The sequence below is a fragment of the Miniopterus schreibersii genome, assembly GCF_964146895.1.
Source record: "Miniopterus schreibersii genome assembly, chromosome: 9".
In the NCBI taxonomy this organism is placed as follows: domain Eukaryota; kingdom Metazoa; phylum Chordata; class Mammalia; order Chiroptera; family Miniopteridae; genus Miniopterus; species Miniopterus schreibersii.
Window position 1 is genome coordinate 83,708,066 of NC_138118.1, and position 263,482 is coordinate 83,971,547.

The window sequence follows — 263,482 nt, forward strand, 5'->3', positions numbered from 1 at the left end:
GACTTGCAAAGCTCCTGGCTCGTGCTTGGGTTTCCAGCTGGGCAGAGGCCGCCTCCTGGGTCCCAAGCCGCCCACCCTTCGGGGTCCCGGCCTCTGGAGCAGCCAGCATCTCTGTGAGCTGCAGGTCCCCACGATCCCAGGTCCCCTGAAGCACAGCTGATCCGGGGAGCGGCCCTGGCCTTTCAGTCCCCATCAAACGCAGACGAGATTTAGAATTTACTAAATAATTAAAAGAATAAAACTGGAAACAAACTGCCCTGTTGATGATCCCAGGAGCCATCAGACACCAAATGCACAGTTTCCTGGAGTGATTGTCTCGTTGCACTAAGTGGCCCGGTCTCTCCGGGAACGTGGACGTGGCAGCTGGACCTCCAGCAGCCGCTTTGCTCCACGAGGAGACAGCAGGAGAGCGGGACCCCAGGCAGCTCTGGACGCCCCGCCCTCCGGCTGGTTTTATGGAAAAGGGGAACCCAGGAGCTCTCGGCTTGTTTAAATTCTCTGGCCTCCGCCATCTGTCCTGAAGTTCGGGACCCCGGCAGCCTCTTTGGGACTCGTTTCTTTGTCTGTAGGTCAGGGTGTTAATGGGGCTGGTGGGATGGGTGTGGTAAAGTGCTGAGCACAGAAATAACCAGCCACTTGTACCAGAAACGGATGAACCGAGAAGGCGGTGCTGAGCTAGACGGGAGCAGTGCTGGAACTGAGACAGAACATGCGCCGGACGGACCAGAAATAACCTCGGTTCTCACGGGACACGAACCATGTGCCCGGGGACGGGCTCCGCGCCCTCACCGTGGGGGCGTCCTGCGCGCGCGAGGCTGCTGGGGGGCCTCGGCGGGCCTCCCACCCCCTGCCCGCCGCTCAGCCGTGTCCTGGGCCCGCCGGGGACGTGGCAGGGAGCCAGGCGCCGGACAAGGCCCAAAGCCGGATGTTTCTTGTGCCTCTAAATGGGCTGTGTACACAGACCCCCGTCACCATTCAGATGCCCAGAGCCGAGGCGACAGGTGCCAAAGCTCTGTCTGCGGCCCGGACATCCCTCCCTCATCTGTCATCACTGCCCCTCGATGTGATCACATCCGAGACAGAGGCACCAAGAGCCCCCCGTGACACATCCGCCAGCGTGGCCGCGGGCCTGTAGGACGTACCCCAGCACCACCCGGCCCAGCGAGCATTTCAGGTCGCGTGTCTTGGCCTAGAATTGAAGCACACTTTGGATGGGGCTGCTTCCTTCCAGGGCATTGTCAGTCTATGGGGAACTAGCCCACAGCAAGGTGTCCCTTTTTTTTAATCTTCACCAGAGGATATGTTTTCATTGACTTTTTTTTAACAAGATAGAGGAAGGGAAAGAGAGAGAGAGAGAAACATCCATCAGCTGCCTCCTGTAAGCACCCCAACCAGGGATCAAACCGGCAACCTGCTTATGTGCCCTGACCAGGAATCGAACCCGCAACCCTTTGGTGCCGGGGATGAAGCTCCAACCAGCCGAGCCGCCTGGCCGGGCAGGTGCCTTTATGGGACACTGACGGCATACGGTCGCTTTGCTCCCACAGTCAAGTTCAGTTGCACAAACCACCCTGGACGTGGGATTCCCGTCCGGGCAGGACTGGGCGGGCGGGAGGGAGGGAGATCCCACCACGCGGCTCAGAGCCGCGTCCTGCCGTCTAAACTTATGATTTATTTCTGGAATTTTCTACTTAATATATTCAAACCAGGGGTGACTGTGGGCAACCGAAACCCCGGAAAGGAAAACCGCAGATGGGGGGTGGGGCTGCTGCACAAAACTGTGCGCAAAACTGATCGACGCCTTTAGAAGTCAGGCCAGCGGCGGCCTTTGGGAGGAAGGAGAGGGCGGAGGTGGGAGGAGTCTCGAGGGGACTGGGTGGTGGGGATGCAGGAGGCACGGGGGGTCCACAGGCTGTGAGGGCGCCTCGGGCGGTGCAGTCGCGATGCTCTGCTGGTCTGTGCGCTGCTGAGAATCCAGTTCTTTTTTTTAAATAATATATCTTTATTGATTTCAGAGAGAGGAAGGGAGGAGGGGGAGAGAGAGATGGAAACATCAATGATGAGAGAGTCATCGATCGGCTGCAGCCCACAACCCGGGCACGTGCCCCGACCGGGAATCGAACCCCGATCGCCTGGATCCTAGGTCGATGCTCAGCCGCTGAGCCAGGCCCGGCCGGGCGAGAATCCGGTTCTTCAACTGGAGCCTCGACTCTCACGGCGAGGAGATGACAACGACTTGCTCGGGGCCACGGTGGAAACTCAGTCCTTCTGCGGCTACGATCTGGACGCAGTGTGAAGTCCATGCTGCCCAGTCCTCCCAACATTCAAAAATTCCTTCTGGAAAATCGGTGTCTCCCCCACCGAGAGCTGAAATAGTCCTAGTGTATAAATAGTCTGATTTTCATCTGAGCTACAACCACATGAAACAGGAGATTAGGAGTCCTTCTGGGCAGTCATTTTCAGCCTCAGCATTTTCCTTAAACACGAGCCCATCTGGGCCTCCTCACTGTAAACAACTCCTTCGTAAAAGGTCTTTAAAAGCCCTTTGTCCTCGGGAAAGGGCTGGATCTCTGTGGCCAACATTTGGAGGGAAGATGTCGAGCTCAAATTCCCCGGCGAGTCTACGTATCTGGTTTTGTTGTTACAGCCTCGCGATTCTCTGTACCAGCTCTTGGGTCCCCTTAGCATTAAAAGGAAGCGCATGTGTGGCCCACATTACATTTCTCAGACGTCATAAAATGTATAAAAAGTAAATTGTAAAAATAACAATCAGAGAGTAATGGGAGCCGAGAGGTGTCCCGAGATCAAGGGGCTGCCTCTGGCTGTGTTTGGTCCGTCGGTCATCACCTCCAGGCCCGCATTTCTCCGTTATTCTTCCCAGAGACACCGCGGGAGAGGCCGCCGGGCGCCCCGATGGGCCGCAGCTACACGGAGCCTGGCATGTCCAGCTTCAGCCCGTCACTCGGAAGGGAAACGGCAACTTCCAGACTCAGGTGGCCGATATCAGTACCTCCTGCATCACCTTCCCCTTCAGCACCCCCGTCAGAAACACTCCTGGGGGCCCTGGCCGGCTTGGCTTGGTGGTTAGAGCGTCGGCCCTTGGACTGAAGGGTCCCGGGTTCGACTCCAGCCAAGGGCATGCACCCTCAGTTGCAGTCTCAATCCCCTGCCACGGTTGGCACGTGGCAACCAGTCGATGTCTCTTTCACATCGATGTTTTTCTCTCTCTCTCTCTCAAAAGCAATGGAAAAAATATCCTCGGGTGAGTGTTAAATAAAAATAAATACAAAATAAATTAATAAATAAAAAGAGAACAGCTCAGCGGGAGGGGGGTCTCCACCAGCCGCTCGCACACCTCGCTCCGTCCTGGCTCCTCCAGGTGCAGGTCCCGCCTCTCCTGCCGGCTGCGCTCCCCCCCACGGCCCCCAGGACTGAATTTCCAGCCCACCCCGTGGGGATTGCCCCCTAAGTGTGCCCCTCAGCCTGACGGTCACCCCTCAGCTGAGACAGCTTCTCAAAAACGAGCGCTTTCCACACGAAGCTTTACAGCGGAGGACGCGGGCAGAGGGAAAGGCCGGCGGGCAGAGGGAGGCGGCGGGGAGGAGACCAGACGGGTTTCACCCGACAGCATGGGCCTGGCTCATCCTTGCCCCTTGTGAGGCCTACGGCGGGTCACAGTCAGCCGCAGCCAGAAGCGAGAGTCCTCGGTCCCCGGACGACTGGACGACAGGCTCGTCACGAAGGCAGTAAAGCCCGGTTCCCGCTCCTCTCGACCGCACGTCGGTGCTGCCTGCTGTGAACGGGGGGACGGGGGCCGAAGCCTCCTCGCTCTTGTAATAAGATTTCCTGACTCTGATCCATGACCAGAGCCTCCCATTTCCTCGTAATGGGACACTGAGGGATGGACCTGGTTACGGAGAGCCCAGAGCCCGCCCGGCTTCCCATCAAGAGCCCCTGACGCAGGTCCTGCTCTCCACTGACCACCCCCAATGGGGACATTACGTCTCCCGCCGGGCAGCGCGGCACATGGTAATCCGCTTAGCCCCTCGCCATCCGGCCGGCAGCCTCCAGCTGGCTCCGGGCAGCAAGCGCCTGACTGGACGTTAAATTGTGCGCGGAAAGCTCGGCCCCGGTGAGCCCTGCGCTGGCTCCACGGGAAAGCAGCGGGGCGTTCTGGTTAAAAACAGCAACACGCAAACGGAGCCGGGCGGCAGCCGTGGTGCCAGCCTCCTGCCGCCCCAGGTCCCTGCCGGGCCTCTGCTCCCCACGGGCACCCTCAGAGGGGCTGACGTCGGAGGGCCGCCGGCTCCGTGGGGCATTTACCTCAACCCGTCTCCCTGGATCTTTCCAACATGCTCCCCAGCCACGAGGCGGGTGGGACGGCCTGGTCGCAGAGAGGAAACTGAGGCAGGGGCCCACTGGGAAGCGTGCCGGCGGGCGCCAGGTTTGGTCTGGCACCAAAGCCCACTGTTTCTGCCCGTGAGTGACTCAGTCTGTGCTTCGACTCTGTTTCGTTCTCGATGACACCGTCCCTCGGAGCCACCGCGTAATTGGGTCACGAGGGCCCAGCTCAGTGCAGGGAAAACGCAGGCTTCCCTCCTCCAGCTAACCCAAGTGACTGTTCGGGAGGAGCAGGCTCTCCCGCCCGCCTCTGGGAACCCGCCCTGAGTGCGCACAGCACAGCCCGGGCGAGGGGCGCTCGGCGGCGGGCCTCCCGTCTTCCTGGGCACAGTGTGTTCCTCGGACTGAGGGCAGGTCCACGGCCCAGGTGGGGTGAGCCGATGTCCTGCAGAAACGGGCACGTGGCAGAGGGAGAGCCTGCCCTTCTGCTCCGCAGCTCAAAGGGGGACCCCTCGACAGGAGGGCGCCCCTCCCAATGATTTTCTGAACAAAAACGGTTCTGTGTTGGCTCACCTGTTATGAGCTGAGCTGTCGGGGTTCTTCAGAGAAATGGAACCGGTGAGGGAGAGAGGGGGTGGGGAGAGATTATTTGGGGAACTGGCTCATACAGTTGTGGCGTGTGGAACAGGCAAACCCCAAAGCTGCTGGGCAGGCTGGAGACCAGGGCAGCCAGCGTTCCACTGGGTGAGGCCTACCCCTCGTGGGGGGCGATCTGCTTTATTTACTCAAAGTCGACTGACATACTCTCATCTAAGTAACACCTTCACAGCCACAAAGAGAATCGTGTTCAAGGAAATGTTTGGCACCACGGCCCGTGAAATTAACCATGACACTCCTTAATCACATAAAAATGTGTCCCCACAATGGCATCGGTGGGTCAGGCCCCAAAGGAGTCCAGGATTTGGGCTCCTTCAAGGTCAACCCTGTTCTTAAAGTTCCTCATTCGGGTCCTTCTTTAGGGCAGTTTTTGTGGCCGCTTTTCAGAGCTGAGCAGGAGGGTGAGCCAGACCCCGGGGCCTCACAGGGCTTGTCCGTTGCTGACGGGGGTCATCCCAGGGCCCGTGAGTATCGCTGGGGCTGTGACCCCCCAGGCTGCCCAGGGGATGGTCCTCCCCTTTCTTCCCAGCTTGGATCTCAGAGCCAGAGGGTCTGGACTTGTCAGACCCCAGGGTCACAGGGACTCCTGCAGAGCTCTGAGCTGACCAGGGCCCTCCACAGGGGGCCCTGACCACTGAGCTGATGCCAGGCTCTCCCTCTGATGGGTTCTCCCGGATTCCTGTGCCTGTCGCTCTGGAGCCCGGCCTGCCGTGGGCCCTCCTGCTGCAGATCCTAAAGTCACCGCTGGGCACCTGGGCCCTGAAGCCCATCGTGTCCCAGGCTAATGTGTCCCTTCGTTTGTCACCAGATCGAAGGAAGGGCAGGAAGGAAGGGTTGGTTTTCTTATCTGCGGGCAGAGACCTGCTGTGCCCAGGTTTCGTGTCCCAGGAAGGGTCCTGTGACCTCATCTCCACAGGCTCCCAGTGGCCCCTGTTCCTGGCCGGCAGGATCCACCTGGGTTGGGGCCTCGAGGGCTCTTAAAACAGACGGTTTGGCTGGGTTTCCACATTGGGATCCCCAGCTACAGAGTTGGAGGCGCTGTGGCAGCCACTGAGGGAATGTGGAGGGGCCCGGTGACTGTCCCCACCCTCCCGGGAAGGCACAGGCCACCATTCCCACCGGGGTGCAGGGAGGATGGGCTGGGAGCGCTCCGTCCGGGTGCGGCCAGGCTGGGGGGCGGTGTGGGGAGAGGCAGCCTGGGACGGCGGGGGCGAGCCGAGCCTGCGCTGGCCTCCGGTGCTCCGTGTGTGTGGCCGGGGCGGTCGGCCATCGTCCTGCTTCCCGTAAATGCTGCCCAGGCTGAAAGAAGAATTTCACGTGATCAGAGCAGCATTTAATTACCATGATTTATGAGCTCTAGGGGCACAGATCAGTCCCCTGGACATGACATCCCTCGGTCCCCTGTGAGTCGGGGCTCTGGCCGCCCCCTGCCTCAGCTGTCACGATTCTTTCATTATCATCATCCTGATTATTACAGTGGCCTGGCCACCGGGGAGCGGGGCCATCACCGCAAAGTTCACAGCAAGTTCAAGGCTGGGCCAGGAGCCCACGAACCGATGGGAATGTGCGAGCTGCCTGGGGGACCTCGTGGTGGCAGTCCCAGCAGACGCCACAACCGTGGTTTCCTCCTCCAGGTCTCACGCTGCCCCCAGGAGATGGGGAAGGAGAGGAGACAAAGGCGAAAGGTCTTCCTTAGGGACACCGGTAAACTCGTGCCCTTGGCCGTGGCAGATGCCCTCCCACCCTTGTCACGCCTCTGTCAGGGACACATCTGTCTTTTGTCAGAGCCCCCCTCGGGCACACATGTATACATACATGTGCATGTGCACACATGCGTGCGCACACATTCGGGCATGTGTGCGTAACACACATCACATGGGCACGTGCATGTATGTGTTGTGTGCATACATGTGTGTAGACATACATTGGTATGCATGCATGCACACATGTGTGCAAATGCATGTGTGGGTACATGCAAGCACACCTGTGTGCGTAAGTAGGAACCCCCCCTTGTCAGAAGAACCCTCACTGACCCACCACGAGAGTCTGAGAAAGTTCGCTCTGCGGGTGTCTGAAGCTGGGTGGGCAGAGGGAAGTCTGAGTGCGAACGGGACACGGGGATGGACGCCCCCTCAGCCAGAAAGCGAGGGGTCTGGAGGAGGCACAGCAGAGGATTTATTCACCTTCTCTGGTGTTGACTCAAATTGTAGCTTTGTACAAACACGTGGGTGAAGAGCAGGAGTAACCACAGGACACGAAGGAGTGGATGCTGGAGGCCGAGGGGTTCCCAGCCCCCCCCCAGGAATCTCGGGCTGTTAGAGAACAGGCCAGGCCGCCTTCCAGGGCCCAGGAAGGATGCACCTCGAGGAGGCCGCAGGGCCGTGGTCTCGGAGCCGAGCAGTTCATGGCTCTTGGCCCCTGAGCCTGATCCCAGGGTCCCTGGCTCCTCGAGCCGGAGGGACCCCAAGGTTACGCAGACTGGAGACTCTGACAACAGAAAACAGATGCCTCGGGTCGTGGAGACTGAGCCTGCCCCGGAACGGGATCCCCGGGATTTATCGCCCCTCGTGGTCGGCGAGCGTTCCACACGGTTTCACAAGACACACTAGCGAGCTTTCAGCACAGGGCTCCCCATGGGCAGGGACGTGCCTGCGGACTCAGCTCAGCGGCGTCTTCAGGGAGAGAATCCTCTCCGTGAACCCGCTCAGGAATCCCGACCCCGGGCTAAACCTCGGAGCCCGAGGGGCGGCGTTAACGTGCCTCCCCCCCCCCCCCCCCGAGCATCAGGCCAGCTCCCCCATCCCCGGGTGGGAAGGACCGAGCCTGTTCAGGGCACTTTCTAAGACGTGTGGGCTGTTCTTCGGCGAGATGGCACCCCATCGGACCCCTTTAGCGAGAGGAGAGGGAGAGGCGGACTGTGTTCAGGCTGTTAGCTGGGGAGGAGGGAGACACCTGTTGAGGGCTCTTTAAAGATGAGGTGAGAGATGAGACCAAGTGGACTGTGGCGGGTTGAATTAAGAGATAAAATCATGCCATGTTAAAGCCATCACAAATGAGAGAGAAAATCATATTCTGAGACTCAAGGACAAAGTTTTGCTTTTCTACTCACAAGCTTTCTGTGCCAAAACAGGCCGGAAGCATCCAAGAAGAACAGCTGAGGGAGAACCCTCCACCCACCGACCCGCACCTGCCTATTTTTTATTTATTTTTTTCATTTTTAATCCTTACCTGAGAATATTTTTTTTTCATTGCTTTTCAGAGAAAGTGGAAGAGAGAGAGAGAGAGAGAGAGAAACATCGATGTGAGAAAAACACATAGACTGGTCGCCTCCCGCACAGGCCCTGACCGGGGCTGGGGATGAGCCTGCAGCCAAGGTGCGTGCCCGTGGCCAGAATCAAACCTGGGACCCTTCAGTCCGCAGGCCGACGCTCTCACCACGGAGCCAAACTGGCCAGGGCCCCACCTGCCTTTTAAAAAATAACAACCAGCATTGTGGACTCTCTGAGTCATAAACTATTCTGATATTTCTTAGTAATGCAAAAACCACATGTTTCAAACGAGTGAAATACGATTGGAGAATTTACGGGTTGCTCTTGGAAAAACTCAGATTTTCTACTTGTGTCTAATACAAACCAGTCTATCTTCTTAAACAAGATCCAAAGGAGTCCTACGTAGCCTCCAAAACTATGTATAAAAGATGCAGGTACATAACTGTATCATTTGTCTTAACAACACTCGCGTTACACTCGCAGAGCCAGCCGGTCTCCAGCGCTCGCATCTGGCCCGCAGGCCGCTGCCCGCGGTGAGCCGCACGCGGGTCTGCGTCCCGGCTGAGCTCCTGGGCGTCGCGGTCCTGGGGGGCTCACGCCTTCAGAAATCAGCCTCTGGGGCGTTCGGTGTGAGAGAAGACGAATGACAAATGGGTTATTTGTTAACACAGATGAAAAGAAAACCGGTGGGGCCCTGGCCGGTGTGGCCCAGTGGTTAGAGCGTCGGCCTGGGGACTGAAGGGGCCTGGGTTTGATTCCGGCCAAGGGCACATACCTCAGTTGCAGGCTCGATCCCCAGCCCCGGTCTGGGTGCGTGCAGGAGGCAACCAATCGATGTGTTTCTCTCTCTCTCTCCCCCCCTTCCACTCTCTCTGAGAAGCAATGAAAAATATATATATCCTCCAGTGAGGATTAAAAAAAATAAGAACAGGACTTGAACTGGACTCTGCACTGCCCGAGGCCGTGGGGGTCTGGAGCCCAGGACCGGTCAGAGGACGCCCTGGCTCAGCGTTGAAACAGCCAGGAAGCTTAGGAGCGGGTGAGCCCGCGGCACCCACAGCCCCGCCCCGGGGAAGGACAGGAGGTTCCTGCCATCCGCTGTGAGCCGGACACCCGCCTGGTTCCTCGTTTAATTCGTACAACCCATTTTACAGAGTTACAGCAAGCAAGCTGCCTGGGCTGATTAACGTGCTTTACTTAACCTAAAATACCGAATTATAAAGCCAATACGTGATTGACAATCGTGTAATTGACGAATCTGCAGCTAATTCCAAATAGAACTCTATGTGATTAAATATGGAATAAATGTTGTCAGGTGGTCAGTTACAAAGGTATAGACTGTAATTATGTAGCACTTACAGGCAATAAGTAATTATGTAACTAACACTTTCGCAGGGGCAGTGTCCAGGGACCTCGCGGGCCGCCTGGTCTACCTTCTCTCTCCCACACAGTCACCCCCACGCCTCACTAAATGCCCCCCACGTGTCACTGACTTCTACGTCGTGGACATAAACGTCACCTGTGGCTTCTAACTCTCTCTGCTTTGCGGCCGGTACCTTCCGAGTCCTACAGGGGATGGAAACGTCATCTCTGAACGTGATGGGAACCGGCTCCCCTTGGGCCTGCCAGCTGGTCCAGTCAGGCTGGGCCTCGGGGGCGGGGGCAGCGGCTTTCCGGGGGGATTGATGGTTCTGCCCCGACTAATAGCCCTGCAAGACCGGCCCTGACGCTGGAGCTGAGGGAGGCGCCTGGGTCCGACAGCCAGGCACCAGGGACGGAGGGGCCCTAGGTTAAAGCGCCCGCCCAGGACCCTGCGGCAGGAGACAGGGCCTCAGATGGGCGAGGGGCGGCTGCTGACTCCGCCCTGACCGGCTGGCACAGACCGTCTCCGTGGAGCTGTCCCTGTCCAGGGTGCGCCCATCACCGGGCCCCTGCTCGTAGGGACCAGGAGGTGGTCCCCACATGGGCACACACTGACCTCTCTTCAGTGACCTCTCCAGGCGGGGGCAGGACCTCCGGGGCCCTGGGCTCCCTTGGCCTGTGTAGCCGGCCCCTCGGAGGTGCCCTTTCCCATTTGTTTAAACAGCCAGACAGGAGTCTCGCAGGCTGAGGCCACTGCCGGCTGGGTGGCCTCACTGTTTATGCAGAAGTGTTGAGACTCACCTGTCAAACCCGGGCCATTAGCCTTTATTGCTTCTCATTAGGACACGTTGTCACTCAGCACAGACGTGGCCCTGGGGGTGGGATGGGGCCCGGGGTGGGGGTGGGGCCGCTGCTCCCTGCGGCTCCCCCGTTCCTCAGTTACCTGGTGGGGGCACCCGGTTTCCATCCTCGCACCCCTTGGGTTTCCCACACGGTGATTCTGTGTTTTCTTCGGGGAGCACAGACCCCTCACGCCGAGAGTGACGTGGCTGTTTGGGGATGAACAGAATTCTGGGGGGAGGAGATGGAACAGTAACTGCAGGTTTATGATCCTCCTGCGGCGGGCGGTCCTGCCGGCTGCTCGGTCACTTTTCACGCGGGGACAATGACAGGTTGGGGGACCTTGTGAGGACGGTGCAGGGGGTCTGCGCACCCCTCCCGGCCCCCAACCTGCGTGTGGTTCAGCCTCAGGCCAGGACAGCGGCTGTGCTCAGCGTGTGCAGTTCCGCGACTCTGATCCCGCGGGAGACGCGTGGCCGCCCGGCCGCCCAGACCCCGAGCCGTCCCTTCGCCCCAGATGCCTCCTCCTCACAGACAAGGCCTGCCTGTTGCGGAAAACTCAGAAAACATGGTCAAGGCAGTTTAAAAAACTAACCCCTGGGCCATCCCGCCGTGTCCCTGCTGACAGGTCGGGCTGTGACTGTGCAGACAGATGTCTGTGGGGCCTTCGATTTGCATGTTGCTGACAGAGAGTCGGGGTCAGGCTAAGAATAGAGTGAACCCCGAAAGAGAAACCAGAAAACCGGGGCGGAGGCAGGTGTGTCGCTGCAGGCGGGCGAGCGAGCGGGCAGGTGGCCTCCCGCTTGTCCTGCTGCTCTGACAGGTTTTAAAAATGCACCCAGTCGGTTTTGGGGGAGAGAGAAGAAACTTTGGGGGTATTACCGGCTCCATAGCTTGGAGGCTAAATTCTGGAGCGAGAGCTTCCAACAGCATCTCCCGCTCCCTGCCCGGGGCCCGGGAGTAAACACTCCACGCTCCGTGGGCCCCGGGGCCTCACCTCGTGTCCGGACCCCGGACGCGGAGGGGATGGTGCCTGTGGCTGCACCTCCCACGCCCCTCGCGCCGTCGGCGGGAAAGTAAACTGCCGCGGCCACGGTGGGAACCCCGTGGAGGTTCCTCAGAGAGTTAAAAAATAGAGCTGCCTTGTGACCCGGCGATTCCCATTCTGGGTATTTACCCAAAGAAAACTCTGACTCAAAAAAATATACGCACCCAGGTCTGCATCCCAATCACGGCGCTCTTCACGCTGCCGAGATGCGGGAACGGCCTCGGCGTCCATCGGCGGACGAGGGTGTAAGGACACGGGGCAGACACCTGTGTCTGCGAGGGGCTGTGGCTCAGCCGCAGGAGGAATGAAATCTGGCCATTTCGGACCCGAGGGCGGACCCGAGGACGCTGGGTCAGTGAGATAAGTCAGAGGAAGGCAGGTGCTGCAGGATCTCTCCTACGGCGGGATCTTAAAAACCCACAAAAACAAAAAACCAAGCTCATAGATAAAAGAGCAGATTGGTGGCTGCAAAGGAAGGTGGGGGGGGGTGCAGGGGGCCCCAAGGCACAGCTCCTGGACCTGAGATGAGGGCGTCTGGGGCGCAGTGTGCGAGGTGAGTGGCTGACGCCCTGGGAGACAGGAAAGTCGCCCACAGAGGGAATCCTGAGAGTTCTCACCACGAGGAAAAAGGACGTACATGTTGCCTTTCCTTCCGGCTGCACCGTCAGGGCCGGCGGGTGCTCCCTGGGCTGGCCGTGGTCACCGTTTCACCACGTACGTCGGGTCACTGTGGGTCACTCCGCCGCACCCCCGCCCTGCACCTTAGACAGTGACGTGGGCCGGTGGCATCTCAATAAAACTGGAAAAAAATACACAAACCACCAACTCCCCAAAACTGTATATACATTTTTTAAAAGTTTAGTTTTTTCCCTGGCTGGCCACGTCGTGAATGTTGGACGGAATCAGTGTCAGTGTCGTCGGCGGCTGGGTCACCGCCTCGCGCCTCCCTCCAGGGTGTTTCCCGGGGTCTGCTCCGACCGTTGGGAGGACGCACAGAGGAGGGCGTCCCAGTGACCTGCCGCGATGTGGACACACCCAGGTGACTGCCTCCCAGGCCGCCCACTGTCCGACCACGAGAGCCGCCTCCCGGGGATGCCGTCCTCTGCCGCCCTGCCCGCCGCATGCCATCGCCCGGGACCGAGAGGGACACGAGGCTGGGAGCCCGCAGCCGCCTGGCACCCCATCCTGCCCCCGAGCCCCTGACGGGCACACAGCCTGGGTTTCGCTCAGGGTCCCGGGGTGGCCCTCGCTGGGGCCGGGGACCGGGCAACCCTGGTTCCTCCCGGAAGCGGGTGCTGGACTCTCCTCACACCCACAGCCCGCAGGCGAGGCTGGGCCTGTGGGAACCTCCGCCGTCCTCGGATCCCACTGGCGTCCTGTAATTTCCAGTCTATTTCGAGGCCGGCGCTCATGCTGCCGTTTCACTCCGGGCGTGGCCGTGACGGGCGGGGGGCTGGGGCTGGGGCGCATTTCTGGTTTATCTTATTAATTTTTTACTCCCGGGGATATTTTTCCCATTGCTTTTTTCAGAGCGGGTGGAAGGGGGGGAGAGTTGGTTGCCTCCCACACGGGCCCCGACGGGGCCAGGGACCCAGCCTGCAACCGAGGTACATGTGCCCTTGGTAGGAATTGAACCCGGGACCCTCCAGTCCATGGGCTGATGCTCTAACTACTGAGAAAAACCACTAGGGTCCTCTGGCTTATTTTTAAATGATTTACAACGTAAATACCCACCCTGCCCCTTCCCGATGGTTTTCATTCTTTTTTCCACCAAAAGAAAACAAACCCAAAAAAATGTGAACAGTCTCTGGGCGAGTGAGAGGAAAGGAGGAACCGTTTCAACGGTCCATGTGAACCGAACGGCAGAGGTCATTTTCGGCAAGATCTGGGGTGGGTGTCATCTCATGCAATGCCTGGCCCCTCCCCCAAACCAGGAAATTTTAATATCTTAACATACTCATGTCTTTTTTAAAAAAATATATTTTTATTGATTTCAGAGAGAGGAAGGGAGGCGGAGAGAGAGAAACATCAATGATGAGAGCCACTGATCGGCTGCCTCCTGCTCGCCCCCTGCTGGGGATCGAGGGGCCCGCAACCTGGGCCTGGGCCCTGACCGGGAATCGAACCCCGATCTCCTGGTTCCTGGGTCGATGCTCAACCGCTGAGCCCGCCCGGCGAGGCAACAGGCTCACTTCTTAATAATCCATTCAACCCAACGATTTGGTCCCAAATGTATAGCTATTATTCAGAGCAGTTGTGGATGATTCATGTTGTGAGAGGAAGGAATTTAAATATAGTTCATGTGAAGTAACGGCCTGTGTGATGGGCCACCCATGGGTCTCGCAGGACAGAGGACTGATGGACAGAGGACTGACTGCCGCTCCCTCGAGGAGCCCAGGCTCTGAGTGAAGCCCCAGGTCCCACCCTGCCGGTGAGCGGGCCCCTCGCAGGGGAGTCCGGGAGCTGGAGTCAGGGGGAGACGGGTGTGGGGAGAGCAGAGGCCCCTGGGCCCCAGGGTGCACTGTGAACTAGGAGACAGTCTTTGGTTATAGACAGGGATATATCCTAAAACGTCACTCCAGCCTTCTCAACAGAAACGAGAGCCGTCCTGGAATGAGAGCCATCTGTCTCCTGCGGTTTGGGCCGACGAAAGCCGGGCAGAGACATCAGGCCCCCACATCCGTCCCCGGCGAGGGCTCCCCAGCAGCTCAGAGACTTTCCCATAACCCCGGGCTCGGTGGGGTCGCCTGGGAAATGACGGGTTTGTAGCTGTCTCAGTTTTCTGTGTTTGGGGTTGATTTTGGCTGGATCATAATCCAGAGACATACCAGCTCGTCTCCCACAGTGTGGTGTCCAGAGACGGGCGGGCGCAGGTCCCTCTCATCATGAAACCGCAGTGGAATGCAAGGGACTTTAGACAGAAATAGGACAGCCAGTGGGAGACCCCGGGTCAGGATGTCCCCCCTGCCCTGGGCCCAGCACATCTGGCCCAGGCAGGGGCGTCCACCTGCTGCAGCTCCAAGAGCACCGGACAGGACAGCGCCTCGGGGTGAGGTGTGGAGGGTGGGGTCTTCTTAGACGCCCGGGGGGGGGGGCATTCCCAGAGCCCCGTGTCCTTGCCCTGCCCTGCAGAGCGGAGCTGAGTGGTAACCCGCACGGATCTGCCCTCAGCACCCAGACGGCGTATGTTCAAAACCAGGATGCTCAGAAAACAAGAAGGCTCGTGCCAGCTTGTGTGGCTCCTGGCTGGAGTGGAGGCCTTCGCAGCAAAAGATTTCGAGTTTGATTCCCTTTAAGGGCACATACCTGGGTTGCAGGTTTGATCCCCGGCTCAGCTGGGGCCCGGGCAGGAGGCAACCAACCCATGTGTCTCTCTCACATCAACCTTTCTCTCCCCCCCCACCCCCTCTTCTCCCTCCCCCCCAACACCCTCTCTAAAAATCAATGAAAAAATGTCCTCGGGTGAGAATTTTTTTAAAAAGTTAATGCCCAGCTGGTGTGGCTCAGTGGCTGAGCATCGACCCCGCGCACCAGAAGGTCGCCGGTTCAATGCCCAGTCAGGGCCCATGCCCTGGTTGCATCCCCAGATCGTGCAGGAGGCAGCTGATCGACGTCTCTCTCTCGCTCTCTCTCCCTCCCTCTTGCTAAAATCAATAAAGACACTTTTTAAAAAGTGTCTTTAAAAAAGTTTAAAAAAAGAGTTAAAAAAAAGGTTAGAAAAAAAGAAGCTTCAACATTTGAGAGAAAAATCTAAAGGGCCTGCGTCGGGTGAGGTCCCCGCACTGGAAAGAGTTAACGTAACATTCCTGCCCTGGTAACAGTTGGCACCCATACAGCACTTGGACTGAAGGATTTTTAAGAGGGTGGGGGGAGAGCGAGGAACTTCAGCTGGAAGCTAAGCTGAATTCTTCAAGCACAGGCACTGCTGGGACGGGGCCCTGCCCATCGGCCCAGGAACGCTTCTGTGGTCAGCCCTGTGTCTCGGTGGCCGTGTCTCCGTGGACGCGTGGCCGGGAAGCTCCCACCGTCTGGTCCTTGTTTGGTTCTGGGTTCGACTGAGGAAGCCCATCCCCAGAGCAGCCTCTGCAGGCAGGTTGTCCTCAGAGGAGGCCTTTCCTTTGCAGGACGGGGGTCTCCACCTAAAAGGGATCCTGGAGCCGGCGAAGCCCAGGAGAAAGTTTTGTTTGAGTCAACAGACTGTCAGCCGCTGCAGTTCCTTAGGGACGCATGTGCCTACAAGGTGGCCGCAGGGAGAGGGCCTCGAGAGCCTAGGTTCCTTTGTCTTTGCCCTGAGCTCCTGGAAATCTCTGGAGGGTTGGCCTCCACCTTTGTACGTGCTGATGGGCGTCTGTCCGGCATCTGATTCCTGACGTGTTTGCTCTTGGTCAGGCCTTGAGGGAGGCGGGAGGTGGGGCAGACAGGGACAGTCACCACTGGGCTTCTGCACGTGGGGCTCCGGGAAAGTCACTGGCGCAAGGAAACCAGAGCCTCGCTGGTTATTTACAGCTTTATTACTTAGGAATAGAAATGGACCGTGGCTGGGATAGGCCAGGCCCCGGCGCGCTCCCGTGTGACAGTGAGTCCTCGGGTGGCTGGAGACGCGCGCTGAGGACTTTCATGGAGCCCTGTGGAAACCGGCGGAGTCACGGGTGTGATGTTAATCATGAGGGTAAAAGTATAATTCACAGGATAATCAGAGTCAACCTGGGGTCCTGGGATGGCTCAGGGTGCAATCCTGGAGGTCCTGGTAATTCTTGGGGTGAAACCCTGGGGATCCTGGAGTTTCTCAGAATATAACCCTGCGGGACCCCAAAGTTTAGGTTTCTAGGGATGTAACCATGTGGGCCTGGGTTTTTGGGGTGCATCCAGGGAAGCTGGAGTTTCTCAGGGTTCCACCCTTGGGGGCTGGGTTTCTTGGGCGCAATGCTGGGTGCTAGGGTTTCTTGGAGTGTAACCTGGGGGGATAGGGGTTTCGGGGTACCGCCCTGGAGGTTGGGTTTCTTGAGGTGCCACCCTGGGGTGGTGTTTCTCGGGTGCTGTTTGGCAGCCTGTCTGAGAGGCTGAGTGAGGGGAGTGACACATGAGGCAGTGTGGGGGCCTGAGCACCGGAGACAACTTCCTGGGGGGCTGACTGAGGGACACACAGGGGACTCTTCTGCCCTCCACAGGGAGCAGGGTTGAGTGCGGCTCCTTCAGAACCTCCTGTCTGTACCCCACACGCCGGCTGTCACCCAGGGTTCCAAATGCTCTCAAACTGCACAACTGTCTGCAGTTCTGAGGCTCACCAGCCCCCCATTTCCCGGTCGGGCAGCCAGTTCGCAGGGGAGCAGTTAGCTGCTCCCAGCAACGGGCAGGCTGGACTCACTTCCCCCCTGGGACTGCTGGGATCTCCCATCAAATCCTAACTGGTCACAATCCACAGGCTTCCCCCCCGGGGAAGCGGAAAGGGGGGCCCCGGGTGACAAAGCTCAGCTTTCCGAGCTGCGCCCGTCCTGAGGCGGGAGGACAGAAGCACCAGCCCTTCTCCCCAGCGCACCCCGGCCCCGCCTGGAATCCGAGCTCGGCTCAGGGCTCCCCGCTCAGCGCCCCTCCCCCGCGGCCGTGGCCAGCGGCGGGTCTGGAATCTGCACGTCCGGCCGGGAGGCTCTTCTGGCATCTGGAGGAGGGGCCGGGAGAGGCTCACTCAGGCTGCACCAAGTCAGGCGGGACCTTCGGGGAGGCGGAGGGCTGTGCAGAGGGGTCTTTGCTGCTCTGCTGTCTTCGCTCCCCTGAGTGTGGGCCACATTCCGGCCCCGGGGACCCAGGAGAGTGGCCAGGGGACCCATCTCCCCCAGTGCTGGGGTTGGCTATAAACCAGCAGGGAGCACGTGGTGATTGACTGGCTTAGTGCTCACAACAGCCCCATAGCATTGGTTCTACTCCCATCTCCAGTTTTTTTTACAGAAAGAAACAGGCAGGGAGGTTAATGAACTTGCCAAAGCCACACAGCGAATAACTGGCCATGCTAGGATTTCTTTAAATAATTTTTTTTTATATCTTTATTGATTTCAGAGAGAGGAAAGGAGAGGGAGAGAGACAGAGACAGAAACATCAATGATGAGAGAGTCATTGATCGAGCCCACAACCCGGGCATGTGCCCTGACCGGGAATCGAACCCCGATCGCCTGGATCCTAGGTCGATGCTCAACTGCTGAGCCACGCCCGGCCAGGCCATGCTAGGATTTCAATCCAGGCATCCTACTGGCTCCAGGTTGTACCCAGAAAGCTAACAGTTACGAGGAGACATGGGGGGCCCACGACCATGAAAATACACCATGGTCAGTTAGGGGGTGCAGGGGCCCCAAGCTCTGCAGAGGGAGAGCAGGTGTCCTTACTGGTCCAGCAGAGGGACTCTCTCAAATTTCAGAACCAGAACCAGAACCAACACGGAGCACGTGGCCTGAGGTCGGAGGGGTCACCACGGGCCATCTGTGAGCAAGTCCCAGAGCTGCCTCCCCAGGTACTGACCACATGGCGTCCTGGAGCTGGAGGTCAGCCAGGGGAGGTGGGGGGCAGGCCTCCAACGAGCAGCAGATGCATTCCTGAGAGGTTGCGTGTGCGTTTTTAAAAACCAACCACATGTTTCATTTTCAAAGGAAGGTACGTTTAGAAGGAATCTTATGGTGCCTAACCCTTTGTAAACTAGTACGATTTTATGTGTAATTCCTCCACTGGGCTGTGGCAGCAGGGGCCCGGCTGAGGTAGGGAGTCGGCAGATGCTGAGCTGAGAGCATGGCCCCAGGCCCTTCCCCAGGGTCTCCCGAAAGTCTCCTGCTGGCTGTCAATGGATGAAATCCATGCAGAGCAAAGTGAAGCGTTTGCTCTGATGCATTCAGTGTTTTTGGCGCGGCTGTTTATGAGGAACGCCTACTAGATACAGAATTGAGGGGGTTAAAGTTCATTGCCGCGGGGCTCACAGTGAGGTCAGGGGAGGCCCAGCCAGTGCTGTGGGGACCTGGGGACAGTGCGGGGTGGGTGGCTGTGGCTCACCCCTTCTCCCTCCAGGACCCGTTCATTCATCAGCAGAAAATGGTGTCATTGCCCAGGACACAGCAACCGTGGTCTGAGTCTTAGAGAGGCACACCGTGCAGAGACACGGAGTGTGGGAGGCAGGAAGGGTGGCCCTGGCTGGTGTGGCTCAGTGGTTGGAATATCTATCGGCCTGCCTACCGAAGGTCAAGGGCATGTACCTGGGCATGGAAGGCAGCCAATCAATGTGTCTCTCTCACATCCATGGTTCTCTCTCTCTCCCTCTTCCTCTCTCTTCCTCTCCCTCCCGCCTTCCACTCTCTCTGCGAATCAATAGAAAAAATATCCTCGGGTAAGGATTACTAAAAAAAGACAGGAAGGGTGTTGTGGGGATGAAAATCCTTTTCAAAGTCCTCCCCGAACGCGCTGAGCTCTGAGCTGGTGGAGGTCTCGACCAGGAGCAGATACAGGCTGATAGGAATGGGTGGGGGATTGGAGTTGGGGGTCCACTCGGATCAGAATGTCTGAAGAGAGTCCCGGGGAAGCAGAGCCCCTGCCAGGCGAGGGGTCCCAGCCACATCACCTGTTTGCAAGGTGCGTCAGGTTCTCAGTGGAAAGCTGCTGAGTAACATCTGAGTAATTCCTCTGAGATTCATAATTATTTAAGTGCAAAAAGCAATGCAAACCCACAAGGCCTCAGGCCAGTGGGCTGTCTACTTTGGTGTTTATTTCTCTGTGACCATCAAGAAGTGGAAAGAGACTGGACCAGTCCTCCCAGCCCCAGCACCTGTGGGACCAGAGCTGTTTATGAGAGCAGGGACCTGTGAGGGTCCTGGCCCACTGGCCCCTGCCTGCAGGGTGCCCATTTGGCCCTGTGCCTGGGATGGGCTCAGAGTCAGTCCTGGTGCAGAACATGGGCCTTCAGGGGTGACGGCCTCATTTTAAGTTCATTACTTCTATAAAGACCCCGTCTCTAAATCCTATCATATTCTGAGGTCCTGGTGGTTAGGACTCCAGCATAAGGATTTGGGGGAACACAGCCCAGTCCCTAACAGCCTCTGACTAATGTCACAGGGAGTATGTGGCTGAAGACACAGGGAGGCGCCCTGAGGTGCCTGTGGTCCACACGGAAGAGGTGCTGGATGGGGCTCCTTGCAGGTGAGCCCTCCTGCCGCCACCTCAGTGGCTGCTGGCACCCTGAGCCCAAAGCTCTCCTCTGTGGGCTCCTGTCCACATTGATCTGAGTGGCTCTGGTGGGGGCCTGGATCTGTGCAGGCAGCGAGTGGCGATCCAGTTCCCGCTGGGTCCTCAGTGTGGTCCTCGGTGGCTGGCTGTCCAATCTGACCCCACTCTGAAGTGTCCAGCCTGGGTTGCAGGCAGGTTTGCAAACCGCTTTCCAAGCCTGCCAGGCCCCAAACAGGGGGGCCTAGTGAGGGCAAGAGCCCACCTTCCCCACAGGCAGGTCCCTCCTGGCCCAGCACGTGGTTCTGCCTGGGACCCTGCAGGTGGGGCTGTGAGCACAGGACACATCTGAGGGTGTATGGGGGAGGGGTTCCCTGTAGCCACTGCTCTGGGCCCCTGGCCTGGCCGTCTGCATTCTTCTGTTCTTTGGTGGGGAAGTACCACTGTCCTGTGGGCCATCGGGACACTGCGGGCTGGTGAGAGCTGTGTGCTTGGCCAGGAGACCCCAGCTCAGCCTGGCCCCTGGTTTGTGGCTGCAGTGGGAGCTGACGGCTCTCAGCTGTCCCAGCTCTGTTGGGGCCGTGGCCAGGCCCTGTCTCCAGAAGGCCGACCATGAGCTCCCCTCCCCAGCTGTGTTGGGGTGAAGGGGTGACCCGGATGCTCTGGGGCCCGGCCCTGGCACAGCATGGAAACCACATCTTATCCACAGACCGCTCGTTCCACGGTACTTTTGGGTTAGGGGCTCGGTAAGAAAAAAGCAGCTGAAGCCTCATGAATCGGATGATTACCGACTCCACTAATCTAGTCTGTTTCGCTAATTAGATGCATACACAGGATACAGGAAACAGATGGTAATATGTTTATGATTCGATTGCTGTTATTATTATAAAATACTGCGTGTAAGTTCATTTGGTCTGATTTTGTAAAATGTAGTGATTGTATTTTTCCCTTTATGTCCTCGGGATAAAAGTCAGATGCTGTTAACAGGGCGGGGCAAAAGTAGGTTTACAGTTGTTCGTACGGAAAATCATTCAGCAATTAATCAATAATAATACGAGAATAAACTCTGTGTTTCACATGCGCACAGTGGCCCACCTACTCCTGCCCACCCTGTATTCTAAATTTTCATGAAATGTTCATATTATCTCGTGTATGTTTAGCAATCGGCTCATTCCCTTCTTTCCTCACAGTGGATGCCCCGAACAGCCCTGTAATTAATTATTTTTTTTAGAGACAGACAGCAGCCTCCTGTGGGGACGCCCTCAGCTGCAAAGGGTGGCCTAGTCTGAGGTCACCCCCCTTCTGGGGGTTCACATCCAGTACTGACCCGTGTGGCCTCGGGACAGCAGGGCCACTCAGTGTGACCCTGTCACCTCCAGCAGGAGCTCACCTCCCAGGACCTGGTCGGCGACCCCGAGCTCACCCGAGTCCAGGCTGTGGGCTCCCAGGGCCCGCTCTGCACAGGTTGGTGAGTGTGCCTTTGGGGAGGAGACCGAGGTGTCACAGGCCCATGAAGGGCTCTGGGATACAGGAAGGTGAGGATGTGTGTGTTCCAGGAGACGAGGGCAGGGAGTTGGGGCTGGCCCCTCCCTGGCAGCTGTCAAGGGACCACGCGGGCCTGTGCTCACACCCCCACCGGGTCATGGAGCCAGGAAACTGCATCTCGGATCATGTTCCTGCTGCATCTTCTTTTTAAAATGTTTTTATTGATTTTAGAGAGAGAGGAAGGGAGAGGGAGAGAGAGAGAAACATCAATGAGAGAGAAGCACTGATCGGCTGCCTCCTGTACGCCCCCTACTGGGGATGGAGCCTGGAATCTGGGCCTGGGCCCTGACCGGGATTCGAACCAGTGACCTCTTAGTGCACCTCCTAGATGCTCAACCACCGAGCCACACCAGCCATGCCCTACTGCCTCTTTAAGCGGCTCTTTGGAAAATAATGTTCAGTGCAAGAAATAAAAAGCGAGAAAATATCCAAGTCACTGCCCCCATACTTCTTTGATGTAGGGATAAAAAATTGTCAGACTCCGGCCATCGCCGAGACCATCTTTATGGCAATGACAAGCTTCCAGAAAATTCTCTCAGAACTGCTGGCTGAGAGGAGCAGAGAGGAGCTGGGGGTAGAGACATGAGTGCTTTCTGCCGGGTCCCGCCACCCCCGGCCTGCAGCCTGGGAAGGGCACAGGGCTCTTGGCGTACAGCTGGTTTCCCTCAGCTAAACTGGCTTGAGACTTTTGTTTTCAGATTTGAGGTATTTTTGGATGGGTAAGAATGGAAAAAATGTGCTTTCCCTGTTTCAGATAATTGCAGCATGCCCTGTTTTTGTTTAAATTCTTGGAAACAAGAATTGTAGCCTGTGAAGTGGGGAGGCCTGGACCCAGGCAGGCTCCCGCTCGGCAGGGGCAGGGGCAGGAACAGCGTGGGTGTCTGCACTTTGGGGAACCGGGGAGGCAGCCACATGGGTTAGCCCGAGGACACGGGGTCCAGTGTGCCTTCTCCCTTCTGGGGACATGCAGGGAGCGTGAGGACAGGCGCTGTGTGAGCGGGCGTCCAGGACACCGCGGTCCCAGAAACAAGGTGTGGTGGGCCCAGCCGGCCTGGGAGGGGACAGCAGGGGGGCAGCACTTTGAGGGTAGAGATTTTATGTTTTGTTTTTTAGTTGATTTCTGAGAGAGGAAGGGAGAGGGGGAGAGAGAGAAACATCAGTGATGAGAGTCATGGATCATCTGCCTCCTGCACACCCCCTACTGGGGATCAAGCCTGCAGCCGCTGTGACCCCACTTCCCTTGAGGATCCTTCGCTGGGACTTCCTGTCTCCTCCTCGGAGGGTCTCTGGGGGGGGGTCTCCCAGAGGGAGAGGGTTTGCCTCAGGGAAGGACTGACCTGCCCAGAGGGCGAACCTCATGCTTTTGGCTTCTGCAGAAGTAATGCCACCCCCAGAGCATGGCAAGGTGCCTCCAGTCTCCTAAAGGGGCCGTGCAGGGTCGGAGTGAAATCTGAGTGGGGCTGGGCCTCACTTTTCGGGGTAACCCGGGTCCCCTGCATGTAAAGACATCCCCTCAGGGATGGCTTTCTGGCTCCCTTTCTTAAGCTGTTCCTGACAAGCCCGGTTTGGTTTCCCTGCTCCCTCTGCAGGCAGCACCCGCAGGGCTGGTCCGGAGGGTTTGGGTGGCGCCCCCCGAAGCGGGGCCTGCCATGGTAAAACACTCCAAGCCCCCAGCCTCCTCCAGGTGGGGCTCTAAGAGCATCTGGTCTGGGTGGCAGACACAACCTCTGTCCCGTCTGCAGGAGGCGGGGCGGGGTGCTTTCCTGCAGACGCCTTCCTGGTGTCCTTGGGTTTCCAGTGCCCGCAGGTAGGAAGAAGGGCGTGGGTTATACCAGAGAGGCGTTCACAGCATGCTGCTCGCCCCCCAGGCTTCAGCGGTGGGGAAACTGAGGCTGAGATGAGTGGGGGCCCCTGGATCTTGTGGATGCCGGCATCTACCTGCCTCTCCTCCTCTGAGCGGCCCTGCCCGGGAGCTTCTTGCCTGTCTGCCCCTGACCCGCCTGAGTCCTGCTCATCTGAAGAAGCCATGTGACCTCTGAAGTCTTCCCTGGCTCCCTCCCTCCCGGACCTTGGACGGGTTCCCCCAGTCCTGCCGTGTCCATTTTGTGGGCGAGAGGCCTAGAGACTGTGAGCTGCAGGCAGGTGGGAGGGCTCCCTCCTGAGAGCACAGTCCTTGTGGGACAGAAGGAAGGGTGAGGGGCTGGGGGAAGGAAGGAAGGAAGGAAGGAAGGAAGGAAGGAAGGAAGGAAGGAAGGAAGGAAGGAAGGAAGGAAGGAAGGAAGGAAGGAAGGAAGGAAGGAGGAGGAAGGAGGGAGGGAGGGAGGGAGGGAAGGAGGGAGGGAGGGAGGGAGTGGAGGAAAGAAGGAGGGAAGGAGGGAAGGAGGGAAGGAAGGAAGGAAGGAAGGAAGGAAGGAAGGAAGGAAGGAAGGAAGGAAGGAAGGAAGGAAGGAAGGAAGGAGGGAAGGAAGGAGGGAAGGAAGGAGGGAGGGAGTTGTGTAGGAAGCAGGACTCAGCCCGCCCACCCGGACGCAGCCCCATGAGCACCTGGAGCTGGGCTCTCCTGGGGTCTGACCGTCCGTCCGTCCGTCTGGCCACCGCGGGGGGGCCCTGGGCACCCGGGGCCGCAGCCCGCCCCGAGCCGGCGCATTGTTCGGGCGGCGAGGCCAGGTGACCCGCCAGCTCCGCGCGGGCGGCGCGATTGCCCTTCGCCGCCTCGAGGGGGCCCTGCGGCGGCCGCGAGCCAGGAGGACGCCCGCCCGCCCGCCCGCCCGCCCGCGCGCTCCTCGCTCCGCGCTCCCCGCTCCCGCCCGGCGCCAGCTGCTGCGCCATCGCCCCCGGGACCGCGCCGCCGCCGCCCAGGTACCGAGGGGCCCGCGCGCCGCCCTCTTTGTTTCGGGTCCGGCGCCTGCGTCGGCGCCCTGGACGCGGGGAGGGCGCTCCGGGCTCGCGGGGAGGGGAGTCCGCGCGCGCGGGGACCGGGCTCGGCCAGGGTCCGGGAACGAGGGTGCGGGGACAGGATCCGGGGACGCGGGGAGCGGGAGCGGGGCTCGCGGGGACTTGGCTCGGCGGGGATCGGGGGCGGGACCCGGGGCGCGGGCCGCCGCGGCCACGCTCGGAGGCCGGGGGACGGGGTCCTGGTCTGGGGCGCAGGCCGGAGCGGCACCGTCGCCGCGCTCCCGAGTGGACTTCACTCTCCAGGACGTCCCGCGGCTGCACGGCGGAGGGCGCCGCCGGGACCTGCCCCGGGGAGGCCGGGCACCCTCTCCCGCCCGGTGCCAGCCGCCCCCGGGTGCGTGCGTCCCCGCTGCCCTGCGGGGGCGGGCGCGGGCGCGGGCGGGGGCGCGGGGCCACCTGTGGCATGTGCCCGCCCGCGCGCTGACAGGCGGGAGGAGGGCGCGGGTCTCCGTGCGGGGTCCCTGCGCCACCCCAGCTGCCGCCCGAGCCGGCGGTTTGCTGGAAGTGACTTGAAAGTCTGCGCGAAGGACCGAGACACCCCCCCCATTCCCAAGACCGGGCAGGCGGGCGAGCCCCCCTCCGACGCGGTGGAAACATAAAAGCGCCGCGGGGTGCAGGCCGCGGGAACACCCCCGAGGGCGGCGCTGCCCACGGAGAAGCCCCGGACCCCAGGGTGCCGCGGCCCTCCGCTCGCTTTGATCTCCTGGCAGCGTGTCCCCCGTTTTTTTTTCACTCCTGGGGCTATGAATGCAGATCTCCGAGGACTCTTAAAATACCCTGAACATGTGGGTGTGAAAGTCGTAATGCGTTCGTGTTGCGCGGCGCCTCGGAACCAACTTTTGCGAGCTTTCGGTGTATTTCCTGGAGGCCTGGCCGGGGAGCGCGGGAGGTGCGGTGGCCTCTGCCTTTGGCGCTAGATCTGCTGGTCCTTGGGGTTGTGTCTTCCCTCTCTGAGCCCTCGGAGGTTGTATTTGCAAATCAATCAACAAGTATGAAGCAGGCATTTCTGTGAGGGGCTGGAGCGCAGCTGGAGGGTGGAGGGGCCTCCCGGGCTGGGCTGGGTCCGGCCAGGCCGGGCTGGGCCGGGAGGATCCGGGCCTCTTTGGACTGAGCTGATTGGGAACTGGCAGGTGGCCAGAGCCCTGACCTCGGAGACAAAGTAATAGTAACCTTGCTGTGCCATAGGACAAGTCAGTGGCCTCAGACACAAGGTGACAGCCTGGTGCTGTGGAGTGTGTGTTTGTGTTGAGGGCTCAGCTGGCCTTCATTTCACCAAATAACAACCCTGGGGGTGGCAGCTGGGGTTAAGACCCATTTTACAGATGTACCAACTGAGGCAGAGAACTGGAGGTAGCACATGGAGTGGGGAGGTACACCCAGGGTCCGGGCCAGGACGGTGGGTGCCGGGGCCTGCACCTGTTGAGCGTGCACTCTAGGGTGAGTGGATCCTATCCTCACAGCGGGTCCCTCAGTGGGGGGCCCTGGGTTTCAGGGCTGCCCAGGAATTCTTTGTTTACAAACCTCCAGCAGAGAGGAAAAGCAGGACCTCAGGGAAACCTGCTCCTGGATGCAAATAGACTGACTTTTACTAAGTAGCTTTGGCACCTCAGGGCTTTAAATGGAGCTACTTGCAAATGTGACCTAGGGAGCTAAAGGTCACTGGGTCAAAGTCTGTCCCTGGGCTGCGGGCCTTGTTGGTGGTGATGGGGGCACAAATGGCCCGGGAAGGAGGCGAAAAGGCAAGAAAGGGGAGGGGAGAGACGGGAAGATTTCAGACCCAGCACTGGTGAGGGCCCATTTCAGAGGCAAGGGAGACGGTGAAGGAGAGACTGGACCAGGCCTCTGGCTGTGTCCACCCTGGACGACCCTCCAGCATCAGCCTAGCACACACCAGAGGGCTTTTGGGGGAGCCTTTGGTTCCCTCTCTCCCGCCCCCAGGAGCTCCTGTGTGGGGGAGGTGCAAGGCTCTCCTTGGGGGAACCTGCAGAAAGTTCCTGGGCAGTGAGGCTCTTGGGGGAGAGGCCCCGTTTTGTGCCTGGGTCTGAGGGGTCTGCTCCGGGCAGCAGGAGCTGGGTGGGGAGAGGTCCGGGAGGTGGGCGACCCTGGACTTAGGGTGGGGGTGGGGCAGGGGGTCATCAGGACCTGGAGCCAGCCCAGTCACCCGGAGTCCTTTGCAGTCCTCTCTGTTGATCCAGAATAAGGGGTTTTGGTTAGTTGGTTAGTTACGTAGGTGTTTGGTTAGCTGTTAGCAGGGGCGTTGAACCTGCCTGGAGTGTTGTCTGGTTCTGTGCGCAGTCCCAGCTGCTCAAGTACCATCACTTCTTTTAGCCTCACAGGAAGGGGGGGGGAGGGAGGCACCGTGTGCGATGAGGCCCGATCGTCCCAGGGATGCCCGTGTGGGACTGGCAGTTAAGCCTCGACTGCCCCACTGCCAGGATCTGTGTCTCCACGCTGCGTCACCGCTTTCAAACAGCAAGACCTCGAAAACCACAGCCACCCAGCGACGTGGGCCAGCCTCAGCGCAGACGGTGCTGTGCATCTCCTGGGGCGCGGAGTCCTCGAGCAGGCAGCCACGCCAGGGTGCGCTCAGGGTGGGACCCGACAGGGGTGTTCTCGCTGTCTGCGTTTCCTGTTCAAGCTCAACACCAGAGTCTGCAGCACTGTACTCTGTGTACAGGGACTGTGTTCCCCCGGCGCCTCCAGTGCCCTGCTGCAGGGACACCTCGCTGTTTTCCTCCCTGTGCGCTCCGGCACGCCGCCCCGCCCAGTGTCCCCTACCTGGTGTCCCAGACCCCCACTGGGGGCTGCCCTTGCTCGACAGGAGGGAGGAAGCCAGTGGAGGCAGGTGGCCTCCGTCTGGGCCGCTGTTAGGAGCCGTCAGTGTCACTGAGGGGTTGATGGTCATCATGGTGACTCCTAGACATTTAAAAACAGTTACGTTAATTATTTTAAAAGAGAAGGCAGTGATCTGGAATTAATACATTTTATCCCAAATGGGCTAAATAATGAAAAATGTATGTTTACAGTGTCCTGTCTGTGATCATGAAAATTCCTAGGGTTAGGGTTAGGGTGGAGCAGTCCCAGCTATGCCAAGGACTGCTGTGCTGTTCAGAGCAACCACCTCCAGGACATATACCTTTGCTAATATGTCCCGGGGTAAGCAGCAGGATCTCTCCTGCTCTCAGCCCAGTAACCTTGCAAGAATAGCGCCTTCTTTTGACTGTGGGGCGACTCACTCCGACCCTGGCCGCTCCCTCATCATGATCTGATCGCTCCTCAACCTTTTGAGACATTACTTTGTCTCCTTTTTCTGAATTGGGCACCGAGACTCACTGAACTTAAAAATCTTGCCCCTGTCACAAGGCTGGTGGGTCCAGGTCCGGTTGGAACCCGGTGTGTCTTGGGACAGAGCCTGGGCCTGGCCATTGTCCACAGAAGGTGACTGCCCCCTAAATCCCTAGGGGCCAGAGCCTGCGACTGGGTGTGGGGGTGTGAGGTCCCCAGTTGGAACCCAGGTCCCTCTGCAGTGCTGGAATTTCTTCTAAGACCAGGGATCTCCAAGGTCCCCCCACCCAGCACCCCCCTTTCTGGGCACACGTGCCAAGTCTCAGGGAGCCTCGGTGGCCACAGCTGGCCCTGGGTTCCTGCTGCAGCTGCTTCCTAGAGGTGGGGCCTGTGCCTCCCTTGCGTCCGTCTCCCCTTCCTTCCTCCCTGGGCTCTAATTCTGGCTGTGATTCGGGCACGTGGTCCCTGCTGCCTTCCTCTTCCTCTCCTCGGAGAAATAATAGCACCCGGTGCACCCTCTGCAGCCGGTTTTGTTTCTAAGGTTCATTAACCCTCTATGCACCCCCAGCCCAGCCTCCCAGTGGCAGCGTCTCGGCCAGGCTGCGCCTGTGCACCAGGGCACCCTCCAGGTGGGCGCAAGGTTGCACCCCCTCATTGTGTCTCAGGGTCCCAGCAATGGGACGTGGCCTGATTGGTTTGGAAGACACAGGAGAGGAGTGGGTCCAGCCGGGGGGGGGGGGGGGGGGGGGAAGGAGCACGTGCCCCTGGGAGGTGGCCTGGGTGCCGGCTCCTCCGTGGCCTGCACTTGCGTTTCTTGTCACCGAGGGACCCTGGGGAGCTGGAGGGCTGGGAGTCCGCTCTCCCATTGCCCCAACACAGTGGCAGGGTGTTGTCTCACTGCGGCCGCGAGATGGGGAGCAGGCCCACATCTGGCTGCGTGTCGCCCTGGGGCCAGGCTGGGCCATTAGCCGGGGCGCCTGCGTTCTGCACACATTCCTCCCAGAGCCGGGGAACAAAAGGGCCCCATTGACTGGGTCCTGGCGCTCCTCTTCCCTTGTAATCCATCACCGGTCCCCAAGTCTCCTGAGCGCTCACCCCCTCGCCACGGTGATTCTGGACACAGATCAAAGGTACAGCTCAGGCAGCCGCCCAGAGGCCAGAGCCGGGCTCTGGCAGCCGCAAACCTGGGGTACAGCCACCCTTTTCCACAGCGACTGTCCCCATGGTTCCTACCTGCAGCCTGGGGACATGGCCTGCTCTCAGGGGCTCACACCAGTACTCCCCGTGGGGGTGGTTTTGTGTGATTGGGGCTGTTCGTCCAGCTTGTGGCTTGGGGCCCGTGCTTCCTGGGGTCAGTGCTGAATCTCCACAGCCCGGGGCTCTTCCTGGAACATCTCGTCCCCATTCGATCTGACCCCCAAAGGCAGGCCTGTGAGACAGCTGGGGGGGCGGGGGAGGGAAGGTCCTGGGGACAGCGAGTCCGGGATGACCCAGGACAGGTGTGTTCCCACAGCATCTCCTCTGGGAACGCCTGAGGCTGGGGGTGCAGGAGGGGGTCTCCCCTGTGCTTGTCTGCTCTGGACTTGGCCGGATGGGCCTTGTCACCTCTATGGCGCAGGGCAGAAGATTCTCAGACCACGGATGTGTCTTTGCCTCTAAGCTGTTCTTTGACTCTTCTACAACGTAGCTGGTCATTTATTCTTGCTCGCTGTGATCTCGGAGAAGACGGAGAAATGCTAAGGATGCAGGAGGAGCGTCCCTGAGGCAACGTTCCCGAGCCGTGTGTGCTGGGCACGCCCTGTGCTCTCAGAGTTTACCAAGCTGAGATCACATGTGTGTGTGACTTTGTGTCCTGCCTTTTAGCATCGACGTGGCAAGGACAGCATTCCCTTACCCCCACCCCCACCCCCTCCACGGCTGCGCTCGTGCCCTGCTGACCACAGCACAGGGCCGCAGTCCGTGGGCACCACCACCACGTGGCCTGCGGTCACCATGGCCTGCGTGCAGCCCTGCAAGGACATCGTGGGGCAAGACCCGGCTAGTCATGCCCTTGGAGAGACTTCTAAAGCTATTCAAGGTCAAAGGACACAAAGTCTTTTTGATTGTGGTAAAATACATATAACATAAACTTTACTATTTTAATCATTTTTTAAGCGCACACAGCGCTGGGGCACTAAGCACATTCACATTGCTGCATGGCCATCACCACGTCCATCCACAGAGCCCGTCGCCCTGAAAGCTGAACCTCTGTCCCCTTCGAACACCCTCTCCCCACCCCAGCCCCTGGCACCACTCTGCTTTCTGTCTCGATGAATTTGGCTGTTTTAGGGACCTAATATAAGTGGACTCTTACAGTATCCGTCCTTCTGCGACCAGCTTATTTCACTCAGTGTAACATCCCCAAGGTCCATCCGAGTAGCGGCAGGTGTGGGAATCTCCTTCTTCAGGGCTGCGTGCTATTCCACCGCATGTGTAGACCAAATCTGCTTGTCACTCTCATGGTGATGGACACTCGGGCAGTGCCCACATTTTGGCTTCTGTAGGAGCCCCTGCTCTGCACTCTTTTGGGTTCATATCCAGAAGTGAACCCAAACTTTCTGAAGTCCCTTGGTATACATGGTCCAATTGCGTTGAGAAACAGCAGGGCCACCAGTCCCGTCCGTGTTGCCCATGTACCTGAGCGCCAGGCGGTGCGGGGCCTGCAGGCAGCACCCGGCCTGCAGGAAGGGAAGAGGGCCGTCTTCCCGGCTGTTTTGACAGGTTGTGTAAACTCCGTGATTAATGCAATGAGAAAGCAGGAAGAATGTCTTTCTTTTTTTTTTTTTTTTTAAAAAAAAAAAAAGCCTTCGGGGTTTCTTGGTTTTATTTTCAATTAAAAGGGTCTGATTCTGTTTCTGGAGACTGGTTTTAATTTGGGTAAATGGTTTGGTCTGGGAGCCCCTGCCAGAGCCTGTGATCTGGAAGAGCAATTACTCCCGCTCGTCAGCTGCTCCTGCGGGGACAGACCGGCCTGCTCTGGTTTGGCCCCCATGGCAAGGTGACATGGCCTGGGAGGCCTGTGCCTGAGAGGGAGGCAGAGCCTGTGGGCAGGGCGGCCCAGAGGGCGAGGCGAGGCCGACCTGGTGGCCACTGGTTAATTTTTACCCGGTGAGAATGTGTTCCCAGTCCCAGCGGGGAAGGCCAGCCAGTGGCCCTCCCCGCCCCCACCCGCCCAGAACCACTGGACCAGGATTCCCAGCCTCCTGGGCATTTGCAGAAGTGCCCAGGTGTTGAGGATGTGGGTGGGGTGCAGACGGGCCATCCTCACGTTTGTCCCCCAGCAGAGAGGCTGCCTGGGCCACCAAAGGGGTGTTGGCAAGATGAGCTGAGGGCGGAAATCCGGGGGCTCTTCGGTCCCAGAGTGCAGCTCAGAAGATGGAGGGTGCGCTGGGCCAGGTTGGGGAAGAATTGGTGGCTACGAGGGGTTTGGGGTAGAAACCCTGAGGCAGGGAACAAGGACCCCCAGCCTGGGTGGGCATGGAGGCCATGGGCCTGGCTGCAGGAGAAGCCAGTGGGCACCCCATTCCTGCAGGAGGGTGGAGCCGAACCCCCCAGGCTTTGGGTACCCACCTTAGAGCTGGGTCCTGCTGGCTTATGGAGGAGGTGTGGGGCAGCTGAGAGCAGTGGGGGGACCAGCCCTTGGGGCCCGACCCCCTTCCCTGGGGTGAGTCCGGGGCTGCTGCCCTAAGGAAGGGTAAGGGTCCTGTGTCGGGGGCTGCATGGGGTAACGTCAGTAGCTCCATTTCCTAAAAGCGGGGGCAGCATGCACACCCCCATTTCCACAGGAGCCCTGGCAGCCCCCTGGTCCCCCTCAGAGACCTCTGTCCTTGCCGCCTGTGAGGCCGCAATTTTAACCAGGTTACGGTGATGAAGAATTTGCACCAGATGAGTGGCAACAACAGAGTGATTTATTTTGCTTCTTACCCCCTCTGTACCCCCCTTTAAATCAGAATAATCCCTAAACCCACTTTTACAGCGATCTGTTTGCTGCTGGAGACGCACTCGCAGCTGAGTGGCGCCTGTGTGTGTGAGGTTCCTGTGGCCACATAACACACTCACCACTTTCCTGCATGTCCCCAGGACAGAGCCCCTGGGCGCGAGGGGGGGCCGGAGCCACCTGGGGTCTGGGTGGGACCTGAGCCCCGGCCCCGTGCTGCCCTTCCTGCTGCCCAGGGAGCCTGTCCGGGGTCGTCCGGCACACGCTGGGGTCGGGCCGTGAGCGCCGTGTTCCTCTCATTCAGACCCGAGCTCCTCCAAGGACGAGGCCAAGGCTCCTTGTGTTTTTATGTGATAAGAGCTTTGGGAAACGGTGCGAGTGACATCACTCGGGGCCTCCCCGGTCTTCCCAATGGGGGGAGGCATCCCCGCCCTTGGAAACCTTCTGGAAGCTGATTTTTCACTGGAAGAGAGCGGGGTGCTTGCCTTTTTCTCGGGGTGTCGTGGACTTGTTTGGGGCCACTGTGCTGCATCTCGGGAGCCAGGCTCTCAGGTGACTCTGGTCACTTTCAGGGACGTCCTCGACGTGCCTCTTACAGACGCGCAGATGTGGCCTTGTTCCTTCTCAGGAAAGAGCCACATCCAGGTTGTCACGTTATTGAAAGTTGGTGGCAAGAGCGTCTGGGAATGCAGGAGAGGGAGCCCCTGACGAGCGTCATGGACGCAAAACAGTGACTTTACTCTTCGGTGGCCACGAGGTGTCCTTTGGACTGAGTGTGTTGTGGGGTGTCCTTGAATCTATACTGTGAAATCCAGGGTCATTTCCTTTGTCTTGTGCTCAGAGTGGAGTCCGGCTGGACGTAGACCAGGAGCGGAGGGTAACCTCCCCTCTCACAGGAAAACGAGGGTTTTGTCCCTGTAAAGTGCTGGCGTCCAGCAGCCTTGCTGCCTCCGTCACCTCTCTGCTCTCTGGCGCCCAGATCATGTTCACAGTTCTTTCTTGGGGACTGGACACATTTCAAAACCGGCCAAATTCTGGGGAGATGTTTCAGTCGGCTGCGTGATACGCTTGGTGCTACAGCTCACCGTTCAGAGAACTGTGGCTTCATCTCAGGCCACAGGCGAGCTGGGCACAGTCCCTCCCGACTGCTGATCCGGGCACAGTCCCTCCCCACTGCTGATCCAGGCACAGTCCCTCCCGACTGCTGATCCGTGTCTCTGCCCACAGAGACGGCAGCACCTCCTGGCTTGGTAGTGAACCAGTGGGGTCTGGCCGTGGCCTTGGGGGACAGATGGCCCGTGGGGCGGGACCTGTCACCTGCCTCGGCTTCCCGAGCATCCTGCTCCAGCCCAGAGCCCAGCTCGGTGGGGCATCAGTCCATATACCTCAGGCTTGTAGCTGAGGACAAAAGGTGTCACCCGAGGGTGGCGGAGGCGGGTGGGTGGGACGCATCAATTATTGATGCCCCCGTGGCCCCGTCGAGAGCGACTCCTTTGTCTCTTCTTTCCTCTTTGTTCACTCGCTCACTGCGTCTGTGTAGCCGACTGTGCGATGGCCGCCTGTGTCCAGGGCTGTCAGCCCTCAGAGTCTCCGAGGAGAGGGGCCTCCCCGGGTCCCGTACGAGCGTCAGTCCCCCAGCTGCCCAGTGGGGAGACTGGCACTGCGACCGTGCAGGGCGATCGTGACGCCATCGGAGCTGCAGCTGCCCAGCTCTGAGCTGAGCTCCACCCACACCTGAGGCGGGGGGTCCTTGCTTGTCCTGGGCTTGTTTCCTTCTTTAATATCTTTCATTGTGATAATTTCCTTATTTAAAAAAAGTTTTTATTGATTTGAGAGAGAGAGGAAAGGGGAGGGGGAGAGGGAGAAGCATCCATGTGAGGGAGAAACGTCCATCTGTTGCCTCCTGCATGCATCCGGACCAGGGAGTGAATCTGCAACGGGCAGGTGTGCAGACCGGGAACCAAGCGAACCAGCCACCCTTTGGCGCGTGGGACGGTGCTCAACCCACCGAGCCACGGCGGCCAGGGCCCGTTGTGATCGTCCTCAAGCAGTCCCCAAAGTAGAAGGAACAGGACCCTGAAGCCACCAGCCAGGCCGGGCGTTTATCAGGATTTGCCATCCCGTGCCTGTCCTGTCCCCTCCCCCTCCCCGAGGAACGGAAGCCCCCGCGGGCGCCCGCACGCTTAGGTGCCGCACTCTCACACACTCGGCTTGCACAGCCGGTGCCCAGCCTGGGCCCTGGCCAGACCGTTGCCACCCACTAGCTGCATTGTATTCAGATTTCCATGATTGCCTCAGAAAGTCCTTCCCAGGCGGGCGTGCCAGAACCCGGATGCCAACAAGGCCCCCACCCCCGCGGCCGGCGCTGGGTGTGGGGCAGAGGCCTGGCCCGGGTCCAGGCAGCAGAGATAGCCAGGGTGGATGTGATGTCAGGGTGGGCCAGGGGGCATGCCTTTGACCTTGGCAGGGGCTGGAGGCCGGAGAGCAGGAAGGCTGTTCCTCCCGCTGGCGGGAGGCTGTGCATCCTCTAGGCCCCTTGCCGCTGGTCTCCATTCTCTCTCCCTCCCTCTCTCTCTCTCTCTCTAAAGCCTCGCCAGAGGATATATATATAGTTTTTCCATTGCTTTTCAGAGAGAGTGGAAAGGAGAGAGAGCGAGAGAAAGAGAAACATCGATGTAAAAGAGACACATCCATTGCTTGCCTCCTGCACACCCCCGACGGGGGCTGGGGATTGAGCCTGCAGCCCAAGTACATGCCCTTGACGGGAAAACAAACCCAAAACCCGTCAGTCCGAGGGCTGACACTCTAACCAATGAGCCACACGTCTCCTTCAATGAGCACGGTCTCCTTTCTCTTGCATGGCCCTGGGACCTGCACCAGAAGGTCCTTGGAGCTCATCAGTGGCCTTCGTCCTGATCTGCCTTAATCAGCTCCCTGATTAAAACTGGAGCATGAGTCCCCGTGTCTGCATGTTCACTGGGATGTCCTCACTACGGGCCTTGAAGCCGAGGGAGTCATCTGTGTGAATGGAAGTTGTCCACTTACTCTGCCTTCCCTGGGGCTCCCATGGGGTGTCTGGGCTCTGGGAGGGGTCCGGCTGGTTTTTACGTGCCTTGGCCCATGAACGGGCTCCCTGAGGTCGTCCAAAGCCCCCTTCTGCCATGATTCTTGGACATAGGCTCTGACCCTAGAGGGAGGCTCAGTTTTCCTGCCCAGTGTGCACAGAGGATGCCACAGAGGGGCCCTTCTGCCCTTTCCCTGTGCACAGAATGTCTGGGACGCCTGCTGGGTGGGGTTGGGTGAGTAGCACAGAAACAGGACATGGGAGCCAGTCTAAATTCACAAGCAGGGGAAGGCTGGTGGGCATGAACCCCACTTCCTAGAATGAAACCCTGGCGCCCTCTCCCTGCCCTTGTCCCCCAGGGCTGCCGAGGGAGGAGCCCGGCTCTAGAAGGGGGGCACCCAGAGTCTGGGGACGCCTCAGGGGGTGTGTGAGGCCCTCTGCAGACTGGCCGATGGGGAGCTTCCCCTCTGGAGAACTGTGAGCAGAGGAAGGGTTCTGGCGGGATCACCTGGAGCAGCCGCACCGCTTTGATCCCGGGCCCTGGGCCTGCCGTGGCTTGCCACCCCGTCACGCCAGGAGCCCACATGGGCTCTGGGACTGGCAGCTTGCTCACTCTCGCCTGCAGGAAGTATGCGCCTCGAGGGGGGTGACTGGAGAGGGTCTGGCTGGGCCTAGCCCCACCTCCGGGGGCTCAGCTGTGGGTGGGAGTGGTCCAGAGGCTCTGGACCAGGCAGGCAGGCAGTCAGGGGGATGTCCAGCCGCCCGTTCACTGCCCTCCTTCACCCAGCCTCCTGACATGGGGCACCCTTCCAGTTGTAGGCTCTCTCTGGAAAATTCCATGTACCTGCCTGTGAGCAGTGGGTGTGATCCCTGGTCCCTGAGTGCACATGTCAGTGTTTTCGGTTGCCCAGCATCCTGCCTCCTCCCACTGGAGGTCATAGCGAGGATTAAACAGAAAAGATTCCTGATATTTCCAAATGTCCCTGAGGTGTCCTCTGTGGCTGGCAGAGAAATCAGCCAGTACTTACAAAAATGGGCTATGATGAAAAAATTCCAGAGTATTCTACAAGTTGTCACTGTGTTTCTTTAAAAAACAACCCCAACTTCAGTTATTTGCAGATGTACCTCCAGTGAGGTTTATTCCATAAAAGAGGGAATTGGGGTTCGGGAGAATCCGAACACACGCTTCACATACCCCCCTGCTTACCTCCCCCTCTGTGTGTGCATGGGTATGCATGTGTGTGCGCGTGTGTGCATATGTGCACTTGCATATCTCGATGCACTGGCTCACATGTCTGTGCAAGCACACATGTGCTGTGTGTATAAACATGTGCATGTGTACACATGTAATGCATGTCTGCAGGGCACATGCATGTGTACATGTGTGTGTGTGTACACATGTTGCCAATTCCCGAGACCCAGGCAGCGAGCGGGGATTCTGTTGCCTCCGCTATTTTTTGTGTCCCCAGGCAAATCGCCTCTGACGTCCCCGGTGCTGAACTCCAGACAGCTTCCTGGCTCTCGAGATTAACGGGGATGCATCTCTAAGTAGTCCTTTTATTTGTCAAATCCCTGTATTCTGTTTGAATCTATCTTGCAGCCAAAACAGCCTCGGGGGAAAAGAAGGGAAAAGGCGGTGAATTGGGTTTGTCAGAAAAATATGACGGGATGGGGTGTGTGCAAATAAACACGAATGCGGCTCCTCTCCGCAGCCGAGTGTCCCCGGGCTGCGGGGCGGCTCCCAGGCCCCAGGGCCGCCCCTCACAGAGAAACATTGTTGCACTGCGGAGTCTCTGCAGAGCTGCAGCGCATTTGTGTCCCCCACGTGCCGAAGCCGACCTGGTCTCTGTTACTCCTCGTCTCTGTTACTCCTTAATGGTTACATAACGTTTCCATTTAGGGTTTGCTGGGGGGATTCTTCCATGTTGGGATGGTCCCTGTGCCAGGTGCGTGCCTCCCCCACCCAGCTCCGTGCCCTCCCTGGTTGGTGGCCTGCGCTTCCCTCCGTTGTTACTGAAGCCGGCACGGTCGCCCTCGTGCCCTGCGCCCCGTCTTAGGACACCTCCTTCCGCGGAGGGCGGAGTGAGCAGGGCCAGGAGCGGGACCGTATCACCTTGCAGAGTGTGCCCCAGTACCAGCCGACCCTCACGGGGTGTCCCTGCCGCAGTTCTGGACAACGACAGGGCCAAAGGCTCCTTGCTGCCCCTGCAGCTCTGCCCGGGCCCAGCCTTCCCTCCCTCACCTCCTGGGCCCCCTCGGCAAGGCCACCTCCCATCCATCGCTCACCCTGCCCCCTCCTCGGGGTGGGCTCAGGGGGCAACCACCTTGCCCCAGGACCTGCCAACCCCTGGTGCCAGCCACCAGCCACCATCGTCCCTTGCGGGGGGCACATCATGGGAGCAAGATGCTAACTGGGCTGGGCTTTCTGCCCCAACTCTGTGCCCCTCCTCCCCGCAGCCTCTCTGCCATGAGGCACCCTTTTCACTTCTCTGCCTGTCACAGACCCGGTCTCCACAGTGGCCCATCCCACCCCAGAGCCCCCAGTGTCCCCCACCTGGGTGTGACCCGCAGTGGTTTGTTCCCATCCTTGGCCGCAGTGTCCTTTGGGCGTCTGCCTTCCCCTTCGGGCTCTGGGGTGCCTGGCGGGCGGAGGGATGGGTGCTGTGAATCACAGCCAATCAGCTAATCAGAAGCCAAAGGGCAGCAGGTACAAGGCCCCGAGCTCCCCAGCTCCGCGGCCCTGCCCGGGTGTGACCGCAGGGCGTGGCCTCCGCGGCCTGGCGCCCGTCTGTGTTGACTTAAGTCCTGATTGCTGAAGTGCCCTGCGTGCGTCGGGGTGGACACGTGTGCGAGGAAGCCGAGGTCCGCCCCGAGTGGGGTGCCGCGCGTGGGGGCCCCGCACAGGTGTGTTGCTCTGTCTGCCCCGCAGGGACGGTGACGGGGCTGGGACCGCAGGCGCCACGGGAGCGGGAAGCCCCGGCGCTGGGGCTGGGATAGCTCACGGACCGTAAGGGAGGGCGAGAGGATGGCGGTTCACTTTGGAACTCATAAACTTCAGCTTTTTTTACCCAAGCCCAGAATGTCTTCTTTACTCCCAATGCTTTTATTTAATCTTCCTGCGTCTCTGCGCTGGAGATAATTGTGGGGGGGAGGGGGGGCGTGTAAAACAATTTGCAGGACTTTCCGCCCCGCCTCCCCGCCTAGGCCCGCCTGGAGACTCTGTACTCGCCCAAACCAAGCAATAAAAACGCTTCCCGGCCTCGACTTTTATTTTCACTTTAATTAAGGTGTGATTGACACAATACTGTGAGTGTCGGGTGTGCCACACGAGTCGGTATTTGAGCTCAGTGTGAAGCGATCCCGTCAGGGTAACGTCCGCCGTCGTCTCCATCGCCACGGTCACCTGTCCACTCCAGTCGGAGCTGTTTCAGGTTATTTTGCTAGGTTGGGTCGTGACATTTTATTTTGTTTCCCGTGCTTGGTGGCGTTAAGTGCTTTGGCGTTGGTGGCACTTTTTTGAAAAATTGCTTCTGGATCACTAAGAACCAAGTCTGAACCTCGCCTGGCTCTCCAGACTTGTAGATTTAATTCCGTTCTAGGTTTGTAAGTTGAACGACAGAGCTCCAGAACAGAAACTTTGACATTTAAGAATTTCATTATATATCTTGTCAGTAAAAAATGAGAAAGTGGCTGGTTTTAAAATCTGGTAACTTCACAATGAAAAGAAATTTATGAGTATGGTGATTCTGATAAAGTATTCATTTCCTAATGAAAAACACTTTAGCTTTTTAAAAATATAAATTATAAAGGTGTTATTAACGTGAGGATTTTTAAATTATCAGCAAGTGCCTTACGCCCACCCGAGGATAAAAACTGGGACTCACGGTGGCGGCCATGAACAGAACAACTCCTGCTCTTTAAAAAACTTAAGGACTAAGGAGTTAGAAGCTGTTAACTGATGAATCCGTGCTGTTCTGTCACATGTCTAGGGAGGGGCTCCTGCTTCAGTCCGAGGAGCCCTCTTCGCAGAATGTCAGTGGTGTTTCATGACTTGTCATCACTGGTAGCAGGTCACCTGCAGACCCTCAGCAGGTGGCAGAGGGTCCGGGTGCCCCTGGTGCCCCCTCCTAGGGGATGATGCTGTAGGCACGTGCTCTGTCCCCGAGTGTGGGTGCCCAGTGCGCCTTCACCTGCTGCAGACCAGAGGGCCCACAGGGCAGGTGTGGGGGTCTTGGACCTGGAACCTGCAGCCCAAGGTCCATGGGGGTCATTGTGCCCCCTTCCCCCAGGACCAGCTCTGCCATGGCTGTGGAGCCCCTGCCTGTCTCCCAGAAGCAGGATAACATCCCCGTATCCAGGATTCCTGGGCGAGGGGCATGGGGAGTGCCCCGCCCCACCCTCCGTAGGCATCTCAAGGCCTGTCCCCAGGCCTGGACGAACATGCGGATTTTCCTCTGAGTTAAGTAAAAGCCGCTGTGAAATAATTCGATCTGAAATCAGCAGGGAAGAGTTGAAAAGGCCAGGACAGTCCCGCAGCGCGCTCCTCAGCGCCCGGCAGGAAGTGGGCGCTCCCTGTCCCCGCAGCCCCAGTGCTGAGAGCAGCAGAATCTGCCCGAGATGGTGGATCCCGCAGTTCCACGAGGAACCAGCTGATTCCTGTTTCGTGCGAGTGTCTGCGGTCAGTGACGGGGCAGAGGTGCCCGGTGGGTGAGGAGGGCAGAGCCCCAGACGTCTTCCACCCTCGTGCCCTGGCACTGCACAGAGGGCCTCGCTGCCCCCACCAGCTCACTCAGGACAATCAGGACAGGACAGGCTGGGGCCTGCTTGTCCACCCCGCTCAGCCAGGATCAGCGGTCGGCGAGTGGACAGGGGGACTGGGGGCTCAGGGCTCTGGGTAGTTAGCTGTGTGGCCTCCGGCTGGCCTCCGAGTGTGAGACACAGAGGCTGGCGGAGGGCCCTCCGGGTGCAGTCCCCTCCTTGGGCCACCTTCGCAGGGAGAAATCTCGGTTTCCATGGACTAGTCTCATGTTTACGTATCGTGTCCGTCTCCACCCTGGCCCACAGGTGCTGTTTCCCGGAGAGGGGGAGACTGAGTGTCTGGGCCCCTGTTCCGATGACCGTGAGCTCTATGTGCGAGGGGCAGAAATAGGCTGTGAGCTCTGACCTGCAAGGGGCAGGGGCAGGGGCAGGTGTGGGGAGGACGGGCGGGGTTTGCTTTCTCCTTTCTGAGGTTGAGGCCTTGGTCCACTCAAGCAGGAGCCCACCCTCCACCCTGCCCTCACCCTCAGGTGCCGCCTGCTGGAAGGCAGCCCTGTGTCCACCAGGCCTGCTCCCTCCAGACGGCGAGGACACCGAGGAGACCAAGGAGGAGAGTGGGTCGCACCCCTAGTCAGGACTGGAGGGGACGTCACTGTCTGGGGGCTGGGGGTGCCCTTTAATGTAACCCTTTCTTTTGCTCTGCGAGTTCTTGGATGAGACATCTGTTTGGAGCAGGGGAGGGAAGAGCACACACTGGAAGCTGACTTTGTGGATAAAGCGTTTTCTCTGCACTTTTTGAAGGCGGGGGTGGGGTGGGGGGGGGATGAAAAGGGGAAGGCGGGAAGTGGGGACCAGTGCTTACTCAGAGCATATGCAAAACCGAGATACTCAGGGTGGCCATCCCCACTTGTTCCTTAAAAGAAGCTGTGTGATGTGGGCGGACTGTGGTCTCCGCTGGAGTTGCCTGGAATTCTGCGGCCAAGGACCAGGACATTTTGGCTGAATTGGCTGGACTGGGTGACCTCCCTGGAGGCCAGGGGACTCATGAGTCCATCACAGGATCACTGAGCACCTGTGTGACTTTGGGAGACCCAAGGGACGTGAGGGAAGCGAAGTCACCGTGGAGCACATCCCTCAGACCTGCGTCCTCAGGAAGGGGCCTCCCTGCACCTCTGACAGCCCCGGGGGGCAGGTCCGGACCCATATCTCCTTTAATGCTTAGCACCGCCCTGCGAGGTGGCCCCTTGTCCCCAAGGATGTCCCAGGTCAGGTGATGTGCCTATGCTCCCCGTGGGCCCTGCCAGCCAGCTCCCTGGCTCTCCCATCTTCCAGGCCCCCTGGGACCTTGGTTTCCCCTTGAGTTCAGTGCTCCCATTGGGAATTACTGAAATGGGGAGTGCTCCCAGGTGTGGCTAGGAGCCGGAGCCTGCTGAGTGGGAGGCCCTGAGAGCAAGGATCTGGCCCAAAGTCTGTGCCTGAACATGGCCCAGGTGGCTGAGTGTGACGGGCCTGTGGCAGATGCAACGTGTGGTGGCATGGGTGGTGCACAGGGGAGGCATCTGCCCCCAGTGTTCGGTGACTTCATTGCAGACACCGGGCTGAGCTTCCGGCGAATTGAGCAGGTGCTGGGGTGTCCGGGCTCAGGGCTCAGGACCCTCACAGGGGTGTGGGGATACCTGGGCACCGTGGGGTTCAGGTTGTGTTCCCCATGCAGGAACTCCAGCAGTAGAGTTGTGCTGTAACCTCGGATGTGTCCCAGGTGCCTCCGAGGCCACGGTCAGTTGGGCCCTGAAGGAGGCCCAGCCAGCCTCCTGTGTCGTAGACGGAGACATTCTCTTTCCCCTTCCAGAATAAGCAGGGGAGGTGATGTGAGACTGTGCAGAGCTCCAGAGCGGCAGTGACGGATGGGAGAGTGTGGCTGTCTTCTGAGTTCCCAGGACTCGTGGGAGCTAAAACCTTTCCCGTCTCCCCACCCCACCCCCAGGTACCTCTGAACCTTCCCCTGTACACCCCTGTCCCTCCGGGTGGGAGGCGCCCTGAGGCCACACAGGCACCTGTCCCCATCAGACCTGTGCTCACGAATTTCTATCAGTGGATTCGTGGGCTGTGGTTCCTACTTTACCCACTGGTTATAATCCAGTGTTGTCACTGTCACCGGCCCTCGTATGTGCTGGCGGCCCCAGTGTGCCCAGGTTCCCAGCCCCAGGCGAGTGACTTGGCCTGAGGCCCGAGGCCAGAGCTTGTCCTCAGTCTGGGCCCCGAGACCCCTGAAGTCCATCTCATGCAGGAAGCGCCTCGATTTGCTCCTGGGGACCCAGGAGCTGGGGGTAGGCGTCAGGTTAGCGAGAAGCGTGGAGCGTTTGGCCTTGGGAGTTGCGGGCAGCTCCTTGCAGGGGGAGTCCTACGAGGCCAGGGCTATTTGGAGGGGTCATCTCCATACCTGCCTTGGCTCCTCCGGGACCCCAGACCGAGCTGCCCCTGAGCCCTCAGGGGTGATCTGGGACGGGCTGTTAGTAACGGGCATGGGCAGTGTGGACATAGAGCAAAGTAGACGTCTTCCTTCCTGCCCCAGCATTTATTGCCCCCGCTCTGTTTCATGTGTGGAAAACCCCAGACAAAGGTTAGGACTTGAAGACTGGAGGCAGGAGGCAGATGACCACACTCTAGGGCTGGGCCCCAGGTACGAGGTCGGAGGGGGCCAAGGGGTGGAGGCGGGTCTGCTGAGCTCAGAAAGGCACTGGTTTTCAGGCAGGAAGGAGGGCGGAGAATCTGAGCCCAGGCCAGCAGTCTTGGGGCGCAGAGCAGGAGCCTGGGTGTAAGCAGGGCTGGGGGGAATGGTGCCCAGGGTAGCGGGGAAGGGGCTGGCAAAGTGGGGAGTCCTGGTAGGGTTCCCAGTTTTGCATTTGGGGAGGTTCACTTTGCAGACTGCGGGGTCTGGCCTGGCCCAGAGACCTTGTCCTGACTGCCATTCTCACCTGCCCATGTGAGGATCCCACCTGTCGTCACAGTCTGTGAGGTGTATCTCGGGCACGTGATTTATTATTAATAGTGTGGTGGGTTTTCTGAATGTTGTGCCTTTTAAATAAGTGGTAGAAGATCGGGGAGTCCTCCACTCTGGGAGGCTGGATTTGGGTGCCAGGGCTCCGCACAGCTGTTACCATGTTGGGGGTCACTCACCGTTGGCTGGAATCAGGGTCCTTTGCTGGATCCACTGACTCCGGGAAGGGTGTTTGCTCCCTGTGTCCCCAGACAGCAGAACAGAGTGCTCCTGCCTTAGCTTGTCCCTCTGCTCTGCACTGGTCTTGCGTTAGATGTTGAGGGATCAGACATGAATGCAACTCAGCTGTGCTCTCAGGGCTCCTGCCGTCCCGGGGATGGGGCTGTCTGCAGAACAGGCCTGAGATTGCAAAACTGACGTCTGAGTAGCTATGAAAAAAGTGAGCAATGATGAAGGATCTAGAAAATGAATGAATGAATGAATGGGGAGATGAATTAAGGTCTCATTTGAGGGGTGCAGGAAACCAAGAGGAACGGGTGCCCGCTGGGTGAGGGGTCAGACCAACAGGGGGTGCTCCTAGTCGGTCTGTGGCTGGAGGTCGAGGAGCAGCTCGGCTGTTCCACCCAGAAACAGGAAGGCGGGTGCTCTGAGCCAGAGCCTGAGAGGTTAATGTAGCCCGAGCCCAGGACTGGAATTCGCACATGTGTTAACCATAAAGGCCTGGGCCTGGCCCACCCAGACTGCGCTCCAGAGCTCAGGCATTGGAGTTGCAAGCAGAGCAGACGATCTGAAGTTGGGGTGTGAGACCCACACAGGCCTGAGCTGTGGGCACCTCACAGGTTGTTAGAACTGCACACGGCTGGGCACTGAGGCAGGTCAGGTCCCGGGGCCACAGCACCCCACAGAAGGGACGGGGTGGCCTCAGCCGGTGCATACACGCTCTAGGCAGCCCTTCCTTCCTCCCGTCCGTCCCAGACGCCAGAGCCTCTCCTGGCGGGAAGCGAAGCTCACTGCTTGTGGCGGCGCCCACCCCGGTGCCCAGGACCACAGCCCATGAGGACAGTCTGAGACAGTTCAGCCCTTCGGGTCTGACAGGCCGTGGACAGGAGCTGTGCTCTGGGTGGATCACGCCCGCCCTCCCCTGGGGCTGTCCTTCAGGCAAGGTGACCCTTCCACTTTCCAGGTGCCTGTGTTCCTTGTCATGGTCATGTGACGCCCCGTCCCCACCATGCTGGTCACCTTCACCTCCCAAACCCCAGGCTTTAAATTTCCTTCTAAAATTGCAGACCCAGAGAGGAAAACAGGACTGAAAGTGGGATGTGATTTTCGGGGAGCTGGGTGGCACTGAAGATGGGGAGGGTGGAGAGGGGGCTGGGGGTCCGAATCCCCCAAGTGGAAGGTCCCCTAATCCCTTGCTTTGAGCTTGCTGGAGCCCCCACCTGGTCCTCACCCCTGGGGAGCAAGACTGAGCTGAAGAGGTAGATTGGAAAGTCTTCCTGCCCGAGGGTATCCTCCTTTCCCTGCAAACCCACAACTGGCTGGCGGTGTGGCTCGCTGGCAACACTGGCCCTTGCCCATGCAGGGTGACTGGACGTGCTGGAGATTTAAAATCCCCCAGCCTCCGAGCCTGCGGGTTTTGACTGTAAGCCCGGGGCCTGCGTTCTCGGAGAGTCTGAAATCCCGCCGGGCTGCGCCGTCGCCGAGGCGCGGGGAACCCGGGCGGCGCAGGGGAGGCTCGCCCCGCGCCCCCGGGGGCGTTTCTGCACCGCGCTCCCTGGGTCTGGCTGCGAAGCCTCTGCGTCCTCGCGGCGCGGGGCCGGGCGGGGGAGGGAGGCTAATTCGTGTCAGATGGAGGCTCGCCAGGGGACCCTGCGCTCGCGCGCTCGCCCGGCTTTTGTTCCCCGCCTCTGACTCCCGCCTGCGGAGGGAAAGTGGCGGCGGCGGCCGCGTCCTTTCGGGCCCCGGCGTCCAGCTCTCCCTGGGACACCCGGACGCGGCGGCCCGGGCGGCACCGCCTCGAGGCTCCGCGCGCGCCGAGGTCCCCGCGGGTCCCCGCCGGCGCCGGGAGCGGCCATGCGGCTGCGCGCCCTGACCCGGGGGCCGCCCGGAGGATGCGCGCGCGGGGCGCGGGCGCGCCGGCACCGGCGCCAAGTGAGTGGGTGCGGGGCGCCCCGGGGAGGTGCGGCGCGGGGTTCTCCGAGCTCTTTCGGGCTGGGGCGCGCGTCGGGCGCGCATGCCCTTCCCTGCGCGTCCCCGGGCGTCCAGGGGCGTGCGGGTGGCCTTGTCTGTGCCCCGTGTGCGCGCGGAGAGGGCGAGAGGGGGAAGGGGGCCTTCCCTGGGGGGCCCCGTGTAGCGGGAGACAGTTAAGGCTTAAGTTTCTAATCCAGCGGCCTCTCGAACAGGCTTCCTAGGACTCTGTTCCCAGAAGGGAAGCAGGACACTGGCCACTGGACGCGCTGTGCAGCCGGTTCCTTGCAAAGGGCGCCCAGCTCTGCCCAGCCTATTACAGGGGCGCAAGTTCCCGGGGCCACTACACTCCCTGGCCCAGGGGACCGACCCCCCAGGGTTCACTGAACCCCAGCAGATGCCGAGGGGCTCCCCACGAGGCTGGCACCCTTTCTCTGAGTCTACAGGCCTTTACGGCACCCATTTCTCCGAAAATTCTGTAGGTGCTGCGGAGTTAGGAGTCTTCCCAGCGCCAGCCACTTCCCCTCGCTCTGAGTCCCGCTCTGTTCTGAGGGTCAGTGGAACAGCCAAATGCCGTTGCTGCGAAGCTGGGGACAGTGTTTGGTGTGGGGAGGGTGCCCCTCCGCTCTGGGTCCTGGGGCTGCCCGTGGGTGGACGCGGCTCCAGGCGGGATCACCCCAGAGGCCCGGGGTCCGCTCTGCCCTGTGGGAAGTTTCGGGCCATTTAACTCCCCGGTTGATTTTGCTCAGTGTCTGCCTCCCTGGAATGCTGCCGAGGTTTCCCAGGTGCCAAAACGCAGGCCTGGATCCCCCTTCCTGAGGGGAGCTTGGCTTGTGCTGACATAGCCTTTGTGTGGGTAACTGTTTTGTCACTTCATTGTTCGCTTGGGGAGCCCAGCATGGTCTGTGCCCCTGTCCGCAGAGCAGAGCAAAAGGCTGGGGCTCTGCACCCAGGTCCAGCGCTTCCTTGCTCAGATTTGCAGAGATTTTTTTTCTTTCTAAAAAAACCTCACCATCAAGACTGGCGCTAATTACCACGCACCCCTCGGGGAGTCCTTGTGGAACCAGCAGCCTTGCTCTCCCCTTCCCGACTGTCTGCTCCAAGCAATTAAATGCCATTTAGATTCCTGAGCTGAGCCAGCTAAATGCTTCAGCATGGCGGCCTCCCCTCCCTCGCCCGCCGGCCCCACCTCTTTGGCAGAAATGAAAGCAGATCTCAGGTGAGAACAAAGGCGGCCTAATCCGGTCTCCGCTCCTCTCTGGTTGGAGGTGTTTTGTGGGGATGCCAGGAGCAGCTGTGACTGCACCGTCCTCAGTCAGTGGGTCCTCAGGCATCCAGCCACGGCAGTGGGTCAGGCTCCCAACAGCAGCGCCCCTGTTTCCGTCCTGGCCCCCCAGCTGGGGCCCGTCGGCAGGAAAACCTCAGGAACACAGAAAACGTCTTTCTCCCTGCGTGGAATAAAAGTATTTGTAAAGGAATGAAAGGTCACAGTGTCCCGGCTTGGCCCACGGACTATGGCCAATTCATTTGGTCAACAAATATTAATTGAGGCTCACGGTTCACTGTCTGCAGGCGCCGTGCGGGGCCTTGGGGGACAGAGGGACAAGGGCCCCGTGTCCTGAGTCTGGGAAATGGTGGTGCAGATGGGGGAGAAGGCACAGAAACAAATGCCCGAAATCTGAGGGGAAACTCGTGTGCCAACCAGGGGACCGATTACGACAGCGGGCTGTGTGTTTGCCTGAATGTTGCCTCCTGTCTGAGCGTGAGACGGGTGGGGACGGGTCGGAGCCGGTACCCCTCACCCCTTGGCTGTGTCGTCTCGGTCTCCCACGCTGCCATTCTGTCTGTGGAACAGCGAGGGCCATCGTGGCGGCACAGGAGGGCCCTGCTGATGTCGGGAGCTTCACACACGGTCATCCCTCTGTGGCAGGCACTGGATACAAGAGCCCATCCTCAGAACCTGTACCATCTCCTGAAGAAACCAGAAACACACGTATGAAGACGCACGTAAAGGCGGTGCCTTACGCGTGTGTAGAGTAGATCTTTGTAGTGTCGTGTGTTACCTCATGGTGGCTCTCAGTCCAGGCTATGTATTAGAATCACAGGGAGGAGCTTTGAAAAAATTCATTTCCAGCCCCACATCCGGAGAATCTGCTCTATTTAGTCCAGGATGTGGCTTAGGCGGAGCTGTTTTAAAATCTCTGCCCAACCGATTCCCATAGGCTGCCAGCGTTCACAGTTGGCACCTGGGTTAGCATTTGGTCGCTTACCGTGGCTCTGTTGATAGGCAGGAAGAGGAGGGTATCCTTTGTGACTTGCCCGGGGCCACAGACCTTGTACTGCAGGTGCCTGAAGCTGTGTGAAGGTTTCTACTTGGTGCAGGACGGTCTCCCTCACTTGACAGACTTGGCAAGGTCAAAAAACACACCAGGAGATACGTGGTTAAGTGACAGCACTGCTGAGGAGCTTGGAGTACTCAGAAGGGACCTGAGGGATGGTGGGATTAGAAGTGGTCACGATGGTGATTATATGTCACAGCAGGAACAGCAGGGATGGCCAGTGAGAGTGGGAAGGTTGGAGTGGCTGAAGCTTTTGTTTATCTTAAGAACTTTTGACTTCACTTCCGCGTTTGAATGATGTTTTGGCTGGGTACAGAATTCTAGATTGGCAGTTTCTCTCAGTACTTTATGCTGATCCGCTGTCTTCTCACTGCCTTTTTTTAAAAAAATTGAGAAACCTGCTCTTCTGCTAATGGTTGGTTCATGTACATAAACCCCTCTCTGGACACTTTTACCATTTTCTCTCTGTTACTGGGTTCGAGCAATTTGATGATCATGTGTCTTGGTGTAGTTTCCGTAACATTTCTTGTACTTACATGGGATTTGTTGAGTTTCTTGGCTCAGTGGGTTTATAGTTTGGAAGAGTTTGGGCCATTATTTCTTCAAATGCTCCCCCTCCCCCCTTTTCAGAGACTCCAGTTACACGTGTGTTAGGCCGCTTAAAGCTGTCCCACAGCTCTGTCCCGTTGCTGTTTGTTTGGCTATCTGCCCATTGATTTAGGTGATCTCTTCTTTCTGTGCTTTATTTTGGGAAGTTTGTACTGTGATGTCTTAGAGTTTGCTAATTTGTCTTCCATCGTGTCTGATCTACCAATAATCCCAGGAATCCAGTGTATGTTCACCTCCGATTTTTACATTTTTTCTATAGATGTTTGATTTGGATCTTTTCATACCTTCAGGGTCCCTATTTACCTTTTGAACTTACAGAATACAGTTATAATCCCCCCTTAATATCTTCTCTGCTAATTCTGTCAGCTTGGGGTCACTCTCCATTGATTCATTCTCATCACGGGCTGTGTTTACCTGTTGCTGATCATTTTTTATTGGCTGCCTGGTGATTTTTTTGGTTGGATACCAGATATTGTGAATTTTACCTCATCGGGGGCTAGATATTTTTTCCTTCTTGCAGATATTCCAGCTTTGTTCTGGAATGCAGCTAAGTTGCTTGGAGACAGTTCGATCGTTTTGGACACTGCTTTTTAGAGATGGTTGGCTGAACAGGAGCAGTGCTCCGTCTAGAGTTAATTACCCCTGCAGCTAGGACAAGACCCTTCTGTGTTTTCTCAGCAATCCTGTGTGAACCCTCAGGCCTGGCTGTGGGGACAGGCACCCTTCCCAGCTCTGTGCTCTGTGTGGGTGCTGAGCACCGCTTCCTCCAACCCTTGGTGCTGCTTCTTGCCCCAGCCTTGGGTGGCTCCCTCAGACACGCATGTGCACACTCATGCACACATGCACACACATGCGCTTGTCAGCACTCTGCTGGATGCTTCAGAGGGGCCTCTCTGCATCCCGGAGACTTTCTCGTTGCGGGAATCTGGGGCGATCGCAGAGCTCACCTCATTTAGTTTCTGCCTCCAAGGAACTGGATAGATCCAGTTGCCTGCCCATCAGCATCTTATAAATAGCACCACTGTCCACGTGCTCCGATATCTCTCATTCAGCATCATCATGCTGATGTTTGCCCACGATGCTCCACGTGTTGGTGGTTTGCTCCTGTGTATGCTGGAACCGCGTTCCATTGCAGGCAGGTCCGTGGCTGGTCCAGCCAGGCTCCTTTGGATGGACGTTTGGGTTATGCTCCGTCAGGACCATTCTTGCACAAGTCTTTCGTGGACATTTGCATTTATTTTATTTTTAGTGTCTGGAGGAGTAGAATTGTGGCATCACATGGTTGGTGTGGACTTAAAGGTATTTATGAGAAATTGTCTAACAGTTTTCCAAAGTAGTTGTACTGTTTGTTTCACATCCTTGATAACCATTCTCAGTGAGTTTTGGCTTCTCTGGGGGTGAGCGATGGCCTCGGAGAATCCACGTGGGTGTGAATTACTGACGACACGCTGTCGCGGGTCAGGGAACAGGCACAGGGATTGGTGTCTAAGGCCAGTGGACTTTGCATAAGACCATCCCACTGCTGCGACCTCGAGTCCACAGACGTGAGCGCGGTGGGTGTGGCAGTGCATGTGGCGGACTCGATGTGTCCCCTACAGAGGAGCCTCCCATCTTATGATTATCACTCTGGTCTCGTGGCTGCCTCTCCTTCACTGAGGTCAGCTCTGAGAGGCCGGGGGGCAGCCCAGGGAAGCCCGTGACGGAGCCTCTTCTGCACGTAGCTGTGCTGTCGGTTCATCGTTTCCTCCGGAAGAAAGAGCACTGAGGCTCTGGGGAGGCGCGCGGATCACTCTGTCATGGGCATAGGGGTTGTGAGCCTCACGTCTGGAGCTCAAACAGGATTCCCGTAAGTGATATGGATTCCTGTGGCCCTCCTGACGCACTTCCAGCCAGGCGAGTGTGTGCATTCGCCAGGAAGCTGGCATCGAGAATGCCCACAGGGCACCCGAGGCCCCCCGGGGAGCCCAGTGTTGGCGGGGTGACCCCTTGTCTCCCTCTGTTTGCCTGGTGAAGTGGGGAGCCCGGCGTTGGTGGGGTGGCTTCTTGTCCCCCTGATTTTGCCTGGCGAAGCTCCTGTCCTAGCTCCTCCCAGTTCTGCTGGATTTATAATCCCCTGAAAGGGAGATGGAAAAGCAAACACGCTGGGCATTGAGGGGCTGACCGTCTCTCCCTTCGCTCTTTCAGCCGGAAGAATCAACGGGCCTGCACAGTTTTAAGAGCAAGGTCTTCAGAACGGCCAGAGTCTGTGGGGTCTGCAAGCAGGTTATCGACGGCCCGGGGGTCTCATGCCGAGGTGAGTCCCTGTTTATAGTTCTCTTGCCGACTGAGCGAAAGCAGAGCAGGCAACAAACGCAACGCAGAAGGCAAACCTCTCGGGAGTTTCCAGAAGCTAAACCCTGGAATTCCCCTCCGCGGCCTGTCTGCCCCTCACCCTTACGGGGCAGGGACCGGCCATATTTACACAGATACGAGTGCAAAAGGAATTTCCCAGAAGGAGCGAAGCTGCCGCGGGGGAGGCGGGACAGCGGGTGGTGTCGTCTCGTGGTCTCGGGAACTCGGGGCTCCTTCTTACCAGCTGGTCTTTCCCCAGCGTTTACAAACGAAATGTTTCTGTTCATCGCTTCAGGGCGTAGGGCCCTTCGGGCCTTTTGTCAGCCTTTCTCCTGTCACCAAACAAAGCCACCGGCGTCACTAGACACCAGGTGATCCGAGGGACTTGCTATTTTTTTTTAAATATGCTTTTATTGATTTTTAGAGAGAGAGGAAGGGAGAGGGAGAGAGAGATGGAAACATCAGTGATGAGAGAGTCGTTGATCGGCTGCCGCCTGCCTGGGCCCTGACCTGGGAATTGAACTGCGACCTCCTGGTTCGTAGGTCGACGCTCAACCACTGAGCCACGCCGGCCGGGCATGGACTTGCTATTTTTCACACTTGCACGTTAATATATGAGAGACAGTGACGTCTCTTTTTCCCCTGTGGACCCTAGAATTGGGGCGGGGGCTGGGGTCTGCGTCACAGAGCAGAGGCCTGGGAGCAGGGTCCTGGCGACGCGTGGGGCTGTTCTGCGGCATCCTGTTCTTGACGGGTCTGGGATTTCCCAGCCAGAATGTTCGTAGGGTCTTGCTGGTGGACTTCTGTTGTGTTGGGACGACCTCTCGACTCCCCTTTCTCCCCGTGGACCCTGGGCAGACGTCCCAGTGGCTGCTTTGAGGTTGGGTGGCGACTGGGGAAGACGCAGCATTGTCAGACGTCTGTGGGGTGACAGTGTGACCCGGGGCCTCTCGGGCTCTCTCAGAGGCCCATCAGTTCTCGCCATGTCACCCCCAGCGGCTGCCTCCTGGGGGCTGTGCGCCGTCTCCTCCCCACTTGAACCCCCAGGTGTCTCTATTGGAATTGATGCTTTCACCTGCTTCTCAGAGCACGTGGGCCCCTCTTACCCTCTCCCTGGAGGCAGCCTGTGTGAGGGAGCCTGGGGCTCCCCTTCACCTAGAATTGTCACCCTGTCCCCAGAGAGGTCACCCCGGTGGTGGCCTCTGGCAGCGATTTCTCTCCGTGGAAAAGCAGCCCCGAGCTGCGGGGAAGCAGGTGCCACTGCTCGGCCACAGAGAATGAACCCAGGGCTCGAAAGACAGTGCGTCCGTGTCGTCCAGGCTGCGGGCTCAGAGCAGAGCATTGCTTCACGAGGGGACATGGGAGCGGTGAGGAGTGAACATGAGGGGACACGGGAGCGGTGAGGAGTGAACATGAGGGGACACGGGAGCGGTGCGGAGTGAGCGAGGAGAGTCTCGGACCTGCTAGTGTGCACACGTGTGCAAAGTGAGCTTGAGGCAAGAGCCTCTGCTGGACATGCTGTCCTCCCAGGGCTGGTGACCAGTGCACTCGGGGCCACTCGTCCCCTGGGGGAGCTGAACTAACCTCTCTGAAGTGCTGGCACCTTGCGGGTGACCCAGTGCACCAGCGGAGAATCAGGATGAGCCCAACTCCCGACCTCGTCCTGCTTCCAGTGTCCCTCCAGCCAACCAGCCATCACAGCCAAGCGTGGGGACATCACGCAGGGTGGGCGTCTCAGTGCCCCGTGGTCGCCCGCCTTCCTCTGAGCGAGGTGGGAACGCGTCCCCCACGGGAGAAATGAGACGTGGCGATGAGATAGCTTGAGGGGGGTCCCCTGTGGAATAGCAGTGAGTGAATGATTGCCTCCAGGGGAAACAGCTGGGCCACAGGGTTACCTGCTGGGGCTGGGACGTGTTTCACGATGAGATGAGAGGGGTCTGGAGAGGCGGGTGGTGGGCAGAGAGGACCCCAGATCCCGCTACACCGGCCGCCGCTCCCGGCTTTGGTGCACCCCCCAGGAGCACACCCTAGTCCTAGGGCCGCAGTGGGCAACACGGCACATGGTGGGGTCCTGAGATGTCCCTGCCTTCTGGAGTCGGACCCCAGAGAGTTGTCTCAGAACATGGGGAGACACTGACCTGTGCTCCCAGCGGGAGGCCAGGAGACCTCACACTTCTGTCCTGTCAAAACCACAGTCTGTGGCCCGCACCCTTGCTGGATTACCCTTGGTGACACCTGGGGACACCCGCAGCAAGGTTAGCAGTGGGCATCGCCTGCGCCTTGAGCCCTTGGAGCCAGTTCCTGGGCACACAGGGGAGCGGCAAGCTTGGGAGTCGGGGGGAGAAGCGGAGGTGCCACCCGGGGCTCATCTCTCACTCGGTAACTATGTGCAGAGTGTTGAATAAAGGCTGTGGGATGGGGGCCGGGGTTCCCAGGGCTCCCGGGGACACAAAGAATAGAAGTTCCAGGACAACATGTAAAAATGCTGGCCGTGCCAGCGCCAGATGCCCCGGGCGTCGGCGCTGCTGTGGGCGCCGGGATCCTTACCCACGACCGCAGAGCCCCGGTCGGAGCGGGGAGCCTCCATGTGCGGGGCAGTTGCTCAGCTGGGGGGTGAAAGGGGTGGGGGAGGCGCAGGCCCCGGGGGGTGCCCTTTGCAGCGGAGCCTGGACTGGCTCGGCAAATGCCACCCGCGCTCTCGACGCTGCCCAGCTCTTCGCTTCTGCCAGGCGGTGGGGAGAAGTGGCCCCTCCGCTCTCCTGGCGTCCTCCTGGCTGTGATGGAGACTGAGCATCTAAAGGTCCGGGAAAGACGCCAGTGGTTTTTATCTGGTAAACTAGCCTTTCACACCCTCACTCGTTTAAAATACCAGATTTTTTCCCCTTGGATTTCTAAGAATTTGTTATATTATAAATGTTAAACTTCTGCCTGGCCCGCGTGGCTCCGTGGTGGATCCAGGAGGTCAGGTTCGATTCCCGCTCAGGGCACAGGCCCGGGTTTCAGGCTGGATCCCCAGCAGGAGGCAGCCCGTCGTGACTCTCATCGCTGACGTTTCTCTCTCCCTCCCCCTCTCCTGTCCTCTCTCTGAAATCAATAAAAATATATTAAACTTCTGATGTGTTATCTTAGGCGGGGCCTGTGCCCATGTCCATGGATTTGGCCTCCGGGGGTCTCGTTTCTCGCCGCCCGCCGCCCCCGCCGCGAGCGGTGGGCAGCTGCTCGTCTGTGCTGGTGGGGGTCCGTCCCGGGACAGCTGTAAGGCTGGGTGGTTCCGACCCGCCCGGCCTTTCGCTGAATTTCCGTTCTGTGTCTTATCTGCGAACGCCTTCCCTCCTTCGTGTCGTCAGGATGCCCCATGCTGTTTTATTCCAACGTTCGGTTCTGCTTTTCCGGTTCCGATCCGGTTTCGTGGCGGATTCCCTGGGAATTCGGGTGGTTTCGGTTGCTTCTCGCGAGGGCGCTGGTCCTCCCGCCTGCCTTCCCGTGTGGCCCGTCCTCTCTCCCTTCAGTTCGCCTCAGCACCGTGCCAGGCAGGGAAGCAGAACCGCCAGGGTGCACAGAAGGAAAGAGGCGCGTTCTCCGGAGTCTGCACTCACGGGTGACGGAGGCTGAGCCGGCCCACACCCGGCGCCCGCAGGAGGAGCCCAGGGGGCCTCTGTGTAGCCCCAGCCCCGGTGCAGGCGCAGGAGGAGCCCAGGGGGCCGCTGTGTAGCCCCAGCCCCGGTGCAGGCGCAGGAGGAGCCCGATGGCCCAGCTCGAGCACAGCCAGGCCCAGAGTTCTCTCTTCCTCCGCCTTTTGTTGTTAATTCTTACGCGAGGATATTTGTGTCCATTGATTTCTAGACTGAATGGGGGGGGGCAGCGAGAGAGACAGACACTGATGTGAGATGCGTCCATGGGTTGCCTCACGCACGTGCCCCAGCTGGGGGCGGGGATGGAACCCGCAACCCAGGTACATGCCTTTGCCTGGAAATTGAACCCGTGACCCTTTTCGGCCTGTGGGCCGACGCTCTAACCACTGACCCCGCCGGCCAGGACGCCCTCTGCCTGTGATGCTGTTCGGGCCCAGAGTGGCTCGGATGAGGCCGCCTTCCTGGGGGGGGCGGACGGTCTCCCGCCGCCCACAGATGTGGATGTTAATCTGTGGGAGGTGACGGAGGCGTTAATTAACTCGATTGTGGTGGGTATCTGACAGCGTCTACATGTATCAAATCATCACGTTGTGCGCGTTAAACACACACGGTTTTGTTTGTCAATTACACCTCCGCGAGGCCGGGAGGAAACGCCGAGCACGTGGAGCCGGGGTTGGCTTTGGGAAGGGGGGGTTGGAGGCTGACGGTCAGGGTCAGCGTGTTCGTCTCGTCCTCTGGGCCTGCGTGGTGCGGGGATGCAGGTTTTGGGGGGAAGTTCTGGTGCTGTGACGGCCTCCCTCCTTCTCGGGGACTGCGCTGTGCTGCGGGGCGGTCAGGGAAGGAGGCCCCTCGGTTTGCAGCCCCGCTGGGCACCGGCTTCTGACAGCAGACCCGGAGAGGTGAGGGTCGGCTGCTTCGCGTCTGTGTCTCTTTATTGTATTTTAAATATTTTTATTGATTTTAGAGAGAGGAAGGACAGAGAGGGAGAGAGAGATACATTGACATGAGAGGGAAACACTGACTGGCCATGTCCTGCGCGGCCCCGACTGGGAATTGAGCCCACAACCCGGGCATGTGCCCTGACCGGGAATCAAACCTTCGACCTTTCGGTGCAGGGACAATGCCCAGCCCACTGGGCCACCCGGCCAGGGGCTCGTCTGTGTCTTTAATCCGGCGTGAAGCCCCCTCACTCCAGCGACAAGCCCGTCTCAATTACAGGCTCTCTCATCACCTTTGTGGGGTGCGCCCCTTAGGAGTTACAGAATCAGTTAATTTCCCGAACCTCAGAGGCTCAGAGAGACAAGTCAGAAGGTAGATCCTGTGGAGATGACCTGGCCGTGCTCCATCCGAGGTCGGGAGCCGCCGGCCCCTGGCCCAGTCACACCAGCGGCGTGAGGCCAGCGTTCCTGTGCTCAGCTCGCAGGGAGGAGAGGGGAGGTGGCGGATGAAAAGCTTGGGCCTGGACACGCCGAGCAGATTGGGGGCGCGTGTCTTGACCCCTGAGGCCTTGTCTTTCCAGGACCCCACGTGCTTCCTGTCATTTCAAAGCAGGTCCCGTGAATGGTTCCCTTGTGGCATTGAAGTGACCCTGGGGGAGGAAACGGGCCCAGAGAGGTCACTGGCCCTGCCCAGGGCAGCCCAGCGGGAGGGGGCTGGGACGCTCCTGCTCACGTGTCCCCACACCCAGGGCCCTGTCCCACATCCCGTGGCTGCACCCAGGGGCTCATCTGGGGCTTGAGGGGTGCCGTGGAGTCCGTGTGGATCCTGCGATGGGCTGTGATGCATTTGCCTGCTTCCTCAGTGCGTCTCTGCCGGAGATGTTGGGGGTGGGGCAGAGCCTCTGTCACGGGGGGGGGGGGGGGGGGTCAGCACAGCTGCAGCCCCGGAGGGCGGGGCTGTGAAATCACATTGGTTCTGGCTGGAAATCCGCACGGTCGGGGCCTCAGAGCTAACACCTGCCGCTCCGGGCTCGCACAGTGGCCCCGGGGAAGGGTCCCCCGTAGGAATTCAGACGTGGATTTAGTCTGACAGCCAGTTCTCAGTTGTCCGGAAGGGGCAGGAGCGTGGGACTCCCAACGTGTGGCTTTCTCACTAAGTTAAGGCGCCAGGCCCGATTCTCCGGGGCATTTCCAAGCCTCTCCCCCTCCTTCTGGGGGAGCTGTGACTTCCAGGCAAACATAGTGCTTTTTGCTGCTCAGACTCCCCCGCGCTGTGCGTCAGGGCTCTGGGTTGGCCGCACGCACCCCTGGACCGCCTGTGACTGTGCCCAGAATCCCCAGCGGCCCGTCTGAACGTGGCTGTGGCACAGGGGCGGTGGGTCCTGGTGCACGTGAGACCCAGTGCTGCCTCACGGGCGGAAACCTCCCCCGATTCGGCTTTTCCGGGGACTGAGAGGGTTTGGAGACGCAGAAGGTGTTGGTGCCGAGACGCTGAGCGCACATGTCCTCTCTCCTCTCTTCCAGCCTGCAAGTACTCCTGCCACAGGCAATGTGAAGCCAAGGTAAGCGGGGCGCCTCCCCTGGGCTCTTCACGCCATCGGCTGCCGCAAATGATACACCTGGGAGGGGCCGGCCTGGACCTCGGCCACAGGAGGAGACTTCAGAAAGGGTCCTGGGTGCTTTCCGACGGGGTGTATCTGTTTCACCTCGAGAATTAACCGTAGAGCCATGGAATCCATGTGTTGAGTTATAGAAAATAGCTCTGAAGAATCTGGTTTCAGATGAGAGTTTTGTCCATAACACACAATCCCTTTTCTAGTTATGCCGACACCCTGCCTCTCAGGGCAGAAAGGGGTGGGATAGGGTCTCAGGCCCACTCCAGGCCTTGAGGAGTTGCTGGCTTCTTTTTAGGGTATTTGTTAATAGATTGATTGGGGTTTTCAGGCTGTCACAGAAGTGAGGGGCCCTGAATTGGGGGAGTTGTCCTGCTTTTGCGTGTTCCCTGGAGGGTTAAGGTGCTGCTGGCCCTTGGGAAGCTCTGGGGCCTGGTGAGCGTGGGTGGGTCAGGACTCTGATTAGTGGGGAAATGGCGTGTGGGAAGTTGCCGGCCCTCCTGGACGGAGCCCTGGTTTTCTACCCAGTCTTTGTGTCTGCACCTCGCACATTTTCCGGACACACTGTTACCCGCAGCAGGGCCCCGCTTTTGTGGGGCCATCAGATGTCTTTCAGGCTGCCCGGGCCGGAGGTCCAGGGAGGTGGGGTCTGGAGGGTCTTGGGACCTGGCTGAGTGGGAGGAACACATGTGGGAGGTGGCTTCATGTGCTGTGAGCTGGCTTCACAGGGTGCATCCTGCATGTGAGGACCTGGGACCTGGTTTCCTCTGCTTTCCCCACCACACATGCAGTTCCCATTCACATGTTCACACATGCACAAACACAATGTATACACATGCATGCCTGCACACGCACACAATTCAGACTCACACACACATGCAGGCATGCACACATGCACAAACATATAATATATACACATGCAGGCACTTGCACACACAGATGGATACATGCAGACACACAATTCCCACATGCACACACATGTACACATGTCACTTGAACACGTGCAGGTGTCACTTGCACACATTCACATGGTTGCATGCACATGTCACTTGCACACACAAGCACACATGCATACATGTCACTTGCACACACATGCACCTGTGTCACTTGCACACATGCATACACATGTACATGTGTCTGTTGCACACACACAAAGTTGGAAGAACTACAAGCCAGTCCAGCACTATATTTTTCTTTCAGGAAAGAGGTTAAATGACTTCTTTTTAAACTTTTTGCTGTGGAGAATTGGGGACACATGGAAAGTAGAGAGAATAGTACAAACCTCTGCTGTACTGTTACCCACCCCCCAGCCGCATCCCCTCCTGTCCTCTCCGGACCCATCCGGCCTCCTCTGAAATGCCACGTGATTTGTGTTTGGAGCTGTTTCCAGCACAGGCGTCTGTGGGGGCTTTGGACATTTCTGCTGTCACCTCCAATCTCGCTCTGGGGAAGGCTGGCCCTCTCCGCAGGGGCCAGGAGGTTCCTGCTCACACTCGTGGGCAGGACGGATGTCTGCCCAGCCTGGTTAGGTCTCTGTGCCCACACGAATGCCCCTGCAGCTGTGTGGGGCAGAGGTTCTGCATGTAGTGGGGCATGGGTGGGGTAAAATGCCACCTCGGGGACTGGTTTTGGATTTCACAGAGGGTTTTCCTAACCCTGTGAGGATTTAGATGAGCCCTGGACTCCTGAGGGTCTCCTTCACAAGGAGCCTTGCCCGGCACAGCTTGTGACCCGTCACCACAGGGTGGGGGAGCCGCCCAGAGGGGCTGTCTGTCCTGTGTCATTCCTGCATGTGTGCGTGAGTGTACCTCCTAGTGTGTGTGTGCACGTGTGTGTGCATGTCGGTGTGCATGTGTGTGGGTGTGCATACGTGTGAGTGTGCACACCCGTGACAGTATTGCTGGCCCGCCCACCCTGACCTGCAGCTGCAGACCGGAGCCCCTGCCGTTGTCTCCTTTTCTTAAAGGCGGCCCAGCCAGCTACCTAGGGGATTGAATTCTTTGGTTCAAAGAATGTTCCAGAAGTCTTAACTATCACTGATTGTGGCATTTCTCGCCGCAGAAGTTGGCAGTTGGCTGAGATAGATAAGCTTTTACTCTTATTATATCTCGGGGGGAACGTGTCGTATTCATTTTTTTCGATAACGCAGCTTTGAGCGGCGAGAGAGAAGGCCACCAGCAGTAACAAAGCCCCTTCTTATTCCCAGACCCTAACGCCATCTCAGGGGGAACAGAGGGCCATAGATTCCCAGCCGCGCCTGGAGACAGGCAGGGGTGCAGCCGGGTGCTCGGGGAGCTGAGACGTGGCTCTTCCCGACAGTGGGGCCATGGTTACCCCCTGTGCAGACTCCCTGGATGCAGGCACCTCAGATTTCTGGGGAGACAGCGAAGCTTTAGTTGAGAGCACAGGGAGAGGTCTTGGCCCCACATGTGACGTGGTCTGGCCCCTGCTGGCTTGGGCCCGCGTGGGCCTTGGGTCTCCTCTGATGGTCCACAGGCCGGGTGGGAACATCGAAGGAAAATGGGCCCGGGGTGAGCCAGCTCCCCAGCACATGCTAGCATCAGTGACACACTCCTGTCATCACCCTGTTGGCCCAGGGCCGGGACGCCCCCGGAGCATGAGTTTGAGGACAGTCATGCCACCTGGGTCAGAGGGCCAGCACTGAGGTCTGGACGGTGCCTGCATGCCCGGCCACTGCAGTGTGTGTCCGGAGTGTTTCGCTGGAGTCTGTGTGGGCGGCTTCCTGGCTCCTCCTGAAACGCTCCCTGGGTCACAGCCAGCACGTTTGGGGTCAAGTTCCTGGTGTCATTCGAGGGTGGCTGCTTCTGAGGCCACACTGCACATCACATAGCCACTTCTCCCTCCAGCTGCATCTTCAGCAGTAGGTGAGCCCTGTTACCTGAGCGTCTGAGCTCCACCCCAGGTTTAATGTGTGAGGCGAGGCTTCGCTTGGACCTGTGCTCTGCTCTCTCTCCAGGGAAGCTGTTTCCTTTGAGCAGGAATTCAGGGACCACTGCCCCCCGGGCTCCTTCATGCACCGAAACTGCTCAGGGGGTGCGCTCCTGCTCCCCCCTCTCTGGGAGCCCCCACACAGCTCGTCTGTGTGCGTTTCTGCCCATTCACTCCTAATTCCTGTGGAAACTTCCAGAGCCCCAAGCGCCCACTGTTCTTAGCAGAGCCCATGCGGACTGTGGCCGGGAGCCTCCTGGCCCCGCCGAGACGTCTTCATGATGATAAACAGCCTGCGAGCGTCACTCCTGCTGCCTCTCGAAGTCCCCGTGGCCCTTGTCCACGTGACCCGCGTCATCGTGTGTGTGGCATCAGGTGTCAGTTTTTACACGGCTTCGTCCGCAGTAGGACTTAATAAGAAAAGACGACCACAAAAGCTGAGTTTGTCGTTAGGTGGTCAAGTCATCCCCCTAAACCACAGTTTCACTTTCTGAGGTTTCATTTCCCCTTGGTCAGCCGTGGTCCAAACATAATGAATAGAAAATTCCAGAAGTAAACAATCCATAAGTTTTAAATTGCGTGCTGCTCTGAGGAGCGTGATGAACTCTCTCGCTGTCCCACTGCATCCACCCGGGCTGTGACTCGTCTGTTTGTCCGGTGTCTCCAACACTGTAACACTCCCTCCCACTTGTGACTCAGTAGCCGTCTCCGGTGTCAGACCGACTGTCCCTGCATCACAGGGCTTGTGTCCGGTCACCCTGGTTTACTCGGCGATGCCCAGAGCACAAGCGCAGTGGAGCCGGCGCCGGGACTCCCTCCTCAAGTCAGAGGTTATGTCTGTTCAGGGGAAAAGTACCATATCCAGGGGTCGGTCCTCTCTGCAGTTTTAGGCATCCACCGGGATCCGGGAACGGGTCCGCCGTGGGAAAGGGGGCGACCATGGTAATAAAAAGAAGCCCCTTCTGTGGCGCCCGTGGAGCCTGAGCCGTGCTCTCTCCCCCAGGACTTGCATCTCAGAAGGAAACGGGGCCGGGTCAGGCTGTGAGAGGCCATCTCGCTCCTGGTGAAAGAGCCGCACCCCAAAAACCCAGGTCAGCCCGGGGGTGTCTCCTGGGCAGTGAGGTGCAGGGCTGGGCACACATACACTCAGCGCATAGAGACACAGCCTACACGCACGCTCATAGCTCAGACTTGCAAGCTCACACAAGCTCGGCCCCATGGACACACACACACACACACACACACACACGCACGCCCTCCCATCCCTGGGCACAGTCACTCCAGGGTGCAAGGCCCCCCTGTCCTGCCCCGTCCTGGCCGCCTGTCCACCTGCTCGTTTGGGGACAGGTTGCTGATACCAGTGGCAGCAGGTGCCACGTCGGCAGGTGCAGCTGGGTGCAGCCTGTTTGTTTATGTTCCTCCTTGGAAACGGTGACAGGGCCCCACATGGAGCCACGATAAAACCATAAAGTGGTTCCCACCAGGCCTCTCGGGCCTCGGGGCCTTTCCTGGTCCCTGCTGGGCCCTGCCTCTGCCTCCCTGCCTCTTCCCCTTCATCGCCCCTCCTCACCCCTCTCCCGGGGCTCCTTCTGCAGAGGGGGAGCCGCTCCTATCAGGGGAGGTGCGTGGAGTTTGGACCCAGCAGAGTCCCCTCTCCTTCCTGGATCTGCCTGCGCGGTGGGTCCCTGTGGGACGCGGTGGTGGCTCTGTGGAGGTGACTGCGTGGTGGTGGCTGCGTGGTGGTGGCTCTGTGGAGGTGACTGCGTGGTGGTGGCTGCGTGGTGGTCTTCAGCTCTGTCAGGAGCGGGACGGGCGCCTACAGACCCCAAGTGCTGAAGGAGCATTGCTCATTCCTGCCTGGGAGGAAGGCTGAGCAGCCTGGACCTGACCCAGGGCACAGTGTTTCCTCTTGACCACTGAAGGCAGCAGATGACCAGGGGCGCTCTGAGCCTGTGAGCAGAGCCGGCTGGAGGAGGGAGAGCAGGTGAGCGTGCTCCGCCGTTCCTGACCTGGCCTCACCCTAGACTCCACGCTCAGGGAATCACCTGGCGTCTCCTCGCTGAAGAGGTGCCACTCCCAGGGGCAGCTGCATGGCCGGGGCAGAGATCTTGGGCCCACGTGGGTGCCAGCTGAGGCTAGGGTGTCCGCAGAAGCTGTGCATCTGCCCCTCAGATCAGCAGAGGGACACTGAACACCAGGACCTGCAGCTGGAGTCCCGGTGCCTGGCCGCCCATGTTCCTAATGGGCAGGGTGGCCCAGTGACAACGTGCGTGTGTCCTGACCAACCATGGTTCCATCGCACTGTGGCAGCTGCCTTCCTCTTTCGAAGGGCAGAGACGGAACATGAAAACCTGACTATTCTCACGTGGTCCCTGTCCTGGGACTGGGTCGAGCCACGTGGAGGGAACACAGGCGGGTGTGTGCATTTGCTGGAGATCTTTACCAGTTAATCAGGTGTTTGCAGCTCTGGATGTAAGCATGGGTTTTCTTGTGGCTGGCAGGTGGCTTGTCCCCCAGACTGTCCCCTTCTCTCTGGGTGGCTCTTGTGTGTTTTCATGGGAAATCAGTTCTAAGCGGAGGTCTCTCCTCAGACATCAGTGCCTGTGTTTCATCACAGCGGGTATGGGGATAGACAGGACGACTGTCATCAAGTTTCTGGACAAGGATTTGCAGTCGCTGAGCTGGGGACCCGTGACCCACCCCAGGCCCTGCTCACTCTCTGATGAACCACAAGGTCCCTGCAGTTGGTGGTAGTGACTGTCCTTCCCTGAGCACACATCTGTTTTGTTTATCACTGTGAGGAACAGGGTGCCTGGCCAGGAGCGTGCTCAGCGTACACGTGTGGGCAGGTGAGGGGGTGGCCCAGGTTGGCATGAGGTGGTCAGCTCTGCTGGGATGTTGGCATGAATGGGACTGGTGATGACCAGGTGCCATGTGATTCTTGGCCCCACGGAGCACTCTTGTTCTTTGGGGTGCATCCTGGGGCCAGGCTGGGTGGGTGGTGTCATTACACCCTGCCTGGTCCCAGGGGGACATGTGGGGGGGGGGGTGCCGGACACGTCTAGCTTCTGGCTGCACTCCTAGTGGCTGTGGTTTGTGTGACTCAAGTCCTGATATTTCATAAGGTTTCCATTTGTTCTCTCAACAAACGTGTTTCCAGACAATGAACTGAAAACATAACTGGTAGACTTTACTTTTAGGACAGTTTCAGGGTTACAGAAAAACCGAGCAGATAGCCCGGGGAGTCTCAGTGCCACGGCCCCCACAGTCAACCTCACGTAATCGTGAGTGGGAGCGCTCGTTACGTTGTAAGCCAGTATCGACACATTGTTACTAACCAGAGCCCATGGTCTGCTTTAGGGTTAGTCTTTGTGTTGTGTATTGCTTTTTAATTTTTACAGTTTTTAAGTTGGTTGATTTCACAGAGAGAGAGGAAGGGGGAGAGAGAGAGGGAGAGAGAAACATCGTTTGCTGTTCCACGTACTTATGCATCCATTGGTTGCTGCTTGTATGAGCCCTGACTAGATGTCGAATTTGCAATCTTGGCCTATGGGGATGACGCTCTAACCAGCTGAGCTACCTGGCCAGGGCTTTGGTGTTGTGCAGGCTGTTGATACATTGTTATTAACAGAGCCCGTGGTTTACTTCAGCTTAGTCTTGGTGTTGTGCATCCTGTGTGTTTGGACAACTGTGTAATGACACCTACCCACCATTGTAGCATCGTGCGGTTCTTTCACTGCCCTGAAACACCCCCGTGCTCACCTGTCGCCCCCTCTAATCCCTGGTCCTCAGATCTTTTCTGTCTCCATAGTTCTGTCTTTTCCAAAACGTCATGTAGTTGGGATCATATGGTGCTCCGTTAACCACGGTGTCCCTGTCCACTGCCCTGTGTTTCCAAAGCCGTTTGTGGGTTTTTTTCAGTTTGTTTTGTTTTCTGTTTTTCATTCATTTGCCCACTTATTCTCTCACCAAATTTTACCATCCATGTGGATCTGAGGACACAGATGAGGAGGAGGTGCCCTGCTCTCCGGGACATCTCAGTGGGGGGAGCAGCTGAAGCCAGCAGTTCTGGAGAGGGGGAGGGGCTGTGGTGTGCATGTGTGTGTGCATGTGTGTACATGTGTGTGCCTGTGTGTGTGTGTGTGTGCACGTGCACGTGTGCATGCGGGTGTGTTGGTGGAGAGGACGGGGTGCCAGCAGAGAGTGCCCCTGCCCCAGACGAGATCATGAGTCAGAATCCTGGAGCAGTAATAATAGGTCTCAGACAAATGAATGACCATGTGTCATGCTCCTTGAGGAACTTAGAAAAATAAGCGAGAGTTATAAATAGTCACTGCGGCCACAACCAAGGTCATGCTGCCACCCGCTGCAGCCCACAGGACGGTTAGTCGGCCCCCGGGGGTTTCCGTCCTGGGCACGCTGCGGAAAGCTCCGAGGATGGACCTGCAGGCGTCGTGGGAGGAGACCAGAGGGCCATGGTGGAGCCCGAGGGACCGCTTCCCACTGTCCCCCGCACAGAGCTCGGCCTGGAATAAAGGGACCACACTCACGTGGCCACATTTAGTCTCCGCCTCAGGCCCACGTGTGGAAGTAGCTCTGAAAGAGATGGTCCGCTGTGCGGAGAACGGAGGCCCGGGTGTGGCTGTGCGGCGGGCGGGGACCCCGGCAGGGCCCTTGCCTCCTCCGCGGGTGCAGTGGGAGGGGCCTGCCCTGGCTCCCACGGCCAAACTGGGTCCCCTGGTTCTTGGAAACTGAAGATGCCCTGAGTATGAGGGGCGGGCACTTCCCTCGAAGGCGGGGCCCCACGGTTTCATTACATTGTCTGAAGAGACGGGGACTTCACATGCTGATCCTTTGCAACCGTGACGGTGGCCAGGCCCAGTCTCGGCTTTGGGAGCCTCGCTCCCCCATGACGCCGAGTTTCCCTTGACCCCCTGCTGACCGCGTTTCTCTCCCCGCAGGTGGTGCTGCCCAGCTGCGCCCAAGTCCGCCTGGAGCAGGTAAGTCCCGGCTTCTCCTTGGGCCGGCGCTCTCTGTGCTGTGCCCGCCTCGGGGAGCACCCAGCGCCCTCCAGGGTCTGTCCCCGTTTGTAGGGGCCGCCTGTGGGTCAGTCCCCTTCAGGAACCCAGTCACTTGCGCCCAAGCTTCCTTCTCTGTGAAGAGGCCACACGCCCATTTTCTGAGCGATAAAAAGGCAACTGTGGGGAACACACCTGTGTTACCACGCGGTGGCTTTGGAACAGGAAGCCGGACAAATGCCACCTTCCTATCAGGCTATAGGTGAACTCGGCGACCCCACTTTCTGTTTGGCTTGTTGGCTTTTTAAATAGAAATGTCATTTGAATGTCATGGGTCCCTCCAGGTGTTTTCTTTGCCACCCCACCTGGAGATGACAGTTCAGCCTCGGGTTAGCGGCTTATTAGTGGCTGGGAGGACACCTGCTGGCTCAGCGCACTTTGGGGACAGCAGGACACCGATGGTCATCTTTTCCAGTTGTGGTGGGAAGTGACTCACTGTGGGTGTGTGTGCCCTTCCCTGCCCCACCTGCGTGGGGAGGAAACGGGTGTGCCCGGCACCCCTTCCAGGGCGTCTGCCAGGTGTGTCCCCACTTCCCAGAGTGACGAGGCGCCTGCCCTTGGCCCTGGTTTTGCTGTGCACAGAATCTAGGGTCTGGTGGGCATTTGCTGCCATCCTGCATCCCGTCTCTGTTGGCTGAGCCGTGGTGGCTGGGTTCTCCCTGCAGACGCCGTGGGTGCCTCCTGGGGCCTGGCTGCGTGGCATCTGTCCTGAGCCAGGGCTGTGCTGCCTCCCTTCTGGCTGCTGGAGGAATGAACAGTAGGATGAATGTGGGCAGCCAGCGGCGTCCCCTCCCCTCCTGGGGCTGCACCCCCTGTGCCCCAGGGAGCGTTGGTCCCAGGCCCCCCCACCCCCTCTCAGGGCAGAAAGCACAGGCCTGTTTCTCTCTGGGCCCTGCATCTGCCGAGAACCTGTCAGCACCCTGGGCCTAGCATGCTGGACACATGACACCCACGCTCCAGGTGTGACCTGGGCCTCACCGGTTTGGGTGGTTCTCGGCCAGGCCACCTGCGATCCCATTTCTGTCTTCCTTTGTTATCATCAGGGAACACCTGCTCTGTCAGACACTTGTTAGACATTTGCCCAGAAGGTCACCTTCGCTCATGCAGCTGAGACAAGAGGAGCCCGGGCTGAGACAGCCAGGTGACTCCCCGTCACCAGGCTCTGTGGCCGCAATAGGAGACGGCTTTGGTGGTGGTGCCTCTTGGGTTTCATTTGCCAAGTTGTAAAGTCAAGGGTCGCCTGTGAGGACAGACCCTCTGGTTGGGTCCACAGAGCCGGAGAGGAAATTCGTGGGTATTTAGTGCCCCGTGTCCGGACCCCAGGCTGGTGTTCCTGGGCCTTGGTGCCTCGTTTATCCTGAGAACATCTTCATGAGGTGGCCAGCAGGGACACCTTCCCCAAGGTGGTGTTGCTCCTAGAGTGAGAAATGACCAGGGGATTCGTATTTCAGGTGTCCCTCGGCCCCCGCCCTGGCCCCAGCGCGGCCTGACCTGCACACACTGTCCATCTGTCTGTCCTGCTCCCTCCCTTCCACTCTGCCCTTGTGCTATCCGTGGTCGTGGGGACTCGTTTGCCTTCCAAGTTTGGGAGCAGGTGGCCTGCGTCTTTGCCCACCTGAGGCTGTGGGGAGGGCGCTCAGGGGGATGCAGGCACTTCCAAGTCCCGCCCTCTGACCCGAAGCTGCTCTGCTCGGTCCTGCAAGGGGACGCGTCCTCCACGTGGCGCTCACCTGCCCTGCAGATGTCACCGGAGAGCCGTGGGCCCTTCCAGCAGTTCCAGGGTGGCTCATCTCCCGCTCTAACCCAGAGCTGCGGGTCTGCCTGGATTCCTGGGGCGGCACTGTCTGCAGGCCAGGGCACCCTCATGCCCCTGGTGTGATGGGCGCCCCCAAGGGAAGGGCAGCTTTGTGTGGTGGCTGAGCTCCGAACCCCTGGCTGTGCCCGTGGTGCCGTTTCCTATGACTTTTCTGCAGCGGAACCGTTGTTTGCTTGTTGTGGTGACAAAACAGGGGTTGTGAGGTTTGATGAACCCACAGACTGAAGTGCCCCCGGAGGAGACAGCGGCGGAAGGTGTGCCAGTGGGAAGCTGTGCGGGGTTGTGCGGCTGGGGACGGTGCTGAACCACAGGCCGTGCCCGTGGGGAGCCCCGCGGTTGTGTCGAGGGACTCAGACCTGAGCCCCAGTGTAGCCACATCTGGGCTTGTGGCTTCCTGTGGCTGTGGCGTGGATGCCGCGGTTAGAAAGTCGGGCCGGCTGGTGGCCAATCTCGTTTGTCACTCGTACAGCTCCTGTGGACCGTGGTCTGGGTGGCAGAGCGGCTACATCAGTGCTTCTAGGTGACTGATCTTTGGAGATAAGGAAGGTGGTCAGGCTCCTATGACTGAGTCACATGTGTTCCAGCCATCTGTACACTTACATGTATGTGCATCACCCGTGTGTGCTCACACGCCATCTGGGGTGGGAGAACCGTCTGAGAAATTTTCAGAGGGGCTCCGTCCGTGAAGGAGGCCATGCCCCGGACTTCTGGGGGCCCCGGGCGGGAGTGGGCAGCTCTCGCCACCCAGCCTAAGGTGCGGGTGCCAGGCCTCACCCGGCGGCCGGCACTCACGATGGCTTTCCTGGGCCACTGTGGTTTCTCCCGCTGGAGGAGAGGTTGTCTAAGAATCGTTCCTGAAATGTGAGTCAGTGTTTCCTACACTCATGTGGCTTCACTCCTGTTGTTTAATGAGAGTGAGGACAACGGTGGTTTCTGTGAAAGGTGACACCAGGGCTCAGGTTACAGGGCCCACGGCCGGGGTGTCCCGACCGAGCTCTATGAGCTACACCTTTGTATTTGTGTACATGCATGGTGTGTGTACGTGTGTGTGTACACATATGCATGGTGTGTGCCTGTAGGCACAGTGTATGTACATGTATGCACCATGTGTGCATTTGTACACACGTGTGGTGTATACCTGTATGCACAGTGTGTGCACATATGCATGGTGTGTGTCCATGTATGCACGGTGTGTGCACATATGCATGGTGTGTGTACATGTATGCACGGGTGTGTGTGTGTGTGTGCAGGTACGCATGTGCCCCATGGCCAGGATCCCATGGAAGACCCTGCTTGAGGGGGACACGTGCTAAGGCTCGGTGGGGACGGGGCAGTGTAGAGAGCACACTGAGATACAGGAAGCAGGGACACACCAAAGGTCACACAGCTGGAAAGGTGGACGGGTGTGAGGCCAGAGCGGTGGTGCCAGCCCCACTGGAGAGCCTGCCTGCAAGCCCGTGGAGTCCCTGGAGGTCTGTTTGCTTGGGGACAGCCTCAGGCCCTGTTCCCCAGCTGCCGTGACCCAGTGGGCACTCATGCTGGCTGGTTGTGTGTCTTCTCAGCAAGTGTTTCCTGACACACGTGTCCTGGCTTCATATAGGGGGGAAAGGGGGGGCATTTAAGAAAAGCCGAGGGTTAGTAAAGATGTGGATGGGGCCCGCTGTTCCCAAGGTTCCCTCACACCACAGTCAGAGCCCCTCAGGCCCCAAGGGCGCTCGAGCAGGCTGCACCCCCGCTGGGGAGACGGGCTTCGTTGCTTAGCTCCATTTCTCAACTTCTCGTTTGCTGTATTTTCGCTGGCTCCGAAGGATGGAGATCCCAGTGGAGTCACGGGTCCTGTGGGGGAGGAAACGTTAAGCCACATCCTGAACAAGCTCCGGCCTCTGAGTCCCACCCTCTGATTCCTCTTCTCGGTGTCCCTGCACCGTGACTTCCTCTCAAACGGGGCCGAGCGAGTGTGAGGAAGGACAGGGGCTTGGCCACTTCCTCAGACTCACAGTTGGCCTCTCAGGTGAGAAAACGATGCTCACTGAGGAGGAACTGGGACGTGGGCGCAGGTCCGAGCCCCCCTCCTCACTGACCCAGCAGGTGCCCCAGCACACGGGTGGGGCTCCAAAGACCACACGGCTGTGACAGACCTGTGAACACGTGAGGACACGGGACGGTATTCTTGGGAAGTAGAAGAGCCTCTGGGAGTGAACCGGCAGGTGGATAGGGCAGGTCAGTGAGGGGCGGGGCAGTGAGGACTCCCTGGCCCCCGAGGAGAGGCCTGCAGAGCCCTCGGCGCCCACAGACGGGCCCTGGACTGGTGTGAGGTTAGGAACCCCTCCCATTCCTCTAGGAATGAGCTGGACTCAGGCTGGACCCTGGTCAGAGCCCAGGCCGGTTCCCGGAGATGGCTGCTGGTTCCCGGGCTCCAGGAAGCGCCCCTGACCTTGGCCCCCAGCTGAGCCCAGGTTTCCCAGGAAATGGGGCACCTGCCCCCCCTTTCTAACTGCCAGCCAGGCCTCGGGCACAGCCTGCTTGACTCCCCTCCCCCTCCCACACCTAAAACAACATCCGGCCTGGCCTTTGTCAGCATCGGTAGTAAAAGGCTAGTAAAAGGCGCCAGGATTCCTGGGAAAGGCGGCCGTTCAGAAGGCGCTGGCAGTGTTTGGTGTCCCTCCTCGGGAACTCTGGGTAGACTTCCCTGGCGTCTGATCTACCGAGAAGGGGAAAACCCTCCCCAGGTGGAAAGGAAAACCTCACCCTCACCGGGTCAAGCCGCCCACACCAGCCACCTCTCTGCAGCCTGCAGGTGGAGGGACACAAGGGGACACACTAGCCTGGTGTCGGCTGGTGCCAGGGGAGCTCAGAGCCTGGCTAATGGTTAACCTCAGGCTGCAGGTGCTCGCCCGGCTAAATGGCTGCTCTGTTCCCGTCCTTGAGTCAGAGCTCTGTCTCCGGCACATCCACAGAGTAGAGTTCCCGCCGCCCCAGCCACGATCCTTGAGTGGCCTTGGGGCTGCTCTGGTCCCTGGCAGCCCTGGTCCCAGGGCCCCCATGCCCAGCCCTCTGTGGTGACCCAGGGTCAGCTTGTCTCCCAGGGAGGGGCCTTAGGAAGTGTTTTCCAGTGAGGGACTGTCCCAGGTTGCAGGTGGCAGTCTGCAGTGGTGCAGAGTGTGTGGCCCTGGGAGGCCACGGTCGCCTGTGCTCGGTAGTGGAGACAGCAGTGAGTACTGATGGGGTGTCGAGGGCTTATTATTGATGCCCTGATCCGAGTGAAGTCAGGACAGGCCTCAGATCCACATGGCCTTCAAATTATGAGTGCCTTTTACCCACAACAGGAGCACTGGTTAAAAATGCTCACAGCAGCATGTCCCCCCACCAAAATATAAGTCTGCTGGTGAGGGTGGCGTGGGCAGGGGAGCCCAGGTTCTGGAATCGGATCCCTTCCAGGCTCCTCCTTGGTCTCAAACCATCCGTGTTCTGATCTCTGAACGTGGATGTGGTCCAGTGTGAGGCCTGCGGTGTCCTAGCCTTGCTGGGGAAAGTCTGTGTTTCGAGAAGCGGGGGCCGAGGCTGTCGTTACATCTTGTTTACCCTCCTGGGCTTTTATAACAGGATCACCTATGACACTTTCCCTAGAGCATGAGGAAACGGTTCCGTAAAAAAAAAGAGATGAAGCTTTGGCCTTGGCGGGAACCGTGTCCCATTCGGGACTCAGCTGGACAGAAAGACAAGGATGGTTGTGTGGTTCCGGGCCTCGCGCGTTTCTGCCGGAGGCGTCTCCGCCCCACTGCCCGGTGCCCGGGTTGGGAGCAGGCTGGCCTGGCCCTCCCTGGGTCCGGGGCCGAGCCTCAGAGGGTAGACATGGCCTGAATCTGGGCAGCAGCAGCAGCTTTGTGACTTTGGGCCGAGACGCCCTTTTCTGATCTAGACAACAGACTTTAAAAAGTACTTGAAAACAACAGCAAAACTTCCAGAGTCCCCTTTGGGAGGTGCCGGGAACCGGGTCGCTCTGGGAACTGGTGAGCAAGGAGAGGTAATCGAGCATTTAACCTTCTCTTGTACCCCGTGTCCCTCGGGGTTAAACATTGATGGGGGAGGTTTGCTGTAACGGGCTCCCGCCGACTAATGCTGAGAAAGTGACAGAGTGAGGACATGCCAAGTTTCGGATCCCTCTCGGCCGTGACCCTCTTTCCCCTCCGTGGTCACAAAAGGAAGCTGGCAGGGTCACGGGGGCCTCACGGGAGGGACCGGCTGCCCCTCGGCCGAGCCCGTGCCAGAGTCGGTGGAGGGCCCAAGCCCAGCCCCATCCACGGCTTACGGGAAACGCGGGCCCAGAGTGGCCCGAAACTATTCCGAGGCTCAGCAGATTCCAGAAGCGGGGGCGGGCGGGGGGGGGGGCTTCGGCTCGGCCAAAAGCGCCGTCGTTTTCAAATAAATGGCAAGAGCAGGAGGAGGAACCTGTCCTGTTAATGAACTGAAGAGACGTATTAAGTAAACACTATGACTTTATTTGGGTCCTGATTCAGATAATCGGACTGTAAGAAAACCAAACCAAAACAAAGCGTAGACGGGCCGAGGTCCGCCGTGGTCTCCCGCGGCTCGGGCTCCAGGCTCGCCGAGTGCGGCTGCCAGACTGTTGACATCTGGGATGAAGTGATTCAGGAAAACCTGCTGAGCTCATCAGCACGGGAAGCAGACGTGATACATTGTTTTCTAAAACGGCAACATTTGCTTTAAAACAATCCTGAAAGCGTTGTTTCGAGCCGGCCAAGTACATTCCTACTGTCTTCCTTGGGAAACTCCTCCACTGTCCTCGCGGGCGGATTAACTTTAACATGATGGATTGCTCATGGGGAGGAATCCGGCCAAGGAGCCCACGTCTAGTGAGCGCAGATTTTATTCATTGTAACCAAGAACTTTGAAAAATTAGGAGCTAAAAATGGACTCGGATGTGTAGGAGTTGAAAAGTTAGGACCTAAACATGGACATCGATGTGTATTAGGTAGCGAGCTCCCCGTCCTGGGGGCTATTCGAGTAGAGGCTGACGTCATCGCTGCAGTGGTGCTTCTGAAGGTGCCTGGGAGATTGGGGGGCTGAGGGAAACCGACAGCCTGGGCTGCTTCAATGGGGCTGCCGTCTGACGCGCTGGTAACGGGTTTCTAGTTCAAACCCAGCAGAGCACAAATAGTTTGGGTCAGTGGTTTTCAAAGTGTGGTCCTGGGCCAGCAGCCTTGGCCGTAAACTTCGGGAGTTGGAAACACGAATTCCCTGTCCCCACCCCAGACCTGCAGAATCAGAAATTCGGGAAGGGGGTCGGACCTCCCTTTTTATAAGCCTCCTGGGTGACTGATGCCAGCTGAAGTGTGGGCGCCCTGTTCTCGAAGGAGGTGTCCTGCAGGGTGGGGCCTCTGTGCCATCCTGGCGGTTGGTGGAGCCAGGCATGGGGACACTGCAGCCTCGTGGGTTTGGGGCGCTTCCCTTAGATCAACTTCCTCTCGGAACAGCCTCTCATTTCCTGATGCCCCCCCCCCCCCCGCGGAGGACTGACCACATGGTCCTCTCGTCCCCGCCCCACAGTGCGGCCCCTGCCCCAGAGGAGTGTGGCCCCTGCCCCACAGTGCGGCCCCCGCTCCAGGGTGAGTTTCTCATCCGGAATCTGTCCAGAAGACAGTCCTTGCTATCAGTGCCGGGCGCGGGCCGGTCGAGGGAATGGCGGGTGGAAACGCGTCTGTGGGGGACACGGCGTCCTTAGGAGGAGGTGGCACTGCCATCTCGGTTCCCGGGAGCCTAGCAGCCAGGCATCCTCGGCGTGAAGCGATGGAGCCGCGTGCTCCCTGGGAGGACCCACGAGGCTGGGGGGCCTTCTTTCGGTGATGCCAGCTCACAGCTTTACGTGGGGACGTGAGAACCGGGAAATGTGGGTATTTCTCAGGTGAAGCGAAGATGGACCGGATGACCAGCTGACCTGTGCCAATCACGCGCCAGCCGATTCTCTTGAGGGTGGATTTGTGTCCTCAGGTTTGCCGACTTGCCACAGCGTATCGGCGACGCCAGTCAGCACGCGCGCCCTTCGCGGCCCCTCGCGGGCATCGCCGGGCCCCGGCTGAGGCGGACAGGCAAGCTCTGCATCCCCAGGTCAGCTCTCGGACTAACCGGGGGCCCAGGTCCTTGGTGAGGTGTGTTTAGTGTGTTACTTTTGTGGTTTGGTCGGTGATGTCACTGTTGAAAATGCCCGACTGCAGTGTGGAGCCCAGTGTGCTGCTCGTAAGCGCAAGACACTGTCCTGTCACAGGACTGATCAGAACAGGGTGACTGTAGTTGATTAGGACTTGATTAGGTGTCGATGGATTAGGGATTGATTAGGGGTTGATGGATTAAGGATTGCTTAGGTGTTGATTGGTTAAGGATTGACTTGGTGTTGATTAGGCGTTGATTAGGGATTGATTAGGGATTGATTGACTGATTGATTGATTAATTAGGTGTTGATTAGGGATCTTCAGACCGCCCTATTGTTACCACCTAAAAACGGTCCTTCTCCCTGACCTGTCTGTCACCGAGGACAGACCCAGCCCACTTTCTGACTGTCTCCCTGAGGCTGGCAGTTCTTGCCCAAACTCAAGGGTCAGGGCGCAGGCGAGGCCCAGCTGGGAGGGTCCTGGCCGCGGCTGACCGGTCCTGGCTCCTGGGCAGGAGAGGAGTTGGGGCGTTGACAGGTCACGTGGTTGGGTAGGACCTCGGGTCCTGAGTCTCAGACCTGCCGCTCACCAGCTGTGTGATGTTGGGCACGTGGCCTCACCTTGCCAGGCCTGGGCCTCAGCTCCATTTTGGCAAAGTGGGGGTGGCGAGGGGCCCCGGCTCTGGCTGCTGCGAGACCCATGAGAGAGTGCGGGGGACACTCAGCGTTGCTCTGGCCATAGCGGCAGCGGGTGCATGTCACTCTTACGGTGACAACAGTGATGAGGGTGCTGGCTGCCTGCCTGTCACAGCCCCCTATTTGCTTTCACAGGCCGTCAAGCCTGACACGTAAACGATCAGAGTTGGGAGCTGGTTATTGAACCGGAGTATCTGTTAACTCGCAGGATCCTAAAACACGCCTCTCACATGTGTGTGAAAGCAGACAGCAGCCACCGTCTGCCCGTGAGGCACCCCCGCCCTGAGTTCAGTCCAGGGTCTGGGGTTCCCCTGCCCTATTTTTGCATAACCGACACCCACACAAACCCTCTAGAATTCCCCGCCTGGGCTTCCTCAGGCTGCTAAGAAAGCTTAAGGAGGTTTACGAGATAATCTGGCCACATCCATCGTCTGGGTTCGCCCCGAACCCTGCCGTTGTCTCGAACCCTGATCTAGTCCAGAGCCCGACGTGCGCTCCCGGGGCTCGGGTGCGGGGTCGGCGCTCGCAGCAACAATGCAGCTCTTTCTTTCCGGGCTCCCGCCTCGCGGGCCTGCACAGCGTCTCGGGCTCTGGCAGCAGCCGCCGCATCTGGCATAAGCAGGTTCGGGAGGGACGCGGCTCCTGTCGACTCCCGGTGAAGGAGGAAGCCGGGGAGGCTGGTGGAGCGTGTCCGCGGCTCCCTGGAGGCTCCCAGGGTCCAGTGGGCCGAGCAGCCAGCCCTGTTTTCCAGAACAAATGCTCTGACCAGCGAGGGGGGCCTGTCGGGCAGTTTCCCTGAGACCTTGTTTATTTGGTGAGAACCAAGGGCAGGACGGAGCTGAACCCCAGGCAGCATCGGTAAGGACTGGAGCTGTCACCCTTCCGTCGGCTTGTGTCCCTCTGTCTTTGTGACCTTGCATTGGGCTGAATTCACGGCCACACTTGCTGTTCTCGCTCTCTCCCTCCCTATCTCTCTTCTGTCTCTGTCTCCCTCTGTCTCTGTCTCTCTGTGTGTCTCTGTCTCTCTCTCCCTCTCTGTCTCTCTCTGTCTCTGTCTCTCTCTGTCTCTGTCTCTCTGTGTGTCTCTGTCTCTGTCTCTCTATGTGTCTCTGTCTCTCTCTGTTTCTGTCTCTCTGTGTGTCTCTGTCTCTCTGTTTCTCTCTGTCTCTCCCTCTCTGTCTCTCTGTCTCTGTCTCTCTGTGTGTCTCTGTGTGTCTCTGTCTCTCTGTGTGTCTCTGTCTCTCTCTGTCTCTGTCTCTCTGTGTGTCTCTGTCTCTCTCTCCCTCTCTGTCTCTCTCTGTCTCTGCCTCCCTCTGTCTCTGTCTCTCTGTGTGTCTCTGTCTCTGTGTGTCTCTGTCTCTGTTTCTCTCTCTCTGTCTCTCTCTCTCCCTCTCTGTCTCTCTGTCTCTGTCTCTCTGTCTCTCCCTCTGTCTTTGTGTCTCTCTCTCATTGCAAGTTTCCCAAATGTGAGAAATAGGCTTTTACAGCCACAGTGGGTCTGTGCTGGGGAAACAGCCGTCAAAGTTGATTGTCCAGTATGTCCGCTCCCTCAGGGAGGCCTCTGCAGACTCTGGCCTGGTCTGTAGATGGCACAACACCCCGGTTTATCCTGAGACGCCCCGTCCCCCGTCTCGTTCAGAGTCAGCCCTCGATCCCCTCAGTGGGACTGGAACTAGCCTGACGCAGGAGCTGCGCAGAGAGGTCAGATGTCCTGTGTCAGAAAGGACAGCCGACTTCTCACCTGGGGGCCCTTCTGCTCTGCACCCGGGAGCCTCCCCGCTGCGCCCCAGCTGCACAGCCAGCCCGTCCTCCCTGCAGGGAGAGAGCGGGGCCGGTGGGTGAGCACCTGTCTGCAGCAGGCACCCCGAGGCCTCTGGGGCAGGTGCGGGAAGACGTGTGGGGGTGGGGGCTGTGGTTTCTTTTTGTGGCTTTCACGTTTGGGTACATATTCTGTGCTGTCATTGGTCCAGCACGGCCCAGGGAGGGATGGGGGTGTAGGCAGAGATGAGGCACAGCCTCGCTCCCTGTCCCCACTCCTTGGGACATTGGTCCCATGGCCACCCACACCCTCAGATTCCGCTCTGACGTTGCCCAGACTATGCCTTCTTGGGGAAGGGGCTCAGACACCCTCATATGGGGGGCCCAGGAATCTCCCCGCCCTCGGGACCTCCCTCCAGCCTGAGCTCTGAGGTTCGGGGTCAGAAACGACGGACTCTTCTTCCTGAGAGGCGGGTGCGGGGGATCCTGGTGATGGGAATCCTGAAGCAGGCGACACGGGTCGGTGTTCCTCCCGAGGCAGCCCCTGAGGGTGCTGGCACCCGAGGAGCGTTCAGGTCCAGGGGAGATGGTGCCCCTGCTGGCCCCGGCAGAGCCGTGCTGCTTAGAGTTAGTTTGTGAGGTGGACGTGCAGGGCCGGTCTGCTAAGAGTGTGTGCGGGACAGAGTCGGGAGAGGCCCCTGCCGTGTGGCGGGCGGTGGGTGTCCTGGGTGAGGGAGGTGTGGGTGCGTGAGTCCATCTTCTTTCTGTGTGTCTCCACTTTCTAAATTTCCTACAATAAAATAATGTGCTGGTCTGCACTCGGCCAGACTGGGCGGGAACCTTCGGTCCAGACGGGGCTGGTGGGGTGAAGGCTGCCGGCCCCGAGCAGGGGCCCTTGGCGAGCCTTGGGGCGGGTGCCTCCCATCCTCACAACTGTGGGGCTGCCACAGTCGGCCACTGCCCAGAGGTGAGCAGTGATGCTCAGAGGGATTTAAATGTCCTGTTTGGGCTCTCAGGCGGACATGACCATGACCTTGCGCCCCCCCGGCCTGGTGGGAGCTGAGGGGGGACAGGGCTGGTTCTGGCGGCCCCTCCCGGCTGCTGTCCTTTCTCTCTTAGCTTGACCTCTGAGTGTCCGGGGACCGGTTTGCACAGCCTCACACAGGTGGGGGCACCTGTGCAGCCACCGTTGTCCCCACAATCTGACAAGTGTCCAGCCGGCATCCCCCTTTCGTTTTGGGCTCCAGGGGCCTGGGAGCTGGAGAGCGCGTGGTTTGGGAGAGAGCAGAGGTTGGACGCCGGTCCCTGGTCCAGTCCTGCCCACTGTCCTTGGGTTTGTGTTTGTTTCCTGGTATTGGGTCAATTTAAAAGGACAGGAGGGAGGCGGGCAGGTGAGCACCAGTTACCTGCCAGGCTTGGGGTACAGGCTGAGCACCTGCTTTCCTGGGAACCCAGCAGGTCCCTGTCCCAGGGGGATGGAGGACTCGGGGAGACCAGGAGCCCCCGTGGGTGCCCCCATCTCTGCACCTCGGGGAGGGCGGGCTTGGCAGGCGGGAGGACACAGCCGCTCAGCCCTGCCCTGCGCAGCCTTCCCGGTGTCCCAGCGCCTGCCTCCACCCTGGCGACTGTCCCTGCCCGCCCGCCTGCGGGCATGCGTGCTGTGTGTGGGCCGGCGCTCTGCTCCGAGACCTCCCCATGCGGGGCGGGGGCTCCCACCTGCTGCCCAGCTCCTCGGCCACGTCAGGCCAGTGCAGGGAGGGGGCGCTGGACCCGAGGCAGGGGCGGTGCAAGGTGGCAGGAGGCAGCTGCTTCGGAAGGACAAGCCCTCCACCCCGCGGCCCCCTCCTCCCTGGCACAGTGAGTTCCGCCCCCGGGATCGGAGGCCGCGGGCGCCACGTGCGCTTGGCCCTGGGTCCGTGGCGGCCGCCCCGCCTCGCGTGCTCCTGTCCTCGCTCTGCTGAAGGGGCCGTAAAAGTTCCACCGAGCACAGCCGGGCGCTGTCCCCTCCACCTGCGTCCTGGGGGCGGCTGCCGCCCTGCCAGCCTCTCTGGGGCGCAGACTCGAGAGCTCTGGGGACACGTCCCTCTGTCCCGGTTTGTTTGCTGTCTCAGCCTCCCTCCCACATGGCTCAGAATCGCCAGGTTTGGGTGACAGATCGTCGCAGATACCATCTCAGTCTGAGCAAACCTGGCTTCCGGGTGAGCCTGGGGCAGGGTGACGTCGACGCGGGTTCCTGACCTCAGTGGGAGTTTTCCTGGCGCTCACAGGCCCGTCGGTCGTAGTTGCGTTGAGAGCAGTTCAGGCGGGCGGGCCTGCCGGGCAGCTTGTTACTGGCATTGTCGTTTGGGGAGGGAGAGACGTACTGGCCCGACGGCCTTGGGAAAGTGACCCTCCCTGCCTGTCTTCTTGCTCCGGCCGTGGGACGAGCCCCCTCGGCGGCTCACGCGTCCAGTAGGGGCTGTGGGGAAGTTCAAGTCCAGAGCCCATCCCCGCCTGGCACCCACATACAATGATTCAATTCACAGTTGGTGTTTGTTTAGCGCTCGGGACTGGCCAGATGACGCTCCGAGCCCCGTGCACGGGCCTCCTTATTTAATCCCTGGACGGCCCCTCTTCCCAGGTGGAGAAACTGAGTCACGGGGAGGTCATGTGAACCCCCAGAGTCAGACAGCTCGGAAAGGGGTGGCGGTGGCTTCGATCCCCGGCGCTGGGATTCCAGAGCTCGTGCTCGCGGTGCCCACGCCACCGACGGGTGGGGGAGCGCCAGCGAACGAGTGGAGGAGCGAGCGAAGGCCTTGGGGTTGTCAGCTGACCGTGGCCGGCTGTCACCTTGGGGAAGCGTTTCGCATTCGTTCCCGCTGCACTGGCCTGGGGGCGGTCAGAGTGCGCGGAGGCGTCTCGGCAGATCTGCCCCGAGTGCGCAGCCCGGCCCAGTGCCGCGGGCGGCCGGCTTCCTGGTCCGTCCGGCTCCGGTTACGCAACATCCCCTTTGTTTCTTCCCATGGAGCCGTTCACACCGCGGCCGGCGAGCCGGTCTGCACGCCGAGAGGGGCACGCGGCCTGGCGGCTCCGGAATGCTGGGGTCCTCGCCCCGGGCCCGGGCCCTGCCCCGGCGCCCTGCGTGGCATCTGCCAAAGGTCTTTTCTTGCTGCTTACCCAAAAGCTGGAGAGGGCGAGGGACGGCGGGTGGCAGGGGCCAGCCTTCCGTCTCCCCAGCCCAGGGACCCGGCACTGCCCTTCCCCAGGTGAGCGGGAGCGAGGGGGCCTGGCAGGGATTGGGGGGTGGCCACAGCTCCTTGGCAGAGGCCGGCTGTGCGCCTGGGGCTGCCCGGCTCCAGGTGCCCGTCTTTGGGAGGTGGGGACCCTAGGCGACAGTATTGCCGGAGCGTGTGGTGCCGTAGCCAGGACCCCGGGAGGCTCGGCTCAGCCGCTGAGCCCCACGCAGTCAGCGAGCGGGCTCCAGATGTCACGGGTGGGAGCCAGGCCGGGGCGGGGGAGCCAGGCCGGGGCGGGGGAGCCAGGCCGGGGTGGGGGAGCCAGGCCGGGGTGGGGGAGCCAGGCCGGGGCGGTGTCCCCGGAGCTGTTGGCACCGATGCTGAGCACGTGGCTGCTTCGTGGACAGTTCTTCCTAAGTAAGCTCCTGTCCCCCCATCGCACGGATCCCACGTCCTACAGCCTCGGTTTTCATTCTACTCCTGTGAGGCGACAAGTCTGTGTAAGCCATTCGGGCAGGTTTTTGTCATCCCCACGGCAGAGCTGACGAGGTATTTATTGCTGAAATGTACACACAGTGTCCCTGTGCCTTTTTTTTTTTAAATCCTCACCTGAGTATATTTTTTCCATTGCTTTTCAGAGAGAGTGGAAGGGAGAGAGGGGGAGAGAGACACATCGATCGGTTGCCTCCCTCGCCCACCCCAACTGGGGCTGGGGATTGACCCTGCAACCGAGGTACGTGCCCTTGACTGGGATTTGAACCCGCGACCCTGGGGCGTGCGGGCCGAGGCTCTAACCACTGAGCGACACCAGCCAGGGTGCCACCCGGGTGCTCTTTTGTCACCCTAAAAGTAAAGCTGACGAGGTTATCTTTTACTGAAATGTGTGAACAGCATCCCTGCGCCTCTTCAAACGGCCGGACCACCCGCCCACAGTGGGCGTCAGGGTGGTTCCTGCCTTCGCCCTGCAGACCGCGTTCTGTGCGACCCTGCCCGTGGGAGCCGGGCAGGCGGCGCCCTCCCGGGGAAGGCAGGGCGTGGACAGGAGCCCACACGGCCGGCCATGTCTGCGTCTGAAGGGGACCGTGGGGGGGGACGTGCAAACAGGGCGGAGCCAGGGTCCCTGCGCTGGGGAGGTGCTGCCCGAGCTGAGAGGCTGAGGATCTGTAGGAGTCAACCAGGTGAGGCCTGCCCGGGGGCGCATCCAGGCCCTGTGTGAGCTGTGCAAAGACCCTGCGGTCGGGCCGGGGGAGCTAAAGGAGGGCTGTGGGCAGGGGCTGGCTCGCCCGGGCCTCGGGGGCCGGGCCCCTGCGCTCACCCCGTCACGGTGGGCGTGGGCACACCGCCAGAGCATCGACTCCCGCACAGGCGCCGTTTGCTGCCTGTGACTGTGCTCTCCAGACTCCCTCTGCTGCAGGATGCACACGCGTGCCAGGCCCGTTGTGCTTGTGTGTGCGTGCGTGTACGTGCCTGTGTACGTGCATGTGAGTGTGTGCGTGTGTGTGCACGTGTGCACGTTGTGTGGCGACTGCAGGGCAGGACATCCCCAAGGTCCCCAGGTGAACGGCAGCCCTCCCTGCCCGCCCTGTGTGGTCCCCAACCCCAGGTGATGTGGGGACTGTGACCCGGCTCTGGACAGACGAGGGCCCCGGAGTGCGGAGTGACTAGGTCTGGGTTGGGACCAGACGGTCTGAGGAGGAACCCGGTCTGAGGGTGAAAAGCTGAGCCAGGTTCCCCGAGCCATCCCGCCCCGCCCTGCTCTGTGGGTGGCGCCCTAGGAAGCGGGCGCTGGGCTCCGACTCTGTCCATGAAAGTGGTTTGTGTGGGACGCAGACCTCAAGGGGTCAGTGTCCTCTGTTGAAATGTGGCCACGTGGGCTTATAATCACAGCTGCAAAACAGCACTTAAGAAATCAAATGCAATAGAACATTCCGGAAGCAAACGGGCCCGTGGCCTGCAGCCCGTCAGGTGCCATCCAGGTGTGGGCGTGTGCCCGTGAGCGCCTGTGCGGCCACATGCTCCTCTTGTGCCCACTTGCCCGTCCCCAGTGCACAGCCACGCAGGCTCCTACGCACACCTTTACCGGACGCGATCAGGTGTGTGGCTGGGCTCTTGGCTGCTATTTTTGCTGTTATTAAATCACACAGTACAACCCCGGCCGGTGTGGCTCAGTGCTTAGAGCGTCAGCCCTGGTACCGAAGGGTCGGGTTCAATTCCCTATCAAGGGCCCGTACCTGGGGTTACGGTTTCGGCCCCTGCCCCAAGTCAGCATGTGTGGGAGGCAACCAGTTGATGTGTCTCTCTCACATTGATGTTTCTCTCTCTGAAAATTCAATGGAAAAATATCCTCGGGGGAGGGTTAGCAAAGAAAATCACAGAGAGCTCCTGTCCGTGTAGATTTGGGCACTTTCCTGGCGACCCCCTCAGGACACATTCCCGGCGTGGCTCAGGCACGCGTCAGACCTTCTCAGTGCCCTGCATTCGTACCGACCAGCTGCCCCCTGAACTGTCGAGTCCTTCACACTTCACCAATACTGACAAAAGAACCTGTGTACGTTGTAATCTTTGCTCGCTGTTCGGAGTTGGTCTAGTCTGAACTGTTCAGGTTTGGGGGCAGGGCCTCGGGACACGTGGCCGGGTCGCTGTGGAGCCCCGGGCAACGGCACAGGCCTGGGCATGGAGCCTGTGGCTGCAGGGAGGGTGGTCTCTGTCGTCAGAGGGCGAGTGCTGGGCCCTGGGCTGTCCGGCTGGCAGAGAGCATGTCCTGTGTGGTCAGGGCTCCGGCCACCGATGGAATCACCTCACTCGGCTCCCGGACACCGAGCAGAGAGGACTTGAGGCAGCGTCTCGGGCAGGGAGGCCAGCTGGCCGACTCGGACGACCAGGGCCGGCGGGGAGGGTGCCGGTCAGGTCCTGCCTCGGTTCGGGGCTGGGACCAGACCCCTGTGGTTTGGAGCTGGCTTAGCAGCTGTGTTGTCGAGATTTCAGGGAAATCTCGTGTCTTCTGGTCCCTGAAATAGCCCTGATGTTCATTCTCCGTCCCTCTGTGGGAGCCAAGGTGCCCCAGGCTCCCGAGGGGGACACCAGGGGACGTTGGGGTCAGGTCCTGCCTGGGCCAGGGGCTCTGTCCACTGTGGCAGGCTCCGAGCATCCTGTTCACACGACCCAGTGTCACCCATCGGCTAGTCCACAGAGCAGGGCCCGGAGACGCAGCACCCACGGGTGGGAGGGATGCTCTTCGGGAGGCAGGAGAGAAAGGCGCTGAGAATCGTGAAGGGCATTCGGGGCAACTGGGGGGGCCTCTTCCCGGCTCTGCCGTCCTTGGCAGCACCACCCACCTCTCTGCCGTGGTTTCCCCGTGGGGGTAACTCCCGAAAGTGTCGTGTAGCCTTAGCGTTAACACGCGTGTGCACACGCACGCGTGGAGCCGGGCTGCATAACCGGAAGTTGTCCTCCTGTCCAGCAGGCTCTAAAGAAGAAGTACTTTAGGATTCTGTCCACGGTTTTTCAGGGAAATGCTAACGTAACAGTGTAATAACTGCTGAGCTCGACTGAAGCTCCATCCTCTGTGCAGAGTCGAGTGTTTACTGTGCGGGGGGCCGGGCCCCGCCGGGGCTTTGCCCCCTGTCCCCACATGGAGCCGGTCCCACAGCCGGTTCATGGCATTGCGACACTTGTCCTAGGGCCAAGATGCCCCGAGAGCCGGGCCAGCCTCCCGGGTGATAGGATGAGCCAGCGGTTCCCGGGTGGGACTGTCCGTTGATGAGTAAACGGAGGGGCCGCCAGCCCCCCTCCTTCCGCCTCTGGGGTTTGCGACGTGGACGGACAGGACGGGAGGCCTGGGAGTGACCTCGTTTTGTCATTTGTAGGCTCCGGGGCGTGACTCGCTGTCCGCATCTCTCTGCTGCGACCGACCGTCCAGGTGAGTGTCCGTCTCGGTCCTCGGCAAGCGTCTCTGGTCGTGGGTCAGGCATCATGGGCGAGGCCTGGGCACGGTGCTCGTCTGCTCTGTGGTCACTTTTGTTTCTTTTCTGATTTTTGTTGTTAATTCTCACCTGAGGATATTTTTTCATTGATTTTTTTTTAAAAAAAATATGTCTTATTGATTTCAGAGAGAGGAAGGGAGAGGGAGAGAGAGATAGAAGCATCAATGATGAGAGTCATTGATCGGCTGCCTCCTGCACGCCCCCGACTGGGGATCGAGCCCGCAACCCGGGCCTGTGCCCTGACCGGGAATCGAACCCCGATCGCCTGGGTCCTGGGTCGACGCTCAACCGCTGAGCCACGCCAGCCGGGCTTTTTTCATTGATTTTTAGAGACAGTGGAAGGGAGGGGGAGAGACAGAGAGAAATATTGATGTGAGAGACACATCTATGGGTTGCCTCTCACAGGCGCCCCGACCGGGGATTGAACCTTGACAGGGAATCGACCCCGAGACCCCTCAGGACTTGGGCCAGCGCTCTGACCCCTGAGAAACACCAGCTGGGGCCCATTTTGTATGTTTTTTAGTTTTTCCAAAACCAAGAGAGAAACACAGATAACCAGCGTAGTAAACTCACCAACAGTAGCCGCAGTCCCCCAGCGCTGCCGGCAGTGGTCCTGACGGATCAGAACCGCCGTCCCCCGATGTCCTGCACCCCCTGTGGCTGCGCTGTGGGCTGTCACCATCTGGGGGTGACCTCGCTACCTCCCTCTGGGTGCTTCTTCTCATTCTGGACACCCCTGCAGACCATGGTCCCCAAGCACAGTCCCCACGGTGGGGGTCCCGTCCTGGCCGCCCCGCAGAGCCAGCCCTCACCTGCTGCCTGGAGGTGCCCGGCGTGCCCGTCCCTCCTCCACTCCCTGCCCCCTCACACCTGTGCCCTCGTCTCAGGTGACAGCCAGCCGCCAGCGTTCCTGCCTCCCGGGGCCAGCGTCCCCTCCACATGCGGCTGCTGAGAGTCCTTCCCAGGCCTCCCTCGGCTGTGGGGGGGCAGCGGGCCTCCTCCCTGCCTGGGGGCCCCCCATCCCCAGGGTGCCACCTGCAGACCCCCCCAGCCTTGGCCTCTGCCCCGATGCCCCTGCCTAATTCGCTCGTTCTCAGCTGCCTTGAGACAGCGAGGACCCCGGTCCCGCAGGGCTAGGCTCCCTGGCCCACCAGGCCCCGTGCCCAGGGGTTCGCTGTGCGCAGCTTGTGGTCCCGGCCAAGCCTGGGAAGGACACTCAGGTGGCGCGTCTGGGACCAGACCCCGCTCCGGATGCAGACGCAGAGGGTCCCCAGGCGCCCGCCCTGGGATCCGTGGGAGCCCCGAGCCACGTCCCCCCCACGTGGCTGCTCCCGCCCCCTGCCTGGTGCCAACCAGCCCTCTCTGCCAGGCCAGCGCTGAGCCCCACCATGGAGGACGGGCGGGAGCTGGACCTCACCTACGTCACCGAGCGCATCATCGCCGTGTCCTTCCCCGCGGGCTGCTCCGAGGAGTCCTACCTGCACAGCCTGCAGGAGGTGACTCGCATGCTGAGGTCCAAACACGGGGACAACTACCTGGTGAGCCGAGGGGCACGGGGCAGTGAGGAAGCACCGAGCGAGGGGCGGCCAGGGCGCGCGGTGTGCCGAGACCGGACGCGCCAGCGTCGGGAGCTTGTGCGCCGGGGTGAGCGGGCCGTCTGCCCGCAGGTCATGGCTGCCAGACCCCGGCTGCCAGGAGGAGGCGCACGGAAGCGGGGACGGTGGCGCAGTGCCGCTTGTCCTGGCTGCACCCCTGGGTGCTGGAGAGGGTCCTGGTCTCCACAGGGGGACGGCCGCTGCCCCTGTGCCCCGAGGGTGGACGCTGGGATGGGGAGGGGTGTTCCCAGCTCGGGGATGGGCTGCCCTGGTCGCAAAAGCTTCTTTCCCTCTTGAAACTCACGAGGCAGGTCCGCCCGGATCACGTGGCTTGTTTCAGCCGTGTCCTCGGCGAGCCCTCCTGTGCGGTGCTGCTCCAAGTCCCCGGGGTGACGCTGCTGAGTGCAGCCCCACCGCACCCCTCCCCCCGTGGGGCCTCCTTATCGGCAGCCAAGCTGTTCATCACCCTAAACAAGGCGTCGCTATGGTCCCCATTAGCCTCCTCAGATGACGAAGCCGCTGAGCCCAGCCGGGAGGTGACCCCCTGACTCCAGCAGCTACAGCTGCAGTGAAGAAGGGCTCCCCCGGCTCCCGGTCCCCCAGGACCCACAGCTGTCCCCCAGTTGTGGGCAGGGAGAGCTGTGTGGACGCCCCTGGGACCATCACACCCCCACCCTTGGTGTCTCGGGGTGTCTTCCTTTCTTGTAGGGCCCGTGGGCAGCTCTCCCAGGGCGGCCTGGGGCCTGGACTGCAGGGTCGGGTCTGGGTGGGGCTTCGCCACTGGGTCCAGGGATACTCCGCTCCCCTTCCCCCCAGCAGAGTGGCTGAGCTGCGGGTCCCTCCCTTTTTTGGGACAAGGGCCTTTTTGAAAAATCTAAGGAAAGACACATGTGCCACGTAAAATCCTGAGAACCTGGGAGCCTGTCGCTTTCCCCTCGACATCTGAGTGGTGTCCGATGACAGCTCCACGTGGGGACAGAGCAGCTCCAGGACCCACAGACCACGCCCGAGGCTGTCTGGTGGGACGTGACCTGTCCAGGGCCCAGGAGGCAGCCTGTTCCGGGTGGAGGCACCCACTGTGGGTCGGAGCAGGCCCCCACCCCAGCAGGCAGGCCCTTTGCTCAGCTCCTCTGGTCTCTGTCCACACCCTGCCCTCTCTGCTCCCCCAGCATTGTCATTTTCTGTCCGGGAGGCGAGGTCAGGGTCCACAGCCCTGCTTCCCTGTGACGCAGCGAGACTCCCGACTGATCCTGAATGAAGGGACTTTTGGCGGGTCCTGGCCTGGCCTCGAGCCCGTGGAGGGACGCCCTCCTGCACCCCCTACCCCCCAAGGAAGCCCGCGCTTCCTGGGGGCCAGGGCAGGCCCACGGGGTTGTGTGTGCCAGCCTTTTATGTCTCTTATTTTGGTTTTATTTCGTGACAACGACCTGTCTGCACACTCCGTCCTTCGTAATCCGCTTGATGCAAACTGAGTGAAAGGCTGTGGCTCCTCCCCCTCACCCAGGACAGCGACGCATCTGACAGCTTCTCATCTCCCCCTGCAGGTGTTAAACCTTTCGGAGAAGAGATACGACCTCGCAAAGCTGAACCCAAAGGTACACCCTCCGTCCCCCGCATTCCGAGTTTATAAAGCGTCCCAGGGGTGCTTCCCGCTGTTACCAGGCCGTCTGAACTCTTTCCTGCCGTGACTCGGTGGCAGGTGGCAGGATATGTCCGTGGGTTACTTTTTAAAATTAAATTTATTTTATTTGAAACAATTACAGATACACAGGAAATTGCAAAGTAATGCAGAGCAATCCCCTCTGATCCTCTCTCTGCCCTCAGAGCATCTTGCATAATGAACAGTGAACTATCAGCCCCAGGAAACCCATGTTAGCACAGCCCACAGATATAGGCAGCTTCCAGCGGAGTTTGCACGCAGCCATGTGTGTGCTCACGTGTGTTTTCACATGTGTGCCTGTGTCCCTGAAGGCGCCCCGGCCTCTCCCTGAGACATCTGTGTGTTGGTTCTGGGGGAGATGCTCGCCGCAGTTTCCCAGACGTGACTTCCGCTGGATGGAGGAACTGGGGCGGCCGTGGGGCCCAGAACCCGGGTCTCCGGCCTTGCTGGCTGCCCCTCCCCAGGGCTCACACCCTGGCGGCTCCTGGGAGCCCCTTCAGAATCTGCCACCAACGCAGGGGAGCAGATAAGACCCGGGAACAGGAGTCTCCTGGGGCAGAGTAGTCTGTTTTTTCTTTCCCGGCCCAGGCAGCCGGTTCTTTACCCTCGGGCGGAACGTGTCACGGGAGCAGCCTCCCTGGGGCAGCTCCGAGGGCCCTGACGGAGACTGAGGAAGCCCTGTCTTTGCAGATCCTGGACGTGGGCTGGCCCGAGCTGCACGCCCCCCCCCTGGACAAGGTGTGCACCATCTGCAAGGCCCAGGAGTCCTGGCTCAACAGCGACCCGCAGCACGTGGTTGTCATCCACTGCAGGGTGAGCCTTTCCCTGGGCCAGCAGTTGCCCAGGGCCCTGGGGTGGGTGCTCCAAACCTGCCCTTCACAAAATGCCCCGCCGGGCCTCCCATCCGTAAGACCGAGGCCCCTGACTGTGGAGCAGGACGTTCTGAAACTAGCGGAGGGTTCGGTGAGCAAGTGCCCTTTCGTTTTCATGCATCTCTGTGTCCCAAGAGAGCCCCTTTTTCAAACAGAGAAGGGCCCCCCGAGTGTGGCCATTGACTAAGCATGGGCAGGATGCCGCTGTCCTGGCCTCAAGCCCTCTCAGCCCCGGGGGACACCAGCTCCTCTCTTGTCTCCTGCAGGGCGGAAAAGGGCGCATCGGAGTGGTGATCTCGTCCTACATGCACTTCACGAACGTCTCGGCCAGGTAGCGGGCATCGTGCTGACCGGGGCGGGGTGGGAGCTGGGCTGACCTGTGCCCTCTGAGACCCAGGCCGAGGAACCCAGCTCCGGGGAGGCTGTGCTCTTGGACAGACGGCGTCCGCGCGCGTGTGTGTGTGTGCACGCGTGTGACGCTCACCGATGGCCTCTGCGGGGCCTCGGGGACACCGCGAGCACACTGCCACCCTCACAGACTGCAGGGGACAGCGCCACCTGCAGTTAAAAGTGCAAGAGGCGCCGTCTCAGGGCAAACCCAGTGCCTCGGGGAGAAGTGGCCACAGGCTGGGCTGTGCACGCCCCGGGCAGGGCACCGAGAGGCACTTCGCTTCCTGTTCTCTTGTCCCTCAGTCCCCTGAGTCACAGGAAGTGATGGTCGGGGCTCCCGCTTCACAGATGAAACTGAAACTGGGCGGAGGTAGGCGGCTGGCTCGTGCTCTCGTGGTCCAGGGGTGGGAGCCTGGTCGGGCCCAGTGCCCGGGACATGGAAGAGCCCCTGGGACGAGCTGGCATCGTGGACTGTGGGTGCCACTGTGCACAGACACAAGGAAAGCGGAGGACAGCGAGCCCGGGCCACGGGCCAGGCCCCCTGCTCTGAGCCAGCGCGCGGGGCCCCCGGAGACCCCCCCAGAGCCCACGCCGCTCGCCCAGAGCCCAGATGAGAAGCACCGTCCCCGAGGCCCGGCCCTCGCGGTGTCCGCTCGTCTCAATGGCCGCTTTGTGCTGCTCCATCTGAGGAAACACAAGCCCGTTCATGTGGCCGACAGACCCTTTCCTCACCAGCTCGGAGCACGAAACCCGACTTCCCGAGTGTTTTCTCTGGAAACGAACTGGGGAGCTGGCGCCTGCCAGGGAGGAAACCCAACCCCCCGGCGAGAGCCAGGCCCCTCGCGCTCGAGGATAATGAATCCTGTGTGCGCCGGGGTCCCGGCCACGGCGAGCCCCTCAGCCAGGCCAGAGGCATTTGGACAGGGACCAGGTTCCCGGCGGATTCTGGACAGAGCCCCCGTGTTCCTGAGCTGGTGCCGCCACAGCGTGGCCCTGTCTGGACCCTCGCCCGTGCTCGGGGCCGGCCGGGGGGTGGCGGGTGGGGAGCTCTCTCCCCCTCGTCACCAGCACTCGTGCTGCAAGTCAAGGCCCACATCTCGGCCGCAGGGTCACGCGGTTCCCATGAACCCCCGGGGCGCCTCGTCTGCCCGCGACGCGGGTGCTGGCTGTGCTCGTGGGGGGTTGTGACGGTCGCTGTGCCGTTGGACGTGGGCACCTAGGATGGCACCAGAACTCGGGTCCCCGTGGGAGCAGCGTGACTGGGTGCCTCTCCGTGGACAAGGACCTCTCCGTGCATTAGGGGTCTGCTCTTCTTTTTTTCTTTTAATTCTCACCTGATATATATATATTTTTTAGACTGAGTGGAAAGGAGGGGGCCGGACAAGAGAGAGGGAGAGAGAGAAACACGGATGTGAGAGAGACGCATCGATTGGCTGCCTCCTGAATGCACCCGACTGGGCTGGGGATCGAACCTGCAACCCAGGTGTGTGCCCTTGACCGGGAGTCAAACCCGCGACACTTCACGGGCCGACGCTCTGACCCCCGAGTCACACCGGCCGGGGCTGTGACCTGCATTCTCGAGTCAACGCTCCCTCCTCGCCGTCCCCGACGTCACGTGGTGGCTGTGCCGCTCTGTCCATCCCACGAGCAGAGGCTGGCGTTTCAGCATTTTCGGGGCTGCCCATCCAGGTGGCGCCCAGGTTTCCTCTAGAACGTCAGATGCTCCCCGGATCCCTGCGCGGAGGTCTCCTCGCCCACAACGGGCTGTGACAGCCTGTGATTGTTTTACGACTGTGCCCTCGGACGTCCCTCCCCGTGGCCCCGGGACCAGTGTTCCTCGGGCCTCGGTCACGAACTCCAGGATCACAGCAGAAAGGTCAAGTCCCGCGTAGGAAGCACATTCCTGCGCCGGCGCCGGGAAGATAAGCGTGGGAAAGATCGCGTCCCGCCAATGGTGCTGATGCTGATAAAGCGCCACCCCAAGCGTGAGCGCCCGCAGCGGCTTTACTGAAACGAGCGAATTCCAGACAAAGGAATGTGGCGGATGTGGAACTAAGTGTTTCTGCTTGAAAACGTGCCCCCAGCACCTTCAAGCCCTCGCTTCCCGTCGGCGCCCCGCAGCCCAGCCCCCCACGCAGACCCAGCGGGCTGGGCCGATTTCCTTTGTCCGGCCGTCCCGTGCTTTATTTCCGGCCTGGATGGTGCCCTCAGCCCATTTCTGCCATGTTTCTGGAGCAGCGACCACACATCTCTGCGGAGAGGCCCACACTTGGACTGATTGTCAGGGACGCTTTGGGCTAAGGTGACCCTCAGTGACGACGTATGACACTCACATCCCGTGGGCTGTGCTGAAGTTGGATCCGGAAAACCCACCTGTGCCCTGTGAGGGATTTTCCGAGGACCCTGCTGAGCACAAACGATGGAGCCAGAGTTTAATGTCAGACAGGCTGTTGGAAAGTAGGTGACAGTCATGTCACAAACAATTGTGTCAGCTCTGCACCCGCTGGCCGTAGTGCTCTGACCCCTCTGAGTCTGGCCATAGACGCAACTCCCCTTGGCGGCACTCAGGCCGTCCCCCGTGAGTCCCAAATGCTCTTTTTGGGACTTGTTTGGGTGCCCACTGACTGCGGCTTCTGGGCATGTCCCTTCCCCTGTGATGCTGACACTTGAGTCTGCCCGCTGGTCTTGCCCAGAGCCTCTGAGACCCACCCCCTCTGTTGGCAGTGGGACGTTTGGGGGGCCAGGCCGGTGACTCCCAGGAGCCGCATATATGGACAGCTGAGGGCCACAGCCTCGGGTGGGTGGAGGCTGCTGTTTCCTACAGGATTTGGACCTGCTGCCTGGCATCCGCTGTGGCCTCAGCTGTATCTGTGGGGAACCAGGGTCCAGGGAGAGACGCTAAAGCGGGTTGCACACGTGTAGCAAAAGATGGGGCCCAGCACCGCCACGGGACTTGCCGCTCTCGGCGTCCACGGAGTAGTAACGCTCTGTCTCTCTCTGCTCCCCCAGCGCCGACCAGGCCCTCGACAGGTTTGCGATGAAGAAGTATTATGACGATAAAGTGTCGGCATTGATGCAGCCGTCCCAGAAGCGGTACGTATGCCCTCGGGTCAGAGGGGAAGGCCAGTGAGGTTTTCCAGACAGATGGCCCCTGAACTGCAAGAACAGGAGAGGAGGGCTCCTTGGTGCAGCAACGAGCCCCTGCCCCGTATGGGAGGCAGGGCTGCCCCTCCTGGGCACCTGGGCACCTGGGGACCAATGGCACAGTGTAGCCAGTGGATGGGGGGAGGCGTGTGGAGCCCCCTGGCGGCCGGGCTGGGCTGCAGCTGCCGGCCGGCCTCCCTGGTTCCCACCAGGCCTCGGCCACCTTGGGGAGCTTCCTCCGTCTGTTCTGAAAGAGCAGAGGGGCCGCTTGCCGCCCGGACGGTGGACACACTAGGAGAGGAACCTCCGTGGAAGCCCGTGTTCTTTGCAGCATTTTCCTATAGAGGGTGGACTAAAAGTAGGGTTTTTAAACTCTGTTTTTAGTGTTTACCAGAAATATCTGGCTGTTCCGTTTGCTTTGTACACACATTCAGCAGCTTGTGTGAACCGCAGGCTTAAATTAGAGATTTTTAAAAATATAAGTGAGGCTGAGCCTGCTGGTAGTTCAGTCCAAGGGCAGCCCGGCCTTGGCCGGGGGCGTGGCCTGAGGCACAGTCACGGGGTTCAGTAAGCGCCGCCCCATCCTGCTTCTGCTCCTCCCACTTAGGCCCTTGGAGACAAGGCCTCGGACACCCAGATATTGTGGGGGTTTCCTTTTGCTTGGAGTCAGGCTCCCCCGGAGGAGGGAGAGCACGAGAGAACCCGATGGGCTGCGCCCCGTCTCCGGCCCTGCCGCCACCTCGTGCCCCAGGACCCGGCGAGGAAACGTCCCACTTAGAGCCTTCCCCCTGAGGGCCACGGCCGCGTGCAGGGCATCACCGCGGACGCACGAGGCTGCCTGCGTCTGGGCCCATCCCCTCCTCGGCCCCACGCGGGCGTGGGCAGCGAGGGTCCGACCCAGAGCGTTCAGCTGCGTGTTCTCTGCAGGTACGTCCAGTTCCTCAGCGGGCTGCTGTCGGGGACGGTGAAGATGAACGCCTCGCCCCTGTTCCTGCATTTTGTCATCCTGCATGGCACCCCCAACTTTGACACAGGCGGGGGTGAGTGTCCCACAGGGCGGGGGTGAGATTCCCTGCCCCTGCCCTGGGTGGGTGTCCTGTCCATCCTGAGAGGCCCAGGCCCTCCTGGTCACTGACTGGACAAAGCCACCTGTGTGTGGTGAGACCACTTATCGGGAAGGACACACAGCCAGGGAGGGGACCCCAGTGTCCCTCACGCTGCTGCCTGACTCCGGCATTGCGTCCCCAACCTAGAAGGCAGCGTGTGGGCTCCTGTCTCACGCACCTTTCTCTCTCTCTCTCACCCTCCACACGGTTCCATGTGGTTCCACGGGGTTCCGCGTGGTTCCACCGTTTTCCCACGTGGTTCCACGTGGTTCTGTGTGGCTCCACAGGGTCCACGTGGTTCCACGTGGTTCCGCATGGTTCCCCACACTCACAGACCATTCGACCTCTCTCTCTCAGTGTGCCGGCCCTTCCTGAAGCTCTACCAGGCCATGCAGCCCGTCTACACATCAGGGATCTAGTAAGTGTGTCTGCTTCGTGGACTCGAGCTGGGAAGTGGTGCAGCCTGGGCGGCTCTCCCGTGGGAGCGGCGAGGGGTCAAGCAGAGGATGCCCGTGGCCGGTGCTCCTCGGTGGCTCGTGCCTGCGTCCCAGCCCAGCTTTGCTGCCGTCACACCTGACTGGCCGTCACACTGTCACAGGGGAGCATGGACGCTGGGGCCCAGAGGGCGGGGCGCCACGTGCTGTCGGGAAGGGAGCAGGACAGTCCTTTGTGGTCGGGCTTTCTCTGCCCTTTGCATTTGAGGGAAGGGTAGATACACGTTCTTAGAACTTGTACGAGCTCCTGAGCTTTTTCGGGGCTGGGCTAGTAAGCATTTTATGAACATTAATGGGAAATGAGTAGAGGGAAGAAGTGTGCTCACCGCTCAGAACTAGCCGCTGTCACGTTTCCAGACTCACAGTGGACGCACACAGGGTGGCAGTTGCCCCTCCGCTAGTCGCAGAGGCTGGGGCACGCTCGCCCCGTATCCCTGCCCCTTGGCCCCCCAGCAGCCCCGGGTGGCCCTCAGCCCCTGCCTGGCCGGCAGCTTTCCACTCCTTCTGACTCCTTTCCACGAAGATTTTCAGGAGCTGGATCCAGGCCCCTCAGGATATTTTGTGCAACTTCCGAGTTTTCAGTTGTCTAGTTGCTTTTCTCAAATGCGCTCTTCCCGTGAAGTCCCGATGACCTAACGACCCGTCTCCTGTGTGTCCCACAGCAACGTCGGCCCCGAAAACCAGAGCCGGATCTACATCGCCATAGAGCCGGCCCAGCTCCTGAAAGGGGACATCATGGTGAGTGTTCCCCTCGTCCCTGCACCAGCCACCCCTCCACAGGGGAATGTCACCTTAAAACAGTGACATCGACCCCTTGCCCCCGAAACCTGTACAATGGGGGGGGGAGTAGCCTTCATTTTAAGGTCGTTGATTCATCTGAGTGAAGCTACTTTCACAAAAGGGGCAGAGCGCGCCACGGCCACTCGATGTGTGTCAGCCACTGCTCCCAGTGGGCCACGTCACTGCCACTTAGTCCATGTCAGCCACTGCGCTCGCCCTGGGCCACATCCACAGCTGCTCTGCTCCCAGGGGTCACACTCCCTGTCCCTGAGGTGAAGCCTCTAGTGACCAGAGACCTTTCCGGGAAGGTGTGGATGTAAAACGTGTACTGTCATTAGCAGCCGAGTGTGAAGCGCAGCGGTGTCGCTGCAGGCTGGCTGGTGACCAGACGCTGATTTCTCGAGAGAGTTCTGGTTCCTGGGCGCTGGTACCCGGGTGAGGTTAGCTGCACCGTCTTTGCCTTTTATGTCTCTTGACTGTCGAAAACTTCATATATTTACGGTAATTCTAGGAGACGTGTGCATAGCTTAACTTTCGCGGAGCCTTTGCGTGGCCCAGGACACGCTGTGGCAGGAAGGTGACACCCACACCCTGGGCACACCCACACCCTGGGCACATCCACACTCTGGGCACACTCACACAGTTGGCTTTTCGTTTTATAACAATTGGTTCATTCAAAGTTTTTGAGGATTTTAAATAATTTCCCTAAAAATTTGGGTTTTAAAAACCTTTCCTAGCAGTTAGTGAACTCCCATCTCATCCCACCTGAATCCTCACGAAATCAAGTCAGTGGGGTTTAGGAAGACACAGATCTCTGGGCACACTGGGCACACCCACACCCTGGGCACACCCACACCCTGGGCACACTCACACTTTGGGGACACTGACACCTTGGGCACACCCACAGCCTGGGCACACCCACACCTTGGGCACACCTACACCCTGGGCACACGTATGCCCTGGGCATACCCATATGCTGAGCACACCCTGAGCACACACCCCGCAGGCACACCCACACCCTGGGCACAGTTGTTCAGGGAGCAGCCCTCCAGCTGCTCCCAGGGCCTTGGGTCTGTGTCCAGCCTCCCTGTCTCTGGGGGGGGGGGTCTGCAGGTCCCGAGGGTGCACAGGGAGAACGAGAGGCGGTGAGAGCAGCGAGGGGGTCCTGACCTTCTCAAGGCCTCACACTGAGCCCTTCCCATCCTCCCAACCGCTCTCCACAACAGCTCTGATGCCCCGTTTCACAGGTGGGACTCCTGAGGGGTGGTCCCATCTTCATAAACCCAGGTTCTCAGCCACCCACGGAGCGGGGACGGGAGGCGAGGCTGCTCGTGGCTGGTTTTCTTAGGAGCAGCCTGTGGGCCTTGTCCCCTTGGTCGTGGGGGGGAGGGATGGGCTCGTCCACCTGCCGCGTGCAGCCCGGGCCAGTCTCCCAGGGAGCCCTGGGATTGCTGGGCACCGGGCCCTGTGTTAACTGGGTACCTGCTGTGTTCCGGGCACCGACCAGACTGCATGTGGCGAGTCCAGCTCTAATCTGCCACCAGCCCCGTGCTGGCTCTGTGACTCCAGCTTTAAAAGGAGGCGAGGCCTGGAGAGGCTGGTGCAGCTGCTGTTTAGGACAGGGGTGCCAAGTGCCCCCTCGCCTGGTCACCTGCAGGGAGAGGGCTTCCAGTCGGCCCCTCCGGACTGGGTGCCACAGTTAGCGGCACGTAGTTGTGGCAAAGACGTGGAGTGGACAATCACCCTGGTGTGTGCGGCTGGTGACTGCAGGGTCTTCGCAAGGTGGGGGGGGTGTTCAGTCCACAGGTCGGGGCGCTTTGTCTGCCCCTCCACAGTCCCCTCCCTCCCTCTCTCCCGCCTTCCTCTCCTGTCACTTTATTTAACCAGTGGCCCTTGTGTGAATCTGTCAAGCGTCCGTAGTCTCTGTGAGGAGCTGGTAGGAAAGGGGGCCTTTATGGGAGGGGATCCCGGAGCTCTGAGCAGCCTCGTGGGTGGGTGGGTGGGTGGGTGAAGCCGGCAGGTCCAAGGGCTCGGGAGGAAGTGGCCTCTGAGTGGGGCAGGGCTCTGGGGCTGAGCAGCAGCTGTGCCCAGGCCCTGAGCCGCCACAGGGTTGGTGCCTATGAGGACAGGCTGGTGGGGATCTGTGTCCCAGAGGGGAGCCAGGCCCGAGGGCTCAGGCCTCTGCAGATTCTCCTGGGGACTGTGGCGTCACTGAGACTCTTTTCAGTGTCCTCCAAAGGCACCGAGAGACCCTGAGGGGAATCGAGACTGGCAGGAGAAAGGACTAGGCCTCCCGGGGGCAGGAAGGAAGCCCCACAGGTAGGCACAAGTGTCAGCAAGTCGGACCACAGTGGCCAGGGTGTCACGCAGTCCTGACTGGCTCCCGGTCCCGCGTCTAGGCTCCAGTCCCGGCTTACGGCTTAAAGGCCTGGGTGGCCTCAGACAGGCCCTTCTCCGTGTGAAGCCCCTCCGAGGACCCTGCGCGGGGTTTGGGGGGATGAGAAGAGGGCAGTAGCCTCGGGTGCAGGCCACGGCGATGGGAGCATGGGCAGGAACCCATGGGCGGCTCTGCTCTGCCCTCCTGGGCGCTCGTCCCTCCGTCTCTGCTCCCAGGGCCCAAGCTGCCTGTATTCACCTCTGCCGCCCGCGCTCGGGCCCTAGGCACACGCAGTCCGGTGTCCCCAGGCCCCCAGCCCCCATCGGCTGGTTTCTAGCCCCCCCACAGCTCACGTGTCCCCACGGGGTGGGTTAGGGTGACATCATGACCCGGTTTCTACTTCTGGGGGTGACCGCTCACTCTGTGCACAGAAATGATGACCCAAGAGGTTAGTTGTCCGTCTCTAAGGAGCCTAAACGTACTTCTAACCTTGTGTTAGTTCCCAGGGCTGACGTAACACAAACTCCTTCAACGTAAGAAACACTCAGACCCGTGAAGAACTTATGTGAGTTTATTTGAGCCAAACTGTCAACAGTTGCTGGGAAGCAGAATCTCTAGGGATAGGGCTGGTGCTCCCGAGAGGGGCAGTTTCTGTAGATCACGGTCATAAGTGGGTTACAGGAAATCCACTGGCGACAGGTTAGGGAGGCGGGAGGAAGCCGAGCGGGAAACCTCTGGGATTGGATAAAAGGGAAAATGATGGAGACACGTCTTTTTTCAGGTGGGGGCAGGACAGTTAACAGTCCGCAATTAACGTGATAAAACAATGAGAGGACTTACGGTCTCCGCCCTGGTGCATCGGTTGTGTCCTGAGGGGTCTGGGAAAAGGGGAGTTACCCTGACATTACAAGTTTATCTTAGATGCAGAAAAGACAATAGGTTCGGTGCAGGTAAAGACTGACCTTTGTCAGGGACGATACCTGCCTAGGACAGGACTAGTCGCCATAACCTGCTTTTAGGTAAAAAAGTGTTTTCATTTCAGACCATTCTGTGTGGTTTCTTCAGGTCTCCGAGTTTGCGAGGCCGCCCGGCAGGCCGCCCCTGAGCTCCTCAGGTGAGCCCGTGGCCCCCTTTTGTCCACAGACAGGGCCTCCCGGGCATGGAGGCGGGGTGCCCGGGGCCAGGTGTCACAGGCTGGTTCCTCCCGCGGCCGCTCTCCTGGGCAGGTAGACAGCCCCCTGCTGCAGGTCCTCGCCCGGTCCTCCCTCGGTGTGTCGGTGTCTCTTTCTGTGAGGACACCGGTCACATCGGATCAGGGTCCCCTGGTGACTTCATCACCACAGTCACCTCTTGAAAGACACTGACTCTAAGCAGAGTCACATCCTCAGACACGGGGGTCACACTCCAGCATCTGAATTTGGGGACACAGTCAGCCTGTTAACCCTGGGCTCATCCGATAGACCCGTTCTGAAAGGTGCACAGTGAGGTCGGGCGCCCTCGGGCACCCGCATTGTGGCCGTGAGTCCCCACCAGGGTTTGCTGGGCGTGTGCTCACCAGGCAGCTGGGCCCCACTCCCGGGAGCTCAGATTCCAGTAGTTCGAGAAGTGGGGGGTCTCCGGGGCGGGGGAACCTGGTATATTCCCCAGGCCAATGAGCTGCAGGTTCCTAGGGGGCCAGGGGGGCCCGGGTGTTGCCCGGCAGTAACCCCTGGGATCCAGCAAGGCTGTGGTTCCCACTGAAAATGACCTGGGGGATCAACACCGGGAAGAAAAAATGCCAGGAATGCTCTTTGATGTTGGTGGATCTTCCCTGGAGAGTGGGGGCGTGTCCCCTCGGAGGGGCCGGCCGGTTTGCCGAGTCTCTGAGAGAGAGCATGTGCCCAGTCCCCCCTCCGGCCTCTCCTGGTCCCTGCCCCGCAGCTCGCGGCCGCCTGGCCCGCCTCCAGGAACCGGTGGGCGTTCTGCCGTGGAGAGGGCGGCCCGTGCGGATGAGGTTCGGGCCCTTCTCTGTGTAAAGGTTCAAATATGCAGCCTGTCATTTCTCATCGAGAACTTGGCAGCGGCCGTGCCTTGGACAGGATCCCAGGCTGCAGGGAAGGCTTCTCCGGCTGCGCCCGCCAGCTGCAGGGCTCCGTGGCCCTCCGCCTGGCGCTGGCCCAGGCGCCTCGCTCGGGAGGCAGGGGGGTGGCTCCCGGGGCCGTCCGCCATCCTCGGTCTCCCTCCCGCCCGGCCTCTTGTCCTCTGCGACGTCCCCTCCGTGATTCTGGTAAGTGTCCGCCTTGTGCGCAGATGTTTGCCTCTCCTGACGTCGGACTGCGGGTGGAGGTCACCGAGGTGCAACCCAGTCCACCGCAGCGGGGTTGGGGGAGTTACTGGGGAGAGTGGCGCTGTGCTTGTCGGTCCTTCAACCCGGGGCCCGTGGCGGAGCTGTGACTAGTGAGGCAAAGGGGATATCTGCCCACCGTGCCTACCGGATAAACTCGGGGCCGCCCCCTGCACACGGGACCCGCCGTCTCCCGCGAGCCACACTGAGGGTCAGCCTGGGGTCCACCCTTGGGAGGGGCAGGGCCTCCGGTGCTCCGTAAACACGCCGGGTGTTATGTAACCTGGTGAGGAATGCGCGGGGCAGGCCCGTCGGAGCCTGGCGGGCATCCAGAGCCCGCTCCCCGGTAAACACGTCCCATCCTGCGTGCCCGGTCTTGCTGCCTCTGCCGTGAGAGCCCGGTGGCCACTGCAGCTTGTGTGCAAGGTTGCGGGGCTCTGGGACCCCCGCCGCCTCCTCCGGGAGCCTCCGCAAACAAACAGCCCCATTGTGCATTGTCTCCTCGAGGGCCTTGAGAGGGATCCGGGAAGAGGGAGTCCTGTCTTTCGCTCCGCGCTTTGCTCCAAGGCAGGTTGTTAAGGGGCCTCCGCTGCTCCGCCGCCCCGGCCAGAGCTGCTCTGCGCCTTGCTGTGCGTGTGGCCTTTTCCCTTCCTGTCCCCAGCGTCTTCCGAACCCGCCGGGTCTCCATCCCTCCTGGGCTCTCAGCACAGCGGACTCAGGTGTTTTCACGGGCAGCCAGCGCCGTGAATTACGGGCGAGACCCTCTGAGTCATCTCCCCCGAGGGTGAGATCGTGGCTGCTCTGGGCCTGCGTGAGGACCAGCCAGCTTCGTGCGGTGGGAGCTCTTTCTTGGAAGACACATTCCTGAAGCCTGTCTAGACAGCCACGGGGCCACCAGCTCAGTGAAATGGCTGCCTCTTCCGGCAGGGGGTGCACCGAGGGTCCCCCACTTTTGCCATCTGTGTGGCCTACTTGGAAGCTGAGAGGATTCGGGGGGTGCATCTGGGGCAGCTGGCCTTAGGGGGAGCAGAAGCGGGCTGACCTTGACCCGGGGCAGGTGCTCCAGGCTGGTCCTCACACGTTGACCCCTGGGCCCGGGGCAGGTGCTCCAGGCTGGTCCTCACACGTTGACCCCTGGGCCCGAGTGCTTCACTGTCATTGGTGCGGCCTGGGGATGAAGCAGGGCCGTTAGCAAGCCGGCCTCTCCAAACACCGGATCAGTACCCTGCGAGGCAGAATTCGGGCGCAAAGGGAAGTGCCAGCCGGAGGTGCCTGTTCACTGCGGGGAAACCGAGGCACACGGGCAGGTTTCCTGTGGCTGTCGGGGTGTGTACCACCGACCGGGAGACCCGCATCTCCCCACAGCCACCGAGACCTAGAGGCTTCTCACCCCTCAAATGTGCGTGAATCTCACAGACCGAGTGTCGGGGGGGTTACTCCCTGTGTTAACATACAGTCGGGTCTGGTCCCCGTAACTAAGCTGAGGTGGGAGGAAGCCACGCAGGCTGAGCGCCTGTCTCTCCCCAGACCTGAGGGTCTCCGAGGCTGCTGTGGCCACAGCCTGTGGCGGGCGTTTGTCACCGAGGCAGCCTCCCTGCTTCCTGGCTCATTTCCTGCACCAGTAGTGAGACCCGGTAGAGAGTTGTTTCAAATGCAGATGTTCCCCAACCTGATAAAGGGGCCGACACTAGAGGGGTGGAGGGAGCTCATGGAAGGGGATCTGGAGTCATTACTTTATATCTTAAAGGGGGACCTGGCCCCCCTTGCCCAAAACGTGGCTGTTCTGTGGTGTCAGGAGCAGGGCTCAGGTCTTGTCCCGAGGCCGGCAGGCACGTGGCCAGCGTGAGCAGGGCTGCCCTGCGCAGGGCCCGAGGGCTCCTGCTGGCCAGTGAGTCTGTCTCCTGGGAGCCGCAGGCAGACCAAGGGCCGGGGAGGAGCCTGGGGCTTCGGGCCTGTAGGAGACAGGCTGTCACTGTGAGCCGGTCAGCAGGGTGGCGCCATGGCCAGTGGGGGCAGAAGCTGAGCTGAAACGCAGGAGGCGGCGGGCGGGGAGCTTCAGGTCCCAGGCAGCGTGGTTGCCTGGACCCCATGGAACCGACCCCTAGGAGCCGGCGTGGAGGGCGGTGGCCGGGTGACTGGCTAGGTCACTTGTCTGTCCGTTCTGAGCCCTGACTGTCCAAACCCTGGTCCTGTGAAACTCTGGACATCTTCAAACACTAGAGCCACGCTCGGCCTGGGCAGGGCGATCCCCACCTCTTGCCACCAGGCCCCTCCCGTTCCTACCAGGGAGGGAGCACCCACCGTGGACCCTGGGGACTGCAAAGGAGCCTGAGTTCAGGTCACATCCCTGGTGGTTCTGAGGCCGGTCTCAGGTGACCACTCCAGGAAGTGGGACCTCCCGGCCGGCCTCTCTGTCTCTGCCCCCCTCCCGTCTCCTGTCTTCCTCTCTCCCTGTGTCTCTGTCTCTCTCTGTCTCCCCCCCCAAATTACTGCACACCCATAATTGTTCAGCGTGTTACAGACAGTAATGACCACCTGCTTCTTTTGTGGAAACAGAAAGGCTTTAAGCTGAAACATGGAGAGTTTAGATGACAGAAAAACTGCCTCACAATCAGTTGTTAAAATTTAGGAGAGAGAGGCTACGGATCTATCTCACTTGCCAGGTGTCCTCCACGGAGACCAGTTCTGTGGGTCACTGTGGCCGTCGGAGGACTGTGGCACTGCGCACTGTGGTTCCGCTGGGGGGACACCGGGCCCACGGTGACCTGTCCCGCCCGCCCGGCCCGGCCCTGCTCCTGGCACACAATCCCTGCCCTCCCTTCTCGGGGACCCGTCCCGTGCACACCCCTCGGCGGCGTCCTCAGAGGTGCTGTCTCCGCAGCCACCACGGTTTTTTTCTTGCCACCAGGTGAAGTGTTACCACAAGAAGTACCGTTCGGCCACCCGGGATGTCATTTTCCGCCTGCAGTTCCACACAGGGTCCGTGCAGGGCTGCGGCCTCGTGTTCGGCAAGGAGGACCTGGACAGCGCCTGCAAGGGTGAGGGCCCGCCCCCACGGACGGGGCCCCCCAGACGGCGGTGTGTTCCCCTGGTCTCCGTGCCCCCTCCCGCTGAAATCATGACAGAATCATGACCAGTCTCAGGAAGGGCTGACAGTTGATCCAGCAGAGAGAACATTCTAGAGAAACTGAACCCCGACCCTGCTCTGCGGTGGGTGCCCAGGGGCGGGGCTCGGGCTCTGCTGTCCTGGTCGGCCCGGGACACAGCCGTCCGAGCTGGCCTGGCGCCCCTGCCCCTCGCTTGCTGAAATACGTCTCTGTTTCAGATGACCGCTTCCCTGCCCACGGGAAGGTCGAGCTAGTGTTCTCGGCCACCCCCGAGAGGATCCCAGGTGAGCGAGGGCAGGCGCTGGCCGGGTGGGCGGGTGGCTGCTGTGTCGGGGTCTCTGCGCTGGCTCCCACCTCTGCCCGGGCTTGGAAATTTCCATAGCATAGGGTTTTGTGTGTGTGCGTGTGTGTGTGTTAATCTTCACTCAAGGATATTCTTTCCATTGATTTTCAGAGAGAGTGGAAGGGAGAGAGTGGACAATCTAACCACTGAGCCACGCCGGCCGAGGCCATTATATAGTTTTTAACCGCAGGATATTAGACAGCGAGAGGATGGGGCCCAGCCTTGTCCTTCCCAGGGAGATTATGCCGAATATTTACTCTCCTTAAAGAACAACCAGATATTTCTGGAGGAGAGTAGAAGTCCTGTAGTCGGCAAATATTAGGTTTAAAGTAGATTCCCTTTCTTCTAAAAATGCATTGAAAGAGGCACCAGCCCCTTTATCACCAGGCTCACGATTCATTTCAATCCCCAAGATCCCCGTGTGCGAAATAATCCTCCCACCTCCTGTGCTCACCACCGACGAGGCGTGAGCTCAGTGCCAGGCTCCTGGGCTCCGAGTCCGCTGGGCGCCCTCAGAGCCACCGAAGGACGAGCGCTGGCCTGAGCCCTGAGCCAGGCGACACCTGCCTCTGTCCGTCGGCCCCGAGGCTGGTCCTGACCTGTGAGGGGCTCCGGGCGACCCTGTTGTGAGACGTCGCCCTCAGAGCCAGGGCCCCAAGTGCAGTGGGTGGAGGGAGGGTCGGTGTCCGCCTTTCCTTTCTGCCGAGCGGTTTTAACAACTGTTCAGTTTTTTGTTCTTGTGAATCTTCATTGAAGGATATTTTTTCCATTGATTTTTAAAGAGAGTGGAAGGGAGAAGGGGAAGCGAGAGAGAAACGTCGAGGTGAGAGAGACAGGTCGATTGGTTGCCTCCTGCACATGCCCCGACCGGGGCTGGGGATCGAACCTGCAACCCAGGTGTGTGCCCTTTACCAGGAATTGAACCCCTGACCCTTCAGTCTGAGGGCTGATGCTCTAACCACTGAGCACACGGGCCAGGGCCGTGACTGTTCAGTTTTCTGAGACAGTGCCTGCTTGCCTGGCGATGCCAGGTCTGGGGGCAGGGCTGACCCAGGTGCCCGCCCCATCGTCGGGCACGAGCAGGAGCTGCCGGCTGGGCTGGGCTGACCCGTGTCCCTGTCCCCCGCACAGGCTGTGAGCATCTGCGTAACGACCACGGGGTGAGCGTGGACTTCAACACAGCAGACCCACTGATCCGCTGGGACTCGTACGAGAACCTGAGTGCCGACGGGGAAGGTGCGTCTGGTTGTCTTGCGTCCGTTACGCGTTTGGGTCAGAACTGTCCCCCGGGTGCCGGGAGCTTGGGAATCCCGCCGTCCTTGTGGAGGGCCAGCACCCACTCCCTTGTGAGTTTGTGGGCGCTGGTGAGGTCAGGCTTGGGGACCGGGTCAGGCTCCTGGCAGAGCTGTCGTGGGCGGTGGCCGGTCGGTAACGTTACCGTCTAGGAGCTTCCCTGCCCGACCTCATAGTTGCAGGTCTCCAGGGACAGGCTCCCACCTCTCCGGCCCCTTCCCATCGCGTACAGGGAGCCAGGGCTCTGATCAGGGCCCCCCGGGCTGCAGACGTTTGGCTTTATTTCTGTCCGCTCGACACCCTGCTCCTGGCCGAGCTCATGGCTGCGTCAGCGTCTGTGTTTGTGAGTCCCTCGCACCCAAACCTGCTCTCTGGTAGCTTCACACACATGAGAAGCCGCCAGAAGCCTGTATCTTGGGGAAAATGGCCCCGCCCGCCTCTGCAGGTCATGAGGTTGTGGGGGCCGGGAGAGGACGTCTGTGGCCTAAACTGGGGTCCCCGAGCCTGCGTTCCAGGTGGTACGTGGCTCCCTGTTCCTCTGGGCTTCTGGCAGACCTGTGTCAGGACAGAGCACTCATCCCGGGCACCTCGGGCACCTGGGTACCGTGTCCCAGCTTTTCCCTTTGACCCCCAAGCGAGCACCTGCCTGCCTCTTAGGTGGCAGATTCATTGCTCGCACCCCGTTCCATCAGCGGGTCCCCCCGTTCTGCATTCTCACTGTTACAACAAAACCACCTTCATGGCCCTGCCTCCCACGCCCTGTGGTCCCCCAGCTTTGCTAATCTCTGGGCAGCCACCCTCCGGAAGGCTCACCCAGTGTCCCTCAGTGGGAGACTCCTCCGCCCTGAACTCCCTCCGACTCCCCACACGCCCCGGCGCCTCTCGGGCATGAGGCTCACCTGCTTGGTGAAGGCATTCCTGATGTCAGTGGCTGTCGCTGGGGCCCGCCGTCCGGTTCAGGTTCCTACACGGGCACAGGGCACCCTGCTCCGGGGAAGTCAGGCCCGGCAGGCAGGAAGCAGGCAGGGTCCTGGCTTCGTTGCCCAGGGCAGACGCTGTCGTTAGGTCCGGAACGTGACTTGTGGCTGCCCCTGTCCACCTCCACCTCCCCTCAGTCCCTACCAGCAAATAAAACCCAAGCGCCTGCACCCGAGGCTCACGTCTCTCCTGAGAGTCCTGCCGTCCGGGGCGGAGCCCTGCAGCTGCCTCAGTCAGGCCCCCGCCCTCCCCTCTCCCCCAGCAGGGACGCTGGCTGGGGACACTGGCTGGGGACACTGGCTGGGGACGCTGGCTGAGCTTCCTGTCGTCCTGAGGGTCCCCACGGGAGGCAGGCTGTGGGCTTCTCACCACAGGTGAACTTCCACCTGCCCGGCCTCAGGCGTCCTGACCATGTCACCAGCACAGCATAGAGCACAGACTTTCTTTTTATATATATATTTTTATTGATTTTAGAGACAGAGGAAGGAAGAGGGAGAGATAGAAACGTCAGTGATGAGAGTCATTGATCGGCTGCCTCCTGCCCGCCCCCTACTGGGGATGGAGCCTGCAGTCCCCGGCATGTGCCCCGACTGGGACTCGAACCTGTGAGCTCTTGGTGCTTGGGATGACCCTCAACCACTGAGCAACACCCGCTGGGCAAACAGCACCAACTTTAAATATTTGATAGAACCAGGAGCCTGAGAGAGAAGGCCCGGGGTGCACATGCTTGTGTGCCCTCCCCTCCCCCCCACACAGGTTCAAGGTCACCTGCCCCCCCCCTCGTCCCAGCAATGGTCTGGGGCCTCTCCCATCACCCGGAACCACCTTTATTCCTCACTCCTTCCTCTGAAGGTGGGCAGAGCAGAGCAGACCCGGGGCCCCTCCGGAGGAAAAGTCACCCCGAGTTAAGGGGAAAGGAAGGTGGAAGGAAATTGTGCAAAAAATGCCAGGGGCAGTTCACCCCGATGACAGCCTCAGCCACGGGGATCTCGCAGGGCCCAGGAGCCGGAGCAAGCGGCAGAGTCCCGGCTGACGCTCTGAGAACACAGTGGGCGCAGAAGCCCCAGCCTGTGGACCCAGCAGGTTGGCTGGCGCTGGCTCCCAGCGCCGAGCGAGCGGGACGCCCGGCCTGCCCAGCCTCCCGGCCGCCTGGCCCCGCCTCCTGGGCCTCCAGGGTTCAAATTTCGCCAAACCTGATTGCACTAAACCCCACCCTCGTGTTTACATTGCCTGGCCTTTTTGGTGGAATCAAAGTCCCCTGCTCAGCCAACAAGATCCTCCACCTTCGGCTACTGGGGAGGGAGGCCGGCCCGTCGAGGGGAGGCACGCCCAGCCCGGGATGCTGCTCCGGGCCGCAGCTCTCCTCCCGGAAAAGGGGGTCCCGCAGCCCTAGCCTGAAGGAGCTGCTGGGCGGTGTGGGAGGAAGGTAAGCAGGAGCGCGCCTGTGTGTGTGTGTGGCTTCCGCAGGGCCACAAAGACCTGTGACACTGTGACAGCCCACCTGTCTGAGGCTGCACAGCAGGCGGATGGGGGTGGGGGCCTGGAGGGAGGCTGGGCGGTGAGCCACCCGCACAACCTCAGTGTCCACGGCCGGGAGGGACGTGCGGGCCTCGGGGCGGCTGTTGGTTCTCGGGTCAGAGGAATGCTGCTGCGGCTTCCCCAGGGCTGGAATGTTTGAGCTGGGCGTGTCCGAAAGGGACCCGGCTGCACCCGGAGGCTGCCAGGACGGTGCCCTAGGCACGTCGGGCGAGCTGGGGTGCAGGAGAGGAGCCGTGCTAGCCGCGGTCACGTTCGTGCGGGCTGTCTGGGCGCTCGCCCCATCCAGGACATGCCAGCCGCAGCCCACTCTGAGTCTCTGCCGCATTCCCAAGCCGCACCCGGGCCGCCGGGAGCTGGGTCCCACGGCGGGCGCGTCCCTTCCCCGGGGAGGCATTGCTTCTGCTTGGAATGCCTCACTCCTCCGCTTGCTGTTGTTTTTTTCCCCCCTAATCTGTTTCTGCAAGAATGTAGAGCCTGCTCGTTTCTAGAAAACATTTGCAGAGCTCAGCTTGGCTCCAAAGACAGCAGTTCTCAGGGGCCCCCTTGGCAGGCACGGTGTCCTGGTGGCACTGCCCCAGGGGCCTCCCGCCTGGCAGCTGGGGGGGGGCGGGCGCCCGGGGGCAGAGAAGCTGTGTGCTGCGGGAGGCACGGCTGGAGCTCCGCCGGGAGAGCGGTGGAGTTTGTCCGGAGGTGCAGGCCACACTCCGCGCCCTTGGGGACTCGGCGGGCCATCACCATCTTTGGCTTTTCCTATTGAAAAAAAAAGAGAGGCGAAGGGCAGTTTCCGCTAACCCTGTACCGTGCCGGTCACCCCGGGATATTCTCAAAAGCCCGCGTGCGGCCAGCTGTGAGCCCTGGGTTTTCTCTGCAACGGGAGGTAATTCGACACAAATGCCGGGGAGTCTTTAATTAGCTCCGGGCGGACTCGACTGCAATAAAGTAAAAGCAGACCTGGTAGCGGCCCTGGAGCTGCAGCTGCAGACGGACGTGCAAGTGGCGAGGACAGACAGAGACTGCACGTGGCCTTGGGCCTCAGCGGTTTTGAGTCATGCCGATGACTTAAAAAAATCCATTCCTCCGAGTATTCCCCAAGAATAAGGTCCGCTGTGTACTCAGTTAGTTGGACACGAGGGGACACTCCTGTTCTGCAGCCCCTGTGTCCCTGGATGGACACAGTGATCCCAGGCAGCCCTCAGGGAACAGTCCCTGGCCAGGCAGCTTCTCTACAGATAAAGAACGTCAGGCACAGAGAGGTCCGGTAACTCAGCCAAGGTCACACAGCTGTGATGGTCAAGCCAGGATTCAAGCCCAGATGGATTACGCCAGAAAGTCCAGCAGGGGGGTGAAGACACGCAGCTAAATCGCTAATGGAAAAGGCCAGCAAAGTTATGCCACAGGGAGATGCAAGGGACCGAGCCAGGCATCCTGAGGAGGCAGGACCAGAGCTACGGGGCTGCCATGGAGTGTGGGAAGGTCCTGGAAGAAGGGGGGGGTGGAGGCAGCCCAGGCCGGGGGGCTCGTTCTGCTGTGAGTCTCATTTCTGTCTTGATACCAGGATCATTTTTAAATCCAGGTGGATTTACATGCCGTAAAATTCACTCCATTTAGTGCACAGTCCTCGGCGTTTGGCTCTCTGTCCTGAACCCACCAGATCTAAGGTAGACCCCTTCCTTCTGCACATTTTATTCCCTGTGGGTTCCTGACCCCGCTCCCCCAGTGTCAGGTGGAGTTGGAGGCTGTGGAGCTGTGTCCACGCGGCACTGGACGCAGAGGCAGATACGGAGTCGTTTTTCTGTCCCGGACTCTTCTGCTGGGAGGGCTGAGGCTGTGGGAACCCTCCATGGCCATGGGGACTTGTGGAGACCGTTACCGCCCGTTGCCTCCACATGTGGGGACATCTCGACGCACTGAATGGTTTAGCTTGGTGGCCAAGTGAGTGAGTCACCTGGAGGGCCTGCTGGAGAGTGTCCACGTGGGGCAGCAGTGACCGGCAGTGGTCGGTGGGTCATGTCCAGAGGGGTGGCCTGTCCCATGGTGGGGCCTTCCCTCAGGGAGCTCCTATCCCCGGGCTGTGGGCACTAGAGGTGTAAGCTGAGCAGTGCGCAGGGAACGGGCCAGGGTGAGCTAGTAACGAGGCAGAAATGCACAGCCCAGGGAAGGGACGTAAAACTGCCACCATCCTCCCAGCAGCCACAAAGCACAGGACCCTGTCTGGGGCAAGGAGCCACCGAGCAAGGGAGGAAAACCAGGCGCTGAGTCGTCTCTAAGAAACGGCCTGTGTGTTTGTGTGTGTGCCTGTGAATTGCAGAGAAAACATTCAGGCAAATTCCTTTCCGAAATTAATGTCTAATTTCACGTAAAAGTGGTGGGTCGGGTTTGGAATTCCTGCCTTTTAAAGGAATGGAGAGCAGGGCCTGCATGTGGGGCGAGGCAGGTTCGAATTCCTGATGGTGTTTTCAGCTGCCTCCGTCCGGGACGCCAGCACCGCCGCTCCCTGCCCGGCTCTCATCTGTGACCCGGCTTCCCAATCCCTGCATCTCAGCGTCGCCAGGGAACTCGGTGGGACCCCCCCCCCCCCCCGGGCGGCCCGGTGCCCTGGCTCCTGGGTGGTGCTGGGGCGGGGCCGCGGTCTCTAGAATGTTGGCCCGGTGGCAGGAGAGGGCATTTCAGACTTTCTCCCTCGGACATGGAAACGCAGCAGAACCTCGGTTCTTGAACTTAATTCTTCCTGGAAGGCCGTGCGAGAAGCGATTTGTGCAAAAACGGAATCATTTCTTGCCCCCTTAGAAATAATATAAATTGAATTAATTCGTTCCAGACCCTGAAAGATTCTGTTTTAACCTTTCCTACTTACAGTGCACGTCTAATGTTGTTTAGTCTATAAGCAAACACTCCTTTTCCTAAATTTGTTGAGTCGTGTCCCCCCCCCCCCCCCAGCCTTAAAGGAATCACTTTCAGCACTTGTCCCAGGGGTGTCTTTCACCTCACTGCCTCGGAAATGCTAAGGGCTCTTCCCTTATCACACCTACCTCCTCAACTGCCTGTGGTCATTGTTTCCTTCACACCCTTAGCGACATTAGCACTCTTGATGGCCTCTTTATGTTTTAAAACTGTGCTAATCATCCATTTCCCCAGCAACAACAAAAAATATTCGCAGCACAATTCCCCGATGTGTTCACCAGGGGAGGGTTAGCTGGAAGCTGACTCACTCGCGAATTCTCTCCTTTGTCTGTGGCCTGAGAGACACTTTTTGTCCCGTTGATGTGTCAGCTGGAAAGGGTTGTCTGGTAGAGAATCTGGACATTTTTTCCACAAACAACTTGGTCGAGAACCGAGGTTTGACTGACTCACCTGAGAGCAGCCTTACCTGGCCACACCCCCCTCATCTTCTCCCTCTTTCTGCCTCTGATCCCCCGATGCCCTGGAAGTGCACAGGCCTCCCCTCCCTCTGCTCCCGTCCCTGCCCCCTGCCAGCTGCCCCACCTGGGAGGACTCGCTGAGAGCCCCCGGTCCACCTCTGTCCACCTCTGTCCACCTCTGTCGGCACCGGCAGCCCTGGCTGGTGCTGAGTAACCCTGATGCCGGCTCCTGGAGGCGAGGTTTTGGTTTTCTCCATGGGAGGTTTGCAGGGAGTGCCCGCCAGCTCCTTCAAAACAAAAAGTTGCTCTTTAAGCAAACCTGTCAACCAGCAGAACATAAGATCCCTAGAGGCGGTGCACAGAGAAAAGATCCCTCGACACCTTTTCTGTAGCCGGGGGCTTGGCACTTGGAAGGAGTGCCTCTCTTTGGCTGGTCCTTAACACACCTGTGAGCACACATCTGGCTACACAACTGTGAGTGTATTCCTGGGAACACACCTGTGTGCACCACCTGGGAACACACCTGAGTGCACAGGTGGGCATTGGTTACTTGGTGATCAGCCATGATGGACAGGAATATATTCATCTTTTGGGGGGGTCTTCCCCATTTTCTTATATTACTCTGGAAATATTTTCTGAGCCTCTTTCCCTCCTGCGAGCAAGCGCTTTTCAGAAGCCGGGTGGGTGGGGCCTGTCTCTGCCGCCAGCGCCCTTTGATGAGGCTGGACCGTTCACTGCACTTCCTTCCTCCCAGTTCTTCCCCGTGTGTCGTGGGTGGGAGGGCCGGGCGTGTTTGGGTGTGATGGTCAACTAGGCCCTGGCTCAGGGAAATCATTGCCAGATGGGCTGGGTCCTTTGAGAGGCCTTTTTCTTGCGCCGGGGCGGCCAGCGGGAAGGGAAAGGGCCACAGAGGGACTGCAGAGCTCTCGTCCTGCGTCACCTCTATAGCGTTCAAGTGCAAACTGCCCCCCAGACGTGAGTCACTGGGTCGAGACTAAAGACACTGTTGCTATGAAATGAGGGTGTGGTGGGCCTTGAAATTGAGGCCATCTTTCTGGGCGTCCTGGTGTTAACTCCCCAAGCTCTGTGCACCAGGCCTTTCGACGGCACTGGTTCTGCCGGGCCCAGGGCCACACTGGTCCCGTCCAGAGCACAGTGACAATGCCGCCCGGCTCGGGCAGGTCGCTGGCACAGACCTGGGCTGGGTGCGTCCTGGGCTCTCCCAGCAGGTGGACCGTGGGCAGCACGTAGGCTCTGAGCTTCCCAGCAGCTGCCTGACCTCGGGGAGTTACTGGTTGTCCCGGAGCCTCGGGCGTTTTCATCAGTAAAAAAGAGTCACAGCTAGTCACCAGGTAGGCACGCTGGGGAGGTCAGAGAAAATTGCCAGGTGCCTGCCCGTATAGGTGCTCAGTAAACACCCGCTGCCGTTGGACCTCTGTCGCCCTGAGGGCCTCCCAGGGCCGGAGCCGGCCCCTGCCCGGCACGGAGCAGCTCGTCCCCGGCTGCCTCTCCGGAGGGGTCTGTGTGCCATTTTCCCAGACTCTCCTTTGGGGTGGGTGTGGGGAGCTGCGGGCTGACCCGTCCCCCAGTGATTCTGTCCCCCGTGGCTTCCCCTGCCACTTCCTGAGGCACGTTTCAAAATACTCACCTGAGGATATTTTTTCCATTGATTTTTAGAGAGAGTGGAATGGAGAGACATCGACACGAGAGAGACATTTGGTTGCCTCCCACCCGTGCCCCAACCAGGGCCTGGCATCAAACCTGCAACCCAGGTATGTGCCCTTGACTGGGCCGGCGCTCTGACCACTGAGCAACTCCGGTGAGGGCAACCTGAGGCACATTGGAAATAGGGAAGCCCTGGGCCACGGGTGCCCTTGGCACAGCACCCAGACACCCTACAGGCCTCTGTGCTGACATGTCGCCCAGTGTTTCCAAATAAAGGTGAAAGCCGCTGACCGTGGCCATGCACCCAGCACACCAGGGCCGGAGCCAGGTGCCCAGGACAGGTCCCTGCGGAGTGGCTCTCCACCCAGGCTCTGCTGGGACACAGTGGCTTCAGGCCCAAGGACTGTGGGCCAGGCCCGCAGCAGCCCCATCAAGGTTGCCTGCAGTCCCCTGGGGAAGACGAGGGCAGGGAGGCGCTGGCAGCCAGCTCCCTGCACCATTGGGTGCCTCTCCCAGCTTTCAGGGACCCAGGCAGGAGCAGTTTGAGGCCCAGAGGCACTGAATTAATAACAGTGGCAGGGGGGTCTGCTCTTCCCCCCCACACCCGAGACCTTGTTTTTCTCTCCTGACCATCGTATGGAGATCGGGGCTCTGAGATCGGCTTCGCTGCCTGAGTCCTGCCCCACGTGCCTCCATCGGGCCCCTTCCTGGCCAGAGACACTGCAGTAGCGGGAAGACCCGAGGCCAGTCCTGCCCTTTCTCTTTCCATCGGGTGACATACTTAGATTTGAGCGGGTCTCAGAGTGTTGTTCTGCCTGTTCAGAGTTTGGCGCCCGGCTCCGTGGATGCTGACAGGTGTGGGGAGGGAAGCCTGCCCTGGTCTTACGGGCACTGTTCATTCTCGATCTTGGGGATTTACGAGCTGAGCTGAACTGAGTTCAACATTCCAACTGATGATGAAATTAACAGTGAGCCCTCCAGGCAGGTGACTTTGAACGACCATCTCTCCATAAAAGGTAGTTCCTGGCCAGTGTGGCTCAGTGGTTGAGTGTCAACCCATAAACCAAGAGGTCACGGGTTCGATTCCCGGTCAGGGCACATGCCCGGGTTTCGGGCTCGATCCCCAGTAGGGGGCTTGCAGGAGGCAGCCGATGGATGATGTTTCTATCTCTCCCTCTCCCTTCCTCTCGAAAAATAAATATATATATATTTAAAATTAAAAGGGGGGGGCCTGAAGCTGATCACTCGAGTTGCTTTTTGGTGGCATCCGGGCACACAGAGTTAGGGGGTCCTAGAGGAGCATTTGTCCCTGGTTACTGTGAGTCGTCTATTAGGAACTTATTTATTAATTTGTTCGGACACACGTCCACACCATTCCAGGGGCCCTCAGCCCTCACCCTTGACTGACCGCCCTCTCCCGTTCTCTCCCCACCAGTGCTGCACACGCAGGGCCCCGTGGACGGCAGTCTCTACGCCAAGGTGAGGAAAAAAAGTGCCTCGGATCCCGGTGTCCCGGGAGGGGCCCCAGCTGTCCCTGCCACCAGCAGCCCAGACCACGGCGACCACACCCTGTCGGTCAGCAGTGACTCGGGCCACTCCACGGCCTCGGTGAGGACAGACAGGACCGAGGAGCACCTGGCTCCGGGATCCAAGAGGGGCCTGAGCCCCCAGGAGAAGGCTGAGTTGGATCAGCTGCTCAGTGGCTTTGGCCTAGAAGATTCCGGAAGCCCCCTCAAGGATATGACTGATGCCTGCAGCAAGTTTAGTGGGACGCGCCACGTCGTGCCGGCCCAGGTCCACGTGAACGGAGACGCCACGCCCAAGGACCGGGAGACGGACATCCTGGACGATGAGATGCCCAGCCACGACCTGCACAGCGTGGACAGCATCGGGACCCTGTCCTCCTCCGAGGGGCACCCGCCCGCCCACCTGGGCCCCTTCGCCTGCCACCAGAGCAGCCACAACTCGCTCCTGTCCGACGGGTTTGGGAGCAGCCCCGGGGACGACCAGCACGGCGCCCTTGTCCCCGACCTGGGCCTGGGCGTAGAGCCGCTGTATGAGCGGGAGGCTTTCGGGAGCCGGGAGCCTGCGCAGCCGCAGCCCGAGCTTGGGGCGCCCTGCGTGTCCGCCCAGGCCCAGGCCTACGGGCAGAGCGGCTACTCCACGCAGACCTGGGTGCGCCAGCAGCAGATGGTGGCTGCCCGGCAGTACAGCTTCGCCTCGGACGGGGAGGCCCGGCTCGTGGGCCGCGGCCCAGCAGACGGTTCGCCCCGGGGCCCAGTCGCCCCCGCCCGGGGGGCCAACAGCAGAGTGGCCGTACAGAGGGGCGTCGGCCCCGGGCCACATCCCCCTGACACCCAGCGGCCCCCTCCCGGCAAAGGGTTCAAAGCCAGGTTCCCGGACAGCAACGTCATGAACGGGACAGGCCCGGAGCCCAGCCCGGACCCCTCCCCGGGCTCGCCCACCCTGGACATCGACCAGTCCATCGAGCAGCTCAACAGGCTGATCTTGGAGCTGGACCCCACCTTCGAGCCCCTCCCCACCCACATGAACAAGCTGGGCAGCCCAGCCAACGGCCCCACCGCCCCGGATGGCATGGGGAACGGGCCCCGGGGCAGCGGCCGCCTGCAGGACCGAGGAGAGGACCCCAGCCGAGCCCCCGTGCAGCAAGGTGAGCTGGCGTTTCAGGGGCGCGCAGTTACTGCGTCCGGGTCGTGTGGCAGAGCCTTACGGGGAGTGCGGTCCTCACCGGCCCGGTGGAGGAGTGGGGGGCACGGCCTGTGTCAGGGAGGCCACTGCACGGTCCTGGTGTGAGAGGCCCCTGAGCTGGCCCCGCAGGGAGCCGTTGAGGAGCGCGGGGCAGACGGTCTTGCCAGTGGGTGGAGGGTGAGGAGTGTGGAGGCCGTGAGGCTCCGGGCCCAGCACGGGAGAGGTGCAGCCGGTGGGTGCCTCGCGGACTCGGAGGCGGCCTGCACGGGCCCGTGTCCCCGGGATGTGGTGGTGGGAGGACCGGTCGGGCCTCCTGCCCACCTGCCCGTCCTGGGAAGGGCGAGGTGGCTGTGGCGGGCAGGCAGTGACTTCCAGCCGTGGGACAGGTGGTGGTGACCTCGGTGTGGGACAGGCGGCGACCTCGGGGTGTAGAGTGGCGTGAGTGAGGGGCGCGTGTTGGGATCGGGTCTGTGACATGCTCTGTCTCCGGGAGCCGTGAGGCTGTGGGGCCTGGGGAGCTGGCCAGGTGGCCCTGGGCTGCTGTCCCGTGGGCAGCGGGTGCTGTGACGGGGCCTGCGGGGCGGGGGACGGTGTGTGAGGGCCGCAGGAAGAATGTGCTCCTGGAAGGTCCCACCCAGAGAGGCCGGGGCCAGGCCAGGTGTCCAGGCTGCTGAGGTCTGTGCATGTGGAGCCCGTGTGCCTGATCAGTCAGGGACGGTACCAGGGGCCACCCTGGGGCTGAGAGTGTGGGGACGTTGGAGGCCAGCCCCCCCTTCGCCCCCCATGTCGGTCTGAGCCTGTGTCTGGGCGCAGCTGGCTCCCGGCTGCGTGAGCCCAAACACAGCCAGGAAATTAGGTGTTAAAAGAGGTTTCAATGGGAGCAAAACTCTCCTAGCACGTGGCTCGCGCACCTCGCCAAGCCGACCTCAGAGAAACTGCTTGTAAACATTAGGATCAGCAGTGTTTCTGCTGGGTGAGTTTGGGGGCAGTTGGAGGTGTCTGAGTGGATGTGAGGGGAAGGAGCTCAGGGCCCGGGGACCACCTGGTGGCTTTAGGTTTGTGTGTAGTCGGCTGATGGAACTTGGTCCCTAGTGATTCCTAATTCTTGTGATAACAGACGGAGAGGTGCTGTAAGGCCACGTCCTGTGCTGCCCCCTCCAGGGATCGTGATTAAATTGTTTGGGAAACTCACAGCTTTAGTTTCTGGAATTTTTTTAAAGATTTTTTTTAAATTATTGATTTTTAGAAAGAGGAGAGGGCGGGGGGGAGAGAAACATTGATGTGAGAGAGAAACACTGATCGGCTGCCTCCTGCATGTGCCCCAACCGGCGATTGAACCCGAAACTCAGGCATGTGCCCTGACTGGGAATCGAACCTGCCACCGTTTGGTGCACAAGACAGTGCCCAACCAACTGGGCCACCTGCCAGGGCAGATACTGGAATTTTTTATTTTGCTTTGAGATGCTCTCCAGTTCCTTTTATCATGAAGGTAATTCAGTGGCATCTTGAAGTGAAAGGACTTGAATTTCAGCGGTGAACCGGCGTAGCTCACTGGTGGTTGCCATCCTGCAACTTAAAGTGCCTTTTAGTCCGTTGCTTTCATCTTTGGCAGGAACCTCAGGCCTTCCGTGGGGTTTTCCATGCTTTTAGAACCATAGCGATGTCAGCAGGTTCCGTGTTAGCAAAATGGATACGAATCTTCAGAGACCTTTGTGAAATCTGGAGATGACCTTCTGGCCAGAAGCTGGTGCCACAGCTGACCCCAAGCGGCAAAAGGCTGGAAGGAAAAGCGTGGCTCTCGGCCTCGGTGTGGGCAGAGCCGGCCAGGTCTAAATCTGTCACTGGGCAGCGTGTGTGTTTTTTTTAAAATATGTTTTTATTGATTTTAGAGAGAGAGGAAGGGAGAGGGAGAGAGAGAAACATCATTGACCGGCTGCCTCCTGCACGCCCCCTACTGGGGATCAAGCCGGCAACCCGGGCATGTGCCCTGACCGGGAATCAAACCGGCAACCTCTTGGTTCCCGGGACGATACTTAACCACGCTGGCTGGGCCGAGTGTCATGTTTTCCAGGCTTTCCCGCATTGTCTCATGTCAGAGCCTTTGTCCTTGTTTAGGGCTGAGTAATATTCCACCGTGTGAATAGGCCACATTGAGGGGGTTGTCTGCTCCTTGTTGGCGGACAGTCGAGTTGTTTCCGCCTCCTGGTGACGGAATCGTGCTGCTGTGGACACTGGTGCACACTGTTTGTTTGGACACATGTTTTCAATTCTTTGGAGCGTAGACCCAGGAGCGGGGCTGCTGGGCCCCACAGCAGGTCTTTGTTAAAGTGGCCCAGGGCCCCCCCCGCCCCGGATGTGTGAGACTCTGCTTTGAGGACACAGCCTCTGTGTGGGTGGCCTGTTTCCAGAAGCCATGTCCGGGGTGGACACCGGCTGGTCTGTACAGAGGAGCTCCTTTAGGGACCGTCGGGGAGCACTGCTCACTCATCTAATCGGGGGTGGGCAGTGGGCAGAGGTCAGGACAAGGGCGGCAGGGACAGCCCGGGAACCACGACTCCCGGCTTCCATCCGAAAGCTGTGTGCACCCGCCTGCGTCACATGGGCCTGCGTGGCGGGTTCTGGAAACTCCCTCGCGTTCCTAGGCATGGAAACAAGCAGGAGGTGGCCCCAAAGGTGGACAGTCCTGGGGACCATCCTGAGTCGCTTTGTGGAAACGCTACAGTTCCTAAAAGATGACATGTTCGAGGAGAAGGCCAGGAAGATCCAGTGATGGGGGGCCGGGGGGTAATAATAAAAAGGAAGGACATTCAGAACCGGGAACCAGGCACCTGCCCCTGCCAGCGGTGTCCCAGCGGGAGTCGCCTGTGTGGTTTTTTACGTCTACGCTTTGAATTACGGTTAATTTTGAGTAGAATTGGAGCATTGCTAAAACTTCTGCTGGGAGGCCAGACCAACCCCCTGGCCTTTCAGACCCATCCTGCCCCCACCACCTAGCGAAGCCCTTCGGTGTTTCTCGGGGAAGGAAGCTCTGTTTTGTGATCCAAGAGGTAGGCGTCCTCACCTGGGCTTTCCCCATCATGGTCCCGGACGCTGGGGTCAGGGACCGGGAGGCCCGGCTGCCACACACTGTCCCCTGAGGCCTTGGGTGTAGGTCGGCACTCAGATTGAGATTTTTTTTACGAAAGCCCCCCAGGTCTTGGAGAACACGGCCCACAGGTGGGGGGGACAGAGATCCATCGTTTTGGAGGGAGAAGTGACTCTTAACTTGTCCTGGGAACACTGAGCCGGGAGAGCGGGCTGGTCACGTCCCTCTGGACTCCCCCCATCTCCACTCTCTTTGGAGAAACGTGCGTTGGTCTGAGTGTGCTGAGGTCAGGAGGCCTGGGGATCGGTGTGGAATAAACACTGTGGTGGTTTTTGCTGTGATTAGATTAAGCTCTTTACCTCCGGAATTTCTCCTTGTTAAGATGGAAGCTGTCGCTCGTCGTCCGTAACCGGGCCTGAGGCCCCTGCAGCTGGGGTGACCGTCGGAGCCCCTGTCCCTGGGGTGACCGTCGGAGCCCCTGTCCCTGGGGTGACCGTCGGAGCCCCTGTCCCTGGGGTGACTGTCGGAGCCCCTGTCCCTGACCGGGGTGCCCAGGTCCTCGCACACAGCCCTGGGGCTCATGGTCCCTGGGGCTCCGCTGTGTCCGCCGCACCCGGGGCTGTGGACGGGGGCTGGCTGGGGGGTGCGGCCGGTCTCCAGGTGGCTGTCCATGCTCCCCACGAGCCCGAGGACGCCCCGGGCTCCCCGTCCCTCTGCGGCAGCCTCGCGTGTGCCCTGAGCGGCCAGCGCCCACCAGGGCTGACACAAGCAGTGTCTCGGGCGCTGTGTGCGGTCAGCAGGTCTGCATGGCCAGGAACCGGAGCGACCGGGCAGATTGGACATCGGTGGGGGCGGCGGGATCAGGGCGGTGCAGTGAGGGGTGCAGAGGAAGGGCCCCTCTGTGTGGGGGCCGCTGTGTGTGCGTGGAGGTGTCTGGTGTACGCAGGCGCGACTTCCTTGTGGTCAGAAAGCGGAGCGCAAGCCTCCGACCCCCACGTGGGCCCCTGACGCCCTGGTGGGAAAGGGGGCGACGGGCCTCGGAGCGTCGAGTCCCGGGCGCTTGCTCCCTGGTCTCTTTCCCGTGTGACCACCGGGAGTCTTTCCTGCCGCCTCGGTGGGGAGACCAGGGTCCACTGGGGTCCCTGCCCCTTCTCCTCGGGTTTCCTGAGCACCTGCTGTGTGCAGGCCGCATGGCAGACTCGGGGGGGGGGGGCAGACGGACAGGCCCCCTCCCGGCGCCGCCGGGGGAACAGGAGACGACTGGAAGTCGGGGGTGTCGGCCCCACTGTGAAGACAGCGCCTGCAGCCCCGTGTCTCTCCTCGCAGGCTCCTCGGGGGACGAGCCGCTGGGCAGAAGGTTCCGGAAGCTGAGCGTCGGTCAGTACGACAGTGACGCCGGGGGGCAGCCGGCCTTCTCCAAGTGCGGGTGGGGGAAGCCCGCGGGTGCGGAGCAGGCCCCGAGCCTGGCGCCTTTCCTGGCTCCCGCAGACGCCAAAGAGGTACAGACGCCGCCCCGCCTGGAGCCCCGGCCTGACCGCAGGTCCCCCCTACCCGCCTGTGCCCCAGGCAGGGCTCCTCCTGAGTGCCAGGTGTGCAGAGGGGAGCCCGGGGGGCCGGGCGTGCTGGCTGCCCGGTCGGGGGAGACTCCGGCCCCTCGGCCGCTGCTCTGACCGCATGTGGGGCTGAGGAGTGACGCTGTGGACGGGCTGTGAGCTTGGGGGTCACCAGGAGGAGGTCAGTGGGTGGTTGGCAGCAGCGAAGGTGAACAGACTCCCCCGAAGTCATCGAGTGGCCCAGACCCCCTCCCCTGGTCTTCAGGAGCCACGGAGGGAAGCAGGACACGGGCGTCCACGTGGACGCAGGACCCGAGGGGGATCACAGAGCACCTGCCGAGAGGCATGGTTACGGATTTTAACCGGAGCAGAAGGAAGACAGGTCGTCAGAGCCCCAAGCCAGTAACCCTTCAAACCAGGGTTTCACTTCTTCTCGAGGTGGGGAAGGTGGGGCCCAGAACAGATCAGGAAGGAGTCACGTAGTCGTAACACGCCAGCTCCCCCGAGGCGAGCGTTTGGGGCGCGCCCCCCGCCTTCTCTGCCGTCTGAGTGGCGGGGTGGTTTCACCCACTTCTCACTGCAGCCTGTCGCGCCCACCGCGGGTCCCGTGCTGTGGGTGGGGAGCCCGGCCTTCCCATCCCCACGCTCGGCTGCGGCCGACCCCGGGGCGGCCGACCCCTGACCCCGCCCCGCCGTGTCGCTTCCAGACGGTGATCGCCGCGTATCCCCCAAACCTCGACGGGGTTGACGGCAGGGTCTTCTCTCCGAGTAAGAACGGCAGCGAGTCCGGGCCGCCCACGCCCTCCTTCCCCGTGTCTCCGCCGACGCCGTATGGTAAGGACGCGGCGAAGCTCGCCCCGCACGCCCCCGGCCCGCCTCCAGGGGACACGGGGGCAGCCGCTCGCTCTGCTCTTTTCCAGCGACCACGCCTCCGCATTACCCCGCGTTCAGCCCGACCGGGCCGCAGAGGAGCGGCGCCAGCCGTCTGTACAAAGCATCGCACGGTAAGGAGCCCGCCCCCTCTGCTCCGGGCGCCGTCCTCGCCTGAGTCGCGCGTCCAGCCACGGAAATGAGGGTGGCTGTGGCCGGGGAGGTGAGGGACGGCCGTGCAGCCCGCGGGGTTGGCATCGGCACAGCGTCTCCGCCTGCGTCGGGTGCGGCCGTGTGTCCCCCGAGCGAGCGTCCCTGGGAAGGTCCCCGTGGCCTCGGCCGGCGACTGTGAGGCATGGGCAGCCCTGGCCCACAGCCTGGTCACCTGACCTGTCCTGGCTCCTCGTGTGCTGGACGCTGGTCACTGCCCTGGAGCTTCCCCGGGGCCCGGCAACTTCTGCGGTGGGTCGGCCCTGGCAGTTTCTGTATCGGCCCCGAGTCTGCGATGCCCGAGGCCTGGCTCCTCGGGCGCACGGGTGAGCACAGGGAGGCGGTGACGGGTGAGCACAAGCACCTGCCCGCCAAGGTGCCGCCGCTTCCCTTTCGTAGCAGAGCCTGGGAGCCAGCCAGGTGCCCTGCGGCGGGCGGGTAGTTAAACGCAGACGGAGGCCCCGGGGATCCTACCAGACTCGTAGAGAGGAATCAACACGAAGTCTGCACGGTCCCTCCCAGAAAATAGAGGAGGTCACAGCGCAGTTCATTTTGTGAAGCTGGTGTTTTCTTGGGTTCAAAACCAGACCCTTGGAGCTGCTTCCCAAGGTCAAAAACGGGCAGTGTTTGCCAGAGGGAGGACGCCAAGGAGAGAGCCCAGGGCGCCTCCTCGAGGGGGAGGGATCACCGTGAGGCGATGCTTTGTTTTGTTTATTTTTTTCCAGAGTCGTCACTCTCGGAAGCCTGACACGTTAACGTGTTTCTGCCAGGCCTCCACTTTCCTCCCTGAGCCCGACTCGCTTTTCTTTTGGAAGTTTTTGAACGTTAATGAGAATGTTGGCGACAGGAACAGAGGCCTGTGCGGGACGTGGCACGTGGTGTGGCATTTAGACGCCTTCGGTGGCTCTGCATTTGCAGAAGCTGAGGGGCAAGTCCACGTGGGTCACATCACAGCGTGGGGCTTGTGTTCATTCCACGCGTGTCCCTGGCGTGCGCGGGATGTTTGTGCCCGTGGCCTGCATGCTGCTCTACCCCTGGGCTGTGCGAGAGAAAGCACGTGAGTGAGGGGGACCCCGAGCAGCTGGTGTGGAGCAACTGTTGCACCCCCTCCAGGTTAAACATGAGAAAGGAAAGTTGGCCGCTTGAAACTGTAGGTAAAATGAGCAGCAGGGGTGGGCGGGCGGGTCAGCGGGAGGCCTGGGTCCCTGCGTGTGTGGTCAGGCACCGGGGTGCGCGGATGCAGCTCAGAACGTCCAAGGGGGTGAGCGACGGCACGTGGCCTGAGGCCTCAGCCACAGCAGCCACACCTGGCCACGTCCGCACGCGAGTGGCCATTTCCCAGCGTGGCGAGGGCCGTCTTTTGTTTGCTTGCTCTTGGCTTATTAGAGGAATCTGTTCCTCTGAGTTTATTTACCAGCTTGTCTCGCCCCCTCTGGTGGACTGTTCTGGGATCTCAGCACCTGACCGTCCCTCGGACGGGCGGCCAGCGGGTGTCTGCTCTCGGCCTGGGAGGCAGCGTGCCCAGGGCCCTGGGTGACAGGCGCCCGTGGGCCTGGAGCTCTGGGGTCCTGCTCGTGTTGCGGAAGCTGCTGAGACGTCCTGTGACCTTGAGCCTAAGAGATCCCGGCCTGTGCTCGCTCTGCTAGGGGCCAGCCTCAGAAGCGAAGGGAGACTTCTGCTTGGGCACCTGAAACAGGAGATTAGCTTTTGATTTCAGGGTCCCATCCTCAAGGAAGCAGTTCAGAGCCACATCGTTTGTCAAAGTCACGCTCTCTCCTGGATCGGAGGAGTGGTTGGTCTGGGCCCCAGCATAGGTCCGGCCGCGGGGGATCCGGGACCCACAGCCCAGGCCTCCGCTGTCTCTGGAGAGGAAGGTGGCAGTCAGGCTGCCTCTGGGAACTGGTACGATCTGAGGCTATGCAGGTGGCCCTGGCACGTACAATTGGGTTTGTTTCCCTTCGGGAGTTTTTCTTACCTTCCAAAGCCCTATGAGTCGTGGCCCCCGCGGACGGCACCTTCCCAGCCTGGCGGGAGGGCAGTGACAGGTGACCTGTCCCCGTGGGCTGCATTCTTGGCCATGAAACGCCAGGCTCTGCTGGACTCACCTGGGGGGAGCTTGGATGGCGAGACCTGAGGAGAGTCAGCTGTCCCAAGTCACTGAGGGACGTGGGGATTTAAACCTGTCGCCTGGCTCTCGCCCTTTGTGACCGGCTGTGGCCCAGCCCCTTCAGAGCCTTCAGGGGTGTTCATAGTGGAACCTGATGGCCCCAGGTTAGGGTGCCTCCTTCAGAGAGGCCCTGACCAGGCATCCTGATTGCAGCTTCGTGTTTGGGTTAAATCCTGTTGCGTTTCGGTTCGTTCTGAGACATAGGGCGGCACATGCGTGTGTACCGTGTGTGTGTGTGTTCACACGGCTGTGCCTGGTCGAGGTATCTGTGGCTTTCCCCTCCCTGTCCCTGACCCCGCCCCCCGACACACACGGGAGAGGCCCCTGGTTTTCTCCAGCTCGCACTGCGAGGCCTCCCAGCCCCCATCACCCAGTAAGTGCTGAGAATACCCTGCGATGCCCCCCTGGTTCGGGGTAACCTGGGTCCCCCTTCACTGAGTGGCACCAGGCAGGCAGGGCGTGGAGAGGTGACAGGACACAGGTCCTCCAGGACCCCATAGGCCTGTGGACCCACCAGGGGCAGAGAGGATGTCAGACTGTCCAGCTGGTGCCTTAGGATGGCTGAGCCAGGAGGGGGCACCCAGGGGACACTCCATGCCCCTTCCATGCACCCTCCCTGGGCATCTTAGCCAACAAGTCTGCCTCCTCGATCCTGCCCCCCCCCCCGACGAAGGCTCCCCACCCTCTCACACCCCAGACCACAGGCCTCCCTGAGGTCTCTTCCTAACCAGAAACTTACCTCTCCCCCTCGTCTCTCCTCTCTCCTTCCATCTTCCCTCCTCCCCCCGTTCCCCTCATGGCTGCGCAGCCCAGGCCTCAGCTCGGGCCCCAGGTTGCCTGTCCATCGGTGAGAGGGTCCCAGGTTGTCCCTGGAGCAGCCCTCGGGCTCCCACCTGCAGTGGCTGTGCCTTTGGGTGGCAGGGGCCAGGGCCAGGGCCAGGGCCGTCCCCCTCTGTTGTCTGGACACTGTCGTCCGTCTGTTTCACTTTTCCTAAGGCCCCAGCGTCCCTGTGGAGAAGGCAGTGGGTAAAGTGTGTTTCATTTTCCAACAAGTCAGCAAGTGAGTGAGAGACGGGGAGAGATCCTGTGCCTCGGAGGGAGGCCGGTGCGTGGCCCCGCCCGGGGCAGGGTCCCTGCGGGAGGCATGCCTGGGAAGGGCTGGCCCGCCGGGCGCAGGCTGTGTCTGCTTGTCCATGGCTACCACCCTGCCAGGGCCCAGCAAGGTGGGCACCCTGGGCGTCCGCCTCCTGCGACGCCCCTGGGCCGGGTGGGCCGTGCGTCTAGGGTGAGCTTCCTGAGGATGATTTTCACCAGCAAAAGCGCTGCCCCTCGGAGCACACCCAGGAAGTCACCTCACCCTCTGGCTGCCACCCAGCCGAGGGGAGACAGGACGCGCCCCAGGGAGTGCCATCCGTCTGTCTGCCCCAGCCCTTCCTGAGCCTGTCCATCTGTCTGTCCAGCCCTTCCTGGGCCTGGCTGCCCTGCGCTCGCCTTCCTCCCTGCTAAGGGCGAGGGGCCACGGGAAAGGCTGGGCTGCCCTCCGCTGAGCCTGCATTTCCGACCGAGCCTCTCCGCTCGGCTCTGAAGACACAGGAACGTAAACAACGCAGAGGAAGTGCCCTGCCGACCTTGGGAGGGTCCCGGGGGTCCTCCTGGCCCATAGCCTAGAGGGGGCCGAGGGTCCCAGGCTCCCCATGTCTCCTGTGAGGGGCACGAACCTCTCGGCCGAGCCCCGGTTGACGAGGGGGTCACAGGGCTGCACGGGGGCTCCGCCTGTGCTTGCGCCCGGTCCCATGTTGAATGTAGTGGAGGTGGTGCTGCCTGTGAGCAAGAGAGGGACATCCCAGCCCTGGCCGGCTTGGCTCAGTGGTTAGAGCGTCGGCCCGTGGACTGAAGGGTCCCGGGTTCGATTCCAGCCAAGGGCACATACCTCAGTTGCAGGCTCGATCCGTGGCCCCAGTTGAGGCTCGTGCAGGAAGAACCATCGATGTTTCTCTCTCTCTCCCTTCCTCTCTCTCTGAAAAGCACTGGAAACAATATCCTTGGGTGAGGATTTAAAAAATAAAAAAGAAGGGACATCCCGGGAGGGACGGATGTGGGACCTTGTCCTGCAGGACACTAGGGGAAGTGGAGTCAGCGCTAGGAGCTGGTGGTCGAATAGGACTGTGCCCAACCCATGGGGCAAGAGAGGCGAGGGGTGGGTGCCCACACCATGCTGGGCTTGGACACGTGTGTCTCCTCAGGGAGCTTCCACAGGGAAGCCGCCCCCCACCCCCCCCCACACACACACACACGCGGACTTGTTCCTGTCGGATTTCAGGCCACAGAAATGGAGCACATACTTCTCTGTGACTGAGGGAGATCGTGTCCCAAGTCCTATTAAAATGTGGAGTCACTTGAAATGGGTTTTGATGAGTGTATAGGAGTTCTTCACCAGTTGGTTTGGGGAGGGTGGGCCTTTCAGTTAGAGGGAAGAAGGAAGAAAGCGGCTGAGTGTGTTTAGACCTGCCAGCAGCCTGTTGGTAGGAGGGGGTACCAGCCAGGTGCCCCCGCTAAGTGTTTGGAGATGAGAGTCTGCAGCCAGGGTCTGGACAGGGTGTCAGGGCCTCCCAGGGCCCGGAGGAGCCTGCAGGGTTGAGCAGGGGAGTGACGAAGGTCTCCAGCACCTGAGGGCAGGGCTGGAGTGAGGGGCCTCGAGGACGGTGGCTGGGGCCAGATGAGGGGAGATGCCCCACCCAGGGGCAGGGACGGGGTGTGGACCCAGCGGGCTCCGTGCAGAGCTGACCAGGGATTCTGGTGGTTGCTGGAAGCTTCTCTGCTGTGAGCATGGGATCCCAGGGAATCGGCCTGAGTTTGGGGGAGGTGGTGGCTCTTGAGGGGCAGGTCCCAGGATGGGGGTCCTCTCTAGGCTGCTTTGGGTGTCCTCCCAGGGGTGGCCACCTCCCCCGCGCCAACTGCTTGTCCCTCGGCCGACGCCAGCCCCGGGACTGAAACAGCCCGCGGAGGGTTTCGGCTGGGAGTTTAAGGGAGAGGAAAAGGGGGAAAGAATCCAAAAGGAAGCAACCAGGCGGCGGAGCAGGCGGAGCCAGTGCGGCCGGAGGCACTGACTGGGCAGGCCCGCCCACCACAGCCCCAGGCGGCCGCGATCCGGGCTCCCTCCTCCTACCAGACCAGTTCTCCCCGCTGCCCTCTGAATGGGCCTCCTGGGAGGTGGCCGCCCAGTGTCCCGCCCCAGCTTCCCCGGGACACCGGAATCCAGAGTGGCCCTGCCCGAGTGGGTGTGGGACACCACGCACCACACAGGGCCGCAGGGACAAGCCCTCAGAGCGCCTCCGCCCGGTCCCCGACTTCCCAGGCCCTTCCGCGGACAGACCCGAGCCCGGGGTACCCAGGTGAGCAGCCCGCAGCCCCAGGCCGGCACCTCGGGCCTTGTCCGGTGGCTGATACTGAAACCTGAGCTCCGCCGGTGGGGGAGGGGACCGGGAGAGACTAGGTGGGCTGCGGGGTCTAGGAGCCCGGAAGCTGGGGAGACCAACCAGATTGGGAGGATGGTGGCTCTTCCCAGCGTCCCTGTCACTTGGCGACAGCCCTGTGGTCCCTGAGACTCTGGAGCCAAACGCCCCAGCCCCGGAGCATGGGACTGGCTCCAGAAGAAAAGCCATGCTTTGTCTGCTGTGGCTCGTGGGCCGGGAGAGCCTGGTTTACAGATGTGCGGCTTTCCGGAGCTGCTGCTTCCCAGCACAGCACATTCTTTCGCCGAAACTGAGAAAATGCAGAAAAATGCGCCAGCCCCATTCAGGGGCCGAGCTGTCCACCCGGGGCAGCTGCCCCAGGACGAGGGCTGAGGCTGCCCCAGGTGGAGAAGCCGTGTTTTCACCTGATGCTAAACCAGGCGCCAGGAGCCGAGCTGGGGTTTCAGAACGAGAGTTACTGCGGTCACGTCCACTGGCGGAGCAGAGGGAGGGCTCCCAACAGGTCCCCGGCCAGCACTCAAGACCCGCAGCCACCAGAATATCCTGACGTGGGTCGGCTGAGGTTCTGCTGGGAAGCGTGTCGGGGTCCTTCCCTGCCCCTCACCTCTGACATCTCCTAGGGGAGCCCCCGCCCCGCCGGCAGGGCGCCCAGCTCTGAGGGTGGCCTGGGCAGGGCAAGTGCACGTGACGGTGGCCGCTCTGGGGCCCCTGTGTCCTTAGGTTCCACAGTCTTATCTGCAACCCGCTGACCCTGGGCCGACGCAGCATGTGCATGATTTTGCTGGAAGGATTGGGGACAAATAATGGGGAGAGAGGGAGCCCCAAACACTGCACCGTGGAAAAGCAATGTGGACGCCCAGCGGCCCCCTTCTCGCTACGTCCGGCCCGAGTCTGTGTGCTCCCCTGCGGGCCGAGGGATTTCTCTGCGGTTGAGTGGAGATAATGTCTGTTCACGTTTTCCTGTGGTTTTAATGCCTTTTACGTGCAGCAGTTTTCCGTGGATCCCACACATGTGGTTGTTATGTTAGAAATTGTCTGCTCAGGATGAAGATGTTTTTCTGACTCCAAAATGCGATTAAGAGGATTTGGGTTGGTTTACGTGAGGAGGGAGGTCATTCTCTGCCTCGTGGGCACGTGGCGATGGTGGTGGCCAGTGGGGGGTCCAGGGCCTGAGCTGGTAGAGCTGCCTTTGGAGGTTCTGGGTGTTTTCTCAGCGGGAGCCACAGGCCCAGTGGCGATGATGCCCGGGGCACCCTCCCCATCCTGTCTCTAGAGGGTGGCAGGTTGGAGATGCGGGAGAGGGCAGTCCCTTCAGAGCAGGGAGCTTGTATGAAGTTAGGCCCCTGACCGTCAGATCCCCGATAGCGGCAGGGCCGTCTCGTGGGGAGAGTGTAGCTTCCCAAGTTGTAGGGCTGAACCGGCTCCGCGGAGCAGGGTTCATAACCGCCCCTTTCAGAGTAGGGGTCCCTGTGGGCACACGGACGCCTTCTGATGAGGATGATGCCAGGCGAGGCCTGCGTGTGGTTTGGTGCAATGCTGGGCACGGCCTGGGCACACAGCCAGAGGCAGCGGTTTCCCTAATTCTCATTATTCTCGTATAAAGTGGGCGCCTGTAACGGAACCAGGGCTTTAACCCACGTGAGAGCCACCTGGGACTTCACGCCGCGACGCTGAGATCTGCCCCCTCCCCCCCCACCGCGGAGCTGGGCCGAGAGCGTGAGGGCCGTGGGCCGTGGGCGGAGTGTGGGCGTGATGATCGGGGACATTCTGGATCCGCGGTCACATGTGAAGGGCCGTTTATGGACCCTTCGCCTTCTCTGTTTACTGCCCTCAGTTTCTCTCTGTGTTTTAAGAAAACAGTAAGATGACAGTCGAAGGTGTGAAGCTGCCTGTGGCTTCGGCGCCGGGATGGGTGGGGTGCACTGTGGCTGAGGGTGTTGGTGCCGTGGGGAATCGGGTCGTGGCTGTCAGTGGCCCACCTGGAATCGACCCCAAGTCCTAGGTCAGCTGTATTACTAGGACTTCAGTCCAAGTGCGAACAGGCTTTCTTTGCGTAACTGGATTAGTTGAATAAAGAATTTGAGCCCGGCCGGGCGTGGCTCAACGGTTGAGCGTCGACCTAGGATCCAGGCGATCGGGGTTCGATTCCCGGTCAGGGCACATGCCCGGGTTGCAGGCTCGGTCAGTGACTCTCTCGTCATTGATGTTTCTATCTCTCTCTCCCTCTCCTTTCCTCTCTCTGAAATCAATAAAGACATATTTAAAAAAAAAAAAGAAAAAGAATTTGAATAGTGAAGGATGGGGAACAGCCGGGATTCACCTGAGGCCACGCAGTCGCAGGTGTGGGCGGGACAGAGGCCGTGGTCCGTGGACACCGCACACGCGGACTTCCGGTGCAAGACCAGGGGGTGTGGGCAGCGGGGAAAGGGGCAGGAAGACTCCCCCGAGGACCCTTTGTGCCCCGTGCCGACCTCGGGTCTTGGTGGGTCAGGACCGGCCGTGGCACAGTCTGGGGGCGGCGTGGACGCACCCTTCTGATGCTCATTTCTGGCTCTTGCCTTTCACTTTCCTTGTCTCACTTTACTTACCTGGGTCGGGTAAGCGTTTCAGGAGCCTCCCTGGGGTGCTGGGGATGCGTAGCTGACTGGCCTGCGTGGCCAAGGAGCGGGCGCTGCCCAAGAGGACACTCGGAGTCCGGGGTTAGCAGGACCCTCCGTGGAACTAGCCCACCAGGTGGAAACAGTGTGGAGCCCCCAGGACAGGGTGTGGCAGAGGGTCCCCTCCCGGGGCTCTGCTCAGCCTTGTCGGGGACGAGACGACGCTGTGAGGACACAGGGAGGAGGTGATGTCTGCGCCGAGGGGAAAGGCCTCGGGGGGACCAGCTCTGCCCACACCTGGATCTCGGGTGCCCAGCCTCCAGGACATGACAAGTTGAATGTCCGTCGTTTAAGCCCCACCTGTGTTTTCTGGGGCAGCTTAGCTGACCGATGCCCCTAGTACTTGGGACCCAGCCTGCTGACCAAGGGGGCTGGACACAGAGCGAGCGGGACTGAGGTTCTGCTGGAGCCGGAGCCGGAGGCAGGGCTGCGCTGGAACCGTTCGGGCGCCAGGGAGGCCCCGGCGCCGTTTGTTAGCTTCCCGGCGGGTGTCGGCCGGGACACACACGGCTGACCGGGAGCCTCGCGGGTGGTGATGACTCGTGTGGACAGTTCACCACGAAAGCTTGTGAACTTTCCTGACAAAATGTATTCTGAGTCTCTGGGCTCCCGCTGGGATCGCAGCCGCCGCTGGTGGACGGCACCCAGGTGTCCATCCAGGGGTGAAGGGCGGACGGAGCGTGGTCCCTCCTCAAGTGGGGCATCACCAGCCTCAGAAAGGAAGGAAGTTCTGACTCGTGCCACAGCCGGATGGACCTCGAGGGCAGGGCGGGTGGACCTTGGGGACAGGGCGGCCACCACAGGACAGATTCTGCTTGGTCCGGGACAGAGTCAGGTCACAGACAGACAGCAGGCGGTGGCCCCAGGGGCCGGGGAAGGGTGGGGAGTGAGCGGGTGACGGGGACAGAAGCTCAGCTTTGCAGGGCGACAGGCTCTGCGCATGGACCTGGTGACCGCGCTCAGCCACCTGACCGTGGGCAACACCGCCGGGCTGTGCGGCCGAAGCGGCTCCCATGGGGTCTGTGTCGTGCGCACTCCACCACAGTTCGGAAGGAAATAGACTCTCAGGTGAGCGCGGAGGGTGGGTCTGGACCACGTTTGGTGCCACGAGGCCTCTCCCCACCCGCAGCGCCCCAGCTCCGTGGGCGGCCCGTCCTCTGGGCACCCTCAGGACCTCCAGCCCCTCCTGGTTCCTTGACGTGCGGCAGGAAGGGAGCGTGTCTTCCCGGGAGCGCCCGCCGACGTTGCGCGTGTGGGTCGCTGGCTCTCGCAGCTGCTGGGGCTTGGTCGCCGCCGGGAGGCTCGGCTCCCTCGGTGCATCTTCCTGTGGCCGGGAGGGAGGGGCCGTTTCCCTGGGTCCACATTAGAATTCCCCACACGGAGCCGCTCCGTGGGAGGCGTGTTCTCCGTCCAGCACGTGTGAGTCCGACAGAGACACCGGACGTCTCCGGACAGGGTCCCGGCGCCACGAGCTGGCCTTTTCTGGCTATTCTGTGTCGTTGGGGGAAAGGGAAATGGGGCCGTAGGTTTTCAAAGGGGGTTGATCGCAGTCAGCACAGGGACCTCACAGGAGGGACCCCGGGGCCTGTGCTGGCTCCACGCCCAGCCCTTCGGGGGGGTGGGGGCGTCAGGGTTGTGGGGGTGTCAGGGTTGTGGGGGCGTCGGGGGCGTCCAGAAGTAAGAGCTTTCCTGGTGCTCCCGGGAAATGGCGACCTCAGGCCATTGAACACGTTCACGTATGTGTCCTGACATGAGGGTTTATAGAAGAAAACGCACGACCAAGAAAGCCCGTGTTCGTTCACCCGTCAGCCGCCCATCACGCCCTCTGCGCTTGGGGGCATCGGCGGCCGGACCTCGGTTTTCATCAGAAAAGCAGGCGGGTGGCGTTTGCTCTCCCGTCTCCTGGGGTTTGGCTGATTAATTCTCGCTCTGCCTGGCCGCCGGCCCGTCGTCCCTCGCGCCCCACGAGGCTGGTTAAATGGCCCGTTGTCCGTGGACAGTTAACGGGAATTACAGAAGGCGGGCTCCCTTTAAAAAAACTCTGCTCTGGAACCGCCGTGCACGGCCTCGCTTTTTAAAAAAAAAACGCTTTTTAATTTAGACTGAACGGCAGGAAAAGGACTGTTTTATCTGCGGAATGCTTTGTGTAAACCTCGTGGTAACCGTCAGGCAGAAATCGAGGGCAGAGAGAAGCAGGAGAAAAGGAGGCAGCTCAAGTCGCCGTGGAAACCCGCGACTCGGGGGACGGGGACGGGAACGGGGGACGGGGGCGAAACAGAGAAGCTCCGAGCTGAGCGGGCCCTGGAGTCACCCCGAGCTACTCCGTGGGGACCCGTCGAAGGACATCCTGAGGGCCCCAGAGGCCGAGGCCGCGCCCTGCGTCCGGGGCTGTGGCGGAGCCCAGACCAGGACCTGAGACCAGGGCTCTCCCTCCCAGAGCCCCAGGCTCACCCCTGAAATACAGTGAAAGGAAGAGAGAACCGGCTCCATGTTCCAAGCTGCAGAGAAAGGACACTAGTGAGCTACACAGTCCTGGGTGTGAGCAGGAGGGAGGGGTGCGGGTCAGATAGTTGGGCCACGTGATGGATCGGTGATCGATCGATCGATGGGAGGGAGGGAGAGTCTCACTCCTTCAGGTTTATTGTGACCGTGCCTGTTGATTATGGATCAAAGGTCGACGCTGGCTTTTTAGGTAAATAACAAACCTGCAGAGCAAGTATCGTCTTGACCTCAGTTAAATTCATCTTATTTTTAATTAAAGGTCACAGGAGACATTTGATGGTCATCTGTAATTATTAACAGTGATCGATATGTGAGCAATTTTAACAGGGTTTGTAAGGTTCTTTATGTCACCGGGAAGATAAGGAAATTTTTATTTTTTTTTAATGTCTCGCACCCTGACTTTTGTTAGTAAGTTGTGGGTCCTGCACCCAGGATATGAGCCGTGCCTGGGATAAACCTGATGTTGGGGTCCCTCCCCCCTCGTTTTTTACTGTAGGGCTGGTCCCTCCACATGGGTCTCGGGCCTCTGGTGGGACAGCAGGCTCCGGGGGACAGCAGGCTCTGGGGGACAGCAGGTTCCGGGGGACAGCAGGCTCCGGGGGACAGCAGGCTCCGGGGGACAGCAGGCTCGGGGGACAGCAGGCTCCGGGGGACAGCAGGCTCCGGGGGACAGCAGGCTCGGGGGACAGCAGGCTCCGGGGGACAGCAGGCTCCGGGGGACAGCAGGCTCCGGGGGACAGCAGGCTCCGGGGGACAGCAGGCTCTGGGGACAGCAGGCTCTGGGGACAGCAGGCTCTGGCAGACATCGAGCTAGTGGTCCCTTCTTCCTGTTAACTTACACGTGATGTAAACAGTGGACGGTAGGGAGCCGGGTCATCCGGCCTCCCACGGACCTCCTCCAGCGAGAGCATAAAAATAGGCCCGTGACCCTCCCTCACCCTCCCTCCGGGTAAAGGAAGTGCAGGAAGGGGAAGGCAGGGGGGCGGCCACACCCCAGGCCGAGGGAGAGGGTGCCCCTGTCCCCAGGCCGGGACACCCGCTGGCACCGGGGACAACCAGGAAGTGATGGTCAGAGTCCCAAACACCGAGGGACCCAGCAGCCTCCTGGGTGTGGGCAGGGAAGGGAGACGGGCCTTTCGGGAGAGATGCAGGGACCTAAGGAGGCGTGTTGGGGCCCAGGTCCGGTGGGGCACTGATGTGCAGGGCCCGTGGGGCACTTTGGGGGCTGGTCCCCATGGGGGCCTCGCCTAGGAAGCTTGTGGCTGCCCCAGAGCCCCTCGCGGACCTGGTGAAGGACCCGTGTGTCCACAGTGGCGTCTGGAGCGGAGACGGGCAGCCTTGCACAGGTTCACGCAGAAGGCAGCTTCCGCGAGTGTCACCAAGACCCCCTTGCGGACAGGACACCCCATCTGCTGTGATCACCCCAGGCCTCCTGCCACTGGGTCGGAGCAGACAGTCGTCTGCTTAGAGATTCCGCCCGTAGTTTAACTGCGAACAGCGAGTGTGCAAGGCAGCCGCCCGCAGCCTGCCTGCTCTTAGGCGGGCGCGTGTCGAGAAGCAGGTGGACCCACCGCAGGGCGTGTGGCCTGCAGGTCTAACCCATGGCACTGGGCATCTGTCCGTCCTTCTCTGGCCCGTGGGGGTCCAAACCCAGCTCCTCTTCTGGCCCCTCAGCAGCCCTCCTCCTGGTCACCCTCTTGGCTGCCCGTGTTTGGCTCTGCCCCTGAGCTTGGGAGTCGGGACGCCCGGCGGGAGGTTGTGCCCCGAGTGCCCCTCTGTCCTCCGCAGCCCCCTCCTCTGAGCTCTTGGCCTGCACGCCCTGGCTGCCTCGGCAGCCCTGAGCCCCAACTTTATCTCCCCAGAACCTCAGGACCGCCACAGCCCCGACCACGGGCTTCTGCTCGGCCTCCCTCCCGCACGCTCGGAGTGGAATAGTCCGAGGCTGTGGGGGTCGGACTCGCCTCTGTGCCATCCCGTCTGGGCGCTGAGTTCCCTGGGTGACGTGACGTTTTCTCACTGTCGCTGCTCTGTCCCCAGTCCTTCCTGTTTCAGAGCAGAAAACAAAATGACTGCGTGTCTCTTGCTGTTATTTTAGTGACCGTGGTAGGTTTGTCCAGGACTGAAAGCTTACTTAAAAAAAACAAAAGGCAAGGTTTTAAAATGCCCAGAAGTAACGGAGCCGGGCCACAGGTACATGAGCATCTCGTCGGTGGAGTGTGTGAGATTCCGTGGCGTGTGTGGGCTTGGTGTTCAGGGCTCTCAGCTTCTCATCTCTTGCCTGATGGGGGCTGGGCAGGGTGGGCTGCACCTCTTGGGGTGAGGACACTGCGGGGGGGACGGTGTTGGAGGCGGGAAGTGTGCCTGAAAACCTCGGGCCTGGGGGATGAGCTGAGTTTCTAGCCCCGGGGACCCTTGGGGGCCGTGTGCCCTCAGCCACGGCTGCACTTGATGAAACGTGGCCTTTCGCAGAGGGAAGGTCTCGCCTCCTCCAAAGTGAGAAATGTCCTGATGGCCACCACGGTCCATGAGCCTCTCAGGGTAAACTGGCCCTCGGGTGGTGACACTGGGCCCCCCCCGGCTCGCACAGTGAGGACGGCAGCTCACGCTTCCCTGATGGAAGCTTCGAGCAAGGGCAGGTGTCAGGCGACCTGCGCGTGGGCCGAGCCAGCAGGCGTCACCCACCCCGGGTGGAGCCGGCACCTGCTTCAGCAGCAGGAGGCTCCGGAAGGGACACCGCTCCTCACAGACACAAGCAGTGACCAGGCCCCTCTGCTCTGTGTCCTGCTGCAGAACCTCGAGGCTGCCCCGAGGTCCTCGGTCACTCCGTGGGGATGTCAGAGAGCCCCGTGGGACCCAAACCCTCTGCACCGTCCTTCCCTCGGGCCTTTGGGTCCTCCTGCGCCATCGCCAGCAGCAGCCCCGGCTCTCGGAGGGACAGGTCAGCGGGGGGCCGCTCGTGGTCCGGGCCGTGGTGGGCGGGGCTGCCCGTGGCTTAGCCCTGTGCTGTCTTGGATCCCCCCTGACCGGTGTGTCTCCTGAACAGCCCCTCGTCCGCCGAGCACCAGTGGGTGGACGCCAGCCCCAAACCCACGCAGGCCCTGCTGGGGAGCAGCCGGCCCCCAGGAAGCCTCCCCAGCGCCAGCGAGTTCCCGGGCCCTGGCAAGGACAGCCCCAGCCCCGGGCGGCCGCATCTCCCGCCTGCCGAGCTCCAGGCCTCTTTCCACAGCCACGTGCTGTCCCTGGCGGAGCCGCCGGAAGCTCTGGGCCCCCCGAGCAGCCAGGCCTTCCTGGGCTTTGGCACAGCCCCTGTGGGAAGCGGCCTGACCCCTGGAGAGGACCCCGGGGCCCTGCTGGCCGGTTCCCACGCAGCGTCCCAGCCCCTCGGCACCCCGCGGACAGCTGCAGCAGCTGTCGACAATGGCTTCCTGCCGCACAGCTTTCTCACGGTGGCTCCCGGACACGGCGGCCACCACAGCCCCGTCCTGCAGGGCCCGGGCCTGTCGCTGCCCGGGCAGCCGCCCCTCCCCGAGAAGAAGCGGGCCTCGGAGGGGGACCACTCCCTGGGCTCGGTGTCGCCTTCCTCCAGCGGCTTCTCCAGCCCGCACAGCGGGAGCACCATGAGCATCCCTTTCCCCAACGTCCTGCCGGACTTTTCCAAGCCCCCCGAGGCAGCGGCTCCTTCTCCGGGTACGTGTGTCCCTCCAGTGGGCAGCGCTCGGGAAGCACCCCTGGGTTCGCAGGGGGCCTGGGAGCCAGCATGACCTCTCGTACCGGGCTGGGCGCCTCAGAGGCACATCGGGGCGTCCAGGGCATTTCCCATCTTCTGGCCCGAGATGCCGTGGTCCCTCTAATTCCCCTCTGCCCCCGCGTCTGTCCACGTGGGGCCCTCCCAGCAGCTGACGTGCAGGTGTCTGCCGTGGTTCCCTTTCTCTGTTCACCCCAAACCAGTGTCCTTGAGGGATCACTCTGTTTTTTAAATTAAACGAACGCCTCTGAAGTTAATCACGAACTACTGTGCATTGTAAGGTCCTGGCCCCGCTGTGCGTGACCGGCCTTGCCCTGTGCCCGTCCGTCTAACCACGCGCAGTCGGATGTTTGCGGAGCCCAACCTCGGCGTCGCGCCGTCTGCCGCATCCCCCTGGAGTAGCCGCCCGCCCGTGCCCGGGGGGGGCTGACCCTCAGTTCCCCGGGAGGTGAGAGCTTCAATACTGCCCTTCGCAGTTACCGCTTCAATTCTGTTTTGCAGACAACGCAGGCGAAAAGCAGATGTCGGTGAGCTTCGTGCAGGACACCTCCAAGTTCTGGTACAAGGCGGACATCTCCAGGGAGCAAGGTGCGTGGTGGAAGGGCGGGGCTCAGCATCCCTCGGGAGGGGGGCCCGGAGGGCAGGGCGTGGGGCCGGGGGGGCACGTGCCCAGGACGGAGGGGTCAGAGCAGCAGTGACGGGAGACGAGGGTCAGGAGGAGGAACAGGTGTCTCTCCAGGGTGGCTGCACGTCACCTGCGTTTCCCCGCATGGCAGAGCCGAGCGCTGAGTGACGGGGCCGGGGGGCTGCACAGACCGCCTCGCACACGCGCCACCTGGTCTGGCGCAGCTTCGGCAGCTCGGGACCCGAGGCCGTCTGTAGTTCCGAGCAGCTCAGTCATGGGGCACTCTTTGCCGGAGCCTGAGTAGACGAGGTGTCCGCCTTGGAGCCGGGCGGGTCCCTCTGGGTGAACAGCAGTCGTTTCCTCAGGACTCATGGTCCCCGCGGCATGCTGGCCTCCACTCACCACGGGGCCTGAGTCCCCGGTAGAGGCCGTGACTCGGCCACCTGGGGGCGCTACTCCCAGGGCATCACTCAGAGAGGACGGTATGTGACCCGCCCAGGAGCCCGGGAGATGCCACCAAGACTCTGGAAATGAAGGTCCCCGGGGGCTTCCTGGTGACGCTGAGAAGGGGGTGCCAGGCTTAGCCCGGGAAGGGGGGCACACAGGCCACCTGGGTGCCCATGCAGCCCGGCTGCCCTGTGCTGCGGGCTCAGCCTCGGGGTTTCCCAGAGATGCCTGGACGAAGAACTAAGTGGCTGCAAACCACTGTCCAGCTTCCTCTCTGAATTCTCTGCTCAGTTCAGCAGATAGCCACAGTGTGAGAATGGGCTTTTCTTCACGAGCTCAATGACACTATTGTCCCTTAACATGGGGGAGCCGAGGCACAGAGACTCCTCACCCCCCGAATTGGCCTTTGTGGCCCAGCTGGGCACCAAGCACAGGTCAGGGCTCCATTCCCATCCCCATGATTGTGGCCGTCAGCTCCAGCGCCTCGGCCCTTGGCGAACTGGACAGACTGACCAGTGCTGGTCAAGCACCATGTTCTAGCATATTCCATGTGGACCCGGTCTTCCCACCAGAGCAGCCTTGTAGGCCAGGGGCTGGGCTGGCCGGGCGGCCCCTCCCCTGACCCGACAGCCGGGGTCCAGCAGGAAGCAGGTGGGTGTGGCTGCAGGTGACTCCCTGGGCGGGTGACAGAGCCTGCCTGGGGGAGTCTAATCTTAGCCACATGTTTAAAAGGTTCCCTTGGGTGGAGCTCATCTCAAAATAGCTGCCACATGCCCTGGGCAGGGATGTTAGAGCTGAGCTCTGAAATGTAACTTCTAGGCATTTTATAAGGACGACAACCTCACCAAGGAGTGTCCCGTGGGTGTGCCAGGTTCCCCACGTGGCGGAGCTGCCAGGGGCTTTGTTTGGTTTTAACTGTCGGATGTGCCTGCCTTTTATCAAAGCCACAGTGAAATTTCCGAAAGAAAATCCCGCCAGCCTGTTTTGGAGCCTCATGGGTCCCCTGTTGCTGTGGGGACATTAATTCCCTGGGGTGTTTCTGAGGCGAACATAAAAATACCTCAGGAGGGAACCGGCTGCAGCAAAATGGGATTGGACACAGCTGTCCCGGCCGCAGTCTCTGGGACTTTGCCTCTCCCTGTCCCTGGAGGCGCTGGTTGCTGGGAGAGGGGGGCCGAGGATGGCTTGTCCTCCAATCCACCCTCTTCCACAGGACAGGGAGAGACCCAGGCCCGTGGCCCTCGGGACGGGACACGCTCAGTCCTACATCCTCGGCGGCTGGGCTCGCCGGCTCATTCCTGTTTCAGTACAGAGCCTGACGTCCCCAAGCTCCCTCCTCAGGCAGAGCGGGTGGCCTTGCTTTCGGGCGGACCGCCTCCCCTGTGCTGCTCCCAAGTCCAGGCCCCGGGAGGAGCACCTCTCTCCACCAAAGTGGAATAAAATTGTGACTTAACGCCCCGGCGATGTGTGTCACAATGCAAAAACATAATTAATGTGAGTGATCTTTTCACTACTTTAAAAAGTAATGCCCGTGCAGCCCCCAAATTTAGAAAATATGCTAGAGGTGTGTGACTGGCCCCACGGCCCTGCCTGGCCTCCCCGCCATTGTCACACTGGGTAGGTGGGGGCAGCAGGGGTGAGGCTGGCCGCCACCCAGGGTCTGGCCTGTGCCCTCTTGGGGCCACACCAAACCAGCTCCCCTTGGAGAGTGCGTGTTTTCTGTCCCTCTGTCCTGCCAGCTCCTGCCTAGTGGCCTTGTCCTGCCAGGGGCAGGGGCAGGGCCGGCCTCCAGCTGGAGTAGGGGCCTCAGGACGCTGACATCACTGAGCATGACACAGTTCCTGCCACTCACTGGTTTACTTCCTTGGGTTTCACAGAATGATGACGTTTTCAGGGTTGGGATTCTGTTTTACTTTATGTTTGAAATCCCAAGTTTTCTCTTTTTTTTCTTATAAACATATAAGTCTATGAAAGAAATTATGAGATGTGTTAGTTTACCAGACAAGCTTCTGGCCGACATCTGGGCAGCATCAACCCTGAGGTTGCTGTCACCCCAATGCATCCCTCTTCCTCTCTTGTGAGCAGAGGACCCTGGGTGCCAGATTCCCAGCAGGGAGGGCAGGGTATTTTTTTAGGGAACAGTTATGAGCTAGATGACCCCAGGGTCACCTAGGAAAAACAGCATAGATACGCCAGGCTCAGCGGTCAGCCCTGAGCCGTTGATGATGGTCATGTGGAGAAAGACTCCACGGCCCCGTCAGACTGGGCACAGCTGGCCGCAGTGGCCACGGAGCCATGGGACGATAGCCTACAGCCACTTTTTTGCCATCCCCTTGGGCAGATCTTGGAATTTGTATGAAATACTGAATTTTGAGCAACTTTGGGGGGGCATCTCTTTGTGTGATTGGAAACTTCTTTCCTTCTGTTGAAAGTTGGCAGCCTCTGCCCCACGTCCCACCCGCCACACTGTGTGTACTGGGACCTGGGCTGTCAGGTGGGGTCTGCATTTGGGCTTCATGGGTGCTGCGGGATTAGTGGGGTCGTGTGACCCAGTGGGAGGTGCCACCCTGTGTGTCTAAATCCTCACCAGGCTCCCACAAAAAAACATCTCATCGAAAAGCCCTCCCTGAGGGCCCGAGTGCATGTGTTCCTCCCAAGAGGGGACCCTGGCCCACTCCCACTGGCCCAGTTTGCAAAAGGAGGGGCAGAGAGCCTTCTCGGGGCATCATGGTGGAAACACGTGTGCCCAGCAGACCCTCATGTCTCTCTGCCCCCCTCTAGCCATCGCCATGCTGAAGGACAAGGAGCCCGGGTCCTTCATCGTCCGGGACAGCCACTCCTTCCGAGGCGCCTACGGCCTGGCCATGAAGGTGGCCACACCCCCGCCTTCTGTCCTGCAGCTGAACAAGAAAGGTGGGTGCCCCAGGACCGACCCCTCCTTTCCCTCTCTCATTCTGTGTCTGCTCATGAGACGTAGGTGACTTAGACTGGCGCCCACAGGTGTTCTCCTTAGTATTTTTTTTTCGGGTGCATTTTGTTAAGCACGATTTTTGTTCAAAAAAGGTTAATTATTTGTAAATTTCGTTTCTTTATTGCTTTGAATGGGTGATCCTCCCATTGTCCAGAGGCGGGCGCAGCAGTCCAAGGCCTCTGCCAGGTGTCTCGCTCTCCCCTCGGTCCCCGCGGTGACTGTCCCCTCCTGCAGGTGGCGCTCACCCCCATTTTCTTATATAAAGGACACACTGTGTGCATGATGCTGTCCCAGCACCAGGGTTACGTGAGCCTGGAGGGCTGCTGTCCTTACGTCGTCCCTCCTCACAGCGGGGACAGCACCTCCCTCCCGTCTGGCTCTGCGCACCCTGCCCAGGGGACCGAGACCAGCGGGTCGTGTGTGGATGTGTCAGATCTGTCACAGGCGGCCCCTCTGGGCAGCCCTCCCTGTGACTGCTGTCCCCGCTCCCGCCTTCCCACGCTCTCGGTGTCTGAAAACTCTGTTTCTTTCTGTTACACCTCCTACCACAGCTGGAGACCTGGCCAACGAGCTGGTTCGGCACTTTTTGATCGAGTGCACCTCGAAGGGGGTGCGGTTGAAAGGCTGCTCGAACGAGCCCTACTTTGGTAAGTGGCTGGAGCGGCTGGAACACGGGGCCCCGAGAGCTGGCCGTCGCTCTGGTGAGCGTCACTCACAGCGTTTCCTTAAGCCCCGGTTCTGAGGTTCCTCTCACCTACTACCACCTGTAAGATAAACCGGGTAGTAATTGTTCTGGAACGTTTCTCGGCACCCAGAAGACAACAAGCAGGGGCTGGGGCTGGGAGAGCCGGCGGGGCAGGGAGTGTGGCCGAGCTTGGAGCCTGAGCACGGCCCATCCCACGGTTGCAGGAGAGACGCGGGCCTTCCTCTCCGAGAGGTGAAGCCGCCCACCCGCAGGCTTGTGGGAAAGGCCCTGAGCGGCCGGGGGAGGCCTGGGTGCACTCACCCAGAGCCCTGGGAGCCCCGTCCAGAGATGGGGAGAGGTTGCCACCATCTGACTCGCAGGCTGCCGTTTATTCTTACAAATTGGCGACGATGTGCGTCTGCCGGGAATCTTCGTGACTCCCCCCGCCTAACGCTGCACTGTTTTGCTGAAGTTTTTGCACAAAGTCCCTCCAATGCAGTGTGTTAGCTGCTGGAATTCCCGGGCGCTCCTTCTGCAGCGGGGAGATCTGCTGGTGAGTGAAGCCCTCTCAGGATCCTGTTAATGCTCCTCTGCTCTCCGTTCGCAGGGAGCCTGACAGCCTTGGTGTGCCAGCACTCCATCACCCCCTTGGCACTGCCCTGCAAGCTGCTCATCCCAGACCGAGGTACGTGGCCGGGCCCTGCCCTGGCGCTCCGAGAGGCGTCACCTGGGACCCGGCAGCCACGTGGGTGTCGGAATCCGCGAAGGTCCAGTGGGAAAGTCGGGCCAGGCGGCTTTTCCTCACTGTGCTCCGTGGGTGAACCCTACGGATGCTGAGTGGTTGACCCAGGTCAAGGACAGGAGAGGTGGCCTCGCTGCACCCACATCTCAGCTGTGCTGTTCACCCGGGCTTTTCTTGTTCCTTCCCGCAGATCCACTGGAGGAAATAGCAGAAAGTTCTCCCCAAACGGCAGCCAACTCCGCGGCCGAGCTGCTGAAGCAGGGGGCAGGTCAGTCTCGCGGGTCCCTGTCCTCGCCCTGGTCACTGGGGCAGCGGGATTCAGGGTCACAGCCTCGCCCTCGCCCTGGTCTCTGGGTTTCCTGTCCTTCTGTGTGTTCGAAGGTTCCTTTCACATTACGGCCAGAATATCCCTCTGACTGGAGCACGGTTAGATTCAGTGGGATTAATGGCATGTCCCACGTTTAGTGTGGGGGAGACGTTTTGAGATAGGACGGGGTGAACTGCCCCTCCAGCTGTCATCCGAAGGAGCCAACGGTGCTGCCCACCACCCAGGACGACACAACCCCCCCTCTGGCAGCCTCCCCAGGGCACCTTTTTTTTTTCCTCTATTAATAGACTTTATTTTTTTAGAGCAGTTTTAGGTTTACAGCAAAATGGGGCGGAAATTACTGAGAGTCGCCTGTATCACCCTGCCCCACATGCGCACTCGTAAACACCCCCCACCAGGTGGGACAGGTGTCACAGCTGATGCACCTGCATTGACACGTCACCACCCAGAGCCCCCGGTTTCCTTCAGGGGTCACTCTTGGTGTGCGTTCTAGGGGCCTGGACGAATGTATAGTGACAGGTAACCCACCGTTGTAGTATCAGACAGTAGTTTCTCTGCTCTGCCTGTTCATCCCTCCCCTCCACCCGAGGCAGCCCCTGAGCTTTTCCTGTCCCCATAGCTTTGCCTTTTCCAGAGTGTCATATGGTTGGAATCACACATTATGTAGCCTTTTCAAACGGTTTCTTTCACTTAATCCTACGCATTTAAAGCTCCTCCATGTCATTCTGGCTTCATAGCTCATCCCTTTTTATTTTATTTTTTTATTTTTATTTTTTTAATATATCTTTATTGATTTCAGAGAGAGGAAAGGAGAGGGAGAGAGAGAGACAGAAACATCAATGATGAGAGAGTCATTGATCGAGCCCGCAACCAGGGCATGTGCCCTGACCGGGAATCGAACCCCGATCTCCTGGATCCCAGGTTGTCGCTCAACCGCTGAGCCACGCCCGGCTGGGCAGCTCATCTCTTTTTAGTGCTAAATGATATTCTGTTGTCTGGATGGACCACAGTTTGTTCACCCATCACCCACTGCAGGGCATCTCGGTTGCTTTCTAGTTTTGGCAACTATGAATAAAGCTGCTGTAAACATCGTCCCTGTGAACGCTTTGTGTGAACACAAGTTTTCAGCTCATTTGGGTAAATACCAGGGAGCGAGACTGCTGGATCTCATGGCAAAAGTATGTTTAATTTTGTAAGAAACCACCAGACTGTCTTCCATAGTGGCTGCGCCACCTGCGTCCCCACCAGCAGCGGGTGAGACCCCTGCCGCTCCTTGTCCTCCCGGCGTCAGAAGTTGTCGGTGCTCAGGGCCTGGCCGCTCTGACGTGTGCTTAGCAGTGTCTGGTTGTTGTTTGGATCTGCATTTTTCTCAGTGCGTGTGATACTGAACATCTTGTCATGAACTTATTCACTGTCTGTCTTCTGCGGTGAGATGTCTATTAAGGTCGTTGGGCCATTTTTTTAAGAATGAGGTGATTGCCTGGCTGTTAAGTTTTAAGATTCTTTGCATGTTCTGGATCACGGTCCTTTATCGCTTTCTCAATCTCCTGACAGCGCCTCTTACAGAGCAGAAATCTTTAATTTCAATGAAATCCAGTTTACCGATTCTTTCTTTGGTGTTGTATCTAAAAAGTTATCGCTAAGCCCAGGGTCCTCTAGGTTTTCTCCCATGTTATCTTTTAGGAGTTTTATAGTGTTGCATTTTATATGTAAATCTGTGATCCATTTTGAGCTAATTTTGGGGAAGGGTCTGAAATCTGTGTGTAGATTCATTGTTTTAAATAGACAGATGATAGATAGATGTCCAGTTGTTCCAGCATCATTTGCTGAAAAGCGTGTCTTCGCTCCAGTTGCCTGTAGTCCTTTGTGAAAGATCAGTTGACTATATTTGTGGGGCCTGGTTCTGGGCTCTCTTTTGCCCCATTGACCTGTGTGTCTGTTCTCTCATTGAGACCACACGGCCTCGATCACTGTAGCTTTGTAGTCGGTCTTGAAGTCGGACAGTGTCTGTCCTCCATCTTCTGCTTCCACACAGTGTCGGCTGTCCTGGGTCGCCTGCCTCCATATAAACTTTAGAATCAGTTTGTCGACGTCTATAAAATAACCTGCTGGGATTTTTATGGGGATTGCGCTGAATCTGCAAATCCAGTTGGGAAAAAATGACCATATTGCGTCGCTCTGTCCATGAACATGGGTTACCTCCCCATTTATTCACGTCTTTGATATTTTTATCAGACTTTGTAGTTTCCCTTGTATAGATCTTGTACATATTTTATTAGATTTATACCTAGGTATTTTTTGGGGGGTGTTGGTGTAAATGTTGTTGTGTTTTTAACTTCAAATGCCACCTGCTCTCTGTTGATATGTAGGAAAGCCAGGGACGAGCTCACTGTCCCCGTGTTCCTGTCAGGTGGTCCCTGGAATCACCAGGGCTTGTAGCAGCTTTTATTTTAATTTTTTTAAATGTGTTTTTTTATTGATTTCAGAAAGAGGGAGAGAGAGAGAGAGAGAGAGAGAGAGAGAGAGAGAGAGAGAGAGAGAGAAACATCAATGATGAGAGTCATTAATCGGCTGCCTCCTGCACGCCCCCTACTGGGGATCGAGCCTGCAACCTGGGCATGTGCCCTGACCGAGAATTGAACCATGACCTTCTGGTTCATAGGTTGACATTCAACCACTGAGAAACGCTGGCCCGGCAGTAGCCTTTATCTTTAGATACTAAAGTTTTTGGTTCTATTCTGTCTTACAATTTTTAAGTCTGTTTACCATCTTTTTGAATAATATGTAGCACATATCAATACCTCTAAATGTTTTGTTTTCTTACAAAGTTGGCCTTTCAGGGGACAAGATTTCAGTCAGACCCTGAGGTCTTATTTAATTACCTGAGTTGGGCATTTACAGAGAGGGGTTAGCTTATGACTGTCACGTTTGTGTCCTTTTAAAATCTCTTGGCTCTAAAACACATCAAGAGGCACCAGTTTCTGTCCAGGTGCCTTCATGGCTGACCAGACAGGTAATCTAATCAGGACGCAGAGCAGCCGCACCTGTCCCCTGGGAGGCCCAAGAGGTGGCTCAGACAGGTGCAGAGCGACCCCGGTAGGGAGGTGTTCCATGGTCCGACCTCTGATGGCCGCAGGAAATGGACTGGGGCTTTTTCTTAAACTGAATTTCATCTGTTGTCCTAATTCACATAGAATCCTCAACTCCTGGACTCGCAGCGGCCCTCCGGGATTATCTCGTGCAGTTTCCTCACTGTAAGAATCAGCGGGGCTGGGTGGCTCGTAGCACGGGGCATAAACTTTCAAATCTCTTCAGCTTAACCCTTTTTGTTGGACACCGAGTGCAAGTCTGTTCCATCTCTGAAATATTTCTGTTTACATTTGTAGCCTTGGTTCTTAATTGGTTTGTGTCGAAGCATCGGAATGCAGTCTAAGCCTGGAGAGGCATTTTACCAGACTCCTGGCACACTTCCCATGAGCCTCAGGGTTGTGATTTTAACTCACTGGACTATAAAGTATGTTTTCTGTATGAAGTAATATGTGTTCTTTAAGCTAAAAAGGGAAGGTGCAGAAAAGGAGACTGAGTTATTCCTGGGCCCATTACCCACACACAGACCCTGGACGTGCCCCTCTCGTTAGCATGGCAAGCTCTCCCGTGGTTTTGCAGACACGTGGTGGGTCCCCTTGTTAGTGGCTGGGTAGCAGTCGGTCATGCAGCCCAGCTCCCTGTGGTCGCTCATTTGGCTGTTTCTAGCGTCTCGGGACCTCGGGCGCTGCGTGAAAGGCCACATTTCCTGCGTTACCTCTTTTCTCTGCATTGCTGCCTTAGGACCCACGTTCCCAGGTCGCAGGGCTGGGCGAGAGCCTGTGCACGGGTTGTCAAATCGCATTCAGAGCAACCCAGTCATTCGCACAGAGTACTCCACACTGGGCTGTAGCTCTGTGTCCGGTGTCACACTGGGCATCGCAGCTCTGCTTCCCTGGACAAGGGCACTTGCCACATGGAGCTGGATGTCGTGGCCAGGCCCATGGGACAGACACAGCGTGGCTCTGAGGGCCCACCTGTCCGGGGCAGGAGAGGAGGGGCTCGGGCTGCCCCGATGCTCACCGGAGGCCAAGCTCCATCTCTGCTCCAGTGGTCACACGTGGCCCCACCTGTGGGGAGAGAGGCCCCCAAATGCAGTCTCCTGCTGCTGCGTATCAGAGGCCACGGGCGCCTCTGCCAGGGAGCTGGGGTTCAGGCCCAGCCGCCTGTGGCTGCCAGTGTGCCCCCGATTCGGGTTGTGCTAACTCCGTGGGATCTCATTGTCGTTAGACTAGAATTTTCTTTTTTTCTTGTCTCACTGCCGGGTTAGCGTTACAGGGGCCGTAATGAAATCAAGGGCAGAATATCCACTCTCCTGAAAGCAAACCGCCCTCAGCGTTCCCGGCAGCCTTCCAGCCCCGTCCACCCACACACATGCTTCTCATTTCCCAGCTCCCTCGGCACAGAGACGCTTTCATTCTGCTTCTCCCGTTAACCACCAATGCTTTCCACGCCGCCCGTTTCCATGGTGACCGTTTGCTGGTTGCTGGGTGTTCCACCGAGGGGGAATTTAACCACCCCCCTCGTTTCTAACGTTTTCCGTTACAATGCAACGTGGCCAGGTGTCCACACCTCCAGGTTGGCTGCCTCACGGGTCACAGATGTGTCCTTTGTCTCCTATCGGAAGTGAGACCTCTAGGTGACCCATCGGGGGCGGGTGGTTCTTTTGATCCGATAAATGTGGCCAAGTCATTGTCCAGATTGGCCGCCCTGTTTGATTCAGATTTTCCAAAATCACCCACATTGTCGCAGCTCTGCAGGCAGCGAGCTCGGGGCAGCTCCCGGCAACCGAGTCACGGCCATCGGCCGTCCCTGCACAGCTGCTCCCAGGCGCCCGCCTCACGCGGAGCTCCCCACAGGGCCGTGATTGGGGGTCCAGGCTGCACCTCCCCCTCTCGGATGTGTCCTTCGCTCCCATTGTGGTCAGGCTCCTGTCCCACCCGGACCACAATGACGCTGAGGAGGTGCCCCAGCCTCACGGGGACACCAGGCACAAATAGTGTGGCGGGAGCGTCCCTGTGGCCCCCGTGATGTGTTTCATCTCTGTGTCCCTGGGCCCCTCGCTCTCTGCGCCTCGGAATCAGGGGCAGAGGGCGTCTGCCTTGGGTGCACCTGGCAGAGGCCACGGGTCGAGTTGTCCACGAGCCCAGGGCACCGTCCCTGGTGCACTGACACTCTGCCCCATCCTGTAGCCTGCAATGTGTGGTACCTGAACTCTGTGGAGATGGAGTCGCTCACAGGCCACCAGGCCATCCAGAAGGCCCTGAGCATCACCCTGGTCCAGCAGCCGCCACCCCTGTCCACGGTGGTGCACTTCAAGGTGTCGGCCCAGGGCATCACGCTGACCGACAACCAGAGGAAGTGAGTGCGGCCGGGCTGTGGGGCAGGGCTGCGGGGCGGGGGCGCTGCTCACACCTGGATGTGTCCAGGGTCATCCCAATACAAGGTCGTCCCAGCAACGCTCAGCGTCAGCAGGACTCCCGGGGAATCCAGTGCGTACAGCCCTTTAGAGTTTATAACACGCCGTGGGATCCGTCATGTCTGACGGGACCCATCTGGGGAGTGGTGGGCAGTTCCTGGGGACATTTTCTGTCTCGTGCCACCTCTCCTGCACCCCCCCCCCGCCTGTGTCACACACCTGCCAGCCCCGATGAGCACAGGCTCTGCCCTTCCCCACCCCCCCGGCCCCCGGGGAAGCCTGAACTGAGCTCCTGCCCCGTGGCCCCGTGGGGCCTGCACGGTGCGTCACCATCCCTCCCGTGTCCCCGCAGGCTCTTCTTCCGGAGGCACTACCCCGTGAGCAGTGTCATCTTCTGCGCGCTGGACCCGCAGGACAGGAAGTAAGGACCGTGTGTGCCCAGTGTGGGCCCCCTCCCCGCCTGTTCAGGTTCAGCCCTTAGAGAAACTGACGTAACTCTGTTCTCTAACTCTCCAGGTGGATCACGGATGGGCTAGAGTCCAGGTGAGCTGCCAGCCTGACTGCACCTGTCCCAGACTTCCCTCCGAGAGGGTCCTCGGGCAGAAGTGACGGACAGATGCCAGTGGGCATGGGTTTGCATTCAGGGCAGGTGTGCGGCCCTCGAGGTCGGGCGTGAGCAGGCAGAGCCGGGCATGACCGGGAGACATGGGGCTCAGTGTCAGCAGGTGCAGAGGGACCAGAGTTCATGCCCGCGCTCTGGGGCGGGGTGGCCTGGGGACGTGTTTCTCCTTCCCCCCCCCCGTCACCTGAGGTTGATTTCAGCAAGATCCAACCACAGGTGTCCTTCCTTGGGTTCCTGTTTCACGGTCCCCCTTTGTTTCGGGGTCTGACAAAGTCCCCAGAGGCCTGCCCGGGTCCCCGGTGGGGCCGAGCCCCAGCTCTGGCCACAAGGCTGGCTGCGCTCCCAGCCCCGTGGAATGCACGACCCCATCGGGTGACTTGAGTGCCCTCGGCTGATGCCTCCCATGGTGTGGGGGCTGCTGAACTTAAACAAAAAGCCCTTCATTCCTCTAAGGAGGAGGGCAACTGCCAGGGGCCAGGCCACGGACAATGGCGCCGTTGTGTTGGGTCCGAGCCCCTGGAAGCTGCTCAGACCGTGGCTTTGCTCCTTCTGAGAAATCTCTACCCCGCTGCCTTCTGGTTCCTTAGTGGGGGGGCTGGTGCAGGCATGTGGACCCAAGGAGGAGCCCTGGCCGTGGGTGGGGGTCAGCGTGTAGGTGGCTGGCGTGCCCCTCATGATCTCAGGAACCATCGCTGGGGTGTTAGCACCCACGTGGCCTATGCTCCCATCAATGTAACTGCCCAAGGACAGTGGGGACATGGCTCAGGAACCCGCCCTGACAAGTGGAGAAGCCACTATGATTCAGGTCTCAGACCCGGGCTGGGCAGCCCTCACCTGCAAAGGTGGAGCAGTGGCATCCTGCCGCAGGGTTTGCAAAGGTGCAAAGGGTGGGCAGGTGTCTGGCAGGGTGGCAGGTGTCCACTGGGCCCTGGCTGGTTTCTGAGGAGGGAGGTGGAGGAGGTGAGGAAGCAGAGGTTTGCTCCTGCTCAGCTTTGCGGGACGGGACATGACGCTCTGGCCTTGCCTCTCTTTTCAGGGTCTTTGGTTTTGTGGCCCGGAAGCAGGGCAGTGCCACGGACAACATATGCCACCTCTTTGCAGAGCACGACCCTGAGCAGCCTGCCAGCGCCATCGTCAACTTCGTGTCAAAGGTCATGATTGGCTCCCCTAAGAAAATCTGAGCCCCTCAGGCTGAGATGCCAGAAGGGCCAGGGCCGCCCTGCCATGTCCCCATGGTGACCCAGACATTCTGGCTCCTCCAGCTTCCCGAGGACCAACACCCACACCCTTCCTGAGACGGACACGCCCATATGCCCCTTTCTGGGCAGAATTGGGCACCAGGCCACCCACCTAGCTCCGCACCCAGAACCCTGTGAGGAAATGCAGGGTCCCCGTCGCCTTGCCCGCCAGCATTTGTGGGAAGGGGACACCCAGCCTGCTCTGCCATGGCCTGAGTGGCCACTGCGTGTGGTCCCCACAATGGCAGAGGGCTGCTGTCCAACTGATGCCCTGGGGCCTCTGCCCCCCCAGGACAAGGTGCCATTAACCTCAGAAGGGGACACACCTGTGGTGAAGGTCGTGCAGGTCAGGCCCTTCCTGACACTGGGGGCACGAATGAGGGAACCACGTGATGGACTTTGAGGACAAGGGCGTCACCCTGGGCTGAGAGCCCCACCCCGGCCTGGTGATGGGCGGCTCCAGCCTTGTCACATCGGGTCAGAAGGTGCGCCAGGCCGTGAGAGGAGAAGGGGGAAGACAGAAGTGAACGCCATTTCCATGTAACTTACAGTTTTTATGCCAAATTGTTGACCGCGGTTTGTTGCTGCTGGTCTGTGCCGGTGTCTCTGCTGCGCCTGCCACACCCGCCGTTTAAGAGGCACCAGGAGAGGCGACGTCCTTCCTGGGCGGGAGGTTCTAGGAGGGTGGGGCATGCTGAGCTCCGGAAGCTCCTGTCCCATCCGTCTATGTGCCTGTGCCTCCTGGAGGGGGCGGAGGGGGACCTCAGTCTCACGAGTGTTTGGGGGTCTCCGCCCCCTCGCCTCAGCCACTGTGTCCATCCCATATGCTGACGTGATGTGGCCGTGCCGTGGCCTGTCACCTGATCTGTCAGTGGCCACGGGTTCAGGAGAAGCTGGTGGCCCTGCAGGTGCCGCTTCCTTCCTCAACCCGCTGCTCTGTGGGCTCCACCTTGAACCGCCCATTCTCTGCCCTGGAAACCAAGCACCAGCTCCTCCGTCCCCAGAATCACCAGCGAGGGTCCCCACCTGGGGCTGTGCCTTGTGGACTCTGTTATAGTGGGTCAGAGGCTGGGCAAGGAGCTGGGACCGTGGAGGGTGGAAGACCAGCTGCTCAGCTCCCACTGAAGCACCAAACGCAAGTGCCTCATTTCTGTGCCAAATGTCCGCCTCAGTCCTCCAGGGCGGACCCTCCTTCCACGTGCCGTGTGGCTGCAGGGACTGCTGGCCTCTCCCAGCCCGAGGCCCTGGTCCCCAAGGAGGCATCTAGCTGTCCCTGTGGGAATCAGGGCTGATGCTGTTCCCAGGAGGCGCCTTGTCCCCAAATGGCTCACACCCAAGTCTGACCCAGATTGCGGGCCAGGCCCCTCACCTTTCGGACGGAGGAAGAGGGGCATGTACGAAAGAGCCAGACAGGTGTGGGGCTGAGACGCATAACCCACGGGAATCAGAGACCCAGGCCTCCCGCGTGGCACAGCCTGTTTCCAGGATGCCCGAGAAACTGGGCACCTCTGCTTTTCAAACTGACGGGCCAGCGGTGATGTGCCCTCCCAGTGGTCAAGGGCACCCGGAGGTTTGCTCCAAGCCATAGGCTCCTGAGGAACCCAAGGATGCCGGCCCCTGGTCTCTGATGAGCTGGTACGACAGGTCTCTTTACGTGTTACATGTGCATTAAACGGGACCAGATGCACCCATGACCTCGGCGTCAGGCCGTAGGTGAGCCCCACTGCCCGCTGGCTCAGCACGGGGAGGACCCTTCCCCCCCGGCTTCTGGTCTCCGGGCCACTGGTGGGCACAGGGCGCTGCCCTGGGCACTCACCAGAAGTGTGTTCCCTCCAGCGTCACAGCCAGGGCCCCTCTAACCCTCCATTAACCGTGCGCTGTGTCCCTCAGTGTTAACCTGTAACCCAGTTAAGTCACCCATGTAAGGGTCTCTTATGTTTCCTTGGCATCGAAGACCTCGTATGTCTCCTTCTCTGCCTTAACTCCTAGTGGGATTCTTCCTTTTCTCATATTGTAAAGAGTATATCCAGTGTGTAAATGAATGTTCTATAAGTCCTTTGTATAGTCGCATTCTCTGCTCTTAAATATCATCTCTATTCAGAGTATAATAAAATATTAACCTTGGTAAGCTGTGAGGCATCTGCTTCCTGTGTTGGGTGGAAGGGCCTGAGGGTGTGTGCAGGTGTAGGTGTGTACATAACGTGTGCATGTGTGTGTATATGTCTGTGTGGGCCTGTGTGTGTTTCTTTGGGAGTGAGTAGGGGATTGCTTATGGGTTCAGGTATAAATTGATGGGTCATTGGCCTTCAGGAATAAATCTTTAAGATTTCTTCCTGGAGACTTTTGAACAGGTGTATCCAGGGTGTTAAGAATGTAATTCCATGCAGGTGGTGTGGGTGCCGGCAGGTTTGTGCTGTTCAGCCCCCGATGGGACTTGCCAGGTGTCACTGGTTGGGCCCTAACTGAATATGGAAAGTCGGGTACATCCCCCCCATTTTTTCGGCAGGTGCTGGTGACAGGCGGTGTCCCTGTTTGCCAAGAGCATGTCAGCACCTGCCCCTAGCTAAGCTTGAGATGCACGCAGTTCTTGGCTGCGGAGCCCAGGTCTCCCCAGCACCCGGTGGGCCTGGGTGGGGGGTGCCTCCTGCCACCTGGGCCAGGACACGCCCACGCGAGCCCCCCGATGGCACAGGTGGAGTCTGCAGACCATCAGCCTGCGCAGCGCCCTGGGAGCTGGCCCCGGTCTCCCTGAGCTGCGGCGGCAGCTCCTACAGTTCAGGGCGCACGCCGACGGGCGAGGCGACCTTAGCTGCTGGCACGTGGGCACCTGCGGCGGCGATGCGGGTGGCCCGGGCCCACTTCCTCAGAATGACCCTCGGGGACGCAGGCCTGGAAAACCACGAAGAATCAGTTCTTTACAGTTGCCCTCGGTTTGGTTTTAACTTCTTTCCAGGTGGACAGCCCAGACCTGTGTCCCGGTGGCCCTGGAGGCCGGCCCTCCCTCCCCAGGGCTGCACTTTGCCCGGAGAGCCGGCGTCCAGACCCCGGGCCGCGCGGTCCCGGCCGAGAGCGTGGGCAGCACCGCCCCCTGGCGGCCGGGCGGGCTTACTGCGCAGGGCGCCGAGCTGCGGACCGCGAGGGGCGCGGGGGCCGCGGCGCTGCTTCGATGCTTTAATGCGGGAGCCGGAGCCGCGTGGTGCGCGCTCCTGGGGCGCCCCACGTTACCCTGGCCGCACCCGCCCAGCTGTTCCCCGGGGTGGGGGTTTGGGGGGGGTTGGGACCCTGTCCCACCGGGTCCTCGCTCTGTCACTACGCGGAAGACAGACGCAGTGGAGGGAGACGAGAGAGGAACATGAAAAGGCAGCAAAGTGCAGCTGTTCCCCGCAGGTCGGACTCGTCCCCTTCGCGAATTTTCAGAACCGGCCCCGACGCTAAGGCCGTTTGTGAAGGACCGCCCCTAAGTCCGCCCGCCCGGCGGGAGTGCGCGCCGGGCCGCCAGGGGGCGCTCGGGGCGCGGGGACAACAGCCTGGGCGCAGCGGCCGCCGGAGCGAGCTGACCGCGGGCCCCCTGCCCCTCCCGCGTCCTCAGTGGAGCCCACAGGCCCGCGACCCGGCCCACGGGGGGCACAGCGGGGAGGGGGGACCCCGGCTGCCCCGGTGGTCGCTGGAGGTACGACACGCCCCACGGGGACTTGTGCCGAGCTCCTAGCTGCCCCTGACCTATTCTGCCCCCAAGAGCCCAGCCGCTTGCCTAGGGTGTCACCCCCTCTGTGATTTTTGGTGTAAACATGCCCGCAACACCTGAGACCGTTCCTGTGGGACAATAAAGACGTCACGTGCGGTGACGTCACGTCGGGGGGGCTGTTTTCCCCTCTGTTTGCTTTAGGCGTGTGCTCCCGGGATGGTCTGATCTCTGACCCCGGCTCTTCCAGGAACTCAGGAGAAATGCTGCGTCCCCTCCTTTTATTTTCATAGTTTTCAAAACAACTTCGTTCCTTAGACTCCTCGGAAGGAGACCAGGCCCGGCTTTGCTGGTTTGTCTCGCACCTTCCGGAGCCCGTCGGTCTTTCACTGGGGGGGGGGTCCCAACCCTGCAGGGGGCTGCTCGACCTCCGCCGGGTGACCTTGAGCCCAGCATGTTGGAGGACAGGCAGCGAGAGCCAGGCGGCGGGCAGTGGGTGTCGCAGGGTCTCTCCGGGGAACCCAGCCTAAAGGAAGCACCGGGAACACAGGCCTGGGCGCAAGGTCTAGGAACAAAGAATTTGGCCCAAGCATTTGAAAAAGCGAACATTTGTCATCCTGTCCAGTAGCTCTTAGGAAAGCAGGCACATCCCTGTGATGAAATCATTCTCAAAAGATGTAACGGTCTTTTATATCTTAACCACTTTTAATATCCATGCTATAAAATTCAATTTAAATGTGTATTCAATGACTTAAATTTTTAAAATATGTTTTTATTGATTCTTAGAGAGAGGAAGGGAGATGGAGAGAAACATCTAGGAGGGAGAAACACGATCGGCTGCCTCCTGCACGCCCCCTACTGGGGATGGAGCCTGCAACCCCAGCACATGCCCTGAATAGGAACCGAACCGGCGACCTCTTGGCTCCTGGGTTGATGCTCAACCCCTGAGCCCCACTGGCCAGGCTGCGTTCGATGACTTTTAATAAACTTACACTGTTGTGCAACTGTCACCATGACCCAGTTTGACAAGATCATCCTGGACTTGCCTCGAGACCCAGCCGTTCCAATCCCGGGTCTTTGCTCCAAGGAACCGAGCACAGGTGTCCAAACGAGCCCTGTCCCGTGGACGTTCGTAGCCGTGCTCACTACAGTTGCCAGAAGGTGGAAACAGCTCAACTGTCCATCAGCTGGTGAATGGATAAAAACGTCACGTGTTCATGCAGTGGAATATTATTTGGCCCTGAAAAGGAACGGCCCGTGCGTGCTACAGTGTGGTGAGCTTCAAAAGCGTTGTTAGTAAAAGACACGAAGCATTTTGCCGGGTATCTCTTAGGCCATCATTAAAGAAACAATGCCAACAAAAATTAAACCCTGCTTTAAAAATATTGATGCTTTTCAAGGAATTCTCCTCTGTCTTTCTTTTCCACCCACGGCCTGTTTCCATCGAAGCCATGTACGTGTTCGCTCAGTAAGGAACTGGTGAGCCTCTGACCGCACCCCGGCTTCCACAGCCTTGGACGAATAACCGGATGCCCCTCGGCTCGATGCCAGGAGTTGCTGCTGAGGTCAGGTTCTCTGGCAGCGAGGACTTTCCGCCAGCTCAGGCTACGAAACAGCTTTGGGCGAGTCGGCCCGGCTTGGGGCCGCCTAGAGGGCGGGCGCTGCAACACGCCTTTCCCCACCCAAGGTGGCGAAGAGCTTGGTGAGTCCAAGGGAAGGGAAGGAAACCGGTCGACCAGAGCATTCTGGACAAAGGGGATCATTGCATCTCAAAAACCAATCGGCGAATGCGCAGCTCTGCGGCCGTTTCTCTGATCCTGTGACCCCCAAGGACGGCCGCCGCGGAAAAGCCGCCAAAAAAGGTCAAAGGAAGTGACTGGTTACACGGCTGCAGCGAAGCAGGAAACCCACCTGTCAAAATACCCCGAACAGGTTTAAGCGGCAAATAATAAAATAAAATATTTGCAGCGTATGTGACTAAGAACTGCCACTTTGCTATATGAAAAAAAAAAAAAAAAGCCAGACACAGAAGATCACGTCCTGTAGTATCCACTTATGTGACAGGAGCCGACGAGGCCCATCTTGGAGACCGGACGGGGGGGGGGCTGGGGGAGGGTCTTAGGGGTGACTGCTTAGTGGGGACGGGATTTCCTTTCCCAGTGACGAAAGGCTCTGGAACCAGGGAGAGGTCCAGTCACACAGCACGGCGAATGTTAAGACTGTTGATTGCAGGTGACGCGTATTTCGCCGCAATATAAAAATCAGCTGACCAGGAGTGAGTGGGTCCGGGAGTCTTTTGGGAGGTAATGCGACCCTGTGGGCAGACCGCAGACTGCAGATGGGGGACAGTTTGACGGTCGTACTTTCCTGCTCTGTGACCTTGGCCGAACCTCCCCTCACGGTTCTAGAGGCTGGACGTCCGAAACCAGGCTGGTTCCCGAGGCCTCTCTCCCGGGGGTGTAGACGAGGTCCCCCCCCCATGTCCTCACGTGGTCAGTCGTTCCTGTGTGTCTGTGTCCTGTCTCCTCACAGGACACCAGTCCTGTTCGATCAGGGCCTTACCCTAGTGACCCCGCTTTACCTAATCACCTCTTTAAAGACCCATCTCCAAACACAGCCGCCCTGGAGGCTGACTTTGCCCTATGGATTCGGCTGGGCGGGCACAATCCCTCCATCACAGTTATCAAGCGATGGGGTGCCCGTCTTCGAGGAGGAGCGCGGGGCCCCCAGCTGACCCAGGGAGGTGACCTCAGGGAAGACCAGTGACCCTCAGTGGAAAGGAAGAGGGGCCATGGGCATTAGGGCTCAGGACCGGCCAGGGCTGCAGGACAGTGGCTGAGGCAGAACACAGCCTGGGCGAGGAGAAGGTCCACCTGCGCAGCCTGGGACGCCCAGCCACGTGACCGGAGGAGGCACTCGGTGGGTGCTGCCCCAGGTCTCTCCAGGGCCTGCCCCCCCCCGTGCTCCCTGCAGGCAGCACCCCGGCCATCTCGGGGCATCTCGGGAAACCCACCAGGGTCTTCACGGGGCACCAGGACCCCAACTCCGCTCCCATCGCCAACTGGAGGGGAGGCCTCGGTTCCTAGCAGCTTCTCAACCAAGTTACAAAACACTCTCCTTCCCTTTTTTGTAAACAAAGAAACTGCCAACTCGGGGCCTCTCTCTCCCCGTCCTTCCTCGGAGGGTGATAACAGGACCCATCCATCACTTTTATTTCCGCGCGGTCCCCGCAGGGCGGGCGCTTCTCCCCGCGCCCCATGCACTCTTGTCCCCACCGACCATTGGGCCTGGCAGCTCCTGATGTTTATTCCAGCTTCGTAATTAAAGGCGAATGTTGAGTGTGCGGCTCAGCTCCCTCCAAAGGCCAGGAAGGTCTGGAACAGGGTGACCCCTTGAGAAAACCCCAGGAAGGGAAAAAAACACGTGTACAAATAACAAGCTTGGAAATAACAGCTCGTTTTAGTTTGGGACACGCGCAACTTTCCTAGACTGTTCTATTTTTTAATTTTTTTTTAATGAAGATTCTCTGAAAAATCAACAAAAATAGGTCGATTGTCATAACAACTTCAGGACAACCGTTGGAAACCAAACAAAGGCGAGCGTTGGGGACAGCGAGGAGGACTGACTGTCTGTCCTGGGATTTCCTGAAAGTGATGACACAGCAGCGGCCGTGCGGCCCCCCCGCCCCCCTTCCCACCTGGCCGTCAGGGTGCCAGCATGGTGCCCGCTGGAGGCCGGACGCTGCTGTGAGGGGACGTCTCGCTGAGCCACAGCGTGGAGGGCGAAGTGTGTGCCCTGAAGGTTCTCCGGGCAGTTCAGCCTCTCACAGCTCCATCAAAAAACCAAAGCAGCTTTTCCTTAAATGAAAGTCAAATTTTCTAAAACCTTCACCCGAGGATATTTTTTTTATTGCTTTTCAGAGAGTGGAAGGGGGGGAGGGAGAGAAAGAGAGAGACACATCGAGGTGAGAGAGACACATGGGGTGGTTGCCTCCCGCACATGCCCTGACTGGGGCCGGAGATACAACCTGCAACCCGGGTACATGCCCTTGACTGGGAATCGAACCCCAGGCCCTTTGGTGCTCAGGCCGATGGTCGTTCTAACCACTGAGCCACACCCGCCAGGCTGAGAGTCAAGTTTTAACAAGTAGAGGGGATCCTGGTCGGCCTGGGCCTGCTGGTGGCCAGTGCCCACAGTGCCCCTCCCCTGCAGCTGATGCTCGTGGAGGGTTCCCATGGGGACAAAACCAGCACCCCCCGCACCCCAGGCAGCTCCCCCTCTTCTGTTTCAGGGCTGGAGGCGGGAGGAGCTGCCCACTCGGCCGCCCTGCTCCGTGGGCACCCGGGGCTCAGTCTGGGCCATCAGGTGTAGAGAAAGCTCCAGGTGGGGCCTCCCGTGGCCTTGACCCACCTGCCCCTCCACCTGAATGCTGTAAATGTCCCCGTAGCACTGCTTTAGTCACACACGGCATTTATATGTTGTATTTTTATTTTCATTCAATTCAAATTGTTTCCCTGCAGACTTCTGATTTGACCCATGTGTGGTTCAGAAGAAGGATTTCATTTAATTTCTAAATATTTGGGGATTTTCCACGTGTGTCTTTGTTTTCTGTTTCTGGGCTAATTCCATCTTTGTTAGAGATGCAGTTTGTTATTGGGCTGCCTGTGTTCTGTCTCAGTGAAATAAATTGTCCTGCGAATGCCAGTTAAATCAGTTGTTCATAGAGTCGTCCAAACCTCTTATCCCCTCGCTGATTTGCTGTCTCCTTTTTTATGGGTAACTGAGTGGAGCGCTGACTCCTCCAAGTATAATCGTGGATTCTTCTCAGAATGTGGCCCGAGAACCAGTGGCACCGGCATCTCCTGGGAGCTTGTGAGAGGCGAGTGGTCAGGCCTGGGCGCCCGACGCCGGACGAGCTGGGTCAGGAGCCCCCCGGCCGCCGCTCCCCGGGGGATTCGCCTGCGCAGCACGCGTGGGGATCTCGGCCTCCTGAGGCTGCCCCGGGTGCTGAACGAGACGGCGTGGGCGAAGCCCCAGCAGCACCCGGCACCTTTGCTCAGCTCACGGCCGGAAGGCAAAGCACAGGCACTTCCCTCCTTGTTGTGTCTCCCCCATGAGCAGATTCACATCCGTGTCACCAGGACTCTCAGTTCTTTTTTTTTTTTAATATATTTTTATTGATTTCAGAGAGAGGAAGGGAGAGGGAGAGAGAGAGAAACATCGATGGTGAGAGAGTCATTGATCGGCTGCCTCCTGCACGCCCCCGACTGGAGATGAGTCTGCAACCTGGGCACGTGCCCTGACCGGGACTCGAACCTGTGACCTCCCGGATCCTAGGTCGACGCTCAACCGCTGAGCCACGCCGGCCGGGCTGGGACACTCAGTTCTTGTTTGTGGGTCGTCGCCCCCGGTTACAAGTGTATCTGAAAAATGATAAAGGGCCTCCCAGGGAATGTCCGCCCCCCAGCCTGTGACTGACCTCACATGCGCAGGTGTGTCCCCGAGCGGGCGTGGCACCCAAACACCCCTCGTGCGCCCAAGGTCACCCCGACTCTGAGGAACAGGCCGGGACCTGCTCCGAGTTCCCTGTTTCTCAAGAGCTGGCACTTGCTGTTCTGCAGGGAAATGCGACAAATATAGCTTCTTGTGAAATTTCGACTCCTCGGGTCACAGAATCCCTCGGTTTGTGGAAAAGCGAAGTCTTCCAGTTCCCTTGACGGCTCTTGGCTTCGTTCCTGGGACCCCGAGAGGAGCAGCCGAGCAGGGAGCAAGGTCACATGACCACGCTGTTCTTTCCCGCGGCCCGGGGTCCCGGCCGGCACAGCGGGTGTGACCTCCTGAGAGGGGGCACGCGGGCTCTCGCGGCCACCGTGGGGTCCCCGCTCGCCCTGGAGTGTGGGTTCTAGCAATTTCTCGTTCCCTCGACGGGCCGCTCCTCAGAACGTCGTTGTTTCCTCTCTCGGAGCCGTCTCCAGGGGTCACATGGGGTGTCTGGGCTCATCGATGTAAATACTGTGGGGAAACAAAACCATACATTTATCAAGTGTCGCAGCCGATGGAAAGGGGAAGGTTTTGCAGAGAGTTGCAGAGCTCGCTCGTTCCGGGTGAGTGGGGGCCAGACAGGGTTTCCGGCTCTGAGTCAGGCTCAGAGCTTCAGATACTTTGTATCGTAGGCCTGGCTGGGGGGACACAGCGGTCGGGGCATCGGCCTGCTCACCGCAGGGCCTGGCGTTTGACTCCCAGTCAAGGGCACGTAGCTCGGTACCTCGGTGGCAGGTTCGCTCCCGCCCCGGTCAGGGCAAGTGCAGGAGGCAAACAGTCGGTGTTTCTCTCTCTCTCCCTCCCTCCCTTCTACTCTCTCTGAAAAGCAATGGAAAAAATATCCTCGAGTGAGGATTTTAAAAAAAAAGTTAATTTGTATCTTAACCCTCCGCCTCCTCTCTCCCACCTCCTGTGACCTGCAGCAACAAGCAGCGATTGGACGGTAATTGCTGTGAATCCACGTGCCGCCTTCCGTGACCTTCCACGACCTTCCACGACCTTCCACGTGCAGGTATTTCCCGGTCTTTGCCCAGGTCAGGTTTAACATCAGACAGATGTCGCCCGGCAGGTGTGGCTCAGTGGTCATCCCAGGCACCGAGAGGTCCCCAGTTTAATTCCCAGTCAGGGCACATGCCCGGGTTTCGGGTTCGATCCCCAGCCGGGGGCATGCAGGGGGCAGCCCATCACTGACTCTCATTATTGATGTTTCTATCTCTCTTCCTCTCTCTCTCTGAAAAAAACAATAAAAATATACTTTTTAAGAAACATCAGACAGATGTCAGCATTACGTGATCCATGTCATCTAGGAAATTTATTGCTTGATTTATTTATTCAACATGTTTACTAACCACCTGGCACCGGGTTCTCTGCTGGGGGCGTCCCTCGTGATGTCCACAAATGTCATTCTTGGAATCAAGACCGAGGATCCTAGAAACCCGGGGCCGGGGGTGGGCTTCCTTCTTGCTGTGAAAACCACGCACTGCAGCTGCCGGGGGTCAAGCTGCCCTTGGAAGTCAGGGCGGGGCGGGGGGCCGAGGGCAAGGGGCCCCAGCCTCGTCCTGGCTGCGCACTGTCACCTGGGGACCGCGGCGGGCTCTGCGACGGCAGGCTGGGTGGGCAGCGGGCTGTAACTGGGTCAGGCGTGGCGCTGGGCCTGCTGGGATGTTGGCAACACAGGGAACGGGGAACAGAGTGGGAGGAGGCAGGAGACTGACCTACTTAGAGAGGGGGTCCCGGGAGACGGGGCCGAGACGGAGACAACACCGGCGCTCGCTCTCTCCCTCCTAAATTCTATTTTATTGTAAGAACACTCGCTGGGAGCCCCCGCCCTCCGTGTCCATGCGCAAAGCGCACGCTGTTGGCCGTGGCTCGGCGCCGCTGTGCAGCAGGCCTTGGCTGCTCGTCTTGTTTGACAAGCTCTATGCCTGATGGTTAACCGGCCCCATTTCCCTCCCCAGCCCCCGGTCCCCCCGGCCACCAGCACCCCACTCTCTGATCCTGAGTCTGACCATTTGAGACCCTCATGGGAGAGGGTCATCCTGCATTCGTGTCCCTGTGACCAGCTTATCTCAGTGAAACGTGCTCAGGGTCCCCCACGTGGTCACAGGTGACAGGGCTGGCTTCTGCTGAAGGCTGAAGGGATCCCTGTGTGCACAGACCAGGTCTTCTTTTTCCCAAACCGTCTCCCTTTTGAAATTGGTGGCGGGATGAGGGGATGACAGCAGCTGCCTTGTGAAGATTCTGGGCTGGACACTGTCCACGGGCAGCCCCACGCCTGGCAACCACGGGACACAGGTTACTGTGAATATATGGTGGGGACACTGAGGCCCAGAGAGGCTAATGAGGCAACACACCAGGGAGGGGAGGAGGGGTGTCTGTCCAGGCATCTGTCCCCAGGCGTCTGCCCCAGAGCGGAAGGGAGGCCACCTTCGCTGGACCACGCGCCTCCACCAGGTAGGTCCTGGGGATTTCTGCGTTTTCCTGATCCCCGTGGCTCCCCCACTCCCCTCCCACCAGTGGAGTAGAAAAGTGGAATCGTGGAAATCAATGATAAAAAGGAAGAATAGTTAAAATAACACAATTAAAATCAGGATCAGCTAAATAAACATCCCACGAAAGCAAGGGAAGGCGACCGCAGCTACCAAAATGGAAACTTGACCAAAAACCCAATCACGAAAGAGGAGAATTTGGAGACGAGAAAAACCTCCGTGGAGCCGAAAAAGAGCTAACTGAATATAAGATAATTAGGGACAAAAGTCCAGCAGGTACGACTAGGTAATGGACAGAAGTGGAAACAGGAGCTGGAAGGGGGGGGGGGGGAAGCGGCATGAATCAGAAGCCCGGGAGAGAGAACGCAGGGCGGAGTTAAAGGGTTAAGTGTTTTGAAAACAAAATAAATATATCCTCAAAGATTGTGAAACAAAAACACACTGAAGCAAAAAACCCCAGAGTTGAGAGCCAGCAAGTGGAGCGAGTCCTCAGGGGCCTCTGAGCAGGGACAGCTGGCCGGAGCCTGGAGCGGGGCCGGGGCCGGGCCGGCCTGACGGGGTCTCCAGGCCTCACCTGGCACCGGGGGCTGCGCTGATATGCCAGGCAGTGCCCGCATTTGTCGGGGGGAGGCTGCCTGGAGCAGAAAACCCCTTTTAACCCTAATTGCTCTGTCCTCTGAGCACAGGGACCATGATGTTGAACTTCTGTGTCGGCCTGGGCAGCCCCCGGTGTCCAGTTGTTTGTGCCAACTCCCCTCTCGATGATGCTGTGGTGTCTTTCAGGGCGAGCCTCACCTAATCAGGTGAAACACCTTCAGAGCAGAGAGGGATGGGTGTGTCCCCAAGAAGCATCTGGGCCTCCAGGCTGCAGGGCAAGCGCCTGCCTTCCCTTCCCACCTGCCCCACAGACTTCAGACTCGATACCAAAACCTCAGCTCTTCCCTGAGTTTCCAGCCTGCCACCTGCCCTGCAGATTTCAGGCTTGCCAGGTCCCCCAGCCGCATGGGCCAGTTCCCCAAAATACACCTCCCTCTCTATTTATATATATACACCCCATTGGTTCTATGTCTCCACAGAGCCCGACTAACATAAGGGTTATTCTCTGCATTTATGTGTAAAGAAAGTGAGTCTCGGAGAACTCCAGGGGTATTGGGGCCCATTGTCATGTGGGTGCGGGCGGCCTGTGGGTCCCGGTGTCGGGGCTGAGGGCCCCTCGTAGGGCTGTGAGACCTGGGCGGTGGGGAAGCCCCTGGGGTTCCTGGACCAGCCGCTCTTTTCCCGTCTGCAGATTGGGAAGGGACACATTTCTGGCTTCAAGGCAGCCGCAAAGACTCCAGCCGCCGTGCCTGACAAATGTGTTCACAGAAGGCCCTCGGGGAAAGACGCTCCGTCTCATCAGTTTGCGTCTTTTCCGACACCTGGTGAGGCGGTGAGGTGGTGCAGAGTAAGGGTGCAAAACGTGGGTCTCTGCGCAGAGCCAGAGGAGCCTGGAGGCTGGAACCCAGGGCCCATACCACGTGGCAACCTCATCCATGGAACGTGCTAATGTTCTTATTTAACAGCCTGGCTGCTAAATCAACGTGAGGGGGGGTCAAGGAGTAAAATGAAAAAATAATAAAAAGAGGCATTACTAGGCAACAACAAAAAAAACAAAAAAGACCAGAGATTTATGAGGGCGACAAAAATATAGATAAATAGAAAAAAATGAATAAAGTAAAAATATGCCTTTTCTTCCAAGTGAATATTAAGTGAAGGCCGCTCTCCAGCCCCAATGACTAAATTGCAAAATAGGCAAGAAGCAGAATTTGTTCAGAAACCAAAACCACAAATTAAAGTGAGGCAGGAAGACGTGTTGGAGAAACGCTGGACCCACAGTGCAGGCCTGTCAGCGTGACCCAGCCCAGCGAGGCCCGCCCTCCTCGGGGCTGCTCTGCCCTGGCTCAGCTCCCTCACATCCCGCCCACTGACTAGATAATTGAGACCCACTGTTCATATTCTCTATTTTTTTAAAAAATATATTTTTATAGATTTAAGAGAGGGAGAGAGAGAGAGAGAAACATCAATGATGAGAATCATTGATCGACTGCCTCCTGCTCGCCCCCTGCTGGGGACCAAGGAGCCTGCACCCCAGGCCTGTGCCCTGACCGGGCATCGAACCGCGATCTCCTGGATCCTAGGTCGATGCTCAACCGCTGAGCAACACCAGCCAGGCCCATCCCCTCTTTATGGAATAAACTCCTCGAAACAACAATGGGGACACGTCTTATTCTGCTCCTAGCTGGTTTTTCCCTTTGCCGCTTGGACATGCACAAGTCCCCGCCATGGGCCACACTCTGTCCCTTACTTATTTAAAATGTTTTTATTGATTTCAGAGACAGGGAAGGAGAGGGAGAGAGAGAGAGAAACATCAATGATGAGAGAGAGCCATTGACTGGCTGTCACCCGCACCTGGGGCAGGTGACCTTCTTGTTGCACAGGGAGGAGGCTGCCAGTCATCAGACTCGATGACACTTCGAAGACAGAATTTTTATACACAGTGAAAATAACTCGATGCCTTCAAAAGCAGGACAAAAGTTCGGTGTTGTTTCTCGCTCACCCACTTCTATCTGGTGGGGCGATGTGAACTATGTCCTATTTCCAGCAGGAGTCCAGAGGACACAATGGGAAGGGACTTTCCACCTAGCGGGAGCCTGGGGGTCCCGGGGGGAAGCAAAGAAGCAGGAAAATGCACTGCTAGGGGCGCTGTGGGGACCTGGAGCCTGAGCCCCAGCTCAGATCGTAAGTCTCGGGGTCACCACTCAGTGCCCCAGTGAAGCCACCACACTCCACGGGGAGCTGGTGGGAGATAAGCGTTGGTCTGGCCAACTTACACCCCTCACACCAGAGTTTCCCAGACTCTTATCTCATCACGCGGGATGGCCTTGGTGTTTTCAGTTCCCACCTACTGGCCCTCAGCTCTGCAGAGATGGTACCGGCCCCGAGGACAAGGCCAGACCCGCCTGCAGTCTATGTCACCCACCAGGCCTTGGCCCTCTGTCTCAGTATAGTCCTCTGATTTTAATGCCATGAGCCACGTGGAGCTCGGGGCACCTGTGTCCCCAGGAGCCAGACGCCTGTGGACACACTGCTGGTCCAGGCCCAGTGGCCCTCAGAGCCCTCACTGTCCAAGCTTGCTTCCAACTTGAGTGTCCAGATCTTAACATGACCACTGTGAAGGAAATCACGCCCAAGGGAGCAGAGAGAGGCACGTGTCTCCCCAGGGTTAGAAATAACTAGGTCTGCTCCTCGCACCTCAGACGACCTACAACCACCTGCAAAATTCCACAGCAGAGTCTTCCTGCCACTTTTAATAAACAGGTGGTGGGGTCAGGGGGAGGCGAGGTCTGCTCCAGCCATGGCCGCAACCAACAGAGAAAGCTCTGGTTCTGTCTTTTGTTGGCCTTCGTGATGGGGTCTCCGAGCCCCCCTCAGATCCATTAATACGGTGCAAGCAGGAGACACAGAGCACCCCTCCCCCGCCTCCCACCCTCCAGCCCCGTCCCACGTCCCACGTTCTGCTCACATCTTCTCAGTGCTCTGGGGGGCTGGGAGGTGTAGCAAACAAGGGCCTGTCCTTTAGGGGGTGTGGAGTTAGATCCCCCCAAACTGTCCCCTCTGTCCACAGACACTGACACCCTTCCAGGCGGGACGGCTGTGGTTGTGGTTGAAGACACTGTTGGCATCATCTCTGAGTCCCCAGTTTCCCCTCAGAGAAGTTCTGGTGGACTCAGAGCAGCCTGGGGTGAGGGTGGGAGATAGAGAGAGACAGAGAGAGACAGAGACAGAGAGAGACAGAGACAGGCAGAGACAGAGACAGACAGAGACAGAGACAGACAGAGAGAGACAGAGACAGAGACAGGCAGAGACAGAGACAGAGACAGAGAGAGACAGACAGAGACAGAGAGAACCCACTGACCTGTGTTTTGTCTCAGGAAGTACCTGGCAAGTGGCAGGCGGCCGGGGCCAGTATCTGAAGCTATGAATAAGGGGCGTGTAGAGAGGCTCCCGTGAGTCACAGACATGGTGCTGGGCGAGCTGTGGGGAGAGGACACCGAGCTGCTCCCGGGGCAGGTGCCGGGGCGGAGAGCTCTCAGGGGAAGAGGGCTCAGGTGAACAGCCAGGTCGGACGTGCGGTGGTTTGCGCGTGTGGTTCAGCCTCTCTGAGCCTTAGTCTCCTCCTGGTCCCGTGAGGAGACGTAACCCGAGGGAGAGCTGATGTGGGGGGACCGAGGGCCTCACCGACCCGTCCCCGCAGTGCAGGTGATGCCAGCGCCGTCGCCGTCAACGCCAAGGCCACCTCCCTCTGCGGCAACGGAACCTACCGCCCAGGACAGACGTAGAGACGGAGAGACGGAGAGACCATCGCCTCCCACACACTGACATCCACACGACAAACTACAGCCAGAGAGAAGGTCCCACCTTCATGTTCCTGTTGTTTGTTCCGTGAGTCCCACACAGTCACCCGGACACGCGTGCGGTCCCTCCCCCATGAACCGCTGTTGTGCCTGACGTAGCGTGGGTGCCCCCCATCGCTGGAGAGGGCTTTCTTGGGGGGGGATGCCAGGAAGCAATGTCACTGCATCAGCTGCCACTCAGGGGCCACAGGGACCTTCCACAGACTTTGCGAACGTCTTGGGTGGAGGCCGGCTGCTGAGGGGACAGCAGGCAGGGGACAGGCCGTCCCCCAGCATCTGGTTCCTCCCAGTGCAAATGCTGAGGGGAAACGGGGGAGGCGTCTGGAGAGGAGCCCTCGGCGTGAACAGCGTGGGGGGGACGGGCCGGAGGAGCCCACGTGTCCCACTGAGGGGACGGAAGGCAGAGGGTCATGGGATTGGGTCTCGCCCTTGTCTTGGGGGGTCCAGCTCGTCCAAGTCCCAGAGCAGGGGCTGGAGTCCCGGGGGCACCGAGCCCGCAGCCCCTGTCCCATCACGACCCCTCTGTCTTGGGCCCCAGCAGCCCCCTAAAGGGACCGTCGGGGGGGGGGTCTTTGGTCTAACGCTGGGCTCGCGGTTGGGCTTGTGGTGAAGGCGGCATCCCCACAGCAGCCACGGGCGGCTCTGGCGCTTTCTACGCTCTCTGGTGGCACCAGGTAGCGGCCGAGCTTCAGCCGTCAGTCTGTCCAACACTCCTCAAGGCCTGTCTGTGATGTTTTCTGCTGTGAATTCTTAGAATTCAAATCAAAGCGGAGAGAAAAGGAAGCGCCGGCCTCCATCCCGCCCTCCGTCCAGCAGGTGGCGGCGTCTGGCCAGGAATGTCCTGGGCCGGCCCGGAGCCGGCTCCCCTGCGGACACAGGGCTTTTCCGCAGGACACCCGCTGCGTGGTCTTTCCTGAGGACGCCGTGTCTCGTGAAGAGGAAATGCCTTCTCTCGCGCGGCCGACTGTGGGCTTCTCCGTTTCTGCAAAACGAACAGCCTGTTCTGTGAGGTCAAATCCCTCCCGTTCTCTTTGCTGTGCCTCTGGCTCAGGGCTCACGTCCCTGCTGGCAATGACCTTGGGGAAATTTTACTCAAGGTCATCTAAGTCATGGCCTCCCCTCGTTCGCCCCGATTTTTCTCTCTTTCTCCTTAGAAAGTGACACGGGCCTGTGTCTGGTGGGGCGGCTCTGACCGGGTCCAGGTGGGGGGCGGGTCCGGCTACTTCCCAGAGAGGAAACGAAGACCTCTGAGCGCGTCGGGGTGACAGCCGCGAGGACAGACGCCTGGCTGCGGAAGGTCCCGTTCCTGCTCTTTCCTGTTCTGTGTCATAGACATCGGGCAGTTGAAAAATGTCTCTATTTAGACTCTGAAAATACAACCTAGGAATTGTATCTCATCAGTAAAGTGCTTGTAAATACCCGTTACTATCAGCGTTGCCAGTTTCCCTGCATGATCTCACTTCTGAGAGGTTTGCTAAGGACACTCTGTGCGAATTTGAACATGGAAAATTGTTCTGGGTATCGCCGAGAATAGCATCAAACTGGATCCAACCTCAATATCTAGCAAAGAGGATTCTTCAAATAACACATGGCACAGCCAGACAGTAAGACACTGCACAGCTGAACATCATTTTTTATAGAAATCTCTCTGCTTTAGCTCAGCGGCTGAGCCTCGATCCAGGATCCAGAAGATCGCAGGTTAGACTCCAGGTCGGGGCACAGGCCCGGGTTTCAGGCTCCATCCCCAGTCGGGGGTGTGTGGGAGGCAGCCGACAGGCCGTGCTTCTCTCTCATAGACGTTTCTCTCTCTCATCCCTCTCAATAAAATCAATAAAAACATATATATATGAAAGAGAAAGTTCTCTGCTTTCTGTCCTCTCCTGCCTTTTTCTTGTGTATCAACTAGCAACTGCACCGCCATCGACAGTGAGACGTGCGTTTCCGGGCTGCGGGGATCCTGAGTCATTTTAATGCGTTTATTACGTTACAGAAATGAACCTGGAGCAGCTCTCGCCCGACACAGGGCTGCCCACACCCTGATATCGGCTCCTGACTCCGAGAAATCAATGCCCCATTCATGAGCCCCCCGGTCTGTGGTCTTTCATTGCAGATGCCCAGACGGACTACATTCTCGCAGCCTCTCTCTCGACGTCAGCTGCTTTCATCTCATAAAAAGCAAATGCTCGTCGGTCGCCCACATGCTCTGGGAGCAGCAGGTGAGAGACTTCACCTGCCCACAGGACAGGGCACAGGTGTCCCACCACAGCTCCACCTGGGCTGTCGAGTCTCGTCAGGGCGTCCCCGTCCTGAGGGTCCGTCCTGCTGCAAACACCCCTCTCCTCACTCAGCACAACCTTCCCTCCTCCGCCTCCCCACCTCATTGCCAACTCTGCCACGGCTCCTGTTTCATCCGCATCTGGTCATCACCACCCGCTCTTTCTAACCCCCGTCTCCTTTCAGCTGCTTTCTCCCAAAGCCTGGGACCTTGTCTTTCTGCCGGTCGGATGCTCCCGTCTCAGGCCAGGAGCTCAGCTGCTGCGTGTCAGCTGCCCAGGTATCGCTCATCACGCCCCATCACGTAGGCTGACTCAGCTGCGGGTCTTGAGGCCTGACTCAGCTTCGGTCACGTGGCCTGACTCAGCTTCGGTCACGTGGCCTGACTCAGGTGCGGGTCATGAGGCCTGATGGCTGCGCGTTGTGTGCGGTGGAAATGGGCCGATCCGAGCACCCCTCCCTCGCCCGCAGTGCCAACCCTGTCTGGGCAGCTCGGCCTCCCCTTCCCACGGCCACGTCCTCCCCGACCTGAATGGCATTTCCCGTTTCCTCCCCCTGCTCGCTCTGGTCCAGTTCTAGTTCAGTTCACCCTTTGTGACCTCACATTGTCAGCCAAGGACCAGACACGCTGGGACCGGGCGGGGTCTGCGTCCGTTTCACACATTGATCCAGGACGTTTGGAAATTCCTGGAATCGCAAAACTACTTTCTTAAGGGAAACTATCCCGTGATACCTTTCAGCTGCTCGTGCGGGGGAGCAGGAAACACCACCGGAGAACACGGAAACTGCGGGCAAGTCCGTGAGGAGGTGAGGCCTGAGAGCCACTAATGAGCCTCAACGCGACCACGTGAAACAAAGTATCCCGGGTGATACCGGGAGTGTGAAGCACGGTCATGGGGTTACTGTTGCCAATAGAATTCTACACAGAAACGATTAGAAACAATGTTCCTAAGAGTTTCCAGACGGCGATTCAGGTTTAAAAGAACTCTCAGAGCCCTGGCCGGTGCGGCCCAGTGGTTAGAGCGTCGGCCTGCAGACTGAAGGGTCTCGGGTTCGATTCTGGCCAAGGGCACTTACCTCGGTTGCAGGCTCCGATCCCCGGCCCGGCCGGGGTGCGTGCAGGAGGCAACCCATCGATGTGTCTCTCTCACATCGACGTTTCTCACTTTTCCTCCCTTCCCCTCTCTCCGAAAAGCAATGGGAAAAATATCCTTGGATGAGCATAAAAATAAATAACTCGCAGAATCAGGCAAAGGGGAATAAAAGAGAAGCTTATCATCCCCAAACAGATGGAAAAGCAGCAAATTCGTAAGAACAGTGAGCTGAACCCAGAGCAGAGCCGTCTGCTGAGTCTGGGTGAGGCGTAGAAATTGGGGCTGGGCGGCAGGAGCAGTTCCGAGAGCACCGGCCTGTGGCCCCGGCGCCTGCGTCTCCGGGAGGCCCGGGCCCTCTCTCCAGGGCCCTGCTGCCTGCACCACATATAGTTTTAATCAGTGGCTTTAATAGGGCTAATGGCTGGATGCTGAAGGGACAGTAAGTACAGGGAAAGACGTTACGCAGTGTATCCGCCTGTTAGGGCTGCCGTCTGTTAAAGTACCACAGACTGGGCGGCTTAGACAGCAGAAACCTACCTTCTCCCGGTTCCAGAGGCTGGACGGCCAAGATCCTGCGTCACTGGGCTGGTTCCTCTCGAGGCCTCTCTCCTGGGCCCATAGCCAGCCGTCGGCTCCCCGTGTCCTCACCGGGCCGTCCCTCTGTGTGTCTGTGTCTCCATCTCCTTTTCCCATAAGAACATCAGTCATGTTAGACCTTATCTCACCTGACCACCTCTTTAAGGACCCTGTGTCCGCCCTGGCCAGTTTGGCTCAGTGGTTAGAGCGCCAGCTCTCGGACTGAAGGATCCCGGGTTCGATTCCACCCCAGGGCAAGCACCTCGGTTGCAGGCTCGATCCCCGGCCCCGGTCGGGACTAGTGTGGGAGGCAACCAACCCATCCATGTTTCTCTCTCTCTCTCCCTTCCACTCTCTCTGAAAAAAAGCAATAGATGAAACATCCTCTGGTAAGGATTTAAAAATAAGACCCTGTATCCAAACAAGGTCACATTCTGAGGTGCCGGGTGTTAGGACTTGAACATTGAATTTGGGGGGCGACACAATTCAACCCGTGGCAGCTGGAATAACGGGAAATCGAGTCATGCCTGTCCACAGTGAAGGGAGCCGCTGCCTTGCGAGTCGCGAGGCGAGCTAACTGACCCCACCTGGATGCCGACCCCGGCTCCCCACGCACCAGCCAGGCGCCGGGAGACACTGCCCAGGTCAGAGGCCTTCAGTTCATCCACCTGTGGAGTGTGAGTGAGCGTCTGACACCCGGCAGCTGTGGGTTTTAGATTCAAGTTCGGAGACAGCCCCGGGAGTGAAATGCTTTCGTGGAACATGAACGTTCCCGTCGGGAAGCACGAAGTAGCCCCCGCCGGTCCTCTCGGAGCCGTGAGAGGGGGAGTGACGGGGTCGGTCAGGCACGAGGCAACTGAAGAAGTGAAACGAAAGGAAACTTTCTTGCTGGAATTAATAACTGACACCTCCTAAGGACTTAACTGTCCCCGATCTTTTATGGACATTTCATGCAACGAAATGATTTACCACCAGCAATGACTCAGCACGCGCCGGTGGGAAAACGCTGGATCCGTTGCTTGCCCCAGCATTGTGTGTGTGACTCCTTACGGAAACAAACAGGATTCGATTTGGAAAAAGGGGAGGATTTCTTTAAAACTCCAGAGACTGTGAAAACTTGCACGTATTTCATTTGTCTTTGCCTTGTTTCCGTGAGAAATCATTAGGTGCTTTTGACCTCTGCCTTTCACCATCGGCCTTTTGCATTGTTTTTTTTTTTCTTTAACACGGAGATTTTCGTGAAGACATTAAGATTCCATCTCTCAAATGCTTCTTGATAATTTTTTTCTGTTAAAGTCATTCTGTATTATTAGCCTTTGGCCTCCCGCTGGGGATAAATTATAATACTAATTTGAATACGTTCTGAAACAAATGATTACAGATGTTATGATGCTCGATGGGAGACCACGCGTTGTGCGGCGGATGGAACCCAGACCTCGGGCAGATGTGGTCCTTTGTTAACCATCACGGCCGCTGTTTGCGTGTTTCCCCTTCCGCCCCGGGCAGCCTGAAGGTAGCCGGCAAACAGCGGACGCACCCGTGTGAGAATAAACTGCTCGCGTGGTGGAATTCGTATGGGAGGAAGGGGAGTGAGCTGAGCTGTGCACAGTAGGAATGCGCCACAGCAAGTTTAAAGAGGTGATGTTCCCAGAGAACAACACTCTTCTTAAAAAGCTTCAAAACATATATTTTAGCTATAATACTATATGAATAAGAAATATGCATAAATTAAATAAAATAACATGAGAAGGACTGAATGATGCGCATGGAGGCTGCGGTGATGGTTAGTCCAATGGAAAGGGGTGGAGGGGATGGAGAGATGCTCCTTTGACAAGGTCCTAGAATTTGTTTGGGTGGCTGGGTTTATAGGTACTTGTTGCACAGTTAATACTATCTTGCTTCTAACTAACCAGCCAGCTAACTATCTATGGACCAATGATGGTCGTGTCAAATGAACCATGAATTTTGATCAATCCGTTAATTAATCTCTGCACCAACTGTTCACACAGTGAAGGGAGGCGGAGATGAGAGAGGAGACAGAGCACCGCTTTGTTGTGGACTCACAGGGAAGAGACCACAGGGGAGTAAACGGCGAAATCAGACCCAGCGAGACCCGATTTCTAGCCCCTCAGTGCTGTATGCACGTGTGCATGTGTGCATGTGTGTGCGCCCGTGTGAATGCTGCGTGTGTGTGAGTGTGTGCTTCCATATGCGTGCACATGCAGGTTTCTGAAATAATAAATAAAAATGGACTCTGAAGTCAGATTCAACTTCTTTTAAAAATAGAGAACCCTTTATGATAGAGAGACATAATGGCATTTATTAACCTAAACGTAAAAGGCCTTTCAAAGTGAGAGGCAACAAGCATGCATTTGTGATCAATAAGAACAGCGACTCTGGAAACACTGATTCAGGCAGGAGCCCAAATAATGTCCTGATTAGGAGTCAAAGGTGATGGGTATTTAGGAGAAGTGGAAGGGAAACAGTTCCATCCACCGCAGGAGGTGTTGCTATTGGTGCAGAGAATGCAACAGTGACTGATTCTAAACAATGTTTCTAATTTTCAGCCCGGGAGTCATCAGATCTCTTTCTTGTTTTCCTTGCAAACAGTTCTTTAGGAAACAATGTTGCCTCAGGTGAAGGGCGAAGGTTGCTTTGCCCTGTTTGAACATCCAAAGGTTGGAGGCACCCGCAGGGCAGGGCAGTTCCCCTGGGATGGCCTCCGGCTCCATCTCTGTCCCTGGTCACAGCAGGACCTGTGCACCTTCAGGCCTTTCCCCTGTAGGTTCGATAGTCACTGGGGTTTCCACCCGTGGGGGTGCAGCTCCAGAGTTGGCCATTCCCACAGAAACTTTGCCCAGCATCATTTATGGGACAAAGTTTCAGGAATTCCCATTTGTGACTGAGCCGTTTTCCATAAATATTACAAGCAACCCCTTGGTCTGTTTAATTTTCTAACAATAAATGCAATATCACAGCCATGCTTTTCCTGGAAATGACCTGCCCGAGGTTTAGAAAATACACATTCAATTTAAAGGAGCCCAGTTTCCTTATATTCCCAAGTCTGTCCCTCAGTTTTCATTAAATGACTTTTAAGAGTGATAAAGTGAGCAGGTGGCCATGTGTTTGGCCCTTATGTGGCTTTGGCCTTGGAAAACCCCTAAAAGTCCCTAAAAGAAACAAATTGCATTTTTAACCCAAAAGCCAATGGGACAAAACAATTAGCGTTTATACACACAGTGAGCCCCACAAGCCCATTAAACTGCTGGTCGCCAGTCACTTTGTTTTTCTTTTTGCATTTGAGGCTAATGTAAACCGTGAAATGTCTTTGCTTTTCTGTCTGAATCTCATGGCTGCTGGTCCTTCATCCTCTGACCACCCTCACCCTCGCCTCGCCCATTTGTCAGCATCTCCCTCCGCGCGCCCCTTCCTCCCGGATCCCCCCAGCCCCGTGAGTCCCGGCTCCTAAAAGTCATTCAATAAAAACTTGGGGAGCCCGGCCGGGCGTGGCTCAGCGGTTGAGCATCGACCTAGGATCCAGGCAATCGGGGTTCTATTCCCGGTCAGGGCACAGGCCTGGGTTGCGGGCTCGATCAGTGACTCTCTCATCATTGATGTTTCTATCTCTCCCTCTCCTTTCCTCTCTCTGAAATCAATAAAGATATATTTTTAAAAAAAAAACAAAACCTTGGGGAATAGGCCTGAGAATATAATGAAATGCGGCTCCTTTACATTGAATATGTACTTTCTAAACCCCAAGTAGATCATTTCCAGGGACCAAAGTCACCTTAAAATAAGCCTGGGATTGGGATACGCCTGCCTGTGGATCACGGGTGGACGGAGTCCCCAGAGAACAAACATTTTCATCTAACTTTTCATGCACGACGCCGGCCACGCAGCTGAAACCAACGAGGCCTGTGCAGGCGGAAAAGAATGTGGCCTGCAGACAAAAGACGCCGGAGAGAGAGAAAGTCAGGCCCGGACCGAGGTAAGAGGGTCCTAATACACCGACTTAGAAATAACTACGCCAACGTGTCCAAGAAAATAAAAAGACAGAGACCAGTCACGGGAAGTTCCAGTGGACATTCTGAAGTTTAACAAATGTATCCAAAAATAAGAACCCAAAGGGTGGGTTTGGCTACAAATTGGATACAGTTAAAGCAAAAGAGGGTACAAAGTAGAGAAAGAGCGGGGAGGGGAGGGGTGTGGGAGAGAGACCGAGACGCAGTGACGGGAAAGGGGGGGCTCCTAGAGGAACCTTCAAAACCCCCAGAGGAGGCTTTGCTGTGTCTGTGACAATACACTGGGAGGCCTTGACGAAATGGATAATTTATTGAGAAATCCAGTTTTCCAAAATCAATCCCTGCTGTGATGGAATTCTGTAACAGGCCCATTTCCACAGGAAAACCAGAGAAAGTCACCGAACAGTTCACGTGAAACCACCCGGCCGGAGAGTTCTCCAGGGGAATTTGAGGGCACAGCCCCCAGGGAGGCAAACTTGGCCATTTCCCCGGTTCACACGCCTTCACGCTTTGCCCCGGCAACCCCGGTCCTGGAAATTTACCCTAAAAACACCTCAGCTGATACGACACCACGTGCATAAGATCATTCACGGCAGCATTGCTCGTCATTGCAAAATATTGGAAATTACCGAAATATCCAAGTATAGGAGGATGATTTTTAAAAAATGTGATACACAAAAAGGGAAATATGTAGTTGTATGAAGCATAAAAAGGAATGATCTGTACGGATGCCTTTGGAGTGGTTTCTGAGAGGTGCTGTTCACTACCGAGGAAGAGTCCTTTCTGTCATGAGAGTCTCCACAGCCATCCCTGGAAATGACTTTATGTATATTAATCTTCTAAGGATCTTTTTTCCGTTGCCTTTCAGAGAGAATGGAAGGGAGAGAGAGAGAAACACCAATTGGCTGCCTCCGGTAAACCCCCAACCGGGGCCGGGGATCGAGCCCTTGGCCGGAATCGAACCCGAGACCCTTCAGCCCAGGCCGACGTTCTAACCACTGAGCAAACCGGCCAGGGCAGGACTTTATATTTTGTTCTTAAGCTGCTTTCACCATAAGGAACTTGTCCTGTTAGGTGGTTTGCATGTTTTCTCCATCGGCCGGAACCTGGTGCCCGGAGTCCCCACATCCCGGGGCTCCCCCCATCCCTGGGCTCCCCACATCCCTACGCCGTAGGGCGGAGGCCGAGCTGCAAAGCCAGGCAGGCGGCTCCCTCCTGGGTCCCCGCTGACCCCCGCGGTCGCCATAGCTCCTGCCACGTGGCCCCGTCGGCTCCGCAACAGGTGAGGTCCCACTTCTGCCAAACTTTGTCGGCAGCCGGCCTCCCCATTTCGAGTGTTTTCTTAGTTTAGTTGGTCAACTGCATATAAATTGCTGATTTCTAAATTTTAAAAACTATCTTGCACAAAAGACAGTTTTTAAAATCCAGTGATTGCGCCTATCAAAGGAACTCAGTACATACCTACGTTTTCTGTATATCATCCCGAGATGTTGTTTTTACGTCATGACCGGTAATTATTACATCGATTGTATTGTGGTCGTCAACATGTTTTAAATACAAAATACAGGTTGGAAATGTGTGATTTGCTTGTGAGGTTTTAGGAAAACGTCATTTTCAAGACAGCTCGAAATAATAGGGAAACTTGATCTTGTTTTAAAGGCTCAGGCCGGCTGGAAATTCTGCAGTTTCTGCGGCTGATTCCCGGTGAGGAAACCAGCTCCAGCCCCGCCTGGGCTCCGGGTGCTGGGACGCCCGTGAACGTGCCTCGCTCTCCACCCCAAGCCCCTGGGCCTTTGCACGCACTCCCTCCTCGCCCCGCCCACCTCCCTTCCTTTCTGCTTTTCTAGCCCCACGGTGTCCGCTGAGACTCAGCCCACGAGTCTAACTTGGGGCCCGTCCTGCCCAAGCCCCGAGGTTAGTCCTGCGAGCTCACCGTCTCCTCTGAAACGGCGCCGTCGGCCGTGTCTGTGTCCCCCGCTCTGATAAGCAGCACCCGGGGCGAGGCACCGAGCCTCCAGCCGGGGCCCGGCGTCCGCAGGAGGGGGGACACGGCGAAGGCAGCTGACCGCGGGGACCGGCAGGTCGGACGAAAGGGCTCGTAAGGCAAGGTCCTGACCTCGTGCGGAGGGACGTTAGCGTGTGTGTCAGTGCTGCCCGAGCCAAGGGGAAACCCTGGACGCGGCTCACCCGAGCCACGGCGTGAGGGCCCCTCCGTGTGAGGAGATGATTCTGTTTCATTCTGGCACCAAAGGTTTTTTGTTTGGTTTTGGTTTTGCTCAGAAAATGCCGCTCCCCTCCCAGCGATTTGGAAAGAGGGGGTGTCGTGGGAGGGCAGAGGCTCACCCCTCGCCCGGCCCGCCGCGGCCGCCGGTGTTGTCAAACCAAATAAACAGGCCCGGACGCCTGTCTAGTGAGGGCGACCCCCCGGCCTCCCGGGGCACGTCCTACAGCGTTTGCTTATATTCCTCCCGATCTGTTTGGTCTGGAGCTCGGCCGATGGCTCCGGACTCCCAAGGGCTCTTCAGCGGGACGGCGGCTCTCACGTGACACGGGACACGGCCTGGAGCCACCGGCCGGCGTCCTGGCCCGGGCGGGGGGGGGCACCGCTTCTCCTCGTGCGCTGAGGCTCCGTGGGATGGCGCCCGAGGAGGCGGGCAGGAACCCGGGCAGGTGCCCCCCTGCATCTCACCCCGTGGGACAGAGCCCGAGGTCGGCTCGGTTTCGCCGCCGGGGCGTATCCCTCGTAGCCCACGGTGGGAACGCGCCGTCTGTCACCCACCCGCGGGCCTCGGCCTGGCCTGCGCGTCTTGGCTGTTGGCCGACGTTGCTGTGGCCGCTGACGCGGGAGCTCCTGGGTGCGCGCGTTTTCGCGTCTCAGGGGATGGAGCAGACAAGCCAGTTCCCACGATAAACTTACGTTTAACGTTTTCAAAAACTTGCAAACTGTCTTCCAAAGTGACTGCAGCACTTTGCCCCTCGCAGCTGATGGAGGGATTTCCTCCCCCGCACGGTAAGCGGCAGGAAGTGCGCGGAGAACGGACGGGATGCGTGGACGCGGGCGAGTCCCGCCGAGCGGCGAATCCTCGATTTCTCCTCGAAGGACTGAACCCGGCCCTCTCAGCCTGCGACTGAGCTGAATGCTATGAACATTCTTCTAAAACCCCCAACCTGTTCAGGGGAACTGACAAAACCCTCTGGAAGCACAGTCACGGGGACAGAGAAGGAGCCCTCGGGATTCTCCCAAACGCCCTGCGAAGCACTGTCCTCGGAGCGAGCCCCCCGCGCCCGCCGCCCCACGGCCCAGGCGCCAGGCGCAGACCCGGGAATGTGCCCGAAGGCCCTGGACTGAGGGGCCCGGCGCCCGTGAGCACGGCCCCCCCAGACCACACCTGGCGCCGGTCCCTGCGAGACGGTCACGGGGGGAAGGCCAGGAGCCGAGGGGCCGCGGCCGCAACCAGGGCCAGCGAGGCCGCCTCACACGCCGGCCGTCGACCTTTGCTGTTTAGAGTTTATTCTAATGGTCAAAATATTTGCTTTTCCCCCAGATGCCGTCCAGGGGCGCTAATCGCAGCCCGAAGCTCCCTGGGATTTCGAGCGGAACAAAGATTAGGGTCTTTTTTTGGTTAATTCTCACCTGAGGATATTTTTTCCATTGATTTTTTTTTTTTTAAGAGAGATTGGGAGGGAGGAGGGGGGGAGAGAAACTCCCATGTGAGAGACACATGGAGGGGTTGCCTCCCGCACGCACCCCGACCAGGGCTGGGGATCGAACCCGCAACCCAGGAACATGCCCTCGACCAGGCATCGAACCCAAGGCCCTTCAGCGCGCAGGCCGGAGCTCCAGCCACTGAGTCATACCGGCCGGGGCAAGATTGGGGTCCTTTCTGAAGCCACGGCTGCGGGGCCATCGCTGGAGGCCTGGCCGCAGAGGGGGACGTGGTCCTTGGAGGCCCCTGGACGGGGGGGCCCAGTCAGCAGGTGCCCCCGGGAGCCACCCCCGCGGGCAGTGTCACTCCGCCCGCTCAGACTGGGTTCTTGTTAACGGGTCGTGGCCACAGGACGGTGGCCTCGGTCAGCATCCCCCCCGGTGGCCGCGGGTGGTGTCGTTGGCCCACCGGCTGGGCTCTGACGTGAAGGATGAACGGAAACCCCGCCCCTGAACCTTCCGACGGCGCGGAGCCCACGGGACGGAACCCGCGGCTCCCACCAAAAGGCACTAATGCCGACTGTTTCTTAAAATTAAAATTGTTGATAAATAGCTGGTTTCCCCGAGAGTCCCTTTGTTTTCTTTTCTGGAAGAGCCGAGGCAGCTCGGGGACCCGGCTCACCTGTCCCTCCTCCCGCCCAGCGGCGCCGACCCCGCCCGGCGCGGCTCCGCTCCGAGGTCCAGCCGCTGTCCGGCGGCCTCCTGGGCCACGGGGCGCGGAGCTGGAAGGTCAGGGCCTCGCACCGCCCAGACCGAGGTCCTGTGGCCCTGCCCGGGCTGCCGGCCGCTTCCCCAGCCCGGCCGCTTGCCAGCGTCCCGCACGGGCCTGGTGGCCTTGCTCTGGGGACGCGGGACGGCCTCGCCCGCCGCCAGCCCCCGGCAGCCTGTTCCCCCGGCAGCGAGAGGCCCCAACGGTCCCCGGACCTGGGCCCCTTTGGTCCATGGCGGTCATGGCGCCGAAAAGAATCACCTGAAGTTTCAATTTGCCGATTAGAGAGCGAAAAAGTTATGGGCCTTCGTCTGTGTCTTAAGCTAAGTTTCTAAAGTTTACGGTAAAATCAACGCGCTTTTTTTCCCACCTTTTTACGTATTCTGGAGAAGTTTTAGTGGTTTCCAAAAATATGAATGAGTTGCCCGGCCGGGCGCGGCTCAGCGGCTGGGCGATGACCTGGGGACCTGGGGGTCAGGGTTCGGTTCCCGGTCGGGGCACAGGCGGGGCTGTGGGGTCGACCCCAGCAGGGGGCGCACAGGAGGCGGCCGGTCACTGACTCTCATCACAGATGTTCCTCCCTCCCTCTCCCCTCCTCTCCCCGAAATCAATAAAGACAGATTTTTAAGAGTCTGAGTGAGTGAAGCATCTTGAGCTCCCCGAGGCTGTTATTTTGGGAGCTCGGCGTCTCCTTGGGGAGCCCCTGAGCTTTGGGTGTCATTTGCCCTGACAGTTGGGGGGTCACCTAATTGCAGGTTGTAGGATATTCAGAGTAACAAGGAAGCGAGGGCGCGATTTACCCCCGCAGGGCACAGGGCCCGTAGGCCGCACAGCCCTCCCTCCAGGCAGGTGCCCGCCCAGGTGGTGAGGTCACGGGGTCACGAGGTCACGAGGTCGCTGGCCGGTCGGCCCTGTCCCCGAGCAGCAGAGGGAAGGACCGAGCCTGAACCTGCGCCGGCGGCCCCTGCGCGTCCTGTGCGGGCCTGCTGGGGACGGCTGTTTGTGTTCAGCGTTTCTCCCCCTGGTTGTGAAAGGAAACGGCCCAGAGAACAGTACATTCCTGACCCCGGCGACGCTTCCTCAGGCCGCCGGCCACGCAGAATGTCCCCCCGTCCGTCCCTCGGGCAGCGCAGCCTCCAGGCGGAGCCCGTGGTTCCCGTGTGACCCCTCGGCCCCTGGCTGAGGGGGGCTGGTCTCAGCCGCCCCCCCCCCGGCACTTGCTGTGTCTGGGGCTTCGGAACCAGCGGCCCGTTCCCCAGGCCCCAGGACGTCCCCCAGGTCGGGAGCCCTGTTGGAACCCCTTCCCCTGGGGTTCTTCTCGTTGGCGTTTTCTACCTTGTTCCCACTTTCACGTGTCGTAGGAAACCACTGAGGCCCAACAACCCCCACAGCCCTTCCCGCCTGGCCGACGGGCCAAGAGTGAACGGGAGGGTGAGGAACCCTGGCACTGCCATGGGTGCAGCTGGTCTGGTATCCATGCCGATGGAAGGGGCCCCTCGGGGTCCCCACAGGGTCCCCCTGTCCCCATGCCGCCCAGCCCAGCACGCCAGGGACCCCGCGCATGGAAACATCTAACGTAGTCAAACCCACAGAGCAGGCCGTACAGCGGGGGGGGGGGGGCCGCGCCGGGCAGGGGCGGGCGGTGTCCCCGTGTGAAGTCCGGGCCGGACGGGTGCGTCCTGGGGACCAGCTGGGCGCCGCAGCACCCGGCGCGAGCCACGCAGCATCTCCGCGGTGACACGTCCGCAGGGCAGCCTCCAGCGGGTGCCCCCGTCACACACAAAACCCGGGACACGGGGGTCTCGGCGGCGAGGGCTGCTGTTTGCTTTGTGGAGACGGCATCGGGCGTGTTCTCACGGCCAAGCTCGTCGAAGTGCGTGCGTTAAAAACGGGAGCTTTCAGCGTGTTAAGACGACCTCAGCGAAGGAGGAAAAGCAGAGAAACGTCCCGTAGCAGCGATTTTTGTGAGTGAAAGTGCTAGAGGCCACTTCCCGTGGGCTTCGGACAGGACGCCCAAGGGAGGCGGAGGCCGGTGTCCCCGAGAACCGTCCCTCCCCGTGGGCCTGACGGCGTCAGGTTTCTCTGTGACCGGGGTCCAGCCGTTCTCCCCGAGCAGGACGCCCTCGGGTCCCTCCACCCGTCACCGACGGTTCCCCGCCCGCCTCAGGCTGGGCGACGCTCCCTGTGTGTAGACACCGCCTGTCCTGCCTCTGTCCCTCCGTCCGTCCGTCGGTCCGTGGAGACCTGGGCTGGTTTCAGATCTCGGCTGCTGCGGACAGCGGGGTGATGGGCACGGGCGCTCGGACGCCTCTTCCAGCTCCTGCTGTGGATCCTGTGGGATAAGCACCCGGGAGTGGGGTCGCAGGGCCTCAGGGCACGAGCTGGAGGTCACGTGGCCTGGGCACCGGCCTTCGTTGGCTGCACTGCTCTGGCCGCGACTGTGGGGGGTCCTGTGGGGCCCTGGAGGCGCAGCACCTGGTGGCACCCAGCCTCCCGGGAGGAGGGGCGAGCGGGGCTGGGTGCTGTGGGGTGCTGCTCCTCCAGACCGACAACCACCCAAGTCCCTTGACTCGAGGAGGCCCCTTTGGGGGGTCCCTGCAGCCCCCCCGTGGGGGCCGTGAGCCCCGCCCGCCCCTGCCCAGGGTAAACCAGACCAGAGGGGCCCAGGCTGGGCATCCACAGCCCCCCCACTCGTGCAGCTCGGGCTCCGGGGTCTGAGCCAGTCTCCTCAGGTCAAAAATGACCAGTTTGCACACCGAACGGAACCACCGCGCGGCCTCCGTGGTGTTTTCAAAGCCTCACAGTGTTGTTTCTTCCGTAGGAAGTTCCTGCGATTCTTCAGCTTCAGGGACCGGTGGTTCTTTCAGGTTATTTTGCTGGTTGTGTCCTGGATACGGCTCCCCCAGGGTGTGAGCTCGGGGCCCGGGGCCTCCCCGAGGGAGCGGGGCCCCCCCACCCGGCAGCGGGCAGGGCGCCACGGGCTGGGGGGGGCCTTCTCAGGTGTGTCTGGGGAGGGGAATTATGTCTCGTGCAGCTTTCTTGTTTCACAGACAATCCAGAAAAAACAAAACATTTTAACATGTATATTTTTACAGTTACTGCTTTTGCTAGAACGTCAGGCGTAAAAGCAGATTCTCGTGGTACAGTCGGCGTGTCTGCGGCTCCGTGTCTCTCAGGCACCAGCTGTTCCATCATCTACACTGTGCTCGAGCTCACACACCCACTATGTCCACAGCACAGGTACACGCGTGTCCTCAATGATATAAAAGGCAAGCCATACACGCACATGCATGCATGTAACATGGATGCGTCACTCTGTGAACACACATGTATGTAACATGGATGCCGTCACTCTGCGTACACACTCATGCATGTGTGTAACATGGATGCCGTCACTCTGTGCGCACACGCATGCATGTATGTAACATGGATGCCGTCACTCTGTGCACACACGCGTGTCTAATCTGTTTATCTACGTATCCGTCTCTATGGCTGGATTTTAAACATTCTGCAAAATGTTAAAAGTGGTTGTGTTCAGGGCAAGGTTTACGTGGGATTGTTCTTCTGTTATAGATTTTTTCCCTAAATTTGTGCTGCTGTGAACATACTTTCTTTGTTTAAACAAAAGCAGTGCAGTTTCTCCAAATGCACTTCACTATGTCACAGTTACGACCGTCAAGGGTTTGTGGAAGCTGGGCTGCAATTTAAATAGAAACAGCGGCAGCCAAGACAATGGGCCCCCACCCCCACCCGGCCGCCCCCCAACGTGTGTGCACTTGACACGCCGCCCGGAACATTCCGAGTGAACTAACAGCAGGAAACACGCTCGGGCTGAGGCTATTTTAGCTCAGATGACAATTTGTTCTAACTTTCAAAAGCTAACCCGGCAAGTAGGCCTTGGCCACAGGATAGCATATTAAAGAATCATTTTGACCTAAATCTTCCAGCATTGAGACTGCATGTGACCCAAATGTCTGCACTGTGTGTTTGCTGTCACAGGACGTCCCTCCCGGCCGAGGGCCCAGCACCGCCCAGCACCCTGTGGGGGGCTTTGTGCCCATTTCTCATAACATCACCCCCACAACACGGTGCTGTTTCTACCTCCCTCCCAGAGAAGAGGAAACTGAGGTAGAGAGATGCCAGGTGACTTCCCAGAGGTTGTGACGAATGGGGGCACCGCCCGGGCACAGTGCCCAGCTCAGCACTGGCACAGCAAGGGTTTCACAAGTGTCACTGGTACAGTCAGACAGGGCAGCAGGCAACAGATGAAAGTCAAGAGCTTGTGATCTTTAGAAAGCAAACCTCCGTCCGGAACACGACAGGTCAAAGCTGCTGTTTAAAAGCCGGTTCTCGGCTGGAGGTGGGAGCTCGGCCCTTGTCATCCCAGAGTCTCTGTGGCACCCGGGCCGGGGGGTCTGTGATCTCAGCTGACCGGGGGGAGAAGGCGGGGTGCTCGATGCCGCGCTCTGAGCCGTGGCCCACGTCAGTCCACGTGAGGCTCTTGTCCCACACGTGGTCCCGATTTCACGGAGCGGCACACCCTGCGCCAAGATTCACCTGAACACCTGGCACCCAGTTTGCGACCGAACCGGAGAGGCTTGACGGCCGTGACTCGTTCCTTCTTAGGTTTTGCTTTTTTTAAAATAAATCTTTATTGATTTCAGAGAGAGGAAGGGAGAGGGAGAGAGGGAGAAACATCAATGATGAGAGTCATTGATCGGCTGCCTCTTCGTCGCCCCCGACTGGGGATCGAGCCCGCAGCCCGGGCCTGCGCCCCGACCGGGAATTGGACCTCGACCTCCTGGATCCCAGGTCGATGCTCAGCCGCTGAGCCACGCCGGCCGGGCCCTTCTTAGGTTTTTATGGTTAATACTTCATGCCTCTGATGCGATGACCCTTCAGAGCTCGGGGGATGGTTCCCCTGTGTCTCCTTCCAGGCGCCCTGTGCCCCCCTCGGTGCGAAGCTCACAGCTGCACGCTGGGCACATTCTTTCGCGATGCTTCATCCTGGACGGACTCCAGGGGAACCGGGCCAGAGAAAGCGACTCCTCTCCCTTGGAACTGAAAACGCTGGCGCGTGAGCAGGACGAGCAGGTGTCGTGTCCAGGGTCCAGCGCCAGGTACCCCTTCATCGGTTCCAGATATTCACCGTTCCTCTTGGGGGACACTTCCAAGAAACAACTTCGCAGTTGTGAAAAAGACAAGCTTTGTCATCTCGATGTTTTTATAGGGCTCCCAAGGGGCAGAGGTCGAGCGCCTGGAAGCGCCCCAGGTTCCCCATCTGTAAATGCTCTGGGGAACGATTCACTGCTCCCATCCCACGGTCTCCCTCTGCGTCCCGCTGGGAAGGCCCCTCTTCCTGGGCACCGGTGAGCCCGGGATCGTAACCACGCGCCAGACGCCCTGACCAGGCCGAGCTCACGGGGCGGAGCCTCGGGCTCACGTATTTGACAACTTCTGAAAAATCACCTGAGGTTTTAAGTCGCTTTGCAAACACTGTCTCACTTCACATTCCTGAAGCTGCAGCAAAGGCTCTGGAATCTGACTTGCTTACTAAGTATCGTATTTAGAAACATTTTATCTCATAGAACACACTTGTCTTAGAGGCCACGCTTTTCCGTAGGTCGTACCGTGCAAGGCCCAGCTGTGCTGGACTGAGATGCTGTACGTGCCTGAGTCAGTGAATACAGAGGAACGTCCCGTGTGTCCCGTGTGTCCCGTGTCCTGTATGCCCCGTGTGTCCCATGTCCTGTATGCCCCGTATGTCCCATGTCCTGTATGTCCCATGTGTCCCGTATGTCCCATGTCCTGTATGTCCCATGTCCTCTATGCCCCGTATGTCCCATGTCCTGTATGTCCCATGTGTCCCGTATGTCCCATGTCCTGTGTGTCCCATGTCCTGTATGCCCCGTATGTCCCATGTCCTGTATGTCCCATGTGTCCCATATGTCCCATGTCCTGTATGTCCCATGTGTCCCATGTCCCATGTGTCCTGTGTGGCCCATGTCCTGTATGTCCCGTGTGTCCCGTATGTCCCATGTCCTGTATGTCCCATGTGCCCTATATGTCCCGTGTCCTATATGTCCCATGTGCCCTGTATGTCCCATGTCCTGTATGTCCCGTGTGTCTTGTGGAGTCTGCATGAGCTCGCTGGGGCCCCTCCTCTTGGGAACTAAGCGAGTAACAAAGTATCTTTTCAGTGGCGCGTCTCCTGGCCTGTGGCCTCCTGCACCTCAAATGCTCTGTGAATACCATCTGCTTGGAAACGCTCTGCAGGGGCCGAAATACACAGTAGCGTTGGCCCGGCCGTCCTCGGGGCTCCCTCTCACCTGTCACCTCCCTGAGCACCGTGCCCGTCCCTTCCCGGAAGTCGGGCTCTCTCCACCTCTCGCCCCCGAGGCCCCGTCACCTGTGGCCGTGGCCGTGGTTTCCAAGCTTATGGAAGCCAGACCATGCCCTGCGTGCGTGTGGCCCCAGGAGCCTCCGAATGTCCCCGTGATGCAGGAACATATGGGGACACCCCACAGCCATCCCTCTGCCTCTCGGAGGCACCCGGACCGGGAGCCGAACGAAGGGTGACAGAGGAGAGGATCCTATCGTTAGGTCGTGTGAAGCCAGCCGGCCCGAGGAAGTTTCACTTTCCTGGGTCTTGGTTCCCATCGGAATATGTCCCGGTGTTTTCTAACAAGCACAGTGAGCCTTAGGTCAGCGGGGAAGGTCGCGGGCTGGTTGGACTGCCCCCCACGCCCCCCAGCACCAGCTGAAAGCTTTCCTGTTGTGTTTACTTGGGATTAGCAGGCAGGCCTCAGGGCACAAGCACCACGGCGTCTATTCCTGGAAGCTGGACCCAGCATGAACTACGTGCGTCTTTCTAGTCTCCAACCACCTTTCAACAGAGAAGAGCAACGTTTAAATCTTCGGCTCACTGTTACCCATCTGAGGGCTGAGTCACAGAATCATGAAATGTCACAGCTTCCAGAAGGGCCGTCCGGGTCCCCGGGCCCAAGTCTCATTATGTGGCGACAACGGCCAAGCAGCCTGGGGCGGCCAAGTGACCGCTCACATCGACGAGCACCGGGCTGTGTGTGGACAGAGACCCGACCTCTGCATAAAAACTCTAATTAAACCAGTGAATTATTTTCCCCATGAAAATGCCAAGGTTTTAGCGGCTCGCAGATCTGCAGATGTTGGGGGACCCGTGGGATGTGTTCTGAGCGGATGAAAAGTGAGTTTATGTGCAGAGAATTCAGTTGGCTCGCTGTGGCCCAATTATCGTAGGTCTGCTTGGTTACGACAATGTTTGAGAAACATGGCATTAACCGCTGCAATTTACTTAATAAAATACATGCATTTTTATTTTTTGTTTTCTTTTGTTAATCTTCACCCGAGGATATTTTTCCATTAATTTTAGAGACAGTGGAAGGGAGGGAGGGAGGGAACATGGATGTGAGAGAGACACGCTGACCGGTTGCCTCCTGCACCCCAAACGCGCCAGGATGGAGCCTGAAACCGGGGTACGTGCCCTTGACCAGAATCAAGCCCGGGACCCTTCAGTCCGCCGGGCGACGCTCTAGCCACAGAGCCACCGGCCAGGGCAAAAATACATGCATTTTTTTAATGGAAATGTCCCAACATAATACTTTGCAGGTCATCTCCCCACACAGGAATTATTGTTTCTGTTCGGCTCGGCCCTGAGTTAAATTCCTTTCCACCGCCTGTGGTTCTGATGCGGCCGAGGTGGGTCGTGAGGAGTCTTACTGGTCCCTCTGCCGTCCCTCCCCCCCCTTCCTTTCTCTTCCCTTCTCAGACCCAGAAATAAGACGTGGAGCAGGGATGCCCCCCACACCTGCCAAATACACAGTTATTTTTTGAAAACTGGGTTGTGCCTCCGCTGCGTCAGTGACCAGCGATCCAGCCCGGGCTCCCGCCAGGAGAACCCCCCGGGCGCGGGCGTCGCGGCATCGATCAAACGGGACAGCAGGATGGTTGAAGTTTCAGGGAACCGGGGACCACTTCTCGGGGTGTCTGCGTCCCAGGCGCTGTTTGGGACACACACAGAAACACTGTCCCGCGTGATGGGGCTGCTGGAAACACCTGGGTCACCTGAAGTTCAGATTTACCCGGGCGCCTGTGTTTTGAGGGGCAGGGAGCGGATCTGGGAGCCGGGGGGCCTGGTGTCCCTGTCTCGCTGAACTCGGTGACTCAGTGATTCCCGCGTGTCCCAGGGCTGCGCGCAGACTGAGGGGCGCCCCTGGCGCCTCGGGGAGCCCCCGCCTGCAGAGTCCTCGGTCCTCGTGTCCCCTCCTGTCACACTCAGGCCTCTGCTTCTCCCCGACACGCCGCAGCGTCTGGCAGCCACGTGGTGCCACGGGGACCGGGGCACTTTGCAGACCTTACTTTCTGGCTGTTTTCCTTCCATCTCTGGCTCGAGTAAAGAGTGTAAATTGGAAACAGGCGCTCCCCCCTCGCAGTGCGCTGGGCACCGGTTCACAAACAGAAGATTTAGGGCAGTTTGGAGATGTGCGCAGTTTCCAGTGGGAATTCGTTTTTATTAAACTCTAGTTTGGTCTCATTTCATTGCTCGGCTTCAAGAGCAAAAAAAAAAAAAAAAAAGACAATAAAGGATTTAAACTTAAGTGATTTTCTGCAATTAAAGTCTTCTGGAATTTTAAAAAGCCCAATTATATCAGCATTTGCCAAATATAAATGCATTTTCCACTGGCTCAGCCAAGAGGAGCTGGACGGCTGCAGGATCCCCAAGGAGCTGCTGGGGACTCGGCACTCACTGCGGAGCAACCGGGGCCTAGGGCCCACCCTTCCCACCGACGGGCGGTGGCACAAAACATCCTGTGTGTGCACAAGTCCTCGGGGCCCCCTGGTGTCCTGCGTGTTGGAAATGGAGTCACTCAAAGGCAGAGAGAGGGGCAAGGGAGCCTGCGGCCCTGAGACGGCAGCTGTCCCGGTGGCGTCGTGTGCGTGGGCCGCTCTCGTGGTGTCCACCCGGGTGCCCATCGGACAACCTCAGGCCACATGTGGCATCTCAGGCACACGCAGATGCCCACTGCGGCCAGAACACCTTCCCTCTCCTGGAACTACCTCCCGAGGATAATTCATAATTAAGCCACTCGGGTTCTAAAGTGGGTTCTTCTAACTGCCTTCATGAGCCTCATCGGAGTCTACACCTTAGACGGTCATTTTGATAAAATTTACATTCCTGCCCGGCCGGCGTGGCTCAGGGCGGAGCATCCAACTAGGATCCAGGAGGTCACGGGTTCGATTCCTGCTCAGGGCACAGGCCCGGGGTGCAGGCTCCTCGATCCCCAGCAGGGGGCGAGCAGGAGGCAGCCGTCAGTGACTCTCACCATTGACGTTTCTCTCTCCCCCTCTCCCTTCCTCTCTCTGAAATCAATAAAGACATATATATTTTTTTTTAATTTAAATTTCTGTTGGACATTCTCCTGCTACCAGCAGCCCCTCCTGTGCGCCTCCAGGAAGGGAAGGGTGCTGGGGAGGGTGCTGGGGGAGGTGCGAGGCTGGGGTGCTCTAACCCAGCCCCTGCTGTCCTGCTCCGGTTCCTGCATTTGGAGCCTGGGGACTAGAAGCTGATTAGTCACGAAGCTCCGATTATCAAGGAGGCCTCAGGCTGGAGCCAGCTGCCCTTTGCTCGTGAAAAAAAGTCTGTGGACAGAACACTTCAGCCCCTGGCATTGACTCCATTTGTATATAAACTCAAGTTCTTAGATACACTGTGGGATTTCTGGTGGTGTTTGCTTACAGAGTTCAAGAGAAATGACCAGGAAAATGCTTTTAGACTGACTACGGTGGAGTCTTGTCGTCGACCATTAATATTCTAACATTCCGCATTTCATCGCAGCCCCGCGGCCCCGCCCTGGGGAGCCCGCCCTCCCCAACGCCCGGGAGGAAGCGGGGCCTGAATTCAGAGCGAGGGGGCGGCCGCCTGCAATCCATGTCCACGGGCCCAGTGCTCCCCTAACCAGACGCGGCTTCAGCCAGGAAAGTGGGGGCAGGCTGTTCGTGTTCGTGGGGCACTGAGTCAGACGCCGAGGCATGGAAACGGGAACCACCATCCCGGGGGAACCAGACGTCTCCGCGCATCCCCGAGGCCTCCGCAAGTCACAGACCACTCTGGTCTCCGAGCAGTTTCTAAGTGTAAAGATGGTTCCCGAATCTCTTCCTGAGACGTGCTATCTGATAATACAGTGGGACCGTAAACAGGCCGCAGAGAAATTGCTGTTTTTCAGTGTAATAAACAAAAATAGCACGTAGACTATGTAAAGTGACCACAGAGAAGCAAGTGTGAGCTCTTCCACCCGAGTCTTACAGACGCTCCCTCGTGGCCCCTTCGCAGCCCTTTGTCTCTTGGCGCTTGGAAAAGCGTGAAAATTCCAGTCACCAGAGGGGCGTGGTCCACCCTAAACTCGAGGAGGCCGAGGGGTCAGCTCTGGCCCCACCCCCCAGGAGGGAAGAGCTGAGGAATCGAGAGCGGCACCTGCAGTGGGACCTGTGCTCAGGTCTCGAGAGAATCGCAGGACGATCCCTAAGCCCTGCTGGGGCCAGTGTCCTGGGGGCAAGAATGAGAGGCCCTTGCAGGAGAGGAGGGTCCATTGGCCTTGACTGGGGGGGAAACACCACAGATGGCCCTGCCCATTGGGATTCACATACTGACCAACACAACGCAGACGTGTCCCATCGCGGGGTGAATTCACGCCAGCAGCCCTTTCTGCTCTGCTCCACACCTCCCCTGGGTGCGCAGGACACAGGGCGGAGCCTTCCGTTGCTTTGGGGATAGTGGAACCTAAGCGCCCGGGAGACCTGCTCCATGAGCTGTCGTTGTTGTTTTTTAAAGAACATATTTTTATTGATTTTAGAGAAGGCGAGAGAGGAACATCCACCGGCTGCCTCCTGCGCCCCCTGCTGGGGGTCAAGCCCACAACCCAGGCACGTGTCCTGACCGGGACTCGAACCCAGACCTCCTGGCTCATGGGAGGCACCCGGCCAACTGAGCCGGTTTATTCTTCTGTTTTTGGGAAATGCACGTTGGTTTTTCCAGGATAATTATTATTTTTCTACTTAAGTACAGCTGGTGTAGTCTCATTAGTATATTAGTCTCAGGTGCACAGTGCAGGGACTGGGCACTTCCATACCTTACAAGGTGACCTCCCTCGGTCTAGTAATCGCCTGTCACCCTGCAAACCCCTGACAATATTGCCCCTGTTCCCCTCCCTTTCCGCCCCCGCAGGCCTCTCTTGGGTCTATTTCTAGCAGTCTGTTCTGTACTTTGTCTCGTTTGTTTTCTTTTTTTTAATTTAGGCAATTTCAAGCATTTGGACTATTTCTATGAAAGTATTCAACAGAACAGATCAGAAAATGAATATTTTTTATGTCCTGACGTGCAAACAGTTAAATACCCTCAAATTTTCCAAAACAAAGAAAGAAACCACCTTCGGAGAAAAGCTGAAGATGGAAAATTTCAACCGAAGGGAAACTATTCATAAAATTCAAGTGTCCTCGAGTTAAAGCTCGGAGTGGAAACTGTTTCACAATTTTAATTATATGGGTGCTTCTCGCCCATGCGGCTCATGGGTCGCAGCACCTAAATCTAAGGAGAAAGGCCACGTCCAAAATGTCAGGGCCCAGCCACATGAAGGCCCCGGATATTCTTGCTCATTTCCAGCCCCCTCGGGCCCCTGTTGTGAAACGTAGACGCCACCAAGCACCTGGCCCCCAGTGGCCCCAAGTCCCCAGGGGGCTGCGGAGAAACTTCAGGACTTAAATATTTATTTCCCTCTTTAATAATTAATATAAATAATGAAAACCACCATTTTCTTCATAAAAATTGGATGTAATAAACACCCTTTAGTTGGGGGGGCGTTAGTACCGTGGCCACAGGCTGGATGCAGCCGCTCCTGCGCGTTTGGCGTGAGGTCTGTGAGTCCCTGGGGGGCGGGTGGGGTCTGTGCTGCATGGGCCCTGCCGTGGGCCTTGCCGTGGGCCCTGCCGTGGGCCCTGCCGTGGGCCCTGCCGTGGGCCTTGCCGTGGGCCCTGCCGTGGGCCCTGCCGTGGGCCCTGCCGCTCTCCCTCCGGCTGTCCCAGGTCCCGGTGCGGACGGGGGCTCTCGCCCAGAGGTCCCGGTTTAAGCTCCGGGCTGAAGTTGCCTCAGGTTTGCCAATGGAGCCTTTGCACTGCTCACCCCCAGCCCTTCACCCAGCAGCTGTCACAGGGCAGCTGGCAGCCGTTAGCTGTCACTGTTACACGAGGACATAAATACTCTCCTTTCTCTCGTGGGCTTTTGGTTGAGAAGCGAGCGTGTTGCTCTTAACTGAGTGCCGTGTCCTTGGGTGGGGCGCAGAGACCCCGGGAGTGGCGTCTGGGCAGCAGGTTGCCCCCGGCCATCCCCTCAGTGGCCACACGCACCCCGAGCCTGCTGGTGGCCTGGTGCACCTGCCCTGCTCTCGGGAGGAGCGGGGTCCCCATGGACCAGCTCCGCGCCCATCTCCTGGGCTGAGCTCTGCAATAACAGTCACCGACCTCAGAGCCCTGCCCAGCCTCTGGCCACTGGGCCTTCTGCACCCCGCTTAGGCCCAGCCCTGTGTCTGCACAGCCCCCCCCCCAGCGCAATGAGAGTCACTCGGGGGCTCAGGACAGACCTCAAGCAGGGGGTGCCACCCACACTCCACGTCCACCGCCAGCCTTGGCCTGGGGTGTGAACATGACCCGCCCACCAGGCGTCCGGTTCCTCCTCTGTCTGCTCCTGCTCCAGGGGACCCTCCAAACACGCACACACACGGGGAGGGGACACGGGGCCGCCCGGGGGGGGGGTCCACGGGTGGCCCGGCCTGAACTGCACCACCTGGGCCGCCCTGTGGTTCCTGTGCTCTCCTGACATTTAGGGAACCTGACATCTGCAGACGGCGGCAAAGGCATGAAGGACCCGGCCTCGTGTCCCCAGCGGCTGAGACTCCTTCTGACGTCACTGAGAAACAGGCACAGACTCGCAGCCGGTCACTGAGCAGCAAACAGCACAACACAGTGAGGAGTGAAACAAATGTCAGGACAATTACATTTTGCTTCTGTGAATATTTCGCTTTGTTCTTAAAACAAATCATTATTGCATTTTCCTTGCTTTGTAAAAATATGAGCTATTTTTAACTGAACTAGTTTTTATATTTTACAAATTGACATAATGAAATAGCAGTGGATCCACTTGATGGTAAACTGTGGATTAAATATTTTTATGTCTGACCATGCGATTCAGTTATGTGGTAATAAAAAGTAGCATGAAATGCACAGAATTAAACACTCCGTTTTTCTCTTTCGAGAGCGTCAGATTGGCACCACAGTCTTTAGTGGTTTTTGTTCAGGGTTGTTTTGTACTTAAAATGTTTAGGTTTCTAAAAATGTTTTAGAACTTAAGTTTTATTGCATATCGGAAAGAGCCGCTCTGTCCATCCACCAAAGCAATTGCCCTGGGACAGGCACAGCAGAGTCCGTGTCAGAGTCTCTACTCCCATTTATAGCGAAATTTGAAGTGAGTCCTCGCAATTCACCAGCCGCTTCTCAGCACTGCCTGGAGCGGCGTTGTTGGAAAGCGGCCGCCGGGCTCGCTTCTTGTTTCCCGGCCAGTGGGACAGCTGGGAGGAGCTCCTGGGGCAGACGGGGCATCTCCGGTAGAACCAGGTCCTGCTACTGCTCGTGAAGGGGAAACTATAACTCCCCACGGGGCCCAGGGCTCCCAGGTGCCGGGGGTTGGCTCTTCCAGATAAATTCCGTGAATGACTTACTGACAGAATGAAAATAAACTTCTAAATCAAAGCAAACCATTAAGAAGATAACCCCGTCCAAGCTTGAATCTTGGCCTGTTTCAAAATCACTCTTAGCATTTCAATTCCTAAACTTTAAGAGGGAATTTCTGTTGTTTTGTTTTGTGATTTGTGGGTCATTTTAATTTGCAGGAGCGTTGAGCCCCCAACAAGCATTTATTGGAAGTCACATGAGTTAAAAGGGCTCCCAAAAATGGGAAGACCTGTCCCATAAAGTTGCCTGAATGCATCTGAGGTGAAAACAGCTCTTCTGTGCGCCCGGGGACTCCTCCCGCGGGACGGGAGTCGCGTCTGAGCCGCGGCGAGGGGGCGCCAGGAGGGAACCGAGGGCGCTCTGGCTGCGTCCGGCCGCGCCGGGCACCCAGGGTGGTCCTCCGAGCGTGTTGGAGGCGAAGACCAACTGTCACCCCAGCGCTTGGAGGGAATTCTCGCGACTCAGAGCCCGGTGTCGGCGGAAGTTAGGACTTGCAGACCCGAGCGGTGCCCGAGAGGCCCGGCTGCCCTGCGTCTTGGACGTGGGCGGGAGTAAGGACCACACGGCACCTCCCGCAGGTTCCAGCGCTCGGCCGACCATGACTCGCAATAAATTCCCTTAATGGTGTTTACTCCTGCAACTCGCCAAGAAAGACGCGTTTTGAGCTGTTCGCTTTCCAGCTCTTATCAGAGGCCCGGCCGAGGGGACTGACATTTGAGAAAGATGGGGGCTGGCCGGCCATCTGGGCCCTGGGGTGTATCTTATGTCCTTTGAATTTCATTTGCTCCAAGTCCCCATTTTCCTGATGTAAACAACACGCTCGCGTCACCTTTTGGGAGACGACATCTCTCAACTGGGGTAACTCAAAGCCGCCATGTGGCTTCTCCCTGTGGCGTTGGCGTCAGGCGTGGCCGTCTCGGGTGGTCAGACCCCCGTGTGACAGTTCAGGGCTCCAAGGGCAAGATTTTCAGTGAATGAGGCAAGAGCCTCAAGGACCAGCGTTGTAGTGTCACATCAGTGCCCCAAAGGCTCAAGGCGAGAGGACAGAGACGCCCCCTCTCGGTGGGAGGAATATCACGTGTCACATCCTGTGTCAGACAGCGGCTCTTCCTGGGGAGATGGGGACCAAAGGGGCACATTCTCTGTCTCCAAAGGATCCCCACCTGTAGAGAAACAAAGGCAGATACCACCCACCTTAACCTAAGTCACGACACTACAGCAATTCACGTTGAGGTTTTGCAGCAGGGACAGTGAATTAATGGGACAGCGTATAGAGTAAAGGCTATAGAAACGGGCCAGAGACAGTATGGAATTTTGATCAGTGGCGATAGTGTCACGGGAGGTCATTGTTCAAAGAAGGGACCATATAATATACAGAGCTAAGAAAATGTATTTCTATGTGGAATTTATGAATAGATGTCTACCTCCCACTGTGGGAAAATTAAGTCCAGATGGATTAAGGTCTTAAATTCAAAAGCAAAGCTTTAAAACTAGTAGAAGCGATATAGATGAAAATCATGCTGACCTCGGGGTCGAGAGGGATTTCTTAAGCAAGACACAAAGCACACAAATCACAAAAGAAGTGATTGATGAATCTACTCCTTTGAAATTAAAAACATCTGCTGGTCACAAACTATCTTTGGGGAGAAGATATTTGTAATACATGTGGTTGAAATGCAATCCCTACCTATCACCTATCATCTATCCATCCATCCACCCATCCATCCATCCATCCATCCATTAATCCATCCATCCATCCATTCATCCATCCATCCATCCATTTATCCATCCATCCACCCATCCACCCAGCCAGCCAGCCAGCCATCTGTTCATCCATCCATCCACCCATCCATCCATCCATCCTTCCATCCATCCATCCATCCATCCATCCATCCATCCACCCACCTAACATGTACAAATAAATGAGAAAAAGATAATCTACTCAATAGAAAAATGGACAAAAAACCCAACTAACAATTCATCAAAGAGAAAAACATGAGTAGCCAATAAAAGCATGAAGAGATCCTCCATCATTCAGGATCCTGAGCATGTACATCAAACACTATGAGATGCCGTTTACACTGATTTGATTGGCAAGAATTAATATGTAAGGATCATAGGAACTTCTGGTGAGAGTATTATAACCGATGCGACAGGTTGGAAACTAACATGACTTCTCATCAAAGGTCCCGAATCGAGTCCTCTAGACCTTCGTCTCACCAGGTTCAGCCCCAGAAATGACGCTGAGCAAGGGAACATCTCTACTTTCAAAGGCAATCCAGTGAGAACCAGGAATAAATCATGACAATCAGGTCCCTGACCCCTCAACATTAAAATTATTTTCTCTATTTGTTTCTTCAAAGCAAGTAAGCAAACAAACTAGTGGTACCATGATCGGCAGCCTCTTCTCTCACCCCCCCCACATCTAGGGCAGGACTTAAATATTAGCAGGTCTGAGTGATCATGGAGGGAGAGGCGGCATGTGTCCCGCATCCTTTGGGAACCTATCTTGGTGTTTGGTAAATGGGGGTGCAGCTGAGGAATGTTCCGGGGGGTCAGGGGCTGCAGGCAGCAACTGTTTAATTAGCCTGGAGGAAATGAGCTTGACGGAAGGAAACGCAGAATTCAAACTCTGCCCAGATAACCCGGGGCCCTGGCCCAACGACGCCTGAGGCAGCGAGCGCGCCCTTCCTTCCACCCCCGTTAGTTCTTACCACGCCGGGCGCCCACGCGGCCACTCTCCCTCCACTGTGTATAACAGGCTCTGATAAAATTCCTCAGCATCACTCTTATCTCTCCTGAGCTTCATCTGGGCCTTGGACAAGACCAGTATTTGGCTCTCGCCAACGTTTGGAGGCTGTCCCTCCCCGACTCAAAGGGGCTAAGGGACACTGCGTGTGACATTTGACCTTCCCCTTGGGAAAGCGAACATGAACTTTCTGGGGTAAAACGGGCCAGCCCTGCGGTTCATCTGAGGCATGAACGAGCGCGCAGCCCGAGGAGGGTTCTCGCTTCTGGTCTGTGACCAGGGGCCTCAGCAGGCCTCACAAACACATGTCCCCGGGAGCCTGCCCAGAACCAGGGACCCCTCGGTGCTGCACACATGAGGCCCAGTGGTGCAGCAGGCGGGTGGGTCAGAGGCCAAGGATGCCCCTCACTTTTATAATCATTTGTGCCTCAAATGAACTTGAGGACAGGCCTGCAGCTCAGAGGAGGGCTGTGTTCTCCTGAGCTTTCTCCTGGGTCAGAGACTAGTAATAAACATGTTCTATCTGTGTCTCTCTGTCTCTCTCTGTCTTTCTCCATGTCTCTGTCTCTCCATCTCTCTCTCTCTGTCTCTGTCTCTCTATCTCTCTGTCTCTGTCTCTCCATATCTCTCTCTGTCTCTCCACCTCTGTCTCTGTCTCTCCATCTGTCTCTGTCTCTCCACCTCTCTATCTCTGTCTCTCTATGTCTCTCCATCTCTCTGTCTCTGTCTCTCTGTCTCTGTCTCTGTCTCTCCACCTGTCTCTGTCTCTCCATCTCTCTGTCTCTGTCTCTCTGTCTCTGTCTCTCCATCTCTCTGTCTCTGTCTCTGTCTCTCCCACCAGCACAGCCTGCATGTAGCCAGACCTTTAGATTATGCTGAAGCCACTCGGCTTGTGTCCCAAGAGCTGCTACTTGTCTCTTAAATTTCCTTACTCAGTTTTGACCTTTGGTATCTTTCCTGCGGATGGCATCTGGCTCAGCTTTACTCTTTACTCAGCGACTTGTTTTAACTGCTCATTTCACTTCATTGCTTTTCCTAAATCAAACTTATACCAACTTTATTTGGTTCTATGGGCCGTCTGTGGAAGTTTGTTTTTCCTTTGAAATCTTACTGATCATGTCTGTGTTTGTAAAAACCGACACCTTTTTCCGTGACTCTTACCTAGAGTGTGGCTGTAACAGCGTCTCGTCTCCTCGTGGAGACTTGTTATGTTTCTATCAATATACCTATGAACCTGTCACCCCCACTGCGCACGGCTCTGTTTCTCCGCCTGTCGTTCGAGGTTATTTTCTTTACTTAACGCTCTTTTCTCGGTGAGTCTCTCCTTAGCTCCTTTCATTTGGATTCAGGGAATTAGGCTGAAGGTGACTCGAGCGAATCCATCGACTGTGGGGCCGGCGCCCAGGTGTGGCGACCGGGGCCCTGAGAACAGGGAGCTGCTCTGGCCCGGGGGTGGCCCTCAGGAGCCCGGGGGCCAGCCCTGCGGCTTCTTGGGTGACGCGTCTTCAGACTCTTTATATTAACGTAAAAGTTATACTTCAGGGGACAAGTGAGACCGGCTCCAGGGTGTCTGCCTGTGTCGCAATGGCCTCTGTGTCCTTCCAGGAGGCTCGTCTCTGCGCCCAGCACCCCACCGGCTCCCGGCGTGGACGTTCCCAGGACATGCTCTCTGAAGCCGTAGACACCTCTGCTCCGTTATCCAAAAATCCCCTCATTTCATTCTGGCTTCGTTTGGGGGGGGTGGGGAGAGGGGTGTTTGTGGATCAGGCTCACACCCTGAAACCGGGAATCTGACAATCGAAACATGAGGCCCTTTCGATGGCTCTCTCTTTTGTGAATACTTAGGAATGTTTATTTCCAGCTCTTACTCCGGTGGCATTGGCTGTAGGGGTGAAAAACAATCGTCTCTTAAACAAGAGAGAACAGCATGGCCTGGCTGGCGTGGCTCAGTGGTTGAGGGCCGACCTGCGCACCAGGAGGTCAGGGTTTGATTCCCGGGCAGGGTACATGCCCAGGTTGCGGGCTCCATCCCCAGTCGGGGGCGAGCAGGAGGCAGCCGATCGATGACTCTCATCATTGATGTTTCTCTCCCCCTCTCCCTTCCTCTCTCTGAGATCAATAAAGATGAATTAGAGAGAGAGCCAGGGCAGCAACGTCCTGTCCTCAGGGTGCCCGGCAGGCTCTCGACGCTTCATCTGCCGCCTGTCTGGGGGCAGACGCTCATTCCCCTTCCAGGGAGGGACCAGGCCACCTGCACCAGGTTTCAGAGCCATCGGCAAAGGACAGTCACCTCGCCCGAGGCCCCCCCACGGCCCCGCCACCGAGAGAGCGCTTTTCCAGCTTCAGAACAAAGCAAACAATAAACAAATAAGTGAAGATCCTCCTTCTACCTCTGGCTGCAGATGACAGTTACATTTGCCCGAGAATATTGAGCAATCCCCAAATGACTTTTCCCCTCCGCACTGGAGATGAACCGCAAGTTATTATAACAAAACCGGTCACTGCTCCCGCCAGAGGATTTCATCAGCTCCTGGCGTCTCCCATCTCGACGGGCTCGTCCAGCATGACCGATGGCTCCCTCTTCCTAAGTAGCCTAGTTAAGCAGAGAGGCTAATGACAGGAGGTTTTCATTTTTTTTATTTTTGGCTCCAGGGCCTGGCGTGCACGGTCCCCCGCGTGCGGCGATAAGGGCCTCCTCCCCGCCAGCATCAGGCAACCTCGTTAATTAAAAACACATGGCTCGATATCACACGAGATTGGCTTTTCTAGGAAGAATTACCCTCTGGCATCTGTGATGAGCATGAAGAAAAACAGATAGTAAGATTACGGACATAACTTTCCTTAATTCAGGACAGCAAATATTTAAGGTTGGGATTAAGAGAGAGCCCCCGTGGTCACCCTGCAAAGGAAATATTTGGGAGCGCTGTTTTCCTCTGTTTAGGCTGGTCGGGGAGGTCAGCGTCCACCGGGCCGTACCCGGAATCCGTGATTTAACCCGACAGGGGCCTACTTTAAAACACAGTCGAGCCCTTCACCCTTCTGTGCTTAAAATTTCAAAAGAAACAATAAGTGGACCAATAAAAAGTTTACAAATCAGCCAAAGGTTGGGGGAAAAAAAATCTAGAAAAAGCAGATTATTGATATTTCGAGCCAGAAGAGCAGCTTCCTGGGGCTAAAAGCAACGCGTCGAGAAGACGACCTGCTTCGGACACTGGGGATTGTCACCCGGGAGAACCTGGGTCAGAGGCTTCGGGGTGAGGTCCAGCCCAGGGTGGGCATGTCCAGCTCTGCAGGCCTCGCCCTTTTACAGAACCTGTGTTTAAACCGGGAGACGTCCGATGGACAGGACGTCCTCCAGAAACGGAAGGGATCCCTTTTTTAAAATTTACTTTTTAAATCCTCACTCCAGGGTATTTTTTCCGTTGCTTTTTCAGAGACAGTGGGAGGGAGGGGGAGAGACACATCGATCGCTTGCCTCCCACACACGCCCCAACTACAGGGCAGGCGGGGATCGAACCTGCAACCCAGGTATGTGCCCCTGACCTGGGTTCGAACCTGAGACCCTTCGGTGTGCGGCCAGTGCTCTAACCACTGAGCCACACAGGCCAGGGCTGCAAGATTTGAACTCAGGGTCTCAGGAACTGAAGGGCTCAGCTTCTTTCTTCTCTCGCTGTCCTTCACGCCCCCCGTTAGGGACCCCCCGGCTTTCCATGGCCCACTCCTGAGAACGGCAGTGCGGAGGGACGTCCCTCGGTCCCAACCCCAACGCCGTCCTCCATGGTGGGGAGTGAGGAGCTCTTTGTGCAAAAGCCCGAAGGGGCTCTGGAAGGAGGTGGCAAAGCCGAGTCCCCGAGCACCCTCCTCGGCCCTCACAGGGTGTCTCTAACCCGTCCGCTAATTACCTGGAGCCGCAGAAAGCGGGCACGTGCTCCCTCCCCGAGACGTAGTCCCGCAGCAACTAGTAACCAGTTACCGCCTGCTCCTGCAGGGGGGCCCCTTCCCCTGGGTGCTCCCCGGGGCTGTGCTGACAGGGGTGACTCACATCTTTCCCAAGCCACCAACAGCCTCACGCTCAACAAAGGGGGGGAGAGAAAGGAGCCGCCCAGCTCTCGCTCTCGCTCTTGCTCTCGATATAGCAGATAATTAGATAATTACCCCTGGCCGCGAGCATCTTGGAATTTGCATTCGAAATGAAGAGATTTGGCAACGACAAGCCGGTGTCAGGTGGTGGGTAAACCTGCTTCCGAGGAGTAGCTGTGGGGAGCGTTAGTCACCGACTCCTCGCTCGGCCTCCTCACTGCCTGCTGGGGCCTAAACTCTGCGCCATCCCCAGAGAGAACAGCTCGGCATCTCTTTGGCCCGGGCCGTGTGGCTCAGTGGTCGAGCCACGAACCCAGAGGTCGCCGGTTCAGTGCCGGGTCCGGGCACAGGCCCGGGTTTCGGGCTCCATCCCCAGCAGGGGGCGTGTGGGAGGCGCCGGTCGCTGTTTCTCCCGCACCGACGTTTCCCTCCCTCCCCCTCCCTCTCTCTCCACCTGTCGGTTTGTCTGACACGGCTGAGATTCCGTGACGGGAAGGTACCGAATCCTGACTCACGTGCAGGCTCAGGAGGGTTCCCTGTTCACGTCTCACACTGTGCCTCCCCCGTTCGCAGGGTTTGGGGACCCGATGCCTCTGAGTGTTTAGGGTTTTTCCCGCTTCTTTCTGTAGAGGCCGAGCATCGGGGATGGTTTGTCGTCTCGCTTCTAGATATTCCTCTGGGATGGTATAGGCCAGAAATATGTAAAAACAACCCCATTTTGGTTAAGAGTTATGAAACGTAGAAACCCTCAGAGGAGGTGACGTCTTAGTTGGAACATTCTGTATTCCTAAAATTTAGGCCAAGAAAGCTTTTTCCTCGACGACCGTAAAACTGCTGAGACGGTTAAAATGAGCAACTTTTACCAGATGAACCGTCGACGCCTGTGTGCGTCTCTGGAGGAGAAAGCGGGGGGCCAGGCCGGGGTGTGAGGCGCTGCCTGGGGGCAGGAAGCCCTGCTGAGCACACCAGGCTGTGCCAGAGCCACCCTCGGGGGACACCTAGCACCCGGGGCCCCCGCAGTGCCGAGGGGCACAGCAACCCGTCGCCCAGAAACCCACCCTCCTTGCTGTCTACAGGGGGTGGGCCTCAGGGGGTGGCTCCCCAGGGCTGCTGGGGCCACAAGCGTGAGGTCAATAACCACACTTTTCTTACTCCAACCAACACCCCCTTGACCCCAAAATGGCTATTAAAGTGGAGAAAGAAACGTTCCTCAGGGTTTTTTTTTAATTTTACTTTTAACCTTCACCTGAAGATGATTTTTTCCATTGCTTTACAGAGGGAGTGGAAGGGAGAGAGAGGAGCATGGACGTGAGAGACAGACACCGGCTGGCTGCCTCCTGACTGGGCCGCGGATGGAGCCTGCAACCCAAGTACGTGCCCTTGACCTGGAATCGAACCCGAGACCCTCCGGTGCTCAGGCTGACCCTCTACCCACCGAGCCACACCAGCCAGGGCACATCTGTTTTTAATTATGTTTTACTTGGCCCCTAGTTCATTGGATCCATATAGGCCCAGCGAGTTTCCGACCTTTACCACATGGTCCCCTTTGACCCTTGGCCTGCGGGTGTCGGAGACCCACGGGGGGCCCCGCCCTGGAAGTCACCGCCCTCCTAGGGAAGGCGGTCAGGCTGAGTGAATGACACAGGACTCCAGTTAAATTTGAATTTCAGGTCAAGAGAAAATAATCTTTAGTGTAAGTATATCTGATGCAGTATTTTGGACAGACTTCCGGGGATTTTGTTGTCGTTCTTGTCTGGACTCATTTAACGGGGTGTCCTGTGTTTTCCCTCGAATCCCTACTTTGTGGGGGAGACGGAACAAAGGTCAACCCCTGAGGCCTCCCCCACGCTGGTCTAGAAAAAGCCCCCATCACAGGACCCCCGGCAGCTTCGGCCGAACCTCTTGGAGCAGAGACCTCGTTAGTTAATAGATTAGCGTCAACATGTAGACTTTCAACCTTTGACTGGGGAAGACCTATTTTTGTTTCTCTGCATCTACCCAGCCTTTTATTCCCCATAAAGTAACTGTTGACCCTTGAACAACATGGGTGTGAGCTGCCTGGGTCACTGATACGCAGATTTTTTTTCAATAGATACATTGGAAAAATTTTTAGAGACTTTCTTACTACCAAAAAGCAGTCATAGGGTCATCCTAGGAGGTCATCAGTCAACCACATTGCTGCTTCTTTGTTACCAGAATCCTTAACGCCTGTAAATAAATACAAATTCCATCTTTTCACCTTTGATGTCTGGTGTTAGTAACGTTGTAACACCTACAGTGTTTTGTGTCCTATAAGACAAAGTTGATGCAGGTACAGCAGACGACTCATCTTGATGGGAGACTCAAGAAGTTAAACATTTTTAGCTTTAGATACGTAGTTGTTCGGCTTGGTAACCGGTGCCTGTGGCAAGCTATTGTTCCAGGGCCTGGAATGTATGACTGGACCTGCCCTGACTCCAGGAGACCCGCAAGCAATTCAACGCTCGAGTCCGGGAGGCCTGCAAGCCACCGAGATGGTATCTGAGCCACTTCGCTGCAGGGAGAGAGGGTCAGCCGCCCAGAGGCAGGTGAAGAATCGCCGGTCAGCAGGCGCGGGATGCTCGGGAAGTCACGGGCTGCCCCTCTCATCCGATTAACCTCTTCCCTGAATTCCACACCCCTCACCTACTGTCTCCTGAATTCCAAACCCTTTACCTACACTTTTCTACTCCTTGCGAAAGGGTTGGCTTGAGAGGAGATGGAAGATGGTCTTTAGGGTACAGCACCCGCCGTCCTCCCAGATAAACGGCCGTCTGATTAAAGCGCCCACCGAGATTCAATCCTGTCTCTACTTACTGGTTCTGGTGCTGACGGGCAGCACAAATGCCAGCTTTTCCGGTCTCAATCTTGTAAGCAGACGACATACACTTACAGCGTCCACAAGTGCAGCACAGTAAATGTATTTCCCCTTCATGATTTTCCTAATAACATTGTCTCTCTCTAGCTTGCTCTATCGTAAGACTACAGTAGATAGGACATATAACTTTGCAAGATGTGTGTTAACTATCTATGTTATCGGTAGGCTGTTAGTAGTTCAGTTTTACGAGAGTCAGAGGTTCCACGTGAGGCCTGGCCGGTGTGCTCAGTGGGCAGAGCGTCGGCCTGCACACTGACGGGTCGAGGGTTCAATTCCTGGTCAAGGGCACGTACCTGAGTTGCAGGATTGATCCCCTGCATGTGGGAGGCAACCAATCGATGTGTCACTCTCACATCCGTGTTTCTCTCCCCTCTTCTTTCTCTCTCTCCCTCCTTCCCACTCTGTCCGAAAATCAATGGGAAAAATATCCTCAAGGATTTAAAAAAAAAAGTTACTGCATGGGGGTTGGCACCCTGAACCCCCACATTGTTTAGGGGTCAGCTGTATTCATGGTTTAATTTTACTGAGACCCAAGGTCACCAGTCTCACAGAGGGGGTTGGGGCAGGGTGGGCAGGGTCACGGCCATGCTCCACGGGCCGAGGTCCGGTGTTAGGACAGGGAAGCTTCCCGCGAGGATGTATCCAGAGACAGGACCTTCTCACCTGCCTTTCATTTCACCCCCACCCAGGTCCTGCTCAGGGACAACAGCCGGTCCCAGAGAGATCTGAGAATTCGCCAGAGCCTTGTAACCAAGCACAGATGTCTCCCCGAGAGGAGTGGCGGGGGGGGCAATCACGCCTCACCGTTTTACATGCATATTTATAGCCAATGCAAATCATATGTTTTAAATATTTCAGACAGAACCAGCTAAGCAGTTTCAACAGAAACCATATTCACCAGACAAAACCCAAACCGGAGTTTATTATGGTTTACAAAAAGGAAACTTTTAAAAACAATTAAACGTATTATGCTTGGTTATTTTTAGGCCCATCCCACCGGGCCACATTCAAGTCCATCCATTTGAAATAATTTGTTTACTGCTGCGATGTGAGTAATGGCTCGATGCCCTGGGGGGGAGGCCGGGAAGGGAAGCGGGGCTGGAGGTCTCTCTCCAGCCCTGCCCCAGGACGTGGCCACTGGGGACCCGGCCAAGACGGGACGTGCTCTGGCCCTGGGTTCTTGCAGGGAAGTTAGGGTCCTGTCCTTCCCTCCACCCCAAAGCTAAGAGCTCCACTCAGCAGAAGCCTTGTCCTTGCTCATAGGCTCACAATGTTCTGACGTTTGCTTGGCCCTGTGTCACCTTGGCGCACGGTGTTTGTCACGAGGTTCCTCCTGACGAGGTGTGTTCTCGAGGTGAGAAGAGATTGATCTGGAGAAAAGCTCAGGCTCACTGGAGACCAAGCAGTTCCGACTACGAGATGTATCTGTGCCTGACCAAGGTGACAGGGAATGTGACCCGGGTTTTCCACTCATGGAATAAAGAGGACCGGTGGCTGCTCTGGGCACGGAATTGCCCCAGGCTCTGAGACTGGATGCCAGGGGCCTGAGGGAGACCCTGCAGCCCGCTGGCGGGGCTGGCGCCGGGAGAGTTACGAGGAGATCGGGGTCAGTGGGTCTCTGTGAGTCGGGAGGCACGGCCACGCATTGGGAAAGAGAAACCAAACCACAGGAGCATGTTGCTCTGTCCGACAGCCAGGGCGTCTCCGGGGAGAAGGCACACGGTCTAGGCAGGAAGCCGTCCGAGGGGCGCGAGATGGGAATGAACTTGGGAAAATATGCAACAGAAAACCTGGCCGGGGAGGGGAGACAGCAGCAGCCACGACCACATGAGCAGCACTTGAATCTGAGGCCCGAAAAGCGTCGGTGAGGGGTGTGGAATTCAGGGAAGAGGTTAATCGGATGAGAGGGGCAGCCCGTGACTTCCCGAGCATCCCGCGCCTGCTGACCGGCGATTCTTCACCTGCCTCTGGGCGGCTGACCCTCTCTCCCTGCAGCGCAGTGGCTCAGATACCATCTCGGTGGCTTGCAGGCCTCCCGGGCTCGAGCGTTGAATTGCTTGCGGGTCTCCTGGAGTCAGGGCAGGTCCAGTCATACATTCCAGGCCCTGGAACAATAGCTTGCCCCAGGCATTGTTACCAAGCCGAACAACTACGTATCTAAAGCTAAAAAAATGTTTAACTTCTTGAGTCTCCCATCAAAACAATCCCCCGTGTCCACTCAAAAAGAAATAAGGGAAGGAGCCATGTCTTCCTGGGGACACCCAGGGGAACAGAACAGCGCAGTCGGTCACTGGTCAGCGGAAGGGCATGGGACACGGAGCAGGACACAGATGCAGAGAAAGGCACGGCCCGAGGAGAACAGAGCCGGAGCTGACCTGGATCCCCTTAGGCCTGAGGGTGACACAGGACAGGGGCCATGGTGCCAACCCTGGGGTTCTCCAGAGACACAGCCTCCGAGAGGGCACAGCCAGGAGAGGCCCAGAGACCCGGGCTGCCTGGCACCCGGGCCAAGAGCAGGCGGGGAGAGCAGGGGGGCTGTGGGAGGAGGGCCCCCAGGCCCCCCGAGGTTCAGCTCGCTCAGCCCCACCCCGCTCTCGTCTCCACGTCTGTGAACCGAGGAATTCCCTGGAGGAATTCCTGTGACAGTCGGATCATCAGATGTCTCGGACCCACACATTTCATATGGCAGCTGTTCACGTGGCTCATACCCAGCGAGGACCAGGGGGCAGCAGTCGGTTCTCAGTCCCACCCAAGCTCAGGTGCACCGGGAAGCGTGGCTCCCGGAGCCCGTGGCGGTTTTTGGAATCTCCGCTCACTGGCCACCAGAATAGAATTAAAGGTCTGATCCAGCTGGACTCGGTCCCAGCTGTGGTTTAAACGGAACATTTAAAAACATTCAGCCTATTGTTTGGATTTAAAAAAGGCTCCATTTCCTGGAAGCAGAATGTATATTAAGGGCATAAGATGTACGCAGGAGGTGGGTGGAAACAAAGCCGCGTTAGAACAAAGACACAGCGCCACAGAGTAACTCAGTTTCTCAGAAAGACGTGAGGCAAATAGAAGTCAGAGACCAGGGGCGGCCAGGACAGGCCTTAATGCACACGGCCCCTCCTTTCATCGCCCAACTTCTTTAAAAGACACAAAATTACGTCAAGTAAAAATTATCACATGTTGTTGGATTTGTAATATGTAAGTAGACTGTGAATAGCAATTACGCCACAGAATGAGGTTACTACTGCAGGGTGAAGTTTCTCTACTGCATTAGGTTAAGTTAATGGAAATATGGGGTAGATTTGAGTAAGTTAATACGTATATTGTAAACTCTACAGAAACCACTAAGAGTTTTTTTAATTGTATAATTCCATTCACCTGTCATTAGAGGGTGGGCAAGAAGGGGCCACGTGCTCACCTGGCGAGCTCAGGGGAGGCCGGTGTGGTCTGAAATTAAAACTTTCTACCTAAAAGCAGTTTAGGGAGGGTCGTCATGACCTAGGCCGGCATCTTCCCTGACAAAGGTCCATCTTCACCTTCACTGAGCCTGTCTGTTGTCTTTTTGCATCTACGATAACATATCGTTGGAAAGTCAAAGTAATTTCCTTTTTCCGGACCCCTCAGGGCACAGACCACACATCCCCTCGCTGTTACCGAGTTAACTGTTGACTGTTAACTATCCTGCACCCACCTGAGTAAAAGACGTGAGTCCATCGCTTTCCTTTCTCTCCAGTCCCAGGTTTCCCGCTTTGCTCTCTCCCGCCTCCCTCACCTGTCGCCCAGGGATTTCCTGTAACCCACTTACACCCCCTCTTCTGATTGTAATAAAACAAGGTGCGGAACTGGCATCTCCGGAGCATCGTCTCAGTCCCTAGAGATTCTGCTTCCCGGCAACTGTCGTCAGTTTGGCTCAAATAAACTCACAGAAGTTCTCCGCAGGTCTGAGCGTTTCTTACGTTGACAGAGAAAAGGGAAAACTGACATATTCTCACCGAGAGCAGAGCGGGGGCCGCTGGGCCTGGGGCTGGGCAGCCAGGCCTCGGACCGAGAAGGGCAGGAGGAAACGTTCGGGGATGGAGGGGAAGCTCTGTCTTGGTTGCAGTGGGGCCTGGAGAGGCCACGTGTCGGAGCCCCGCCGCGGGAGTTCAAACGCACACGTCCCTCCAGGTCGCGCTTCCTCGCGGCCACCCTAGCAGGTTCCTAACCACCCGCGGTGCTGCACAGCCTGCCTTGCTCAGCGTGACTTTAGTGGGTTTTTTGGATGCACGATTACTGACATTATTTCTTTCACGCCTTCTCATTGCCTATTTTCTAATGTGAAAAAAAAAAAAAAAAAAACTGTGGGAAAAGAAACTCCCTGTACATGTTTTCTGTTACGTTGCCATGTCGGCGAAGGAAAAGTAACAATGGGGTTTTGTTTTGTTAAAAAAAAAAAAAAAGTGGTTTTAGGATTTATTCAATTAAGTGCAGCTGAAGCGTGGTTTCAATGCTGAGAATATCCGCTAATATGAGGGCAATTTAATTCCACTTAAATATGGGCAATTTCTAGGTTCCATTTTCATATCAGAATTAGATATTGCAAAGAAACTATTTATACTGCAGAGAACGCAGTCCGAAGGCGTTTCCTTTGACCCTTAATCGGCTAGGACTGTCAGTCTCTCGGGTGTGAAGGGAACGGTCCCCCGACAATTAACAGGGGTGACTCCTGAGAGAAAGCTGTGTAAGGAAACCCACCGTCAGGAGCACCAGGCCCTGTGATAATGGGGAAAGGACAGAGTTAAAAGGCGTCAGTGAGGCTTCAGCTCCGACTTGCAAAGAGCTTAGAGGTCATTACTCTCCTCCTTCCACGAGAAAAAGCTGGACAAACTAAAAACCAGTGACTTTTTTGGAGCAATCAAAGAATCTGGAGGACAGGGCGAACCACCTTGAAACCTGAGGGGACCGGTGACGGCAGAGCCGCACCCGAGGCCTGCTGACTTGACAGACGCTGGACCCACCGACTCCACATGAAGGGAGATGGACGGCGGTGGGGGTGAGACTGCCGAGGCGATTCCGGGATTAGTCAGTTTCATGAGTTTTATGTCCAGGAACCACAGCAGGTTCTCAGAAAACACTCCCTGTGTCCGGCAGGGGGGGGGTGTGAAGTCACCGTTACTGGGGTCTTACTGGCAGCACAGATGTCAAAATATAACAGAAAGATATTGTGAAAAATGCCAGGCCTGCGAATTTGATAACTTTGATGAAATAGACCAGTTTCTTGAATGTCACAAGTACCAAAATTTAAAAAAAAGAAACGTAGGTCATCTGAATAGGAAAAATCAATGGAATAATTTTAATCAATAATTAAGAACCTTAAAAAAACAGCAACCCAGATGTTTTCATTGGTGAATCCATCAAACACTTAAGGAAGGAATGACACCAATATTCTACACTCTCTTCCAGAAAATAGAAGCTGAGGAAGCTGCCTAACTCATTACACCACCATTACCTAGTAACAAAACTAGATAAAGACATTTATAAAGGGAAACTACAGACCAATGTCTTTTTTAAACAAATATTAGCAAGTTGAATCCAGTACATCATGACCAAATGAGATTCTAGATTTGCAAGACTGGTTTAATATTCAAAAATTATTTGAGGAAATCTCCTGCAGCAACACAAGAAAAAAGAAAAAAATCATATGATTATATTAACTGATGCATAAAAACCATTTGGAAAAAACTCAGCACCCATTCACGATACGTCTATAGCAACTCTCAGCAAACTGGAAACAAAAGAAGACACCCTCAGCTTGATAAAAACGTCAACATCTACACAAAATGTTACTTTTTTGTCAGAAACTGGACACTGCCCCTGAAGGTGGAGAGCAAGGGAGTCCTGTCTCAATACTCTCGTTACTGTACTGGAGATACTAGATAGTGCAATAAGATAAGAAAATAAAAAATGCATAGATTGGAAAGAAAGAAACAACTGTGATTTTATTTTTTTTTTTGTAGATCACTTGATTATCTGTGTAGGATGCACAAGAGAACTGATAAAACTGGGAGGACAGGACCTGAGTGGGCCTGGGTCTGGGCTGGATGCTCTGCGAATTCCCGGCTGTCCCCCCTCTGTCTCTGCACCTCTCAGACCGAGTTTCCTTTTCTTTCTTTTAATCTCAGCCGTAAATTAATTTCCATTCTAATTCAGGAATATTTATTTTTGTGCTTTAGTGATAGAGACCCAACCTCATTAGTTTAGCCTGACGTGTTGCCTTGAATTCTCAGACACACACACCTTGCCCGTGTCATTTTTAAATGTAGCTCTTTATTAAGAAACACTTTATAAGCAGTGGATGTTGATGCCATCATAATTTTTCATACATTTGTTTTCTTCTTTATTTAAAAAGTGATATACACTACATTAAAAATATTAATGGACTATTTTTTAGAGCAGTGTTAGGTTTGCAGAAAAACTGAGTGAGTTCCCATAAGCCCGTCTCCCTCTGCACAGCTTCCCTATTGTTAACATTTTGCATTAGTGCGTTAGTCAGAGTCTCCCCCAGGGAAACAGAAATGTATATATGAAAGCGGCAACATAGGCTTTTAAAATAATTAAGTTCGTCTTGGTCTTTGAAAATGGCGTAACATCCCAGCCGGAGAAAACCTCTTTTGTTTTTACACTTTGAAGCTTGGATGTATGGCTTTTATATGGTCTGTGGGGCAGCAAATCATGATCTGAAGACAATGCTATTGACTTATTAAATCCATTTACTAAGACGTGGCTACGGCCTCACAGCAAAGAAAGCTTTTATGCAGCAGACAAAAGAAGCCCCCCTATACCGCATACGTGGGGGTCTTAGGTCTTACTTTTAAGTCTGGCTGATTTAGTCATTTCATTATTTACTCGATCAGTCATTGTCCATTTGCTCAGCACTGTGCTGGGAATTTCAAAGTCAAGAAGTAAGATGCCCTTTGTCCAAGGCAAGCCCGGAGACCCCTGGATAAATCACTGCCGACAGCGGAACAGGCCCTCGGACCACAGGTGAGGTGCTGAGTTGCAGGTTGCAGGTTGCCCTCTGGGTCCCGGCCCCCCGCCCTCTGCTTTCCAGCGGGAGCCGGTGCCAGCACTGCCGGCATCCCCTCCGCCCGTGAGCACCAACCAGCGCCCTCCCTCAGCCGTGAGCGGAGATCGTTCCTCTCCAGGGGCCGGGTGCAGGGCTGGGGGGCCGTCCGCCCTGCTGCGGGAGCCGGGGGGGGGGGCTCCCACGCTGTCAGGGCCCCACGGGTCCCAGGGAGCTGGCGAGAACCTCCCACACCCCTCACTCTCCAGCCTCCCCGGTGCTTTTGGACCCTAATCTTGGTTCTGAATCAACCCTGATGGATGGTGCATTTGCTTATAGATAATCCTTTATTTAATTTTTTTTAATGTTTTCTTTGATTTCAGAGAGAGGAAGGGAGAGGGAGAGAGAAACATCGATGATGAGAATCATTGATCAGCTGCCTCCTGCGCGCCCCCTACTGGGGATCGAGGAGCCTGCACCCCTGGCCTGTGCCCTGACCCGGAATCGAACCCCGACCTCCTGGGTCCTAGGTCGATGCTCCACCACTGAGCCACGCCGGCCGGGCAATAACCCCGTATGTAACGAGAGGCTCCGTCCTGACCGCTGTCTCCGTCCCTGACTGGCCGTCCTCAGAGGAAACTGGCCTGTTTGAGTTGACCTCCTGGTGGCCCCGAGGCCCGGGGGGGGGGGACACTCTCCGTCCTGCCTTCACTGAGTCACGCTTTCCTTCCCTTCATGTGGCTGGGAAACTGCAAACAACACATTCCCCACACATGTGGAGCGCGGACGGCTGCCATGGAGGAGAGAAGAAAGAATTTATTTTTAAATTTAAAAAAACAACAACAGGGCACAGAGGAGTCTGTTACGATTCTTTTCCTATAACAAGCTGGAAAAAGAATCAGACGACAGAATTATCTGATCCGCCCCAGCCTGGTGCACGGCGTTTACACGTGTCCGCAGCCCCGGCCTCCGACCTGCGTCGCCAAAACTTAACCTGGGGGAGGCGGGGAGGACACGGCCCACCCCGCTCCGTCCTGGAAGCTAAGTCAGGGTCAGAGGCAACCTTCCCGACGCCCGGCCCTCCCTCCTGCGCCCCTGAGAACACGGCACCGCGCTGGGCGTCCTGCCCAGACCCACAGCCACACGGGGAAGGGTTTCGCGGGTGCTTGGCGGGAAAACCGTGACCGCCCGAACGGGTGAGGGCTCTGCGGGGGTCGGAGGATTGGCCGCGGCGACTCTGGAGCTGATCTGTGGGGGAGCAGCCGCGTTCCCCGGGGTGCCTTTGACCCTGGAGCACGTGGCCAGTGGGACGACTGACTTCAGGGTGACTTTGACGATTTCTTTTTTTTAATTTAATCTTCCCTGGAGGGTATTTTTCCACTGCTTTCCAGAGAACGCGAAAGGGGGAGCGGGCGCTGGAGAGAGAAACATCGACGGGAGAGAGACTTATCGACGGGCCGCCTCCCACAGGCACCCGACCGGGTGCGGGGAGTGAAACTGCCACCCGGGTACGCGGCCTCCACCGGGAACTGACCACGGGACCCTCGGCGGGCGGCCGGCGCTCTAACCACGAGCCACGCTGGCCAGGGCCCCTTGACGATGTCAGTGGGCACATGAAGTCACGTGGCTGTGACTGACACCAGGCGAGTGACATGTTCATGAATTGACCCCCCCCCCCCCGACCCTCCAAATCGACCAGAATGAAGAACCTGAGAAGGTACCTGACGACCCGGCGCGGGAGGCGGAGCGTGAGATGCTGAGACGCCGCTTCCAAGTCCGGAGCCGGCCGCGAGCCGAGATGCAGCTGAACTCGGGAAGCCCCGGCTGCGCTGCCGGGGGACGGTCCCGGGGCACCCCGGCTGGTGAGCACCCGCGGCTCCGGTGGGCAGCCTGCCCGGGGGAGCGGGGACGGCCCGGGGGACGCCCGCCTTTTCCCGAAGCGAAGGGCAGGTTGCTGCCGTCCGCGTCTCACTTGCCGCGCCCCCCAGGACGCGGGGCAGCGGGTTTCCAGGCCGTGAGGAGAGACCGGGGTTCGGGAGCTCAGAGCGCGGGAGTCAGCGGGGACCCGCGGTCGCTGAGCAGGAAGGTTGCCGCGCGGCTGGAAGACCCGGGAGCGGTCCTGGGGGACGGCGGGCGCGACCTCGGTGCGGCTGCTGACCCGTCTCGCGTCCGGGCCCCGCGGCCTTTCCCGCCCTGGCGCCTCCTCTTGTCCGCCGGCAGCTTCCACACAGCAGCTTTTCAGAAAACGCCGGGTTGGTTATCAGAGCCTGTGGTTTCGTGCTGCGGGAGGAACCAGCGGGGGCTGCTTTGGGTGCCGGGTGGGAGGGAAATACCCCCCAGGTGAGCGGCATGTGGGCAGCTGTGAGCCGCCGAGGACACCGGGGAGGCCCAGGGGAGGCCGCGGCCCCGGGAAACGGCCGCTCGCCTCTCCCCCGGGGTTTTCCCAGGCGGGGCTGACGGCGAAGCGCTTGGCTCTGAGGTTCGAGGGGGCAGAGCCGTCCAGCGGGGAGCTCTGGGCAGCGGGAAGCTGGCGTAAGAGCCCGAAGCCCGTCCTGGCCGGAGTCCCAGCGGTCAGAGCGCCGGCCTGCCCACCGCAGGGCCGACTCCCAGCCAAGGGCTCGCACCTGGGTTGCAGGTTCCATCCCCGGCCCTGTGCCTGTCCCCCTCCCTCCCACTCTGTCCTTAATCAATGGAAACATCCTCAGGTGAGAATTCAGGAGCAGTCGCACCTCCGTTTCCTCCTGCGGAGGTTCGGTGACCGTCGCGCTGGGGGACAGGAGGGCCCGGCCCCTGGGGACAGCGACGCCGGGGGCCAGGGGCGGCCTGGCAGGAGGTGGACAGGTGGGAGCCAACAGATTTTCCAGTAAAGGTCGAGCCCCCCGAGCTCCCTGAACCCGGACACACCCCCCCGCCAGCCACCCTTCCGAGGCCACGTGGTTTCAGTCCTGCTCGTTTTTGCAAATTTTTTAAGGACAGAGATTTTTAAATGCCCCTGGGGAGTGGCGACGTTCTGTTCTCTTGTCCGCATTCACCGGGACAGGGCCTCCCACCCCGCGGCCAGGGCAGGCGTGGGGACGCTGGGCTTGCCTCGCTCGTGGCCGTGACCCTGGAGCGAGCCCCAGGGGAGCGCTCAGCCCAGGGAAGGGTCCTCGTAGCCCCACCCGCCACGGACACGCCTGCCGGTGACCTCGGCCCCGCTGGCCGGCTCCTGAGCACAGGACTCTCCCCTATTCGAGCAGCAAGGTCCAGAAGCTTCCAGAAGGCACTCGGTGACCATATTTTTTTATTTAAAATAATTTGCCGTGGCCGGTGTTGCTCAGGGGTTCGAGTGTCGGCCTGCGGACTGAAGGGTCCCGCGTTCGACTCCAGCCGAGGGCACGTACTGTGGTCGCAGGTTCGACCCCCGGCCCTGGTTGGGGCGCGTCGGGGAGGCGGCCGGTCTGTGTGTCTCTCATCGATGTTTCTCTCTCGCGCCCCCTCTCCGTTCCTCTCTCTCTAAAAAAACATCAATAAAAACATATTATAAAAAAAAAAAAAAAAAAAAAAGAGCCACGGCCCCATGACCAACATCAGGAAATCTGGACAGTTGTCAAGTCAGTTCCGTTAGAGCCGTTTCCCTGGACGGCGACCTAATCCAGCACCGCGTCCCGCGTCCCTCGCCTCCCTCTGTCCCTCACATTTTCACAGTGGGCAGCCGCTCGTGTCATAAAAGGCCCACAGCTCGGTCTGACTGTCGCCTGACCCCGACGGGCTCCCTGGGCACCTGGGTGCTGGTCCTTCTCGGGGCCCCTGACATCGGCTGGCTCGGGACGGGGGCGTCCCTCTGGTCGCTCCATCAGGATGCGGCCGCCCAGCTTCCCCACGGTGACCGCCCACCGCGGCCCTGAGTGAGCCCTGTGGGAGGAGCGAAGCTGAGATGCGAAAATTGCTGTAATTACTGGGGATCCGCAATTGGGGTTGGCCCCTCCCCGTTTTCCCCTCGGGCGTCGTCTCCACCCCGAGGCAGGTTCCGGCTCTGGGAGTCGGGGGGTGTCTCCCGCCGGGGTTGTCCCCGTTCTGTCCGGTTGCTGGAGGGTGAAGCCGTCCCAGCAGTGACTGGACTCGGCTCCCAGCCCCGGTGAGGGCGGGAGACGGAGTCGCGACGGGGGGGGCTCGTGGGACATCGCAGGTGCCTGGGCTTTGGGGTGTCTCCACGCGGCCCCGGCTCAGCTTGCTCTGTGAGGAGCACCCGCTTTCCAGCCCTCTCCCCGGGATCCTGCGCTGCACCCCCTGAACCTCCCCCGAGCACCCAGGGGACACGGGTCCTCCTCCGAAAGTGCTCGGAGCCCCTCAGGTCACACCTTCGTCAGACTTTGATCTGCAACCGTTTGTTCTGTTTCCCCCGTGTCAGCAGCACAGACTGTGCCCGGGATCTCGGGCCCCAGGGCTCCAGGGAGAGGCCAGCGGCATCCGGCGGGGGAGACACGGGGGGGGGGGGGTGCTGGGTAGCGGCTGGACGTCCAGGAGCGAGGGGGCGGGAGGCGTAACCGCGTCAGGACCCAGCCACGGGATGTTCGAAAAGTCCCTGCGACCGTGGCCTCAAAAGCGGCGGCCACTCTTTTATTTCAGGGAACTTAACCCAAAGGCGTGGCTCCAGCCACAGGCGATCCAGGCCTCAGCGAGGCCAAGTCGGAGGAAACAGTCACGTGAGAGTAAAGGTTAGACGGGTCCGTGTGAGGCATCCCCACGAAGGCTCTCGCCTCCGCCCAGAAATGGAAAACCGGAGTGCGGGTTTGGGGAATTTCCAATTTTTAATTATAAAGACCAGCCGGCCGCCTCCTGCACGCCCCCGGCTGGGGACGGAGCCCACGACCCGGGCCTGTGCCCCGACCGGGGAGCGAGCCTGAGGCCTCCGGGCGCCCAGCGCCACGCCGGCCGGGGCTTCTCAGCGCTGTCTACAGATTTCCTCCTATTTGCTCGGTGAGATGCGCAGACGTGAATTCTCTGGGCAAAGGGTGTGCGTTGTAAGATGTTCGGCCCACACGGCAGCGTTTCTCGGGGTCAGAGGCGGCCTCTGCGCCCCTGACGAGCGGGAAATCCTTCCTCGCAGGCTCAGGAAACAACCCCACCCTTGTTCACGTTTCCAATTTGTCACTAATTTAATCCCCAACACGTGGCTTCTGGTGAAGTCGGCGCTGGGTCTCCAGTGGACGCCGCTCTTGATTTCTAATGACTCTGAACTTGGCCACATTCTATTGGCCATTTGGGTCTCTTCATTTTTGCACCTCCAGAGATAGTCACGGCCTTAAATATTTTAGATCTTTCTCCATATTGACGGTATTAGATTTTTTTTCTCTCCTTTCCTTCCAGAACTTTGTTCCCACTCTTGTTGGGAACTTACTGTTGTGACAGGTGATCGACCTCTAAACGGACCCATTGACCATGAATTAGCCAGCTCTCCCCAAATCGTTCCTAAATCCTTGCCGCTCCTGGGCCTCGGGTACCCCCCCCCGCTCTAGAGGAAGTTCGCCTCCCTCGGCCCGTTGCTTCCCCTCCGTTGTATAAACGTCTCTCTTCCCCGCTCCCAGCGTATGTGCAGAGCAACCGAAACCCGGACCTCAAGGAGCGATTTCCACGCTCGGGCTCCTCGAGGCCTTTTCACAATAAACAAGACGTGGAAACAGCCTAAGTGTCATTGGCTGCATCTCGGGGCTCGATTCACCCCGTCTGCCAAAACTCAGAGCCGGGGGCCCCCCAGCCTCGCGGAGCCGCCCGGCGCTCTGAGCTGGAGATGGCCCATCTCCTGAACTCGGGGAGGAACGCTGCCCCGTGACCCCAGCTGGCGGGTTGCAGGGTGTTGAGTAAACTCAGCCGTCCCCGAAACATAATTTATTCGGGGCGCGATAAGAACGCGCTTGACCTTGAAACCGTGCTGTGTAAATCCCTAATTTCACAAACATGGTTGGAGAGCTGAAGCCGCCTTTATAAGGATGCGGGAGGGGGGGCGGGGGGCTGGTGGTAGCTACGGCTCTGCCTTATTCAGGCAAGAATGGAGTTGGGGTGAATGTGGGGAATCTGATTGCATCTCTTGGCGTAACTGCTAAGGCCCAACGACTTGTCCATGCAGGACCCTGTGTTTTCTCAGAGAACGTGCCCCGTGTCCGCACCAGAGCGCGGGCCTGTGGGGACGCTGTGGGCTGCTGTCCCAGGACACCCACGTTTCAGTTGTTTTTCCTTCTGTTGTTGACCCAGCATCTTCCACACGCGTCACGGGGGGGCTGCCTGGCCAGGCCGGGAGGGAGCAGGCGCTTGGGGGGCACAGCCCCTGTTCGCCAGAGGCCCCTCGCTCGGGGCAACGCTCTGCTGTGACCATCCTCTTAAAACCCTGAGTAATTTAAGACCACGGGCCCGTGTTTCCACGTTGCTCCGGGTCTCACGGGTCACGCCGCTGGCCCTGCTGACGCGGGAGCCCTGTGGTGGGGACTTTCTTTCCTGGCTGGTAGATGGACCGGTCGCCCCGAGAAGGGGCTTATTTGGACCCGCCTGGGTCACACGGAGCCGTAGAGCCGCACGTACGATAGGAGCAGCTGCGAAGCTCCCTGCAAACAGCAGCGTCCCTCGGAGTCACTCTTGTGTCACAGCTGGTGTCCCCCGGCCCGCGCTGGGCCACGCGGCGTCTCTGTCGGGTTTGCTAAGAACTCTGGGGAGCCCTGCTCCCCACCCCGCCCCGGGCCCTGAAACGCTGCGCCTCAGACAGAGACCCCGAGGGCGCCGCCTGCCCGAGGGGCCCCGCCCCTGCCCGTTACCCTGGGGTCCCCACCGCCAGGCAGCCCTGCCTGCCGCCCCGCTGCTTCCCCGGTGCCACGACCTCCTGCGGACGCACGCCCAGCGTCAGCATTCCTGGCCGGGAAAGCGCGCGGTGCCCCAGCCGGGCCCAGGCAGCCCCCAGCCAAGTGTCCCGGGCCCCCCTTTAAACCCCCATGCTGTGGGGTCCCAGGAAGTACCAGAGCGACCGAGTCGTAAGGCCCTGGACGCCTTGTGGCGTCTCCCCGGCCGGGCAGGTGACTCAGAGGCTCGCCCTCGGCAGGGACGGTTATTGGGGGTCGTCGGGCAGATTCGCCTCAGGGACCCCGACAGCTGTGGGTCCCTTTGTGAGAAACGCTGGTTCGTTCCTGACGGAAACCATTTCCCGTGTGAGCACAGCACAGGAGCAGCAGCCACGGAAACAGGAAGTGTGGATGCAGGAAGAGGAAGTATGGATACAGGAAAGAGGAAGTGTACAGAGAAACAGGAAGTGTGGATATAGGAAACAGGAAGTATGGATACAGGAAAGAGGAAGTGTACAGAGAAACAGGAAGTGTGGATGCAGGAAAAGAAGTGTACAGAGAAACAGGAAGTGTGGATGCAGGAAAAGAAGTGTACAGAGAAACAGGAAGTGTGGATGCAGGAAGAGGAAGTGTACAGAGAAACAGGAAGTGTGGATGCAGGAAACAGGAAGTATGGATACAGGAAAGAGGAAGTGTACAGAGAAACAGGAAGTGTGGATGCAGGAAACAGGAAGTGTACAGAGAAACAGGAAGTGTGGATATAGGAAACAGGAAGTATGGATACAGGAAAGAGGAAGTGTGGGTACAGGAAGAGGAAGTGTAGATACAGAGAAACAGGAAGTGTGGATATAGGAAAGAGGAAGTATATATACAGAGAAAGAAGAAGTACAGCTATAGGAAAAAGGAAGTGTATGGAGAAACAGGAAGTATGGATACAGGAAATAGGAAGTGTGGGTACAGAAAATAGGAAGTGGACAGAGACATAGGAAGTATGGGCACAGGAAACAGGAATTGTACAGGGAAATAGGAAGTATGGCTACAGGAAGTAGGAAGTATGGATACAGAGAAACAAAGAAGTATAGATGCAGGAAACAAAGTGTGGAGACAGGAAACGGGCGGGTGAGCCGACTTCAGGGTGAGCCTGGGTGCCGCAGGTTGGTCCCTGTCGCCCCTCGGCCGAGGCGGGTGCCCCGAGGCTCCGGCTGCCTGGCCCCACCGCCCGCTGCTCTGCCCGCTCACCGGAGCCCGACCACGGCCGCTCCTGCCCGGGAGACAGGAGACGGGGCAGGATCTCCAGGAAGCCCCCTCGGCGCCGGCGGCCGGACCACCCTCCCGGGGCAGCTGGCGAGGGGCCCGGACGGGGAGGAGAGAGGCCCCCGCAGCCCTGTGCTCGGGAGACGCCCCCCTGCTCTCCCAGCACCCGGGTCGGCTGCAGCCTCTGCCACGTGGCCCGTCTGAGTCCCCGCAGGGCGGGGGCCTGTCCTCCGTCTCTGCCCCCCGCCCGCACCTGAGCCCCAAGAAGAGCGACCGGCCGCGCTGGAGCTGGAACGAGGTGGGCTGGACGACGGCTTGAGCACAACCCTTCACGCACCGCCCTTCCCCCGCCGCCGGCTGGGCCGCAAAACAGGCCGTGAGGCCTCCGTCGGTCACGCGGCTGAGACAGTTCCTCTTTCGGGGGAGAAAGCAAACCAGAGATTAGATGATCCAACGTTTTCATTTCAGACGTTTGTTTTCTTGTGACTGGTCACCAGACCTGAGAATTTTCTGTCCCCCTCCTTTTGGAAAATTTCTAAATAAACCGTCAGATGAGGAGGAGACCAGCACGAGGGCATTAATTCTCATAAAATAAATTTTTACTTATAAAATCAGTTAGATCAGCACAAGGCAGAGGAAGGGAGCCTGGGAGAGAGCCTGGCCCCTTCGGGATTTCCTCCCTCGGCTCTGGCAGACGCGTCCGCTCGGCCGTCCTCCCCGCCAGGCGCCCCAGGCTGACCTCAGCCCCGGCTCCGCTGTGAGGAGGGAGCACAGGAAATCCCACAGGAATGCCGCTGCCCCACATCCCCACTCGTCTGCAGACCCCCGGACACACGTCTGGACCCGATGCCACCAGGCAGGGCTGCGGGGGTGCTTGTCACCAGGCTGCGGTCACACCGGCGTCTGCACCCAGGTGACCTCGAGGAGAAGAGAGGAGGGTGAGCCTGAGAGCTCGCGGCCCAAGAGGCTCCCCGGGGCCCAGCCCCCTGGCTCCCGTCCCAAGAGCTGAGAGGCCCTGCCCTGCGGGTGCAGCGCGACCAGGGCAGGTCCGCCCGGTCTGGGGGGGGAAACGCAGAGCTCACCTGCCGAGCTGCCCTTGGGCCCCAGGAGCTTCGTGGGCTGCAGGTTACTCAGCAACTCACTTTCTAAAATGCCCTTAGCCCCGGCCGGGGTGCGCAGGGGTTAGAGCGTGGGCCTGCGCACCGAAGGGCCTCGAGTTCGATTCCCAGTCACGGGCACGTACCTGGGTTGAAGGTTCGATCCCGGAGCCTGGTCAGGGCGCATTCGGGAGGCGGCCCCTCGATGCGTCTCTCTCACATCGATGTTTCTCTCTGTCTCTCCCCCTCCCTTCCACTCTCTCTAAAGATCCATGGAAAGAAATATCCTCAGGTAAGGAATAGCAAAAAGTTAAATACATAAAATGTCGTTGGAGAACATGTGTACGTGGTTTTTTTCCCCACCTGCCAGGGACTGTGCTTGCTGTTCACAGTCACCTCCACCTGTCCTGTGTCACAGGCTCACCCAACATCCGACTCAAGTTCATTTCACTGTTGTCACCCCCAGACTAACATATCCCACTTCTCGCCCGTCAGTCTCCCCTGGACACCAGGCAGACACATAAAAAGCTGGGCCTGTTCCTTAGTCCCACATGTATCACTTTCTCTCCCCTTTTTTTAACCTTCACCCAAGAATATTTTGTCCACTGCTTTTCAGAGAGAGTGGAAGGAGGAGAGAGAGAGAGACTGGCTGCCTCCTGCACGCGCCCCCACCAGGGCCGGGGGCCGAGCCTGCCACCGAGGCCCGTGCCCTTCACCAGTATCGGACCCAGGACCCCTCAGCCCGCAGGCCAGCACTCTAACCACTGAGCCACACGGGGCAGGGCCCACAGACACCACGCTGAGGAAAGGAGGTTGGGCCCCTGCGCCAGTGACTGACCTTCCCCTCTGCCCCGGCCCACGAGCCGAGCACCTGGGCCGGGTCCTGGGCGAGTCTCCTGGTCTCTGGGCCTGAACCGTCGCATTTGCTCAGTCCTCCCTCCTCCTATGCTCTCCCCCGCAGAACCTCTACGGTCCCCGAGGCTGCCCTGCATCGTCCCCACACTCCCGGGCAGCACGGAAGACGGAAAGTGATCCGGGCTCAGTGGGTCAGAAGCACCTGCCCCGACGCCCCACGTGCAGGAAGCGCTGCTGGGCAGAAACCCCGGGAGAATCCTTTGGGCCCAGAACAAAAGGTGGTTCAGTGCCCTGAGCGTGAACGCTCATCAGGCACATCCAGGGGCAGGACCCACCCGGCCGTGCGACCCGGGCAGTGGGTGCAGGTGCAGGCGCGGCCGCCGAGATGTGGCGGGAAGGGCAGGTTGAGGCCGAGCCCCTCGGAGCCTGCGGCCAAGGTCCGGCAAAGAGATCACCTGCAGGAAAGCAGAGTAACAGAAGCTGGCGTCCCCAAGAGTTAGCACTTCATCCGAAATCACGAAAGAGTTTGGCGTGTACAACTTTTTAAACTCATCTAGTCCTGTGTCGGGTGAAACCCCATAAAACCGTAACAAGCCCCAGCTGCCTCCGAGGGCTCCTGGCAGGTCCAGGTTCCTCGCTGGCTCGAAGGTGCCGAGGACGCTGCTGGGGCTGAGCTCCCAGGAGGCTGACCCGGCCCCGGCAGGAGCCCCCTCGGGGGACGGGGGCAGGGCCGGGGGACTCCAGCCCCCCCCCAGGTTCACGCTCAGTTCACCCGGAGCTGAAAGTGAGGGCCCCGGACATCTGTCTCCCGAGAGAGTTTATCTGCTTCTCGGGAGTGATGGGCTCCTTTTTATGGTCTTGTTTTTGACTCACCGGCGTCCACGAGAAATTAATTAAGGGCCCCATAAATAAATGTTTATCTCCATCTCTAGCCTAATCCGGGTTTTGTTGGGCTGGAAATTGCATTAAAAATTAATTTCTATATGTCTGAGTAACTAAAAATATACTCATGGGAGTGAAAAGACGTTCGGGGCCCTGCCGATGAGTCCGGGGTGCACACAACCATGTTCAACAAGCAGCATATTCTCTGTCACATAAGCAGAGCAGCAGGAAGGACAAACATAAACTGTCCCCTCATCTCGTAAAATACCAATTAAAACCTGACACTGTTAATAGGCACAAAATAGCCCATCTTTTAGGTCCTTCCGTCTAAGCTTGCAACACTTGCCAGTCTTCAGAGCTTTTACAATGTTATTTCATAACAGACAAAATTAGCGCTTTTGTTCTTACTGTGCTGCTGAGCTCTGACGTCGAAGCCAGAATATCCTTCAGAGATGTGTACGCTCCTCTTGGACTGTTTTTGACCTAAAATCTGAGATTTATAGGATTCGACGCAGTGAGTTAAGACACTGAATGTAAGAACCTCCTTCGGTAGAAACATCAGTCAGGATGAGCGAGGCTCTGCTGCACAGGCTCTCCGCCGGCTACAAAACAGGGATTTATTCTCCTCTTGCCGCGTGTCCGCGGTGCGTGGGATATTTCTGCTCCCGCGGGACACGCCCGGGGTCGGGCTGAGGACAGTCCCCTCTGTACCCCGAGAACTCGCAGGAAAGTGAAAACCTTAGCGCTGCAGCCAGCAGGGGGCGATGCGCACGAGCCCCAGTCTCTTCTGCAAAACCACGGAGCCCGGCGCTTCCGAGGCAGGGTTTCAGAGGAACGCCGCTCTGTTGATCTCGTTGCTATAAACATTTTCAGTTCGCTGTGTCTGAGCAGGTTGGAGACCCCGCCTGCAACCCCTCTTTTCCGCATCAGCGATCCTTCGGCGCTCGTCAGAACCCTGTTGGAGGTCGGCACAGCATTCCTGAGAATTAGTAAGTGGGCCGGCCCCGTGGGCTGATCGCTGACGTAAACCCGTCACCGTCTTAAAGTCGCCTCGGCAATTTCAGCTGAATTCTCCCCGAGTTTTACCAGCTTTTAACAGTCTTAAGAAATTAACCAAAGAACTTAGATGACAATAGCGTGGAGAAGGCCCGGGAGAGGGGGGCAGGAGTGAGAGGAGGGGCCAACGGGGAGGAAAAAGGGGAACATCTGTAGTACTTTCAACAATAAAGATAAGTAATGAAATAAAAGGCCACATAGTGCCCCGGCCGGTGTGGCTCAGCGGTTGAGCGTCTCTCATGCACAGAGAGGTCGCCGCTTTGATTCCCGGCCAGGGCACACGCCTGCCGACCCCCAGTAGGGGGCGTGCAGGAGGCCGCTGATCAATGTTTCTCTCTCTCTCCCTTCCTCTCTCTAAAAAAAAAAATCAATAAAAACATATTTTTTTAAAAAGAAACAGCGTGGAGCACACACAACGTTCCGATTCCCAGCTCATAAGTGGATTCCACAAGCTGAAGGTGTGGCTGGTACGCCCGTGAGCTCGGTGCCTCGTCTAGACTTGCACCAATCCGCTCGTGTGTCCCCGAGAGAAAGCGGGGTCCCCGCCCGCACCGGGACCAGTGGAAGGTGTCGGCCGAGCTGCTGAGACCGGGCGTGCGCAGCGGGACCTCACGCTGGAGTCCCGACCTGTGCAGACTCCTCTGCTTCGCACGTCGAGCGCCTTTTGGAACCAAAAGCAAGATGAATCGTCCCGACCGCCGCTCAGTGGCATCTGAGGCCTCCCGGGAGGCCCATTTCCTGAGTCAGCACGATTTTAAGTTACAGGGAAACTCGTTTGGCCTCTGACTTTATCCCTGGAATGAGGCCTCTCGGGATCTGTGCCACGCTCTCCGTGGTCCTGAGCTTTGGGGCACAGGGGGGGCCTAAGTGACGATTTGTCCAGAGACGTGGGGACAGTCGCGGTGTGTCTGTGTCCGGGTGACGGCCCGGTGACGCCAGGCAGCACCCAGGATCAGGAGGAAAGGAAGGGCCCGGGGGGGGGGTGACGTGTGCAGGTTCTGCCGTCCTGGGGAGTAAACGGCGTGAAATTACTTGCTGATCGCGAGCCCTGCGCCGCAGGCGACGCAGATTATTCAGACATCGTTGCTATTATTTAATCTCCCCACAAGCGGTGAGGCAAGCGCCGTCACCCGTGGACAGCTCGGAGCACCGCCTGGGCCGGGTCGCTCACCTCCCCGCCCACCCACCCGAGCTGACAGGGTCCAACCTGAGCCCCGTCTCCCCGGCAGCTAAGCCTGTTTGGCCGCGGCCGCCGTTAGATCCACGCCCGGGACGGGCCCACGGGGGACAGCGGGAAAGGGGAGCGGCTACGGCTGGTGCTAGGCGTGTGCCTGGTGTGAGGCGGGAGACAGGGCTTCGTTTTCCTCCTAAATTGACACCCAGCTCAGTCCTACAGTGTTTTAAAAATGAAAATGACACTTGGCCATATCAGGCGTTTCCATGCGTGTCCGCACCCTTCAGGCAGCCCGTTCTGCTCCTGTCTGTCTAAGCCGGGTAAGATCGTTCCCTTCCATTTTAAAATGATGTAATTAAAATGAGGAGTCTTTTTTTTTTTTCTTTTTAATCTTCACCCGAGGATGTTTCTTCCATTGCTTTTCAGAGAGAGAGGAAGGGGGAGAGAGACCCATCGATGGGTTGCCTCCGGCACTCGCCCGGACGGGGGCGGGGGATCGAGCCTGCAGCCGAGGCACCTGCCCTCGGTCAAAATCGAACCCGAGACCCTTCGGGCCGCGGGCCGACGCTCTAACCACTGAGCAAACCAGCCAGGGCAGCATTGGGGAATTTTTCAATTCAGGTAAAATTTAATTTATATACCACTTTTGAAATAAAATTTAGTAAATCCTTACGATGAGAAAATGCTGCGCCTTCTCGGCATTTTTAAAAAAGCAATTTCCAATGTTATTGCCGGAGAGTGAACTAAATAATTCTAATAAAAAGGTAAAATAATTAAGCCACAAGATTCAAAACCCTTCTAATTACCTGCCCGCGACGGGCAGCTTACAGCACGTCGGCCACACCTGCCAGTGGCGTGAGGAGAGGCCGTCAGCCGGCCCGTTTTCACCCTGGTGTCAGCAGAAAAGTTTCAGATCAAGATAAAAAAATGAAAAACCATTACCTGAAAAATATACGCCTATTTTACTGTGTAGTTCTTAAAATAGTATGCAAAATCATGCTGCGCGTTACAGAGTCTGGAAAAGCATTTTAATATATAAATTAATGAAAGGTTAATATGTCGCATGCGTGAAAAACACGTACCAACTGGCAGCCATTCCGGTAAGGACACAATGATCACTTTTCTTTCCATTTCCTTAATGACTCACGACGTCCAGCATCTTCTCATTACATGCTCATCAATCACCCGAACGTCTTCTTTGGTAAATGTCTGCCCTAATCTTTTGCCCATTTTAAAAATCGTGTTGCTTTGTCATCTCATTATTGAGCTTTGAGAATTTTTGTTATGCTCTGTCTCGCTAAGTAAAGAAAACATTAGAAAGCTGTGCCAACCTGAGCCCGTTTTATGGAGACTGGGAGGGAGCAGCTCACTTCGCTGACCCTGTTACCTTTGCTCACCTGGGGACCTGGAGAGACCGGTGGAGACGGACGGACAGAGAAGGCCGGTGCCGGAAAGAATGCAGAGTGTGTCCAGGATTAACACCGGAAGTCACCGCGGGAGGACAATAAACGGTCACCGAAATATTCACGGCGATGAGCTCAAGACGGCGCCGTTTCAGGGGGCTCTCGCCTTTTTATTTGCATCTCAGTATGTTGTTTGGCATTTTTTAACTTATGTGATTGCAAAACCAGTTTTCATTGTTAACACAACAGAATCCCCGTGGGAGGTAAGGTCTGGGTCCCTGGGGGCAGATGCTGGTTTGAGGGAGGAGCACAGGTTCGGTTCGGACACCGGCGTGGCCTGCAGGGGACCGTGGCATCGCCTGTGGGCGGTGGGCGCCGGGCCGTTCACGGGAGGATTACGTAAGTGGCTTTCGTTTCTGCAACAGGGGCTTGGAGTCGTGACACAGAATAGAGACAAGGTCGCCAGAGAAACACTGAATGTCCACGTAATCTTCCTGCTCAGGTATCGGCTCCTCCACTTTATAACCAACCTTTCAGAACACGGTGCCCATTTACTCTGCAGCCTCGAAAAAGTGCTGCCGTGGTGGCTCCGGGACCTTGGATCCTGCATTTTCCCCGCTATTCAGAGCTTTCATTTCCATAAGTGGTGTAAGTGCTCTCACGCAGGAGAAGCACCCATCATCCTTCTTGGTGACTCACTTGTTTGATTAATAAAAAGAACAAGCTTAGGCACCATGGTAATGATGGTTTTAAGAAGTTAAATAAATACCCAAATGCAGCCACGGCTGTTGGGCGTTTTCCTACACGTAGCTGTGGATAGAAAACTTTGACATGAACCCAACATCTAAGGACCCTGGGGTGTTGTACCTGAAGGGACCACGATGCACACACTGCTTGATTTTAACTGATCTTCAGAATCTGTGAAGCGAGATTCACCAGCCTCTGTTTTTTATTCTGATAACGACGTTGTTTTTGCATGGAAATGGGTTGTTGAACCTGTGTTTTCTGAATTTCCATAATTGGTGTTTGTTCTAAAGGGAAAGAAAGCAAAGGTTATTTCAGGAGAGTCCTGACATTCATGCAGACGGGCGGGAGGCCTGGTCATCAGCGACACCGGGAACTGGAAGGTCGTCTCTCTGTCCCTGGTTTGAAAGGACTTTCCAGATCGTCCGACAACGTCACACGGGGATGTGTGGGCCGCTCGGGGTGTTGACCATCGCTCGCTGGGAGCACAGATATGCAGGTGTGTCCAGAGTGAGAGCAAAGAACAGAGAATGTCTGAGTGAAAGTCACTATTTACCCTAAAATAGGAGCAACAACCAGGCCAAGAACATTCTGTTCCTGCTCAGAAATCTATAAAACTGAGAACATAGGCACCTTTTACAGAAGAGTAATTCTGAACTTGTTTGTTTTTTAATCTTCACCCAAGGATATTTTTTCCATTGATTTTTAGAGAGAGTGGGAGGGAAGAAAGAGGGGGGGAGAGAGAGAAACATCGATGTGAGAGAGACACATCGATCGGTTGTCTCCCAAACACGCCACCACCGGGGCCAGGATCGAACCTGCAGCCCAGGTATTGGACCGGGAATTAAACCTGAGACCCTTTGGTCCTCTGGCTAACACTCTAACCACTGAGCCATACCAGCCAGAGCTGAACCTGTATATTTTATAAAATCATATGTAAAGGTGGTTCGTAGCGAGTTTTATAAAATCACTGATTTGTGTATATTATGCATCTTGGGTTTGAACAATTTGAGATTGAAAACCACTTGGGCCATTTTCTTTCCCTTCCCCAGGAGCAGCACAGCCAGTGGCCTGGCAGGTGGTGTGGACACTCACCACGTGGAGCTCGCTCTGAGCATAAACAGGAAGACAGGGCTTCTCGGAGCCAGCGCCCACCAGATGGCCAGCCTCCTCCTGGACCAAGCAGTTTGGATCAACACTTAAAAAAATAGATGTTTATCTGAAATAAACTCCAACCTTTCCAACTCATTTTTATTTTTATTCATAGTTAACTAGCTTAGATGTTAGTTTAACTTGTAAAGTAATAAATAAAGGCCATTGTTTCTCTCAACGATTTATGATTCTGGCAAGGATTCCAGGCTCCAGCCTTCCAAATACACTATTTACATAAAATGATAGTATCATTTTTATTCATTTTTAGATAAAGGAAATATATCTTGCTTTTAAGGGAACCTTGGCTTAGTTTGGAAAAATAATAAAATAAATAATAAACATCTGTGAGGAAAAAAATGAAAACAAAAATAAAAATGAGCGGACTAGCATTCCCATCCCCAAAGCCCAAGTTCATGTCACTTCCTGCTGCTCAGAGCTGATCTGAGAGGATCTGGGTGGAGAGACCCATTCGTGATTTGGCCATTCCCGTCCTCGGTGTTTTCACCAAGATTCTTCCCTAAAGTAAAAAAAAGAAGAAACCGAATGCACTGACAGTGAAGAACAGTAACTGTGGTCCCCTCGTCAGCATTTAGAACCGGTCAGTGCACATCAACACTTGCCATTCTCACTGTGTGGCTGCTTCCCAGCCCACCAATTCTGGCACCCAGGGCTCCCTTTTTGAAAAATTCAACATGATCCCCGAGGATGCCCTCTCCCTCATTAAAGAAACCTTTGCCTGCACTGAGGTGGGGAGATGGGCTTTGCAACGACAGTCCCCCATCTTCTCAGGTGACAGGCACCTGAATAAACCTCTTTCCTTTTTCACCAGCACCTGAATCACAAGTTTGACTTTGGTGGCAGCAGGTAGCAGAACCTTGGTTCTGGTTACAGTCCCACCCGGACCAGGGAGTCAGCACCTCTGGGCATGGGCCAAGCAGCTGTCCAGGTCATTCTGATGCACACGCAAGTCCGAGAACCACCCTTGTCCTATTGGTGCAAATATCAGGATGGAAATCCAGACATGCCCTTTGGAGGGATAAGGGAGAATGAGTGGCAGAGGTCAGGGTGCCTGGAAAGGAACAACTGGGTCTTATTTAGATAGTTAAGGCTTCACGAAGCACAGAGTTCAGGTCACAGCCGAGAAGGTTGAGTCACCTGCTGCAGTCACTCAGCCGATGAGGAGTTTAAACCTTTAGGACTGACTCCTGAGAATAAACACGAAAAGTGTCTATAACACCAAATATTAAAGGGAAGCTATTCAAAATGCTAGAAATTGTTGTAGAACCCAAAGAGGAATTTCTCTGGCAAAGCATCTTGGTTTCCTCTTTCCATCTGGCAGCCCTAGATCATAGTCATTTAATTCAGTAAGTTCATATAAATAGGTCGAACTTTAGTGACCCCAAAAACTCGTTTTTTGCGTGTTGGATCTGTTGAGAGCACAGCTGAGGCCCATCTTCTCTCTCCACTGTTGATGTTTCTATCAAGCAAGAGGTCACCATGGTAATTACAGAGGAAAGTATGAACAAGTGAATATTTACCGATTTCAGGTTTTATCTCCCATGGACATGATCCTAATAGGTTTCTCAGAGCACTCCCACTGCTTGGGCAGCCCTATCGCTGTCAATAGCTCTGCTTGTGTTTTGGAAGATAACGTCCTTGTGAACCAAAGATGTGTGTCCCGTCCAGGCACAGACTTGGGGCTCCCAGCAATTAAGTCAATGCCGAATAAATTGTGTGTAATGAGATGTTAAAATGGAACTTTTGGCTGAAACACGTAGCTATCAAATTCCAAAGTTATAGCTTAGACAAGATTTACACACCACGTGGCCAAGAAGCTAATGAGGTGCACCTCAGCAGAAGCAGGTGTGGGCAGAGTCTGTGTGCTCTCATGCACCCCCCCAAAAAAAGTTACACGAATGGGTGTTTTCTGCAATGCCAGCTCAGTGACCATTAAAGAGGAGTTTACACCTGGGACCAGGGCCAGATCAGGTGAGACAGTGGACACAAACTGGAGTTGTTAACTGGGAGCTTCTACAACTGCGAGCCCAAAACAATTATTTGAAAGGAAATCAGGCGCCCTGGCTGGTGTTGCTCAATGGTTAGAGAGTCGGCCCAAGGACCAAAGGGTCACAGTTCGATTCCTGGTCAAGAGCACATACCTGGGTTGCAGGTTCACTCCCCAGCCCGGACGGGGCACGTGCAGGAGGCAACTGGTTGATGTGTCTCTCTCACATGAATGTTTTTCTCTCTCTCTCTCTCTCTGTCTCTCTTCCCGCCCCCCTCCCTCCCTTCCACTGTCTCTTTGAAAAAAATCAATGGAAAAATGTCCTCGGGTAAGGATTTAAAAAAATTGAAATCAGGAATGATACACGTTCATCTGTGAATATAATTAATACAAACACTGAGATACGGTGATTGAAACAGGAGTGTTTTCTCCAACCAGTGGACTGAGAAGTGGGAGAGGTGATGGGATAATAATAATAATAATAATAATAATAAAATAATATAATAATAGTAACGTGCACACTCAGAACTATCTGCTGGCTCATCCAAAAGAACATTCTGTTTCCCTCAAGGAGCTCATGTGGCTGCTTCTCCTGTGAAGACAAACCGCGCACACATGTGCTTCCTGGAAGCTCCCAAGTTCGTTCTGCCGCTGGGCACTGTTCTCAGAGAAAGAATAGAAGTTTCAGATGTGACATATGAAACGAATCAGAAACCCCATTCTACATTCTTTTTCTAACTTCAGCCAAGAACGGCTGCCGACTGTGTCCATGGGTCAGGGTGAGCATCCAGACAGGGATGGCAGTAGGGTCGTTCCTGCTCCGAGGACCGGGGCCCAGACCAAGTCTCACACGGAGGGAAGTCAACTTTTCTTTCTCTACAGTGAAAAAAATTTAATGCAGATGCAGCTGATGAACCTCGGTGACCATTTGGTTAAATCTGCAGTTCAGACAGGGAGAAACATACTGGTCACGGGTAAAACCACTAATCTCTGCCGATCTGAGCTCCCACCACCACCGTGTCTCATTCATTCACTCAGCAAACAGTTATTAGGTGTCCATGTGAGAGAAATTATGTCAAGAGCAGGGCCTCTCGGTGTGTAAAACGCTATCGCTGCCCATGAGGACCTGGTGGGCAGATCATCAGAGACCCAGATGTGGCCACTCAGGTGTCACCAACCACGTGCCACACCGGGCCTGCCACGCGGTCTGTCAGAGGGGGAGCAGGAGCGGGTTGACTGGTGACGTTTTCGCTGTACCGGGGACTTGTCCCAATCAGGAGTCATGACACAGACATGGATGGACAGTCTGAAGGAAGCAGTTTATACTCACAGGTCCCTAGAAGCAGGAGGCTCCACCCACCACGCAGGGCTACCCGGGGAAGCACCAGGGCCAGTCAGGGGGCAGAGGGCAGAGGAGGGAACGTGAGGGAGACTTGAGGGAAAACAAGCTTTTATTTGGTTTCCATGGGAGGGGTCTGGCCAGGCGCAGCAAGCAGGCCTGGGTTTGGCTGGTGTGGATCCTGTCAGCAGCTCTGGGGCACAGGGGCTGCCCCTTGTCGGCCCCTGTTCTGTGGTCCGGGCAGGTGGAGGGTGGCCCTGAGGGTGAGAGCCCACAGAGGAGGGGTGGGCTCTGCCTTTGAAAGATGCCCCAGGCGAGCTGTGTGCTGTCTCCAGGATTTGGCTAAACCCTAGGAGAGGTGCTTTTCGGGGTGGACAAGGCCCAGATGTCAAAACCTCGAAAACGCAGTGACCGCAGCTTGGTCGTAGTTTCCTCCCTTGTTGGCAGGGACCTAGAATAATTGCTGATCTGTCTTAAAATTTAATACCTTCAGGGAAGGGGCTATTCACACTAAGACCTGAATAGCATTTTGTAAGTAAAGTCATAATAAATATAAAATAACATGAGAAATACACACAAGTGCAGAAGGAAAGACTAAGCATGAAGAAGGGAGCTGCCCGGTTCGTCCGCTGACCACGCATATGAGCTGACCATCCGCGTGACCATCCGTTTGCTCTTGGACCCAGGTCCTTTGTGACCGGTGAGGGCACCCTGGGGCCCTGGGCGGCTGTGGGAAAGGCCTCGGGGAAGCGCCCGGGAAGGGCATCTGCCACGGTGTGATTGTGGACAAGGTCGACGCCTGACCGCTCCCTTCCAGGGGGCCCGGCTCGCAGCCCTCGCTAAAACGTTACTCTCACTTCCTCTTGTTCAGAGAGGAAACAATCGCATCTGATGTCAACAACGCCTTCATAACCCAGGAAATTCTGCAGCCTCCTGGTTATAACTGAGTCTTAAAATAGCCGCCTATGGAATAATAGTCATAATTGGTTCAGTCTGTTTGAATAACGAATGGTTTAATGTCATGATCATTTAAAAAGAACATAATTTTCTAAAAACGAAATAGGCCACCAGTCCTGCTCTTAATATCTATTCCCCTTGAAGCCTTTCAGTGGGTGTGATCTTCAGAAACTAAGAAGGATGATTTATTTCTGAGTCTTTCCCTTTGGTCTTGGGTTTGGGGCTAGGACACTGTCCCACTAAACCACATGACACGATATTGAAAACACATTTTGTAAATGGGTTTCTTTAGCGGAAGATTGGACTTGGATGAAGATCATCGATGTCACCTTGAGCTTCTCGGACCCAGGGAAAAAGACAAAAGAGAGTGTTTCGTTTCTCCGCTTTCCACGTGGACGGCTGCCAGCCGTAGTCCCGTCCAAACGCTGAAAGCCAGGCTCCCCTGTGACGGCCGTGGAGTCTCATTTCCCGGGCCAGAAAGCGTCAAGGTCCCTCTCATCTTGAGTCTGGGGGGGCGACACCCTCCCCTGAGCGAAGCCAGGCCTTTCTCGAAACGCTCGCTCGGAGTGGGCCTGTTTCCTTTGCTTCCGCGTCTTTACCCCCTCAGCTCTCACGAGAATTTGGGAAGCAGGCGCTGCCGTTGGACCTGGCTCACAGGGAGGAGAGCGAGGCACAGAGGTGCCAGGTGCCGGGGCCAGGATAGCTGACAGGTTTGCCCAGGTCACGTGGCTTCAGCGGCTGCAACAGAACCAAAACCCATTTCCTTGCTGTTCGATCCCATGATGTGTCCACAGCGCCCTGTGGTGGGCTCCGCACGAGGTGCCAGCTCCTCACGGTGGCCCCCGGTGACCATCAGAGAAACATCTTCAATATCCAGCTTCTCACATGATTTCTTGCCCTTTGTTAACTTCATCACTGCTTAATATTCATGCAGTTGCAACATTCCAGAAATAGGAGATAAAATCGCACACACCTGCACATGTGCACATACATGCACACAGGCACGCACACACGCACACACATGCACACATAGGCGCGCACACATGCACGCACAGGCACGCACACATGCACGCACATGCACGCACATGCACACACATGCACACACATGCACACAGGCGCGCGCACATGCACACACCTGCACACACCTGCACACACAGGCGCACACACATGCACACACATGCGCGCACGCATGCACACGCCTGCACACACCTGCACGCACAGGCGCACACACAAGCACACTGGGAATTGCTCTGACTGCAGGGGGGCTCCTGCTGTCTCTGTCCCTGTGGTGCCCGGGCCCCTGGCCTCGCCACCCCGGAGGCCCCGGCGGGAGGCCGAGCAGCTAACCCTGAAGACAGCGGCCCCCCAGGGTCCCTGTTTGGCCTGTGAACCTGAACCATCTCGCTTAGCTCTCTGCTGAAGGGTTGAAACATTTTCAAACTTTCAGTGAAACAGGCCCAGGCGGGGGCGGTGCTGTTGCTTTGTCTTTGACGATATTAACATTCACAACAACACCCACGAGAAGACTAGTTTTTGACTAGAGACAAGGTAACCCTGAGGTTGAGTTTGCTCCTAGGAAGCCACCCGGTGAGACATCCGCCCCGTCTGTCCGGGCACCGAGCTCCGGCCCCTGTCCTGAGGCGAGCCGGGCCCCCGGGTCCTCTCCGTTGCCTCCGCCCCCTAAACTGGGTGCTCAGTGGTGCTGGGAAGCGCGACATTCCCGGGGCCTTGTCTCCTCCGCATTTGCAGCTCAGGTTCGAGCCCAGGCTGCCGCTGAGCATCTGGGCTCCATCTTCAAACGCTCACAACACAACCCCGTCTCCCCTTAAAACGACTCCTTCACTGTCGCAAAGGACAGGGTCCCGCGGCTTCTCCAGACCTTTAGGGGGGATCTGAAAGCAGCTGCTGTTAGAAGTCTCAGGAAAATGCCAAAGAAATCATTAGCTCCCTGTGGCCGGCTGCCCAGCAGACCCGCTGGCCAGAGCCCCGAGGAGGTCGCAGCCCTTGGGAACCCGTCTCAGGTGGGAGGGGAAACTCCGCAGGGACTTCAGTTTTATGGTATTTTCCTCCGGTTGTTGTTTTAATCGCACCGAGATTTCCAGAGCTGCTTGATGAGAAAACCCAAATTCCCAGGAAGTTTGAAATTGGATCAGGGGAAGGAGGGTGCTGTGCCTGTCAGAGAGGCCGCCGCGGGCCAGGCGGCGTGTGGGGCGCGTCCACGAGTGAGGCCCCGCGTGGGCACGGCGGGCGGAGGGCGCCAGCTCCCCACCTGCCCCTGCCCGTCTGCGCCAGGTAGACGGTGACCCCGGCCGGGAGCAGCCGCACCAGGTGCCCGACAGCTCCCGGGACGTGTGTGACGAGAACCTGGGGCTGAAGCGCCGAGAGCACAGGGACAAATAAGAACGGGGGCAGTGCCCTGGCCGGCAGCCTCCCCTCCTCCGTGGCAGCCCCGGTCCAGGGAATCAGGACCACAGGGTCAGCACTTTTGAACATAGGAGCTGAGCAATGTCCATGTGTCCTTATCAGGTTCTGTGCCCCCAGAACATGAGGAATGTTGGTCCTGGCGAAGGGTCTTCCTTACAGGACCTGCTCTGACACTGGGCCACGGCCGGCTGGGCCACGGATGGGGGTGTCGGCTTTTGTCCGATGCCCAACCGCTGTGGGGGAGATAAAGTTTATAAACCGGCTCTGGGCTCTCACAGTCAGCACAGCGTTTTCACTCTCATCAGTGTTTGGGGAACCAGAACTCAGTGACTCGTGCAACTAAAATGCATGTTATAAGGACCAGTAACTCGGCGCCCCGGGGCCACGGGGAGGCAGGGGCTCTGCTGTCCCACCTGGGCTTCCCCGGGGACACCTTTCCTGCCACACTTTGAGCCACTAGATGCCAGGGTTGTTCTACTAAAATAGCCCCCCCACAGGACAGGGGCCCCCACTTAGACGTGCTCGGTGTTCTCACAAATGACGTCACATGAGGGGCCCAAATCTCGTCAGAGAACAAACTGTTGTAACCTCTTCGCCCGTTTCAACATCCTCGCTTCGAACGTCGAACGGACAGAAAGACCATCTGCTGGGCCTTGGCTGGTTGGCTCAGTGGTTAGAGCGTCGGCCTGCGGACTGAAGGGTCCCGGGTTCGATTCCAGTCAAGGGCACGTACCTCGTTTGCAGGCTCGATTCCCCCGCCCCGGTTGGGGCTCAGGTGGGAGGCAACCAACCGATGTCTCTCTCTCTCTCCCAGTCTCTCTGAAAAGCAATGGAAAAAATATACTCAGGTGAGAATTTAAAAAAAAAAAAAAAAGGCCAACTGCTGGGCGTACAGGTGACTATTAGGCAGCCTGGAGTCAGCCTGGAGCAGAAAGTCAGAAATGACAGCTGTTGAAATCCCCCGGACTTGGCGGAACGTGCGTCCTTGCCGGTTTACAGGCTGTTTCGCAAGGAGGGTGATCTCGCCCTCACACGAGCTCCCCTCCGAGCTCTCCAGCAAATGTTTCCATGTATAGCAACCTCGGATGCCAGTCACTTGTCTCAACAAATCTGGTACCAGAATAACCACGTTATAAACACTTTGTCTAAAAATAACCCTCCCGCGGCAGGCGGTGCCAGGCGTGCGCGCGTCTCTAATGCGTTCCTCGCCCGGGCTCTCTCCCGGGTCACGATATGTGCCGAGCACCATGTGACTGTCTGTCATCACATCACCATGGACCCCGTTAGTCACAGGAGCTCGTAACTCGCCATCGGCACAGCGGCACCTGCAGGAGCCCCGGGGAAGCGGGGCGGCCTCAGGAGAGGGGAGGCGCCTGCTGGGCCTGGACAGGGGACTGACGCTGGGACGCTGGCCGCGGCCTGGCCCATCCACGCCACGGCATAGGGATGTGTTTCCAGAGGGTCATAAGATCAACAGCGGGGTCAAAACGTTCGTCCCTAGAGATACTTGCCGGTGACACTGAGGAGACTCGTCTTTTCCTATTGACACTTGTTTCAGGACGTGGCCTGTGTTACGGTGACGCGGAGAAACCGTCGCATTCAGTGAGGCTTCAGGCACCTCGGCAGGAAAACAAGAAGAAAACGGGACTTTAAAAATCTCCGCCTGCTACAGCCACGGCCAGCGTGGTTTTCTGGGCATGTCCTTCTCACGCCTTTCGCAGAAAACACATTGTTAGGAAGCAGGAAACTTCAACACAAAGAGAAACTCCTTCTGCGGGAGAGGCAGGTGCCTCTACCAATTCCTTCAGTCTCTTCTCTGGAATCTAATAAGACGTATATAAAACTTTCTCTATTCTTTACTTGTCTTTACTGTTAAAATATAATTTCAATACCTTTGTTTATAGCCCAGAAGTAATTATGATTTTTTTTAAATGTGTAGATATGTCAGTAATTTATTCAAGTCTGGGCTACGAGGAACCACGGTGGCCAGTTTTGTGGGAGCCGAGCCACGGGGCGGGAGTCTGCTGGGCCACGGGTGCGGGAGGAGGGAGGGGGAGGGAGGCCACGCCTTGGGACGTCACCTGAGCACGTGGCGTGTGGCTCGGGACAGGAGGGTGATAGGTCTTCATGGTAAAGGGACCGAAGGATTCCTTCGTGTGAATGCACTGGCTTGGGAACCGCTCACTTGTGGAAGGACACGTGGGACGATTTCAGTTTGCGTGGCTCCCTTCTGCTGGTGTTTTCTGCAGCCCCGAGTTTTGGTCTCAGGGGAACAGAGAGGCCACCGACCGGCCGCTGCCCTGGCTGCCTGGCTGCCTCTGGGTTTAAGAGGGAGCCGGGCCTGCAGGGACGGGTGGGGAGGCCTCCAGGCTGTGTTCTGGTTGTGTTGGGGTCCCAGCTGCTCATTCCCCGGTGACCTCAGCACCCCCTGGTCAGGAAGGGCAGTCTTAGGCCCAGTGAGGAAAGAACGTGTCCCCTGGGTGCTGCTGGGTGCCGGCTCCCCGCTGGGCTCAGTCTGAGGAGGGTGACCTACCTGCGCAGCCTTACGTGGGGTGGGAAGGACAGGGACACCTTAGCTGCACTGCCCCGGGCCCTGGGGTGACTCCCCTTCCCTTTCCTCTTGCTCTCGGGGTTACCCTGGGTGCCCCCCGCATCATCTCGAGAGTTGACGGCTGTGTACACGGGGGGAGGCGAGCAGGGGAAAGGCCTCCGTCCCCTCGTGAGGACCAGCAGCAGCCTAACAAGTTTTAAATAAGTAGATTGGACAATTTCCTCCAGAAACGCAACTTCATAAAACTCACCGGACTGACACGGAAAACCGACGTGGGTCCGTAAGCGCCGAGGTCATGAAACGGCATTTAAGACGCAGAGCGCGGCACCCACAACGCTCGCGTGCGCTTAGTGAGTTGTAGCAAAAACTCAAGGAACATAAAATCACAAACTTACACAGACAAGGAAAACTCCCAGAACGGGTTTAGGGAGGAAGCGCGATTACAATATAAATCCCAAATCAGGGATGCGGGCCAGGAAAACTACAGCTCAGGATGATTTAGGGGCCTGGATGGCCAAACCCTGACAGGACTTTATCAAACCTAAGCCAAGGATATAAAACAAAGATGCCTCCCAGCCGCGGCCTCCCCAGAACCCCCGGCTCCTCCCGACGAGACCTCGGGCCCGTGACTCAGCACACGGGAGGTTAGAGGGAAAATCCACAGGCTGGTTCACCGCGGATTTTTGCAAAAAAAAAAACAAAGAAAACATTTGATATAAAGTTAGGAGCTGGTCGAATAAGATGTTATTTCTGGGTAGTGAGGTGTCACCGTGAAGGAACCGCATCGGTGCCCAAAGAAGGACTAAACCACCTGCGAATTCTTCAGAGGGTGGAGCCCATGGGACCTGCACCCTTCACCCCCCGGGACAAAATCAGGGCTGCACAGGGAAAGTCCAACATTGTCAGTCACCGTTGGTCGCAGTCCCTGCACCGAAAGGTGGCCGGTTCGAGTCCCCGCCAGGGCACGTGCCCGGGTCGTGGGCCGATCCCCAGCACGGGGCGACCAGAAGGCGGCCAACCCGCGTTTTGCTCTCATGTTGATGTTTCTCTCTCGCCCTCTCCCTTCCTCTCTCTCTAAAAATCAATAAAAACCGTCGATAATTTTATACCTTGACAGAGGTTTTAACTATCACTGTAAAGGCCACATACGGCCCGATCGCTATCATCCCAGTCACATTGCCATGCGTAAATGTGTTCATTAAAATGCTGTACATCTGAAGCTCACACAATGTTATATGTCACATATATTTTAATAAAAAGGCAAAGGGTTAGTATTTCCCCAAGCTCTCTCCGTGTCGGCACATGTCCACACGCCTTGGCCTCGCTGAGGCCACGTGACGGCCGCGGGCTCTCCCGGCCACGGCTCCCGGCGCCGTCCATTATCCTCCCGTCACTGGCAGCTCCCTGCCGTTTGTTCCAAAGAAAACACCTCGGCCTGCACACCTGGGCGTGGAATTTGCAGGACAGAAGGAAGGACGTGGAGCTGCTGTGTCACCCGGTGTTTGAATCTCGATAGAAACCCCCCGGCACAGTTAATTACTCAGTCTTTCTTGTTTACAGCTCGTGAGCCTTGGCTTGGTGTTTGTCTCAGGCGGCAATGAACTCCTGAAGCATTTCCCCCTGTTTCCCTCACGTCTCAGGAAAGGCCTCAGAGCAGACGCTTTCCCATCACACCTGTTCCGCAGGCAGCCCCCAAAACCTCCACGAGTGCGGTCACGGCCCGGCTGGCGTGGCTCCGCCGTTGAGCGTCAGCCCATGAGCCGGGGGGTCGGGGTTCGAGTCCCGGTCGGGGCACGTGCCCGGGTTGTGACTCCATCCCCGGGGGGGCCTGCGGGAGGCGCCGATCATGACTCTCCTCACGGTGCTTCTCTCTCTCCCCCTCTCCCCTCCTCTCCCTGAAATCAATAAAAAACATACTTTTAAAAAGACAGATTTTTTTTTAATTTTTTAAAAAGCATGGTCACCAGCACTGTGCACCCCACTGAAGCAGCACTGAAAGGGGCACTGGAACAGGCGGGTCTCCCAGCAGGGCGCGGGTCCCACGAGGCTGGGCGCACAGGGACTCCTCCCCAGCGGCGGGGATTCAGGGCTCGCGCCCGCCTGTCCCACCTGCCCCACCCCCCAGGCCCGCGAAACCCCGGGGTGAGTTTCTGAGTCATTTGTCGCCGAGCCCAGTCTCGGCCCCCGGGGTGGGGACGGGCGCTGCTCCCGGGAGGGCATTTATCAGTCAGCACAGTCGTCACCTGTGGCCTGTTGAGACCTGCACAGGGCTCATGGAAACTCCGGAGCCTGAAAGCTTTTTTTTCTCAAGACGTATATTCGTAAGGAATTAACTAGAGGAGGCTGGTGCTCGGAGATGGCGCCTTACGCGCCTTATGGCTCCGTAGCCTCCTGGGGCCACAGGGCACCCAAGGAAGGGTCACCGGACCCGAGACTCCAAGGCGCCCTCTCGCGGGCTCTTTATTTATTCTCTGCTTCACAGGTGCTGCGCGCGGAGCCACTCGGGGAAGTTAACTGTAAATAATAATAAAATGATGCCTCTTTTTGTACCTGTCAGATTAGTCAAAGCTCAGCATCGCCCAGCACAGCAAGTGGGTCTTCTCGTGAACACAGTGCCCGTCCTGACCAACCCGCGCTTACCGCTCCTGTGTGTGATCGTGGAATTATCAATCCAGGCTATTGTACATAATAGAACACAAATATGTTTAAATAGGTAACATGAATAGGTCCGAAAATAAGCATAAGTTGATGCTGGTATTTCTCTTTTCTTAATACTTTTTTTCATTGATTTCAGGGAGAGGAGGGGAGAGGGGGAGAGAGAGAAGCACCGTGAGGAGAGTCACGATCGGCGCCTCCCGCAGGCCGCCCTGGGGATGGAGCCACAACCCGGGCACGTGCCCCGACCGGGACTCGAACCCCGACCCCCCGGCTCATGGGCTGACGCTCAACGGCGGAGCCACGCCAGCCGGGCCGTGACCGCACTCGTGGAGGTTTTGGGGGCTGCCTGCGGAACAGGTGTGATGGGAAAGCGTCTGCTCTGAGGCCTTTCCTGAGACGTGAGGGAAACAGGGGGAAATGCTTCAGGAGTTCATTGCCGCCTGAGACAAACACCAAGCCAAGGCTCACGAGCTGTAAACAAGAAAGGCTGAGTAATTAACTGTGCCGGGGGGTTTCTATCGAGATTCAAACACCGGGTGACACAGCAGCTCCACGTCCTTCCTTCTGTCCTGCAAATTCCACGCCCAGGTGTGCAGGCCGAGGTGTTTTCTTTGGAACAAACGGCAGGGAGCTGCCAGTGACGGGAGGATAATGGACGGCGCCGGGAGCCGTGGCCGGGAGAGCCCGCGGCCGTCACGTGGCCTCAGCGAGGCCAAGGCGTGTGGACATGTGCCGACACGGAGAGAGCTTGGGGAAATACTCACCCTTTGCCTTTTTATTAAAATATATGTGACATATAACATTGTGTGAGCTTCAGATGTACAGCATTTTAATGAACACATTTACGCATGGCAATGTGACTGGGATGATAGCGATCGGGCCGTATGTGGCCTTTACAGTGATAGTTAAAACCTCTGTCAAGGTATAAAATTATCGAAGGTTTTTATTGATTTTTAGAGAGAGAGGAAGGGAGAGGGCGAGAGAGAAACATCAACATGAGAGCAAAACGCGGGTTGGCCGCCTTCTGGACGCCTGGTGCTGGGGATCGGCCCACGACCCGGGCACGTGCCCTGGCGGGGAATCGACCTGTGACCTCCTGGTTCAGAGGTCAGCCCTCACCACGGAGCCACGCGGCCGGGCAACGCTGGCATCGGGCCGACCGGGCCACAGGTCGGCTCTAACGGTTCTTCCCTGCTCCATTTGTACCTTCTTTCCCCACCATAAGGATCCTGAACCTCACGGCCACTCCTCACTCACGCTGCGGAGACTGCGCGGCCTGTGGACGCCCTGAGCGCTCGGTCCCCGGCTGCGAGATGCTGTGGACAGAACAAGGGGGAGGATCCCCACGCTCACTGCAGAGAAATGACGTCGGGGAGGCCACGGGCCCCCCGGGGTCACCCAGCCCCGAAACGGCCCCACGAGGAACCAGACCTGCCCTCCCAGCCGGGCCGGAGTGACAGTCGCCGTGGGGACAGTCGCCGTGGGCGACGCTCTGAGCCCGCAGCCCAGCCTGAGTCACCGTTTCCAAGCGGCCGGTCACTTTCCCAGAATTTATAACCTGACGGCACATTTCTCCACCACGGTTATAACCAGGAACAAATTAGTTTCTAACTCAATTTGTAGTCCATGGAAAAAAATAGCCTATGGATGGTTTTCAAATATAAAAATAAGAAACAAAATTTCCATGACGACTTGGAGGCGAATGAAAGTAATTTGCTGCGCTAATGAAATTTCAGAAATCCCCACGCTCCCCGAGGGAGGAGCGCTCGTCAGGTTTCTCATTCCTCTGAATGTTCCGATGAGGTAAGACCAGGACCCACGCCAGAGGGTCGGGCCCCGAGCCTCCCGCCCGCTGCGCCCCCGGCCCGGCCCCTCCGCTGCGGGAGGGGCCAGAGCAACGCCGGCTGGGGCCCGACTTCCTGCCACAACTTCCCATCAGCTTTCCGGGGGACGTGACCGACGCCGTGACCTCAGGGAACGCCAAGGACCCCGTCACCCGGGCGGCTGCCCCGGGTGGTCTGCTCGGGAGCGCGGCCGGTTAGGGACAGTTCCCTGACTCGCGTCTACACACAGCCAACAGCCAGGTCGCACAGCTGCCAGGTTCGTGCCCGGAGTATGTGTCTCAGCAAAAACCAACAGCGAAGCGACAGCCAAAAACGTGTGTTTGGAAGCTGTTCAGAGGCTGTTCGGTATTTTCTTAACTTAAAGCGGGGCACCTCGGCTCTAGAGAGTTTACAAATACAGATAAGCAAAGGAGTAGGAATGACTCACCCTCCACAGCTCAGGTAGAGCTTTAACGGTTCCGTGTTGGGATCTTTCACTGGGCGTAATTGTCATGTTTTCCGATACGGTATTGGCTTTATACGGACATTCCCAGTGAACCAGAAGTGGTTTGTCTGTCTGTGTTCTCCGTGTGTGAGGAAGCCTTTATCAGAAGTATTTTAAGGGGCCATCTGCTACTTGACAGTCATGGTGATAGTGACCGGGAATTAAAACAAGAAAGAAGGAGAGAGCGAGGGGACAGGAGAGGAGGGGACAGGAGAGGAAGGTGCAGAGACCACACCGTTGCTCCACTTGAGTGTCACCAGGTGCAGGCGCAGACACACGCTCAGCACCAGTAAAATGCTCCTCTTGCTACAATGAGCAGGACGTGCAAAGGGCCTGGGGCAGCGGCCTGTCCGAGAGGCGGTGGAGGGTCAGGGTGGAAGCGGCGTCCGAGGGAGACCACAGTCAGCTCTGCTGGCTGGAGAAGGTGACAGTGGGTGACGGGGGAAAGGAAGGTACTTTATAATAACAGCTCTGTGCTTCCCTTGGGTCTTCCATCTTTTCATAACGTACAGTGTTAAATGGAAGGCTCTCATCCGTCTCTATTTCCGGACTCTTCCCGTCGCTGGAGCAGACAGCGGGCACCCCGACAGCAGCAGCCTCCTCGGCTCGCTTCTCAGGAGTCGCGTCCCGAGCAGGCGCCCTGACCTCCCTCTTCTACCGTCTGCTGATATCTCTGCAAAACCTCAGCGCTGAGGAAGGACTCACGGGGCGATGTGAGGAGACAAAGTTCCCTTCCCTCACACCTGATAAGTATCTTTGCCCCAAATCTCAAAAATCTCGTCGCTAGCCCGGCCGGGCGTGGCTCAGCGGTTGAGCGTCAACCTGGGATCCAGGCGATCGGGGTTCGATTCCCGGTCAGGGCACAGGCCCCGGTTGTGGGCTCGATCAATGACTCTCTCATCATTGATGTTTCTCTCTCTCTCCCCTTCTCCTTTCCTCTCTCTGAAACCAATAAAGATATGTTTAAAAAAAAGAAAAAAGAAAAATCTCGTCACTAGACGAGTCCAGACGCTCCCCGGTCGCCACAACTCCTGGAAGAATGTCTCTCGGGTCGAAAAGCTCTCTCCCGCTCACCAGCGCATCTGCCTGGAGCAAAGCCCCCTGGAGGGGGCCGGCGGCTGCCCCCCGCCCGTGGAGCAGCGGGTGACGCCGGTTACAGTTGGTCCGCCCGGCGTCCTAAACACCAGAGCCAGGTGCGGGGCCTACGGGCCGCAGACTCCAGAGATTTTCCTTCTCTGGGACAGTTAAAGGCCGTAAACTTCAGTTTCTACTTTTAAAACAACTGGGAGCGTACAGTTAGCGTCTGTTTCCAGGCCACGTGAGAACACGTTATCCATTCCTCTCCTGTGCCTGTTACTCTACACGGAAATGCCACGGCTCAGGTGTTTTCAGTCGTATCACACATTTTAGTGTAGGACTCGGGTAGATGGAACAGTTGGAGCGTTTGCCCCAAATTCTGCAACACTTATGGAATCAGCGTGTCGACTGTCTTGTGAGACGCTCGTGTGTACGTTTTAGCCGCCGGCGCTCCTGCGGGGCCCCCAGCACCCCCCTTTCCGCAGACGAGAGCAACCTGGAGTGCAGCCCGCGGCCCCGAGCCCCCCGCCCCCCCCAGCCGGTTCCTAGTGGGCCCCGTCTCCAGGTCTGTTCTTCCAGGACCTCTCTGCACTTGGGCCCATCCCCTGTGTTTGCGGGAATTTCCTGGCACTTTCCGTCTGACCCGAGTATCCAGCTTGGACTTAACCCAGAGCTCAGGACCCCCTGGGCGCCTCCACCCAGGTCTCCACCGAAACCGGGCTCACTGGGCTGCCAACCTGCATGTCTTCCCACGGGTCCTGTTTTGGCCACTGGCCGGAACGCTAACCTCCTCCCTCCCACCTTCTAGAAGCGTCCAGACCCACGTATTTCTGGGCCAGGTGATCTTTATTAAACGGGCTGGAGGAGGGCATCCCAGGAGCAGGGACCCGCAGGTCCAAGGACAGTGCCGGCGAGCGGCAGGCAGGGTCCCTCAGGGCTGAAGAGAGAACATGCGGCCAGAGATTTCGACAGACGGTTGAATAATAAAGACACGTGGGAAGGGGATTTGTCTCTCAAACGAGCCCTGAGAGTGGGGACATTGCAGTGACGCGCTAGGGACAAAGGTCAGACTGCGTGGCGCTGAGGCGTAATGAAACGTAGGGAGATAGAAACAAATAATATAGAAAATTAATTCTGTCCTGGCCCGCGTGGCTCCTTGAGCACCGACCTCGGATCCAGGAGGTCAGGGTCCGATTCCCGGTCGGGGCACGTGCCCGGGTTGCAGGCTCGACCCCCAGTAGCGGACGCGCAGGAGGCAGCCGATCAATGACTCTCATCACTGAGGCTTCTCTCTCTCTCCCTCTCCCTTCCTCTCTCTGAGATCAATAAAGATATATTTTAAAAAAGAAAAAAAAAGGCAAAAACTGCCCTGGCCAGTGTGGCTCACTGGTTAGAGTGTCAACCCGCACACAGAGGGGCTGCAGGTTCAGTTCGAGTCAATGGCATGGACCTGGGTTGGAGGTTCGATCCCGGTCGGGGTGCATGCAGGAGGCAACCAACTGATGTCTCTCTCACATAACGTGTCTCTCCCTCTCTCCCCCATCCCCCTTTTACTTCAAAAAAAAAAAATCAGTGGGAAAAAACATCCTTAGGTGATAGTTAAAAAAAAAAGAGTCCCCGTGTCCCAAGCATCCAGTGACACAAGCAGGTTCTTAACTGGCTCCTTGCAAAGGAAGCGCCTCCAGTGCCGAGCTGCGCTCAGGGCTCCACGGGCGATCGAGTGCCCTTGTGGAAACTATGACAGGGCCGGACCGTGCCAAGGGAAACAGCAGCAATACGCAAGCCAGATGTGTGTCGTCTAGACAACTAAGATCTGACCAAACCCAGTTGTGCAAATCTAATTACCCGCTGTGCTCGGTCCCACGTTTCCAGCTGCCCAAGAAGGAGACGTCTGTCAACCTCTTCCTGTCCCGGATCCTGCTGTTCGTGAAACGGAAGGTCAGGCCCGGCCTCAGACGCAGCCGCTAACACGAAATGTAACCTCAACATTGCACATTCTCAGAACAGGAATGAGTGGCATCCTCGGGGGAGGGGGAACGTGTCCACGTGTGGCTCTTCAGGGATAACAGGAAGCAGAGGCCACGGGAAGGAGCCCACGTGGGTCCTGAGCATGGACCCGGGAACATTCTTTGGTGCTGAGTCAAATAATGGGGCAGGCCTGGGTGTATCTGAGATTTCCGTTGCCCCGCAGGCTCCCTCATCCTGGGCCTGGCCATCAAGGAGACATCTGGGGAACGTCTGCGAAACCCGAAGTCTGGGGTTCTGTGGAGGAGTCCAGGTTACTGAGGATGAACAGGGACAGCGGGTCTGGACCAGACTAACTTCAGTCTTTTTTGTTTTTAATATATCTTTATTGATTTCAGAGAGAGGAAGGGAGAGGGAGGGAGAGAGAAAAACACCAATGATGGGAGAGTCATGGATCAGCCGCCTCCCACACGCCCCCCACCGAGGATCGAGCCTGAAACCCGGGCATGTGCCCTGAGTGGGAATCAAACCGTGACCTCCAGGATCCTAGGTCGATGCTCAACCCTGAGCCACACCGGCCGGGCGATTATCTCGTTGGTTGTGAAAACTCAATGAGATAATTCTGGCTTCACAGCTGCTTTCTCAATGGTCAACTGGAGACAATATTCATAACACAGATATCAGGGGAGTTCTACTTTATCAGATGCATATGTGTATTTTTTTCAAGCCTATGTAATCATATTAACCAACGTCACCCCAATAAATTTAATAAAAAAAGAAGAAAAAAGACTCCTAACAGTGATGAGTGGAAACCTCCCAGGAGAGGAAACTGGCCTCTGAGATAACAAAGGCTCATCGTGACATAAAGTGACAGTGACAGGCTGTGAGCTGTGGGGTCTCCTCGGGGTGGACCACACTGAGCAAGCGTTTTCTCCGTCTTGGGAGGAGCTAAAAGCGAAGAGAGTCAGACAAAGGACAGCACTTGTAGTTGACTCTTAACCAGGACATTTTTCTGCGCTAAAATATTCAATACACTTTGGTTCGGCTTCAAGAAACAACAGTACTCCAGTAAGTCGTTTCAGAAATAAAGAGGTTACTTTCTCTCTCGTGAGAGAAATCTGGAGGTGGGAATCCAGGGCCCATGGGCCGACTCCACAGCTTCATTTGTAAGGTGGCACCTTCTGTCCTTGGGATGTGACATTTTCTTTCAATTTGCCTCTTAAGCCAAGGTGGCTGCTGGAGCCCCAGCCTTTCCATGGACATTCCAGGTAGGAAGAGGGAGGGAGAGGAAAACAGCATCTGTCCCAGCTGGGTCGGGAACTTTAGAAAATTACCTGAGGGCCCCAACTAGTGACATGCTTCCATTACTTTGGTGACACTCGGCTAGAAGGAGGCAAGGAAATGTTGCTATCCCATTGGGGTGTTGCTACCTGAAAGGGGGGCTTTGGGATGGCAGGAAGGAGGGCATCTCCCCTGGTTTCAGTGCCTCTCGGGTGCTGTCGGGATTGCTGGATGCTCTCAGAGGGTCTCAGAAGGTCTCAGGTCACCCACCTGCTGTTACAAGGGTGAAGCAATCAGAGGCCAGGCGGGAGTGGCTCCCTCTGCAGGGTGAGGGGCACCGGACATCCAGCCACTGGTCATCCTTCCATCCAGCTTACGACCCCCCGACAACCTTGCAGTCTCCCCTGGGTCACTGTTGTGCTCCACGGGTCCAACCCTTGTTTAAAATAAAACTTTACGAAGTTGAAACACTTCCACTGAGCCGAGGTCAGGGACCAAGCACCATACGCCAGGTGTGCCCCGGACTCCGCACCTCCTCACATTTGTTTTTCAAACACCCGGTTCCATAAAATAAAATGCATGTTGTCATTTTTTCCGGCCAGATGTGGCACAAAAGGGGGAAGGGAGAATGGGATGTCTGTGTGGGTGTTTGGCTGCAAATATTCAAAGGGTGAGGGACAGAAAACAACGGGCGCTCACGGACTGGAGACAGGCTGCTGCGGGTTTGCCGCTCAAGGAGCTGGGCCAACACAGACCAGTGTGCCCCCCTCGGCCGCAGGCGCCAGCCGGCTCGGTGCCCCAGCTGCTCTGGAAGTTGTGGAAAACAGGAGCCCCCCCACATAAACGCTCGGGGGGCGAGGGACCCCGCACAGCTCCGTCTCCAACTTGACCACGTTGGGAGCTCTGTCAGGCCACAAATTCCCCCCACGTGGAAAACACACGTGTGTCCCCTTGTCTGAGATACTCCACTGTGTGTTTTTTTTGTTAATCATCACCTGAGGCTATTTTTCCATTGATTTTTTTTTTTTTTTTTAAAGAGAGTGGAAGGGAAGGAGGGGGGGAGAGAGAAGCATCGATGTGAGAGAGACACACTGACCGGTGGCCTCCTGCATGCGGCCCAGGCCCGGGATCAAACCTGCAGCCCAGGTGGCTGTCGGGATAATTCTGTAGCTGTTCCATTGTGGAGTAAGCGTTGTCTGTAAGTAAAGTTGCCTGGAGGTAGCCTGCTGCTTGTATGATTTTTCCCCCCAATAATAGAAACAACTTTTGAGCAGAATAAAGGTGTTTTTACTATTTTTAGGCAGTGTTTGTTTGTTTTTAGCTATGGGAGTAAATATAAAACACAATTGAGTTGTGAGAATGAATGCAAAATGCATCTTTTATCCATTCATTTTTGAGGATTTCTATTTTTTAAATTTCAGCCTAAATTTGAAAGTCAAGTTTCGGGAGTGACACAGGTACTGCTATAAACACCAGAATATTGACAAGCAGATGGGAGAGAGAGAGACTGACCGGACCTTGCCCCTGCACCCTGGAGCTGGTGGCCAACGGTGGATCCGTGGCAGCCACATACTGTGGGGACGTGGGCCTGACTGTGGTCGTCCCTGGGGCCGTGGGGGGTGAGCCTGCCTACCGAGGCTGGGGGGGCCCTGTGAATTCAGGACTGGACTGCTCCTTTACAACGAAAGATGGGCCACCCTGGATGCCAAAGTAAGACGCTGCTTGTCCTCCAAGGCAAGGAATTCACTGGGAAAGCACGCTTGTTATTTTTAGGTCTTGCCCCCTCAGGGTGTGACTGGCTGATTCAGTGTTCCCTAAAACGATTAGCCGATCCGTATCGCACACCAGGTCCCAGCATTAAGGGTTACACAAGACACAGCCCAGACCCTGCGGGGCTTGTTCAGGGGCTGAACAAGGAAGGGAGCGACTGTTTATCCCCCGGCCTCCGAATGGGTTCAGGATTCCCAAGTGGCATAGTTAAGAAAAACGTTACTAACCAATTAATTCATTCAACTCAACAATCTTTTTTTTTTCTTCTTTTTTTTTGAGAAAATAGGCCATGGCAGCCAGAGTTAGGACACGTGAGATCAAGGCCTGAGGTGCCTGCCGTCTGTAGCTGGTAGAATCCACACTCTAACAGGGAGAGAGACACGCACACAGGCCGTGAACACGCTACAGTCAGTGGTTCCCTAGGGGCCTGTGGCTCACCCCACACACTCCCTTCCACAGCCTCCTGATGGGTGTCACGCAGGAGACACGTGCACTTGCCGGGTATGTCGGGGCGATGCCCACGGCCCGGGCCTGGAGTGAGGCTGCTCCGCCTGGCAGGGCGGGGAGGCTGAGTAAGGGCCTGGCGCCTGTCCCACTGGGCGCGGCCGCTCCTCTGGCCTCGAGGCTGAGGCAGCTTCGTACGTTGAATCAGCACCTTGCCCCTGCCCTGGAGCCGCAGGGCTGGTCCAGGGGCAGCTCAGGGCCCAAACGTGCTGCTCGGCCAGAGCCCAGCCGCGGCTCTAACTGTGGACGGCACTGCTGACGCCGGGCGGCCCGGAGTCTGGGCGTCTGCAGAACCTCCTCTGTTCTCAACCAGATGACCTTGAACAAACACCAAACCCTCCACTTACTGTCACAGAAAGGAAGCCACGGTCCCCGCGCCACGTGGCAGGTCCCAGTGCCGCACGGTGGATGTTCACTGACGCCGGAGCCCGCCTCGGCGGGGTTATAAGCTTCAGCTGACGGGCTCAGCTCACACGGTCCGCGTTTGGCCCACCTGTGGAGTCGGAGCCCCAGCTAGAGGAAAGGCCACGCGAGACGTCTCCCTCTGCCCCTCACAGGCTGCGGGCGCGCTCCTCCCGGAATCAGCCTCGTCCCAGCGCAGAGGCCACTGCTCACCCAGCCCTGGAGGAGACGGGGCTGACCTGCGGTCTCCACTGACACGGGCTTTCAGCAAAGTGCAACCATGCAAAGAAAACCAATCTTGTGCACTGCTCCAGGGGACCCCCCGGGCGCCAGCCATGGGGGCACGTTGTCTGTGGAGAAGTTAGAACAACAATGAAACTGAGTAAAGCCAGTCTGGTTATCATCCCCCAGTGCTGCTCCCCCAGAATATAGTGCTGGCTCCGCGGTGGGGGGTCTCCCACCAGCTCTCTCCCCTAGAGCAGGTTCGTGGGTGTAGGAACCCGGGCAGGGCCACCTGAGCACCCAGAGCCGTGGCTGTGAGCAGCTCCCCGAGTCAGCAGGGCCACGTGGAGCCTGTCACCCGCCTGGTCCCCCGATTCTGATGTGTGTTTAAAATTAAACGGAAGAGTGAAGCCGGTACCGGAGGTGGTGTGCGTGGTGGCTTTGATTAGTAAGAGCTCATTTTCGCTCATAGATTAAATGTTCCACTGAATTTGATGAAGGGATTTTTAAAATGAAATGTATTCTTTGTGAAAGTATCAACTGATTTATCATTAAGGGATGAACCTAGGAAATAATTCTACTGCTATTGCTGAAAAGCAGACGGTCACGCGTGGAGGGAACAGCTGGCACTGGTCTGCTCTGACTCGCGGGCGCCGTGTGTCGGTGGCCACAGGGTTGGGTGTATGTCAAGGTTATTTCGTAGTGACCTAAGGCATGGAGCCCAAACGGGATAGTCGAAGGGGGGCTGGAATCTTGGTGCTTTCACCCCACACACAGTGTTGTGTCCGCCACCTATAAAAATAAGCCCTGAAAAACAAGAAGGCAACTGAGGACACGCTGGACGGTTTTGACTCCCTGGACTTCCAGCCCGGGGGTCCCAGCTCTGCCATTTCCCTGCTGACCTGGAGCGCGTCGCGGGGACCTCGGAGCCTCGATTTTCTGAATCTATACGCGTCACCTGAGACGACCCTCCCCCAGGTGGCTGCTGGGTCGCCTGGGACACTTCGCGGGGTGACTGAGGGCGCCCGCCCACCTGTGTCCCACGAACACTATCAAGGCTCCCGCTGACGACCCCACAGGGAAGGGCCCAGGGGGCTCCTGCCCCGAGTTCCCACGTGGCAGCCGCAGCCCTCGGAGCCGGCGAGGCTGCTGTTCCCTTTGGCAAACAGAGTAACTGAATTTGAATAATTCCGACGTCCCGGCTGAGAAACGTTCAAGGTGGCTTTTCGCTCTCGTGTTCGTACAAGCCGGAGTGTCACTGCAGAAGTAATTACCGTCTTACTTAGCTGCTCTAACAACATCCACATGTGCCATCTCGTGTGCCTCGCACGCACACGGGAGGCCGGGAGGCTCAGAAGTGGGGAGCGTGGCTCCAGCCCTGCGCAGAGGCTCTGGGGACCCCCCGAGCCAGGCGTCTGCGGCTGGGTTCCCGAGCTCTGAGGCTGCCCCACCTGCTGCCCTAGGGGGCACCCGGTGGGCGCCGGGGGCTGGGGCAGGGAGGCACCGCACCTGCCTGGGGAGTCAGCACCCAAGGGGCTCCGGCACTGAAAATGCGAACTGTGGCCCTGGCCGGCGCGGCTCAGCGGGTAGAGCCTCGGCCGCTCACCGAAGGGCCGAGGGTTCAATTCCTGGTCCAGGGCACGTAACTCGGTTGCAGGTTCGATCCCCAGCCCCGGTAGGGGTGCATGCGGGAGGCAACCGATCGATGTCTCTCTCACATCAGTCTCGCTCTCTCCCCCTCCACTCTCTCTAAAAAATCAATGCAAAAAAATCCTCAGATTGCGATTAATAAAAAAAAAAAAAAAAAATGGCCAACATATGTGAACAGACGCTTCATCAGCTAAGACGTCCAGGTGACAGGTATGTGGACAGGCGCTCGGCTCGCTACTCGTTAGGGAAACGCAGGTTAAAACCACTATGAGATGCTACTGTTCTCGGTGGAAGTGGAGACCTTGGGGTGCTGTGAGGACGGGGTTCCGTGGAAGGTTTATTGATGATGTAAAATCAACGGGGCTCCCCTCCAAGGCCCCGTCTGCCCATCTTGCGGTGGAGGAGTGTCGCTCCACTCAGCAGCCCGGCCGGTCGGCTCGTCGCGGTTACGCACCACTTGGCCACACAGCCCACGGAAATCGCCCCCAGCGTGGCTCTCACGCTCCAACATGGAAACTGACTTGCGATCCAAACTGTGTTGTAACTGTTTTGAGTATTTTAGGAAAAATAAATAAAAACACCTACAGAATTTTTCTCTAAATGAGAAGTTCATTTATCGCCCGTCCACCCAGAACGCACATTCTTCCACTGGCTGCTGGTCTCGCCGTGTCCACATCATTGGAGCTCAGGCTGCTGATGCCAAAACCCACATCAAAGCCGGCGGAGGGGGTGGGGCCCCAGGAACCGGAGGCCTTGGCCAAGTCTCTGGGCAGCCAGCCCTCTGCTAATGTGCCCAGCAGGTCTCAGAGCCCTGCTCTGTCAGCACGGAGCCGGGCAGTGGAAACTGGGCCCGGGCGGGCACCCCTGTCGCGGGTCCTCGGCTCGAGGGGTCCCTGCCATCACCATGTAGGGGGCTCTCCTCCGTGGAAGGGCCCAGACCATGCCCAGCTGCCCCGGTGGCTTTTCGGCCCAGGGAGCCCTGCCCGTAAGTGCCGGGTCCTGCCCGTCCCAGGAGAGGGCTTCCTGGTTTTGAGTCGAAGATCCCAGTCCAGCCTCGAGGTCACCAAGTCTCCCCTCTCTTTATGGGGGACAGTACCACTGAGGGCGTCTAGGGAGGTGTGAGCGGACCGTGACGGCTCTTTCAACCTCCACGCCTGAGCTCAGTGGAAACCCGCCTTCCTGCAGCAATGGGGCCTCCCGTGGAAGGAGCCTTCCTCCCCACCCCGGGCTCAGGGGACACCCCCACCCCTGCCTCCGCCAGGCTCCAAACCCGGGAGGTCCCGCCTTGGACCTGGTACCCACAGGTTCTCCTGCTCACATTATTGTCCTCGGCACCCAGCGAGCGCCTGGCACCCACGGGGCCCACAGACACCTGTGGGACAGAGGTGCTTGTGCATTTTAATGGGGTTTATAACCAAGGCTGCAAATGGAGACATCACGCACAAGACAGGCCTAAACCAGTTCAGCAGACAGGTCGCAATGAAACCACGGCCGTGGGAGTTCCACGAGGGACGGTGAAACGTGGCCAGAGGACATTCCACGGAGGGGCCTGACCCATCTGGAGAGGGGGAGTCTCCCTTTTGAGTGGAAACCCGGAGAATGGAGGGGGGAGGGGGGAGGGCGCCCAGTCTCCTTGCAAAGGTTGGAGTCAGCAAGGGGATGTTGACACTGTTTCCGAGCAACAGGAAATGGGCGCAGGGGCGTGCCCAGGTGGGGCGAGGGACAGCGCCTGTCATATTTGGGGGAAGAATCTGTCCACGCTGACACTGAGCTTGCAGTGACCTTGCATTCCCTACATGTTTGTAAAAGCCTAACTCGGAGGGAAAAATTCTTAATTTTCTAACAATGAGAGAAATTAGCTCTTAAATTTATTTTTAAAAAGGGCGCTTTACTTTGGAGAAAAAATTTAAAAGAACACCTTGGTTTTTTTCAAGCTTTGCCATTACATTTGAGGAGCATTTAAAAGAGCAAAAGAGGCACGGATTTCAAAGGCAAGAAAAATGGGTAGTTTCAGAATATATTTCACTTTCAAGCTAACTTACCTAATTCTTTATAAAACAACACTAGGTAAAATTGAGTTAAGGTTTCCCTGTATTTTAGTGTAAACAAAGTGAACATAATTACAAAAGCAGAACAATTTTTGTCTACCTTTAGTCAGTCAAAAATGTTTCTCTCACCGTGGCCGGTGTGGCTCCGTGGTTAGTGCGTCGGCCTTCGCACCAAAAGGTCCCGGGTTCCACTCCTACCCACAGGCACGTACCTGGGTCGGAGATTCAAGCCCACACGTGGGGGGCAACCAACCGACGTGCGTCTCTTTCTTTCTTCCACCGTCTCTAAAAATCAGCGGGAGAAATATTCTTGGGTGAAGATTAACAAAAAATAAAAAACAAAAATGTTTCTTTTCTCTAAAAGGATTAAGATAGGTCCATACAGGTACTTTTATGGAAAGGCTTTTGAATTCACTTAAAGCATCCAGAGAGAACAGCAAAGGAGGTGATAAGACCATACTCTTAAGTAATGAAGGAAGGAAAACCATATGCGTGGGGGGGTAATAAAAATTGCAACCACCTGGGCACAGGGACTGGCGGTGGGCGGGGTAATTAACGCCAATTAAAATTCCTGGAGCCTCCGAGCTCTTCCGATCACCCAGCTCACTGGGTGGGTGGCGGTGTCCGGCAAATTCCTGCGTATTACACTCTCGTTTTCCACGTCTCTTCCCTGGGCTTTCCTTGTCGAACCCCCGCGGCTGGTTTAGACGCGCGTCTAGGCTTCGAGCGCGTGAAGGTTTCCGTCTTCTGTTGCAGGTTTCTCGTCTCGTTTCACTGCGGTTGGGGAACCCACTGTGTGTGATTGTCATTTGTTAACGTCTCTGACGCTGGGTTCACAGCACGTTTTCTCTGAGGACAAGAAAAGGCGTGAGCTCTGCTCTCCGGGGCCCTCATCCCTGCTGAGCGGCGGTGACGCCCCCGGCCGCCAGGCCGCCTCCGACACAGCCCGGGGCCATCAGGTCGCCCGTAGCTCATCGATGCTCTAGTCACTTAGTTTTTCTGTCTTTTTTTTATGTTTTCTTTTCAATAGTTTTATATTACTTTCTTAAGGCTGTTGTGACGAATTATGACAAACCGGGTGGCTTAGAATTAACTGAAACGTGTTGTCGAATTTCTACAGGCCAGCGGTTGACGTCGAGGTGCTGACAGAGCCGGGCTCCCCCTGAAGTCTCCGGGAGCCATCCGTCCCGCCTCCTCCTGCTGCGGGTATTGCCCACGGTCCTGGGCGCCTCTGCCTTGTGGCCACGAGGCTCCCGTCTCTGCTCCGTCCTCACGTGGTATCCCGTGTGTCCCTGGGCCCAAATCTCCCTTTTCCTATAAAGACACCAGTCACTGGATGGAGCCCAGCAGAACCTCATCTTAACTTGATTACATCTGTTTAAAAAAAAAAAAACAAAATCCTACTCGCCACACTTACCCGTATCTTTTTAGAGGTCACGGTTCCACTCACTGCAAGTCTATTGTCACGTTCAGACTCACTCATCTCCGCTTGTGTGTCTAATCAGCGGGATGTGGCGTGTGGCAGGCCATGTTTCTTGGTGATAACTTAGAGGGAGCAGGAGGGAAGCTGAACTTACGGCTCTGAGTTCAGAGACCAGTCCACCCTCGGGTGACCCCTGGAGCGCAGTCTCCACGACAGTTTGGGGAGGTCTACACCCCGAGCAAGGGATACAATCACGCCCGTGAACCCCAAAGCCCTCGGTTTCCCCACTGTGCCTGTGTCCTGTCCACTTCTAGGGGAGTGACTGTGACCTCGTAGGTCAGCCCCTGAAATCCCACCCTTGGGAGCAGCGGGAGTCTCGCTCCCTCTTTTGGAAGAACACGCCCCAGCCCAGGCTGGGTGGCGGGATCGCCCCGGGAGCCGCAGCTTCCGTGTGATTTTCACTGCATTTTACTCACCAACCAGATAGCTGGCTCTTTGACACGAGTTCCAAGAAAAATAAGAAATCTGGTTTTAAGAACAAATAAGATACGTGCGTGGCCTCGGTCCCGCACAAAGCAAAGCGAGGGCTCGGTTCCCTCAGCAGCCACTTGCAGCAGCTGGAGCAGCCTTTGCATAATGGTTTGAATAACCGAGCGGTGCCCCCGACACAGCTGAGAAGCCCAGCCTGGGCTGCACGAATTTGCTCGTCTCCAGGACTGTCCTGGGTGTGCCCCACCCGCCTCCTTAAAAAAAACACAGGGACAAAATAGCTGCGCCGAAGGAAAAATCCATAATCAGCTTGTGACTTAACGGGACACGTTGAAGGGAAGCACCCACTTACGTCCCCGGGGCTGGGGTTTCCTCTGCTTTTCAGATGACGTGGTTGACTCTGCAGCATCTCCCCTCTGGTTCTTGCCTCTCAATTGTGTCGCATCTAATGCATTTACCCCAAGGCATGTTTCGTCGTCACTGAGGCTCGTCGGGGATGGAGAATAGATTTAATGACTAAACGAAACCCTGAGGAACGATTCGATCAGGCGGCCTCTGCGGTCCCCTCTGACCCGTCTCTACCTGAAGTTTGTGGGAGGAAAGGCTAGGAAAGCCCTCGGCGACCCCAGGGGCCAGGTGGACATTTCTGCCGGATGAATCTAGAAAGCAGTGGCCGTTCAGGGACAGCGTGCACAGCGTTACCCTTTGCCATTGAGGACAAGACCCTTTGCCTCCATTAACTATTAAAATAATTTAAAAATTTTTTAAATAACATTTTAAAACTAGTTTTGAACAATATACTTTAAATTTTTTAATAATATATATATTTTAAAAGCATTCATCCCTAGGAGCAGGTCATTGGCCTGTGGAATCGACGCTACAAATGGGGACACGCAGAAGACTCCCTGCCACGGGTTCCCCCCGAGCACCTGCAGCCGAGCGCCTGGGCCTCCCCCAAAGGCAGGCTTCCCAGTCACCCAGGAAATAAACCCCCAGAGGAGACGCCCCGGACCCCCTGCGAGCGCCGGGCACCACGTCCCACGTGGGCCGCCCCCTCCCCGAGGCCACAGACGGTGGGGCTCCCGGGAGCGTGGCTCTCCCCCGGGGCGCAGGCTCCTCTGACCCGCCCCGTCCTCCGCACTCAGGAGCAGGATCGCTGGCACCTGTGGTCACAGACGCGCCCGCACACGCTCGCCCTTTAAGGGACTCCCCTGAGTGCTGTGCTCACCTCACACAACCCCTCCCCTCCCACAGCCCCGTCACCCGGGGGGGGGGGCCCTCTGTCCTTCCTCACCGCCCTGACCGTGGCCGGTCGAACAGCTGGTCGGGCCTGTTGGACCCCGTCCCCAGTCTGGGTGGGTCTGCTATTTTCTCATGACTGGGTCAGGACCTGGATTCGGGGGTGAGCACCAGGGAGGTGACGTCATGCCAGTGACTCGAGTTGCCGCTGTGATGCCCACGGGGTCCCCGATGCGGGGGGGTGAGCAGTTCCTCCCGTGACATCACAGCTGCTCCCTTCTATCGATCGGGCAAGTCTGGGGGGGACCCTCCTGCTCCCGGCACCCCGCGGGCTCTGAGGGCTCAGGCTTGAACAAACTCGCTCCTCGCCTTTGGTAGCTCCCAGCCCCACCCCACGGGGACAGGAGGTGACCGCAACCCACACTGCGTCCCAGGGGTGCCCAGCGGCGAGATCGTCGGTGCATTTTAAGGGTGGGGAGCAGGTTTCAAAATAAAAGAAACAGCAAAGAGAAAAGTAACAACTTCCGTGGCCTCGGCTGTATCGGGGAGTATGGGATCTAGAGGGGGGCGCAGGGGGTCCCTCAACTGGGCTCTCGGGTCATTCGCTGAGGTGGCCTCTGGTGGCCCTCACGTCTCTCTCAGCAGTCGTCTGACAGTCTGGAAATGTCACTCAACCCGAGCCTCAGTTTCTCATCTAGACACATGGGGAAGAGCAGAGCAGGTGCATTTAACTGGGGGGGGGGCGACCCAGGGACCATGCTGAGTTGGAGCCTGTGGGGACTCGGCTGACCCCTGTGTCCTTCGTGTCACTGTCCCCACGCTGGACCGTGACACCCCGAAGGGCAGCGCCCACAAAAGGATCGCCTTCGCACCCCCATCGCAGCACAGTTCCTGCCGCAGGGGTCACAACGCATCCTGGGGGAAGGAAGAAAAACACGGGGTTAACTCTAGTCTCCTCCAAAGACCCTCCCAGGCCGAGCACAGATTATTCATAAAATCAGTTTTCTGTGGAATCTGAGTCACCGATAACAGATGCTGACCGACACAGGAAGGTATTTGTGGGTCCAGCCTAACATCTTGCGGAGTCAAGGGGAAAGCATCAGGATAGAAATAACCGCTGACCCGTTTCCCTCGAGCGGCGTCTTTCCGTAAACACTTATTTTAGGAATGAGGCAGTGGAAGGACTTCGAAGTGGAAAAAGCTCTGTTGGGCCAAAAAGCGGAAAGATTTCTAAATTCTCGCCCCTCTAGAAAAATGTCTTAATCGCTGCGAAATGAGCTTTCGGAAAACGCCTGGGGCTCATCCAGTCGCTTTGCCTGACGCTCACAAAGAACAGCCGGGTTCCTGCCGGCCGCCTGTCTGGGGTCCCTGGAGGGACAGTGTGTGGGCCCCCCCCCCCCCCCGAGAGCCGTCGCCCCGCCAGGTGGAGGGAAATCGGCTCCTTCTTCCCTAAAACAATGTTTGTCCTGAAGAAGTCAGTGCACAATGCGATGAGGCAGGCCCACCAGGGAAAACGTAGCCTCGCTCATGCCTATGTGGGGCCCTCGGGGTGGGTGAGCTCTGGGCACCTGGTCCCTGGGGTGCAGGGCGGGGAGGGCGGGGGGCCGTGAGGAGCCTCAGTTTCCTCCTCTGTCCAGCCGGCTGGCGGGAGAGCACCTCCCACTTCCTTCAGGCTCCGGCTCTGGAAACTTTGTATCAATGTAACCAGATGCCGGGCTCTGGGCGCCTGAGGACGCTCACCCCAGGCCAGCGGGTGAGAAAACCGCTTCATTGTAGCGAGTCCCGTTTCTAGGTAACGAACCCGCATGCCCCTCACAGGCCCGCGCTCCCCTTTCCTCTCTGCGGGGACCCACCTACTGTCCCCACAGCCCGGCTCGGAGACTCCAGGGGCTCCGCAGGGTTGTGTGGGCCTCGGCTAGTAACAGTCGGGGGCGCTGGACCCAAACGTGAGACCCCCGGGCTCCCCGAGCGAGCCGCGCCTCCCGCGGGGCTGCGCCGGGCCGGGCTGCACGCTGCGCCCCTCGTTCTGCACCCTGCGCCCCTCGTTCTGCAAGTGCCACGGAGGCCCCGCGTGGGTCGGGACAGGCTCTCTGTGTGCCCAGCGAGGCTGTGCGCGGGCCGCCACCTGCACGGTCTCCAAGGGAGCCCAGAAGGACACAGACAGAGGCGGGAGGCAGGAGAGAGGCCCCCGGGGCCAGGGAACCGCAGCTGGTGCGGGTGGGGAACCACGGGGCCAGGGGCAGGAGCAGAGGGGCTTCCAGCAGGAGGCAGAGGAGTGGGACGGGCTCTCCCGTGGCTGCCGAGCTGAGTCCCCGGGAACAGAAAAGCCACAGCCCCGTCCTGATGAGCCCCCCTTCCGTCTGCCTCCCTCCCCCTGCATCCCCCACAGCCCCCCTGGGCTCGCTCTCGGGAAGCATGGAGGGGTTTCCTCGGCTGTCCTCCGAGGGCAGCAGGGACTGGCCGCTCCACCGGCTCAGGCCCCTGCGGAGAAAACCAGGGCTCAGCTGCGCCGGATTTAGCAGCCGCGACCTCACGGCCTCTCGCCAGGTAAGTGGTTCAACTCCCCCCCCAGCAACGCTCCGGGCCCGAGGGCCAGCGGGCCGGCCCCCCTCGGGGCCCCTGGACCGGCGCCCCCCGTGTCCCCCCGTGTCCCCCCCGTGTCCCCCCGTGTCCTCCCGTGTCCCCCCGTGTCCCGTGTCCCCCCGTGTCCCCCCGTGCCCGGGCAGCAGGCAGCGGGCGGGGCGGCCCCGCCTCACACCTCAGCGGATGGCGAGACACTTTTCCACTCCCCAGGGAGGTGATTCCCTGACGTGACTTTTACTTTCCAAATAAAAAGACGCGGCTGGAAACGCGGAGGGAACAGAGCAACCTGAGGAACAGAGTGGAGCCCGCGGCAGGGACACGCGGGGTTGGACTTTTCCACCCAGTGACAGCGGTGGGGCTGTAGCTTCATTAGCATGTTCACTGGCCAATCAGAGCAGCCCCACTCCAACCAATCAGGAAGGTGCTTTTTGGACCAATCAGACCAAGAGGATTTGGAGCCCTCATTTGCATGAGGGGAGACCAATCAGGGTGCGGGGGCGGAGCCGCCTCTCTATATAAGTCAGCTTTCGGGCGGGGTTGCCCCGGGTTACTGGCTGTCTCCTGGTCGGGCTTCCACGCGGCCGCGCGGTATCGCAATTGAGCTGTTTAGGCTGAGTGGAGTTTTTTCACTGCAGCCTATGTTGGGGGTTCCTTTTGCTGTTGAATTGGTGTCAAAAAACCATTGGTGGACAAGGAATGAGAGGTATGTGGGAAATCTCTGTGTCTTCCTCTGGATCGGTTATGCCCCTAGAATTGCTCTAAAAAGTAAAGACCTAGAAGGTAAACGTAAGTAGATCAGCAGTAACAGAAACAAGCTTTGCGCTTTGTAATGACACCAACAGTAAGTGGTTTTCCTCGGCAGGCTCTCCATTTAACATCATGGTGTCCAAACGTTGGCACAGATTTCTTGGAAATGGGCTGAAATTACGTTTAAGAAAAACAACAGAACTCCAGGGATGACACTGGTGTTTTTCCAGAAGTAAAAGAGATGGCAATTGGGAGAACATCTCGTCCTCTATATCACAGGTCAAATTTAATATTGTCAGCAAATCACATACCGCGGTGCCCATGGGAATGCCTCCTCCTGGACGGCTTCCCTTCAGTTCCACGCTCTGTCGGGGGATATGAAAATGAGACCACATTATTAAATAAAACACTAGCATTTCTCAATTGTACAGCACTTCAATGTCAACATTGCTTATGTGACATAATTCACATTTTCATTGTCTTTTAGAAAAGCTGCTCTGTGGTCATATCCCGTTTTTCTCGATATTTCCACACGGGGCCTTATTTGTCATGTGACCACGTTGCCTGTCTTTCGAGCGCTGCAGTTGACATGGAGGGGTGGCACACAGAACTTGCTGGGGAGACGCCAGAGAGCCCTGACCTGCATAAGACGCACAAGGACTTGGGTCCAGGGAGGTGGCATTAGCTCCCCGAGGGGCTCAGAATAATCTGGGGGTGGGGGACGTGAGGAACACAGTGGCCGTAAACTGATTATTGCTGAAGCTATGGGTTCATTTTGCTCTTCCCTCTACTTGTACATGAACTTGATAGGTGCCCCGGAAGCACGTCGAGGTCGCTGTTCACGTCAGGCTTACTCTCTGCCTGCCCAGGGCTTCTCCGTGAGGAGCTGGTGCAGAGCTGCCAGGGGGAGAGAACACACGGTGCCCTGGGGCCGGAGGTCTGTGCTGACAGTGAACACGCCCCCGGCTGTGTAGTGAGCGTCCACGTGGTGAATCCGTGTCACAGGCAGCCACGGTAACTGGAAGGGGAAAAAGGCTCCACGTGTGGCCGTCTGGTTGGGTTCAGTAGCCACGGATGAGAAACCCACAAACCCACTTGGCAGTGAAGTTTCAACGAGCCTGTCTCTTAGGTCCCAACACTCTTTATTTTTCTCTGTTCTGTTTTGTTTGCTTTAACTTGGTGATTTATTTTTCGCCTCTATTGCCTAGAAAGAGGAAGCTGAGACAGAATGTTGTTATTGTTGAGATTTTTGGTTTCTTCTGCTGTGTTTTGTTCATTTTGTTACCCCTGAGCCTCAATATTTCCACATGAACTAGTTGCATGAAACAGCATTAAAAGAAGTTTAGAAATATCAGTAGAAAATAGTGAGATGTGTATTTCTATGAATAAATTCCAAAATGAATGGACTATCCCGGCACATGGACAGGCCACGTGCAGGGGTCTCTAAACAGCTCACAGCGACCCCTCCCCTGTGACAGGATACAATCTGAAAACAACATGCAGATTTAACTCTAGGTGCAGAGCCACAGGTTAGCTGGTGGGGGGGACAGGCAGGAGGTGTCCCTGGAGTGAGACAGCAAGCACCATTCACACCCACCTCGTCCGGGTCTCACCGGCCTCCGGTGAGCAGGGGTTAGGAGTTAAACCACAGCCATGGTCTGGAGGGGAGAGTGGGCTATGTCCCCCGGGCCAGCGGTTACCCCGTAGCAAGGACAGGAGGTGAAAGCGATTGGCGACGAGTCCCCGGGGACCCTCCAACCACAGTGCGCTGTGTGTGGTTCGGGATTATCAATAGGACCAAATTGCTCTCTGAAATAAGTGCTTTTTAAAGTCCGATCCATTGCATGACATAGATCCACCATTAATATTGATCCTCTGAGGAAACTCAGTCTAGAAAGTGTAAAGGAAATGAGTCAGGGTGGGTTCGTCGTCTCAGGAGCGTGTGGGGGAGGTTCCGTGTGACCTGTGACCTCAGGGTAGATCTGCCGCAGAGCAGATGTGGGAACCCGTCTGCCACTGAGCCCGTGAAGACAGGAATGAAAGATGCGCTGTCATCACCTCTTAGAAAATGCATTTTTAAATTAAGAATGTATTATGTAAGTACATGGTCTGGGTTTATGGTAACTTTTAGTTAATAACGTAAGGTTTCCGTTTTGATTTCCACGAAGGTCACCATCAGTAGACAGAATCCACATAAACCACGTTGTCTGGGGGCCTCACTAATTACTAAGAGCACAGAGAGGCCCTGAGGCCCACAGGGCCACCCCCTGCTGCTCTAACCCCTCTGGGAGCCTGTGCTTCCTGTGAAGGACAGATGTGTCATCTGTCACTAGCCACGCAGGGAGGGGGAGTTTAAGAGCTTCCCTTCCAGCCCTGGCTGGGTGGCTCAGTTGGTGAGTGTCGTCCTGTCCACTGGGAGGTCGCTGGTTCGAATCTCAGTCAGGGCACATGCCCAGGTTGTGGGTTCAACCCCTGGTCGGGACTCATCTCTGTCTCACACTGATGTTTCTCTCTCCTTTCTCCCTCTCCCTTCCTCCCTCTCTTTAAAAAAAAAAAAAAAAAATAGAGAGTTTCCTTCTGATCCGCACTGTTTCTACTTTCCAGCCAGGACATTCTGTCTCTTCACAGCAGAGCACAAGGCTGGGGCAGGGCTGGGTGTCTTCTCTCAGCAGAGCTGTGCACATGTGTAAGGAATGCCGGGATGTATGTTGGCGTGAATGCCTAAGCTAATCGGGAAGAGTCTTTGGGGGAATGAGTGTGGTTTGCAGCTGAGGTTCTCAATGTTGGGAGCAGGTCTGGGGCTTGGGTACAGCTCACGTTTTCTGAGCACGTGTGAGCCGTGGCATGTCAGTTCTCTGGGCTCTGACGCTCTGGATGCTTTGTTTATAATTTTAAAGGGTATATTTTTACTTATAGTGACATTAAAAGTTTCCACCCTTCCAAAATCACCCCAGGGCTCCGATGTGCTACATGGAGGCTTCAAAGTTGCGTTAGTCAAGAATTTTTTAAGTCTCCTGCCAACGTTTACTTAATATCTTTTTATAAAGCTCAGATTTTTGCCTTTCGAAGGAAAAGACAATTTTTTTATCACATCTATAGACTTCACATGGCTCAGTGAATGTTAGTAAAATTAATGAATATGAACATAAAACTTTAAGACAGAAATTACCCAGCAAAGGCTGCACCTGCACCAAGTCCCACATCCTGCTGGTGGAACAGATCTCAGAAAACTACGGACCATGGTGGGTTTGTGACAACAAATATTAACTCAGCAAAGTAGAGAAGAGAGTCCTTTACAAATGACCAAATTTTGCGAGTTTAACGTACTGCATTTTGAGGTTGACTTCCAGATGGAGGAGTGAGCAGGTCTGTGAGTGAATTATTTCACAAAAACAACAAACATCCAGCCGCACAAAGGGAATTTGCAGTGTCAGGACACTGGCCATGGCGGCAGCTCCAGAGGGAACGGAAACTGCCCAGGAGAAAGGTCGATCCTTGTGTACAGCACCAGGGTCAGTGACTGTCCCATGGGGCTGTTCCCGCCCTCTCCCTCCCCAGCGTGGCGGCAAATTGGCCAGAACAAGGCGGCATCACAGAAAACGAGATAAGACGACTGTCAGAGCTTCTCAAAAACTGCCACCTGGATCACATTGATACTGTGTCGGAAATAGCAGCTCCTGGAAAATCTATGTTCTTTGTTGTTGTTAATCCTCAACTGAAGATATTTTTTCCATTGAGTTTTAGAGAGGTTGGAAGGGAAGGGGGGGAGAAACATCAGTGTGAGAGAGAGACACTGATTGGCTGCCTCCTGCATGCACCACGACCAGGCCAGGGATCCAATCCGCAACCCAGGTGCATGCCCTTAACTGGGAATTGAACCCGCCACCCTTTGATGTGCAGGCTGGCTCTCCAACCACTGAGCAACACTGGCCAGGGCAAAACCTATATTCTTAGAGTGTGGTGGCTACTGGATTTGACTCAAAGCTCAGGTCACAGGGGCAGGGCCTACTTACAGGTCACCACCAAAACACTGCGCAGCATCGCACCTGCCTGAGGCCGTGATGTAAGTGGGGGTGAACCAGAGACTGGCTAGAAGACAAGGTAGCCATGGCACTTGGAAAGCTCCCAATAGACTCCTACACACCTGAACATCTGGGAAACACCTGCAAAAGGAGGAGGAACCTTCCTCATCACCGGCCGACCCTGAGGCTTCACCACAGCAGGGGAGGAAAGCTAAGGCTGGTCATGAAAATCCCTGATATTTGAAGGCAGGCCCCTTGCACAGATCCTGTCTGTGAAAGGGAAGGAACACAGGCCACACACTTAAGGGGAGCTGACCAGTTGTCGGCTGACTGTGATGTGACTCCTAGGACATTCATTTTTAAAATTAAAAAAGAAACTTACAAATAGAGAATTCAGTGGCCCACACTGCAGGGACCCACAGTATAGAATGAGTCCCCAAAAGGCACTAAACACGTAAGCGGCAGCAAGAAAACAAAAACACTAAAAGTCACAGCATCAGTGAGTAATGAGGTGGAGAAATCTGATACCACCATTATATTTACCTAAAACGTTCAGTTTAGAAAAATGTGCAAAGAAACTGGGAAGTATTCTACATGTGCAAGAAAAGAGAAGCCAAAAGAATATGTCCCCTAGATTTTAGACTCAGTATACAACGGCTTTAAAGAAGTTATTATAAATATGTTCAGAGAACTAAAGGAAACTGTTTTAAAGTACTAAATACAAGCATAATGATGACATCAGAGAATATAAATAGAAGTTATAAAAAGGAGCCGAAAAGCACAATGTCTGAAATGAGAAATTCACTAGAAGGACTCAACAGCAGAATTGAACAGACAGAAGAAACGATCAGCAGACTTGAAGATGGACCAGTCTGAGGAGCAGAAAGAAAAAAGAACAGAAATGAGCTGCTCAGAGACCTTGGAACCCCACCAAGTAAACCAATATACCAGTAATGGGAATCCTGAAGGAGAGGGGACAGCAATTCACAAGGTCAACCCCACAAGTCCCCTCTCTTGTCCAGGATTTTGTGTTGGTTTACAAAATCAGAGGGTTCGTGGAGATGACCTAGAAAGTCACCCCGAGACAACCTTTGGGTTCAGCATGCATAAGACGGGGTGGGTGAGCATTTGTGGACAGTTCTCTCTCACTTCTTCATTCATTCCATCTGAACTCATTAGATCCATGTGAATAAAAACCCTGAGCACATGTTTTCCTGGAGCTGATGTCCCCATCTGTCTCTGTGGCACCCCTGGCCCACAGAGCCCTTGGGTCTTGTCTTTGTTTCTGGCCTGTCACACTTCATCAGGCTCATTATAAGTTGCCCTTTGGGCCTCACTACATATTTTTCAAAGCCTTTGAAGCCATGAATTCATTCAAAGTTTCAGTTCCAATTAGACTTTTAAAAGACTCTACTGGGAAAGCGCCCATATATCAACTGGAGCTGAGCGTTACTCGAAAGAGAATTCCAAGAAAGCCGGCTCAAGATGCAAAGTGGAGTGAGTTTCATGCTCCACATAAGAGCTCAAATTACAGGACATGTTTTATTTTTCAAATCAATGGAAACCACATTTTGTCTTCAGGGATACGTTTCACATGCTTATTTAATTGGATAATTTTAAGCAGTCCTGATAGGAAAAGGGAATCTCACAGAAACTCCAGCAGTTGTATCTGTACAAGGTGACAGTAAAAAAGGAGTAGAATTATCTTAAAATTGTATTTAAGGCCTGGCCCGTGTGGCTCAGTGGTTGAGCATCGACCCATGAACCAGGAGGTTACAGTTTGATTCCCAGTCGGGGCACGTGCCCAGTTTCGGTCTTGATCCCCAGTAGGGGGTGTGCAGGAGGCAGCCGATCAGTGTTTCTTTTTCATCATTGTTTTATCTATCCCTCTCCCTTCCTCTCTCTCTAAATCAACAGAAACATATATGTTTTAAATTGTATTTAAGGAAAACATAGTTTAAAATAAGTGGTGAAGGGAATAGGCTCTGTCGTCCCAGGAGCCCTGGTGCCGTGCTGGGCTTGTAAATGAAGGTTGGGGTGTATTACTCGGCTCCCCCAAAGTTTGTTGTTGCTGCTTTTTGTGGGTTTTAGTTGTTTGTTTTATGATTCTTCTAAACTTTTTTTATAAAGTCTATTCTTTGTCATGTGGTCACTGAAGTCTCAGTTGTTAGCTTAACGGTCACCTAGTGATTTAACAGATTTCCTTCCATGCCTGAAGCCCACCTGGTAAAGCATCTTCCTGTCTCCGCAGTTGGCCATGTGCCGGGCACTCCTTCACGCTTAGCTGGGCCATTTATAACTCTGCCTTAGCCCTCACCTCCAGCTGGAGCAGAGCCTAGGTCAGCATAGATGAAAGTCTAGGGTCTCCACCAGTCTTTCCTGAGCATGCATCCATCCCTGGGCACGTGTGTGGCCGCCTAGGTCCCCAGTGTAGGTGGAAGCTTCTCACGGCTTCATTCCCTCGCGTCTATCCCCAGGCTCTTCCTGCGCCATCTGGCCTGTCTGCTGCTTGTCCCATCTATCATCCCGGGTCCCAGGCAGCTGCAGCTGGGGCATTTGCTTTCAAATGCTTTTGACGAATGCCACCCAGGAGGTTGCTCCAGCCCTGAGAAATTTCCAGGGAAGTGAAACAAAGCCCCAGACCCTGCCCTGGGGCAGCCACCAAACAGACACAGAAGGTAATTATCTAAGCAAGGTCTGTATTGTCCCTTCTGGCACCAGCAAGCCACACTGGGAACACTGGCCAGTGTCCCCACAGCAAGCACGGAGCTGGGAAGTGGAGGCTTCCAGGCAGGAGGGTTAAAATGCCACAGGCTCTTACACCAAAGTTTAGGAGCTGTTTCTTTCGTGCCCCCCCCCGTAGTAAATTTCATATTGGATCCCAGAATTTGGAGATGTTTGTTCCGATATTTTTTACCAGCTCACCTGTGGCGTTCGTGGAGGGGCAGAGTCTTGGAGATCCCTACTCTGCTGTTTTCAGTGGCATAAGTCCCCTAACTTACCTTTCACATCACCCACTGGCTGCTGCGTCAAGAGGAGACTCTCAGGAGGATGGTGGACAGAGCCAGTTGCAACGATGAGACCAGGCATGGGGTGCCTGGGACCAGGAGGAGTGGACGGGATGAAAAACAAGTCCCGGGCCCAGTTAGAAGGTACAGGATGAAGGTTTGCAGATGGAGTGCCGTGTAGGTCGTGAAAAGTGTGGGGCTGGTGAGTGTGTTTGCGTACTGACCGGGATCCCTGCAGGGACCTCCCGGCTGGCCTCCCAGCTCCCGTGCTCAGACCTCCATCATCTGTTCCCAACAGAGCAGCCAGGGCGCCAGACTCAAAGGCCGAGTCAGATTACGCCGCTCCCCATCTCGAATGCTCACATTGGCCGGCAGCTGATGGCAGGAGATGAGAAGGAGGGGGCTCTCCAGTGCCCCCGTGAAGGCATCAGAGAGCTCAGGGAGTCTGGATTGGGGGCGTACCTGGTAGGAGGCCAGACTTGAATCATCTGGCTCCCTGAGACCTTTCTGCCTCTGTCTAACCCCCTCACCTTGTGCCAGTTCTGTTCCATGCTGGCCTATTGCTGTTTCTCTAACTCACCACACAGGTGTCTCTGCCTCAGGGCCTTTGCACTTGTGTTCACTGATATGCATGCATGGCTGCCACCTCACTTCTTTTTTTTCAATTTTTTTAAAAATATGGGTTTTTTTCAGAGGGAGGAAGGGAGAGGGAGAGAGAGATGGAAACATCAATGATGAGAGTCATTGATCAGCTGCCTCCTGCACGCTCCCTACTGCGGATGGAGCCAGAAACCCGGGCATGTGGCCTGACTGGGAATCGAACTCTGACCTCCTGGTTCATAGGTGGGTGATCCACCACTGAGCTGTGCTGGCCGGGCACCCACCTCACTTCTTCATGGTCTGTAAATGTCACCTCATCAGAGAAGCCCTCTCACGGCCTCGTGTAAACAGCGAGTTCAGCCAGTCCCGCCGCCCAGCACCTCCTGCCCCGCCCTCTGCTGTTTTCTCCACAGCACTCACCCCACAATGTGTGTCCTATGGCTGTTAATCTGATTGTTGACATCTGTCTCTCCTTCCCTCCCTTCCACTCTCTCTAAAAGTCAATGGAAATCCTATCCTCCCGAGGATTAACAGCGGCATTTACGTGACTGTCATTCCTCTGCACACCTTTCCTTCACGGGACCTCAGCAGCGTGAGCAGAAGGTGACTCTCAGCCTCCCGTCTGCGTCTCTATCACCTGGCACAGTCCCTGGCAGGTAGGAGAGGTGGGTCCACCTTTCCTGAGGTCACGGGTTGAGATACACAGTTTCGTGAGAGAGACGATTGTTCTGTTCAGAGACTCCAAGGCTGGGAAGGAAAGAGAAACAAGCAGAGCAGTGGTGCTATTCGGAGGGTGGGCCCCACGTTCCAGACAAGCACAGGGGCGGGGTGCCCACGGGATGTTGCTGGGCTCATTAAACCAGGTTGGTGCCACAGAGCCAGGCGGTCCCCAGCCCATCAGAATGGCTGGCCGGTGTGGCTCAGTGGTTGCACATCCACCTGTGAACCAGGAGGTCACGGTTCAATCCCTGGTCAGGGCACATGCCCAGGTTTCGGGCTCAATCCCCAGGAGGAGGCGTGCAGGGGGCAGCCGATGGATGTTGATGTTTCTATCTCATCAGCGTTTCTATCTCTCCCTCTCCCTTCCTCTCTCTCAAAAAAAATTTAAAACATTAAAAAAAAATGGCTCCACCCTAACCCTTTCTTATCGCTGGTCCACAGAAGACTTCATTTGACAACATTCCTGAGCCACAGAACAATGGTGATAACAACTGGTCTACCCCACAGGCCCAGTGAGTGTGTAACCCCCACTGGTTTCCAAGGACGCAGCCGGTCCCCAGTTTGGGGGAACCTGCCACGAACCCACTGCAGGTCCCCAGATGCCACCACCCAGTTCTGGACATTTCTGTCCTGTGTCCTTCGGCCCCCAGACAGCGACGTCTGAGTCCAGAAACACTTGGCCCAAAGGACACAGTTAAAACCGAGAATCCATCCACCGCTTTATTTCTCCCGAGAGACCTCCCGGCATCTCTGCTTTTGTTGCCGCTCCTGGGAATCAGGTTAATGAGCAGATGTGATCGGTGCCGAGAATTGACGGCCATCTGAACTTTGATGTTACATTTTCACCACTGGCCGCCTCCCATCTGAAGTATTCGCTCCAGGGTTAGAAAGACTCTTCTCTCCGTTCTGTTTACAGCAGATGCTGGGGAGACAGAGCCAAGAAAGGAAAGCAATTATCACTCATCTCCACAGCCTCCCACGGTTCCTCCAGTGGATGGGAAAATACGGGGGAAGCCATACGACCAGCCCTGAAATGCGGCCGCAGTCCTCCCTTAAAGACGCAGATCCTCGGTTCATATTAAATGCTTTGTGTTGAAAAGTGTGATCCATTCCTGCAGAAGCTACAGGTCACAAGAAAGCAAGTGGTGAGGGCTCCTTATCGGTAAAGGGCTCAAAGACAGGCTGGCGGGGATGACTCAGTGGTTAGAGCGTCAGCCTGTGCACCAGAGGGTCAGGGGTTCGAGTCCCAGTCAAGGGCACGTACCTGGTTTCAGATTCCATCCCTGCCCTGTCAGAGTGCATGTGGCTCACACGCTGATGCTTCTCTCTCTCTCCCCTCCCCCTCCCCTTCCCCTCTTTTTAAGAATCACTGGAAAAGATATACTCAGGTGAGGGTTAGAGAAAAAGACACTAGGGAATGGGGAGTGCCTGCCAATGGACACAAGGGGGGTTTGGGGGGGGAATGATGACAAAGTCCTCAAGTTGGGTTGTGATGCTGATTGCACAAGTCTGTGAACATACTGAATTGCCCCAGTCGACCAGTGAGCTGTACAGAGCATTAGTTGGTACGTGAGTGACGTCTCGGTAGAAGTTCTGTGCTCAGATCTGCACAGGGCCCGCTGGGTCACCGGAGATGTAACCAGCCTGTAACAGGCCCTTCTCCAAAGGGCAGAAGCAGGGGCCGGAGAGGGACAGCTCCACGCAGAGCTCAGACAGCGTGTCTGCACCCAACACCTGGCCTCCCCTCCAGACCTTGTGAGCAGCGTGCCCACCTCGGCTGACCGAGATGCCACTGCTGAGGGGCTCAGCCAGTGACACTGGGGTGCTTCTGGGTGTTGGTCTTTCTCCACAGCCCACTCAAGCCACCAGCAAACCCTCTCTGTAAGTTGTCATGGTCACCTCCACGCTCGCCACACCTGGATCCAGGGGCCAGGCTTTGGTCTCTGTCTCCACACATTGTTTTGCTGACTTCTGTTTTGGCTTCATTCCAGGCTCCAAGGGGACCCCCACCTTGTGTCCAGGGACACTTTCCGTAGACTGACTCAGATCCTGTGCCTGAGGAACGGAATATGTTGATGGCTGGGAGAGGGGGTTCTTCAAACCAAAACAAGGGTGGCCCCAGCAGAGTAAGGAAAAGTAGACACATATTCGTGGACTTAATGTACAGGGGAAAGGTTTGGGGAGGTATTGACACATGTTTTAGAGAAAGCTGGAGTTTCCCCCAGGAGAGACGGGGTCAGCTCTCTTCAGTATTCACTCGGTGCTGCAGAGAGGGTGGGACTCTGGAAAGGCCGCCAGCAGTCACAGATCACAGTCCCGCCATCACACTTTGTGGGTGGCAGTTTTTCCACCGTGTGTGTCACTTCACAACTACTAAGCAGTTGTGTACCAAGTACCTTCAACAGGGGAGAGAACACCTTTCCCACTACCCACTCTAGTTTGTGTTAATAGCGGCAAACACCGGATTAATCAAAAGCCCGTTAAAGTTAACTAGCATGTCACAACATTGTTTCATCCCATCCAAGTCCTCCCAGCAATGACATCCTGGGGTTCTCTTCTGGCAGTGTCAAAAGTGACTGAAGCCTGAAACAATTCTCCCCACATCACTGCCCCAGAGTTACTTCACTGTTGCAAGATTTCACCAAAAATAAAGACGACAGTCTATATAATACGTTGCTATGGAGTATTCTTGAGCGTTACAATGTAACCGTCAGTTTTCCCTGGTGACATCTTGGCGCGCGGGCGCCCCCTAGGGACTGGAGCGCAACACACGCCTTTCCTCTCGCCTCAGGGCCGGGTCTGGGGGCTGAGAAGCGGGACCCAGGGTAGGGACTTACAGTCTGCCTGGTTCCCCTGCCCACTGCTCAGATGACCGCTCCAGGAAAAGGGGTCACAGTGACCAGTCGACCAGTGTATAACCCTGTACTGAACAGAAGCGGACCTGCCACCTCTGGAATCTTTCGAGACAGAGCCCGGCTCTGATTTCAGAGTGAAGCCGTCTTGGTTATTTCAGGAATAAATGTGACCCTGGGGGATTTCTTGTTTCCTTTAATTTCCCAATGAAATCGGAGACCCTGTTCTTGGCTGTCAAAGCAGATAACACCCAGCTACGAGGAGGGTAGGAGCGGAGGGGGCAGCCAGGACGGCTGTGGCACGGTCCCCGGTGAGCAGG

The 263,482-nt window shown here is 57.9% G+C and overlaps 1 protein-coding gene and 1 long non-coding RNA gene across 6 annotated transcripts; both read left to right on the forward strand.

The window, feature by feature from the left end:
* Positions 1–24,007: 24,007 nt before the first annotated feature.
* Positions 24,008–146,883, forward strand: TNS3 (tensin 3). 5 transcript variants are annotated; one of them, XM_081146481.1, is made up of 31 exons: positions 44,359–44,439; positions 49,608–49,716; positions 55,849–55,886; positions 63,848–63,886; positions 81,482–81,534; positions 82,968–83,136; positions 84,738–84,788; positions 85,544–85,666; positions 85,992–86,056; positions 89,125–89,208; positions 90,187–90,299; positions 90,723–90,783; positions 91,522–91,597; positions 99,248–99,377; positions 99,665–99,730; positions 100,921–101,025; positions 110,059–111,294; positions 115,744–115,916; positions 116,678–116,804; positions 116,891–116,974; positions 130,640–130,787; positions 130,893–131,536; positions 132,096–132,182; positions 135,448–135,579; positions 136,189–136,284; positions 136,930–137,007; positions 137,255–137,332; positions 142,669–142,837; positions 143,248–143,316; positions 143,412–143,438; positions 144,554–146,883. In XM_081146481.1, the coding sequence occupies exons 1-31, from the start codon at positions 44,362–44,364 to the stop codon at positions 144,696–144,698; spliced, it is 4,653 nt and encodes a 1,550-aa protein (XP_081002607.1). In that variant the 5' UTR covers positions 44,359–44,361; the 3' UTR covers positions 144,699–146,883. The 5 variants fall into 5 exon arrangements, with proteins under 5 accessions (XP_081002611.1, XP_081002607.1, XP_081002608.1 ...); XM_081146482.1 differs by lacking the exon at positions 63,848–63,886; XM_081146485.1 differs by lacking the exons at positions 44,359–44,439; positions 55,849–55,886; positions 63,848–63,886 and adding an exon at positions 24,008–24,105 and having other exon boundaries at positions 49,605–49,716.
* A 31,384-nt stretch (positions 146,884–178,267) lies between these two features.
* On the forward strand, positions 178,268–179,610 carry LOC308561428. The gene is made up of 3 exons (XR_013999481.1): positions 178,268–178,422; positions 178,926–179,028; positions 179,503–179,610. It is a non-coding gene; the product is annotated as an uncharacterized lncRNA (long non-coding RNA).
* Positions 179,611–263,482: the final 83,872 nt, after the last annotated feature.

Excerpts from the sequence above, each read along its gene's own strand:
- TNS3 (XM_081146481.1), top strand. The coding sequence starts at position 44,362 with ATGCGGCTGCGCGCCCTGACCCGGGGGCCGCCCGGAGGATGCGCGCGC. Across the intron at positions 44,440-49,607 it reads CGCGCCGGCACCGGCGCCAA|CCGGAAGAATCAACGGGCCT; the intron begins GTGAGTGGGTGC and ends TCGCTCTTTCAG. Across the intron at positions 99,731-100,920 it reads CACCCCCGAGAGGATCCCAG|GCTGTGAGCATCTGCGTAAC; the intron begins GTGAGCGAGGGC and ends TCCCCCGCACAG.